The sequence below is a fragment of the Falco peregrinus genome, chromosome 5 (genome assembly GCF_023634155.1).
Source record: "Falco peregrinus isolate bFalPer1 chromosome 5, bFalPer1.pri, whole genome shotgun sequence".
NCBI lineage: Eukaryota > Metazoa > Chordata > Aves > Falconiformes > Falconidae > Falco > Falco peregrinus.
This window is the reverse complement of record NC_073725.1, coordinates 54,833,637-55,121,994: the sequence shown is the minus strand read 5'-3', so window position 1 is coordinate 55,121,994 and position 288,358 is coordinate 54,833,637. Positions and strand designations below refer to the sequence as shown.

Here is a 288,358-nt window from a genome sequence, read left to right as displayed (position 1 = left end):
CATCCCAGCAAACTGAGCAGGGCTATAAAGAGCTGTGCAGCTCAACAAAAGATGAGAATATTCCTATGAGCTCTTAGCTCCTGTTTAACTAGCTGAGAGAAGAACTGCAGCAAGGATCTATTCTCCAATATCATTCAGAGCAAATCTGGCTATTTGACAACAGGCCCCTAATGGGGAGCTGTGACAGAATAGGTATTCAAAGGAGACGGGATTTGGAGTAATCACATCAACATCTTGTGGTGAGGAAAAACCTTTGGTCTCACCTGGATTATGTGCACAGCCTATGAAAGCAGAAACTGCTTCATGATTTTATAGCCTAAAACCAATTTTAAAAATACATAACAAAGGACTGTAACAACTCTATCCAAGTTAAACCAATGAAATCTGCTGCTACCGCACACTGCTGAGCCCTAGGGAAAGCACCTCCAGAACCCAGGATTTGAGTCCGAGACAATTAAAAAAAGGTTTATTCATCACAAGTCTGGGAGCACAGGGTGGGATTCAGCTGCCTAAACATACGTGTCTAGTGCCATTTTTGATGCCTTAGGGTATCGCATCTGGCCCCCAGCTGCTGCTCCAGAAGGCAGCAGGTCTTTCATAGATCATGTGTCATATCTGCCAGTCCTGCGTGGATGTCTCAGGTGGCCTCAGGCACCGAAAATGACGCGACATGCTTATGTTTTGGCACCTGAATCGCTCCCGTGCTGTCTATAAGTAATTTCCGGTTCTCTTTATTGAGGGTTTATCCTTCTTCTGTTGTTGTTTTCCCTAGTCCTCATTAAATCATGGAGATTAATTGTCTCCCTTCTTCCGCACTGGCCGGCGCAGGCTGCCTCCATGCAGAAGGCTGGCAGGAGCAGCGCTTTGCCCCTTCCCGTGCTCCTGATCCCGAAAGAGCAGAGTGCCCTGCGCTCCCAGGGGCTTTGGTGGGAGCCGAGGCAGCTCAGGGCATCGCTGCAGCCCTCTGCCTAGCCCTGGGCTGACACGGAGGAATAATTCCCACATGAATCGCATGGGACAACATGGGCTTTCAATGCCATGGGGCTTCTTCTAGGGACAAAACTTTATTTCGGTCTGTGTTAAATACGGTTTGGGCATCTGCTGGTGACAAGCTTGACTTTCTGTTGGTAAAAGATGTCCCTTTCTCAGCTTTGTTATCAGATTCTCACCTTTTTGAAAGAGTAATGTTGACTAACCCTCTGTAGGCATTTAAGCCATCATGTTCTCCTGAAAATCTTGCCTTTAGGCGATGGATACACACTCTGGTGCAATCGGCTGCTATTGCAGCATGGGCACAGGGATTTCCCTCCTGCTCCCAGGAACATAGATTACACCTTTTGCTGCAGACTATTTAGGTAAGCTGTTGACACACAGGATAGTAAAGGGGCGGTATGGGGAAGATCTTCACCACTCCATTCAACCTATTTTTGTAGAGGGAATTGTTTTCCAACAGGGACTTTATTACATTACGATAAGGTAAGTTATGTGTGTGAAGCAGACATAATGGCAAAGATAGTTATTGACTCAGAGTAGCTTTTCATAGACTATTTCCACTGCAGATAGCTACAGGACAGTGAGTGCCTCCTCTGATCTGCTAGTTAATCACAGAACACAACACATCAGTCTCTGCTACAAATAGAACATGTTCAAAAGCAAACCCTAACACATCAGTGAGTAAACCCTCCGTAAGCTGCTTCCGTATAATGGCGTGAGGACAGCTTTGTATCACCGCCTAGGAGTGCCAGTGAAGGATGCCGATGCATTGATTTGCCCAGACTGAAACAGAGCAGTGACCGCAGGTGCTTATTTTGCCTTTCTGCAGTTCATCAGTGTCGTGCAACTGTTGGCTCCGTCAGCAAATGTGTCAGCTCTTGGAATAACAGCTACTTGTGTAGCTTAGGTACACTGCCAAAAGGTAAGTGTTTTAAAGAGTAAAATCATAAAGTATTACAGACATAAAGCCTGTGATAGTAAAGGTGACTCCTCAGCGTTATGCACCATAGCAACACATTTTACCAAGGGCAGGAAAAGTCAGCTTTGTTTTCACCACCATCATCAGTGTTAAATATTGCATCCTCTGCAGTTTCCTTTTGGATTTAGGCAGATGTTTTTCCACACTCTCATTTTTGCTCTCTAGTAAACACAGCATTCCCAATTAACAATTATGAGTTGCTCTTTCATGACACAGACCTGTCCAAAAAGCATGCAATGCTCCATGACCGTGCTCTGGGCAGCACCGTGTGCATATTGGTGTAGAAGCATGAGCTTAAGGACAGTTCAGAAAAGAGGTGGGAAGCCTGGAGAAAGCCAAGCAGAGGGGTTACAACACAGTCAAGGGCCAAGAGCACATAACTCAGAGGGAGAGGCTGAAGGAGCTGGGTTTCTTTAGTCTGGCAAAGAGGATAAGGGGTGATATAATAGCAATTGACATCTACTTGACAGAGAGTTACAAAAATGACAGAGCCAAACTCCTCTCAATGGTGCTAGACATCGTAACAAGGAGAAATGGCCACAGACTGTGGCTTGGCATGTTCAGGTCGGATATTAGGAAAAAAAGAGCACTTGAAGTGGGGTGCAGCAGTGAAACAGGTTCCCGGAGAGGTTGTGGAAACTCTATCCTTAGACGTTTTTAAGACTCTATTATAAGTCATGGTTGAACTCATCCTCAGCTGGCAACAGTCCCACTTCTTGTGGGAGGTTGGATGAGAGACCTCCAGAGTTTCCTCCCAACCACTGTTTCTGTTTCCTGTTTCAACACTTCACCTTTATGTCTCTGCAGGGACTTACACCTTAAAATTAATTTGCACCTTCTGTTTTTTTCACATTCTAAGGGAGCCTCTCAGCCCTTGAGATTTAGAGTAAGAAGGTCAGTGTTACTTCTTATTTTAGGTGTGGTGCCTTGCATGAATCTCCATAAGGTGGGCATGTTCAGAGGATGTCTTCCAGGGCTTTGCTGTGAGGGTGGGCTTGTGCTCATGTATAAATAAGCTGTCTTGCTGGATGTCATTATTAGGACCAGGATGCTTCTAATATGCCCAGAAGCAGAACTTCAGGTGGCTCCTGTTTTCAAGCACTTGCATCTTTAGGCAGTAGCAGTGCAACGTTCATGCAGTCCAATTTCTGAATTTGGGCAACTGATGAGCTTTTCAGCTATGTGTGATTTAGCAAATAATTTAACATGAACTCTTAGGAATAAATCAGTATATGAGAGCAGTTACAGCTGGGACCCTCTGTCTATGCCATACATGTGGTCTGGTAATTTTGCCTTGAAGAAGATGTAGCCTGATCCTCTGATCTAAATTCAACCACACAGGTGGTTTGAAGCCATCTGAAAGGTCACTCATTGGTTTGGACCTTCATGTCCTCATTGGTGGTTGGTGCATGTTAAAGGCACATGATGGAGCTTCCAGGTTCATCTTTGAAGAGAATGTGGGCGGTGTATAACAAACCCACCCTGCGAACTCCAACAGCAATGAGTGTGTTGCAGCAATCAGCATATTTGTCTCAAATCCACACCAGATTTCACTTCCAAAGCCCATCTCCAGACAGTCCCTGTTTGCTGCATTTATGGCAAGAGCATTCTCAGAGCAGAGAAGCATAAAAGCAGAGTGCACCTAAAGCATAGCATTTAGGTAATACCTAGTGGTATGTAACGTACCAAGCATTGTATTATGTGGCATTTTTTTCTTACTAGTAAGTACGGAAAGACACACTTTGTTATTCATAATAACAGACCTTTATGAGTATTCTGTGGTATCAAATGGGAAATGAGAATAGCTATACAGTATCAAACCCATCTAGCCCAGTGTCCTGTCTCTGATGTGGCCAGTAGGGAACGGTTGCATGGATAGATGAAATACAGAGTTCTTCCCCAGCATATTTCATCCTCCCAGTCATTCTGGGTTATGGTCTCTTTGAAATGGTGATTCTATCAGGGCTGTCATGCTTAATAGTCCTGAGAGAATCTATTCTTCATTAATTTATGAAATTATCTTTTAATTTATACTTTTGGCTCCCACAAATTTTACTGTTGAGGTGTACCAAAATTTAATTATGCTTCCTAAAGAAAAAGCCTTTCTTTTCACGTCTTACACCTGCTGCTTTCCAGTTTCACTTCATACTCCCTAGTCCTTGCATTATGAGAAATCGTGAAGTAGTCACAGAGGAGTGCTGTGATGACTACACTGAAGTACTCAAGATGAGTAATTTTGAGTAATCCGTCCTTTGATTATATGATATTAAAGCAGAAGGAAAACCAGACCCTGCGAATAATTTATATCAATTTTCTGTTAGCTTTGATTTTCTGAGGAACATATTCTACAACTAGATCCAGGCTGACAGTGAAATTTCTCTCTTCATGCATGTCTACGCAACGCATGTGCTGGGCTGGTTAACTATTTTGGAGTGTTACCTTGGCATTATAAGATAAAAGAGAGCAGAGCAAACAGGAATGATGAGGATGTTGGTGCATTACAAACAAATCGCCAGAATGGCTTAATTTCATTTCAGAGCTGACACTGTGAAGTCATGCTGTAAAACCCTCTGGTGTCCTTTATTGTGCAGCTTTGTAAATACCACAAATCTTATCGACTCTCATCCCATTCTTGTAAGGTATATTTATATACAAGCTACTATTCTTGGTGGTTTTCTTCTTCCTGAAAAGCAATACAAGTTTTAAAGCGTCCCTCTCACTTCCACACCAGGATCTGACCCTAGAGAAGGCATGGCACTCTTGAAGCAATACTAATAAGTACCAAGGGTCATGGTGAAACCTCTCTTCTGAGGTATCACCCGTATTTTGCAATTTTTTTCCAGCACAAGCTGAAAGCAAAGCGCATCCACATGACGATTAAAGGCCAGAATGATTCATGCCTGCTCTTTAACAATAAATTACCTATGGATTTCTGAAGACCCCAATTCAATTCTTCTTATAATCTCACAATAAGCACTGCCATCTATGCCCTTCAATGTTTGACATAAATTATTTGAGGTAGTATGAATTTCATCTTCGTTGATACAAGAAATTACAAGTGGCCTAATGGTTAGTGACAGAAGTTGACATATCAAAGGATTCAGAGGAACAGAAACAAAAAATAAATCACCATCCCACTGCCCCTCCCCAATACTAAATTCCTCGTTTTACAAAGACCATATAATCCTTTCATTTTCAAACAAATACCACTGTATCACTGTTATTCTAGCATAAGCTAGCATAAAGCTTACAATGAGGACATGTTTAATGTGCTTTTTAATAGCCCTGTTTGAAGGACTTCTTTCTGACATCATATCGCTGGGCGATCCAAAGGGGATTACATGTGTCAGCCCAATCAATTGGTGGTAATTGTAACACAAAAGACCTATCTGAGAGTCACACAGGCACAGTAAACTGTGCTTCTATATTCACCTACCTTGTTAAAAAAAAAATCCAAAAACCACACCAGCTATTAAATTAATTTACACTAAAAGCATGTAATAGTTATCTAATCTATTAATTTTTAGTTTAATATTAACTAGGGTGTCTCCTATGACAAGTATGTGACCTGTAGAGAAAGAATGGAGCAAGATCACCCATGCAGTCTTTCAAGTTAACAAAATAGTTGCTTGAAGGAAAGAGGTGAAGGCATTCTTTAGCCTCTGCCTCGTACTCTAAGATTTTATTTGTTTTCATACAAGTATTGACTTTATGTGGGGCCAGCCCGGCTGTGCCTGACGCAGCATGTTTCTCTGCAAACTTCAGACCTTCCAGCCCAGCCCGAGGGATGGCGGAGGCCACACTGCCACTTGCAGAGTGCAGCAGGCGCATTCAAAGCTCACGTCGGCTGTTCAGTTGTTGAGCGGCACAAAGACGCAACTGTCATGCTTGTCAAGAAGCACTGGGTACCATTGGCTGGAGGAGTGCAATCAGGAGCCCTTGTCACCTCCAGAATGGCGATCTGTGCGCAAGGTCTAAGGATGTCAGCATCCTCTTCCCATCTCCATCACTTTGCTTGGCTTCTCTAACCTGGGGTTCAGGATAGGAAATCACCAGGGCCTGATCCTCAAAGGCGCTGGGAGCTCACTCTCTGTTGCAGCCATGATGAGACGCAGGTATTTAACTCCTTCCAGCAGCAGCTCCCTATGGCTTCACTCTGTTCCCAGCTCCGCCTGCAGCACACCCACCGCATGGGCCAGAGTGAGCTCGCAAAACCAGCACAGGTATTCTGATTTATATTGCTTTCACTGAAGTCAGGCTGTCCCACTTATCCTGAGCATTGCAGGATTAGACCTCACACAAGTCCAAAACCCTTTTAGCAGTCAATTAGTTCTAATTATGGCAAAAATCATTTGCCCCCTTCTACTCCCCTCCAAGGAGAGGTTTTGGGAAACCATCAGGAAGAGTGAGATAAATATACAGAACACAAATCATGATTTCACCCTTTTGAAAAAGTGCATCTAGGAGGCTGACATGATTTATTGATCCCGGTGAAAGTAGCGTTTCTGGCTGGAGCGCTCAGCTCCGGGGGAGTGGCTGCCACGGGCAGCGCGTGCACCTGCAGTGTTATCCGGCACGTCCCCAGCACTGCAGCGATAACATATCCTGCACAGTTCCTGTGCTGCCATAAAGTTGGCAGAGCTGCAGGTTAAATGCGGTACCACAGAAGTGAAGAGTTTCAAAGAGAAATTAATTTCCTAAGAATACTCGGTCACCAACTAATCTCTCCTATTCCAAATAGTTTTTTAAAAAAAGCATGTTTTATTTATATGCAGCTTAACTGCCAAGGCTTTTTAAACACCTTGCAAAACAAAACAAAAAGCTTTAAAAGGAACCAAAGTGATTTCACAGGGCAAAACTTTCCAAAGAGCCAATGCAGCCCTAACAATGAAACTAACACTCATTTTTGCTCTGCCATTCTTGGACAGAGAAAGCCAACAAAGTGGGTTAGGAGTTACAACCTCTTTATAAGCCAAGTTAAGTGACCTTCTTTAAAATTATACACTTTCACATGTGCAAAAATATACACTCCTCTGCACTGGCATTGGCTAGGACAGAGCAGTCACTTGCGGTGAGTGCAACCACTGGCGATCTCTTTCACTGGTGATGCGCTAGCACATTTACCACTAACTTGCCTGTAGTGCTGAAAAATGAGAATGGAAGTTAGGTGTACAAGCACAACCTCTGAAAACACATCTTCCACTGCTACCCCAGTATGGTGAGAAGTAAAAATAATACTGTAATTTTCAAACGACTAAGTTGATTCATATCTCTGAAAGCCCTCAAAGATTCCCATGGCACAGCAACCTTAGATCATTAATTTAACAAAAAAATTATTGGTTTTTTGGTGACCCCATCACCTGCAAAAGTACAATCTGATGACATTGTTCCAGTGGAAAAGGGAATTCAAAATAGAATCCAAGTATGGGCGCAAATGGGCCAACATACCAAGTGTACTGAAGAAACACTGAGCGCTGCTGGGATTGAGGGATACCAGGTCCATACGATCTGAACATAGAAATCAGAGCCACTGAAAAGCATTGTACCTGAAAAGCATGCATACTGAATAAACCAGATTAAATAAATGAGACTGAATAAACTTGTCCGGTAAAAGGAAAACCGAGAATTTAAAATTGGTTTTGTTCGTTCCCTTTAGTTAGATGGTAAGTTGTCATATTTCTTCCTACAGGTTCCTTCGTGGTGACAAGTTTGAGTGAATGGTGACTCTGTTCAGTGTTCAGGATTTGAAGGTGATGTCTCTATCAGTTGCACATTTTTCAGGAAGGAAACTGGAAGTATGGTGCAACAGTCAAAATTATTTTTATGTTTGTCCCATCTCCATTTAACTGTGTCATAGAAATTGCTTTTTCTAAAACTTGGCTGCTTTCCCATCTTGTCAGACTTTCCTTCCATGGACACCATCCTTCACCCCTCCAGAACCCAAATAACTGAAGAAGGAAAAATCATTCATTTTATGAAGACCAAGAGGAAATTTTTAAACTGTTTGTTCACCAGCTGCACAACACCAACCCAGCTCAGCTGGGCAGAGTGCAGAGAGCGTGGAGAGAGCAGCCCTTTCACAGCAAACAAAGATTTCTGCTACGCCTGGCAACTCCCTTCCCGTTTCTTTCTGCGCATCTGTAGGGTGGGCAGATTACTGCCTGGACCATGGTTTGGGAGAAAGAGGATGAGTATGGGTCCAACCTTGACTACAGCCTCAAGGGCTACTGCAGTGTAGAAATAAAAATATGCTAGGGGAGGGGGGAGAAGGGCTGTCATCCAATTTTAGACCATTTAAAATGGAATTACAAACCCTTGTGGAATTTCAGCCTAAAATGTCAAGGAGCAGATTGCAAGACCAGCTATTCACAGCCACTAGAGTTTCGTTCACCTGCAATTAGCAAAGATGCAAGAACTATATTCCCACTGTTGGCTGTGCACATACAGCGTAAAAGCCAGGCTCCTTTTCTCCACTGACCCCTCAAGAACTGGGTTCACGGCCCTGGAGAGCAGCTAATCTGAACTGCATGTTCTTAGCTTGAGATTTGGTGCTGTGCTAAGCACCATGCCACTCTCAGCCAGCACAATAAGCGATTTAATGAAGACCATGGACTAACCATTTCAGCACTGTGTTTACAGGTCAGGTGTCCTTTCTTCATATCTTGTGGAGAAGGCTTTAATTTCTCTTCCCCACATTGTTCGTGTGCCTGTAATTTAGTTGCCAGCGACAAAGCAGTGTGTTTTATTACAGATGGCTGTACTAGAGACAGTCAAGATAAAAATTTAATAATGTAAAATTCCTGCCGTTTCCCACTAGTAATGTAGCACCCAATCGTTACAACAGTTAGGTGCAAAGGGAGAGATTAACGTTATATCTCAAAAATCAATCAAAATCGACCTGATTTTTTGATCTAAATGACAAACATTATATTTTCTTTACGAGCATACAAGGACTGTCAAGCATCTTTGTCCTGCTTAGAATAGTTTCATTTTAACTTCCTATGAACAACAGGGCTAGGATCTCAGCAGTAGAACTTTCTTACATTCTTCTCTGTTGATTTGGTAGTGCTCTTGAGTGATAAAAATCATGATTTTCATAATAAGTGGAGTTAGTGAGGTATGTTTGGAATTTGAAAGATGTGTTGAGCTCATGGTGTGCATCTCATTCCAGTTAGGCAGCCTTTTGCAAGCGAATGAAAGGCTCAAATGCAAAGTACAAATTATTCCTTGTCCTTCACAAGTGCCTGACAGCACTGATCCCTTTGAGACTGCAGCACATCATTAGTTTCTTTGCAATACCAGTCCTGGCTGTGCAGTTGCCACCAAGGTATCTTGGTATGTTGACATTAGCAATGACATTAGCTAATGTCACTAGAACTCCAAAAATGTAGAAAATAAGACTGTTTTTAATCTTGGCAGGGTAAAAGGGCATAAGGGCTTTCTTTTTACTGCTCTTTAGAGATCTGAACACTTATTTTCTACATGGCAGAATTTCCCCACAACATGATGGGTCAGTGTGCTGTCTGTGGTCAACAACTGAGCATTATTTTACACAGCAAAAAGGGGAGGACAGGGAATACTGTGGTTAGTACACCACAGTACAATTCAGAAGACGTATGCACAGCTCCTGGTTCTACTGTAGATCAGCTTCTGTCATCCCAAGAAAATTCTTTTTCTTTTCAAAACCTGACTTCACACTGTTGTGCTAATGCTTTCTGCTCCTTTCTCCTAGTTTTTGCATGTCTGGCTGAGCCAAATTGTAGCTGAAGCTGAAACTGAACTTCAGATAGGTATATTTTTCCTATGTACCTCTTTATACAAGGCATCCCTTCCTCTAGGCACTGCTGTAGTACAAATTATCATTAATAATAATATATGCTTTGCAAAGAATCTTAATTCCATAATTATATGGTTAATTATATCAGGAAAATGAGTAGTCTGAATAGGTCTTATTTTGTCCTGGCTAGAAAAGTATTTCTCAGACTGCCGAGCTTGCCTTTTCTGTCACAGGAGATGTCCAGGTAGGAACCATCCATAACCCACACCACACAGTAAGATGTGACACTGTCCCTACACAAGATCTGGATGCAAAGTGGAGCAGATAATTCCCAAGGTAAATAGCAAGTAAGAAGTTGCCGCTGTCATTACCATGGAAATCCAGCTAGCCTACACTCCTTAAAAACAAACCATGAGCTGGACAATGTGCTTTGGCTAATAGCTGGAAATTAAGAACTATTACACAGCATAAAAATGTACTTTGACTAGTTTCCCTTTTCCTACCAGACTCACATAGACTCAGCTGCCACCAGCTGTTCAGCTGCCAAGAGTCTGACATTAAGAAAGCTGGGAGATGGCAGACCTTGAACTTTTTATTTCCAAGGCTGCACCTGTACCTACCTCACCAGCATTCAGAAAGGTTAAAGAGAGTTTGCTGTGATGTTTCCTACCATATTACAAGCACCCAGCTGTGCTGACCGAGGTTTTACACCTCTTCATCACACACAGTGGATGAAATGGATAAGCTGGAAGAGAGATAGGTGGCAACGAGCGTTAGTGAGGAACACTGGTCCTCAGCCGGTTCCCCCAAAGCCATCTACTACTTATTGAATATTAAAGGAGAAAGGACCAAAGGATCTGACCATGTAAGAGGGATGGAAGTGGAAGAGCTGATAAAGATTTGGTCTGAATGAGTTTGGGATGTTTGCATTCACACCTATGGCTTTTAGGCATAAACTGAAAGACCAAGAGCACCAAGAACCATGGTGACGTTCAGCAAATTGAGCAGGGAAGTGATTTTCACCCACCGGTTAAGAAGCAAAAAAATGCAGACCAAAAGAGATCACCAGCATCCCTACTGTGTTGTGTTCTCAGCAGAGAGGTGACCAGGCATTGGTAGACCATAATTCAGAAGCTGAAGCTGTCTCCATTGTGAAGAGAGGGAACATTATCCGATCATATTGAAATGAAACATAATTTTGTAAACAAGTAGCCTTATCATAAAATAAAACCAAATAAAATACAATAAAAAATACTTCTCAGACTTTTTACTATCAGAAATAAACTTTAACTATCCATTGTGATATCTATTGTCACAAGAAGACAGATGGTGTTGACACAGCATGTGATTACTGAGACAGATTTTCTTGGCCAAGACAAATATTTTAATTGAAGAGAAAAGAAATATAATTTTAATGTCTTTTTAGCACTGCAGTGGTTTGAAATCCAGTGGGGAAAAACAATTATCTCATTACTTTTTATCCCTGCTTCTTTTCCAAAGGAACAGTGACAAAAATCCATTAAAACTGTGAAAAATCCAACCACTGCTAATCTAATGTTTCCTCATGTTTCCCGTATTCCTGGATTGCAGAGGTGATGATAGTCAGATACAGCGTGAGAAGGGTGTGGAAAATGGAAACAGAACATACCCAGCCCTGCCTTAAAACATAAGGCTCTTCACCTGTGCTCAAAGGGAAGATCTAGGAAACCTGGCAGAGGAAGGTAACACATCTAAAGTATTCTGGCTGTCATGTAAAATTTGAAAAATATATAACACTGTTACAAAACTTCTGCATTGTAATGACCTACTTTCTTCAATTCTATTGGTTTCTGAAATTGTCTACAGACTTCTATTAAATGTATACTGGTACCTTCTTGGGTTTTGTTGTGGTTGAATTCCCTAGGATTTTCTACCCAAAGGAACATACAGCTTTCAAAAAAGATGCGGACCTGCAGCTCACATCCCTTTGCCCACTCTGTTCTGATGCTCAGAGCAAGCCTATCAGAGTGTACTGAAAAAGAGACGGGGACGGTTTCCTCATCCTCTGCCACAGACTCCCATAGATGCCCTTATTCAAGTCACATAATCATATGCATCAGTTCATAGACTGAAAAGATTCATAGTGCTATTGTGAGGCTGCAAATGCAGGTTTGTGCTCTTGCTGGCCGCTGAGGCTGTGCTAAGGAGCAGTAGCTCCAGTTGTCTCCGCTGCAGAGATTCCTTCTGCTTCATCCCACTGTGTCCCGTCTAGCAGCACCTGACAGGATTCCAGTCGGAGCTTGCACTTTCAGTCAAAGGCTTTCAAGTTTGATCCCTCCAAATCTCTGAAGTTCACCTGTACAATTACCTCTGTTGTTCAAAGCAACCCAGGGCTTAGATGGAAATAAAGAACACGAAAAGATTTCCCAGGGTACTCTTGGAAACTGAAAAAAAACCCAAAAAAACACAAATGGGGAAAAGGAAAAAAAAAAAAGGAAAAGAAGCTGCATTACACCTTGGAGCTGTTGCAGTGATGGCAGTTCATCTGACATTAAAAGGCCAAATTCTGTTCTTGGATGGCTGCGGCCAGCCTGAGCTGTGCTAGGCTACCATAGCTCTCAGCATACACCCCATGAGTCCTGATCATTCCCATGTGCGCAGCAAAGACAGCTTCTGGGACCCCTGAGGATCTGGCAACTGAATTTGCTCTAAAAAATCCCTGAGGACCTTTGCTGGCAAGCAGACACACCTCTCCCAAAGTGTGTGTCACCTTTTCAGCTGGAGGCACCCCCTCTGCAGAATTCAAGCTCTGTCAAACTGAAGCTCCAGTCCAGTGTTTTGTTAGAGATGGACTGATGTAAAGTTATCTATTTACAGGACATATCAGATGTTACACTGTATGCTATATCATAAGTAGCACCCTTTCCTTTAAAATTGTTACCGGTGAACCAGAGATTTGAAATATTGCCTACACCTTATTCCTTTCCCAGCTACATTTGTCCCTTTTCCAGCTTTGACCTTACTTCCTGCATTTCTCTTTCTTCTCTTGCTAATTAGGGATATTTGTATTTCTTAGGAGGTCATCTGATCTTGCTGCTTATTTCCCACTTGGATTAAAACTCTTAAAAAAAAGTTTCAGCTTTTAAAACACATTTTACGAGATACCTATATATATAACTAACCTCTTAGGATCAGTTTTGACCTATATCTTTTTATTCTATCATAACAGGCTTATCTTTACCTGATACTTAAAATATTCCTTTCACCTGAGTGATTCTGTCATTTACATTTTCTTTCTCTTTCTGTCTGTTAAAAAAACATTACAAGGGAAAGGAAAATCGTCTGTTGGATACAGCCTGTTTGCACTGGGCACACATGTTTATGAATCAGATAAGACCTTTGTGTGTCAGGTAGGTGGTGGCACTAAAAGCTTTATATATCACGACATCAAAGCAGCGTGGAGATGAAAGAGCATATTTTTGCATCATAAACAATATTTACATATTGTGATATTCCAAGAATCTTTCATTTAAACAGGTGGAAAAACAGGGAAGCAAGCACACATAAAGCAAAGTCTTACTTGTGGTTGATGATTAAATTTTATATGGCTTTGATATAAGCACTGCAATTAAGTGCAGTGATGAGCAAGGACTTGTTTTGCTCTTTATAGGGTACACATTGTTTACTAATCCCTGGTTCATATGATAAATCCATCATCATCAGGGCACAGCTGCAAATAAAATTTTAAAAGGACAATTTTCACCCTATGGAACAAATTTCAGACCTTTTTATCTCTCCTGTGCACTCTCTGTCTCTTCTTCCCCTCCTTCCTTGAAATGTGCTATTCTTTTAAAAAAGCAGCTTTTAGATATTCAGAATTTCCGGACAGTGGTAGCTATTTTATGTAAGAAATTCTACCATTTGTCAAGCTTCAGATAACATATATGCAACGTAAACAGCCTGGAGTTTCATTTACCATTTCAGTCGAAGGTGGCTGTTAAAAACGGGAACATGCTCAATCACTGCAAATCAACGCACTGTAATTTTCACTTTTCCTGATTTTGAGCATTCATCACCACTTGCTCATCACCCTTGAAAAGAAGGGCAAAAAGACAAATTACTTTAATTAGGAATTAGTTATGAGAGAATGAGGTGTTCTAATTATATCTAGAACCTCTTAAATAGTTTCACTGAGGCTTATTTGATTTCTTAATTACTGAAAGAGAAAAGCCGCACACAAATTGCACCAATTTTTGAAAACAGAAATGCTGTCATTCATTTGATATTATGGATTAGACTACAATGATCGGTGGTAAGGCAATAACACCTCCAAGACATCACATGCATTAGCACAGGATAATTTTTTTTTTGTTGAAACATTAGATAATCACCTTCTTCCATATCTCAAAATACATAATTTTATACACTACGGTGTGAAACCATAGATGTGACAGTCTGTAATGATTTATTTATGAGACATTATTCTTTGATGCAAGAATACATTAGGTTATAGATTCCATTTCCACAAATATAATATGTCATGCACTGCATCTGAGCTCCCGTAAGATACTGTAGGCTGTGAGGTTCATTTTGTATAAATAAAACTGTGTATAAATATACATTTTATGACTATATCAACAGCCAAAGTTGCACAACAGTTCCCCTTTCAACAGATCCTTCAAAACATATTTTTCTCAGATTCATCTGAAAATATATATCAAACTGGTGATAGGGTCTAGGAGAATGTGTCAAGGACAGCATTCGCTTATGAATGCTTTGAATAGTTTTCTTTGTTATAGGTGTTGAATGTATCTATTTTATCTATTTCAGGACTTTTTAGATTATTTTGGAAATAACTATTGTGATTATTAGCAGCTTTTTTTTCAACTATACCTTCTGTTGTCTTAATAACATGCCCAACTACATCTGGATCAGAGAGTATAGCTCAAATATTGGATCAGAAGGTGCAGCTCAGATTTTAAACCTCTCTAAAAATGACTCATTATTTCTTTTTTATTATTATTCCTCTGTTCTATTACTGAAGGGAAAGTCCCCAAAAGTCTCAGCACTGCCCGGACTCTTCTCCCAGCAAAGACACTGGGCAGCATTTATCACATCTGCAAGCCCGTTTAGGCTGGATCAGGACTTGAGGCAAATATCTCTAAGATCAAGGGTGAGGAGGGACTGCAAGGTCCCAGTGTCTCCTCTCTCATGGAATAGTCCTGTTTGAGCAGTGGCTGCCTCTGGCAGATGGAAAAGCTCATAGCAAAGTGATTTGTGCAAGGGGAGGAAAAGGGGGCTAGGAAAAGGTCAGGCACATGCCATGCATCTTACAGAAATTCTTCAGTCTTTTGAAAATTTTTTGGAATGCGTGAAGAATTCAGGATTCAGGGTCAGGCCCACATTTACTCAAAAGATCTCTAAACAATTAGTTTTCTTTTTATGTGTGTATATGACTTGTGCTAGCAAAGCCTGATTCAAGGGATGTCAAGATCAGCTACTTCCTTTTTCACCAATTGTCATGATAAGCAATATATTCAAATGGAGGCATGTATTTTCAAGCCTAACGTAAAATAATCTTTATTCTTTCAACATGTCTAAGGTCTAATAATTGCAGTCATTGATTCTCAATGGCTAAAACTGTTAGAGAAATATTTAGGCTTTAGAAAAAACAGATATGCCTAATAATAGAGGGGGAGATGTTCAGGTTCCCTCCTTCATTGGAGCTGCATATGCAGTATAAAAAAACTGGTGAACCTGAAACGTACAGTTGTGCAGGAGAAGGCACTGCAAGGAGACACAGTCAGGAGAGAATGAGGGATTTGCAGCAGCAGCTCTGACATGGGGACTATCCCATAATTAAAAATCTGGAGTTGACTGCAGACGAGAGCTAACGTGGCTGAATGAGGCAGCCGTGTGCCATGTTTGTGGTACGTACGTCTGTGCCGGGTCTGCAGATGGGGATGAGAGCTGATTATGAATTACTTTATCTCATTCTTTTGTTGGAAAAATATCTTTTTAAAACTGATTTTTTTGCAGTAGAATTCTGATTTTTATTTTTTTTGCTTTGCTATTTTACTAAGGGGGGGGGGGAGTTGCCTTCAAAACAGCTTCATTTTTAAATGTAAGTTACTGTATCCATAGGAAAAATATCACTAATAAAAACTGCACTGAAATATGTCATAGTTGTCTAATCAAAATATTGTATTTATTCGTTATTGACTCTAAACTTACTGCAATTTCTGTTTTTATTGCAGTTCAAACAGGAACATTCTCCATACGCAAAATATTTTCCAGTTACAGGAAAATTAATTCATCTCACAGCTTAAAAGCCTAGAGGTGAACCAAGACCAATTTATTGTCCCCATTAAAAGCTTCCTATGACAAACTTCCATCTAGCCATCTCCTAGAAACTTGTACTGTGACTCCAAGCTCTTTGGAGTTTATACTATGCATTAACTTAGTTTTGGGGTCGCAACCTCTCTGTTACTGTTTACCTAAAGACCTCACACCTAAATTTTGTGTTTTCCCAATATGTCAATCAGGCTAATAAAATCTATTTCTTCCTCCTATATAGATCTTGCCCTTATTCATATCTTTAAACCCTCATTACTTCATTAATGCCACTATATTAAATATTATGAACCTTCACGGTGCAGTTTAAATTAAAAATAATAGTAATAATTCATTGGAAACTTTTTTTCTAGGCAACATTTTGGGCTCATGAGGAAATTTCTGTTTTCCCTTGAAGGAAGTTGTTACAAGGATGATGTCTTATTCATTAGGTTATCTAACTGTACACATAATTAAAAAGTGTTCCCCTAAAAGAGGGTCATCCAAATTCTCTGTTTTATACTTTGGAAAGTATACATTGAAAAGTGTAAAACACAAGCATGGGATACAGAAAATTAAAACCAAACCCAAGGCAAATAACTGCATGCCACCACACACCACCTGATACTTCAGGAGCCCCACGCTGAAGGAAATGGAGAGGGGCTTTGGGGAAAGGAGGCCAGAAGGGACCACCTAAGTATCTGAGGGTGAGGAAAGCAAGCTCAGAGGTGGAAGCTGGGGTTTTCAAAGAGGGGAAGGTGAGTGTGGGAGTTGTGAGAGAGAGGTTTGAGGAGCCTGTGAGAGGGAAAGAAGGGCTGGGAACAGGCAATGGGTCACAGAGATGTTCCATGCCTCTCCATCTGATCCTTCAGTGCATCCCCAGACAGGTCACCCACCTCCCTTCAGGAGTTCTTCAGGAGTCAGTTCACTATTGTGTCCCTAAACTACTTCTGGGGTCAGTTATCTCATCCCACAGTACACACTGTTGCCGCCTACCCAACGGCCCCTGTTCTCACATTTGCACTTCCCATAGGGGATGGAAAAAGGAAGAAGGAAAAGGACACAGGGAGGAGGTTCAGGCCCCATTCCTATCATGAGCAGCAACTATGGGCTGTAGGAGACCTGCTGTTCCTGCTCCGTGAAGGGGAGATGAGGAAGATGTGGCTGCTGTAACTCATCCTTGTGCATTTTTATGCATGGGCTCCTCCTGTGAACAAAGATGCTTCTTCCACCCCATGGAAAGAGGATGCTCTACTGCTTTCTTCAGTCTGCTGTACTTCAACAGAAATTGCCTGTGTCACCTCTATACAGAGCCAGCTCAGTAACGGGCAGTGGGTGGTTTTCATCTAATTAAACAGAGGTACATAAATGCATGTATAGAGTGCATTTAAACGAGTCACCCCAGGCTGTCGGTGTAGTCAGTGAGAACCTGGGCAGGCTACGCACAGGAACCTTGGGTGTGATCCATGTCATCCTAAAGTAAATGTCTATAATCAGTCAGGCAAATTGCACCCTAAAAGCACTTATTTCTCTTCCTTGACTATAAAGGGAACCTAGAGTGATTAGCAGAGCTGTAGACATCTACTTTGTAGGTGTTGAAAGATAAATGACACGAGTCCCACCCTCACATCTGTACAAACATCTGAAGAATTCGCCATAATGGTGGTGGTTTAGCTGTGGCCTGCAAGGTGTACGACAGCCACGTGTGGAGGTGTCTCTGGCTGCTCTCGGAGGACTGCTCAGCATCAGCAGTTTGCAGAGGCATCTCAGGGCACCTGTTGCTGCAGTCATAAACAGATGATGGGTAGGAAGGATCCTAAATGTCAAAAGGCTTGGAGATTCCTGAAAGGGATTCAGTTCTAAGACTATGCAGGACCACATTAAGGCATTTTACATTTCAATTCCAGGTAGAGATGTCAATATGTTGATCAGAAAACAAACATTTTTCTTCTTGAGAAGTCCAAGGCAATTTCTCAGATGGAAGAACAAATTGCTAGTACTTCCAGGAACCCAAAATGGAAAAGAACAACCTCAGTCTTAGTCCTCGGGACTGCTTCAAGGATGTGACCAGGGGTGCATCCTGCAGCTGTATCATCCCCTCTCTGAGGAGCTGGGGCCTGTGTGGATACAGTGAGTCAGTCTTACCAAATAAACGGTAGAAAAGAAAACCCTTCTCATGGAGTTCCCAGCTACTGCCTTTCAAGCATCATTAAGTAGTTTACAATTATCTTTTCCTTTTTCCTTTTAAGCCTACAGTCATGAGAGGCTCTGGGAACCATCTACCAACTGCTATTTTTCATCCCTTTATTTTTAATTTCTCCAACAGCTTGTACCTTGATAATCTTCCCCCCAAACAAGAGCCTTTGCCCGCGGCTCCCCACTGAGCCCTCGCAATGATGTCTCTTCATTTAGATGGGGCACTCAATAAAGAGAGACATAAGGCACTCCCTTCTCCCTGGGAACCGCATGCATCGACTCCGGAGCATATCCCAGCTCTTGCCAGCACAGTAAGTGAAAGATTTCATCGTAATCATTTTAATATCTTTCAAATGGCTGCATGGATGGATAGCAGTCCTGGAAGAATATACACTAGAGGGTAGTCAGGGAGCATGATTAGTATTGGGAACAAGTATTTTTCTTGGCAGAGGACGAGCGTGCCATTTAATAGATAGTGAAACACGGCAAGAATGCTGCTCAGTAGCAGATGCCAAACATTCTCTTGTGTGTATTGAAGAAAATTAGTTTTGTTTTGATTTGTTTTTTAAAGCATAGGGGAAGGGAGGGGGCTTCCCACTGTCTGCAATAGCACACATGGCAGTACCTGCCTCCTCACTGTGGTCACAGCATCTGGGAGCGTTTTCCATGTGTGATACTGCTTCTCCCAGCCTTGTTTTTCAGGGTTAATAAACCATTTGAAAACAGTGACCTGGCTTTGGTTTTGTTCTACAATCCTGTAGAGCAGTGCAGACCTCTGCCACACTCATCTTTCACACCTCTACATGCACAGCATCTTGTTTTCCAAATCAGCACCTTTTAGATGTGAAAATTTGCAAAGGAAGGGTATTTCTGAGCAGTGTGTGTACTCCTTTAAAGCAAAGCTCTGTGTTGACAAGGTTTTAGTTTGGCATGTTTGAATTCATCCCCATATACTTTGGAACAAAGTCTTCAGGTATCTGAAGAGAAAAAAACCCAACAGTTACTTAATTTTCAGATAGTGTCTGGTGGGCATCCAGAGCAGCGAGCTTTTGATAAATATTTCACAAGGGTTTGTAGTGATTGTGCATCATCTGCTTTACACTACAGACCCAGACAACTTCTTGTCCATGGTGTTGATGACTTTTAACCTAAGGCATCTCAGAGCACAACATGACATGGTAGCCCGCCACTGCTCCTTTGGATTAATTGCAGCTTATGCCAAGAAGTTACGGGTTAGCTATAGCATTATAAAATATAATAGACCTGCAATAATGCACGTTAGAGATCCCAGGTATATATTTATCAGTAGTATCTAATACACCTTGATTAAACTAGCACAGGCTGTGAAGGATGTCTCCTTGAAATCACTGTGGAAAACCACTAATGAACCACAGTATTTCGAAAGCCATCACTGGGACTTTGCCATTATATTAATTTGCTGACAGTATCTTATTTCATATGAAACGAAGGGCCAGGATGAAAAAACCAGCCCTTGGCCCAGGATGGGGATTGCCTGCTCAAGTGCAATGCAGCTGTTCTGAATCACTCAGGCAAAGCGTTTCACTCTTGTCCCGAGTTGGCTTTCTCAGCTGTGGCCTTTTCCTCGTGAGGGGACAGCTAACTATGCTTTCCTCTGAAACACAGATTAGTGGGGAAATCTGGAGAGCTAAACAAATCCTTCTTCCTTTTGAACTAAGCCCAAGAGAAACATCTGGGTGAAAGAAGAGCCATCATAAAGCTCTTCCCCCAATTCAGACTCTTCCAAAGTTTGGATACAACATTTCGTTCTTCCTTCTTTTCTTCGGGCTTGTGAAAGTAGAAGTGTTTTCTCCTCCTCTTGATTTTACATGTTCAGTCATGCTACCTGCTACACTCGGAACACATCCTTTCATGAAATTTCCTCCCACCTCTCTGCACAAAGCACTCCCACAGCAATGCTTCCCCTTCTTTTCCTCCAGAATCACTGCCCTCCCAAGAATGTGCATTACTCGCGACCTGCGGCAGCATTCTTCCTTTTCTCCATGTTAACCTGTGTGTTCCTCAAGGATGCCTGCCTTGCCACATTATTTCATTACCAGAGAAGTAAAACGAAGCCCAACTGAAGTTAATGGCAAAATTCCCATCATCTTCAACAGAGCCAGGATTTTGCTCAAAGTATTCAAATGAAGCCTCGGTTGGACGTCTGTGATGCAGATATTTCTGTGTGCAAGGGCAAATCACATCTGCTGTCTGCATTTAAAGCACATTGAACAGCTGATATTTTCAGCACCGTGTTTCTTTCTAAAATAACCAATTTCATCTGACAACAATGTAGAATTTTATATAGCATGAAAAAAACAAATTAAGAAACAGCCTAATTTATAAAAAGGTTTAATTTTTTCTCTTCAGCTGGCAAATCTATATATTTGCAGATATCTTATCTACATGTTGCTGTTTCCTTGAGCACCTCAAACAATAATTCGAAACATGCCTCATGGTAACATTGTTGGGTATTTTTCTCTCACCCACGTACATACCTACAGAGGTTTAAAATACAACTTTTGAAAAGATTCGAGATTGAAGGGGGAAAATAATCTTATTATGCAACAATTTATTGTCCTGCCAAATGTGGGTGCCTTGGAAGCTTCAACAACCCGCCAACACACCTGTGTACATTGGCATTAAGTTAAATCAATAACAAAAACCAGGCCTGCAGCCAATTACCTGTCACATGGAGATTCATTTTAAGTGGAGATTTTACAAGCATAACTTGAATCATATCTGAGTTCTAAGATAGTCCACATAAGATATTTACAAAGATGTTTGAATTTAAAATAACATTTACCAAAAAGCCATGTATAAGAATGTTATTAAAAAGCACTCAATAGCTATAATAATAATTGATTTTCCTTCACAGCAGAGTAATTTACAGTAATGCAGGTATGAGAAAAAAATAAATAAATGCATTTTTCTTTAAATTACAGTTACTTGTGATCATCTTCTTATATCAGATAGGTCAGAAAAATGTCATTCTCTGCTTCCAGCATTTCATTGCCTTGATGCATATACTTCACATACAAAACATTTATTGCTTTGTAATGATTTTTTCAATTAGTTCTTTGGTTGCTTAAGAACAATCAAGATCCCTATTTATTTTTTTTCCCAGTACATGAAGAAGTCATTGACCAGCATTCCCTCATTTACAATAGCTGGAATCCAGAATAGGTTCGTGAGACACATGTAACTAATGTGCAGTGCTGGCTGCCCTTGCAGAGAAGGGTGAAAAGGACTCAGAACCACGGGTCTGCCCCTTCCAGCCCTGCACACACAGCATACATCAAGGCACACCGGGATATTCTCCACTGCCAAAGACAAGTATCACAGAAACCTGTGGTATGTCTTTCCATGACCCATGCAAGAAATCAATACAGCTGGTATGCTAGTTCACCTTCAGCACAAAGAGGTTCTGCTATACTCTGGTTTTCACGTGTAAGGGACTTCATCTATAGGACATTTAGCAAGATTCAGATGGGATGCAGAGCTAAGTCTTGTCACATAGCAGTTTAAGAATGGTCTTGGTACTCAGTTTGCAAAAATGGGAAAGGCACCAAATAACAGTTGGTGACAAAACCTCTGCCTGTGAGATGCTATATGTGTCTTCAACTCCAATCAATTTCTATAGACGTTGAAGGTGCAAAGTTCATGGTGTAATTCATCTACTTGCCTTTCTACTTACTTTTCACGACTGAGCAACTCAGACAGTTACTGTAGGTTTTGAGCTGTTCTCTGCAATCCTGTATGCTAAATACTAATTGCTTAAGGTCTATTCAGTTATTCGTGTGAATCATGGTGGATTTAAAAAGCAATAGCTTTCACGTTAAAGACGTTACTCATAAAAACTATAACTGATACTTCACCTAGCACCCATTTGCCTGGAATCCCGAAGGCTGGTTTTAAACATGATGAATCAACAGTTCTTTTTGACAAAGCACTGTTTCTCCACCAGGGTCACTGCGTGTCATCAGAGCAGAACAGGTTTGAGGATTTCAGGACATGCTGTGACTTGAGTTGCTTGGAAGGGAGGACATCCTATTACTGCCCCTTAAAGACTCTCCCAGCTATCCTCCCACTGTTTCAAAGTCAGCTAATTTGATAAAAATGCCACCTGGAAATTTATCTTATAATGAAGCACTAATATTCACTATTCCACTAATACCATAGAATTTTGGGGGTGATACAGTGCTCATTAGATGCTGGTATAACTATGGAGTACAGAGAGATGGGAAATCTTGTTTTGCAGTTGGTTTAGGGGTTGTGTTACTTTTGTGAGCTGGGAAATTTTTACTTCGTTACCCTAAGAATTTTATCAAGTTTAGATCTAATCTAGATTAGTTATCAGGAAGAAATTCTTCACTCTGAGGGCGGCGAGGCACTGGCCCAGGTTGCCCAGGGAAGCTGTGGGTGCCCCATCCCTGGCAGTGCCCAAGGCCAGGCTGGACGGGGCTTGAAGCAACCTGGGCTGGTGGCAGGTGTCCCTGTCCATGGCAGGGGGGTGGGAACTAGATGATATTTAAGGTCCCTTCCAACCCAAACCATTCTATGATTCTATGATTCTTAAAGAAAAATAATGATAATGTAATGTTGAAGATATATTAAACAGGATCACACTGCAGTAAGTGCTGTATCTACTGACCTGAAAGATCATTTTACCTTCTTTTATACACCATTTATCACTTCCATAGAAGTAAGGATGAAAGTACATAGACAAAATGAAAATGTCAGTCAGAAAGGCTCTGCATATCAGTGCCCTAACTTCCGTTTTTCAAGCATCATAGAAAAAGAGATCTTAAAATTAGAGATATTAAAAAAAATAATTGAACTGTTTGTTTGTTGGGTTGTTTTTTTTTTGTAGGATGTGGTAAGAATTTTATCCCAAGTATTAAAATTATCATAAGCAAATTTATTTCATGCTTGTGAATTTGAAGAAGGGAACTCAATGCTGATGCTTGGGAACAACTGAAGGTGCTTACTCACTGGGATGAGGGGTAGTAGGTAGGCAGTAACTGTTTACAGATGGCTCCTGAAGTGAACATAGATTTCATCTGAAGTAATTCAGAAGAGGTAGGAAGTAGGACGCAAAGGAAAAATTGCATGGTTTAAAGCTGAGTTTAGACAAATGTTGGCACAATGGATGTAAGAAAAAAGAGTAAAAGAGTTTGCATTTCTGATTGCCAAAAAAAAAAAAAAAAAAAAAAAAAAGAGGACTTGTCAGGCACAACTCATGACAGGAAAGGATGTTATGGTTCAGAGTGGGATACAGTAAAATGTGATCATGAGGGAACCAGATTAGAGATGAGAAGAAATGAGGAATATCTGGTGGAGTTGAATAGAAAGTTAAAGTCTAAGCATTGTGCATAGGGGAGAAATTAAGTAGAAATCAGCAGGAATTAAGCAGATGTTGATGGCAGCAATGAAGATGTGGAAAGAGAGAAGAAAAAGTACTGGAAGCAACAGGAAAAAGAAATGCCCAGACAGGCCCTGCGTAGTCTGGGAACACGAGACAACAAGAGGGTGTACTAAGAGAAAAAGAGTCCTGGAAGCAAGGCCAGGTGAACAAATTCAAGCCTCTGGGATATTCAGGATCTGGAAGGAGAGGGTATGAACAAATTCCATATATCATTACAATTTTTACACCAGGAATATTGCTGCAGAGTTAATCAAAGTGGCTGCAGACAAAAGGCAATCCATGGCTGGGGTGAATAGCAGCAGGCACAAGACTGCAGGGATGTGTGAGGAGAGTGAAGGTTTGGATGAAGATTAGGGAAAAAGAATGAGAAGATGTGGTGGACACTGGAGAGAAGTGGAAGTAGGAAAATAAGGAAAACCATGAGCAGCCAGCACAGAGGAGCGGAAGCAGATGACAAGTGCTCTAGTACAAAGCTTCGGTTTTGTTCCAATGAGCGCACCACTAATTATTAAGAGGATTTTTTTACTTCATTATTTATTCTATTTTCCTTATTTTCTTGTAAATGTAGATGTCCTCAGTGACTCTGGATTACCACAAAAAGTAACAACTGAAAGGACATTTCCAATTGTTTGCAAACCACTGGTTTCCCTGCCAAACCTGACTGTACGTTCTCAGATTTTTTTATCATAAACTCTGTGTTTTATAAGATTGTCTGCCTATTTGGGGATTCTCTCCTGAAAATTGTGTTATTCTTTAAATATTTAGATGAAGGAAACCAAACACATTTAGATCTTTCCTCTCAAGCTGACTGATTCTTCAATAAACATTTAGAACAGTGTGAATATTTTGTAAATATATGTCATTTGCACCTTGAATTGACTGTGAATGGGTAAATACATGAATTCATTTTCCTGTTCTAATATACCCAAAGCTTAACTCTAATAGAGCAGTTACCTCAGTTACTTTTTCCTTTTTTACTATTTCAGATCTTAATTAGTGTAGGTCATTATTGCCTAACCATTATCTGAATAATGATAAAATTTGCTCCAGGATCAAGTATGTCTCCATCTGTAGTTGGTCTTTCACTCGACTTTACAGCACCTGGATCCTGTTTCTGAACTAGGACTACACTCCCAAAGACCTTAGTTTCCAAAACAGTGCCAAATTGTTTCATCAAGGGATGAAATGCAGTGTATTATTGGGGTTCCAATTTTTATAGCATTTCTTGTAGGTCCTTTCATCTCAAAAGCAACTGTACTACTTCTTGTTTGCCCTCTGCATATACTCCCCTAGCTAAGAGGTGCCTCTGCTTTTCTGCCAGGCAAAATGCCTGGCTGCTATTAGCCAAAGCATAAACCTAGGAGAACACAGGAGAAAAAAAAAATCCAAAAATTAAAAATCAAATAAAGATAAATCTTTTGAAGTTGATCTTTTTCCAAGGGAAAAAAAAAAATTATAAGAAAACCCTTACAGTTTCCTTTCACAGCTTTAACACTGGAAATAATTAAAAGCCTACATCTCATTACCAGGTAGCTTCTTTGAAGCCTCTATTTACTGAATGCAATAAATACTTCGGAGTTATCAGTATCTGTTGTAACCTAGCAGTATTCTCAAATAGAGGATTACTAATTAATTAATGGAGAACTACTGAGTCAGAACTACTTCAGAGAGTGCCCCAGTTAGAGTGTTAATACTGGTGTAATCCAAGCAGAGGGCAGGAATTTATCCTTGAGACCCAGCTCAAAGATGGCACCGAAATGCCAACGGCTCCTTCTGCCATGATTCAAGTTAAAAGGGTTGAGAGCTTTTGCCTTTGAAAAAAAAAGCCAACAGATAAAGATGCTTTAGTTCAAATATGCCAAGGTTATATGTAACACCCCCCAAGCTAGAAAGATTTCCTCATTGTTAAACCAGACCTTGACCTGAGCTATACTATAATACACACCAGTCAGGTACAAAATGGGTTTCAGCTCTTAGATTAGAGGTATCTGCTAGGCAATTACACAAAAAATTATGGTCAACATTATGCTTATGGACTGGTCCAGAGCTTTATTTGAAATCAAAATTTCCTAGTTGTTTTCTTGAAAACTGTTATCGAAATGACCTTCTTATCCTTTCTGTTCATTTGATGCTCAAGAAGCAGGTGCAATTTGAAGCACGATATCAGCTGCAACTAAAGACATTTTTAAATAGCAAATGCTTCATGTGTCATTCCTCTGTAAGAGGCAGGATTTGATTTCAGTAGCAGGTGGTATAGTAAAATTTTTGAGTGAAGTACCTGTATGTGGACAAACACAACCATGCACCCTAAGAGAGGCAAAACCAGGCAGAATATTTACAATTACATGTTAAAAAACTTGGAGATGCTTTCCATGTTTTGCATCCCTCGGAACAGTACCTGTAATGATAACACAAATGTATGTGTTTGTATTTATATTTGTGTGTGTATAGTGCACTGAAGTGGAAAAAGTCTGGGTTTCTGAAGTGAAACTGATATTTAATTTTTCTTGTGCATCTATGCTGGGGCATAATTTTCAGTATGATATAGATATCACCAAGGCATTTAACATTAAGCAGTCAATGGTGAAACTACAGACACTTTCATATAAAACACCATGGAACAAAGTTATTGCATTCTTCAATATTCTTGTTTGAGACCACTTCTGACTTTTACGATCACCCTAAATCAAACTTAAGTAATAGAGAATGTGTCAATACAACTTTCCCTTTAAGTATTGCTAAGGAGCATGCAGGAGCCCACATGTTTGCTTAACTGGCCCTGCAACCAACACTGCTAACAATAAAACCAGAAGTTCAAACTCAGTTCCTTGCTTTCAAGTATGCCCTTCAAACAGCAAATACCAGTTTATCATCCCCCTAAAACAGGGTGCATGTTAACCAGGAATAAATCCAACGTATCTACACCAAGGTGCTTAGCACACAAGATACCAAATCATTTTACTGATTTTTTTTTAACACGCAATTTCTACCAACAGTAACAAATATCCATGACATATATGTGTGTGTGTGTGTGCATGTGTAAGTGTGTGTCTCAGAGACATACAACCTCCCCCACCCTGTATTTTCAAGGACCATAATATGCCTGCTTCCTAGTCCTGCAAATACCCTTGAAGTGGAATAATGTTTAACAGAGGGCAATGCTGCGGGAAAACTGCCAAAGAAATGAAGGGTGGGGGAAGTCAGTCAAAGCATTCTGATGAATATTTTTGTACCTCCAAAGACACAACTATTATACAAACATTGACCTATTTGTCAAGCAATCACAGTTTACTATTGCTTAAAGGTCACAGAAGTTTCCAAGATTATTAAATAATGCATGGAGCCAAAGACCAAGGATTTTATTTAAACAGTGGAGGTAACTTTTGTTAGTGAAGGACAATACAATGACAATGTCCCTTTATTTTCCCTTGAAATTTTGTAGTTTGCAGTGTAATATAGTAATGGCCCATTTCAGCTGAAAGAGGGAACTCTGCTGCGGAAATGGGGCTCAACACAACAATAAAATATTACCTGGATTTTTCTCCCCTTTTGTGTACATTTGTCAGTACATGATTTATATTTTTTTACAGGCATTTCTATGGTGCTAGGGAGTAGCAGCCTATCCACATACATAAACAAATGCAATGATCTGTCCCTATTTGTCTTTCCAGCGTGGGTTACGAGTCAGTGCAAAAAGTGCTTTGCAACAATTTAGAGCATGTGTTGTGCACACATGGACAAGAATCAGTAGAGGTTTGTAAAACCCAGCATCTACTTAGGCTCCCGTTAAGTCAGCCTCAATCTAATAAACACTGCACCTACTGCTTCCCAATGGATGCAGTTCCTTCAGTCTTCAGTAGGTCTTCCAGGTCACCTCTTCAGAGACCTTCAGAGACGCCTAGCTCTAGCTATTCCCCTGGCCCAGGGCCCAAGGAGAAATAAGGCTGTGCACATACAGCCCAGCATGTTTTCTACTCCTCTGACAGGCCGTAAGTTTCTTCTAAGTGACAGTCATTGTCCTGCTATCATTGCCCTGGAGCAGAGCCACAGCTCAGGGAGGAATGCCTTAGGAAAAAATAATATCTCAAATAGCTCATCATCAAATTATCCTTGTTCCCTGCCCAGAAATACCTCTCAGCGTATTGCCCCTCCAAATGTGCCATCTTGATGGTCCATTATACTGCGACACTCTGCAATGGCCTCCGAAACAGGTAGTTATCCAACCTCTGCTGGTGCTTCCCAGCACTATAAAAGGAAAGCTAGCAAGGGTCCCTCTGCCTTGCAAGATCCACATCCTTGATTCATCACCAGTTACAACACAGAAATCAATGTGGTCCTCAAAAGGCAGAACATTCTGAGAAAAATGCCTTTGCTAAATAACCTTCTACCTTTCATTACTGACTTCTACATCGCAGGAAATTGGTTAATCAGGTCCATCATCAAGAAGAAGTCTAAGAAGTCTAAGCAGCAGCCAGAGCACTACCCTCTCATAGGAGCAGTCCCATCTGATGCAGAGGATAGTGCTCCATGAGCACCAAGCTCCAGGCAGCTGCCTTTTTGACAAAGAGATCAAGAAAGACATGTTTCCCCATCTCACTAAGCAGCTACAAGGCTGTTTTGAGCTCTCCAGTGGGCTGGACTGGGGAACTTTACCAAAAACCAAAAGTGAGACAATATAAAAGGTTTTGTTCCATTGCTGATATAATCAATAGATCTCTTTACATCTAAAAAGTGTAGCTGTGTATAAATTGGAAGATTATGAAAGTGAATAATTACTGACAGAATTTCTGATTTAAACAAAATTCCAAGAGCAGAGTCATGAATTTCAATGGATTCTAGCACTAAGTGTAATATTTCTGCTTGATGGTGCTTGGCTACTGTTAGTTCATTTTTATGAACATTTATTTTTGGAGGAGTTATCATTAATGGTCTGCTTGATTGCCAAAGTGAAAGGGTCTTCAGTGACAGATTCAAGAAGGGAAAGAAAAAGAAGAGTCTTCAGAGGTCTAGTGAGAACTAAAATTTCAATCTCATTACTCTGCAAATCATGGCTGTGAATATAGACTCCTATCAAAATGTCTATATGTCACTTAAAATAAGAGGAATAAAAATGTTATCTTCTTTACATGAAAGACAGCTAGCTGCCAAGAAACTTTTGGTCACATCATAGGGCAGTTGAGGTTATCATAAAGAACAAAAATATTCTTTAAAAGAATCACCAATAAAAAGACAGTATCTTTGGACAATGATTTCACATTACACATGTAACTACCCCAAAATCACAGAATTATGGAATGGTTTGGGTTGGAAAGGACCTTAAAGATAATCTATTTCCACTCCCCCCCTGCCATGGGCAGGGACACCTGCCACCAGCCCAGGTTGCTCCCAGCCCCGTCCAGCCTGGCCTTGGGCACTGACAGGGATGGGGCACCCACAGCTGCTCTGGGCAGCCTGTGCCAGTGTCTCACCACCCTCAGAGTGAAGAATTTCTTCCTGATAACTAATCTAAATCTCCCCTCTTTCAGTTTAAAGCCATTCCCCCTTGTCGTCACTACATGCCCTTGTAAAATGGCTCTGTCATTCCAAGAAGCACCATTTCTCCTGGAAATCTAGTCATTAGCTCAAGAGATTTGTGGAGCTGGCAGGTACCTACAAAATTGGTGGAAGTTTTGCTAGAACCAGAACCTTACCTCTGACCTTATGGCTGAAGCAAGATGCCTTCAGAGGCAGGAGAAGAAAGAATTTGTTATTAATGAGACTGACAGTTATAGAATTACACCTGGTAAACCCAAAATGGTCTTGAGAGTCACTTTCCTTCTGAAAATGTACAGGCGCTTGAAATGGCGTGCAGTAACTTTATTCCTTATCCCAGTGTAACACAGGAGGTTAGCATTCATCTGTATACCCTGCAGACTCCTCAAACAAACCATTGCCCAGGGCACCGTCTGCCAGACCCACCCTTGCCTTCCCTATGATCTAGGGGAGAAAAGCATGAAATTAAAGCCAGAAAGTTCACCTATCTGGATGCAACCTAATGGGACTGCAGTGGGCATGTCTATTCTGGCAGCAACGATCCCCATACCAGCTCCCGCCTGAGTGCAATGCCAGGAGGAGATACCGTATCAGGTCATGAAGGCAGGAGAACCCTATTCCTAGGCTGTTGCACCCAAACAACAAGTCTTCTCTCTCAACATCCAGCAGTAACGTGTGGCACGGGCCCGATGCAGCACCACGCTCCCAAGGAAGGGTCGTACGGCTGTGTGTGGTACCTACACCTCACTGCCACCAGCTCTGCAGTGTCTCATCTCGGCAAAGACAGGGATATGTCTAAGAAGGTAAACTGATGCAGGGGAATTTAATAAACCTTGAACCTACATGAAAATAAGACCGGGCTTCCCTCATTCTGTGTTATCCTCAATGTTCAATTAAAAAAAAATTCTAAAAACCCAAGCAATCTGTAGAGTATAAATCATGACTTGATAAATGTAGGTCCTTAGAAGCCAGTTGTGTAAATACAGATACACCTGCAGGCCCTGATAACCAGATTAGCAGCAGCAGCTGCCAGACCACGCAGCAACAACCAAGAGATATTGTTGTGTCCTGGCCAACGAAGTTTCCAGATTGACTCTCAGGTGCTTCCCGTGCATCACTGTTAGTGAGAACAATGCATCATGAAAGTAGATGATCCTCATTGATCCTGAGAAATTAACGTTTTTCTCCTCGGATATATACAATGAGGTTTAACACTAACGTTAGTACCTCCACTGTACAAAGGGATTGGACTTTGCTAGCAGCTGGGAAGGACTTCTGAACAGAGAGGAAAAAAAAAGGCATCTGGGTTTGGTATGACCTCATATTTAAAAGCATATCCTTATTGGATAAGAACCCAGATCGACTGATGCATAGGTGTCCTGCCACACCTGTTCTTATTGATGATTAGGAACTAAAATTAACGTTTCAACTTGGCAAAACTCCACTTGAATCACACAACAAAATCTGATGAGCCTCAGAGCAACTAGTGATACAAGCTAGACCTAAAAGCACACAAAGGAGGCACAGACCTGGGTGGGGTGGGGGAAAGATAATGTCTGTGTTTAGGAAAGAAGCTGTGTGTCCCTACAAAGCTTAGAAAACAGGTCTGATGTTACTGATTGCACTTCAGCACTGCACTTGCTATTCTTTCTAGAAATAGGGAAAGCCAGTTTACATTTTACAGAAAATACTATAAATTCTGGATGCTTCTGCACTGTTGGGGCTGTGGAGCTGAGCAGGACCTAGCGCAGCTCGGTGGTGTATCGGGGTTGACGTGGTGGGCAGAGCCAGGGGTTGGTAACAGTGACCATTGGCCCCATCACACCAAGCCATGGACCAGGGCTAGGGGTCACCCAAGGGCCCCAGCCAGGAGCAGAAGAAGATGGGTCCAGAGAAAGAGCTGGAGACCCTCACTCTTATGGCATTGCTGGGACACGGTCTGACAGCCCCAGGCTGGGCTGAAATGGAGCTCCTGGGCCGTGGGCAGGGTGGGTGGAGGCTGGGCGGGGCCAGTAAGTGCCCTTAGGGTCCTAACAGCTTTTCTTTTATAGGAAAATATTTGAACACTTTTATAACCTGGTACATGTGAGAATCCTCCCACAGAAGACCCAGGCATGAACTTATCTTACATAATGGAGGTGAGAACTTAGACCCAAAAATTGTGTCTCTAATCTCTAGTGATTCAGAAGACTCCCTTCTTGGCAAGAACATCTACTTCAACTTAAAACAATGCAAAAATGGTACAAGTTAAAATGCTGACAGGATAGGAAAAGCAGATAGGACACTCGGTCAAAGCAAAATAACTGAAAGAATTGCAGGATTATTGGGTGCTGGATGTCTACGGTCTTTGTCTGAGAGCTCTGGGGTGGAGATCCCTGAATATGGGCTATCCTCCACTGGTGAGCTGGTGTGAGGCCAGTTCAACCCCCACATTTCCAATCGAGTGTCACTGCACTACAGACATGCTGCTGGAGAATAACAATTAATATGCAGCAGAGAAATTACTTTATTATAAGATGTATTATAACATGTTGTAAAGACACGTAAAAAAATAATTTTAAAATACTTAAAAGATGATGCTAGCTTGTTGTGGCCTGTTGCAAAGCGTTTATAAATTGGAGTACTTACAATAGTTCATGCATGTCTCTGCATGTTAGAACAGCACATCAGAGGATTTATTTATCGGAAAAAAACTCAAACTCTGCTAAGTCATTTTCATTCTTATAAAGGTTACTGCCATTTACAATTTTGCCAGATTTTATAAGGTGCAATACCAGATTGTCACATGGGAAAGGCTTGCAGATTCAAGTCCTTATTCTTCCCTCTAGCGAGTGCTGGAACCAGCACATTTGGGACACAGAGGTTACGTCAAAGCCTTCCAACTCTTTGAAGGATAATTACCATACCTGCATAATCACATGGTCTACCTTCTATGCATTCATGTTAAGGAGAGGACATTAATCTAACAAACGCCCAGCGGCTGACATTTTTTTTACATATATCTAATAGTTTTCTAAAAGATATAGCGCTCCACCTAACAGCTGCAGAAAACTCCTTGCCACATTCTCAATTCCTCTGTGGAAATGGCTGCATAATATTTTTCCAACCTGCCGTACTAGGTAGGAGTGTTCTGCTGCAGGATATGATGTTGTTGATTGTCACTTTCTCTTGTTTCAGGTAGACAGTCTAGACCACTAGTTTATGATAAGTTATATAAGAATTAGAAAAGGTAGCCAATAAACAACACCCTAATAGAGAGATTTATACTCCAAAATGTTTGAGAGTACTTGTAAGTATGTCGAGGTCATCTAAAACAGCTGTCTGGTTCAAGAGGATGGTGTGTGCTGACATTTATGGTCTACGCAAGACTCCTCTCAGCAAACAAACCACGAAGACAAGTGTATATAGGAATACCTGCAGCTCTTGGTGTGGTAGGCTTAGAGGAGCCATTTCTTTCTTCATCATCTAGCTCATTATCCAAAAAGACTGTAGTGCCATGCACCAGCAATGTGCATGTATTCCATGTCCGTATAAAAATGTGATTGATGGGCAGGGAAATGGTCAAGTCCAATGGCACATACCAACTGGCCCTTTTCTGACAGCTGTCCCTCTTTTGTCAGTCCAAGTTTTCAAAGCTGGAATCATATGGAAATCTCAGCAATGCCTGGATGTCCAAAAAGCATGGTGAGCCCTGTGCTCTCTATCCAATACACCAATGGACAAGAAGCTGTCACCTCTCACAAGTTGCAGACGCTTACTGCTGCCATTTGTGCCTTTGGCTCCTTCCACCTGGATTGACAAGGTCTGCTCTGCTTTGGCCCTTAGTAGCCTGGACCTGCTTTCAGTCTTTTTCTGGGTGTAATTCCAAATATAAGGCTTTTTCTCTAAACTCTTCACCTGCCTTGTGTATTAGAACTTTCACAGCGCTGAGCTGCCAGGCTGGTGAGCTTTGGACACTAGAAGCAGGACACCACAGGAAGGGAGTGCACTTGGGTGCAACTCCAAGCATACTCACGTACCCCAGAAAGTGATGGGACAGGAGAAGTGTTTTGGCGGAGGAAGCAAGAAAATAACAGTGTACAAACAAATAAATACAAGACGTAATTCTTGGTTTGCAACCAAAATCAATAGCCATATGTAGCTGGACTGAGATCAATTTATGTTCCCATGTTTCAGAGACCTATTGACAAAACCTGCGTTATTGTAATACTGTGTTTTCTTAACCTATGTCCAGAGAAGCTTATACCTCATTAAAAAGCTATCTATAAATGGATAATACCCCTAATGAATTTTATTACTTACTGTAAAATCAGTAACATAAACAAAGCACATTAAGTAAGTCCTTTTACCTACAGAAAGCATATCACAACTATTTTCCTCCAAGATCTAATTAGATTAAGGTTTGATTTTCAAAACAGAAGAAAATAAGCCTTTTACCTGGGGGAGATCTGGCTATAAGTCAACAACATACTTGTTGTGTTTTTTGTTTGGTATTCTTGTTTATTTGTTTTTTGTTTTATCAAATGGCAAATTTGCCCAGGTAATAAACAAAAGGAGCACACTAGTAATAGTACCTACTTAAAAGTAAAAACTCAGCTACACATGAAAACATCAAAAGACCAATTGTTTGCATTTTTTTAAACAATTATATGGTTTTCTTTAATGTTTCGTACTGCACAAATATTTTTACAAACATGGTTACCAACCCAGTAATATGCATTTATGCATGCAAATGTTAAGAAGCCATGGATCCTAATGTCAGTCTCTTCATTTCATATGCTTATGACACCTAAATAAATTCTAAACTCAAATCCATCCTATACAGTCCTTGAAACGGCATTTTGATTTTGGGGAAATAGTGCTTTGGGTTAGTGCAGCAACAGAGGCATGAAGTCACATAAACTCTTTGAGATTCAGTTTGATATCTGTAAAATGGGAGATTAAATTCCTCCAACTTCTGAGCATATTACTGATGTAAGAGATCACAAGTCCATTGAAACCACAGAGAGTCCCCACTGTGTTTGGCAGGGCTTGGGCCCTTACTGTTTAAGGAGGACAACAAAAGGAATTTCCTTGGTAATTAATATGCTGCCATTGCAGCAACAGACTGACGTGACAGGGTGAAGGATTTTGGCATGAGTCTGATCCAAAGATGATACGATATCTGGCTCCACACTCTGGTCTACATGGTGAATGCAGTGATTGACTTTGATTGTGTCGTTCTGGGGCCCTATCATCCATGACCTTAATTAATGGACTCTTGGAAAGCTGTGCATGCTACTGATGGGGCAAGCTCTGCCTGTCCCAGCATTTCACCCTGAAGGGGGCTATAAGGCTAAGCTCTCTGGTTGCCCATTTCTATGAATGCATCACTTGAGCACTTGAGTGGCTGCTTTAACCTTTTCCGTGAAGAGGAAGACATTCAGCTAGCCTTAACACGAGAAGGAAGCAATAAAGAACCTTATTGATCTTCTGGAGGGAGCCATCTTCCATGTCCGCATGTCCAGGTTCCAGCATATCTAGGAGCTTTGTAGCTCATCACTGGGTCTGCACTCACATGACTTGATTAGAGCCTTTATTAGCCAGAGTGCAGCTCCTCCTTGCAGTTTCAGTCCCAAGCTACCTTGCATCCCACTAACTGGATCACAGGAAAAGCCATGGTGGAGTGGTCAGCACCACCTGTCTAAATATGCTTGTAACACTCTCAGATGTGTCCAATTCACATCCAGTGTGCCCAAGTCATTTTTACTGAGGTCCTCTAAGCAGTTTCACCAGATTCTCTTATTGCTACTGAGACAGGACAAGAATTTTTTCTTGAAGTCTGCTTAAAAGAAAGCAGTCCTTCAGCTCTGGTAGGAAAAGAATATTGTCTCCATAGCTGGGAACTGCTTCAATGTGGTCTACCTATCCCCTCGTGATACCAGAAGCAGTGTGGCAAATGCACAGTCCCCTGCAATGCTGCAGGATGGACTCATGCCCGGGACAGTGAAGTACAGTGTGCGTTTACTCAGAGTCCAGACTTCCTCATTACTCCCACATTATCATTAATATTCCAGATCTCCTCAAAGTCAAAACACCGGAACATCTTTGTTCTCATGAGAAATCCAACAGCTCAGTGGGGGGAAAACACCAGCTGGGGAGAAATCCAAACTCGAGGTGTTTAGCTGAAAATAAGCTCTCCTTTCATTTTAATTTACTCATCATATAACTGGGGGGAAAGGGATGTGGGAAATATTGGTGAGTCGTGAAAAAGGAAGAAAGGCAGATTCCGTACTCTGCTGACTGAAGGAAAGGACGATATGAAGGGGAAGAATTTCCCTGCACTGCGGCTGGTAGGGAAATAGGAGTTCCTCTCTACAGAATATTTAGAGGGGGAAATCTTTTTTTAAACTTTTAGAAGGTGGTAATGTTTTGAAGTGCTTTTCAATAAAAATGTTTTATTTTTGGTCTTCAGGCTTTAGACAAAGTCTGAGGAGGAAGTGATGGAATGAGTGAGATGGAAGAAGCCCCTGTTAATGCTCCAAACTTCCTAGAAGTAAAAGTGACAGAACAACCTTGTTCTTATGATAAACCTAACAGGTGACAGTAGAGGAAATTTCAGCAGAAAACAAATCAACCAACTGTAAGATAATACTGTATGGGGATGGATTCTTCCCTCAGGACACTACACAGTAAAGAACTTAACATCTTGTTTTATTCTTGCTGGAGATGTGTTAAAGCAGCGGTCCAAAGCTTACAAAAAAGAAAAAAAATAAAAAAGAAAGAGTGGTTTTGGAGCAGGTCTCCGCTGCTTCAGTTTTCCTGTTTATCTGACCCAAAACAGAATCCAGGCTTTTCAAAATCACTGTCCATACTGAGCTCTGGATTTCAGAGTTCCACAATGATTCCTCCACTCATTCCTATTTCCAGCAGAACCAGACATTTCTCTAAAGCCACGTACTATGCAGGTACCCTGCCATCTCAGCTTTCCTGCAGTACTGTACTTCAGGCTGTAAATCACTCCCACTGCCCAAGTCTCACTGAAGAGAGGTTTCAACCCATAATGTGAAGCGGTCTGCTGCTTTTCTTAAAAGCAAGCATAAAAATAACATTTGAAAATTGTCTATAGCGTATCTGCAGTGGGGCAAGAGTGCCACTCCTGCTTTCGCTGTTGCTTTGTATCAGCACCCTTCACAGCCGCACACAGCGTGTGACCCCCCTTGCATTCAGCTTTGTGAAGGAGAGGAGCCGGCATAACCCAACAGGGCTGGAAGGAGCCCCATGACATCACCTGCGCTATCTTTCTTCCCCAAGGTATCAAAAGAAGTAATTTAAGGGCACCCTGATAGATCAGAGATAGCCACCCAATTTGTTTGGAGAAAGTATATGAAAGCTTTCCTACTTCAGAAGACCAAAGACCCAGGCTAAACCTTTCCGAGCAACAGCCTTATTTCCTGGCACTTCCTTTTCTTATTCAAACTCTAAACTACAAGACCTTTCTCCACATGACTTTTGGTCTAGGAATCATGTAAAAGAGAGAGGCATTGAACCATTTCAAACTTACAGAAACTATCTGTGCAAGACTAAACTTAGGTGAAGATACAAAATCAGAAGTGGGCAGTTGTGTTCTTGTTTATCCCAATCTCACCCCACCCACATGGCAGCAAAACAGGCACCGTGCCGAAACTTTGCGGCAAGAGGCTATTGTGTGGGCTTAGAATCATTTTAAAATTGATTGTCAGCCTGTTTCTTGGCTTCCAGCTATGAAGTAATACTCTAACTAGAGTGTGGTACGCTGAAGGACTTGTTACAGACTTTAAAGCCATCTTATTTTCAATTATGAATATTAAAAAGAAATGCTCTCCTTGACTCCTGTGTAATAATTAATACTGCAGGTTTTGGTTTGGTTTGTTGTTCTTTTGAGGTCTATTTTTAAAGACATTTTCATAACTTATTCCTGAGTTAGTTCCCAAAAAACAAACACTGTTCCTGTTTATATCAGTGGGGAAATTCCCAGTGAAAAAACTAATGAGACCCAAGTTAATGAAAACAACACCCCCATTTAAAACAAAGCCCTAGCCTTAAACAGTCTTCTAGCATTGCCTACTTGTGTACATCCAAGACAAAATTTTATAGCCTGCATGTTCCAACCTTAAAAAAAAAAAAATCCTGATTATTTATTTATGCCCTTTTTGTTTAAGAAGTTAAATCCCCAGAGCATCTCAATTTAGATCAAAAGCAAGCTACCAAACTTCACCTGGCACACCTGTGCCGTGTGATTTCTTAATTACCTGCCTAACATTCCCAGAGCTATGAGGCAGAGATGCAGGACTCGTTTAGCACATATTCAGATCTCTGAAATGCACCTCATGTAGCAGAGCCTTTCCAGAACGCCCCAGGTGGTAACCAGCACTAAACAATCCTGCATCTCCACAGACACTTGCCTTTCAGCAAATTGCTTTCTCACAGGTTTTAGAAGGCAGGGAGCTAGCATGGGGTGAGAAATCTGGGGGAAGGGAGGGTTACATGAGTTTCTTGATGTAGGTTTTCCCCTGCCTAGCAGATGATCATGGAGTAGCCATATGCTGGCAGACTCGAGCCTCGTTCCATTAAGACCAAAGATCAGGACTAGGCTTGTTAACTGTGGTAGCTACAGGTTGTTGTCACCTGTGCTTGCTCTGCAACTTCCTAGAGACCAGGGGAGTGTGGCCACCTGTGTTAGGCACCAGACAAGCCTTCAGCTGGCAGTCTTGGGCACGGAGAGCACCTAGCTTAAATAGACATACCCAAAACCAGAGAATGTAGCATGACAAGGCTGATCTGAGGGAGCACACATCAAGTTTTTGCTGAGATAACTCTTCTTCTGGGCTACAGGATGCTTCTACACAATGATATCTAGCTCGTGTTAGATGTGACTGTCACCTTGCTCAAATGCAGGACTGGCCATTGACATGCTCCTTGTCTAGCTGAGGAACGTGCACACTTGATCACAGGTGAGCTCAAACTCACCTGTAATGTCCATTTTGCATATGCACCAGCAGTTACGTACATGCAGAAGATCAGTCATGTCTTCAGCCTCCCTGACACCAAGCACCTGTAATGGTGTGCGCAGTTTTGTATTTTAATAGGCAATTCGCTATAATTTCTCATTTACAGTGGTTTGGATAGCAATTAGGCATTAAATGTTACAGATACTTTGGCAATAGTGTGATTTTATTAATTGCCCAAAGCACTGACTCTCTTACCCTGAATGTAATTTAAGCTGCTAAGAGCTGATGGCATCTCTGTTGGTACAGTGAAAATATACAGCTCTGGCAGGAAGCTAAAGGTAAGCATTAGTATTAATAGTTTATGTGTCTCTATAATAGACAGAAGCCTCAGTACCATCAAGATTCTTTATACATAAGAGATAAGACAGATGACATGAACAATACACAAGCCAAACAGATGCAATAAGTATGACAGCAGCCTTTCACTTACAGGCAGGTCATTCTTTGTGACCCCCATTAATGGAGACAGAAAACATTAAATTTTATTACAAATATGTGTGTCTTTTTAAGAAAGTTTTCAGGCGAAAACATTTTTAGTTATTTACTTCAAATTTCAATTTTTGATGAAGAAATATTTTCATTGCCAAGAGAATTGCCAAAAAATTGCGAAGTCCCAGCTGGGATCAGAGACACGCTGAGAAGGCCTGGTGAAGGACCTGTTTCAAGCAAAAAGAAGTCTCCAGTCATATCCACCTTCCTGATATGACTACAGGAGCACATGAGCAAGTAAATTTTATTTTGCAAAGTCCTCAGTGAAAATTTCAAATAGTTTTCCAAGGGACATTGCAGGGCCTCTTACAGTTAATAAAACCAAGGAGAGGTTCAGACACATGAAGATGTGGTTAATCAGGAAACTACTTAATATTCTACAATTAATTTTAGCACTTCAGTACACTCTTGAAGACTCAACCAACAAGATTTATCATTGTACTTTGAAAGCGGAGTATTTTTCAGAAATACTATGAAACATCCTGGGATATGGAGATGTGTTTTAAAAGCTGTGCTTCACAGCAAGTCACTTCCCAGCTTCCTCCATGCAATGAAAAAATAACCTGAGTTATCAACAAGAAATCTATCTGCTAAAAGTTAATGAGGAACATCTGTTGGTCTACTGGGGGAGACAGTGGAAAAATGGGTGGGAATTTCCAGCTTTAACGATGCTGCCACTCCCACAATATTCAAGTCAAGAGAAAAACCTGTCAGTAGAAGGTCAAAGTCATTAGTAGATTTTTATTTTTTTTATCTACAGAGAGATAGATGAGATACCCATAATTTCAGAGACATTATTTAGGATTTTCCAAAGTTCTCACATTAAGCTAATTTATCATACAGAGCCTATCTTTTGGAGCTGTGTTTTAAAGGCTTGTGAGACTACTGTGTACTCAGGGCTATAACTAAGCAAGGGCTCAGACTGACAAAGTAATTCAGTTTAAAAAGCTTCCTAACACCAGCCAATTCAAAATAACTGGCAATGTCCCATAGGATCATGATCCCAAGCCTATTGAAAGGCACATTACCTTAGGTAACAGAGTGGGAAAAGTCCTCATATTTGCTACTGACTGAGGCCATGCACATGAGCCATCGCTGCTGCTTAACTGATGCATGGTGGTTTGTTAGATTACCGTAATCTGATTGCGATTCTGAGTCTTAAGAAGTCATGATCTAAGACAATTACATCTCTAGATGAATGGTAATGCAAAATGCTTCCAGCACACAAAGGTGGTCAACAGGTGTGTTAATGTGAAGTTCTGCAAATACTTTTAGAAAGCCTGATCTGAAAAACACTGTAGAGAAAGTATTTTAATAAGTGAAGGTGAGAAATGTTGATATGCTGTGTTTCAAGATCTTAATAATTTTGAGCAATTCAAAACCTTTTTTATTTATCCACCGTTTATCCAAAATTTAGCCCTTTCAACCTGTAAACCAAGTTTTCATCTCATTTTTAAGTAGTATTGACTACAGTGTGATTAAGACTAAACCAGAAAAAAATCCCTTGCTAGCTTTCCAGCTTTCTTTCTTACCAAACTACTTATTCAGGAAACAAATAGCATCAGCAGATACTGTTCACAGGCATGACAATAGGTTTTCCTACCTCTGGGATGACTGTTGAAGCTTACATCTGTAAAGATAAGACTAGGTTTAAAAACCCTCTTGAAAATGTTTGTGGGATTCAAACAAGTAACTGCAGGGATTTTTTAAGCAGACAAACCATTCTTATTCATTAACATTTTTGCATAAATATCATCTGTCATCATTGGCTGTTATTCCTATCAGATCTCATTAATATTCCACAGTTCCCATCATCCTGTACTTCTGTGGATTTAGATTGTCATAAAACTGAATAAATGTGAAGCCGAATTAGGCATAATGCCTATTAGTTTCACAGGTATTGCTGGTAGCACCAACAATTATTGAGGTGACTTGATTCTTCCCATTTTAGGCTCCCGGGTGTTGCAAAACTTCAGATGACGAGGTTGAACTCTGACATGTCAGACACCTGTCTGAACTTGAAAAAACCTTCTTTGGAAAACTTCAGCCAAAACAGTTCAGCTATTTCCAAGAACAAAACCATGGAAAAATACCTGCCTTGTCCATGTTAAAACCCTGTGGTAACCCCCGTTTTTTCAGAACTTTAATGCCTGTATGCTTTGGACAAGATACTTGGATTTTGGCATTAAATGTAGTTTGTCCCTGAAACACAACCTTTATAATTTCTGTACAAATGTACTCCAAGGAACTATTGCAACCATTAGAAAACCGCAGGTCACACCTGGCCAGTGGACACTTCTGAGACCTCAGTCATTCCATGAAGGTACATCCACAACACGAATATTTCAGGTTGGAGCTAAAGAGATCTGACACTGTTGCTGCTCTGAGTAACTACAAGCTATTTCCAGTCATTTTTTGGTACTCAATGTACAAGAGGACAGTTATCCCATGATTTCAACCTGCTTGGTAGAGATTATGGAAATAGCTCTCTGAACTGAAAGTGAGGGAAGAACCGAGAGAAGATTGGGGCCAGTGAAGAAAACCAAACTAAGGAACAGACTGGAAACCTAAACTGGAAACTGATGTTTGTTTGGGGAGGTGGAGAACATCAGGTTAGAGCTTACTGCCAGTTGTGTAGGAGAAAGCACAGTGTGGGGAGACAAGGAGAAAAGGGACTTTGAATTATGGCTAAGAAATACTATTAAAACCATGAAGATCTGAGGGAGGACTAAAGATGATGGAGCAAGAAGGCTGGGACTTCCCCAGCAATAGAGAAAGCTGAAGGAAACCGGAGGTGGCTGGGCAAGCAGCTTAGGAATAGTTAAGTGTTCCTGACCCAGTCTTGTTTGGATAGGCACAGTAAAAGTGATTGTATCTAGAAAAATAGGACAACATCAAACTCTTTTCCCAAACTTGGAGTGGAAAACACACTCTGGGGGCTTTGCCCATCCCCTGCTGCTCTGAAATACCTGCAAGATCCACTAACAATTTGTCCAGCCTGCCTCATAGGAAACAAGTCTCTTAGTGTTTTCAGCAGGACACTGGTAACTAGCGATTATTAATGTTGCTACTCTATTAACCAAAATTAGAGAGCTCTGAGTGGCCAACAGGGACCCCAGCCCCGCTGGCTCTCCTGGGGGTCACTGTGATCCTGCATAACAAAATGCCTGTTTTGCCAGTCTACTTTTAAAAAAAAATAAGAATATGGGAAACTACACACCTCAAACTGCGTTAAAAGAATCTTGCAGTTGCAATCAGGTGTAAGGAAGTGCCAGAACGAAATTGCCTCTCCAGCCTTGATTCAATCCCTTTTTGCATAGACATTACCTTTAATAGCATGATCATATACTTCTCCCTCCTGCCGGTCACAAAATGGACAGCTCTGATGATAGGTGGGAGGGTATAACAAAGGAAGATTGCTGCCTATAGGATATGGACTTCAAAAGCTAGATGTCTTATAACAGCAAAAAATAAAAGAGTATTCAGAGAGAGTCATAAGAGACGCACTGCGGCATGGCCATTCCCCAGGTACGACCTGGGCTACAGGTGCCGCATCGGGGAAGGTGATGGAAAGTGGTTACAGCTCACAGCTTCTCTCACTAAATCTGCTCCTAGGGCTTACCAGAAGAGGGAGGATGGCTTCACCATTGCCCTTGAGAGCTGGTTGTATTTCTGCCTTTCAGCTCCCATGCAAAGCTAGGCAAGCAATTTAAACCATGCCCCTTTCTCTCCCAGTTATAAATTTTACAGCTTCATTTTCTGGGTCCCTGACTAGATACTGTGGGGACCCTGCGCTGCAGAAATGCTGAGCACTTGCCGTCAACTATCACATGAAATACAGCTCCACGCTGTGGGAAGTGAAACTCTAACTAGCAGAAACTGGGCACTCAAATTCAGCAAGCATTTCTGGCCTGCCACCATGCCCCACCTGCAGAGTCAAGCTAATGCCATATCTCATCTGCTGGGCTGCTGTGAAAATAAATCCATTATTTTTTGTGAAACTCACAGACAGCAGAGAGCTGAAAGCCTAGAGAAAAATAATAATGCTGAATTCAGAACAGGAACTGGCAGGAGGGAGCAAGAGAAGACTTGAGGTCACACGATGAATAGCAAAAAGAAAATTAAATACTACTTACTCATTAAAGGAACACAGGCCAATCTGTGTACTGAAAGAGGAAAGGAAGCAGCAGGGGGACCAACATGTAGATCTATAATTAAGAATTACGGGGCACTCATTAGACCTGAAGTAACCAAATTAAGACTGCAAAGGTAACCTTAATTCTGCTATTCCTTGACTTTTGGGGCTTCACTTCACAGATTAGAGAGTACGCTTTCGACAAAGGCTGGTGTTTGGGTTTTCATTTGTCTGTGTGTGTTATCTACAACCATAATTTAAAGAATGTAACATTTAAAAGTCACTGAAATTTATCATTAGAATGATCAGCATGAATTAAGGTACAAAAAATATAAATTCTTTTAATTCAACCCTCAACTAGCAATTGCAGGTATAAATTTTCCTTTATTATTCTTCCTAATAGTGGCGCTTGCATTGTCACATGGAACACTTGAGGAATGGGATTTAAGTTAAAGAGAAATCAGGTTTTGATAAGTTAATATCATCTGTAATTAGGAAAAATGTGCAAAACTCTGAAAAGAAACTTTTGATTTGCTTAAGAAAATGAATAGCTATAATAATAAGAATTATAACTTCATATCCAAATCTAGTTTTAAAAAATTGAGAAGATTAACAGATTTATTGCTTTTCCTGTTTTCTGTTGTTGCAGCTAATATCTATATTATTACATTCCTTGCAGCTACTTTTGGCATCCAGCTTGTTAGTACATGACTTTAACTGTAACTCCCATTGAAAGCAGTATTTTTTTAGGATTTTTTGTCACATCATTAATATCTTCATTCAAAGATCATACGTCCTTACTTCAAATAAAGCATTTAGCCATACAGTAAACATCTTGTTGACCTCGCTTACAAACAACCATTGACAGCTAGTAAAAGACTGAAGGATTGCATAGCACCTGCCCTAACCTTCAAGAATATTTAGTTATATTTCATGTGCTATCAATTTTAACTCTTTTCCTATATGCACAGCGTTAGTGCCTGCGCCTAGCAGCAGTGGTCTTTTGCAGCCCTGTTAGATGTCATCACCTTTCAGTATCCAGATTCGTTTTGGCTTTTAAGCATTTCTCTAATTCTCTTTACAAGGAAACAAAATCCGATCCTTCATAAAACTTCAGCTGTTAGGATGAAACTGCATCTGCAAAAAGAGGAAATTAATAGCAAATGTTTATCCAGGCCGCCGGTGAGTGTGTGGTAGTTTCCCTGCCTGTAGCCAGTCCTTAAAGGATTTCAGGTTTTATGGCTTGTTGCTGTTAAATCTTGGGTCTTCAGATAATATATACATATTAAGTATGTATATTCCCTTAGCCCACTTTAGCTCTTAGGTTTTAAGATGTACCTTAACTCCCTTTGACTGTGGCCAGACCTTCACTGAAAGCAATGGTGCTGACAGCTTAAGTTGTTAGTGGCTCTTCAGCTGCTTGCTCCTATTTTTCTCACCTTTACCACCTCCTGAACGACTCCTGCAAGGCAGATTGGGTGATCAGTTTGAAATGAATGATGGGGAGGCATCTTCTGTAACTTTGTACAGCTGATATCCACACCTCAGGAGCATTTAGGTTCTTGCAAAACTCTTCAGAGCAACAGTTAGGGTTGATGAAGTCCATTCCTGATGTCGCATTACAGCCTTGGTGGAATCTCACTTTGAGGTCCTGGACCATTTGAGACAAAAAAAAGCAAGGCAAACAAAACCACCCATTATTTTTGGAACTGTAAATGTGGATTTGTCAACCTGAATTAAGGTTTCAGCTTTTCTTAGTGAAGTCAGCGCTAGTTTGGGGTTAAAAACAGGAGATATCTGTTAGAGGGTGGGATTATATTGTCCTGTATATTCTAGCAGCACAAAGTTTAGTTGAGGACCTTATTCTGGACACAGTTAATGGTAATGAAAGGTGGTGAACTCAACATAGAAATGAAATTTTCATGAGTTTTGTGTATGATATAAACACCGTTGCCTTCACATCTTCATCTCAATAGGTTACTGCTTCTTTTGAAGTAGAGATACTTGAATCATTAGCTAACACTCATTTTTGCCAAAATTTTTCACATCCATGAAAAGGTCTAGCAACAAAGTACCTTGAAAGGATCAGCAGTGGAGCGCTGATACTACCAGCAGGGTATTTGTATCCTTTGAACAAGGCAATCAAACTTCCACTCTCCTTTATCCTCTCTTACCTCTGCTCAGTTGGCATGGTTGAAATATTAGAGCCAATCTCATCAAAACAACCTGAATGGAAAGTGAGGATCCTTTCAATGCCCAGAAATATTACTGGAAATACAGAAAGCTCATCTTTACAAAAATTATTAGATCTCAAGTTTGCTTCCTGCAAAAAGGTTAAAGGGCCTACATCCAATTAATAGTATGTATCTACTTCAGTCCAAGACATAATTTAGTTGTGACTATACTTTATTGTACCCCATTCACTTCTAGTCTATAACTACTGTGGCTGTGTTTTTATTTCATCCTAAGTAAGTCTTTGGTCTAAGTGTGATTATTTTCAGGTTTATTTTGGAGCTCCATAAATAAACTCTGCAAAAGCAGTACTTGAATTGACATGCATACGAATGTTTGTGGGTTTTATTGTTATGTGAGATGTGTGTTCAGAAACAGGAACAAACATTCAATTTTTTTTTTATTGATTTAAGAACAAATTTGAAAGGACAGCTGCCTTAGCTAGAGAGATCATCTCCCCTTTTTTAATTATTTTCCTTTTTTATAGCAAACAATATCATGGTTGTAATTAAAGCTTCCACCAGTCCTCAGCTGCTTCTAAATGCAGGACAGGCTTCTTTTAGTGGAAGTTTTACCATTAGCTTCATTAGGAGTAAGGACAGACCTGTAAAATGAGCTGGGGCATAAAGCCTCACCTTGAAAAAAAAAAGAGGAGCAGATGCAGAGAAATTAAAGCTTGTTCTTTAGCACTGACAATCAGCCTTCAGGTCTGCAAAACACCCTCCGAGTCAGTATTTCCCATTTCTGTGTGGCTCCATGCCCAGAGGGCTGAGCAGTGCGGTGGCCCACACTGGCAGTAGAGGACAACCCCGGAAAACCCCACCTGAGGGACCAAGTACTGACTAACGCTACCGGGCTCCAGGGAGCTGAGGTGTTCCCAGACCCATCCCTTCACCCAGGTGGGAAGGAGTAAGGGGTGCTGACCTAGACTCAGCGTCGGGATACTTGGTGTGAAGGGAATGACAGTGTCTTGGCTTCGACTCACCTTGTCATCCAAAGGGACTCGCATGGAGGAGGTTTACATCCCTCCCATACTAAACAAGTCCCAGACTTTTGTCCCGAACCTTCACAGAGGAGCGTTTTGAAGGCTGCAAACCCCAGGACTGGCTCCTGGAACATCCAGCTTCAATGGACCTTTAATTCCAGCATCAAACTCAGTGACATTGAGCAAATCGTCAGGAAACAGCAGTGAAACTCCAGACTCCCATCTATTCCCACTGGCAGCTCTATTTCCAGACAGATTCCAGAATAAGCAAGTCAAATTGCTTATTCTGTGCCATACCTCTGCAGAGGGGAAACCAGGGACAGCCTTGTTCTCACCTGTAACCTTCAGAGCCAGCTCTGCAAGCTGCCAGACTGTAAGGAGAGAGGCCAAGCCATGAGATGGATGCAGAAAGCTGGGGTGCTTTATCCCTTCCTACAGCACAGGGATCACGTCTTCTCTGAATTCCCATGCCTTCCTCCCAGATCTTCATCCTGCCAGACTAGGGGACAGGAAAAACAATGCCAGAAGCAAGCCCTTGTCCACAGAGATACGGCTCACTCTTCCCATACAGCTTCACAGGCCACCATGAAGATCAGTGCAACGATACAGCCCCATGGCTTGTGCATAGCAGTATTATGGATCTTTTTATATATTCTCTGTGATATCTCAAATAGATAACAGGGTTTGCAAAACCTACATGCATGGAAAAAAAAATACAATATATACACTTCATTCTTTGACAGTTCCTCAGCTCCAACACTAAAAGGAGAGACATAAAAAGCAGGTGTTCATGAACTGCAGCATTGAAAATGCCGTGTGGAAAGGATACATATTAATCTCTAAATTAGGTGCCATAGGGAGGAATATTTTTATAACCTGAGAAAATGTTAAAGTGAGTTTAAATTTTACCAAAAAGTCCACCTTGCCTATTTACTGTGCGAGGCGGTATATCACTTCTATGTGAGCAATAAAGATAAATTGTGTTTTAAGGCAGGACTATGGAAATCACAAGGTGGATACAATAGTCCCTTCCCCTTGAAGCATTCCATTTCTTCTTATCGTTTCACATACAAACTAGAAATGGGAATATTGCAAGCAATGAAGTGTTGTAAGAGATTGAGGCTAAAGAAAGTGAAGTTCTTTTCTCTCCCATGCAATAACTGTACTGAGGAAATTGTTGAACAGCTCCCATTCTTCCCTGGAGAAAATATGTAAATAATTATAAATGTTATTTATACCTCTGTGAAAGTGCACTTTGATTATCCCAAATGAACTAAGTAAGTCCTGGGGATTATTATTAGGTTCATGTATAATGCATATCGTGTAGTTATGGTCAACAAAAAAGCAAGTCAAATTGCAATCTATGGCACGGTGCTGCTCAGTCCCCTTGGTCAGAAATGGTGGCTGACTGCATCTTGGTGGGTTTTGAAGACCTTATCTCATATGAGGGAAGGGAGATGCACTAAGTCTTTCTTAAAAAATAAAAATAAATAAAAATTCAAAGAAAATTCTGTAAGCCATAATATAACAGAGTTTTATATTTTTCCTGGTTTGTTTTTTGGTTTTTTTTTTTTTTACGTGATTCTTGCAAGGAAAGAAAAGAATGCTTATCAACTGAGGCTATTATACAAATTAAAAGGTTGCCGTCTGTGCCATTAATTGAACCTGCACACAGTGCCATCTGGTGCACACACAGAGGACATGCTGCCACAGGGAAGGACATTCGAGTTCTACAAAATACGTTTCATTTCTGCAAAGTAGCAGTTGCATTAGGCACTTCACTCCCTTTAATGAGATAAATCATCCCACAATACCCTTGTCAGTAAGACAAGTATCATTATCTCCTTTTGCAAATAGCTATACGGAGGCAAATTCATCAGGTAATCTGAGTTACTGAGCTGACAGAGGGAATCGGTGTGGAAGTCAGGATCGGATTCAGGACCTTGATTTATAACGTGGCCCAGCAACCACCCAGCAAGAGGGAGCAAGGGCAGGAGCATGGGTCTTGTGGTTCAGTGTTAATGCTTGAGCTGGAAAAATCTGTTCTGGCTGCCACAAACCCTAAGGAATACGGAGTGTTCAGTGAAACTAACACATGGCAAATTCAAAACCGTAAGAGGGAAAGACTTTGTCACCTGGTCTGCCTGTGGAACACACTGGCAAATAACATCTCCAAGGCCAAGAACTCAGCAAAATTCATTAAATTTTCAGACAGTTCTGGGGTCAGAATTTTTCATAGCAACCATTTTTACTGACAAATTACGAAAGGAATAATAATCCCACACATTCAAGTTTAATATGTTCTCTGATTTATAGAAAGTAGGATCAGCTGAGATACTGGATAAAGCAGATTATCCTATATCTGTGGGGACTCATCACTGTCCTTTAAACAACTTAATCCTGGCTGGAGCAATAGAAGCAAGATCCTGAGATGCTGGGGGTACAGCATTTTTCTTGCCCTTACAAGAGAGGAGGCCAGCTTTCTATTCTGCCACGAACTTCTCATGTGATCTTGGACAAGACACTTAGCGTGCAATCAGATGTCCTGGTTGATCCAATGTAATGAGTTGCCACCAAACAGGACCCCCTCCTCCTTTCCCCTCCAATGCATGGTCTCAGGAGCTCTTCTCACCTTCTGGTGAGCCATTTCATCTCACCAAACCAGCAGAAATCTCCAGAAGTCAAGAGAGGAGAAGGAATCAGAAGCAACCTTTTCAGAAGAAATTAACTTGTATACCCAAGCTACAATTTAATGGCACTGGCACATGACAGCTTATTGCCACCAAAATAGAGAAGTTCCTTCTCTTCAGTCAATTCCTCATCCCCCGTAACTGCTGTTGTTCATCTGGCTGCATGTTTGGAGTCACTGATCCCTTTGAGCCAGTTCAACTTACTAACACAGTAGAAAGTAAACCACAAGAAAACCAAAATTACTTTGGCTGGGTTAAGGAGTTTTAACTGGTTTGTAGCAGAATCCAGCTATACCAATGCTGGTGTCAAAGTAGCTTGGGAAAAGGAAGGAGGAAGGAAAAAGGGCAGAAGGGAAAGAGAGAGTGAGGGAGGTGGTGGGAAATCGCCTTTCCTTTTGGTCAATCATCAGCTCAGCTCAGCCGTTCATGAAACCAAGCCCAAGACGTCATCTCACAAACAGCAGTTGTCAGATGGCCATGTACTATGAAAACAGGAGCATAAAAATCACATATATAGGTTTTCTGATTCCTTCTCTACTTTGACTTGTCCATTTGCTTTCTAATTGTACTGTATAAGATTTAAACATATCAGAAAAGTATTCTGGAAAATAGATTATTTTCCTCTTAATAGGGCTTTTTTGAGGTTTAATAAAGAAAATATAAGTAAATTCACTTACAAATGAAGGACTAAGCCTTATTACTGCAATGACACACAACCAGATTCAGGTCTGTTCTAATAATCTGTTGATGGAGCCTACATCTCCATCTTGATCAGAGAGAGAGACAGCTGAGATGAGGCGGTGAAGTATATGGCAATGAACTGTTAAAAATCAACATGAGTGAATAAATGCTTCCTCACCCTTCACATCATGGAATTTGCTAGCTAGTTTGTAAAAGAAAGAGAGGCACAGACAAGGGTATAAGAAGGTGTAAGGAAAAAAGTCTCTGTGACAACTTTCCTATATTAGGTAAGCTACCTAATATATATTCATCAGTGCCTCTTAACCTCAGAAATAATTTATATCTTTATTTATACTGTGACTTCATTTGTCATATAGTTTCATCAGGATTATTGCCTGCTCCAACAAGAGCATGGGTAAACTCCAAGGAGGAGACACCAGTGACAAAACTCCTGCTGACTTCAGTAAAACCAGGATGTTATCCCAGGCACTTGAATGTCCAGGCTTCCATAACTCCTCTGGGGGTAAGGGAGACACATAGGTTTCTACTAGCTAAACAATTGGCCATGAACAGGGGAGAAAGGTCGTTTATTTTACACAAATAAGACAAATTTTCAAGTCTCAAAACTGAGCTTCCTCTTGTGTGGCCTAATCTATAATATCTCTTTCAAAGGATCTCCGTATTTTTCAGGAAGGAATGGCAGGTTCCTGTCTATAATTACAAAAAATTACAGCTCCAAAACCAAGACATAGGTGTAACATCATGAGTTACCTGCTGTTGTAACCATATGTCCTACACACGAGTTGCCCCATAGCGTTGCAAAGTACAGCCATGGGCAAAGACAGGCATCACCACAAGTTGTGACACCTTTCACGGCAGACAAAAAAGACTGGAGAAGAGTTGCAGGTTGTGGGGTGCTAACCTGTACTTCTCTGGACATTATGTGGGCTTTGGGGTCTGTGAAATAACATCAGTAATCTCAAAGAAGTCTTCTTTGGTGTTCTTTATCTACTTCCTCTTCCAGTTTGAACCAGCATCTGCAGCTGAAGACCAAAGTTTAGAGTTTTGGGGAAAAACGTTAGGTTGGTTTTTATTATGAGTAATAATATTTACAGTACAATAAAGCCTGGAGGCCAACAAGATTGGGATCCATTGTAGTAAATGAAAACCACTTGTCTCCAAGTAATTAAATAATTAAATTATTAAATCTTTTTTTTTTTTAGATCTTCTTTAAAAGTCCTTATTTTTATCTACACATGAAACAACCAAAACTCCTCCAGTATTGGGGTAAATGAGGGGGAAACATCTTCTGCAGACAACTCAGTGGCTGCCCTCAGGACCTCCACCACCATCGTGTGGCTCCCTCATGGTAACCTGCTCGCCCTCCCAGTCCCTTAGAAAAACTTTCCTGGCCAAGCCAGCCACACTGATGCAAAAACGGAGTGTAGACCAGACCAGAGATAGGGAAACTTTGCTAAACAGGTGTGGCTCATTATTAGACGCTTCATGCTTTCTATTTTTACCTTAATCTCTTTGCTCTTCCCTCAGGGCTTGTGTAGTCTAGAAAAGATTTATTTTAAAACTTATTAGCTCAAGCATTTGAGCTAATATATTTAAAACCCCTGGTTTCTGATCCTCACTCAAGCCATGGCTACTTTAATCTCCCCAGGCAGGGTGCAGGAGTCCCTTTTCCACTCTTAGGTCCTTTTACAGGACCAGGGTGTCCTAACGTTTCCCTCGGCTCCTTCACCTAATTAAGCCACTTTTCCATCAGTTGATAGAACAGAAAATACCTTGTGCTGCTTATTCCAGGACTTTAACAGGTGTTAATTAACACATTTTAGCTAGCACATTTTAAAAATACACCTTTTATCCTAGGGCTCAGATATGGGAGCAAGTTCCTGCAAGGCAGCTGAGCCCCCGTCTCTGCACCGGTGCTGTCAGCCTGCTGCCTCCAACCTCCGCCTGTCTCTCCAGCCCTAATCTCTGCAATCTCGACACACATATAATCCACAAACCAACAGCCAGACTATATTTTCTAAGGGAAGTAATTATTTAAATATTCCCCAATAAATTCTTGATCCCATTTCAATTAACGTATTTTAAACTAGCTGTAATGTTACCTGCTTAGCGCCTGTATCATTTTAAAACTGCGTAGCCACAGTTTGAAGAATTAGTTACTTGCCATTAAGAGAATAATTAAGAGAATAACGGCACATCTGCTACCTTGATCATTGTGTTTGTACTATCAACTTCTGTCTGAGTGCCAAGTAATTTAATCAAACTTGAGAGAAGAAATAATAATGTTTCAGTTGAACAATAGTGTGGCCCTTTGAAAAGGCAGAGATTTGCTCTAGGGTACACTAAAAGGAGAGAAGGTCTATAAACAAAGGGTAACACTGTGAAAAACTTATCTGTCAAATCTAGCTACTTTTTTTTTTTTCTACTTGCAAATAATTCTCTAGCAGATTGCAGCCACTATAAATGTACCACCCTTCAACAGATATGCTGTGTAACACATTGCTTATTTAGACATTGTTGGCAGTTCATTCAGTTGAATATTTACAGCTTCCTTTTTATGCTCTGTGATAGGTTTGCAGCACATTGCTTTGTTTCTCCGCTTCAACTGGACAGTCCAAAGGATAACACAGAGTTGTCTTGGATAAAGTGAAATTTTTAAAAATTCTTAAAAAAAAAAAAAAAAGAAACAGAGGGAAAGAAAAGAAAGCAAGCAAGCTGAGGAAATGTTAAAATGTGTGAAATCTGTCCTTGTCTTTTACAGTGTCAGGAAGATCATTGTATCCGGTTTTGCTCCCAGATTGTTTAAACTATTGATGGAGGAAGAGAAGGCATAAGTCATATTTACTGACTGCCTGGAAAACTGTTCAGCCGATGTAAATTCTTTGCATGTGAGTGCATGTCCATGTGCTGTGTTGTTTGCAAAGGGTGCAGTCCCTTATCCTTGGCCCTTTTGTTTGAGCAAGTGCTTAAGTGCCAAGCCTTTGGCCAAAGACATCTGGAAACTGCTGCCTATCCTCCTTACAAAGCACACTTCTGTAGCTAAAGTCAGTCGTCTTTCTTTTATCTGGTGCTATCAGTGGACAAGTATGGCTAAACCAGAGTGGCTTCTTCTTCTGCCTCCTAGGCCTTCTCTGTTTCTGTAACCATCCATTGCCAGCCACATAATACAGAACTTGAGCTCCTGGAAAATATTACCCCAGGTTGTAGATCCGCACAAGCAGGGGATGACAATGTATTGATAACGATGGGGAGCACAGGCTGCAATCCCCTGATGGGTAGGCACTAACCGACAAACATCCAGGCTAGAGTCTGTCTGTCCACAAAGGAGTTTCCTCTGAAAGAGAATGGAAACCCCAATAGTTCTGAACAATGAATTCATAAAGGTAATGACTGCAAAAAAAAATTCTGCCTTTGCAGGATGGTATGGCTGCCCTAAGCAAGCGACCCAGCAGTAATCAGCTTGTGCACCCCTATTTTGTCCCTTTGATGGTGTGGGTTATTAGGGTGGGAAATGCTTTATGGGGGTAAGAAAGCCAAATCCCAATGTGAAAATGCTTTCAGATGATCTGAAGACAGCAATATGAAGGTTAGACTGTTTACAAGAATGTTGTTATTACCGTGCTATAAAACAGAAAGGAATGTGACCAGACTAGTACAGAACATCAAAAGAATCGTAGAGTCATTTTAATGAGTTACTAGAAACTAAGTCAGGTTCTGCTGTTTTGAGGCTATATGGTTCTATTCTGTGCAATGTATTTAAGTCACTTAGCAACCTTTGTACAAGTTGGAGCATGTTGGGGCATGCTCCCAGCTGGTGTTTAATGCTCCCAGCATCCCCAGGTGGACAGGCTGTCCTACCTGTATTTTACAATGCAGGAAAAGACAATTAGAGCCAAGAGGTCTGCTTCTCTGCTGCCTCTGACCTTGTGCGGACAGTGACGTCTAAGTAAGAACAGTGAAAAGTGGGGTTTATAGGTGCCTGTTCGGGCCAACAGCTTTTTCAACACTGCGTACACAGGAAAAAGACAGCACAATCAAGCCGAAAAATCAAGCCTATGTGGTTTTCATACCATGACGTAGCTACAGGAATGGGAGGCTTAAGCAGGCATAGTGGGACGTTACCAAAACGCCATTGTCACCATACATAACCTATTTTTAGCAAGAAATCTGAAGATATTTTCAAGATTAATAGGAGTTCATCTAACAGTTATTTTTGCATTAAAAACATCTCTGTCATGTTTGGAGCATGTTATTGCCCAGCATTTCCTGATTCCCTTTGTTTCATACGAGTAATTCTTCTTTATGACACCAAAGTGTCACCTACATACCAAGCAGACAATGCACCTCAGAAGCTCCAGAGATCTAAAATATCCACAATGACATTTAAATCAAAATGCAGTGTTCAGTACTACTCTGGGTTCTTAAGGTGATCCTATAACCACATTTTCAGAGCAATCTTGGACCAGATCCTGAGACAGGCTGTTGAATTTTTTTAAGTACAAATCTTGATGTATGAATGAACTAAAGGATACTGAAATGTGATGTCAGTGAGATAATGGCACTTGACATAAAATAGAACATTTTATTTCACTGAAGATAATGCTTTGTTACATTAACAAAGTTCATGTGAGTCTAAGATTGCAAAATGACTCTTTGGAAATCTAGGACTGGTCTATTCTTTAGTAGTTATTATGTAGGTTTTAACTTCCAAGTAGGATCCAGATTTGTATGAATTATGTGCTGTTAAATTATCAGGAGAGATTTTAGTACCTGTGTGGATGCTGTAGTTGATGGGCTTCAGAAGGGGATTACTACTCTCCCTGGGATAAAGAACTTCATCAGCCTGTGAGGAATGTCTTCTGGAAGCTGGAGAAGGATTTATGCAATTTGTCAAGTATTTGCAAAAGCTGTCACAAATTCACCTGCTGGGTCTTCTGTAGGGGCACGGAAAGCTCCTGTTCCAAAGGAACCTGGGAACTTACAAACATAAGTCACCAAGACCTTCCACTAGTCTGTCATGCCCTGAAGAAAATTTGTGTCAATTCAGCTTGTCCAATTTGCTCCACTGTAAGTCAAAAAACATTAAAAAGGGAAACTACTAGTGAAAGAGGAGGTGGTTCTATTACTGGTGCTGGCTTTTGCCACGTATTTCTACCAACATTTTAATTCCCCATAAAATATTGAGAGACACATTTCCCCTTTTGTCCTTTTTAACAGGAAACAATGAGTGCTAGTCATTAAAAAAAATGGCCATATTTGTGAATGTGTGCTTTTTCTCCACCCCTTACATCTTGCTGAGATAGGCACTTACCCACCTTTCCCTTTGAAGGCAGCTGCCTGTGTTATTGCTCAGATAAGCATACATCTGCACTTCCGAGTGTCTCTGACCGGTCAGCAGAGAAAATACCAGTTAAGGCATCACTAAAACAAAATATGGGAAAAAAACTCATCCCTGTGCTACCTTAAGCCCTCTATTCTGTATCCGGTGCCCAGCTGCTATCTAATTGCTAATGTTCTCTGTTGGGTGGGATGGGCCATGATGGGGAGTCAGGGTACCCAGACAGATCACAGGAGTAGAAACTTGCTGGTACTGAAATGTCTGGTACTATGACCTTCATTTATAACTCTGTTGGGTCTCTTTTGAGATTTCACATTATCACCCTCATTTGGTGGATATTATTACTTTTTTTTCATTTAAAAGCATCTGAAAAAAATTGAAGTCTCCAGTCAAGTGTCTGGGATAGACTGTCCATGAACATTTCAGAGATACATAATAAATACAGCACATCAGCTGTTTAAGCAGTTTATGAAACAAATACAAGCTTGTGGGTGGTGTGCTGTGGAATATATGTGCCATGTTATTATACACCTGGGTTATATGGTGTACAGCAAATTAAATCTGAAATTGTCATAGACAAATATTTATGTTATTAACAGTCATATTTAGGACCATGGCACTCCCACAAATGCCACATAGACATTTCCAATTTCCAGTCTCCTACTTTCAAATAAGTACGTATTTGATCAGTGCCTGCTTTGGGTGTTCTTGTTATTCACATACCAAATATAACTGAAATGAAAATTTTCCTTGCAGTTCCTTGCTTATATGCCTCTGTCTTCACCCCAAAAATCACCTCAAACTGATACCCACGTTTCTTTTATTATGTTTTTCCAACAGTATACAGAAATAAATGGTTCTGACTGTGAAAATCTGTCCTGGGAAGCTGCTGGAAATGCAATTCTCCCTGACATTTGCAGCTGCCACCACTGGGAAAAGTTCCCGCACTGATTTTCACCTTTTGAAGTCCAGAAGCAGAAATCTCACTTCTCTGTCAGCGTGATGTTGTACCACCCAAGTGTAACAGTACAGTTTACTGCTGCACAGTCCTACCCCTGCCTAGTTGTACAAGAAGTGTCAGCCATCTGGTTTAAAAATATCATTTAAAAAAATACATTCTGTACACATCAAATATATAATTGAAAAAATATGTTAAGGTTCATATACATCCATAAAAGCAAGGATTTAACTAGTTTTAACAAATGCTGCATGCCTTAGTGCATATATGAGTCTATACAGGAGGATCTTGACACAAGCTGTAACCTTGTTCCAGATCCAAGACCCAGTATCAAGGAAAGTGCTCTTGGACTTGTCAAATCTCAGGCGCTGAGCATCCAGGTCACCAGGTGGGCTCCTGCTTTGTGCTTCACCACAGCTGGGCCTGCATTTCATACTGCCCTGTGCTACAGTGTTTCTTCATGCTCTTTGCCCTTGCATGCCAGATGTCCTGGTTTGTGGTCCGGTACCCAAAGGCATGGGGAGCAAAGTGGTGGTGATATCCTGCTCCCATGGAGAGCAGGGCAGGGTGGGTGAAGGGCTCCGTCGTGTATCTACTGGTGGGTCTGCTGTCTCATCACACAACTTGATATAACACTTGTCATGTGATTTGAATAAAAGCTCCTAGTCCCACCTAGGCATGGGGCTTGCACACTCGGACAGAAGAAATTTTGCCAGATCTACCTGCTGGATGCAGTGTTTGGACACAGGTGGTTGAGGAAGAGGCTGGGCTGTTACAGAAATTAATCAGCTGCTCCTGGACCAAGCAGGATTTCCCGAGTTGCACTGCCTTCCCTTTGGTACATTTGGCCAAGGCAGGCAGGCTAGCTGTGCATGGGTCTCTGGCTCAGGGCAAAGATCCACATTAAGTTCACCAAAGATACCTATCTTAGAGCAAAGCTACAGGATCCATAACTTCAGATGTCCAGAAATCCTTGCTGTAATGTGTACTGATGGCACGGTAGCAGGTGTTCTGGCTGGGATGTGGGATGTCATAGCACTCCCAGAAGGTGTCCCAGAAGTCCCAGAAGGAGCATGATGCTTCACAGACAACTCTAAGTTCATTAAAGGTGAATTTCAAACCCTAAAAATTCTTTGGCATGAACATCCAGATGCCTGATTCCTGGAGCTTACCATTGAGAAATGGATGAAATCTTTCCTTAGAAATTTACTACAGTAAATTTGACTTAAATTCCTAGTGTCCTTAGGTGGCAACATCAATCATCAACATTATCTGATTGGAAGGTATGATACCTGGTCAGTTCCCCAGCCAGCTTTGAGCAAAACCCAATGGAGTTTCTAGACAGAATTTCTTTTTTTCCAGCTGACAAATGTTCAGTGTCCACCACTGTGCCTGCAAGAAGAGCTCAGCGTGGTTGTTATGCAAGGAGACACAGGACTGATGCTCCTGGAGAGTATATCAGGTCACGCAGACTTACACGGCTTCTCGCGTTTGAACACAAGTCCCAAAGAGCTAGTCTTGACCTGTTCCATGCATGAGTCTTGGGAGGGGTGGAAGAAAATGATGCCTGAAGCCCAAAAGAAGAGAGAAGGAGTGGGACCCCCAGGCAATGCAGGAGGCAGCTGGAATTCCAGGACGAGCTGGTCTGCCTGTGATGCACAACAAAAAAACCAAAGCAGCTCCAGGTCACTGGAAGCTGCAAAGACTGGCAAAGGGCCTCTCCATCCCTGAAACTAGCTCTTCTGCTGGTTCCCTGGGGTTTGCAGCAGAGGTTCCCAGTGTATAAAGAAACGTCAGGGAAAGAGGTTTCCCTTTCTTTTTTTATTTACTACAGACATTTTGCACAGCTCTGCGTGAAACCACCTGCCCCACACAACCACAAATATTGGAGCAGTAGAGCAATTTTTCTACCACCCACAGAAGATAAGGAATCAGGAGACACAAAGCCTCATTATATCCAAACAAAACACTTACAAGAAAAACGTAAGTGTTAAGAGGAACCTGAAAAAGTAGCTGAAGAAATTAGTTATTGTGCAATCAAATACAAATTGAATTCCAGGGTGTATTTTGTTATTTAACACATCTGCTAAATGAAATCCATGTTCAAGTTATATTTTGAAACTCATAAAATCACCATCACCATCATAACCATCATCTCAGCTAAATTCTGACATAGTCACCCTAACACAGCTTCCCTGCCTTCAGTGGCCCTTCTTTAAACTTCCAGCATCCCAGATGTGAAGGAAGACTGGAGCTGAGCTAATGACAGCTTTTTTAACCCTAAAAAAACACTAAGCATGTGCCTCATCTTGAGAGCAAGCCTGAAGATAAGTCAGCTCCACACCACCACCGGTTTTCCCATCAGGGGCTTCCTCCTGGTCCTGAGAGAACAGAAAAAGATGTGAGATAAGAGGTGGAGGTAAGAGTGCACAAGGCTTTCCCCACTTTCCAACTATAAATTGGTCTGCCTGGAAAGCAAGTCTCAGGGATGGATGTCCCAGTGTGAAACTGGGAGACAGCAGAGATGTGCACGGCTTCAGGGCTGCAGGCCATACTGCTTTCTTGGAGGTTTTGTAACCTTGTTCTTAAAGCAGACAATAAATTAAGTACTGCACTAACAAAGGGACAGCATCTACTGCTCATACCTTTGTGGATAACTAAGACCTTCAGACTGGCCTTCGGTCAGATGCTATGGGACCACTTCTCCACCACCCAAGGAAGTAGTTTTCTGGGAAAGGGGGGCTTGGCACAAGAGGAGGGTTGAGTGTGGCAGTCTTGACAGCTCACACTTTTCCTGTACTTGTCCTGTAACCATCAAAACCTCTAAGACTGCTCTGAAATACTTTTTGACTTGGGGTAGCTAGAAAGTCAAGCAACTATTTCCCTACCTGCAAAACTTTTCCAAAATACCCCAGTGCCCAGAGCCTCTCTCTTGTGGAGAATAAACATGTACTTGGATGCCTATTCATTGCTTAGACCCCAGTGTCATAGCTCAAGTATGTTGACAATCAAGTCTTTTGCTCATCAAGAGTGAAACTTGATCCATCTTTCAAATCCATCCTTCTTTTCTTTCTCAAATCAACAAAAACACTTTTTCATTTACTTTTCTGCAGAATCATAGAAAACAAGCCTAGCCATGACTTTTAAAACCCTCTAATGCACACACCTCACCTGCTTTCCTAGGCAAAGCTGGAATTAAATACACCTAGATTGCCCCTGACAGCAGCAGCAGCCAGTAAAGCCAGCCGTGTGCTCCAAAAAGCATGCCCCAGAGAAACACAGATTCTTACTCTTGCCCTTTGTAATTTGTAGTTCACTCCCCTTTTGTTGTAAATGATGACCTTAAAGTGCTGAATCATGCAAAACGTCATCTGAAGGCACCATTTATTTTGAGCATGATCTCCATAACACTTTGACAGGGAAGCACCACACTGCCATTTCCAGGATTAATAACGTGAGATGCTGAAATACAGAGCGCATCAAAGGGGGACTTCAGCTCGGCAGCTCTGCCTCCGAATAATCCTCCCCAGGGACTCCTGAAAGTCAACAGAGAGCTCTGCACCACACTGTGGGCTTGGGCCCACGATGAAAGGTGCTCTGCAAGAGTCAACTGCAAGGTCAATGTGCTTTACACCCACGTGTTGAAAAATAAGTAAGCATCAGTGTCCAATTTAGTTGTCATCGCGGAGTGGGACTCCAAGGCAAAGGAATGCTATAAGCTTGCAAGGACCACACTTCTCTCCTTCCCTTTGATGTGAGCCAAGGTAATGGAGATTCTGCCAAGGTGTGACTAATTCCTTGTTACTATATTGCATAATTTTCATATACTTTTGAAAAAAAAAGAAGACCTTTAAGAATTGGAGGGAAAGAGAAACTCACCCCTGACACATTCCACAGAACACAACCAGCAGTACAAAGCAGGTTTTATTAACAGATGGTGAAAGCTCAATTTAAAAAGTACTGTGGGCATTAAAGGAGATTGTTTTATGTCTTTGACATGAATACTCAGGCTAGATGAACTATCAGGAGTTTGGTTTAAGTGAGATTAATGCTTAGTACTTGGAAACCATCCAAACTGATTAAATCTGATTGAGTAAGAGAGCACAACTTTCTATATCATTTTCAAAGTGATATGATTAGGCTGTATATGTACTATCTGAAAATGTAAATATAAACAGAAGGGAAGAGAAAAATACCCTTCCCAGGTTTTAAATGCAAAAAATATAATAATGAACCAACTGTATAAAACACTTAAAATTTAGTTGACTATTAGAAGAGGTAGATAAGAAAAAGGGTATTAATGACATATAGAATGTTTACAGGAACAAGTCTGTATTCTGCCCTGGTGAGAGAGACTCATTCATCTCCTTTGAAGTTAGTTGAAGGGTGTCAGTTTGGGTGAGGAGAACTTGACTCCAGATCATTTCTTCAAGGAAGGTCAGGGAAACATGGAACTTTTCAGGTTGTCCATAGGCATGGCACCGATTTGCAGCCAGTAGTCTTAACTAGGAAGTTTGTAATTAATTAGAAGTACACTTTCTCTGTCATAACACATTTACCAATTATATATATGTATATGTATATTCAACATTTTTGCCAATATCACCCAGAAATACAGCTCCAGATTCAGGTACCTGTATGCTGGTGTTGTAAACTTTGTGTCTCACCTTAAAGAGAGATCTAACCAATGCAGTCGAAGCCTACGGACTCCCCATAAGCTGTGCACTTCTGACACGTAGTCGGGCAGCCAAATTCACTATTGACACCGCCACCTAATTGCCTATGTATATGAAGGATAAAGGACTATATCCTAGAAAATATTAACACTGAAAAAAATCTAGACAGTCCTCTGACCTTCATTTTTCATGCTGTAGCTAAGGGGGCACTGAGAAAGACCACTGCTGAAAGGCTAAAAGCACTTCTACAGTCCACACTGAGACAACTGGAGAATGTTCAGAGCAGGCCTGTAAAAACTAATTAAAGAAATCAGTTAGGAAGCCCAAAGGGTTTCATTTGGCAAAGCAGAAAAGATGAATCAGGGTCTATAAACCTATAGCCTTTAAAAGGAGAAGACAATAGAGTAATATGAGTATGTGCCAATGTCTAATATGAAAAGCCAAGTAATTCCAAGTCCAGCCTTACCATCTGGGTCTCAGGCTTGTGCAACTGGTAAGAAGCTGTTCTGAAGTGAGCACAGAGAGGAGCTCTGCCCTAGTGACTCTGTCTGGAAGCAACCCATGTGACCAAGTCACAATCTGGTGGCCAGAATCTCTGGAACTGCTCAGAGTAGAGGGGCTGCTGCCTTCCTCCTGAAATGTTGCCTCTGCCCTCAAACTGATGGCTGCACGCTGCCTTTGAGACAGAAGGGACAAATGGCAAAGCCAGACAATGCCTCTATCGTCGTAACCAGCAGAGCTAACACATGGGCTTTTCTTGCACTTAAATCTTCACGGATTTCCATTTTATTGCCGGTTGAAAAAAATGTTCTCTTTTTTAAGTGTATACGTGGACACCACTCACAGCCAACCCTTACTGCTGGAATGGACAGAAAGTTGCAACCAAGTTACTGAAGTTTTATAAGTTACCACCAATCAGCTATGACATGGTAACTGTATATATATGTTATATACATATATATACACACATACATATATGTATACATTGTATTAGTAGTATTAAATAACTTGTTCTTTTAAAACTACTACCATGAAACCAAACACATGTAGTAGCTTACTCTCCCAGTTTACTTCTCATTTGCTGTGGATGAGGAACAGGAATGTATTAAGCTGCAGCAACTTCCCTGTCCAGCCAATTTCACTAAAGCTTTCCTGTGTCTTGATGTGAAGGAATTGCATGTGAAGATACAGGAGAAAGTTTGGGATGGGCATGACACCCATATTATACTATGCAAGGCATCCCAGAACTTTGGGAATTGCCAGAGGAAACTTTATCTCAAACCTCATCTAAGAAAATAGGCAAATTCCCCGATGCAACGTATACAAATGAGTGAGGAAGGAGGGAAAAAGCAAGAAAACACCATGTTAATCTCAGTTGCGACTTTGCAAATTGGGCTGAAACAATTTTCACTAAAGCCACTACTTTTCCCTCTCCCAGAGGATAGTAATTTCCTTAATCGGGCCAGTCCTGCCACCAGGACTTGTTGGGGTGGGGGAAACTGTTTCGCAGCAGATGCAGCCAAGGTGTTGGGATCACAGCCAGCAACCCAGGCACGTCATTTTTTTAGAAGCAACAATCTTCATTTTTAGCGCCATTGGGCGGCACCCCTTAAAGCGCTTTACTAATAACAGTCAAGGTCAGAGCACTGCCCTCCACTGAGCCTTTGGTCAATTTATTCCCTACTTTAAAAACAGAGGGGGAAAACCCACAGAAAATGGTATTTGGAAACTGTTTGGCTTTTGATATGGATTTTTCATGGAACAGCTCTGAATATCTAAATGCTGGTAGCCACAACTGAGAAGACAGAGTAGGAGTCAAAGTGCAGGCTCTGCGGTCAGAAGCTGACGTATCTCCCAGCTCTACCATGTACCAAACACTTATTATCAAGTAGACACAGCACACAAACAGGTAGATATCCTGATCTAGTACAGAGGCATACCTGGACATCTCAGCTAAGTAAGATAGGTATTGCGGATTAAAGGCAATATAATGAATCACAAGTTTTCTGAAAGTCAAAGAGCTCCCCGTTTGACAGCGTTGTTTAATAGGCAAGAGGCAGTTGAGGAATGCAGTATAGTCCCATGGTTTATTAATGAAAAAAAAAAGAATAACAAATGCTGAAAAACTCTGCCAAACAACAAAGCTTACATTTTATACACGCTCATCAATTTAACCCTAAAACCTTAAAAGCCTCAGGGTGATCCCAACGCCTTTAATACCAAAGGCCCTAACTATGCCACAGATCAAGCACCAAGCCCAAGCCTGCTTTGTCTAGAAAGATGAAAGCGCACTCAAACAGGTGAAGGCTTCTTTGGAATCATCACCTGCAATTAAGCAAAGGAAAACTAAGAGGAGAAGAGGTAAGCTGAACTTGCTTTAAAAAGACACCACGGGAGCAGGTGGATGCTTGCTAAGGATAGCTGTGGTGTCTGCTGTCATTCTTTCACCAAATGATGTGCATTCATTGGGATTTCCTGCACATTAACAACAGATCACTTGGTGGGAAAGTTGGGTGGGTGTTGCAAAAGCAAAAAGAAATCTTTTCTTTTTTCTTTTTTTCTTGTATATCAGTCTGGGAAGACTGTTCTTGCCAAGCTGTTATGGACAGAAATACCGTGGCTCTGAGTAAAGCAGTGCCACGGGAGATTTCATTTTGGTATACAGATAACAATTCATCATTCTTCATTCCCTTAAAACCAATAATTTGTAAATAACTAAACAGTTTAAAACAGGGTGTGTAATAACTCAATGTTTTCCTTCAAAGCCCAGCTCCTAGAGTCACACATACTATTTCAATTATTCTTTTTGGAAGAGAGGAAGCTTTTAGCCATCCTGCCAAGAAGAAAATCTTGCAAATGTAAGTAAAGGAATAAACACCAGAATGTACATTTAAACAATATTCTAGGTTTCTTACTACTGTTGTATAAATATTACAAGTCACAATAAAATAAGAATTACATGTAAGAAAGGAGAAAAGAAAGACAGCAGCTTACACTCTAATGTTCAGATCTTTGCAGCTGTAACCATCTTTGTGTTCTGCTTTCAGAAGGCACTTTACACAGACCCTGAGGATAGATACCGGGTAAGCTGATAATACTATTAATACTATTAATAATAATATTAATTGGGTTAATAGTGATCATAGTAAAACCCACGATAATATTTTTGGTGTTGTTAATAATTTTAAAGCTTTGTGGAATTACGCTATTCATGAGACTTAATTAATTCCGTACATACATTCAGAGTCTTCCTACAATTCAAGGAATCACTGCTGCCTCTTGTAAAAGTGCCAGGCACTGCTATTTCCATCAACATCTTCCTTTTGTCACACACCTACCCCAAAAATCCATCAAATTAACAGGTAAGACTGAATGGTGAGAAAATTCTTCTTTCAACTCAGCATTTGCAAAAAATTTGTTATTCATCACCAATTAAATCCTCTCTCTTAACCCACTTCACCTCCTAGTCTATGGCCAAGGAGAGCTCAAGAGGACCTAAGGAGCATCCCACGCTCCTCCCTTCCTGACCAAAGTGAAAGGCTTACTACAGCTATGGTCCTCCCCACGGAACAGCAGCCAGCCCACCTGGGCTAATTAACTAGGTGGCTATGATTATTCTGGTAGCTCATAATTATTCACAGCCCAGGACCTCTGCTCCCAGCCATGCGCCGGTAGAGCAGCGTGAGCAGGAAAAAATCCCATACCCAGGGTTCAACCTGAACAGAAGATTCTCCAGAAAGTGAAGATCAGCAGAAAGGAGCAAGTCATTGTACCAATGCTAAAACTTTTATGCGCAGCTTCTTCCTCCCCATGTGGGTTTGAGGCAGGCAGAAAGGGAGAGGAGGAAGAGCTGTGTTTGAATTACTGGCCGTACGAACAAGACTGATCTGCACAATGACAGCACAAAATGGACAATCTGAATAAAACTTTCAGATCGAGATCATATAAAATCTATATGGTCAAAACAGATAAATACAGAATTAATGGAAAGGGCTTTTATGAAGTGCTCAGCTGCAAACTCACAGAACTGAGCAAAATATGAGAGGGCTTTATAATCCCTTTTTCTCCTTTGTACTTTTCAGGTCACCGTGGCTTGCAAAAATCAAGTTGTATTTCTTCTGCTTTGCTTCCTGTAAAATCAATAACAACAATCAATTAAAACTTGTTTTGTGCCAGCAGGCTATTGTTTGTGATAATAACGCAGGGAGCTGAAAGGAGATTGCTTTATTTCCTTGACCTCCTCAGCACCCAGATAAATACGGTGTCTGTTCCATCTACAACTTGAAACCACAACCCTGTCCCTGGGTTGGTTTTTAAATTATACGAAAGAAGATTAGACGCTCTCACACACTGCAAACAGTTTGAAGTATCTGTTTTCAGTATCACCGTAACTGGCTGGGAGATAACATCTAATTTATGCCTAATTCAGCAAAAATTCCCAGTATCAGGCTCAGCCCAGGTTTTATGTTGATTTGAATCTTCTGTGATCTCGCTGACTTTGGTCAGTTTTCATAGAATGGAAGAGGAAAGAGTAAAGGAAAAGACCTGGCAATGAGAAATCTTTCACAACTCATATCAACAGCGAGCTGTGTTCATCTCACAGCATCCAGGATCTCTGCTATGTCCTCCTGGTACCATGTACTGGCTATGCAAATATATACACACACAAACACACACAGATGTTTATAGACACATACATATATAGATGTATACATATGTAGTTGTATGGAGAGAGACAAAGAGGCAGATGCAGGGAGGGGCCTAGCAGTGAAATTCTCTTACATCTCTAGTCAGTACAAAACTCAGTCCTGAACATTTTCATTCATTCATTTTCCCAAGAGCCCTGAACAAAGTGCCAGGCATTGCACAAATGATGGAGCAGCCCTTTCCTCAACAGCTGGTATTTTAAACATACATGGAAAGCAGGCAACAAACTGCAGGAAGAGCAGAGAAAAGAGGATGAGGTTAACAGCAAGATTAACTACAAGCCAGCTACGCACACAGCTTTTCTGTGTGTGTGTGTGTGTGTGTGTGCATTAGATCTGAAAACAAAGTTAGAAGGGTTTGTCAACTGGAGATGGGCAAGTTATGCAACTATGTGAGCATGAGCATGCCTGCCTGCTCAGAAAGGAGATTAGGGACTTGAGTACACTTTTATACCTACTAAATAATTAGTATCAAATAACCAAGTCCACTGCACTTTTCCTCTAAATAGCAAAATGTGATTGTTTGTGAATTTAGACATGAAGGCTGGGAGTTTTAAAGGGCCCTGACAGTGTTAGACACGCAACCCCCAACAGCTTTCCTTGAGATGTGGCTGTGTGTTACCAAAGTGGATCCACATAGGCTTACACTGCTTTTACACGCTCACCAAGGAGGCGTTACACCTATTCTGCCCAGGGAGACTCTCCTCCCCACTCCCCAGAGCCTGTCCTTACAGCCTGGTGAAAAGCAGCCCAAAAACGTCTCCCCAAAGCCCAGCCCTTGCCAGCCCTGCAGCTCTGAGGGTTGGTGGACACTGGCCACAGGACAACCACTTCAACGATATTCCTTTCAGAATGACTTGATGCTTGCCCTTTCTTACCACCCCCACACCCCCCCAAAACTAAATTCACATAATATTTTGTCCTATAATACTAGGGAAAAGAACAACCCCTGTGTTCTACCAAGGTCTGATGTTCAAAGGGTTAAACCTAGGAAAAATACTAGAAAAAATAAACTGGAAAAATTGGAAGCAGAGTTGAAGAGACATATGCCATCAAAATGCATTGTCGGTATCTTTTTGACACGTTTAGCTCCATTAACAGCTATTATTTGCTGGCACGGCACCCTTAAGCTGTTTAGTACCGGGGTAGATCCCAGCACACATCGCACTGTCCAAACGCAGCCATGGTCCAAAACAACCTCATCGCCCTTCACCTGCATCACTCCCTCCCTCGTCCCACCACGTACGCAGGGTTACAATTCAACACAAGTGAACTTCCATCTCATTTTTCTTACAAATTTTTCAGCAAGTATTGCTTTGCTTGATGTCCTGAGGACTGCAAAATTCTTCTGATCACAGATTCACTCTCTTTGCTTCCCCACTCCAGGCTGCCTGCACTGGGAGGGTGCCTGAAGCTGATGCAAGGAGAAAGAGCGCTCCTTTCTAGCACATGTCCATATTTCTCTACTTATTGATTGCACATTGCACAGTGCCTTTGGTTTAATAAACTTCGTGAATGTCCCAAGAAAAAAATGAATAATCAACACCTCCATAACACCACTGTATTCAGCTGGCCTCCAGCAGTGGTTGGGAGCTCACCATAATCCATAGATGTAACGAACCACAGAGCAGAGAACGGACTGTTTATCACCATTTCCAGACACAGTCTTAAACAGCCTGATTTTATTATACTTCCAGTGTTCATATGGTGAATCAAAGTGCTTTCAAAGAAACAAGAGTTACCCAATTAACCAGAATGAGAGAGCAGGAAAAAACACGGTAGATAGGAAAACAGCCTTGCTCCCGACTCCAGAGCTGTTAAAAAAGTCTGGGTGAACATTTGTATTTTTCCCTACTGTTTTTAACCTCCAAACTGAGGAAACTAGGGCTGGTATATATTCTTGGAGCCAAAGTCATCCTTCTTGGATGATTCCTTGACGCTGTATTCCAGTATCACCCCTGCTATTTTATATAGCTGCCAAAACTTTCAGGGTCTTCCTGGGTGAGCCCCTAAGCAGAGCAGGGGCAGGGATAACCTGGAAGGAAAGCTTGTGAAGCTCAGACGTGGTAGACATCAGCAGACAGTTGTGGGCAACAACCTGGGTGGCTCCTGGATGGTGCTCCTGAGGGCTGACATTTATCAAACTAAGATCAGGAGTGCACAGGCCAGGCTGAACCCCACCTTTAGGGAGTGCTTTTTACAAAGACAAAAATATGCATTTTCCCAGCCTTTTAAGGTATCACAGACCATGAAGAACTGGGAAAAAACCCCAACTGCTATACCCCATCATTCTTAAAATCCTCTTGACTGACTGGCTCATCTACGCTATCTCTCTAATACCTCCTTTTCTTTCAATTTTGCTTTATTTTTATAATTGGTGGAAATGCTTTCTGCATGGATGCATAACAAATATCCTCATCCCCACTTCACTCATATGTTCTCCTGGCAGAAGTCCCAGGCATGGGAATATTAAGCCATCAAGCAGGTAACAGTATTGGTTTAGGACTCAGGGTCCTTGCAAGAACTTGTGCTGGGTGTATTTGAAACATTAACAGAAAAATCACTGGGAGAAAAGTTCCTGTAACCGAAACCCCATTTGACTCTCAAAAATCCATCAGAGCTGGGGACAAGTTGTTGTCAGGGGATGATGAGGGATTTTTTTCCAATGTTTATCCTTTCTTCCTTTTCCTGTCTTTTACTAGAATATGCTAACACCTTGCAAAAATCTTTCTTTGCTCACATTTTCTGATCTGTTAAATAGCCTGGGCACCTTTTAAGCTTTGGCTTTGTGTTAGGTTCATTGTATAACTCTGTTTCTCCAAGTTTTATTAATGATAAACATATTTCTAAATCATTCCTATTATATTTTTGTGAGGAAAGCTGTTCTGTTCAGGTCCTTTATTTGCACCGTTTAACTTACCTGCTTTTCAGTGTATTTAAATCATGCTACAAATATTTTTAAACAGACTTTCATTTGCCACAATTACATTTCTGAGAACTGGAGTATGTTTATGTCTGCCACATTAATTCCATAAAAGCTTGCAAACACATGTCTCCTCCTTGGAGTGAAAAATACAAGCCTACCATCTTCCACAGATTCTGCAATCACGGCTCACCAGTCTCTTTCCATCTGATCACAAATCAAGCATGCAGTGCTCCCAAAATAACAGTGTGTTTGATACATCACCTTTTCACCATGAAAAATATTATGGATACTGCCAAGCAAAGTTACCAAAACAGTATGTGACTTTGGGTGCTTTTTATTTGGGCGCACAAGCTCAGAGGCCTGAAAACAGTGTGATATACAAACTCCAACATGTATACCATTCTCCTGTTATTTTAGAGCATTCATTGATACTAATTCTCAGCACTTCTGTGGATATGTTTGTTTCTTTTCAAAAATTTTAAGTTGCAAGCTCAGCATATAAAGCATCTTTCCTTTTCTGCCATTTTTGAAAGCTTTTTCCCTCATATCTTTTTCAGCTCATAAAAATTTGTGTTGCTGTTGGTTGTTAGGCATTTTCTTCTACTTTTCCTGTACTTTGGTGTGTTAAGGAAGCAATGTTTATCCAGTTCCTCATAACCACTAAAGATGCTGGAAAATTTCAATCTTATCTGCAAGTGGTGCAGAGCCTCCAAAATGTAAAGTTCCTAAATGCCTTGAGGAAAGTGGGCAATCGCCCCGAGGGCAGGTACTTGAATGACTCTTTTGCTCCCACTGTGTGAAAGGACATAGCACAATTATGTTGGTGGAAAATCCAAAAGAAGGGAGGCATTACAAATGCTCCAGTGAAGAAAAAGCTCCAGTTTCGCTTGTATAAGCTGAGAGATGGGGCTGTCCATTGAAAAAAAATAAAAAATAAAAAATTAGACCTTATAAATTCTGCTGTTGGTGGAACTACTTCTTTCTCATTACTGGCTCCTCATTAGCTCATTTATATGTGATTGGCACAACCTTTTCTAGAAGACTGTCCACTTGTATTCCCCAAACATACCCAGACAACAAGAACGGAAATGCCTCTGTCTTGGTCCAGAGGTTTGATACACATTCTGCCTTGTCTCTGTAGGTCAGGATTTACAACCTTACTGAGAGAAGCAGTACTTCCAACAAGTCAAAGTAATAGGCATGATAGATTTATAAATTATAAAGCACAAAAATAATAAATGTGTGCAGCTTTTTGAGTTGAGATTTCTCTTTCTTCTTTGGTTTTTGGTGTGGTTGGTTTTTTTTTGCCTATCATAGAGCTATATCATCTATATTGTATAGCATATTCTATATTCACAAACCCACAATTTATTCTAAGTCTTGAAGAAATACCCAGTCCACACTTGGCATGCCCACAGACTGAAAGTGGCGTTAAACCTGCTCACCACAATACCAAAGTTTTAAAATCTGAATTTAAGAAAAAACTGAAGTCTTTAAGAACTTTAAGAAACAGCTGTTTTGTTATTCACTCATGTCACAGGCTGCTCCAAATGTCAGTACATGAGAGGTTGCATCAGCTCTAGCTTTCTCCATTGATTTTGCATATGTGACTGTTCATATTTGTATAGTACACTTGCCTATGAACTGCATGCACAGTAAATAAGTGGCACACTTCAGTGGTGCCCAAGAACTATGGACATTGATCCTGGGTCAGAACTACCAATCTTCTGCTGTAGGAGAAAGATTGGCATCCTCAGAAGTAAAAGTGTTAAAGGATGCAGCATCACAGGACTGGTGGCTGGGTTCCACGCTCACTTTCTACCTTAGGATTACTGTGTCACATTTCGAACACAGGTATGGTGCCCCAAAAAGTCCTGTGTTTGCGAGGCAAAATGGAATCACACTTCTAAGTTTTATACTGCTTCTTTACATATATTTTCTTATTATAACATTTATATTTTGGGTTTTTTTTTCTTTTCTTAACTTCCATTGTTTTGACTTATTACCTTTGGAATTTATTTGTTACCTTGTTAATCCTGTTTCACCATTTCTTTCTTACATCTCACCCTTTTCCTTCTTGGAAAAGGTTTGTAATTTTCAAACACATACAAACACACACACACACTTCGGTGCAGCGCAAAGCAATGGCAGACTTCTCCTTGATTACTTGCCTGAATGGTGTCAGCAAAGAAAAAACAGATGTTGGAGGCACAGCTCTTAAAGGCCAAACAGGCCAAATTAAAGGAAAATGAAAAGATGTTAGGTAAATTCACTCATTCTTCAAACAAACTCATATTCCCTATCTAGGTTCTAAAAAAAATTGCCGTTCCTGCAACAGAAATATTCAGGAGTGTTTATGGTCTGCCAGATGATTGGAGTGTAATAAATGTAATTTTGCAAGCTTGTAAAATATCTTGACATTGCCTTAAAGAAACCACAATACACTATCTGGTTGGACTGCTTTATTTCCATTTCTATACTTCATTAAACCAGTACGCAGAAGATGCAGAAGCAAAACAAGAGAAGTTTTCCTATTGCAACACTAGAAATAACTGAAAACAGCTTAAAAATAAATTCTGTTGTAGGTGACAGTCCATTAAAACCCAGTGTATACCTCTTTAAGCTTTGCTACAAGCCAGATCCTTATCACAGATGCAGGCAGAGTGCCCATTTACTTCAATGGGAGCCGCATGCTCATATTCTGAAACAGAATTTGGTCTGCTGTGTTCATTAAGGGCTTCTGAACTTAAGATGTTACTTTGACGTTCCAGAAAAGACCTGTAGTACAGATAAGCTTCTGTTGATTCTTGGTGAAGCTCCCTCTATTGCTGTTTCAGGGCAAGTCCCAACACTGTGCCTGCTAGTGTTCCCCTCAAGCATGACATGCACCTACAGAATAATGAAGACATTGAACTTTTTGATTGACAGAGCCTTATAGAAATGATGCACAGAAAAGAACAATTATTGCAACATCGTGGCAAACCCCGTCTTGGATTGAAATTCCCTTTTCATATGCGGGCTGAGGAGCATGCCAGGTTTCTACTTGATTTATAAATGGCTATTGCAGGTACACAAACACGCACGATGTCCTAGGAAGTTAAGCGATACAACTTCAGACTCAAGAGCCTCAGCAGTGCGTGCTGCTGGCAGCTCCCCAGATGTTCAGTCAGTGGCTGGAACTGTGGCAACAGCTGCCTGCACCTCTTGTCCACCTTCACCCACCCAAGGACAGGCTCTGTCATCGGGTGGAACACAGATCTGGCTGCTAGGTCCTCTCCAGCTTTGGGCCACCCCACAGCCTTGTGTCTCATGGAAGAATCTGGCCTCAGGAACCCCATCAGTAACCTCTCCTCTTCTCTTCCCAAGCCCGCCTTGGATGACCTTCCCATTATGAGAAGGGCTTCATCCCTAAGAGAGCATTTCCATAGAAACTGAAATACTGTCAAGGTTTAGGAACAAATAAAAGGATCAAGTAATTTTCCATGTTTGTCAACTTTGGCACAATTTGCACTGTTCCAATCAATGCTGATCTTGTTCTCTAAAAAGAAGTGGGCTTTTTTTCTAAGCAGAGGTACTAAATTTGTTCTCGTGCCCTAATTTATAAAGGCTTTGCATTGTCTCTCTTCTAGCTTTATCTGGGTTATCACAACACCTCTCTCTTCCTCTCCCCACCCCACTATCCTGGATAAGGGAGATTTTTTTTACACTTGGGATTTCTGCACAGATTATGAATCTCAGACACTGGCACTGGCACAGTCTGAGCTACCCACAGGGCTCTTCTGCCACCAGCAGACCGCAGCAGCTATAGACAACTGCCATTGTTTACACCCTGGCACATCAGCTTCAGCTGAAATCAATGGTATGCAACACCTGATCTACAGAGGCAGCTGCCAAGAAGCTGGTACGTGGGCATCTTTGCCAGCCTTCATCCAAGGAGGGTGACCTCCAGAAGAAGAAAAAGTTGGGCAGCAGGAACTGGTGACTTTCTAGTTCTGGTGCATTTCAAGGAGCTTTCTGATGTAAATCACCCATCTAGCTCTGAATGTCTGGGTGTCTCCTCTGCCCCTCCATTAGTCCCTCAGGGAACAGGCAGAGCCAGTGGACAGAGGGTGCTACTTGTCCTTGCGGTTCAGGCCAGCAGAGCTTCAGAGCCCCCATCTAACACATCACCTCCAACACACACCAGAGGGGAAACCACACATTTAAAAGGGAGAGAAAGTACAGTAGTCCTACTACTCAGAAGCAGAACGAGCAGATCACATCTCCCTATCCAACCTCCTTGGCTCACTGTCTTTGAAGATGCTGCAGTGCAAATGATCCTGTTCATGAAGCGTGAGACACCACTCCAGTCCTCAGCTGTGTGGGTGAACCAGCACAGCCCTCTAGGTTAAAACAACAAACGCGCACTCTAGCTATGGTGAGCCCTATCTCGGCACAATTATGCATCTATCTAGGAATTTGTTTCATCCCCATGCCAGAGATTCAACCTCTGCAGAGAGCAAACCTGCAGCAGCAGAATTTTTCCAATGCTAGGTGCTGAATGACACAATAAAATAAAAATTATCTCTTTCATTTCCCATAGCACCTTCTCTGGAGAGCCTGACATGAGAAGAATACACCTTATTATACCTCTGCGGTTTGTAATCCAGGAGATCAGCCTTTACACATGTGGAGAAAAAGAGCTATGCAGAGCTCAAAGGATTTCACTAAGACTAAACAAAAAGTTTATGATGGAGGCAGGAGGAAGACACAGCATTGCAGAGTCCTTTTCTGTCTTTTAGTCTCTATATTATTCTTATTGTACAGTCCTGCTCTCCACAGATCCTGCTGCTCCTTCACCAGAGAAAGGAAATAGCTATTTATATTTTTACACCATATCCCAGGCAGAGGCAACAAAAATGGACATCAGATTAATGTTTTAGCTGCAGTTTGACAATGGACTCATTAAAATGAAACGGCCTCGCAGATTTGGATTATAAACAAAGCAATTAACAATGACAAAAATTTGCAACTTATTAAAAATATTTTGGGAGCCAGGCCCTCAGCGATATCTCAGAAGGTCACCTCAGAAGGGCATACCAGCTGCTATCAGACCAGCCTGTGGCTCCTTGGCTCTGGTCAGTGTCAAATCCATCCCCCAGTGCCCACCCCAAAGCAGCTCTTGAGTCAATCCATGTATTTCCAGCTCCCAATTAATTAATTCGGCAGCTGGCTGACACCACACCCTCCTTTCCTGGCCACACTCATTATGCTGGACCCAGGGGGAGAGCAGGGCTGCAGATGCTGTTGCACTCTTTTATTTCTGGCATACGCCTGGAGTGCCGTGCTGGCTCACTCGTGCGGGGGACTGCTCCCACCCCAGGGCCAAGACGATTTCAGCCAGCCCTGGGAAAGGTCAGGAGAAGAAGCCCTGACACATGCAGACCTGGCGATCATCTCTGTCCCAACCTCCAAAACCAAAGTAGGGGGGGATTCACTAATTTTCCACAGTCCTGTTGCCTCTCTGCACCTCGCTCTTGGGCTCTCCGGGCTGTCACGGTTCCCCATGCACCCGTCGGAACAGGGCGGGAGCAGCACCTGGCACATGGCTCCGAAATCTGCGTTCACCCAGGTGCACCCAACCTGGAAGGTTCCTGGCAGGCAGCGATAGCGATCATAGCCAGGCTTTTGCTTCAAATAGTTTTTAAGTATTTTAAAACCAGGACTTGAAATAGCGATGCCTGGACTCAGGTTCTGGCCAGTCCTTACCCATCACCTGTGGTTTTAAGAAATGCCAGCTCTGTGGCTGGGAGTCATGGACATGTGGCTTATTGTACACGTAGTTCTTTCAGCATCCAGCAACAATGCAGCTTACTGTATTTACTCCTCTTCTTTTTTCACTTTTTTTTTTCCTACAACCATTTGTCAAAATCTCACTCCTCTGTAAGAGCTTTGGATGCTCTGGCACAGCTCCAGTTACCACTTCAAGTATGAACTTACAGGTTATGGTACTCTAAAAGCTCTGCCATATACTCCTAAGTGCATATCATATACTCAGATATATAATTTGTTATATTATTTGCCTCACCTCTATATCCTCTATCAAGGATTCTCTTGAAAACTTTAACATGCCAGTGACTTTCATTTCGATGTATTTTCAAAGGATGCCAGTAATTCTCTGAGGCTGGAAATAATGCTGGAATGGCAGCGTGCTCCCTCCACAAAGGAGCAGCAAGTCAGTCAGCTCATAATAAATTTTGTAGTGTAATAGTCAGATAATAGAGATACTACAGTACATGCTTTTGTTTTAAGAAGTTTTGAATTTCTAGATAGCTATGTAATGCCCAAAAGTTCCTTATGTTTTAATCACAATACAGAACAGTATGTCTATTTACCTTAATTATTCATGTTGAGGTTGTCAAGGTTCCCTGTCTTTGTGTTCCCATCTTATTAACTCATCAAGCATCAAAGTTTGGAGTTTTTTTTTTAGCTTGTGTTCTGAATATATTACAGTTGGCATCACACCATCAAACACTTTGGCAGCCAAACAAATAGCTTTACATGAAATCCAACATAATCGTGGGTTATTGAAATATGTTTCCTGTACATGCCTGGAATTCCCCTCATTAGCAGAGTATTTTCTAATCTGTACAAAATGTATCGTGCCAAAACCATGATGCATTTTTCCTCTTGTCCACCCAGGGCAGTCAACCATTTTGCTCCATCAGTTTTGGAGAGCCACCCATAACATGAAGGGAAATGAATCACTCAGAATCACTGAACGTATGATTTTTTGTCCCATTGACTTCATACAGACATTACTCAGCCAAAAGTCTTTCACAGGGTAACCCAAAGAAATTACACTTGATAAAACACTACATATAGCCACCTTTGGGGTTTTACGAGGCTGCTTTGCCAGCCAAAACTACAACTCCCAGCATGCCACTTTGCAGCTCACACCAGCACATGTGGGGGTTTTTGTTTTGGTTTTTTTTTTAGATGAATTGTATTTTGGGAAATGTAGTTCTGACCAGCTATGCACTTCCCTTCCACTTCAAGAGAAAAAGTTGGTGTGAGACAAGTTAGACCTTAATTGTGGGACAGCTTACCAATGCAGCCCTCCACTGGTAAATGCACAAGAAATTCCTTTGTGAAAACAATTTAAAAAAATACACTTTTCCTTTCCAGTTAGCACAGAAAATGTCTGTCTTGGACACACTTCCATTATTGATACTGGAGAAAATTTCAACTATATAATCATTACTCTGTACTTCATTACTCACTGTGGACCTAAATTCCTAGGCAGAAGTAGCTCCAGCTTAAAAGCTTTCTGTGGTTTTCAGCACAGAAACAGGAAAAAAAAAATATCAACCACATGCCCTTGGTGACCAATCATGCAGAATAAACAGCAGAAACTGATAAACTGATTTCAAGGTAAGTGCAGCCCATTGGCTAGAATGTATTCAAATAAATCTTTCCATATAATGAACAAATGTTGAAGGTCAAAACCTGTGTGCAGATAACTCACAAATGGCAAAAGAGACTGAACCGTACAATAAGGTGTTCATTACAAATAAACCATCTCCTTTATTTATTAGATAAAGGTCTTCTAATAAAACATGTCATAAGTCTCCAAAATAAGAGAAACAGCCTGTGAAAATGAAGAGAAAAAAACTTTTCTTCTGTTGTGGTGAACACTACTGAAGTTCAAAAATATAATACACTTTGCAAAACCGGGTTTCCCTTCGTACATTAATTTTAACATTTTGAAACTGTGGACTAGTTTTTGAATATGCTGACCTAGAGTATTAGCTTGCATAATCCAGTTGATTTTAGCACTGATTTATGGTCTCAATTATGGAGTTCTAAATCAATCTAGAAATTAACGTTTCAGTCTAAACACCCTTTCACATTCTCCACAATATAACTTGTCACCATTAATCTCCAGCCTTGATGTTAAACATCTCCTTGCTATCAAACTGTAAGTACAACATGGACTATATTTTCTGTACTGCTGGAAAGAATGATTGAAGACTGAATTGATTGAAAATCTTGATTTATCTTGTCTACAATTTTCAGTAGTGTGCTGTGATTTATATACCAGAGAAGGTTCTTTGATTAGCTTGCCATAGCCTAGAAAGGCTAAACATTATGGGCATTAAAATTTCAACACAAATGTTCTCTCTGCAGTAAGCACAATACTGACATCTTATGCCTATCAATCCGTGTATTAACTGAAGTTCTGACACTTCTCAGTAGAGATTTACCTCCACAGCTTTGAGGTTTGAGCAATCAATATATAACCTACTTTGATGCAATCCACACACCAAACTACATTAAAATAACATTAGGGCTTACTTTAAGCTGACAACAGCCAGGAAATGCAGAGTTAAAGGCAAAACCTCTACCTTTATCCAATCATGACATAATTTCAGATGCTGTAAGAAACGTGTGGGTTTGTGCCACAGGAACCAGCTAGAGCATGACTGAAGTGCCTTAGTTTTCTAGGCTTTAGCTGTTACAGAGCTGGTCCAATTGTTTTCAACCAACTTTAACAGACTCTTTTATAATCCATAAAGGAAAGAGATCGGTAACGTCCTCTTGTACAACAGACATCTGCCAGAGGAAGGACTCCAGCTCTGCGTTTGCTCCTTCCTTACACAGGGCTTTTGCAGAGTGGCAGCTGGGACCCCTCCGCTTCCCCCTGCTGTGGCTTCCTGACAGCCCAGCCCAGGAAAGACTCTGGATACCCTTCCTTACAGCCACCACAGAAGAACTGACATTCAGTCATTTAAGTGTCCTAAGAAATACAAATGCACCCTGTGAAATAATCACAGTGCATGAAAATGTTGGGTTTAAAGAACATGTGATTAGACATCCAAGGAATATGCCGGGTTTGGCAAACATATGCCAACTCCATTTGAAATCTGAAGTGGTTTTCTTTGTACACAACTTTTCTAGCATATAAGTTCCACCAGTTCCACAGAAGTGGGTGAAAACCTCCACTTTCCCCTCAGGGGCAGAGAGTTACCTGTGTGGGCCAGGTACACAGGGCATCCATCTCACCCAGAGATCACCCAGAGCTTTGCCATGTAACTCCTCCAAATAGGTGAACTGTATTTCCCCCCTTCCTTGTCCACAAAGAGCCTATTCTGTCATGACTTTAGGATTGTTCATAACCTTCTAGTTTCGGATATACAATTTGCTTAAACATTAACAGCAAGACACACTGTGAGGTAAGAAACACACCAACAGAAGTTTATTGATAGAGGTATCACCTTCTCTCTCAAGCCCCAGGATGCTTTCCAAGCAGGACGCCCTGCTCAGCCCAGAAGGACCTTTTCTGCAAAACTGAGAAGCTGTTGAGTGGAATAGTTATATTTATTGCACCTTAGCACAGGGAAAAGAAGACAAATGTAGAAAAAAAAGACCACAAGACTCTCTGTAAGGTTTGACATGGTTGAACTCTATGATAAAGGTCTTGTCCAACCTAAATGATACTATGACTCTAATTAATAAAGTTGAATTCAGCCAGGGAAGCTGGGTTTGTCTATGGTGAAAATGTCTAGTGCCACTTGTGTTTTCAACAGGTTCTGACTCGGATCTGCTAGCAGGTACCCAGTGCCACCCTGAGACTATTTAAAAGCGCTAGCTAGAAGTAAGATTAACTCAGGAGGAACAAGGCAATGACAACCATACCTTCGGGCCTCTCAGAAACAACAGGGAAGCAGTATTGTTTCTGCCAGCCCTTGTAGAAACAATGAAGAAAGCCAATTTTCAAGGCCAGTAGATCCCATAAATGGTCCCTAAGTGCCCGACCCCAAAAACACCATTAGGCAAATATAAAGTGTTATTTGTTGAAACCTCAGCTTCTACACTTCTACTTAGTTACTTAGGAGGCTAGATAAGTTTTATGTAATCTGGTGAGGGTGCAACCATACTTCTAAAGCTGCAAACCAGTCATCACAGTGCATGTTCACGTAGCCAAAATTTTCACTACTGCATGCAGTGAGTGCATGCATGTTCACCTAATAAAACCTGATTTTTTAAAAACTTCCACTCCCAAGTTTCTACAACAACAGAAAGAGATAACTTAGATAATGTATAAGATCAGCATATAACATTTACATAAATTGAAAAAAGATTAATAACTTTTTTGAAGCCTACAAATTCAGATTTATTTTCTTCTTACATTAATGTGTACTTTCTGCTTTCACACTTCACCTGCACTAAAGTTTGAGGAAGATAAATGAAATGATGGATGCTTTTGGCCCAGTATGCGTTTGCTTGTGTAACTCAGACCTAATTGCAGGTCTGCACTGCAGTTCTTCAACTCTTTTGTACCGAGCGTGCATAATCAGCAGACTTGGACAATTCTGCTAACACCACAGTTAAATGCCTTGAGCAAACAAACTATTATAATTTTGCACCAATTTGAAAATATCCATTTAAATGTTAAATGAAGAGGAACTAATCAATAAAAACATGCATAGTGTCTCCAGGGAAGTATACTGGAAAAGACAACAATAATCTGCCATTAACATGCAAATAAAGACACAGCAGGAAACAATAACAGTATTGACTTCACTGTAATACTTTAGGAGGAATGTTTTGCTGAAATATGGGCCAAATTCAACTTTTATTTAAATCATTGTAAGCACAGACCATTTTGATTTGACATAGTGGGGAAAGGAACAGAACCTTTAAATGCTGGAGGCATGCAGATGATGCTACTGATGCTGCTGACCAGCCAGGCTGACCATATGCCCTGGGCTGTATTTGGTGTAAGGTGCTGTACAAATGTTTTTGATTAGATTGCCTAAAAAGCTTAGTATCTGAGACTGCGTACAGCCGAGTACAGAATGAAAGGAAGAAGTAACATAATGCACAATCAAAGACTTGAACTGGCCAAGACCCTTTTTCCTCCCCAGTCTACCTAATTATTTTTTATACTAACATAAACACTGCTATGCATCAATAGCTTTCTACTGAAGGCTTGTGAGCTAGTTCCCTGAAAGGTGCACATCAGAAATAGATCTTAAATAAGGGATTAAGTCACAAGAAACAGAGAGATATAGACCAGGATTCTCTGTATGAAAGAAGAGAAAATAAAACTATGGACACGTGGGAAAGTGGACTTGGCTGGCTTCAAAGGAAACTGGAGAAATCACAAGCATGAGCAGGTAGAATGGTCCTGACAGAGGTGTGAAGAAGGTTGAATGCAGAGTTTGAATTTTTTGAAGCAGGAAAGAATAAGCTCTTTGAAGAACAAAAAAGCTGGGAAGGTAGGCAAGAAAGGATTTTGCAGGGGTTGCAACAAAGAAATGGAATGCACAGGAAGAAAGTAAAGAAGCTCATAGTAAATAGAAAAGCAGAGAAGTAGACAAGCTCATAGTAATCGAGATACAGGAAGAAAGGGGATTTTGTTTGAGAACTACATTCTAGCTGGTTTGACAGCAGTTCATCCTCAAATCCGCAATTCATGAATCCGTTGTGCCGCAGGATAGCACTTGGGTTGCCTCACGCAGCTCAGCTGCAGCTAAGCTACTGCCATGCTATTGCCATCAAAATGAAAAAAAAAGCTCGTTCAGGAGTCAGAATCAACACCTGGAAACTCCCTGTCAATCAATACTGGTTTGCCCTGGGAATATACAGACGCAGTAGCCTGGACCAGTCAGATGTTCCTGAAAGCAAAGATATTTTCATTCACTAAAATGAAAATGCACCTTTTAATTCAAAATTCTATTTTTTCACACTTTGTAGGGCCTCATCTTAGTTCTTGCTGGCAATGGCACAAACTCCCTAGCGTATATTGTGCTGACACTGGAAAAGTGAAAAAACTGCAGTGTACACCTCTGTGTTACACCAGACACCGTCAGTTGCAGGTTGTCATCTGCAGTCTGTAAAGAGCTCACTCCTTGCCTCTCTTGCTGTGCTCCTTTCCTGTCCTGAGAGCCTTTGCTTTGCAAGGGAGGCAGCAACAGTTCAGTCCTTAATCGCTGAGTGGTCCTGTCCTGCAGTTCTTCAAAACTAGCACAGGGGAAGGTCGCATTTAAGTGAATGTAATGCCCCAGCACTGCTGTCATGTTGGAACAAACCATTCACCCTGAAGGGACTGAATGCTCGTTCAGCCAGGATGCTCCACCTGAAGGGGGGGGGGGGGAAAGGACTCCAATATGATGAACAACCATTTGCAAAAGGGGCATAAATTCAGTCACCTCCCTGGTTTCTTTTCCCCACTGGCCAGGGGACACAGAGATGCAAGGTAAACCAGCAGTTTCTTTGCCAAAAAATCTTTGCCTTCCTTTAGTCTCAGCTTATGTTCTTCAAGTGCCAACAGTTATCCTTGGGATTCTGTTCTCCAATACTTTGGAAATAGTAATGTGATTACTGTTCATGACAAAACCCAAAGCCTCCTAATTAATCCATTCAGGGTAATATCTTGCCTAATTTTGGAATTATTTGACTTTTCTCTCTGCAGCCAGGTAACTCTGCTAGCAGGCCTGGACATCAGTTAGTGATCCACCTTCTATAGTTCACTAACAAGAACCAGAGCAAATCGGTCCGTCCCTATATGAGAATGTAAAGCAAGTGATGACTCCTTATTTATTTGCACATTTCTTTATAAAAGCTGGCACACACTCCCTTATCATGTCATTAAACAAAATCTCTCTAGTTACACAGTATTTTAGCAATCACCACCTTATTTATCTGTTCGACAAATCTTACTTTAGATGCTCAGCCCAGCTTCTACACCTGATCTCAGGGAAACCTTTAAGTTCAGCCTGAGGAGAAAATATTGAATACTCATCCTATTTATACACTTCGGTGACCACATTAAGGAAAAAAAAAAAAAAATCACCTGATGAATCAGAGGAAAGGAGCACTGGCATTGGCCCACGCTCTGATCTCACTCGAGCCAGCCTGCTGCTTGATTAATGAGCTGTGATATCATAGTCTGTGAGGAGGCATACATAAGTGGGAAGAGGAAGAACAGCATCAGACACTGTCAGGCTGTCTCTGTCTAAATCTGGGGAATGGAAAAAAAATTAAAAATGGTACAGGTTCCTATAAAAGAAGGAAAACCATATATCAAGACTGCTGGATTTTTGGAGATTTGTTGTTTGATTTTTTTAATAAAGATATCTGAAACTAGCCCTTTCCCCAAAGTGCTGAAAAATTTTATGAAAGTGCTTTAAACCATTAGTAGTTACTGGAAAAACAAAGGGTATTTTTTAACCTGAAGAAATCATTGCAGCTGACAGCTTTTAAAATTGCTTTGTGTTTTGCTTACAAACCGGCAAAAGGAATATCCATGTTTTCTTGGAGAAAGATGCTTCTCACAGCTATTGAAAATGAAAACAGATGTGCCAGGGGAGAAGGATATTTCAAGGTCACAGCTGGTCAGAGGAGACTCATTTCTGTCTTTTATGATGAATTTCTTAATAATTTTCAAATATGGTATCCAGTACATATTGCTAAAGTTTTCACCTAGCCCTACTGGCCCTTGGAGTTTGCAAAAGACTATGAACAGAAGAGATAAATAATTGCCAGTTAAATCATTGGACTGGGATTCAGGACTGCATTTATTCCTGGGCCTTCCACAGATTTCCTAAATTACTTTGAAGAATTTTTTTCTTCCACATCTCAAAGTTCCAGCTGCAAAACATGGAAAATAGAAGTGTTTTGCACCACATTCTTTAAAGCACACCTAAGGATTACAGATATTTGATGATGTTCATATGATAGTTTCAAGGCCCTCATTAGTGTTCATGTATTAAACCTTCTCACTGTGGTCATGAGCGCCTGGGTTGTCCAGCTCCCAATTTCAATGTAACTGGCAAGCAAAGACACATGAAAAGTATGTGGAGAACTACTAGCAAGAACTAACGTGTCCTCAGCATGCAAACTGACTGCTGCTTCAGCCACTTGGGAAATGAAGCTGTCGGACATTGATGATAGCTGGAAGGAATGCACCAAATACCTGGAAAAACAGTGTTTGGAAGCTGGAATTGGGGAAGCAGTTACCTGGGCATCTATTTATCTGTCTGTCTGTCTGTCTATCTATCACGTTAAACTAGAACTGGGGAATATGGTGGTAGGGGGGCATCCATACATCCCTGTTATCAAGCCCTGGGTAGCAGTCAGGAGGAGATGTCTAACAACTGGTCTAGTACAAAATAATCCCTCTCCAAAAATACACTCTGAAACATCTGACAGCCCATAGCTTAGGGGCCTCCTCCAGACGTTCAGCAGGCTTTTCCCACAGTCGTTTTGGCAATCTCTCACCAGAAAGGGACCAAGTTCTGCTACAACAGAAGGATTCAAGTTGGAGAAGAGCCCCTTGTGCAGCAGGGAAGAACCATAGCATTCTTACCTCAGGCTTTACTTCCTAGGATTTTACCACAACTTAGTAAAAAGTAGTTACCTAGAATAAGTTATGGACCCAATGTGAATAAGAAAGGATTTCTTGGATACTTCTTGAAACCCTCAGCAGAAAAAAATGTGTTTGTTAATTAATGTTGTAAGGATATCCTTAAAATCTTGCACACTGTACCCAGCTATGTCTATGAAGAAGACACGGTCTTCCATGGAAGTATGTGGAAACAAAAAAAAAATTGTAGTATGAGGGCTATCATTTTACTTCATATTAGAAAAATGATGGAATTAAACTCCATATGCAAATTAATATAAACACAATAAAGCTCCATAGAAGTCTAGCAGAATAGGTAATATCTTTCCTTAAAACTAACCAGCTTCCAGGGATTGATTTTTACTGTAGAGATTCGAGTTTATAGCACCATATTTCTAAGAGATTCTCTGCACTAGAGTATAATTTAGATGATGGATCCCTCTCAATTACTGTCCATTAGAAGACAGGAAAACATTAAGTTCAAGTGAGTATTATGAGAATTATGGGTTACCCTTTAAGTGAAGAGATTGTAAGTGAAAATTAATTTTTAACATGTTCATTTCTGATGTTGAGTACCATGATTTTGAGCAAAAAGCTTTCCTACAAAGATTATTTTTTTCAAGTAAAAGCATTTTTCATTAAAGAAAAAAACACAGTGCAGCACAGTAAAACAATCTAACTGCAAAGGTCCTCAGACACCAAAAGCGGTAAAGTATTTCACATGACTTCCCTAACTGATTTTAAAGGGACCCTGCACCATAAGGGAGAAGATGGCTGATATATGCTACAGATGTTCTGAGCATGCAGAAGTTAAAGGGCTGTGAGAGAGCACAAGTATTGCCCAGCACAGGGGTAGCACCTTCAAGAAACACACTGGTGTTGCATGTGCACATTTTTGTGTAATTCAAGTAGAAGCTGAAGGCTCTTACCAGCAAACATTGTAGTAATAAAAAGTAAAATTTTAGATCAAATCACAAAATTTTAAACGAAGCTTTTCCTTGTGCAAATTCCATATTGGTTCATACAGACATGCCTATATTTGCAGCTTTTTGGTTTAGTCACCTATTTGTCAAATTTGCTTAGGAAATTCAGAAAGCCAACTCAAAATATGGAACCCCACTTTATACAATCTTGATACTGAGACTAATTTAGAGACATAACATGACCATCTTGCATCTGAAAGACATTTCTATGCTCTACTTTTTCAAAATAAAGTTAAGCAAACTTGAGGATTCTTTCAGACTAATTTTTTTTTTTAATTGACAGTACAGCTTATTAAGAAACATCATGTGTTTACCCTTTGAAAATGACTGGAATAACTTCCCCAATACTATTAGAGAATAAAAACTTTCTCCCTCTGTAGATACCCATGTGGAAACAAGAGAAGATGAACATTTTGCATGACACAAAGAAGAATTGCTCTGCAGCTGCTGCCATGACCCTCAGGCTACACTAGAGTCATGGCCCACTTCTTTTCCCCTATGGGGATCTTTTGGTTAATGTATCCATTCAGTTTACAGCCCAAGTATAAATCCCATTTTATACCAGCTTACTGAGAATTTCATAGCAGGTTAATATCTATCTGTGCAGCCTGCACATTCCCATACAATAAAATATCTGCATTTAAACGCTTTCTGACACTATGTGAAATTCGAGGAATTTGTGTGGTGAAATCTTTATCTTCACAATGTGATTGATAAAACTCCTAGAGCCAGGAAGTCACCATAGGTCCATTGCTTCGTTAAGTGTATTTGGAACAAGTGACTTGGTCTGCCTATGTAATAACTTTGTTAATGATCAATAGCTAACATTCAACAGCTTTCAGAATTAACACGTAATACAAAATATTCCTAGGAATACAATGCAGACATGAAAGATTCCTTTACAGATATTCATGCATACGCAGTCACCAGTATTGTCCATGATTTGCATTCTCATGAAGCTTTTTATCAGGATTAGTTAAGCCTCTCACAGCACATCTACGAAGATGGCAAAGCTCTCAATGACTAGCACTGAATACAAAAGCATGTTACAGAAAAACGTCCTAATGCAGGGTGAAATATTGGCCTTTTCAAGGTCAAAAGATGTTTTCATTTCAACTTAAACAGAAACAGGAATTGAGCTCATTTGCTTTCTCTTTTTTTTTTTTTTCTTTTAACCTATGAAACCAAGGGTCCGTTCTACTCCTCCTCTCCTTTTGGCTGTACTCCAGCTCCTACACATGCAACAGGGATTTATGACAATAAAACATGCTGGTATTGAAAATCTGCACATTATTAATAATGTAGATGACTCATTACTCCCTCGATATGATGTTAACATCAGAATAAAGCTAGTCTTTTATTGCTATGGGGGTTTTGTTTGTTTACTTCAGAGCTCTGTTGCTTTTGCCAATGGTTTAGATCTGTAAGAAAGTGAGATCATCACAAGAGCTGCTGCAGCGACACCCCTTTGACCCTTGTCCATTCCAGACAGTGACAATTTTTCCATTCTTCTGAACTGGAGCAGGATCAACCCCACTGTAAATCACTGAAAACTTCCACATCCTCCTGTTGTTGTTTCACAGCATCAGATTAGACTCCTCCATAACTGTACAATCCACTAAGGTTTCAATATACACATATGCTAGATGTAGGTTTCTTTGATGTTTTTACATAAAAGGTAGCAAATGCAAAGTCCATAATGCTGCCATGCCACAGCCCAGGCTGGATAGTGAGTAGCTACTAAGCCTTCTCCTCCCCTCCTCCCTGAATCCCAGTGCTCATTACGTGCGTATTTAGAGTAACTGCAAAACAAGAGTAAAGGGAGAGCAGAGACCGAGACCAAGAACGCACTGGGTTGGTGGTGGCAAACCACACAGCACCCAAGTATTCATCAGTAGTTGACCTCAAAAGAATGACATTCTATCAAATTAAGTCTGGAATAGTAATTTCTCAGATCTTGTGGCTTGAAGCAGTTTCTCAAATCTGTGGTCAGGATATTTTTGTTCGAGTGACCTCTGTTTACCAGGTCCTCATACCTACAGGTGAAGTCTGTGTATGTTATGCTCTTTGATTTAGGACTATCCAAAACCAAAGACATTATGAAATTTTGATTCATAGAATTTATTTTCACTCTTCACCGGAAAAGATGCAAACATATCAAGACTTCCATTTAAAAAATGAGAGGCAAGAGATTCTAAAATAGCCTATAGCTGAGTAGAGCAGGTACTTCTCTGGGACACAGGGAACCTACCCTCCAAATCGCACTCATTTATTTATCCACCAGGTCTTGTGTCTTTGCCTACCTTCCTGAAGATAAACCTGGTGAGCAAGCTGCAGTCTTCCTCTCCGTTATGGTAAAGGGGATCCTGCTTGTTATAGAAAAGCTTTGCCATTAAGTTAAAATATGAGAGGAAACTTCCCAGGCTGTATCTGAAATGAAGCTGGATATCTGGCAAAACCCATACATCATAAACTCTGCCTCTGAAATTGATACTCGCTTCTCCTCCTTATGACAGAAACCTAAGAATTCCTTCCTTCTACCAAACTGCAGGAAACATCTCGTCTCATTAATGCCACTCTTTCTTAGAATCTTTTAAATATGTATTTTTCATTAAAATTCTAATTCTTGATAAACTGAAAGCATGATCTGGTGACAAAGAGGTTATAATTAATCTAGCAAGAGCAGTCAGAGAAATCCATGTAATTGAAGGCGAATGTATGAATGAGGAGACTAATGCTACAGAACTTCCAAAGTCTTTTCTGTGGAATTAATACTACAGAGACCCATAAAAGATTAATCAAGATAAGCAATCAATAACTTCTCAAGTGCTAATAAGCACTGCCACGTTCCATGATATGTTGAGCAGTTTATCATGTTTAACCATATGAAGATTTATAGAAAATCCATTGTTAAAACCAAAGGATGAGGTAATGCACCACTTAGTAAATGAAGTGCAATTAAAATTTATGCTTGATATTACGCATTCAAAAGATCTGTAAAAATCATTTTGATTTCCTCTTTTTAAAGAAAAGAAATTAAGGTACTAGTTGCAGTGTTCAGTCAGTAGTCCTGGGAGAACAGTAAGGACAGCAATGATATTCCTCAAGTTAATATCTGCTTTCAAGTGAAAAGTGATGAAATGGCCTTAAAAAAATTGTTAAGCTCTCTTCCCATTTCATTTTACACAGTGATCAAACTTTGCTCGAAAATTTTGAAAGTTAAATAGAATACCTATTAGGAACATAAAGGTCTCTGCTATCCATCAATCTGATAGATTTGCAGGTCAGATGAGTGAATGACTTAATGGCTAATTAATAGTCCATAAACTACAGGTCTTGACCTTAGGGTCACTGTGACAGAACTCTACACTACAGCATATTATTAATTAAAACCATCAAATTATGTATTTAGTAAATCAATTCTTTAACAATATTAAGACCTCTCAAATGTATTGACATGATTTGTTATTTATTTATCTGTCATCGGACAGCAAATATATTCTGACAACCACACCATAAGCATTTTTAGTAAACCTAACAAAGTTACATTAACAGAATGTATAACAATGATTTTCTTCTATACATAGCTGGTGTTTGTCTGGTTTTAGTTTTATTTGGGGGAATACTTTGTAAGTGAGATTCCCCTCCAAAGCTCAGAACAATTGTAATTTTAAAACCTTTATAATCATAGATGTTTCATACAAAAAAAAGATTCAGATCCTGCTTGCTTCCTTGATAAATTGCTAAGTCTTAAAAGGTTTGTATTAAAAATAGTAACACCATGTACATCACTTTGCCTTTGGAGTGTCCTATATCATATATTTAAGCTTATACGCAGCTGCATAGACACACACACACATATACATACACTTCAAATAATTTCTATGCTCCAGTTATGGTCATTCCTAAAGCACAGGTGATTGATGTTTTTCTATGGCATGCAGATAATGACACAGCAGAGAAAATAAGCAAACTACACTTTGTCCCAAAGAGTGTACAAAACGACAATTAAATTCCAGCAAGCAAGAATAAGATTCTCAAGATACAGGTGACTGTCACCTTGTAGGACTGAAGACAGTCACATTTCCTAACAGGAGCTGGATGCAGAAAGAGAGAGAGGATGAGCTTAGGTGCCTCCATGGACACACAAGAAGACTAGGTGAGGAGTCATTGAATCCACGGCTCCATCAACTCATGAGAATGCCTAGTGATTAGTACTTATCCTTTTTTGTAAGATAAACTCTTTAATTACATCACTACTGCTCACAAGAAGGAGTGTATTCATGTGTTTAGATGTACACGCTTTGAGTTGCCCTCTGGAGGTACCTGCTGCTCTCCCCTAACATGGGAAACTGAAGTTCCTAACTTCTGGTGTCCTAAATCACACCTAAATTAGATTCCTTAAATAAACAGCATAATTAACCTCCCTTCATGGACAATAAATTATCCAGACAAATGTATCACTATAAATCAAATCAGTATGACAGATATATACAATTGAGGGTGTGTAACATCTAATCAATTAAGTGGCATATTCATCTGCAATTACCAAATAAGCTCTCAAATCTTAGCATGGGTACTGTAAAGTGTGTAAGGCATGGCTGTGTAATTACAATGAGGTATGACTCTTTTTCATGGTAGTTTCTTCAGGAGAACATATTCATTCTAACTTAAATTCACAAATTGCTCTGAGTCACCGAAACAACTTTTTTCATAACAAATATACTATTCAGAAAAGAATGGAAGGATTATTAAGGTTATATTAGAGACACTTTGCTGGGACATCACTTTCATTACTAACATTAGCTGGCTGGTTTTAACCAGCTTTGCTTCAGAATGGTACAAATCATCTTGCACAACATATAATCGAATATTTAATACTTACTTCAGGAAGAAAGTGTTCAACAAACATTTACTGCTGAGGCAAGTTTGTTTGCAAAGTGGGACCATCTCCTTCCCTGATATGAGTAGCACAAGTGAAATGTTCTACAATGCATCACTCTGCCTGACACAAAAGTCCATGTTCAATAGTGATAACTTATCAGCAGACACTGAAAGAGCTTAGGGTGTCCTAACAGCTACAATCACACAGACTTAAAAGAAAAAAAAAAAATCCACCTAAATATTGCACAAGTCTTCCACTGATTGGCACAGAGCTGATGAAACTGCCTCTGAAGCAGTCTGCTTAAGCATGATACTTTTTGCAATATCTTCTTAGCAGAACACTCCTATCCAGCCACTATTGTCTAAGCAAGGAACCATCTAAAGTTATAGTGCCAAAACATGACAACAACACTTTCACTCTGAGCTTCAATTATTTAGTTCATTATCTGTAAGTCATGCATGAGTATGGAAGTCCATGACATGCCACCGTACTGAACCAAAGCAAAAATCATGCTTGAATACCATGCAGTCAGCGATACTCCAAAGAAATTCCATGACATTAATATGCCATGCTGGATGTACGACCTGCAGAAGAAACACTGCTCCCAGAGCAACAAGCATTACCTATGAAAAACACGTTCCTTCCTGGCATCTCTAGGACTTAGGGTTCACTGCATTTATAGTGATCATCTTAATGTATTATTATATTAAATGTTTCAGGCACTTTCACTTACCTTTCAGAATTAAAGATTAATCAATTCCATGATTGTGGACATCTAAACAAAATGTATTGATCGCATTCATTTTTAAAAGCAAGATACTGTGTTGTATTTCAATATGTCATATTTTAAGGCTAGCTTATTAATCACATTTTGAGAACTCTTGATATTCCATTGGAATTTAAGATACAGAGTAAGTGTAAGATTTTCTTTATGATGATGTGTCCACAGAAGCCACAACCTTGTGCATTGACAAGCTTTTGTTTGCGCTGAGATCCACCCACTACTCCTATTATAAGCAGAGGCTCAACCCGAGAACCATTGCCCATTTTAGTGTTTCTGCTGATTTCCCTGGAACTGCACATACACATTAGAAGTTCCCTTACATGCAAGGAACAGGTCCTAAAAACTGGGAGCAGAGTCACACAAATTTCACGTTACACGTAGTTTTATGCTGCAAGTCTGCAGAAGTTAGATTTCTGGGAGTGATTTACTAAATTCAATTATTGACTTTCACATTCATAACTTCAAACCAAGATCAGCACCTTTTTTTTCCTTCCTTAGTACTTAATGTTGGTCTAGTTGTCTAATAGAAGATAAATTTCATGGAACACCAACAGCTTATGGAATCCAGACACCACACTGAGGGTCTCATAATGCAGAAAGATTAAGCAAGAAGTTGCGTTGTTCCTCACAAACGTACGATCAAATCAGAAGTCTGGAGGCATTAAGCAATGAGTTGACACTCACTGGTACTGTTTTCTAGATTTATAGCTCCATACTATTCAGCCCTAGAATGTTTATAAAGCAGCAAACAAAACTTTTGGAAATTCAGCCTGATCACCGATACCAAACTTACATTCCTACATGGCTCCATTTTCTTGGATATGTATTTCTGAATGAATGGAAATTGAGATATATTTTCCTACTGGTATCAATAGAAGTACAAATGCTCAATATACACACAGAGAGTGTGCTGAAAACACGCCATTTATATCCCAGTTTGCTGAAATGGGAATAGACTGAGAAGAAAGGAATGAATCATTTCTGGATGCTGCTTGGAACTACCAGCTTCCCAAGATGATCTCAAAGAAGATGGCACAGACCTTAAAACCACTATTCTGTGCATGCATTCCATGTTGTGGCTCTTCAGCATTACCAGTGAAGTGTGTTTCATAAGTAATAAATATTTTATGTAAACAAAAACACACATAAATAAATTCTAGAGCTCCAGGCAAAAAAGAGCTTATATTATAATACCATAAATTATGACGACGGTAATTGCTACAGCCAATAATATTTTAAAACAGAACTGTGCTGACAAATACGTGCAATAAAGCTAAGTAAGGCTTACTTAGTTTCAGAGTGGAGTAAATCAGTTGATTTAAGTAAATATAATTATAGGAGCAAGGTAATATGGTGACATCCTCAAAAAGTTTCCAGCTTTCTCCCAGTCCTTTTTTTAATGCCAAGAAAGAGCAATGTAAATGAAACCTTGTGAGAGAGGCTAAAAAAATTTATTGAGAACCCAAAAGATACTGAGTACCCACACTTCTTAAAAATACCTTTACTGCCTAGCTACTTTTAAGAAACCAATGCATTCTTTTCACAAGAAATCACAGACAGTGATCTCCCATTTACAAAATATAGGGGAGGATATAAACTATGGACTTTATGCTAGATCATTTCCTGAAATTTGGTGGTTTAGATTAAATATAAAGTCTATTTGAACATACCTACCACAAACAAACACACTCTGTAAAATAAAACAAAAATTCAGCCCTGTCCACCTTGATATGAGGTTTCTCAAAATGCATGCCAATTCATCAAAACAGACTGAGGCAAAACCAAACATTTTCTAAAATCCTAGAGTGTTGATGAAATGAGGTCAGGATTCAACTTGTTTCTGCTTTAACAGAAGATGTAAATTGACTTAACCAATTTTTAAAAACAAAATTCAAAGTGCAGACTGTCACCCATTTTTCTTGAGATGCAATTTCATCTAAACACCAGTCTTTCTGCTCCTCTATCTGCAGGCCACTAGCATAGCAGCAACTGCTTGGTGCAATAAATGTCTCTCACAAATCTTTATGAGAGGCAGAACTGATAAAAAAGAGTGACATTTCTCAGTTTGCATTCTGAAGCTGTTCATCTGATTTTCTCAGACAATTTCCTGCAAGCTAGTTACCTCTCTCAGTCTCTTAGGTGACCCCCTCTGCCATACCCTAAAGGTTTGTCTTTCCACCTTCTACAGATCTTGTTATACCTAAGATGTCTATATTTTTATTCATTAATCCTCAAGATCACTTAGTAGAGCACCTCAGTAGGTAAACTTTCTTTAGTAAAGGCTCAAAGACAATATGACCTAATATTAATAGTATCACATTTCCTTACTACTTGCTTGATAACATCAGCTTTTTTATTGCTGAAGTCCCCAACATTTTCCCTTGTGGAGTCCTCATATCCAGACCCTGAAGCTTCTCCACTTTCTACATCTCCAGCTGTGTCCTGTATTGTCATCCTCACTGCTAAGACTCAACTTAATTTCCCATTTTCTGTGACACATTTTCACTCTCAAGCCTTCCAGCTCAGCTGCACTTGAAACTCAGCTCCCTATGGCTCCTTTCTTTCAGTGTGTCTCCTCAAATCTCCCACATCCATGTTTCTTCTTCTTTCTTTCAAAGCTTTCTTTGAAAGCCACATCTCTACTTTCATCTCCTCCTACACTCCTCAGCTCTGGCAAATCCATCCTCTTCATCTTTCATGTATATTTCTTATTTTGTGCCACCCAATTTGTTTGGAACAAACTCAATTATTTATCAAATTCTCTCCCTCTCCTTCTTCATCTATGGAACAAAAAATTCACCGTTAGCAGAAATACAAACCATCCAGGTCAGCATGAGTGCATAGAGTCATGGGTATCTCTTATCTTACCCATAACATGCTACTGTTTGGGAAAGTATCTATGGCTGATGTGGTCTTAAACAGGGTACATCACAAAGTCTTGTTTCAAGAAATCTTGATCTTTGGAATAAAACCGTATCTAAGAAATAATCAAGCTTACCTCTAAGCACATTTATGAGTCTGTCATATTCCCTGCAACATTTAAAAACAGTTACATTCAAAATTTACTTCCATATACAATTCTTTATCAGAACTGAGAATTTTACCCACTCATATTTGTAAAAATAAACACCTAATTCTTCCCTGCAATTTACTGTCGGGGAACCGAAAGAATGTTTTAGGTGGGCCAAACTCATTGAACACATGATACTTGCTAGATTTCTTTAGCTTTCTGCAAGCATCATGCTATGCGGTAATACCAAGAAGTTGTCCTAAGGGTTTGACATTAGTTCAAATCTCAGAGCTTTGATTGCCATCCAGACCAAAAGCATTTTTTAAGCATGCCAAATTAATAAAAATGCCTCCTTGATACAATTCACCTGGCCTTGTATTACCTGTCTATACCTATTTACACCAGAAGACAATGTAATTTCAATTTTGAGATTCCAGAGAGAGTTCAAAAGATATTTCACTCCACTTGGGAATATTCGTTTATCTCTACTGCAGAGAAAACATAAAATAATGGTAAGAAACAGCTCCTCTGCTGTAACCTAAGCCTGTCTATGCAGGCAGTGGTTTGTTTTCTACTAAGTTTAAATGTAATCACATTGTAGATTCCACCTATCTGCAAAATATGTGTCCAGATTGTCTTTTCCTACCATTCTGCCTTAACATTTCATATTTACTCAGCCTAAATTGAACTCTGGATTTTTCACAAGAGGATTTTTATTTATTAACTTATTTAAATCAAGAATGTGTTCTAGAAGATAAGTATTTGAATTACATTCTTTGTCTCTGAAGACATATCCCATTATTTATTATGAAAAATGAAAAAAAGATTGCATATGGAAATGTAAATACATCAAAACACATTAGAGCCATCTAACTATAAAAGGAAAGAAAGGAGACTGTAGGTTAAGGAATAATAGGGTAACACCGGTCAATCTAAAAATATATCTGCAGAGGAAACCAGTCTAAAGGCAATGTGGTTTGTTGGTTTATTTTAAAGCGGGAAGAGGAGGGAAATGAAATAGATTTCAAAGACAGAAAGAATCCCACACCGTAAAGTGAGTGAAAATTAAAATGTTGGCTGAATCTAGATGTGCATGGAAAATCTGAAATATCTTCGGTTCATGAGTGCATTAAATATCTAAATCACTGGCATAGACTTGAATTAGCACAGCCATAAACCCCATAATTCTGCAGTGGTCTCATCCCTGAAACTCCAAAGTCAGAATGAATAGAAGCAAGAGTAAAGCATTGCCAGTACTGAAACTAAATCACATCCAAAACCAAAAGCTCTGATATTATAGGGGACATCCCCTGTATCTCATACACATTCTTGAACTATCATTGCCACTCCACTCAGTCAAATGCTTTCTCCTTTTCCAAGTGTAGCTTACAACTGGGATACCTGAGTTGCAGCTTCACAATTTCCACAGAAAATCTTATCTAGTATCAAGCAAGTTCTTCTATTCAAAAAATTCCCCTATAAAATATATAGCCAAAGATAATGCTATCAACTTTGTGTGCTGGTAGTCTGGTATAAATCTTATTCCATATAATGGAGAAACAGTAGCATGCTGTCAGGGCACTGCATGCTATTGTAGAGATACAAATCTACTTCAACTTCCATCTTATCCCTAAAGCTCATTAACATATGAAATTGCAAATGCTATGTAGGTCCTTATGCATGGTGGATAATCTTCTAATAATATTATTAATGTGTTGATATTAATAATATTGGCATATGGTCAGAAACACCTGGTTGCAAAATTCACATGCTTTCCTTCTGAAGGCAAGAGATAAAAGTCTACTTTGGAAGGGGGAGCATGACAACTTGAATGGAATGCCGATCTTCTTTCATACGGTGCCAAATTTATCTAATATCAACTCCAGAGTTTCACTAAATATCATCCAGTCCCACTTCTAAGGGCATTTCTACCTCTTCTTGGAGAATTTACATTACAGTCAATAAAAATTAATTTATTCTATTTCCATATGCATAGCTTGTTCTAAATCTCCCTAAATCAATACAACATTCAACTAATTTTATTCATTTCAGTAGGCTTTGGAGCCATCCTGTATTTTATTAATTTAAGACAAACATTCATTTGTACCAAAGATCTAAAATGGGCTTATTCTGTAACGCTATTACAAAAGATGTAAAATGGCATCACAAGAGGCTGACACGTTGAAGTAAGACTGCAGACATCACTGTTTACCCATCAATTCAAAATGTGCGAGAACACTGGTTACTGAAGAAAGAATTGCAGAAGGCAAGGGGACAGTATAGATGCCTGATAGTGATTAAAAAAATGTTTGTGTTGTGTAGAATTTTCTGTTGGCTGCTCCTATATTATCCTCTACAGCATTGTTTAGTGTTTGGCAGCAATAGATATTTCTTTACATAACTCTCAAACTATGCTTCATATAGTTTTAATTCCTTCATTTCTAATGAGTTCATATAAAAAACCCCAAACTTAAAATGTATATCAAAGTTAATGAGCTGATGCAAGAGCACAGTCTACCAGAGTAATCTGCTGATATTTCACTACCACTACAAACCAGAGACAAGCAAAGTTGAGTTTAACTTTCCTCACTTCTCCTCTATTGACTTTCAGGGCTTGATTCAGCTGACCAAGCACAAGCACCTAACGCCACCTGAGATACCACAGAGACTCTGAAGCACTCACCTGGCACCCGTCAGGTGTGACACTGGATTTGAGAGACCTGCACCCTTCAGGAGTGGCTGCTGAAGGCCAGAGATGATATCCTAAGGTACCTCAAAAGGTACTAGATACCTACAGCTAGGCAACTGAATCCCACCTCTTGTGATTTTAGCAGTATTTACCAGAAGACAGCTTTTGGGACAGTGAGCTGTCATAGGCTACTGCGTTACACTCTTTTATAAACCGAGCACACTCCAACATTAAGCTATTTAAATTTTTATCTCCCCAAAGTTTGTAATGCTTTAACTGCTCTTTCTGATACTTAACAAATGTTGTTCATACTGCCAGCCTTACTCATGGATGATTAAACCCATTTGGTTTAATGCCAGCATTATCTTCTATCTTCAATAGCACTAGCGTTTTTCCTCCCTTGACAGGTTTACAGAGAGAAACCATATACACTTACAGCACAGTGTTTGCTAGCCTGAACAATGCCAGGCTTTAACAATGCTTTTTGTGATGACATTAATACTCTTTATCGCTACTGGGAACAGTGTCTGAGACTCTCTTTGCCTTTTCTGCAGCCACTTTGGTGAATCACAGTCATCCTGTTAACTAGCAGACTCCAGCCTTCCTACCCCCTTTGTCATTTTGAGTGGGTGAGCTTCCAGATTACAGCAGATTTGTCTTTTTATTAACCCTGATTTATACTATGATGTTTTATTTCATTTCTTTCTCTTCCTTCTTATATATCCAGCTAGGTTATCTTTTCACCACTATTCACTATATCCTTTCTTCGATAAAACATGAGCTCCCACCTTCACTCTTAATAATTGCAAGCTCATCATTCTTTGGCACAACTGAGGAAGATGTTTATTAGTTCAGAATTTACAACCTGGGCCAAGAAGAAAACAGGGTCACTTTCTGTTGAGAGTATGTGAACCAGAAAGGAGCAGGAAAAAGGACATGGAAAGAGTCAACTACCTGCAGACAGACAATCTAGTTTCTTACATTTGGGTATTTAAATCTACTATCTAGAGAAAGTATTGTGAACAGCATCTAGACGGAGCAGGGACCAATGCTAAAAGCAATGACAAGACTCAACAATGGCACTACCATGCCTTGCATGTACTACAGTATATAAAGACGTACCTATGATAAACCAACCTTCCATTGTAAGACTCTTCCATTTGTGTTATTGTTTTCCAAGGAGCTGATGCATAATAATGGATTTTTCCTCAGAATGGGACTTTTTCCAAAACAGCCATCTTCATCAAGATTAAAAATATTGTGGGGAAGTGGACCCAATATCCAAGTTTCCTTTTCCAGCAGATGGCATTAGTAGTTGCCTACTGTTCAGTTCCTGGACAGCCTCAAGTCCAAGGAAGTCAAAGAACTTGGCAGAAGAATCTCAGAACCTGAGCTCTTGATCTCTCTTACTGACCTTGCAGCTTTTATATACCCTCCCTTGCCCTTTAATCTTCCCACCCAATTTTTGTATTTAATCTTTTATCTGGATCTAGCAATATTAACCTACGGAGGTAAATTTTTAAGTCAAAATCTAGTTACTCAAAATAATTATTTTTTATTTTATTTTGCATCATTGAAGCCTCACCTCAATTCCAGGGAATGTGATGGAGCAAATAATCCTGGAAACCACTTCCACATATCTGGAGGTCAGTAAAGTGATTGGGATTAGTCAGCATGCATTTATGAGGAAGAAATGTCTGACCAGCCTGATCACCTTCTCCCATAAGATGACTGGCTTGGTGGGCAAAAGGAGAGCAGTGGAGGAGAGCAGTGGATGATGTTCATCCTGAATCCAGTATGGCTTTCAGTGGTGCCTCCTACAACATCCTCACAGAGAAACCGATGAAGTACAGACTAGATAAGTAAACTGTGAGATGAACTGAAAACTTGCTGAACTACTGGGCTCAACTGTTTATGATCACTGGCCTGAAGTCCAGCTGGAGGCTAATCACCAGTAATGTATCCCAGGGATGGATGCTGGGGCCAATACCGTTCATCATCTTCATTAACTGGAAGATGGTACACAGTGCACCCTCAGCAAGTTTACAGAAAATACAAAACTGGGAGGAGTGTTTGATAGACCACATGGTTGTGCTGTCATTCAGAGGGACATCCACATGCTGGAGAAATGGGCAAAGAGGACTTTCATGAGGTTCAACAGAAGGAAACACAAAGTCCTATCCCTTGGGAGGGATAACCTCATTATAACCTGGCTGACCAGCTGGAAAGCAGCAGGAAAGGACCTGGAGGGTCCTGGTGGACACCAAGTTTAATGTGACCCAGCAATGCACCCTTGCAGCAAAGGTCAACTGCATTCTGAGCTGCACTAGGAAGAGCACTGCCAGCAGGTCGAGGGGGGTGGTCCTTCCCCTCTAGTTAGTACTGATGAGGGCAGATCTGGAGTGCTGGCTGTAGTGCTGGGCTCCCCAGTATGAGACATGGACACATTGGAGTGAGTCCAGCAAAGGGTCACAAAGACGATTAAGGTATTGAACCATCTGTCATACAAAGAGAACTGGGACTGTTCAGCCTGGAGAAGAGAAGGCCCAGGAGTACCTCATCAGTGTGTATGAATACCTGATGAGATAGTGTATGCAAGACAGAGCCAGACTCTTCTCAGTGGTATCCAGGGAGAGGACAAGAGACAATAGGCACAAACTGAAATACAAGGAATTCCATTTAAATGTAAGAAAGACTTTTATACTGTAAGGGGACTGAACCCTGGCACAGGTTGCCCAGAGAGGTTGTGGAATCTCCATAGAATCATAGAGTGGTTTGTGTTGGAAGGGACCTTAAATTTCATCTAGTTACAACCCTCCCCCAACCCCCACCATGGGCAGGGTTATCAATCCTTGGATATAATAAAAATATCAAGGATATCCATCCTTGAATATATTAAAAAACCAACTGAATATAGTTATGAGTAACTTGCTCTAGCTGACCCTGCTTTGAGTGGGAGGGGTTGGACTAGACAAACTCCAGAAGTACCTTCCCACCTCAATCATTCTGTGATTCTGTAACTCTGGAAAGTAAATTGAAAGCTAAACAAGACTCAACTTTTGGCCAATTTTTGCTAAACAATAAAAACCTTATGGCTAGAGTTTCTTGAACTAATGCAATCCCTACTTCTCAAAAGTCTGCATCTTTCACCTCCCCCATATTGACAAGCCCCTACTTTGAAAGGATCAAGCCCCTCTTGTTTCTTGCACTTCCTTTTATTCATATCTCGCAGATGGTTTTAAATGCAGATCTTGAAGACTATTATGTGTAATTGAAGCATTTGACATACCTCACTGCTGAGCTGTGACTAGCTCTCACTATCAGCTTGGAGGTGACCCATCCTCAGTGAATCCCTGCTGGCTGCCAGCACTGTTCACTTCCTTGCCAGTGTACACAGTGTTTGATCAAGGTCACCTTTCCTTGACAGGAAGCATTTCATTTCCTTCCCTTTCACCAATAAGGCTAGAAGGCCCAGTCCAAAACCCACTAGAGGAGAGTCCAGATGAATTAAATGGACCCTTAGGTCTCTCTCACTGGTTGCAATCAAGAAAAGAGACAGCACAGGTGGGAAATAACGAATTTGGGATTCATCTCTTCTGATTTCAGATGAAGCATCTAGTCCAAGCTGGGTCTCTAGGCTCCAACTAGACTAAATGTGGTAGAGCAGCATCTTCATAAGAGGATGCAATTCGTTTCTACAGACAGGAGGCACCAGTTGCTGTGTGAAGAAGCCACCCTTTACCCCTTCATTCTATTACTCCTAAACAAGAATTTCAGGCAAGTCAGGTGAGCTGAACCCCCCATTTCCTACACGTTACCTTTGTCCATTTCCACACTGATAATATTGCTCTTCCCCTTTCCCAGCCAAATGCAAGTCCATTTGAATTTGCTTCTACTATGTCTCCTGACAGTAAATCAAATCCATTGTAAGGCACAAAAGCAAAGGCTTTCTTCAAATCCAAATAAATTATGTTCAATGTCTCAGGATTGCCTCCCAATCTGCTAGTGTATATAATGCATTTAAATGAAACGTATGCATATGAATGGTGATTGCTCCTTATTGAAACACACATCTCTAAACACCCTGTAATCTTGTTCCTTACTAGTGTCTCCCAGAAATTATTCCAGCATAAAAGGCTTTCTTCTTCATCCTCAAACCAGTTTTAAAGCCATACAACACAAACTGTTACTCAAGCTCTTACGTTGTCATTGTATTTATTATTTATTCCCCTTGCTCACACACACAGTTTTAAGTGTTTTCCAAATGTATAAGGGAAATTCTTGAGACTGGAATTTGGTCACAGATTAGGAGAACAAACAATACATGAAAGACAGAAAAGAAAGTCTCCTAATATTCTTGTCAAAAATGAACAATTATTTAGAAGCCTCATCTAATGCTAACTGCCAAGACTAGAAGACTTTTTTCTTTTTGCAATGATTTTTCTGCAGCCTGAATTCTTTTCCCATCAGGCAGTCCCCCAGAACCATCTGATCTCGTAAATGAGCAAAGTAAATGAGTTGCCCTTTCTCTGCCTATGTCTTACGGATTCTGATTCTGTATCCACTGATTAAAACCCCAGTTGCCTCAAAGAGGCATTAAATCAGGACACATCATCTCTGAAAAATATACAAAGGCTTTCCTAGATGATTTTGACCATACCTTGGGATATATTTTGACTGAGTCTCAACTGCTGTCAAATCGCAGTTCTTCCGATTTGTCTACTAACATTGTGAGTGTAAGTAAATTTCAGAATCCTATCAAAATGACTTAAAACCCTAAACTTTATTTCCCAGTTGACTTAGGTACTTCAGACTCAAATCACATTGAAAACCTCCTACCTGCTTAAACTCCTTTTGAAAATTGACTATTTCTCTCCCAAAGAAACATACACTCTCGCAGCTAAGATCTGGCTCTTTATTTTCTTTCAAGTAACAAGGTGAATTTTTTTTTTCAGAAAACAAAGATTTCATCACCAGAAAAAAAAATCATCTTCTAGAATGATGACATTTAAAATATGCTAGTTGCTGTATGATTCTTGCATGAACGGGTGATGAAAGAAATGCATTTCTTCCTGCCAAAACTAACAGCTGTATTATCAAAAATATTGATAGGATTGTGCAAAAATCCAGTCAGATTACTATTGTGAAAAAATACCTCATCTGCTGCTTCTCTTTAATACAGTAGCAAATATACTGCCTGGTTTGGCTTCATGCCAAGATTAATTTTAAATTGGACCTCATGAAATATTTATGAGGTCCAATTTAATGGGATTGCTTTCCCTGGCATTAAGCCTGTGTGGATAGCATCTTAAACACTGATGTTTTTAACAGAACCTCAAGACAGACACAAAAAAAATCCTTGGGTATTAATAGACTTATTAATAAATTGTTTAACACTATGACAGTATATTTTATAAGTATTTTGACAGGCCCTTTGTAGTAAATCTTTACCTGCTTTTCTCTAAGCCTGCATTTTGCACTCTGTCAAACAAATGCTGCTTAGCATTTAGCAAAATGGTAAATCATCATTAGTTAGAAACAAGCTGAAGTAAGCGTGAGTAAAGAGCTAATCACCCTTAGATAGGCTTCATGGGGAACTGACACTGCTCAGAAAGCTACAGACACCACTCAGCTCCTCCACGGCTTTCTTGACTCACTGAGACACCATTTACCTTTGGTTTCTAATTACATTTAATAGTTCAATAAAAATACTGTATTGAGACACGTATACTTACAAAAAACCTCAGTGTTTTATACAAAGAAAACATCTTGAATAATTGATAAATCATTTTCCTTCCCTTTTTCAATTAAGAGCATAGACCTAATCTCTAGAGCCAATTATTTCAACTGCATTTGAACCCATTTATAAATAGCTGCTTCACTGCTTCTACTCCATCAGTGTTCACAATGCACCTTCAGTAACCAAAAATAGTGACAGAAGTTTAACTGTAAAGTCAGTACAGACCACAGCCAAATTTCATCTCAGTCTGTTACTACTAGACCCCACCATTGGTGTGTGTGACCCCTGTTAAACGTGAAAACAATACTGCAGATACAAAATGCCACCTAACTTTTTGGATCAGCTCTGCAAGCTGCTACATGATTGTTCAGAACAGAGTACAAAACGCATCTTCCTCCTACAGAGAGCTTTGGGAGGCCTGACCAAACAGATGTTTGTCTGGAGTGGAGGGCAATTGTATTCTGCACCACCAAATAAAAAATATATTCCTATGATTTTCCCAGCATGACCCCTTTAGAAGGGCCATAGATAGCTCACTGGCCTTTGGAAAAAGCAACTGGTATGAGACAAGCAGCAAAAAGAGATTGCCCATCTGACCTGCTTGGTTCAACAAACCTTTGGGATGCTTGCCAGAAGGGTAGAAAGTATCAGGCAAGCAGGAGTAAGTAGCATGCAATTCAAAATTAAAAGTGGAGGAAAAATCACGTCAAATTATGTGCTTAGTTAACTGGATGAAAATAGCAAAAAGATACACCTTTCCATATGTGCGTCATCTGATTATAGTACAGTCACAGAGTATGACATGACATTGTAAAACGTCTCAGTTGCTTTTTAGTGGAGCTAGATGTATTCCCTCTTAAATCCTGTATTTATATCATTGACATTGCATTCAAAGAGGCAGAAAGTTGGCTTCACCCTTTGCCTTCTTATGAACCAACATACTCAGCAGTGAAAACTCTTTAACAAAAGTAAAGCCACGCCACTAAGAGTTTGGAACAAAATGTAAAGAGCTAATGATCTAAATAATGAACCTACAAGGGAGTTTTAGGAAGGCAGATTGCAATTAGCCAACTGGAATTTAGCCAGGACACCACAGCTAACACCTCTGTGACCTTCAATCAACGCTCCTTTAATATGCATGATGTTGCGTTTCTTTATCATTAATAAACCGAATGAAAATTCAATTGCAGCAAATACTCTGTTGGTTGATTTTCATCAGCACAGAGCTGCTGGAATGATGAAATTCACGGGGGAAAAACCTGTGAATATTGAGTCTTAAATGCTTAGCTAGCTAGCAGTCTGTCCCTCTTCTAATACTTCCGATGCTGACAGCTGTTGGATGCGTATAGAAAATTTTTTCACACTCATAGCTGGGATGAATAAGCAACATGTTCACCTCAGATCTCTTCCTGCCAGAAGCCAAACCAGAAGCCAAATTCCCACTGTCGTCAGTCAGATGGAAGAAGAATCCATAGAATGACACCTTAAAATCACTTCCACACTCCTACGAGGCCACCTAAGCTCTTGCTATCTTTTCTGAACTGCAGCGCTGCACCCACCCACTTTATTAAGGCATAAAAGTGTCAGGTCAGAACAGCACAAAGCCGGTTCATTTTGTTGTTCCCACACAGATCAACACCCCCAGCATTAAAGAGAAGCTAATCACAGGAAGGCCATGATTCACAGGCAGCCATTTCAAATGAAGGAATCCCACCCCACACAAAGCAGTTCTATGGAATAAAACTTTGAACCAGTTACCCCTGTTTAGGAGTGTTGATAGCAAGATTAATTATCCTTCTGTTGAGAGGCAGAAGCTGCCACAATGATGTGTCACCAGCACTTACCGAGCAAGGATGTATTCATCACAAGTGACAAGACTGCAGAGAAGTGAAATTCTTGTTTAATATTTGTCTGTATGCTAATGCAGTTTGAAAACAAAGTTCTCTAAAGCTGGGTGAGAAGAAAAAAGAGAAGAGAAAAGAAAAGGAAGAAGAAAAAATGCTTTAGCCAAAGTAAACGACAGGAAGAAGTAAAGCAATTTAATTTTTTTACTCATTTTACAGACCTTTTGAGATTTAATCTGCACAGCCATTAGGGATTTAAAGAGGACTGGTGTTTAACTTGTTTGCCCATTTGACTTAAGACAAATCCATCCGACAACAACAAAGCACTTTCTTTGTCTTCACCACCACTTAATTTAAAGGGGACATGTTTACTAACAGCTTAATCTGTTTAATACAAATAGTCTTTTACATTCTTTAATCCTGTAAAAAAAAAAAAAAAAAAAGCACCACACAAAAAAAAAAAAAATCCTCCAGAAAACATTTGTCCCTTCCAAAGCCCAAAGCCAGACTTTGGGGCAACCTGATATCAATAAAATATCTTAGCTGTACAAACACTGCATGAGCAATTCACATCTTCTTTATAAAAGCATAAAAAATATGTTGTTGCTAAAGTGTCCTCGTTCTACACTAAAGTTGAACACTATACACTTTTTTGTAACAAAAGCTGTCGATCTGCAGGAATGCGATAGCAAACACACACGTTTATTTCATAAAGCTGCAAGCACAAAACTTCAGTTAACATTAGTAAAGATTAATGTCAAAGAGCATAATAACCACCTCATCTCTCAACGTCACACTATTACTAAAAACTTTTCTCAGGAGAGTTCAACGTTTTTTCTTCAATGCACATATAGCCTTGAATTACGCATGGAATGCCCTTATCTACATTTTTTTTCTTAGTCTATTCCCCTCCATGACCATCGGTGTCTCTTGGTTGTTTAATGCTAGTAAAGATGGAAAATATCATCTTCTGTAAATGTTAACCACCTGCTGGTCAGGTTTATTCTTTTCTAATAATTGCATTTTCTCATCTCTGCTGTTGATGTTACCCGTGATCTAGGAAGAGAGCAGAGTAGCGAGTATCAACAGATTCCAATAGTTTTGAAGCTGGAACTGACTGCTGTGTGACCTTAAACAAGCAATTCAGCCCCAGACCAACATAACATGTGAGCATATGTGTTGTTTTAAGTTAAAGAAAAATCCTTCATAATAAAGATGTGCTTTAGTGCCTTATTGCATTGGAGTCTCACATTTCCTCTGTGTTTCAATTTCCCCATCTGCAAAATGCACTACTAAGAGCTATTCCAGTGAAAAGGCATTGTAAGTACAATGACAAAGGCAAAAAAGTCACTTTCCCTGAGGACTTTGTTCAGGTAGTGCCAAACTATCCCATAGGGTGTCCGAGGTTAAATTTTGTGTTTTGCAGTTTAAAATTAGTAATCCACAGGCTTCTGAGCCTTGCCGAGCACTGGTTTTAGATGCATCAACTGTGTAACCACCAACTCTTCTTGTATTTCAAAAATTCCAGTAGCATACATCTTTCCCCATCTTTACATATGAAGGAGAAAATAGACATCTGTAAAATACATTCATGACTTAGTATTTTTAATAGAAGATGATATAAAAATCGCATACTGTTTTACTTAATATGTCAGTGTTCCTTCAGGAATTAGGCAGTTATTCAAATAAAGCCCTTTATCTTCAGATTCAAAAAGAAATGGAACTTAAAGACACCTGTGACAAAATACTCACAGTGAATACATTCATGAGTAAACTCAGCCATACGAAAGCTAAGTGATTATTAGTCCCTGGTTAAACAAGGACCTAGTGGAAGAAATGGAAAGAAGCCAATACTAAACATTTACATAGGCCTTTTCACACAAGAATTTAAAACATTTTACAATGAAAACAGCAACAAAAAAACTTGATTCCTGAAACTCAGTCTTCTGCTGTTCTACTACACATCAATTTTCCCCATAAAATGCTGGTTCTAACATTTATTTTGTTACACATATTTTCACCCCACCTCTCTACCAGGTATACTGAGTAAACTACAATCTTATACCAACACACACACTTTTTGAATTCAGATAAATATTTGAACTTCACTATAGAGGCTTCTATAAAACCCAATTACACGCAGTCCTGTAAAATCAAACCAATCTTTAATTGTAATAATAAAAAACATATCACAGTAATGGTATTTTCAAGTTAATGGCACAATAAAGACCTGCTAAAACGGCAGTCTTTATCAGCTTAATAACTATACTATTTTTAAAATAGACCATGGCCACAGAAGTTTATCTGAAAATTTGCCCCTTAAGAAAATAGTTAAGATTTCAGATTCTTTTGGAGGGCAGCTGTCTACTTATTTCATGTTTGTATAGCACCTGGAGGAAAGAAGACCTCATCCTCCATGTCAAAATTGTAGAAATAATAAATAAAACTAACAATATTTGCATTAGTATTGTTAACGGACTGTTGAAAATATCTAGCTTGGTCTCAGAAATCTTAGTTTTAATCAGAGACACAACACCTTTCCCCCCCTCAAAAAAAACAAGCTGCCCCATGGCATTTGTGAAAGCACGACTGGGAGACCTGCTTGACTGTATCTGTAAAAAGTGCACCCCAGTTTTACAGCTCTCTTTTGAAAGCCTCCCTGGGCTATTTTTGAAAGCACAAAGAGAGTAACTGAGAAACTGTCTTTTCCTTCAGTTGCAAAGCTATACATGGAGGGTAATTAAATTGCAATTAACTTCTAACCACCTTGTCTCTCAACAAAGTGATTTTCTCCTATGGGAAAGGAGAAAGTAAACGGGATTTGGAGGTGTGGTGCCCTTCCCTCCCTGCTTTCCAGAGCTGAGGAATGCCTATTCCAGCTGGAAAAACATCAACAGCTCCAGTGAATCACAGTGATTTGGGCATTTTGCTTGGTTACTTGGTATCTGGTAATGCAGGCACTAATCCCCCACGTGCGTGGTGTTTCTGGACTCAGATGGAGTATGAATAGTTGGTTAGTGAACACAGGGACTTTAATTAGCCTTCTTTGTAGGGATTTACAATTGTAGACTTTGCAAGTGGTGGCATTTAAATCTTCTGCCCGATCTCTCTCCACATTTTTCATGTGAACTGTAAGAAAAGCCTTGGGTGTCCTCCTTTCTCAAAGGCAGGCCAAAAAAGGTTCCTTGGAGTCAACTTCAGTGAAGGAAAATAGACATGGTAAAATAAAGAAAAAAATCAGGTTAAACTTCAAGAATTCTACAGTACGTAACCACCCCAAAGATATGGAAGCAACCAGGCATTTTCCAGACGTGACCTCTCCCGGTGGCAGTGAAGTGCTAGATGTCATGCTGAGAAATGGGACAACCTGAAGAGGAGGTATATGTTTTGTTGGGTTTTGATTAATAATGATGACTTCAGCTGTGCAGGCAAAAGGATATGCCATAGAAGTAAATGCAGGTGAAAGAAAACAGCTTTTTACTGTTTTTTTTGCAGTCCTCTAGTGCAAGAATCTTCTGTGTCTATATCACTGTAATGTCTTGCCGTTACTTCAAGGCAGTTGAAACTGGGCAGGTCTCTGCAGTGCAGGGGACGTCACTGTGAGGAAAACCCCTCTTACAGCCAAGATGCCCCAAATCTGTGATGCATTTTGCTGTGTGCTGCTTCGGGTTCACCTGAAATGGTACACCTGCAAGATGACCACTAAATCTGTTGTGCAAATGAAAAATGCTGCTTCTCTAAAAAGAGTCCCCCCTTCTTCAATTGTTACAGTGCCTGAAAGTTTTCTTGATATATTTTTCATTGCCTTTGGGCTTTATATTCTTTTTTCATTTAACATAAAGAGTGAACATGGATCAAAGACTCTTAAGTTGCTCTCTAATGCGCCACTAAAAAAAAAAAAACCTCAAACCTTGTGACATGAAACAGAGAATTAGGTATTGGGTGAGATAGTATGGGTGGGAATTCCAAAGTTTCAGCTTTCAGTACCCATCTTCTTGTGTCAAAATCCGTTTCATACTCAATATAACCTTACAAAATGTGTCTCAAATGATTCCCAGACCATTGCCAGCGTAGTCAGAAACTAGATCAGAATCAAGAGCACACTGATAAGAATTAGGGGAAAGATTATTCATTTATTCATACCCATTGCATCGAGAACCAGGTATCCCCAACAAGGCAAATGCTGTATGTTTATTTTACAATGGCTGACCTGAGCATCACACTACAACCAAGCAATGTAAGATATATTAGAACAAAGTTTCTTCACCGAAAAACAACGGAAAGTGAACAATGCAGCTCGTTATTACAGCAAATAACCCAAATGACTTAAGGCCTCTCCTCGTACACTTCCTTTTGCTAAAGGAGTTTGTCAGGACATAGGAGGGGTATTTGCAAGTGCAGTGAACAGAGACCATAAAAATGGATGTTAAAGATACTAAACTTTGAAGATATCAGGGCTCTCAATCAGACATTCACTGTAAACCTGAGTGTACAAGCCCAGAACAGCCGCAAAGATGCTGAGACCTTTCAGCCCCTGATGACTTCGTTCCTAAAGGAATACTTTGTTCAGGGTGTTGCCTGTAGGAGCACATTTAGGTTAATTGTGCTCACTGTAACTATGTATTTATACCAGGACAGAATTCTACTTTCACGTGCTTATTGAAGAATATTATGCCAAGGCATCCAGAATAAGGTATGGAACCCTTTTACAATTTTGTAAGTAATTAAATATTGATTCATGGTAGGTCTTTTTCAATTGCGGGAATAAGTGAGAAGGTATTGCAAAAAATGTAAATTATATGTATGACTTCCTGGTGTTAATATAAAAAAGCAGAAGAGGTTCTGTAGAACCTTGCTATGCAGAATTTTATTTTAATATCTCCTTGTTTTTTCTTCAGGTAAGGAGCTAACATTTTGATGCAACTGTGTAAATGTAGCACAGAAAAAAAAAAATCAAATTATGGCTTTGGTTGCCATTTGTACCCTCTCTACTCTGTTTCACAACTCAGCTTCATTCAGCCTTCCCGTCTCATGATGCACCAACACAGTTCAATCTTACCTCACTCCTGACAATTCAGGAAGGATAAAGAACTGAAGAGTTTGTCTCCTTGAGAAGAGTGGAAGAAGGAAGTGCAAGAATTGCAGTCATTAAATCCTGCATAAGCATCTATTTACTTTTTAAATTCACATTTCCTTCTAGAAGAGACTTTTTAATAGGTTATAATAGTGACAGTATATGAATATTTTATAAAATGCAAAAGTAAAATTTAAAGTGATATAATACAAAAGACATTTCCTTCTCAAATGTGTATAGCATAACAACTGTCAGAAGCCAGCTACACCCAACCATCTGATTAAGCTAGGTTATGTCACTCAAAGTTTAAAGTCAAATAATATTGTAAAGCATCAGAGGTGATGAAGAGGTGGATGCAGATTAAAAGACACAAACTATAGGATGTCAGGTACAAGAAATGGAAGGTGCATGAAATTATATATAACATGAGACAAATAGATCAGATGAATGCTGAAAAGAGGCATGAATATTACGGATATGAAAATACATCACTGGCCTGATTCTCACTTGTGTTATGGAGCCTTTACTCCTTTCTATTTGTTTAAAGTGGCTTTGAATAAGAAGAAAGAAAAAAAAAAAGAAGAAGAAAAAACAAGAAATAAAGAAAACAGAGAGGTTCCAAGAGTTTTTAAGTGAAACACACAGTCAAACCATAACCTCACTGGAGTTACCGGCATGATCTCATCTACTTCAGTGCTGACAAGAATTTAGATCTTGTTCTTCAATAAAAATTAAATTGTTCAACACTGGAGCTGGTTAAATAGAGAAAAAAATATTTATATTCCAAAAACTATTCATACTATGTTTCTAATGTCTTTATCCATCATTCATGTATATTCACCTGAACTCATTTCCATTTGCATGAGAATGCTTCAAAGACTCCTACTTGAGGCTAACACCTTGGGATGTGCATCAACAGCTGTATGTAATCTATTCAGAAAGCAAAATCATTAGCATGTCACAATGTTTTGGGGCAACCGAATAGGAAAATAGCCCAGAGAAGCCATAAAATGAAATTAAATTGCTATAAATGATTTGGTGAATACTTATGAAAAAGAAATACATTCACAAAATTGGAATCCATCTGCCAAATGATTTACAAAGGGGGAAAAAACATAAATTTAATTCAATAATGTAATTGCTACAGATACAAACAACTTCTTGTTGGGAAGGTTTAACTTGAGGCTTAGTTCAAGCTGCTTGAAACCGGAGTGCTTTAAAATTGCACACAGACAAGTGCATGACAAGTGCATTGGTTTTGTCAGAAGAACAGGTGAGTTTCAAAGTTACTTTCAAAAACTAAACCCAAGTGGGGGAAAAAAATGTCACTTAACTGAAAATTTTAGATACAAACAAACAAATGGTACAAAACAAACAGATGGCCTCCCTTCTATACTCCTATCTTGCAGTGGTAAATCTGAATGAATACCAGATGTGTTAATATAAAAGTCAGTAAGCAGAAATTTGCTACACTCATACTACCCTGGCCAAACCTCTCTTATAAAGGAGGGAGATGGAAAACTGTTTTCGTCCCAACTTCCTCATGTGAACCTGTCAACTGAGTATCAACCACTAATGAAAGGTTCCTTCAGACTGCCTTGTACTCTACTCTGAATCAAAGTATCATGACTGCTTTCACCTGCTCCTGCCAGGATAATCATTTGAAAGTTGATCAAACATATCTGAACGAGTACAAGAGCAATAACTGATGGAGATGGATGCTGTCAGTTAGAAAAACATCTTCACGCGCTATTTGTTCAGCACTTGTCACCTTTGGATCACAGTACCTCTGTGTGCACCTTTTGTTTTTATTATGACAACACTACAGTCCAGTAGCTTTCATTCCTGAAAGCTTGATGAAAATATGTGATGATTTTTTGAAATATGAGACGAAGCTGCTTATCTCTGGAAAGATGTTTTCTTTGATGCTGGTGTAAAAATGCATGGAATGCATCTAAACTCAATTAAGGAATATTTGTAGTATCACTTAACCTCTTACAAATGCTTCCTGGCCAATTGTAAAGAGAACTAACATTGTCTTTGAACAGAAGAAAAAAAGGAGCAGGGAGATCTATATTGAAACATACTTCTTGTGGGAATATAGTCTGGGAAATTTCTTCCAGGAAGAGAAAAGTTTTGGGGCTGCCAACAAAATATAACATTATATAACATCATGTAATTGCTTAAGGGTTGGGTATAGGATACCACTCATTACCCAAGCCCAGTCTATCTGAAGGTACTGGACAGATCACAAAGGCATCAAAAATATTTCTGTATTTTATTTAAGATTGTTACTACCTAGAAATAGTGTTTCTTAGTTCACTTGTACGGCACAAATTTCCCCACTTCCCAACAAAAACATTTCAACAGTTCTCAAACAACAGAAAGCATCAAATAAGTGGAGATTAGGCTGTGTGAATCATAGATCTCCATGTCCAGGTCCCTACTATGTCTCTCCAGTGCTGGTTTTAACATACAGTCTTGGAGGAAGCAGGAAGGGATAGTGTTTGCTTCCCGGACCTGTGCCCATATTACTCATCAAGTTGAGACTGAACAACAGACGTCAATCTCCAGGAAAGTAATTCTCAAGGGTTCAGCAAGCACTACATAAAAAGGTAACAGAAGCTAAATTGTTTTGTTTTTTTAAATGCAGGAGAACAAGGAAAAGTGAACATCAAAACACTCCATGTTTCTGAACTTCAAATCTCAGCTGTCACTTACATGGATGATACAAATATGACATCAACAGGCTTTTGGAAGAATGATAGTGCGTAACTACAGTCAGGAAAACTGAAATATAAGAAAATTATTTGACTGTTCTAAAAATGCTTAGAAAAGAAGGGTGTGTATTTATTCAGCCAGCACTAGGATAAGGTTGAAGGCCACAGATGAGGAATGAAGCGGCAACCTGATTATATCAGCATTATCCAATACTATTCACAATGACAAAGTGACAGCTGTCCTTGATTAACATTCAAGAATAGCAGTGGAATTGCTGGTGTGCTGTGGACAATTTTCTCCACCACACTTTTCCACAGTAGAGAAATGTGGTCAGTAATTAAATGAGTGGAGTTTATGGTAGCAAACATCTACTCAAATTTTATGTTCATTGGCACAGTGTCTACGCCACTGTCACTGCCACGCACATAGCCATACACAAGCTCCCCTCAATGAAGTTAGCTCAAATACTCATGCTAAATACCCAAGTATTTGCCAGCTTCCCTAGGAGGGATTTACAACCCATACTTCCAGGACAATATCGTTAGTACTGGCCATTATCTACTTCTCCGACAAAGGATACAAGCTGTTGACCAAAGGCTATTGTATCATGAGACAAATGACTTCCTGGAATTCCCAGGATAAAGGCACTGGGAGATAATGCAATACATAATAACCTCAGGTGGCCTTCAGACTAAGTCTAAGCTTCCATAAGCAGCAGAAACTGGAATTTCTTACACTATTTATTGAATGGGGGCATATTTGGGTACTTCCCAATCAGTCTGTCTTCAGCATCAAAGAAACGGAAGTTCAGTGGGATTTGGAATTTTAAGTTCCAGTTCCTTATAAAGCATTATTGCAAAATAAGGAGCAAACATAGTAGCATACGTCTAAAATATATGTGCAAGTTGTCCTCTTTTGCCTTGTTCCTCCTGACAGAAACTGGCAAGGTAATTAGTGAACAGACTAAACCATATGAAAAAAAAAAAAAACCCTTACATATTTTTTTCCAATTTGTTTTTCCAAATTTTTTTGTTTTATTTGCAAAGTGTTTATTCATAAAGATTTATCAGAAGGTGAGCACCCACTTTTGCATTTTTCCCAATTCACGCTGTAAGTGCTCTGCCCTCTGAATATGCAGGCCTTTTGATTTTGTTCTCTAAGTGAGTCAGACTGGTCACTTTGTTGTTCAAGTTAAAATCCGAATGCATTGATACCTAATAAATACTTTATAGGTATACTTTAGATATTATACACTGCACTGGCAAAAGGATATTATGCTGCACTGATAATGTAATGAAGGAACAAATAGATTCCTTCCATATGAAGCTCTGACTTCTAACCATAAACCGTATCTATGTGGGAGATCAATAACTAGACTTCTCTGCTTTATCTTTTCTTTCATTCTTCCAGTTCCTTCATCCATGTAAGTTTTTCCTTCTGTAGTGCCTCCTTCCCCCATCCTTCTTGGAAAGAATGCTCAAATGCTTTCAACACAAGAATATACCATAAAAATAATCAAAAACTTTGACAATAGGGGATCTTATTTACTGGTGAGCTGAAAAAGAAAGAAAATCAGCAGGATGCAATCAGAAATAATTGAGACACAGAATGGGAAAAACAGATGACTATACCCAGTGTGGACCTGATAAACGTTGATATTAAACAGATTTGGATATAATTTGCCTGAGATTTCAGAAGGCCTTTTGATACCCTAATCTAAAAGTTAAATGTCCCCAACACTGGGAAGGAGCTGTTTATCAGACTGGGATGATATCAAAGAAAGAAGGCCTTTGTGAATGGGAAAGTGTAGGGCAAAGAAAAGTGATTAGCAGGTCACCACAAGGATCAGTATCAGGACAGTTTCTGTTCACACTGGATATAACATTAAGTAAGAACACAAAGCATTGCAGAAGAGCTCAGCAATAATTTAAAAAAAAAGGATGGAGCAATATTAAGTTTGGTGCCAATAATTTCAAAAGTGACCTCAACAAACTCAGAAAGCATATGGGAAAATTGTTGGCTTCCTTATTGCAACATGCAGAAATGGAGGTTAAAGAGATTTTTACAACAGTAAAAATTAATAAAACAAAAAAATTTCTATGCCACAGAACTTCACAAGAACACTCCTTCTGATGAGCAAGTACCGTTTATTCTCTCCTGACTGCTTATGTTTCAGTGCTCAGTGAAAAATAATTATAACAGTAGTAAAAACACATACATATCCTAATATTTACATGCAGTGAAGAATCTCCATCTTCACTTAACCTTCTCAAAGGGTATAAGAAAAATGGTTTACAAAATGGTCTTGGTATACCTACACAACTTACAAGATAACATTGCCTGACCAGTCCTTTAGTTGCAAAAAATTTCATGGACCTTATCAACAAAAAATTATCACATATGTGAAAATGTATAGCTACAGATAACCGTTATTCTTAGAATTAATAATTAAAAATTCTTTGAGAAGCTGTGATTTCATTCAGATTCTTTGGAAACAGAAAAACATACCTAATATTTGAGTAATAAAATTGAGACGCCTACAAACTTCAGTTGGGTCACCTCTAAGATTTATGTGGTGGGTTGACCCTGGCCAGACACCAGGAGCCCACCAAAGCCACTCTGTCCCTCCCCTCCTCACCTGGGCAGGGGAGAAGAAATATAGCAAAAGGCTCGTGGGTTGAGATCACTCACCAATTACAGCCACAGGCAAAAAAGACTTCACGTGAGGAAATCAGTTTAATTTATCACCCATCAGAGTAGGATAATGAGAAATAAAACCTAAATCTTCCCCTCACCCTTGTCTTCTTCCCAAGCTCAACTTTTCTCCTGAATTCTCTACCTCCTTCCCTGCAGTGGCACAGGGGGATGGGGAATGGGGGCTGCAGTCAGCTCATCACACGTTGTCTTCTGCCTTTCCTTCCTCCTCACAGGGAGGACTCCTCACACTCTTCCCCTGCTCCAGTATGGGGACCCTCCCACAGGAGACAGTCCTCCATGAACCTCTCCAACATGAGCCCTTCCCACGGGCTGCAATTCTTCACACACTGCTCCATCGTGGATCCTTCCACGGGGTGTAGCCCTGCAGGAACAGCCTGCTCCAGCGTGGGTCCCCCGCGGGGTCACAGGTTCTGCCAGCAGCCCTGCTCCAGCGCAGGCTTCCCACAGAGTCATAGCCTTCTTCGGGCATCCCCCTGCTGCAGTGTCAGGTCCTTCACAGACTGCAGGTGGGGATCTGTTCCATCATTAATGTCCATGGACAGCAGGGGTACAGCCTGCCTCACCATGGTCTTTATCACGGGCTGCTGCAGAGGAATCTGCTCTGGCGCCTGGAGCACCTTCTGCCCTCCTTCTGCACTGGCCTCAGGGTCTTCAGGGTTCTTGCTCTCACATATTCTCACTCCTCTTTCCAGCTGCAATTGTACAGGGTTATTTTTCCCTTCTTAAATATGCTATCCCAGAGGCACTACCACCGTTGTTGATGGGCTTGGCCTTGACCAGTGGCAAGTCCATCTTGGAGTGGCTGGCATTGACTCTACCAGACATAGGGGAAGCTTCTAGCAGCTTCTCACAGAAGCCACCCCGTAGCCCCACCCACTACCTTACCACTCAAACCCAATACAATATAACACTGAATAAACTGTCACAGCCCACCACTGAAAGCTCCTTGCAAAGACTATGCAAGCCATATGCCTCAGACACTGACCTCCCTAACTCACTCTCATTGCAGTAACCTGCCGTGATGCCACAGGGTCAAACCTGGAAGTGAATCTTACCTACATTCAGATGTTTAAGTATATGTTAAATGAACAGGCTAGCTCACAGGCTGGAAGTTAAGCACATGCTCAAGCATTTTTTCAGATAAGGTCCTGAGTGACAGTGCACCTGTTACAAAGGAAAAGTCAGTTTTAAGCAAACTAAAGGCACAGGTCAGACCCTAAGAAAAGAAGAGTTTGAGCATAACCAAATCTGACAACTCTTTTCCACAACTGAAGTATGGATACAGACGTGATTTGAACTGCTTTGTTTTCTACTCAGATGATGATGGGCTTGGTCACTGACTGCATTTTACTAGTCCCTTCAGGATAAATGATGTAATGGAGTAAAAGCAAGAGATTTGCTAGGAAATCTAAGGTTCAATTCCTTCACGTATTTTCTCTGCATCTGTTTTGTTCAAGTACAGATCACCACTTCAAATCCTCTTCCAACTCACTGAATATAAGCAAATAAACAAGCCAAATCCTTTCCTCTAGCACTACATTTAAGAAGAATATTATCACTTCTCCAAGTATCTACCTAAATACAGAAATTCTTAATTTCTGTACTTAAAAGCCATGTCACAGTAATAATATCCTTAACATCACATCTTTATTCCTTAGTAGCTGGAAAGGAAGACCACCTTCTAGACATCAATAGCAAGAATGATATTAACTTGGCCTATAAGAAAATTCTATCATCGGATCTTCATCATCTATATAGATGAAGAATACAACTGTGAAAATGAACAATAAGCAAAACTTCCAGTTAAACACATTTGGAAGTGAAGCACACTGATTAGTTATAGTGTCAAACAAAAAAGATGGATAGTCTTCAATTTAGAAAGCCAAAATTTTTTTATATTATTATTAGCATTTTGGGGGAACTCATCATCCTACACCTATTATAGCAGTAGCCTCAAACAATACAGAAGTTAAACTTTGGATTTCGAACGGCTATTTTAAAAAAAACCCAAACATTAAAAGCTTTTGATAATGCCAGAGGAAACCAAATTTGCATGTGGAGCAGAATAACAAGGACAATAACAGGTGGTTAGGAGGCACTATAAAAGTAATGAACAAAACATTATCACCACCAGAAGATTATGGTTTACAGTAGAGAATACACTGTCTGCAGAGGGCAGTTAAACAAGGCTGTCTCAGACTTCACATTAAAAGACCATCTTTTCAGGAGTTCACAGCTTCATCAAACTGTAATGGTTTGGGCTGAAAGTTTTGAAAATAGCTTTAAAGTGAAGTTTTTAAGAAATATTGACCTCAAACAATTCTGCTCTCTCTCAGAGATGAGAGAATGAATACGTTGCTTCCCTCATCCCCTCCCTGGTTTTGTTGGGGTTTTTTTAGAAAAAACACCTTTACAGCTGTTTGGTGGAGATGTTATAGCTCCCTCCGTGACTCAGTTCAGGATTTGGAAATGTAGCATAGCAGTTGCCATAGTGTCAATATTCTGTTGTTTTCGTGAAAATGTCCAGAAATTCAGCCAAGTTATGAGCTTCTACAAATCTGCCCACACAGACTGAGTGGAAATTTTAACTGTATAGCAGATAATAGGAAGCAAGCTCCACCTGCTTAAACCTGTTGGGCCAGCTGAAGCATGTGTGCCACATCCTCCCAAATTGCAGGTCCATCCCCTGGCACAGCTCTGCAAGCCTTTCTGCCTGTGTGCAGCCACCAGGCCCACTGCCTAGAAATGAAAGCAGTAAATTTTCTCCCTCCTGTGCTTTTTATTGCCTCCATCTGTTATCCTTCCTCTCCTCAGTCATGATTAGAAAGGAATATTGCAAATTATCACAGTGGAATGAGGATCAGGCAGAAAAATTATGGTCTCCTTGAGGGCATGAAGGCTCTGCAGAGGGATCTGGACAGGCTGGGCTGATGGGCCAAGGCCAATTGTATGAAGTTTCACCAGGCTTAGTGTTGGCTCCTGCACTTGGGTCACAACAACCGCTTGCAATGATACAGGCTGGGGGAAGAGTGGCTGGAAAGCTGCCTGGTAGGAAAGGACCTGGGGGTGCTGGCTGTCAGCCGGCTGAACATAAGCCAGCAGTGTGCCCAGGTGGCCAAGGCAGCCAATGGCATCCTGGCTTGCATCCGAAACAGTGTGGCCATGAGACCAAGGGAAGTGATTGTCCCCCTGTACTCAGCACTAGCAAGGCAGCACATCAAATCCTGTGTTCAGTTTTGGGGCCATAGCTACAAGAAAGATATTGAGGTGTTGGAGGGTGTCCTGAGAAAGGCAATGAAGGTGGTGAAGCGTCTAGAGAACAAATCTTATGAGAAGCAGCTGAGTTGTTTAGTCTGGAGAAGAGAAGGCTCAGGGGAGACCTTGTTGCTCCCTACAGCTCTCTGAAAGGAAGTTGTGGACAGATGGGGGTAGGTCTCTTCTCCCAGATAACTGGTGACAGAACAAGAGGAAACAGACTTAAGTTATGCCAGGGGAAGTTTACATTGGATATTAGGAAAGATTTCTTCACTGCAAGGGTGGTCAAGCATTGGAACAGGCTGCCCAGGGAGGTGGTGGAATCACCATCCCTGGCAGTGTTTAAAAAATGCATAGGTGCGGTGCTTAAGGACATGGTTTAGTGATGGACTGGGATCTTAAAGGTCATTTCCAACCTAAATGATTGTATGATTCTATGATTCTAAGTTTGGGGATGATTGGATAAAGCATCTCAACAAAAAAAAAAAAGTACACAGCAGAAGCTGGGCTACATAACAAGGGACAATAAATGGCAGCAGACTGTCCAGTGCATCCAAGGATTTTGGCTTTGCCAGTGTCTCAGGATATCAGTATGCTTCTAGATGCAACTTTACAACGACATTTCCAACAATCTTGAAGTTTTATTTCCCCCCACAGGATGACTATTATAAATATTCAGGCTGGAAAAAAACACCCAAAGAAACACCCAACACTCTGGAATCCCTCCATAACTTTACTTTAGCACCTCAATATTTTTTTAACTATATAGTTGTTCATCAACATGAAGCCATTTCATTCAGTGTACCAAGAGAATGTACACCTAGGAACCCATCACAGCTACACAGAAAATAAGATACTCTCTCATTTACAGCAGGAGTTGAAAGACAGGCAATGTGTGAGGAAAGGAAAAAACATGGTCTTAAGGTTAAAAAATGTCATCCTCAAGTATTTGACCACAGCTTTGATCACAGCCTATATGATGCTGAAAAGATCACCCTGAATTTTCACTGCTGGACTCTGACTGTCTGGCCCTTACTTTCTGAAAATCCAGATCTTCTCAGATCACAGAATCTGATTTATGAAAGTTTGAGAATTCAGAACTGCACAAGAGTCAGCTACACATCTGCTTTCGCTACAAAAAGTGCACAGATTCTAAAATACATCAGGTTTAAGGGATCTTAGATTGGGTTGATAAAATTAGTGAACACTTCTACCTTGCAGTTCACCCTTTTTTCTGTCCCTGTGTGTTAAATAGCAAAAACACATTAAACAGTGATTAATCAAAGGATTAATAAACTACCCTCTTATGGTAGCACTATAGAAAGGTACTTGAGGAAGTCGATAATCATGCATTCAATGCCGGACAGAATGGTGTGCAGCAAATAACTCGGTGGCATACGCTGAGCAATTCAGATAAAAAGAAACATTTCATAAAGCTCCTATTCAGTAGTGTCTATTGTATACGTTAAAGGCGCAGACATCTCAGAAAAAAGTAGCTATGCAATCATGTAATTTAATATCCCTGTCAGGATGTGGATGAACAATCAGAAAAATTACCAGAATTAAGATTGCCTATGTATTTCCTGTTTTCTCTACACTTGACTTTACAACCTTAACACTCTTGTACAAAAGCATACAATATACCAAAAACCATTTTCCACTTTTGAGTATTTCCATGTCAGGGATTTGTAAACACCTTTTGGTATTGAAGTCCTACTAATATTAAAAAAAAAAATCAGGAACTTCAAAAAGTCACTGAACTTTATATTAAAAAATATTAGTTCATTATACATTTCTATTAACCTGGAATACTGAATCTGCCTTTCAAAAATACGTGGAAAATCTATCATTTATCATGTAAGGGTATAAGACCATGTTCAGTGACCCGTTTAGGAGGGTATGGGGGTAGAGGCCAGGAATCTGAAACTACCCACTTTAAAATGTCTCCCTTCTTTAACTTGAATCAATTAAGGAAATGGTTTGCCATTAAACTATGGCTCTCCCACACACCATTTAAATACACACTTGACTCCCATTGAAATGGTCAGTTCAACTTAAATTAGATTGAACTGTGCATAAACAAAAGGCTACCGGAGAGCACAAAACTCCCATAGCACCCTCTACTGATAAAGAGGGAATGGGATTAACATTCATACAGAGCAATTCCACAGAACAGGCAAAGTAACAGAGAAAAGTGAAAATGGGTTTTCATTGCAGTTCAGAATTTAAGCTGCTGCTTTATAAAGGGACCCTTTCAAGACATTTACACTCAAAGGCCCAGTCCTGTAGTCCTTACTCTGGCAAAATTCCAGCTGAAGTCAATGGGAATATTGCCTGTGTAAGGACTATTCAAAATTAGTCAAACTGTCTGAATATCATTCAATCAGCTCTAATCACTGCATTGAGAATAAAGGCCGTAATTTTGGCATTTTTTGTCACTTTAAATTCTTCAACAAATACTTGCATTATTCTCTGTAAATCATCTTGCCAAGCAGTATTTGTCAAATAATTGGACAATTTTTTTCCATCAACCATTGAATAAATTATGAATAACAAGCACTGATTTAACCATGTGACTCCCATCAGTCAACTCTTAAGTTTCCTATGAAGGGCTTTACTGAGGGTTTTATTGGTGGCTTAAACATTAGAGAAAATCTCATTCAATAAGAACTACTCAGCTACCTTTCCATCAGTATTGACAGTGTAAAGGCTAAACCTAAATTGTGATTTACTTTTTTAATTGTATGGACTACCATAAACATTAGCATATTTTTTGACAGAATGTCTGATTTTACTCATTCTTCCAAATTCAAAGTATTAGAAAAAAAATATGCAAAGCTCTACTTAGGAGACATGACATATAGAGACTTAATAACATTTGTTAGATGAACAGATATACTTGGAATAAATATTTATTTTCTGCCTCAGGCACATAAGCCTCATACAGGCACAATAGCTACAACACTACCACGTTATTAGCAACAGTGTTTGTTTCTCCTATACAACAAATCTTTTACTGATTCTTTACCTTTGAGATAAACTTTCATTAGAAATATCAAGGTCATTATAAAATTTTATATGGAGAATGAAGATGCAGTTTTACTACCTTTTAACTCTAGGCATTTAAAATAAAAATGTGAAATTTCTATGAAAAATTAATAGGGAAAAAATTAATTTAAATTAGAAATACTAGAGCATCAGAGTGCACCATAGTCAAGTGACCAGTCTCTGAAATATCAAGTGAATTCTATTTTAGAAGAAACAATCCCTTAAAAAAATCTATTATTGTGCAATACAGGGCTAGGAGAAAAATCTTGGGTTTATCTGAACTTGTATAGCAGCTGTAGTTCCTATTAATAGGAACAAATCATTTTGGATACTAATGATCTCATCTGAAACTGCTCTTCAGTAACACCTATTGCTCCAAAACGGCTTATACTCTGTCGAGCTGGATACACACGCAAGGCAACAAGACCTATAAACAATGCCAAATAGATGCATAGTCAGAGTCTAAGGTATCCCTCTCCTCCTCTCCTCTCTGACATGAGCACATTGACTCCCTGTATGACTTTCCACTCAGGCCAAAACAAGAAAAATCAATGGTGATTGCTAAAATAAATTGAAGTTTTACAAGGGAAAAATTATAGAAGGAATTACTACTCTATGCAGCAGCAACATGGATTCCCTCTCTCTCCCCCATGTGGATGTATCTATATACATATTTTCTTGTATCTTATTAACTTTCATTAACTTTGTGTTTCCCTCTCATTAATTCACCTTTTATTTCAGGTAGTATCAGGAAGTGCAATTAGCTGCATCAAGCACATCTTCATTATGCAAATTATTTAGCTGGTAACTATGTTTATAATTAAGTGGTTTAACACCACTTTATTACATCTTTTCAGTTGCTTACAACCTTGCCAAACTTCAATTGTTTTCCGTGCCAGGTTTCTGTCTTGGCAAGAAAATTTTCTGGAAAGTTTCTACAAAAAAAATTCTACATGAGTGGAAAAACTGTTTTGTCTACATTGAAAAACTTGTGCCTTTCACTGATGTTGTTGGTATGACAATTGCAGAAAAGAGATAAAATTTGGGCATGTCCTAGGTATCCTCAAGGGAGTCTTGTCAGAGTTGGCAGATTTAAAGCCTCTCTCTGTTGCTACCATCTTCCATCCTCCCAGAGCTCTCAAAATAAAACCACACTGGCCATGTTTTAACCCCAGCAGTTGACTGTTCTCTGTTCTTGTCCTAAAAGTCTATTGCAGGACTACTGCTGCAACCAGGGGATACCAGCGCACAGGGCCCGAGATCAGAAAAGGTGTGACTTTTAGTTTTACACTGCAGCCTAACCCCTCTGGATAAAAATCTGGGTGATACAACGCGGGTGGTTTAACAATACAGCCCAGTCTGGCCTGAGCTCAGTGTGAGACAACCACCTAAGTGTTAACTCAGTTTTCCGGAAAGATTTTACAGCTCCTGCTAAGCTGCATGTTGCAAAGACTTAGAGGCAGGAGGTGAGATCCCCAACCTAAAGCTGATTTGGGCATGACAGGAGATCATGGAATCATAGAATTATTTAGGCTAGAAAAGCATACTGATATCCTGAGACACTGGCAAAGCCAAAATCCTTGGATGCACTGGACAGTCTGCTGCCATTTATTGTCCCTTGTTATGTAGCCCAGCTTCTGCTGTGTACTTTTCTTTTTTGTTGAGATGCTTTATCCAATCATCCCCAAACTTAGAATCATAGAATCATACAATCATTTAGGTTGGAAATGACCTTTAAGATCATCAAGTCTATCCATTAACCCAGGACTGCCAAGTCCATCACTAAACCATGTCCTTAAGCACCGCACCTATGCATTTTTTAAACACTGCCAGGGATGGTGATTCCACCACCTCCCTGGGCAGCCTGTTCCAATGCTTGACCACCCTTGCAGTGAAGAAATCTTTCCTAATATCCAATGTAAACTTCCCCTGGCATAACTTAAGTCTGTTTCCTCTTGTTCTGTCACCAGTTATCTGGGAGAAGAGATAAGAAGAGATAAGGACAGCCCCATCTGTCCACAACCTCCTTTCAGAGAGTTGTAGGGAGCAATAAGGTCTCCCCTGAGCCTCCTTTGCTGCAGGCCAAACAGTTCCCTCTGCTTATGAGCTGCTTCTCATAGGATTTCTTCTTCTTCTTGTTAGCCTTCCCTGGCACTAAGATCAGGCTGACAGGCCTCTAGTTCCCCAGATCTTCTTTCCTGCCCTTCTTGAGATGGGCATCACAGTGGCTAGCTCCAGTCTTCTGGGACCTCTCCAGTTAGCCAGGAGTCGATAAATGATGGAAAGCAACTTAGCAGGCTCCTCCATCAGCTCCCTCAGTACCCTTGGGTGGATCCCACCCAGCCCATAGACTTGTGTACGTCTAAGTGGAGCAGCAGGTCACTAACCATTTCCTCCTGGACTGTAGGGGCTTCATTTTGCTCCTTCTCACCCTTGCCTTCCAACTCAAAGGGCTGAGTACCCAGAGGAAAGCTGGTCTTGCTGTTAAAGACTGAGGCAAAGAAAGCATTAAGTACCTCAGCCTTTTCCTCATCCTTTGTGGCAATGTTCCCCACTAGATCTAATAAAGGATGCAGATTATCTTTGGCCCTCCTTTTGCTTCTAAGGTGTTTGTAAAATCATTTTTCTTTATCTTTTACAGCATTGGCCAGCCTGAGTTATAGCTGGGCTTTTGCCTCAGTAATCTTCCCCCTGCATAAAACCGCGTGACATCCTTAGAGTTCTCCAGAGTTGCCTGCGCCTTCTTCCAAAGGTCATTAACTCTCCTTTTTTCCCTGAGTTCCAGTCAAAGGTCTCTGTTCAGCCAGGCTGGTCTCCCATGCTGGCTCATCTTTTGGCACATAGGGATAGCCTGTTTCTGTGCCTTTGAGACTACCATCTTGAAGAATGTCCAGCCTTCCTGGACCCCTTGGCCCTTCAGAACTATCTCCCAAGGGACTCTGTTAGCCAGGGTCTTAAACAGGCCAAAGTCATCCCTCCAGAATTCCAAGGCAGCAGTTCTGCTGACCTCCCTCCTTACTTCTCCAACAATCCAAAACTGACATCCCATGATTGCGATGTCCAAGACATCCTCTGACCACCACATCACCCACCAGTCCTTCCCTGTTTGTAGACAGCAGCTCCAGCAGGGCATCTCCCTGGCTGGCTCACTGACCAGCAGGGTCAGGATGAGCAGACACATCTTGACAACAGTGTGGGCATTTGAGCTGCCTCCTGTGCTCTCACTGCTCCCTTTTTCACTCTATGTTGCCTAGGCAGAACAGTTTAAAAAAGTCCCTGATGCCAATGGAGTATAGAATAGGAACTGGGAGAAGGCAGGAGAAAGGGCTAGGCTGGAGCAGACTGGGATATAAGAAAGGAGAAATCTGCATTCTACAGCAGAAAAAAAAAGGAAGCAACTTTGTATCGACTGTAAAAACTGATCCTAACCAACATTCAAAAAAGAACGCATCTCTAAAGTCACATGTAGTGTCAATTCTGGCACTTCCTAACCTTTGCAGCCTTGCTTTTGTAATTTGTTGGTCTTTTACTGTAGGTCTCTGCTATAATTGCCATGGGTTTTCATATTAAAAAGACATTGGAGTAGATTCTATGCTGGCGTAAACTGGCACAGTGCCATTGATTCTAGTGGAACCATGCCAATTTTCATCAGCTGCAAATCTGGACCATTCTTGTTAATTTACTTGTAAAGAAGCTCCCCACATGCCTCTAATCATTTCTATTTTCCCCCTTGACCCTTCCTGTATTTGATGTTGGGTTTTTATCTAAGAAACGTAGTGATAAAATGCTTTATTTTGTTTCATCAGCAAATTGGCATGTCATTAGTCACCACTTCTAGCCTCTCCTCCAAACACAGATTCACAACAGGGTTTAGCACAAAAAGCTCTGCAACAGCACTGTCCCAGGCTGCTGTACCTCCGTGGTTTGGCATGGTGCAGGAAGGGAAGCGCACAGTGCAGCTTGCACGGCATCTCGGGTAATAAGACCTGCTTACTGTGCTGCATCAGAACAAGAGGTGGCACGTGATTTATCTCGATGGCAGTTTAAACACATCCACAATGATCCTTGGACACTCCACTAACTGATTTATTTTTCTGACGAAATCTTTTGCTTTCTGCCACAAACCTAGCTTTTCCCCACTATGGCTTTATTTGTGTCACCTTAATTATCAAGATTTTTTTTAACCATTAGCTGTGTTACTAGCTACTTTCTAAAAACCTCTTCTAGTATTTTTTGTGGAACTCGTGTCTCTTTGATAAAACTATATATGTACTTGTATTGCCAACCTTTAAAATGTACTGTAAGGCTGGAGGAGCAAAATACACTGTTGCAACAGTAACAGTTATTTTTCCTTAGAATTATACTCTATCCAGGTTCTTTATAGTTGTTTTTTTCTTTAAGAATTTTATCAATTACATTTCCTGACACCAAAGAAAGTTTACCATTCTAATTCTTGGAATCATTTTCAGAACCATTTAACCCAAAAGAGTTCTGTTCTGTGTGAAGCTGGCTACCTTCAGTTTTCCTCTGTTGTATCACATTTTGCTGATTAATTACCTAAGTTTTAATAGGAATTCAGCTAGCAGCTCTTTAGCTCCTTCAGATTCCTTGGATGACTGCCACATGTTCTGACTTTCACCGTCATTTAATTCCATGAGTTGTTGCAGACCCTGTATATACCTCACTGCTTTTGGCAACACTTGCTGTTTGTAAACAGCAAATGCTAAGGCAGGTAGTTTCTCATGATCAGCTCTGCTGAAGATGTCAGCAACCAAAATACTTAGTTTCTGCATAAGTTCTTTGTCTTTTCAGTTTGTTCCCTTTGTGCCCTGGTGACTCCTCATGCATTTCCTGCACATTATCACTGTAACTCTAAATATTCTTCAGATTTCCTCTAACTTATCTGAGATTAATTACACTTGTATTACAGGGGTGTGGTTTTGAAATAATAATTAAAACCTATTATTTAAAATACACACCAGCAGTTGCTTTCCAAGTTTTAGATGTGTTACAGACCTTAGGTTTATAAGGTGTTTAGTTTATATTGTGTAGTATATCACATTTTGATATGACACTGAATGATGTCACCTACCTCTACTCACACTCTCCTGAAAAATCCCAGTGGAGAAGAAAACAGTCTTTGCTTTGTGCTTAGGTCATACTTCACCTACTCAAGGTAGTATCTAGCCTGATATTCTCTCACGGTCCCATACACTCTTCAGTTTTCTTGCCTGAAAATAATCTATGGAACTTACAGAACAGCCTCCCACTTCCACATCCTAATCCATCTTTCTTACACAGTACACAGAAATGAATTATTGTACCTCATTTATTTTTTTATGAGCACCATATTTCACAAGTGATAAATCATACCTGTATTATCTTGATGCCAGACATTAAGCCCTACCCAGGGTTTCCTTTAACTTCCTTATATCAGTATTTGCAAGTTTTATTATTTTATTGAAATGTTACTCTTCAGAGGTCTCTTCTCACCTTTGCTGCACCAGCTGCAGTTGTTTACTGTACCTCCTATTCTTGGGTATGATGAAGGTCTGAACAGCACATAAGAAATGGGACATTTTCAACTGCAAATACCAAGAGGAGAAAAGCAAAATTATGGAAAAAATACTCTTTCTTGTGAAGAATATTTTTTTGCTGCATACACTTTTGTTCTACCAGGAAACATAGTAATAAGCCAGAATAAGAAATATTTTTGCTTTGTATAAGTTGTTGATGAAACACAGAACAGAATACTACATTGCTCAGGTATCTTAATTTTTTATAGTTGGAAATGTGTATAATGCACAGGGTGGAAAAAAGACGGGCAAATATTCTAGGCCTAGGCAAATGTCTCAAGAGTGGTCTGACAAACCCAAGCTATTCAGATTAGCAACTAAAATTGAGGGATGACTTGATGACATCATTAATGTATCTCTTCAAGGAGAAAATACAAGTTAATAAAGAGCTCTTCAGCCTAGCTGAGAAAGGCATAAAAAGAGCAAATGGCTAGAAGCTGATGCCAGACAAATTCAAATGAGATATAATAAAGAGTAACAGTCATGATTATTAACCACTTGAACAAACAACCTCCCCCAGGTTATGAAATTTTTAGATGAAAACTGAACGGCTTTCTGAGAGATGTGATTTAAACAAATGGCTTAAGTTCTAAACTTTGCTAACTGCATAAAATTCCTTGCACAATCTTAAAAGATCAGACTGGATTATCAAATTGTGCTTCAAATCTGAAAGTTTTAACATGTGGCAACATAACTTTCAGAATCACACAACCATTCAAAACAACTGCTTGTTTGCTACCATTGTCTTTTTTGCATTCTCTTAAAACGGTAATTTAGAGAAACAGTTTTCTAACCCTCTGTCTTGTTACACAAAAGGTTAATTTCCCTACAGACAGATGAAGTAAAATGCAGGTGAAAGTTGCATTTAAAAAAACACCCCTGTTTCAAATAGCATTTAACATAAAAAGAGAGAGGGGGACACAAAGAGACACAAATGCCAGTGCTGGAAGTATTAAAAGCACGCTCTGAAAACCTCTGTGATGACAGTTTGAAGAAAGCAGCTTTTATGTGCTACTGAGCCCACCTCTACAATGTCTTTTAATTGCAACTGTTTACCTAGAAAATATAAGCAAGGGCCAGAATCTGGACTAGAAGAGGCACCTTTTGATTGCAGACACTGAAATGAATCCTTAACTAATAAATTGTTCCACACCTTTGTCTGAAACAAGAAAAGCAAAGGTCTGCATTTTCTCACAAGAATGCACAAGCCCCCTCAAAAGCAATATGGTTTTCTACATCTAAGTCTCAGTATTTGTTGACTTAAAGAGTTTGTATGAATGACAATGCACATCACTGGTTTGTTACTTCTGTCATCTGTGCTACTGAGTGTACCTTGACTCAGATCAAAGTTGAAAGCTTCTTAAAAGATACACAAACCACAATGTGACAAATAGCATGCTTTGTTTGACACAGCAAACAAGAAATTACTTTCATCAACCCAGGAAAAGAATCCTGTGTTTTCAGTGCTAATTCTGAAGACCGCAGTGATGGAACCAGAGCTTTACTTCATCCCGAAGGAATGAGGACCTCTCCAAAGACAAATAGAGAGGAAGAAATAGTATCAGTGCATTAAATGCTGACAATGGTATGAATTCAAGGCTTGTACTCTACGGTACACATTTGTAAAAAATTCACCCTTTACATAATTAAATGGATTTCCCACAAAGTGGAAAATGTCTCCATTAAGCAAATATTCGTCTAACCGGAAATTACAGATTAGAACATATGCAACACTTCAGATACATCCAAAACTAAACATTCATATATCTACAGCATTATACAACCAAGTACCATACAGAGTCACAGTTAATACACAGGCATCACAAATATTGCAAATCAGATGGTGTTTTTTTTACAGTAACATTACCTAAGTAATTTCCAATGAAGTCTTACAAAATATTTGAAAGTTTTTACAAATATAAAGCACTTCAGATCTATAAATCCTTACTAATATGTGCATTATTGGAGTAAAAAAATTTTCACTGACACATGCTCAGTAAAAATCAACAGCCATGCACAAAATCACATTTGGCTTAGAATCTAATTCATTTCAAAAATGCACATATGCAAATTTCCACTTAAATTAAGCTTTTCCTCCCTGAGAAGGAAACAATATTTACTTAACAGAACAGATTTTGAATTCAACTATAAACCAGTGACAGCTTTTTCAGACTTGAAAGGGCTTTAAATGGGACCTAATAACATCTCTACTACCCTTACAAACTAAAACTATGCAGCTTTCCTACTGAGTTGGAAGCACATGCCTGAAAGTTGGCAGAAACTGACAGAAAATGCAAACAGAAAACAAATTGCACAACGAAAAATACATAGTATGTGTGTGTACACATATGTATAAACATATATATTTTATATATATGTGAACAAATAGTAAATTAGGAGAAAACTTTTCAAACTTCTGAGAAGAAAGAGCAGACACTGTATTTTTATAATTAAGGATGCCTGACTCAGCTCTCTTAAAAGAATTTTAACTGGGCAACTACAAAGCTCTGCAACACCGTGTTCCTTGCTGAGTCAAAGGCATGGCTCACGTGCAGATTTGCCAAAACCTGCCTTACCCAGCCAGCAGAGAAGTAGTTCAAGCTGAAATTCCTTGGTAACCCATTCCGACTCAGCTCTCACCATTTATGACAGCAGTGCATTTGATTCTTAGAATTATTGGCTTGTACACTGGCTTATACACTTCCAGCAGCACAAATATTATTTCAGGGTGGAAAGCTGAATCTATATCTTTACACATGCAAAGGTCATTACCAATCCTATTCACTGTCCACACCCTGGAGCTTGGTTTGAAGACAGCAACACAGCCCAGCATCACTGCAACAATACTCCTAATAACCCTTTCAGAGATAAGCTTACAAAATGTATACCACTCATCATTCTGGCTATTTACAACACAGGCTTCACTTATAGCATCAATATATATTTTTATAACATGTTCTTTTAAAGCCACCTTTCAAATGTTGATCAGTTTGAAGTAATGTCCACAAAAGTAGTAGTACATTCCTTTCAAATATATTAATATTGTTATTGTCTCTAACATGGCAAAACGTAAAAACATACTATGGACAATATTATGGTATAAAGACCTAGTTTCAGTGAAGCTCGTTGCAGTTGCTATACTAAAAATTTTACTTCAAACCTTTGCTCTAGCATTGCTGTTTCTGTATCAAATTTATTCAACCTACACAATTTATTAGCTCTTCCTGAAATGTTACTCTCCTGCTGTTGATGGCAGCAGGCCACTGGCCTCTGCTAATTAGCAGTACCATGCTTAGTTGCAGCTCTGCAAGAAGAAAATGGATTGGCTCCTTGGCTAGTGAATTTTGTTCTAGAAAACCAGAAGCTCTTGAATCGGTGTCTTACTCCTTCAGAAATGCTCTAAAACTTCCTACACCGTATGGTACTTCAGATGTGTGCTTCTGACTTGTGGCTAAAATTCTCATTTTTCCTAAATCTTCTTAAAAAGAATTCTGTAAAACTCAACCATTATAGACAGATTCATGATTTCAGCACTATTTAAACACACAGTTAACATTTTAAAATTATACACATGGATAAAAGCAGGTATCATTAGTTAGTTATTAGTCACCTTTGAAACAGGCAGTGTGTTCATTATGTTAATGTCCTTTGAGTGTTTAAAGCAACCTTTTACATTTGAAGTGGAGGCTCTTGGTAAAAGGTGGCACTTAATAAGAAATAGCAATTACTGAGGCATGTTACTCTCCAGAAGACTGCAGTATGAATTTTAATTTCTTCCTCACCACATATCAGCTAAGGCTAATACAGACATTTCAGTCCAGAAGCAGTAAGAAGTACAGTAAAAGTGAAAACTAAAATAAGAGACGACACTAATCTCCGAGTTTCAATTAGGGCCCAGCACCTCTGGATTAAAGGGTTATTTTAATGAAAAGCCTTAATTAAGCATACATGTGTATAGGATCACCTTAATGAGGTATGACAGAAACAGAAGAGACTGCAAACATTATTTTAAAAGAAGCTTATTAGCAACTTTAAGAAACTCAGTCAAGGATTCCTAATTTAAAAAAAAAAAAAAAAAGTCATGCAATACTGAAAAGACACAAGAATGCTGGACCAAGTTCAAGCATAGAACAGTAAAACAAAAATAGGTATGAGTGAGGTATTTTTCAGTATCTTTATATTCAAATTGGTACATACTAATGATTTTTCTACATATTGATGGGTTTGTTTTTGCAAATATTACAGCATTTATACTATCATTTAAATTTTAGACAGCAGAAAACCAAGTTTTCTACTTTATTTGGTAATTAAAATTTATTACTAAAAATCTTTACATTTTATACTGTAAAATATACCTTCATGGTATTACTGAGTCATGTTTGGTGTCAGGCTAACTTGCAAGTTCGCTTTAAAAACCATTATTTTATCTTTTTATTCCTGTCTTTAGAAACAATCAGTGATTTAATGTCATTTTAAAGATAGCCACTTCAGTTGCTTTTTACATCTTCCCCTACAGTACACAGAGGTATTCTCATTTGCAGATTTGACTTTAAAGTAATTACTTATAATTACAGATAAGTGCATCCAGTGGATTAATCACTCCATTTATATGCTGCTCAAAGGATTACTCTTAGGACAGCCTCACTGCTTTTGCTTGGAAAATGTCAGTTCCCCAAGAAAACAAATCTCTCAAGTCAGTAGGAGCTAAGAAGGACTCTGACAACTATTTAAACCCAAAAGATTAAAGAAATGGCACACCTAGACTCGAGGCAGCATCTGTACCTGTCCTCCTCTTGGGAAATAAAGGGCCGCCAAGTGAGAATAACCAGGAAAATGGCCAGAGGAAGCTACACTCCTACTAGGAGCTAAAAGTACTTTTGCACAGTTCAGGATCTGAAGGAAACACATCAGTGGTTATTAAAAACAAGGTCAGTGCTTCTGGCTTGGGAAGGCACGCTCTGAAGCCTGGGAAATCCCTGAAGGAGCTGCTGCCATACAGTAACCCATCTTACAGTCTCCCCAAGCCATCTGCTTTTTGCCATGGACAAAGACGGGACACTAGCTGACAAAGATCTTTGGCTTGATCCATACAAATACCACTCATCTGTTCTCGTTGTGTAGATTTTATTTTATTTTTTTTAATGGTAACTCTATGAAGTTGCCAAAACCACAGGTCACCCAGAATGGCAGACATGTAGCTTCCCTTAAAATTTAAAGCCACCAGTGCATAACTTCAAATGGGCCACCCTGACTTTGCTAAACAGAGAGGAAAACGTAAGCCCCTACCGCACCCAGCCATGCTTAGGAAGAGGTGTAGTCATGACCACTGAAATAATCACCTTAAAGGTGTTTTTCACACCACAGCCACCCATGACTGTACTGATCCCCAGTGGATCATAGATCAACAGCCAGCTGGCACTAATGCAGCACAAATACTGACGCAGCGTTCATCACTGATAAGGGAGGCTAGCGGAGCAAATGGCCAAAGACTGCGCATCCCTGCCACCATTGCTGGGAAGTTTTGAGAAGGTGGAGAGCTCTGCCAAAAGGCCATAGAAGGCCAGCGCTGAAGGAGGTCCTTGCATATACGACAATTGCAGGGCCCACTTCTCATCCTACCACCAGCCTGGTTAAAAACAGCTCTGAAGTTAAAAATATTCATTGGAAATTGAAAAATGCAGAGACAAAACCAGGCTTCAAGTCAAAACACACATGGAGGGCTACCATTAATACGTATCAGGCAACCCCCACGTTACAACACAAGCACAGGAGCTAAAGGGGAAAGCTGACCAGCAAGGTCGAGATGCAGGATCAGTGTTGGGGGGAAATCGGTAATGAGCCATTGGCAAGGCCGTCCCTATGAGCAGCCGCTGGGGCCGGGCAAGGCAAATCCGTCCCCTCAGGCGGGGGGAGAGACACCGCCGCGAGCCGCCCTACCGCTCCGCGCCTTCCCGCGCTCCCGCCGGGGACCTGCGCTGCCGGGTAACGCGGGCGCTGCGCGGGGGAACGCAGGTGCGCGGGGCAGCCCGCGGGGCCGAGGTCTGTGAGGCAAAAAAGTGACGGGAGGTAAAACAGAGCAACAAGGACGCGGGCAGGGGGCTGGTGCAAGGCCAGGAGCAGGGTCCGCAGTGCCCTGAAGTGAGCTGGCGGCGGCACCCGGCTGGCAGGGCCCTCATCCTGCCCGGGCCTGTGCTGCTCCCTGTGAGGGGTGGTGGCAGTGCCAGTGCTGCCATGCTGGGTGCCCGGAGATGGAATGCAGTGCCGAGCCGTGGCCCGAGGAGCACACAGTTGGCTGTGGTAGCAGGAAGAACAACCACAGACTGAAAACTGAACAGAGCTGTTAGCAGCTGGCTTACAGTTTGCCACAGCCAGCATTAAAGGGTGTCCCCTCACCCTCTAACAGCCTCCTCTCTGGTGCCAAGCCACGCCACAGGTTTTCCTGCTGCACAGATGATCATGAGAGCCACAGGTTTTCCTACTGCACCGATGATGATGAGAATGTAGCTTCAGCCCCAAAGGGGTTGCTAGGGTCATCCTTGCACTATATATCACAGGCTTCCTGGTCTGCAATAAACTAACCTGGCAGAACAGTTGCGTGGAGTTTATTGCTACAGCTGTACTTTTTCCTCAGTTCAGCTTGAAAATTCTGAATACTGCTGTTCAATTTGAAGCTATTTGGTGTGTGTTATGGGCAGTCTGCTGGAGGTGAGGGGAGGCTGACAGGAGAGGGGCCCTGTTGGTGGCTGGTGGTTAAGCTGTCTCCCGTGGTAGGCCTAAGAGAAAAAAAAAGTGAGATTGTAGGTTTGTCATCTGCTATTGATGAGGCCATTTTTGCTGAAAAATATTATTTAAGCTCTTGTACACATCTGTTTGTAGACCCACATGATGCTTGTAAAATCAGCTAAAGATTATCAACGGAGTCATGGGTTTTATAAGGTACAATATCACATCTTTTAAAATGAGACAGAAGGGTGGGAACAAATTGAGGCATAGATAAGCCCATTCCCTGTATAAAAATAATATATTATTGTTTATATTCAGTGTTCTGGAAGGCAAGGTTAGCCTTTAGGATTGTTTTCATTATATTGAAGTAAAAATGTATTTGGGCATGTCAAACTTTTATAGTCCATAATGATTTTATCACATATAATAATTATGGGGTCAGTAATTAAAAATTACTGCTATTGTATTTAATATAAATGATAAATCAAAGATTTTGTTTGATTTTTTTTAAGTTAAACCTAGGATGTGTCAGAAACATCAATCTTGAATTTTATATTATGGTAATTGTATGTTAGGCTTCAAGTACGGTTGTTGCATGTGTATAAAAGCCTTTGACAAGTCAAAAATAGTGGCTAAGAACAGAGTTTCTTTTAATTTAGTATAATATATATCGGTTTTAATCATTTATAACAAGAATTATTCAAGTAGTTGGGGTTTTTTTTCTTTTTAGGGCTGCTCCTCCAAACGAGAGACGATAACAGTTTCTGCAGTTGCTTTACAGGATCATATAATACACAGTCATCAGCTCCAGGTTCTTTCATTAGCAGACCCTTTTAAGTCAAGGACAAGGAATACCAAGAACATTTACAAACCCATGGACAAAGAAATGGACAGAGCAGTAGTAGATGCTGGACTAAGGAAAAAGAGCACTCACCACAAAAACAAGGAAGATGCAGAAAAGGGGTATGTTCTCGATCCCAGTCCTCTACAACTAACAACAGGTAACCAATTATATTTTTAATTGTGAATTCTTGTTTTTATTTTAAATAAACTAAGTTTTCTGTTCAATAAGATAATTTAATGCTAAACAGCATAAAATCTTGGTTTAGTATTTGTCAAAATTCAGCATTTTAGGCTATCAGGTAAACAATGGAATTGCAATCAGTGGCTTGAATGTGTCTCTTCATGTCTGAATTGGATTAAAAAATATTTTTGTGGCAATGAAGTTAAAAATTAAGAAGGTAGTGCATCTTGATGAAGAAGAATTCTTCAATAAGAGGCAGGAAGTCTTGCACCTTTGTAATGTTTTGTATTTGTATATTGAGTGTCATAGCTCTCTTTACCTTATATTCTCAAGCAAACATCCGTGATTCTAGCACTGTATTTATTTGGGGGAATGTCATATCATTAATATTTTTTTAGGTCTATTTGAAATGGTTTGGTTTATTCCTTATTCAGTAAAAAGACATTTACTGGTGCTGCATTAAACATATTCTTTGTTAGTAGATACCCACCTTTACTCAGAGTTAAAAGGTTTGGTTTTACAATGGTCCTGAGGCTAAACCCAGGAAGAATTAACACCTGTAGTTAAATACTTTTTTCAAATTTAGAAGCAAACATGCAACAAGATAAAAGTCACAGATGTGAGGGCTTGGAATGGTGCCTGGTGAGAAAACTCACTTTTCAATAGTATTATAATAATGCAATTGTACAGCAGCGACAGAAAACACTGCTTAAAAAAACAAAAGCAAGGAGCATCTTAACAGACCAGGAGTACAAATGTGCTGCCCACCTATCAGTTTCAGTCTTGAAAATTTCCCTTTTCTAAAGGTTTCTATGGTGTTCTTGCCATAAGCATCATCTTGTCTCCATCCTTTCAGCTGTCTTGATTAGGCATTTCTTAAAGGACCTGCCAGCTCCACAGTTTGTAGTTTCAAGCATAATAAACTTTCATAATCATTAATAATTGTTTTATTTATTCATTTTCATAAAAATGCCCTTAGGTGCTTCTGAAGATTACGTTGCTTTTGCTATAGTAACTGTCACAGTAGTCCCAGCTCTAAAGAGAACCATGTAAATCAATGAGGCTCCATACAAGCACAGGCATCTGCCTTTTGGAATCAGCTGAAGGTTAAGAGGGTAACTTCAGATAATACACAACAAGTGAGTGTAACAAGTGATGGGACAAAGGTAGTAGGACAAGGTGATTATTACTATGTTTACATGGTTATAGTTCTAAAGATGGGAGGGGTTTTTTTGGTTGGTTTTGAAGAGGAATTTAAAAGAAGAGAGGATAGTGAGGCAGAAAAAACAGCAGAAAGGTACCGGGGTTAACGCAAATATAAATAATGACTGATTGTGGAAGCTAAAGGTGTGGTGAAAAAATGCAGCCCAAGTGTGAGCATGTTCTCTGCAATTATGAGAAAGACAAAGTATTTTCTCTTTAAATCATAGCACTGACTGAAATGTCCCATATGAATGCTGGTGGAAGTGATTTGAAAAAATGTGCTGAAAGATATTTTAAAATTGCAATTGTTTCTGGGTTTTGCCTATTAGTATTTTCACCTGTAGTCTCACATTATTTTAAAATGTGTGTCAGGCTTTCTCTTCTTCATAAGAATTGGGTGGTTTAAACCTTACAGGTGTGAAACAACTTTGAAAGTTTAATTTAATGCAACTTTCTCTTCTTGAGTTTGTGAGTAATCGGACAAAATTTCACAGGCCTCTATGATTAAATTTTTAACAATAGGGACTTGAGTCCTAAAATCAAACAATCATAGTTTAAAGGTTAGTGTATGTAATCACTTTGGTAATGTTCATTTTAGGATAAATAACTCACTTGGTTGTAAATGGGTGTGTTGCTGAATGGGTTGAGCTTGTAAACCTGATGCATAAGGATGAAAACCCTTCGATGTCTTGAGCTGTGATAAATGTAGGCTTTCATTGCTTGTATTTATTCAAAGCACTACTTTGAGAATATCTTCCTAGAGCCTTTTGCTTAAACCACACATCCCTTCTTGTGTGTCCTGCTGCCAGTTTCCTTCATCGACTATGCTGTATAAAAGCTTTCCTTCTAAGCACCTGTATAACCTGTCTCTCACAAATATCCCATCTGGTTTATATTATTTAGAAGTTAGATTTTGCCGCCAATCTCTTCCTATTTGGCAGCTTTAATCATCCATTTGTGAAAGTTTTAAATAAGCATTTTTTCTTACCCTGGGGCTATACAAAAGGCTTTCCACAAAGCCATCTCATTGTCTTCCTTAAAACAGTTTCTGACCACAGTGCTTGGAAGAAAATCAAGGGTAAGCATATTGTATGTTGTGATACTGTCTTTCATGCTGTGACTGGTTTGCTATCTTGTTCACTCCCTGTGTATCCAGATTTTCTCATCCTAAAGACCATCTCTTGTGTATATTGGACTACCAAAATGAGATCTTGTCTCCTTACTCATTCAGTGGTATTCTTAGATATTACTGTCAGATGAAACTATATATGGTTTTACTGAAATTTGTATCATGTATTTATAACATGATTCTTTTTTTATAGCAGGAACACTGATCCATGCAATATATGCTCTTCAAGAGTTGAATGGTCAAGAGGGAAAGAACTCCTGGTTAGGAAAACTTCCTTGTCGCTCAGCTACCAATTTCAGCAATTCATGTGTAAGCTTTAAGCAAAATAGATGTTCTGGACTAGTTTTAAAACTCCAAAAATTTTGCAGGATCCTTCGTATTTCTCTTACAGCTCATACTATTTTTCACTATCAAGAGCACCAGATAACAAGGTTTTACTGGACCAAAATTGATAGCTGATGCTATTTTACGTTAATACAGTGTATATTTTACATTCTGAAATTACGGTGCTGGAGATACATACGTACGCGCTTTGCTGCTTGACACAAAGTGGTTTGAATTCTAGCCCATAGCCTGCAGACAGAGCTGTGAGCTCCTGCACATGTGGAGGTGCTGTACTTGGGTATCAAGTTGTCCAGGAACTGAAACAGCATGTCTCTTAAGACAATTCATATATGACCAACAATGTAATCTATGGCATTCATTGATTCAAATTCTCTTTTGATACTTAGATTTACATGCGTTGCTTACCTTTGACTTGATACCTTTACAAGGGTAACAAAAATAATAAGGTGGGGTCTGTGTGAACCAAACAATATGTTAAGAAAGCACTTTCCCTGTTGTTCCAAAAGCATAAACTGGCCCAGCTTGAAATCTCAAAGCCATCCTGTTGTTCTAAGATACAGAATTAAATTAATTTACGTTTGAAGGCAGTAGCTTTGGCAGATAGTTGAACTGAAGGGAAGAAAGTATTCCTTATAATTCCTTTAGCACCTCGCAAAAGTTCTTTAAGAAGATCAAAGACAGTTTTGTGCAAATTTTAAATGATTAACGATACACATCTGTAGATGGATAAGCTCAGGAGCAGAATTTTTGTCTCAAATTAATAAATCCTATCCTAAAATAATGAGATACTTGAGCAAGTGGATCACCAAAACCCCGTTCTTTGGTTTGTTAGGATTCCTTTTCTCTTCATGACTAATTAGTATAATGAGTTTGGATACACAAGCTGGGGTTTTGATGGGGTTTTGAAAGCTTATACAGAAAAAATAAGTGCTGCTTATTAATGTCTGGTTTATGCAAAGATTTTGGTATGAATTAAAGAGTTGACCCTTTCCTTCCCATTTAGAACTAAAACCCTCATCTAGGTCTCATCAGCTTGCATTCTACCTACTGCATGTCCCTCTTCTTTTCTTGCTTTAGCAAATACTATTGAGACTTCACCATAGGCTCATGTTACTGGCTTAGTACACATACCTTGGACATTCCTCCATTGACTTTGGTCAGTCAACACAAGCTGCTTCTTCCAGTCTTCACAGACGACAAAGATTATTCTTTGCTGTACCTACCAGCATCTTTTTTTTTTTTACCACTGAGATACCGACACTGGACTTTATCTGCTATTCTTGGGGATGGGGGGGGGGGGGGGGGGGTGCTGGGGGTGGAGAATATTCTAAGTATTTTACTGGCTTTGAGAAGGCAGAGGTTTCCCTTGGACATGCAGCAAGGCACCTCACAGTTACCATTTGAGGTCAACAAGCTCAGCTATCAGTGACATTCTCAGTGGTGTCTTGTGACCATCCTTTTGTTTCTTTATGCTCTTTATTTCTCTTGCATCTGTCACAGTCTCATTACTGCAGTATTTTGCACCAGCAGTGGGTTTTTATTATAACACTTTATTAATTTTTATTTTTAAGAATACAAAAATGCAATGCAGAAGAAACCTTCACAAATGACTTCTAGCAGAGATTTTGTTCATACTGATGATTTGAAATTGTTATCGTGCATCGTTACATTGTCTAGTTAATAATGCCATCTTAATGGCTATGAAAAGATATCAAAATAAATTCAAATTACTTGGCAAATAAAAGTTTACATTTAAAGAAATTTCCTGTATCTAAAAGAGTTTTTGACAGTTACTGAATAGCTAATTAATAGTAAGATGTGTGTTGCCTGCCAGTGTTTTGTCTGATGATAGATTTATATGAAGTATATGTATAAAGTAATCTTTAAAAGGTACATCATCGATTAGTTTCACAGGAAGAATATCTCCATTGTCTGCATCTGCCAATGGGTTTTATTCAGTGATTTGTTGTTGTTCTACGGTACAGAAATTAGGCCTAGTTGAGCCTCCTTCATTGCCGCTAACTGCTGAAGAATGGGTGAAAATAAAGCAGAGACCCATACAGCATGGAGACTCCTTACACCCTTGTGCAATATGCAGTGAGGAATTTGCACTTTAACCTCAGTTACATATATAACTCTAATTCTGTGGCCTACACAACTGTATAATTTTTTTTCCGGAGTTACTGCTAAAAATCATTAGCTGGAGGAAGAAAGGAAGGAAGGATTCTACCGTGAGACACCATTTAGCATTTAATAGCTGGACCCAGCTATCAGTGGTGAACTCTGAAAGTATTGTGGACATGACATGGTAGAGAGAGGTTAGCAGTGTTTGTTCACTTCTGAAGTTATGACAACAGAGGTGAAGATAATCGGCCTTTTTATCTGTTCTTGCAAAGCAGGTATAGGCTATTTTCTGCTTCATTTAAATTCCCATTAGATATGATCCTACCCTTCATTTATCAGAATGGTAAATATTCACTAATTCTACGATTCAAGATATATTTGGTTTTCTCACAAGTTTTGTTAATTGCAGTTTAGTTCAATAGTTATTTCTATTTGGAAAATGGAAGTAGTTGTACTCTTAATACCAGTCAGTCACTTCCTTAGGTTGTCTGAAGAAATGCTTGCGTTTTACCTTGATGACTTTATTCGATGCATGAGTGCAGCATAAGCATATTATGCTTTATTAGATTCTCTCATGTATCATGTGGCAAATATTAAGCAAAAAGGACAAGTGACTGATGGAAGAAGAGTGCTGCTTCAGAGAGGTGATGATGGTAATTAGAAGAATTATCCCAACTGCTTGCAAGTTTCTTTCCACAGTGCATTTTTTAGGGTGGGTTTTTTTCTGCCTGTTCTCCCTTTTAATTTTTCTTGGAGACTTTTTACAGACAAGTCTGTGATGTGAATCAAGGTCTTTTAATAACCTATAATACAGGACTTTTGCTTCCTTTTACATCAACATTAACTGAAGGTGTACAATTGCCCACAGACAGGTGGGATGGATCTGGCGAAAGACCATTCTGCCAGTTTCTGGCTACCCTGAAAGTCTAAAGCTTGACAAGAGAGCAAAAGACAGCACTCATTAAAAAGGTTACTTTAGATTTGGCACAAAAAGGGAAATGCCTCTGGAATTCTTTTTGTCCTCAGTGTTTCGTTAGCTTTCCTCCCTCAAGGGAAGAAAGCGACTGTATCTGAAAGCTTTCCCTTCAGCTGGCTGCTAGCCATTAATCCTTTTGTGTTTGCCAGCTCAATAGTGCACACTACTTGTTCTGGTTTTCACTCCTTTCCCAGTTTTTCCTTCCTCTAAGAGCCAACTGCCTTTTTTGTCCAACTCTATATCTTTTGTCAGGATGGAGATCATCAGCATTTGGTGGGAATTTAGGTCAGATAAAGGTGAAGTTTTCTCGTAGCCTGTGAACATACTTTCTCTTTTGTTTTTTTGTATGTGTGAAATGCTGCATTTGATGTATATCACTTCTTGAAATTTAACGTCTCTGTGGGGAAAAGGGAAAAAAATTAATCAGCTTTCATGTTAAGTAGTTGGTTTAGAATCTTTTCCTCTAGTCAGTAACAGTTGGCATTTCTTGCTTTCTTCCACTCCATGTCTTGTTAACACAAAATTCACATATTGGTTTAGATGTAACATCTGCAGAAAACTAATTTTATTTTCACCAGAAAGGCTGCAGTAATAATAGAAAGAAACTGATGACCTTTCAGGCAGTCAGAATTTTTCTTGTCAGCATTTTTTACTTTTCAGCTTGTAGAATGGTTTAAAGTCAGGTTTGGTTGGTGCTTTTTTTCTTTTGAAAAACAGGTGCTGCTTTCATGTTCCCATGTGTTCCATAAAGTGAATACATTTTAATCTAACTGTTCAAACACATAATACATGAGCATTTTAATTAAACTATTTAAGTGAATATCTTAATGAATTAAATGTGATCACCTTGAAAAGTAATTTTGATTCCAGATTTTTATGATAAGAAATATAATTAAAGGCTATTTTATGATGAAGCACTTTATTCCATTTTATTACCTTTTTTTAAAACCATATGGGAAGACATAGTTTGTAGTTGAGCTATACATTTGTATACTAAGTGGGAGTAGTTTAATTCATGACATTACATGTGAATATATGGAGATTTACAAAATTCTCGTAACATTCTAATTATCAAAATATGCATCTTGTAGAGTGTTCATGGATTGATGAATAAACTGTTTTTACATTCTGTAATCTATCCTGTTTCATCTGTTCCAATGATATGAAATATATCGCAAGTAATTGCAATTATTTTTTCAGGCATGTCTGAAAGCCTTTGAAACATTTACAGGTAAAAAGTCCTGTCCTACATGTAGAAAAGAGCAGTATCAAACCAGGGTAATGCATGATGGGGCATGCTTGTTTAAAATAAAGTACGCAATGAAGTAAGCCTTACTTCTGCTACAGGTGTTGTCACTGGACAATATTTATGTCTAAATAATGTTCCAAATGTGTTAAAACTTTAATATAATAAACTAGATAGAATGCACTAAAAAAGTTAAAGTTTAAAAAACACTGTGTAAAATTGTTTCATATAAATAGTAAAATTATATAAATTTAAGTTTCCTCTTATTGAGCAAAGTTGTGTCTTACAGAATTCAAGCTTCCTGGAGGAGATACATTGTTAGAAAATGGTACAAAAACTTGAGAAAAACAGTGCCTCCTAAAGACAGCAAATCAAGAAAGCAATTCTTTGAGGAAAAGGTAGGTTGCATTTGTTTCTTTGGTCTGTTTCTTTGGTCTGATTCAGCTCCCTTAAATCAAAACTCCTGAACATCAGCTCTCTACTTTTTCATTTACTCCTTCTTATTCATATCAAACAGGCAGTTCTGGAGGCACTCAGTTGTTTTGTAAAGAGGATGGAATGAACAGACAAACAATGCAGAAGTAAGGAAAAGAATTTAACTATTTAATTTTAAGGCCTGCCTTTTGCCTCGTCCAGCAATAGTGGGCTTTTTGTGAGGCTCTGTATTTCCCTTCTCTTTTTGATAAATCACAGTAATCTGTTTTCCTATAGAATTATATGAAAGGGGTATAGCAGGGGGAGAAACAAATCCATAAACAATCACAACTTCTATTCACTGTCATTGTTCTCTCACTGGACACTGAACTGAGTAGTTTCATTCCATAGCTTTGCCCTTCTCTAACTTCTGCTCAGATGTGAGACTGTAATAGATTAGGGTCCTGACCCCATGCAAATGAGGCCTACTCAGGTGCAAGCATTTTGCAATGACCCTGTTTGCCTTTGAGCACACAGCTGCTGCAGAGTCCCTGTGCAGTCCTCAGGTTCTCCTTTACCAGTCTTCCCACAGTTGAGTCACAGGTAGCCCAGTTCAGCTTTTCAGTAACAAAAACAGCTCTAGCACATCCCCAGCAATTACTGAACCATTCCTCAGAGAGTGAGAGAAGTCAGTCCAGATCACCCAACAGCCTGGTTAACACAGATGAACAAAGCCAAACAAAACAGCGATTTAAATGTAGCCAGTGCATGCAACAATTATACAATTTGCAGGCTAAATCAACGGTAGCTTTAAACCAATACTTAAATCAGCTGGTTGGGGGTGGGGGGGGGTGGTTAAATCACTGCTTTAAACCAGGAGTGCTTGCAGAAAGAGGCTTGTTACTGTCTGTTGTTACTTCTCTTGTTTACTTGGTTGTATGTTTTTGGAGCTTTGGGGGCAAAGACCCTCTCTTGCTCTATTATGCATTTATATATGATAGTGAGGTTGGTACCCTAGAGGTGATCTGGCAGGCTGTTGCAACCAAACTGGTACCACTGTTCTGCTTGTGTGGTAACAATGGCAGGAGAGAGGAAATACGGTTCTTAGCCTTAACACTGAGACAGATTGCTGGTTGCTATGCTGCCTTTGTCATCAGTGCAAAGTTCTTCCCTGTAACAGAGAAAATTAATATGGAGGTAACTGGAGAAAGCTAATGTTACACTTGAAAGTACTCAAACACTTAAGTTTGGAAGAAGCGAATCCTTTGGTGGATTGTGACTGTCCTCAAGTAGCTTGATGGGAACACACAACAGAAACACTTAGGTGTTTCTGCATGGAATACTGGGGAAACAGTTATATGCTTCTTTCTGAGGAAGGTAGTCAAATTTCTGTGGGCTGAAGATACCGTGCTTGGCTATAAACAGCGTCTCCATAAAGGGAAGCTGGAGAAGGCTTCTAAATATGCTGAAAGTTGCAGATGTCATTTGTTACAATTTCTCTCACAAATTCAGACAGCTACAGTAGCAGTCTACCAAGCTATCTACAAGGGGCTAGCTTCCAGGGCCCCTCCCTTAGATACCTGTTTTAGGGAGAAACAGCCTGATAGATTGTCCATGGTTTATCACATGATTGTAAGCCATGGGAAGGGCTTCATTTAACATAGTTTCCGTATATAGCCTACAGCATTAGGAAATCATTCTCATATGGAACACTTCGGGATTTTGCAGAGAACAAAAGGGGGCACTACTTCTTCACCTCCTGTTGACAATAAATTTATGAAGTTTTCTCATATGGATTAGCCAGGTTTAAATTAATTCAGTACTAATTGTGATTAAAGGATATATACTTATTTTTCTCAGCAACTTTCAAGTGAGAATTGTAGATGAGTTTTCCTGCTGTTCGCTCTTATACTTTTAAGTGTTGGTTAATGAAAATGCTAAAGAAATTTTTCACAAGGAGCTATCCATTTCCAGATGCTAAAAAGCTTTTCTAAAATAAACTTTGCCTCTCAAAGTTGTGCTGTGCTTTTAAAATGTCACTCCCTAAGTATTAACATACTCAAATAGCATCACAATTCTGAAAAAAAACCCCAATTTTTAATTTCCCTACCTCCTCTGAAAGGACCACAACGTTTAAATGTCAAATTTCATGTGCTTAAATAAATAATAAAAAACAAGGTCTGAAATATTAGTACTCGGAAGAACACATATTACTTGTTTCAGGGTGCTACAGTAGGCCTTATTTACACCTATCATTAAAATTTTTAATAATCTAGATCAAAGGAGATAAGAAAGGTCACTGAAACCAAAGTAGGCTACTTTTTTAGCACTACTATGCACAGAAAGCAGGGTGTTGCTTCAGCATGTTAGGTAGTGAAGTTCTTTGATCCTACCTATAAATGTCACTTCTATGCCACAATTAAATGACATACAGTCTTTTATTGGTGCAATTAAATCTTTTCAAATGCATTACATTATCTCCAACTTTGCTAAAAATCTTGCCATTGTTTAGGAAGCAAGGTAAGTCACTACTGTGAAATGATGTAGTTGACTTTAGTTTCTTCCTCCTCCCTCCACATGATTTTTCCCAACTATTTTAATTTAAATCTCACCAAACAGTATAATGGTCCTGGAATTTGTTTAGTCGTTTGACTTCCTTTATCACATGGAGATGGTAAACATTCTGTTGCTAACTTGAAGTGGCTCCGAGCAGCAAAACTGGGAGGATATTAAACCAGTAAAGGCTTATCAACTGATTCATTGATACGCTGTAAATTCCAGCCTTTTCATTTTACTTTTGAGGGTTGCCATAAGTCAACACATTAGTAAGCAATTTGCTGATATTGGATCACTTAAAAAGGCTTCCCTGTGGACAAAGTTCACCTCGGTGCTTTGTTTCATCGTTTTATTTTATCATACTCTTGTGCTGCTGTACAGATGACTGATGTAGTTTTGCATACCAACAGAGTGTTTCAAATATTCTGTTTATGCCATTCTTTTCAAGTTTTAAGAAGTCACAGACACAAAGCAGAGGTATGGTGTTTTCAGAATCACATTCAATTAATCAGTTTCAGTTGTTCTAGGAAAAAAGGATTATTCAATATTGCACATTAAAACACAGCAGGATTTAATATTTAAATCCTAGAACACACTGGCAGTAGCAAATTATACAGAATGCTTCTTTCTGTTCACATTGATCGTTTGCACTGATTTACCAGTTAGCAAAAATTCTGTGTTAAATTTCAGTTACTTTTTTTTCTTCCCAACCATAGACTTTATTTGCTGATTGATGGGTATGGGTTGGGCCAGGTCATACTGCAGAAAATACAGGAGTAGCTCAAAGCAGATAGTATCTTAGCAGCAGAGGAACTTAATAGATCACTGTCTCAGGCAAGAGAAGAGTTTTCCTCTCTTTATTTTTACAGTTTCTGCTCAAGGAGGCTCATGAGAGGACTTTCAGGATCGTTTAGTGAAATGGGGAAGAGAAACAACAGTGCAAACTCAGGGAAGAACTGGAGGGCTTCTCCCTGCTGAGGGAGAAAAGCAGGGGCAGTGCAGGCACAGACAGAAAGGCAGCGCTACCTGCTTAACGCAACTCCAGCCCCCTCTACCCCTGCTTTCAGTGCTCCTTGATTTTCCTCAGCAGCCCGCCTAGTCACAGTATAGCTCACAGAAAGAGGCCAGGTCCTGGAACGGACCACATACTGTCTGTGCTGCTCTCACATTCACAGGAATAGACACTGGATAATTGCAGAGAGTTAAAAGGTGGTTGCTCTTCCTCAAATTTTGCATCCTGAGAGTCTCTTAGAAAGCAGCATCATGGCTGCTCTAGCTTTCTGTTCCATCCCCCATATGAAAATAGTTCAAGTCTGTTCAAGCTTGATACCAATATAAATGAAGATCAAGCATAAAACGAGACCAAAAGTATTTTCAAATGGATCAACCTTGACTTGATGTTGAACAGAAACCATGAATTATATACAGTTTAGGTGTAATCTTACCCTGTTCTTCCTGAAGTCAGATTTTAAAATTAAATCAGTAAGAGCAGTTAGGATTGCAATAGATACAGTTCTAGAACCTAGCTAACAACATTTCAGAGAAAACCTACTAGGACTGTTATTGTTTAATATTTTATTGTGATTATGTATTTAATTAAAGACATAATCTCATTAAAGTGTAGTGTATTAGTAGTTCGTGTCTCACTCAGAAAGCCCGCAGTGTCATCCTTTGGGATTGTTTGGAGACCACAAAGTGTAAATATTGAAGGAGGCCTGTGGTGGGATTCTTGTTTGTTTGTTTTTTGTTTTACACATACCACCGAAGGTCAGTGTGGATATTTGTGTGGGATGGAATCAGGTTTTTTTTCTTTCTTGTCAGTGAACAGTCACGGAGGAAGCAAAAGATTACCCAGGTGTTAGAAATGGAATTCTCTCAGAGAGTACAGAAGGGGCTGCTGCTTTTCCTATCACATTGTGATGTAAATACACTATATAAGGGGTCTCAGAGGATTTTTATTTTTTTAAAGTTATGTTCAGTTGATACATCAGCATTAACTAACAAGGTAACTAAATCTGATTTGTACTGACAAATGGAGATACATCCTTTCAGTATACTGTTGTGTTAGGGATCATTTGGAAATACAGCAAGTCATAACAGGTCTCAGTTAGCAGTGAATCAGACCATAAAATAAAAAAAATACACAGGATCAAATCTAACACCAAGAAACAACCAACCTGGTTTACATGATGGTTTTCACAATTTCCCTTATCTGGATGCTTCTAATGTTTGCCTCTAAAGTCTTTATTGAGAAACATTATGGGTTTCACTGGAAGATACTTTCATATTGCACATTATATGGACATAATTAAAAAAAAAAAACTGATGAGGTTTTTGATTGTTTTAGAAAAAAATTTAGAAAATCCAAAGTTAAGTGAGCTTTTCAGATAGTCTTCATGGGGATTTTCATTTGGGCTCCTGATTCCTTTGGGCCTAGAAATGTTCACTTTGAATATTCTGATATATGCTATGAACAGTCACTTTAGCAGCAGTAAGTGAGCACATGGTTATAAGGGAGCAGTTGTAAGGGAGGCAGAAAAAAGTGAAATGAAACAATAGGAAAGAGTTCAGGTACCATCAGGCTGTCTGACCTTGACAACAACCCTTCTACCACCTTACACTTCCCACCCCATTGTCCCAGGAAGGATGGCTCCCCATTTTCCTATCGAGTTTTCACTCAAGGAAATGCATGGAGAGAAGGGTTCACATTGCACAGTGATAATACAGGTGTAGAAACGTTCCTTAAAACTGCTGAAAGCATTTACGAGCAGAGGCACAAAAGACAAGTCTTAAGACTTGTGTGACTCTCTATGGGACTTTTAGATCCTGTGGTAGCAATGACAGGAAGTGGCAACAGTGAGTTGGGATTGTGCTTAAAAGCATGCATGGCTTTTAGGTATTTTTTTGCTGAGCACTGAAGGCATCTTCAGATATGACAACCAGATCACTTAGGCCCATGTGCAATATGCAGACATGTACTTAAGGCAGTAGCTCATAAAAGTCTGTACCAAGGGCAAATGCCTCTTGCCTCACTGGTTGTCACGCCTTTAACTAACCCTGCAGCAGATGCACTGGTTTCCCAGCAAATAACCAATGCTCAGCTAAGTTCTGTACTTCCTTTCTTTGATACAGCTGTGCCCTCTGTGCAGCACCCATAGGGGGTATGAATAGCACATCTGTCTTGGGGAAGTCCAGTGATGAAAATCCTGTCTTTTCTCTGAAGGATAATGGTCTATCAATGGAGTCTGGGGACCTGCTGCTTTTCACCTCTAAATCAGCAGTGGGCACCAGCTGCAAAATAGAACAAGATTCCACAGACCATGCAACTAATCAGGCTCATTTGTCCAGTCGCTCACAATTCATCCACATATGAAATACCTGTATGTAACTCCCGATCTAACAGCAATCAATTTTCTTTTCAGGTTCAACAGATCAGCAATTGGCTGTTGAGTTTTTATGCCATCAACCTAGGTGGATTTTTTTTTTTTTGAGATAGTTTCCTTTATAGCTGCAAGTTAAGATGTGTTTCAGCAGTTGGAAGGAGAAGAAATATTAATAAGTGAAACTGACTGGGAGAAGATCCAGATGCAGGTTGGCGTAGGGGGGTTGTCCCCCCTCTTTTTTTTTTTAAAGTAGTTTTGCATTTATAAGCTCTTTTATGCTGTTTTGAAGGCATAGCTGTCTTCAGCACAATTGAGTCTTTTCTGTTTTCCTGTATTTTGGTTCATCTGTTCCAAATCGGTAATATTAAAAAGTTTTTACGGTTCAGAAATTTACCTCAGCAGCATCTCTCTTCTACTCAGCTGAAGAGCCCAAAGAGGCTGTAGAAAAAATTGAGAATCAAGATGTCAATAGCGTCTCAGAATACGAGCCATAAGATCTGAACATTTGAATTAGCACTTTGCTGATCTATTTGCCTTCCCTTGTTTCACTACAGGTTTGGTCATTTCTTTGTTTTTCCTCAGGCATTTTGGCAAGAGATATTTGACTGTCCTACCTGTATCACGCCACTCAGTCCCACACTTCATCCTGCCTGTCTCTCTTCTAGTACCAGCCATTAGTTTTCACAACAGACTGTTCTGTTTTCTTCTTCACATGTGTTTCATCATACCTGTCTTAAAGCATTTGAAGTTTTCCTTGGGAGAGCAACATATTTGTCCTTTATGTTGCTTATATTATAAAAATAAAATCCTCAAACGTTGATACATATAGCTCATACACACACATACTTCTAACTTTGGAGCCTTTTCAGAGCCAGATCTTCCAAGAACAAATGATTTTGTATGGACAAATGGTACTTCCAGGCAATACTGGCAAGATCCATTTGTGTCATGCATCACGCGAGGTGGTCACCACAACACCAGCTGCATGGCTTTACAGTCTGAAGCTGAAAGGGGGAAAAGGCTGTACCAGAGAACCGTTAGGTGAAGTGTTTTACAGATCGGTTGCTGGTTGACTGAGCTACAGGACTGCCAGCTGGTTTGACTGCAAGATCTTGTGGAGAACATGTGACACTCCAAAGGACTAGGAGTTGTTAAACCTATCTTGAAACCAGGGAGGAGGGAAGAAAGCCTGGGGAAATGTGGACATTAGTGTCACTTCACTTCCCAGAAAAACACTGGTACAAACTAAAAGAACTAGTATTTGACATGGGATTTGCCAAGAGGAGAATCACGCTGAGCCAATTCAGTTCGTTTTTGTAACAGGATGCAATCCTGCAGATGAAACAGAAAAGTGTCACAAAAAATGAAAGTGCAAAATATACCCTTATATAGGAATAACTGCATGTATGACATGACTCACATCATCTATATGTAGCGACTTTCTGTAGAAAGACATCCAGAAACATATTGGAGAACGCAAGTTCAATACGAATGAATGATGTTGCAAAAAAAGATGCACCAAAAAGAGAAAAAAAACAAACCACAAAAAAGTGCTGAAGACATGACGCAGGGTAAGGGCTCAAGCTCTGAGATTTCTGTGTCCAGTTCCCAGCTCTGCATTTCTAGAAACATGTAAGGGTCCCCCCACAGGCAAGGAGGGATGATGGGATGCCTACATCAAACAGCTGGGGGTACTGAGGGTCTCTTATAGTAAGATAAAAGGGAAATGGCACCTTTTCAGGTCTGGAAAAAGCTGGTGCAAGCAGAAATACTTGTCTTACTATGGACCTCTGAGAACCAGTCGAAAGCTTAAAGCATGGCAAGGGCCGCTAACATTTGACGTTTAGGAAAGCTTGGACAATAACGGAACACTGGCATACACCGCCCTAGAGAAAGCACAGGGCATACACACATCATGGACAGGCCCTGCCGGGCTGGGATACACCTACGAGTAACGTACGTATGTGTGATCCTGTGCAACTGAATGGATCAGGCATCTCAGGTCCCTTCAGCCATGGGACTGAGCTGTGAGAACAGCCTAAAATCTCCCGTGAAATGGAAAGTCTGAAGCTGTTTTAAGTTTCAATAGTTTAGGAAACATGGTAGTCAGCTTTTTAATATATAAAAATTGCCCTTCAGTCAAACTATTAAATGACTTATACATACACAACAAACTATTGGAAATTACTTCTACATTACAACATCAGCATACTCTTCTGGAAACAAACCCCACTTGCCTAAAGTAGAGGGTTCAAATTAATCGTGTACCTGTCTTAAACACCGGGCTGTTATGAATGCCTCTGGATGTACAGAAATCTCCACCATGTATTTTAAAAACCTGACCATATGAGAATCTCAAATGCATGTTAAATTGCAGGGAGGAAGGAAGGAGAGAGAGGAATGCAACTATTCACACCAACGACTGACAGAGTAATTTAGAATGCCACCAGTAATTTTTTTTCCATTGCTTCAAATAACAAAAAAAAGCAAAACTCCACTATGAATCAGACTTCAACTTTATTGAAAACACAGTAAAAAAAAAAAAAAAAAATCCTACAAAACATTCAGTGTAACAGTTCAAACAAAGGAGAAAAAAAGCCACGTTACCACTGCTTTTCACAAAAAATTCAACCTAAGGTGGCAATACTTTCATTTGTTTGTAACACAGCAAAGTATCCACAATGGAGAACATTATAAAACATATTTTCGGGTGACCTAAAATAAGCCAGGAAGGATTTGGTGGGGAGAAGGTACAGATACAGAGAATTGCTCTGATTAAGTAACGCTAAAAGCGTAATTTTTCAGCTATGTTTTACCTTGGTCAAAGACACACCCATGTGAAAGGAACATCAGTTGCTCAAGAATGCAGAGTTTACAAAGCCTGAAGTGCAAATAGGACCAAGAGGGGAGCGCAGATTCCATTTAGCATCTCTCAGCCTCTCATGCAGTTAAGATTGTGCATAATTTTTTTGTTTTGTTTTGTAAACTGGAATCTTAACCGGTAGTGAGAAATGTGAAAGTGCATGACACAAGCTACCTGCTGCTGTCATTAACAGTGCCAGCAATAGCAAAATCCATAGAAACACCAGTTCAGAACTGGGTTTTTATGGCTACATCACCCAAGTCCATGTGAAGCCCATCCCACGTGACGAGATGGTCAGCAGCACCCCGAGAACGTTCGTAGTCTCCTCAGCGGGGGTTTCAGAGACAGAGCTTCGTGAGGACACGAACAATGTGCATTTCGATTGAGGTAATGCAGGGCTCGGGTCGTAACCCTACAGGAAAGCAAAGGAAATCTAGGGTGGGGGTGGGGGGGGTGCGTACACAGCACATGTTTCATACACTTTTAAGGTTTCAAATCCATGACCCAAACATACCTTCATTTTCTATCCATTTGTTTTTAAAGGAATAGAAGTCAAGCCACATAACACAAAAATACTTGGAAACCTATCTTTAAAAAATGAGAAGTAGCTCAACTTTGTTTTGTCATATAAAGCCAGGGAGGAGAAAGCTACTTGCACAGATTGTGTGAATCTGAAGTATTTTGGCCCAAACTAGGAAAACTTGTAGCTAGGGGGGAAAGACAGGTCATGCACCAGCTAATTTTCTCCTTCAGCATTTGAACACATCCATCATATTCACAATTCAGTACCACCACCGTGCCACCCTTCTGAATGATTGTTCTACATAGAGAGAGAAGGCGCAGAACATGCCCATACACATGAAATACAAAGGTACAGAAAACACACCAGGGCCCTTACCTTGGCACCCTGCAAAGTCTGACTGACCAAAACATGAGAGTTACACACCGGGATGACGCATCTCAATCTCCAACAGAGTACGACAGCAAGACAAATCAGCAGCTGTGGCCTTGCTCTACAAGTTACAAGGAAGATAACCAAAGGGCAGGTCCACAGAACATCAGCTACTCCAGAGTAACTGGCATCACCACCAGCTCACACTGGCTGTACAAGCACGTTACTCTCTCACTGAGGAGTAAGCCGGTTGCCTTATGCTACTGAGAGTTACAAGCACATACATATGCAATGGCTAAACCATTTTCACCTTGCTCCTACTTCAGACTTACATGAGCTCTTGGCAATATGTTAAAGGACCCACCCTAATGTCAGAATTGTTTTAATGGAATCCAGTGGTAAAAAACAGATCAAGTATAAATGAATAAATAATTTTCATAATGGAAGAACATTTCTAACTAGGGAATGTCTCTTTATAGATTCTGTGGGAAAAGAAATATATTAAAATCAAAGCCAGTGCCCTCATACTTCAATAGCTGGTACCTATGGAAGCACAGAGTATCTGAAGAATGCAAAACAAAACACTGTTCGTAGAAGGAGCTTCATCCAGTGGTGCAGACTACCCCAGCTTAATGGAAAGGAAGGGGGGGGGCAGAAGCAGCAGCAACGCTTGAGGTTCACGTACAACAAACATACAGAAGCAATTCAGAAGCAATATCCCAAAGTGGTAGGTACAAATGAATTGCCAGATACCTACAGCCTTTAAGAACTGGGATTTCCTAATCTCTAAGTTTACGTGAGGCCTTCCTACAGACACAGCTTTTAAATAGTCTGGAATTGGGTATGTCAGGATTGCCAACATTTGCAGGATATTTCTGACACTATCCCTTTGACTGTCTGGAGTCACCTTCTAGACTTGTCAAAACATGTAATGCTATGTATGTTAACAAAAAAAAACCCAATCTACCAGCAATAAATGAAACTGAAAAAGTTACTTAGAAAAATACAGTAATTAACACAGAACTAGCAAGCATCCTCAGGTTTTCTGTTGCCGAGACAAAACTATCTTCAAAAGTTCACAGGCTTCTGTAAATGTGAAGTCAAGGATACTGTTGCACTGTGAATTACAAAACAGATTTTAAGAATTTATGAAGTTCTTTTCAGTGTTAGTGAATTACTGGCATATTTAGAGAACATACAATTAACTCACATATACTAACAATACATGTGTTTCTTCTCTTTGAGAGAAGAGTTTTAGGTGCTTCAGTTGTGACACATTTCAAAAAAAAACTTCCCATTTAAGTTTCCTTCTGGTATGCTTATAGATCAAACATTAGATCTACGTAGATTCTTCTTGTTCTGTTATTTCACATTTTGTCTACATCAAGAAGAGTATCTGTTAACAGCAACGCCACCGAATAAGATTATGACTTGAAAACACAAAGAAGGAAAGCAAGCAGAGATCTTAGATGTTGTCAAGAGTTAAGGCCTGATTTAGAAAAAAGTTTCATCACCCCCGACTTTCATGAAGTTAAGGATTTTAAAATGTATTTTTAGTAACATGGACTTTCGAAGATTGACTAGAAAAAGACTCAAAAACAGCCTGTCTACACAGGTGAGCTCCATGTCATTTCTCCCCTTCCCAGTTACTGGGCACAGTGGGGATTCTGGAAGTCACATTTAGATGTGCTCTGCTTCCTAAAATTCTGACCGATATTGTCAGGTTTTAATGGTTAAAATGAAACTTGTAGGAGATCCTCTTTGGATGTGGTCTGGGGGAACAACAGTTCCAGTCAGAATGACACAGCATTCTTGAAACAGCAACAAGCCAAACACCGAACGGGCTGCACAAAAACGTACCCCCAGCAAATCCTGAATTACTTTAGTCCCAACAAAACAGAGCCCAAAGTGAAAAGCAACAGTTCAAGAACCTGCACAGCTATCCCCTGGAAACCCCAGGAGCCTGCCATCCCAACCAGAAGTAACCCAATTCAGCAACTACAACTGCGTGCAGCAGGCGGACAGACCACAGGCTGACCTCCTCACGCCATGAACAGAAAAGGAGCATCACAACTTCTTATGGCAGCACCAGAGACTCTTTGCCTGAGGTGAGGGGACGGGGCAAAGCAGAAAAAGGTGGCAGAGGGTCTCACCACCTGGGTGACAGCTAGTGACAGGGAGAGATTGCTCTCCCTGAACAGGATGGACTCAAAAACGGCATTTTTGGAAGTTCAAATGCTGTTAGTGCAACTGAAATAACTTGCCAGTTTACCAATAGTAAATTCAATATTCAGGAGCTCTAGGTTTCAGCTCCTGAAACACACAGGCTGGGGAGGGAAGTTAGTGTACACAATATTGTCTCAAGTCAGCACTAAAATAAAAAACCAACACAAATATTAACACTAGGGGGTAGGGGATCTTATTTCCTTAAAGCATTTAAAGGTTCACAGTTCACATCAACACTTTTTTAAACAAAACCAAGCACATTTCTTTTTGAAGAGCTTGTTAATGTGGCCTTAGTGTCTGCTTAAATGACTTTACCTAGATTAAAAATCAGAGTATATGTAAACCAACAGGATTTAGCTGTCTTCCTTCAAACCTGTAGATGCTAGCTAAGTGTAAGGCTCAGCTGCTGTACATACACCTCCTGAGCTCATCCGCTTCTGAAAGAGGAGGAAAAGAAAGGAAAATAACCTAGAATGTTCTTACAAAATTCAAGAAAAGTCACACGCATGAAGAGGCCAACTGCTCTTTGTTTCCGCGTTACTCCTGTCTAAAGTAGATTGTAAGTTCTTTAAGAAGAGGGCCATCTTGTCTTTACTGCGCAGCAGTGGGAACATGTGAGCACCTGACGTGGCATCAGCTGCTTGCAGCGACATAGGGGCGAGCAGGACACACAGGGTGGGACAGACGAGGGCTGCAGCCCCCTTCCCACTGACCGCTCCTGGTGACACACTGGAGAAAGTGTCACCCTGCAGCATCCACTCGCGTGCCCATCCCATTAAGCACGGCTGCACAAGCTCCTGTCTGCACAGGCCTGATGGCAGCACACTGCTGCGCCTCCCTGCTACTCAAGGTGGTACTTTGGAGCCAGGCAAGGAAAACAACTGACAAATCTTTTTAATTTCCATGACGCAAAAACAGTCAACAGGGTAAAAGGCAGTGGAGGAGCAAGACCAAAGATAAACATTACATTACAGACAGTAAACAAAGCTTCCTATGAATGCAAAAACTGTACAGTAACCAATACTATTACTTTTTAGCTTAAAGGGATAAGCATGTGTGCTTTACACTTAGAAAACCCGCAAGATTACAGTTCTGCCACTGCATTTAATATTGTGCTACCAACACAGAATAAAGCTGAGAAACAGCTAACTTAAAACACTTAGTTTACATCTACTTTTTGGTCTTGTGTGGTATCTAGTTGAAGATGGAAGCATTTATGTGCTTTTTGCCTCCTGAGAAGTGAGGCAGATGTTAATGTTACTAAGATCAGCTGTATATACCTTGAAGGTATAGACCACCTGACTCTACATGAGTCAAAATACTAGGAATGTATCGTCAATATCCATTAATGAATTACCAGTTGCTTGTATTTAAGTGACCATATGCTTCTGTTAAAAGTATATAGTGACCTGTATCTTACACAAAGTATATGGGGTAGCATTGTATCTGTAAAGAAGTTTTGCACAAGCATGTCATTTCAAAGCCAAAGGCATGTTTTAATGTGGACAGAACAAAACACTGTCAGTAGTTGCGCAGGGTAGTTCTGAATTTCTCATCCACCTTGGAAACCACACAGCACCTTAACCACCCTCCACAGCTCGGTGTAAACTCTTCCCTAACGCAGCCTGAGCCCACACAGCTGCTCAGATGGTGGAACCCCGCAGAAGGGGTGGGAGCAGGCAAGGCTGTAACATTCATTTTGAAGGAGAGTTTTACAGTCTTGCCTGAAACTCGTATGCTTGTCAGCAGGGACTGTCTCTGCTCAATTGAAGTAATTGCCTGACTCACTTTCAGAAACCACATACACATTGTAATCCCATCTTCTTCTGTGTTCTTGGGTCACTGATGCCAGGACAAACATCTCTCCAAAAACACGAAGAGCCAAGACCTATGCTGGTTCACACTCCCTACATTTATTCCTTAAATTCATTTATTCAGTTTCAGACTGTATTTAAATAACTGTCTTTAAGTTGTAATAGAAATATTTGAATAAAGCTACCTAGACTCACACACAAGTCACCAGCCCCATTAAAGACACCAGGACAATTTTGGTCACACAATCACTTGCATGGACAAGTGGATACATTTCCGTTATTTTTAACTATAACGCTAATACATAAGGCTACAAGCTCTGAGAATACCTGAATGACGCTCCTAATAGTAAATCTTCCAATATTTTAAATGTAAACACATTTTAAAATAACTTTTCGTTACAGCTCCCTGTTCTTGTTTACAGGACTTTGACTTGCATAAAGATTTCTCACTCAAACGTCAGCATTGAACTCAAACAACAGAAAAGATGCTTGTGAATCTTAGTGAAATCAAGCAATTTTACTTTGTCTTCCAAGACTCTACAACACATCAATAGTCATTTTAATAAGCCTTGAATTTAAAGCAACCACAAAAAAAAAAAAAAAGTAACTCTCTAGCATCATATTTACCACAGCAATATTTACATTATGCCCCAGTTCAAGTCAGAAAAAGGCAACTGCAAAAAAACTGAGAAATCCTCACATCTACTGGAGCTTGATCGCTGAAGCACCCGGAGCAGGGCTGGGGGGCTCACACACCCACAGCCCAGACCAGCCACCTCCGAACAGCCAAAGGGTGTTTGACACAAGGTGTGGTTTGTTTGGGGTTTTTTTGGAACCACACTGGAAAGCTAGTTGTCACCTCTTGATTGCCTGTGAGACTTCAAACTACAGACACACTTGTTGTTTTACAGAAATGGGAAATACACAGGAACATTATCTGACTCGCTCCGTAACAGGCACACGGAAGGTGTCCCCTCTCCAACCTGTTTGAAGATTAATTGTGGCAGAGCAGAATGAAAGCGCAACCAGATTTTGAACACACACTTGGGTTTTGGTTGACGGGGGTTTTTCTTTACTATAAACTTTTTAAAGGACTCCTAAGGCTGAAGTAATGCTACGAAAAAGGAAATTGCCACCCACCAATGCCATCCTGAATCTAAGGCCTCTGAGCAGTTAAACTGTAACACAGAAATTCATACTACCAAGACTGAACACAAGTTTTACTTACCAAGACACCTACGTCATCTCTATAAGCTTAGAATTTAATTTAAGATATCTACACATACAGGCCTATATACATGTTCATGTGTACATTAAAAAACGGGCTAGTGAAAGATACTGGATTATGCCACTGAACAGAAATCCTGGTAACTATAGTATAAATTCAGAGAAATAATTTAATTCAAATTAAAGATTGTAAAAAACTGCAGTTGCGGCCTCCTCGGCCTGTGCTACTTGCATTGATTACAAGTACTGCTTATACACAGTAGTTCATCAAGAATTTTACAGGGGTACTCGGTAGGGTAAGTGACCTCCGTGGCACAATAGCTTACAGAACTGTAAGAGCTGTGCCAAGGGGTCTACACAGCTTTTTACAAAGCATACTAGGCTCAGATTTAACACTGAAGTTAATCTTCATCTTGTACTTCACTATTCAGTAAGACACTGACTACCAGAGAAGCAACCTGGCATGTACAGCTAAGAGCAGAAAGCTGTGACCGCTGGCCTTCTAAGAAAGCTCTGTGACGTTAGACTATGAAGAGCCTACTGCTCCAGCATGGAAGGAACTGCGATTTTTTTTTTTAACATGTTCTTAGTGGAAGTGTTTATCTACTGTCAAGGATACCTACTCCAGGTATTTTACATTTCCAGTAAGGGTCATATTGGGCTTCAAGTGTATCTTTTTTTTTTTTTTTTTTAAACCAAGTCCCAAAGTTATCTTTTATAGCTGTGTCTGTACAACACAGGAGGTACTGTGCATTCAAATGGCAGCAGGGTTATATCTAAGAATGTGAGGCTTTCAACAAATAAAAAGGAATGCATTATTCTCTTCAGCTTCCAGTCTTCAAGGCACCTCCTGCATTAACTTACTGGGAAATAAACAAGCAGACCGAAAGTTCACTGGAAAGAGAAGAATCTGATACACGTAACTTCCTCAGAAGCACACAGCATCAAAAAAAATGAGACAAGGTTGGACCCAAATTATCAACAAATGAAATCAATATAAAAATGCTGATGAGATGACAGGAATGCCATGAGGTTGATGTTTTCAGCTCTGTTGATTGCAGGTGATTGTTAATCACAGTGTTTTCTGATGCCCATTCGCAGACGGCTTTGTCTCTGAGTCTCTTGGATTGTTTGACAGATGAAGTTTATCTAATCCTGCAAAACATTACACGATAAGGAAAAACTGAGATTCTCCCATGTTTCAAGCGTACAGGTATTCAAAAGAATACATAACAAACCAACTTCTACTTTGTGATTAAGGACTTTGGGTTTGCTGAAGACCAAAACTGACATTCTAGCTCAGGTAAGAATTATTTCTGGGAAATTCCCTCAGTTGTGTTTTAAGGGAGAAAAGTCCACTACAGTGAACAAGCATGGAGGTGACGGAAGCCTAAATTCACAGTGCCTAAATCACAGGCTTAGATGTTAAAAACCCAGAAAGACTTGCAATACTTTACTCTGTCAGCCTACAAAGACCAAAATAATTGCCTACATTATTTATTTTTAAATACAGCATCCTTCTGAAAAGAATGCATTACTGTTCTTAAGATCACTGGTGATGACCACATCACTCCTCTAAATTGTTTGTATGTCTAATAATACTTTTAGGCCTATGATATTACCAATTTGTTTGTCTGCATTTTCACCCATTTGTTCTTATTGCATAGTTCTCTACTATGAGTGCTAATTATAAATTGTCCCATCCTGCTCCAGGCAATTAGTTAAACCACTCTTTTTGGTCAAGGAGAGATGGGGAAAGATGATAAATCTATGAAGTCTCTAAAATTAAGGATCAAAAATGGTAAAAGCTTCTTATTCATTTGGTGTAGAATTGTATTGAACATTTTACTGAAGTGCCATGACATACCAAGCTAAATTTCTTGCATCATTGGAATCCCAAATTTGACTGCACTGCTATATAAAAAAACCCCGCTTAATATTGTATTGTTGCCAAGTCCCAATATTATATGAATTCTCTTGGTCACAGGCCTGCAGGAGGCATTTACCTCCCACTAACGAGCTATGATGCTCCACCAACCTCTAGTCCTCAGCATCACAGTTTTCAGCATGGGGCAGTAACGAGCACACAGATTTTGGTTCTCATTCTCCGAATGCCATGTGACAGTTTTTAACAGACATTGTTATGTATAGTGTTGAAAACAAACCCAGCTTGTGTCAGGAACCTGCACTCTTCAGGATTTATAACTCCCTGCTTATGTCAAATGCAAACCTTTCACTAATTACTTTGCTTTTCCATTTTAATCACAATATTTACGCAAAAATCATGTAATACGTGATAGCAAGAGGCCAAAAAAAACCCCTAAAGAATCCGCAAGAATGATGCCATCCAGTGACCATTATCCTCCTATGCCTGCATTTTGAATTTTGTTAATCTGCCGTCAACATATATTTATTCAACATTGTGTTTAATACAGTATAGTGCCACAAATTATCAAGATAAAACTTTTACATGATTTGCTTTAAGACAGAAACTTTAAAGTTTTACTAGACCTGCTGCTATAAGCCCATGCTGACTGATGTTAATTTATTTCCTTCAGAGCTCTACAACAGCCGTTACATTATACGAAATAATCCCTTTACAGTCAAAACAGTTGCACAAAAAAAATAGGATTATGCAAGTCAACTGAAAGAGATGAATCAAGGTCTTCTCATAAAATGACCTTAACTAAAAGCTGGGGGATAATGTCAAATACATCATACTCGCACCATGTATCTGTCTCAATCAACAATGGAACTGCTCTGAAAATATTTTCAGCATAAAAATCAATGGACAGATTTACACACCCCTGGCCCACTAATCCGTTCCCCCGGAGCTTCAAAACGCAACATCAAAAGTCACAGAATGGTTTGTTTTAATCCTACACTATCAGTCATTTTGTATTTCCCTATTTAGTAGGTCTGGGTTTAACTTAATTGCCACCAGCAGAGGTGCACTCTAGGAAGCGCCTGGATTTTGTTTACCAGGGTCACAATTCTGGAAAGCAGTAATCGGTGAAAACTAACCTAAGTACCTTTTAGACACTACAAACTGAAACCGGTTATAAATAAACACTGAAGTTTTACCATTAGTCCTCTCAGTTTAAGCAAACACTACTCTAGGGTTCTAAAGAGGTAGGAGCTTCATTAATTAGTAAAGATAAAATGCAGTAACAACACAATTACTAAATTTTTACCCTCTTAGTATCAAATATTTTTCAAGCCTTTCTTCTATGGCCCAGAAACATGAACGCACAATTTGATCAAAATTTTGACTATATCAAGTACAGGTTCTACTCAGCCAGTTATAAAGATCCTGTGTATTCTCTACAAAGATCTTCTGAACATGTAGTGCTCAAAAAAAAGTATCACAACAAAGCAGCTAAGATTTCCACTAAAGCATTTTTAAGGAATTAATAAGTTGCTTTAAACAAAAAAGAAAAAAAGCCAACCCACACACAAGTTGGAGTTCTATTTTGGAATACTTGCTGAGTAGCAACGCAAATGTTTCTGTGCTCTCTAAAGGCTGAAAAATCTAACTGCAGATCCGTAAGTACACAGACGTCGCATTAAGATCAATGTTGCACCTCAGCTCCTGACTCTTCAAAAAATAACACAAACCTATGCATTCTCACCCTAATTTAAAGAAACTTCCACCGAAACAAGAGTTTTCTGCAAGTTTCAACAGAACTTTAACAGTAGCACAGCACGGTATCAATGCTGGAAACGTTCAAGCACAAACAAAGTTTTCAGCACTGTCTTACCTAATGCCTTCAGGAGCTCTTCTCGCACAGCAGAAGTGAACTTTCTGACCAGACACAACGTTGTCATGATAGCAAAGAGCAAGTTATAAGATAATACAATATAGAAGTTTCCCAGCCAGTTAAACCTTCCAAAGTCTCCAAGCAGATCAAATCTGGTGATTCCTGTTAAAATCACATTTAAGATATACATCAAAATCTTGATTACATTTTTTACAAAACACAATAATTTCATTCTATTAGTTTTTACACATGGAAGCAAAACTCTTTCAGACAACACACTATAGAACACGTGGTTAAACACACAAGACAATGCTCTCAAGGTAATTTGCTACTTCACTGGCCGCTAAAACACACATATCAAAATGTTAGTTAAGTTTCCTAGTAAAATGTTTAAATAACGTAGAGCTGAACTACATTGTCTATTCCAGATAAGAATTCTGCTTTTATAATTTCAATAAATGTATCCAGGAAAAAAAAAAAATCAGTATTAGTATGAAAATTGCTTGAAATCTCAGTTTCTACAAAATCCTTATCTAACCTAGTGAAGGATGAAAAGCACTGTGGGCTTGCTTACTAAAAAAAATACAGGCAACAAAAAGCCTTTCCACAAGAGCCACAGCATCTTAAACACTAAGCCTCTGTAACTGTTTTTTCAGACCTGCTGCTTTTAAACCAAAGTTTAAAGACATCTTTCCAGCTGCAGTTCTTTTCCTAGATCTACCCACCACTATAGCCACAGAGCATTTGCACAGGAGGAAAAGAGTTTGGCTGAAAGACAGTGCTGACAGGTCTTCTTCACACTGGAGCTCATAATACTGACGCTTGGGCTTTGTGCTGATCAAAGGCTAGTCAATCACTACAGCTAAGGGAGCAAAATTTTTCCAAAACGTGGAAGTGTCCACAAGCTGTAGGGTCCATCTGAGAGGGCAGAGGAGGAAGAACCACAGGTCGTTCCTTTGCCAGGTCTACATCAAGGACTGCACTGAGTAAAGGGCAGAATATTAAGATGACACCCAAACAGCAGTTGTCCAGGACCGATGAGTCATATTCCCCAAAAAATTTGGCACAGATGATGTCAAAGTGATGTGCGCTCTCACAGTTGAAAGCAATAGTGGGAAGGAAGGAAGTTTACCTTGCCCCAGAACTGAAATGGCAGCAGAAAACTAAGCAATCAGAAAACAACCCTGGCTCTAAAGTTCCTGGAAGCGAGTTTTCTATCAACCTTATTTTGAAAGAGTTTGGGGGCTTTTAAAAACTGTGACTTCAACAGTGACAATAAATTGAGAGAGAGAGAGAGAATTTAGGGTCAGTTACCATCCTTTCAAAGGGTAAACCTGGCACATGATTCTCATTGTACTTCGATACCCAAGACTCACAGCCAGCTATCACAACATTGAAAGATACACACGCCTCTTGTACTCAGCATCAGTCATTTAAATAAAAAACATGGGAATCAAATTTGGTATCCCAGGAAGACATGCCAAAATGAAGAAAATTAAAACAAGTGTCAAAGGATAAAGAAAACAAAAAAATCACTGAAGCTGATCAAAACAACAAGAGAAGCAGGGAGAAATACCAAAAAAGCAAAGGCGGCCTTAGCACAAAACCAAAAACTAGCTGACTGAATTAACCAGTAAACAGATGAAGGACAATAAACACAGAGATGCTTTCACACTTGAAGGAAAACAGTATCCTTAATATTTTTGAAGGAGTGTTTTATCAGACTGTAGAGCTACAGGAAAATTGGGAAGCAGGTTAAAATGTATAAGCTATAAGACCTTTAAAGGAAAAGAAACAAAACCAGGTAGAGCACTGGGTGAAGAGTTCTCTGGAAAAGAAGTAATACTCCTTGACACAAAGAGGTTCAGAAGAATAGCCAGCAATAGAGCAGGCATTATAAGGACAAACAACAACGAAGCCTGACACTTCTGTTAGAGCAGGTGGGAAAAATATTGTCCACAAGTTACATTCATTTTCTTCTTATTAAAGAAAAAGCCACTGCTCATCAGAAAAGATCTGAGACAATATCATTTTGTAAATTTGTGGGAGAAAAGGGTCAAAAAGCTTTTGATGACTTTCTTACAGAAGTATCTACTCAGCCCACAGAGAAAAAAAATTCCCAAGACTGCAATTTGAAAAACTATTCAGTAACCAAACAGAAAGCTACATCTCTAGTGAACACATATCTCTCTCTCTCTCTCTCCAAGAAAGTTGGTGACAATTTACCAAACAAACTAAAAACCAACTATGTTTTTGACTGTACAGACAAATAAGTTTCAAATCACTGTTTACTTAAATGATAAAACTTCTGTACATCAGAAAATTCAATTTTGTTTGCAATTCTTTTTTTCTGTATTCTTGACAATTAAGTGCCCCGTTCCCAGTTTGTTTCTCAGTGGTTAGCGATACCGAGTTAACTTCTTTTAGTAAAAACTTTCCTGGAGTTCTAAAAGAATGACAATTAGACACATCCACCACTTACATATCTAATGAGAATGCTACAAAACGTATAAAAAAAAAAAATTCCCCTATTTCCATTTTTAAAACTTGAAAAAGGTCAGTACATGTATTAGGTAACTTTTGCTTTTTTACCTTTCCCATAAGAATAAAGTCTAGTCTTTTCTGTATAGTCTAGAAACTCACTTTTTTAATAAAGTGAAAGACTATGAATCTGCTTAACATATTTATTTCTTTTTTATCTATTCAGTGCCACAGGGCAGTAGCATGTAGTGCAACACACTGATATTTTTGCAAAGCACCACATGACTCACTGTACTTTAACACACTCTATTAATCCTGTTTGGACAGCTGTGACTGCATTTGTTAGCTGTGTGTTAATTGTTCCATCTTTTTTCTTCTTTTATTTATCTCTATGGCAAACTATTCAGGAATTTCATTTGTTAGTCTTTTTTTTTAAGAGAGTTTTATCATTAATCTGATTCCTATGAGACAACAATGCACCCAGCATGTATACTTACTTCCACAGAATCCATTTATTACCAACTGTTAATCTCGTAGATCATTAACAATGATTTTATTTTTTTTTTTTAAACAAGTGATGAATGCAGTAACTTAGTGGACACAATACTAATGTTAAAAAATTTTCTAAACTAATTTTTCAACATAACATCTTGCTCTAAGTGCTAGAACTGGTTTGCTACTTAAATCTTTAGCATACTGGCTATATTTTAAAACTGCACTGCTTTAAATACTTGAATTATTCTTTTGCATTTTTGTGAAGTTTTACTGCAGACTTTAGAACATGAGATCTAGAAGGTGTATTTTAAGATTTAACCCTCCAAAATGCATTGGAGGGGGGCATGTTATAGGAATTATCTAGTAAATCTAATAAAAATCATCATCTGTAGATAGACACAGCATGAAAATATACAGTACCGGAAAGTATGAACTGCTCTTCATTTGACAGTATGCTGGTTGAAAGGAGAATCAGCCACAGAACTGCTGGGTACACGTTACTGGTCTGTGGGCCTGAGCTTAAACTCCTCAGCTCGTGTTTAAGACTAGTACAGCCCGAGGTGAAGATTTTTGTTTTGTTCCGTTTCATGTTCTCAATGAAACTCACATTAGCTGCAAGTATTCTGCACTACTTAAACATATAATAGCCTTGCAATCTAACTTCAAGAATTCAAGCTGATGATTACCTAATTAAACAAAGTGAAGATACAAAATATCTTCTCTTTCCAACTGGTTAAAACAGTTTTTCCACTTCAAATGCTACTGCCAGTTCTTAACAATAAAATCAGAACTGCTTCAGTTCTACTAGGCTGGGCTACGAATTTTTATACTTGAAAACTGAAGTAACAAAGAATGCAAGCAGATTATTTCAGGGAAAATGAGTGTAGCCTGGTATCATTTCTGATATAAATCTTAATTTATTAAGATTCATTAACTTTATAAAAAGACATTTGCACTCAGATTTTATACTGAAATCCCCAAACGTAGTTTTTCCACAAAAACTGAGCACTGTAATTTCGCAGTGAACATGAAACTGTTTTACACTACTGAACAAGCAGTCTCTGTATCTACTCTTCACACCATCTCCTGTTTTAAGTTTTAAATCTGACCTACCTTTTTAAATAATCTACTCTCTAGAAAATGCTTAGCATCTTTTTTTTAGCATGTATGTTCTGCAGTTCATGTACATAGAATGTATGTTCAATGGCTCATGTTGGGGCAAAAAAAGAAGACCACACATATATGCTCTTTTTATTGAAAGTGGTGGCAAATTAAATACATATTACGAAGGCTACAGCTACTGGCTGTTCTTTCTTCTTGTTTTTTAACCCAATTAAACATCCTTTGTTACAATGTGTTATACTCCCATTTCACTTACCCAGTGTTCTTGACATCACTGGCAAAGCAGAGCTCAGCACCAAGATAGAGACACAGTTTCCAATGATCTGTTTGAAAATGACAAACAGCATTTAAATTATACAGAGGATTGCTGAAGGGCAAAAAACACAACCAAACCACACAAAACAACGGAAAACTAAAACCAGTAGTCAAGATGAAAAAGAATTCCTGGAAGTTACATTCTCCAAACTGAACCTAAAGAAACTTACAATAGCATAGTTAGTCTTGCTTACTTCTGTCACATTTCTCCATACAGCGTTTCACAAGATGAAGATGATCCAAGAGACGAGTTAAAAACAAAAGCAAATATGTAATCATCTGCTTGTAATCAGTGTTATGTACGCTTAGATTCAAAATAATTCAAAACTGCCATGTTGCAAAGCATCAACTGTTTACTTAGTTCCTGCAAACTTTTATAAAAAGAACCATTCCATAGGCTTAGAATAGATGACTGATACATCAGCTTAAGCTTTGTATGTAACTGCTTGCAGGATTAGCATTATTTAAAAAATTACAACAAAGAGCTTCCTTTCAGTTGAATGCCTGTTGACTACTTTAAATAGTACGAAAAAATTCACAGCTGTTCGATTTTACTCTAGTTTGTGAAGCCTTTATAAAGAGTAATTGAAACTTTCTCTCACAAGGGATCACTTTCTTCAGCTCTAATTCTATCAGAATCCAAAAGAAAAAAACACAAAAAACTTCTTCAAAGTAAGTAGACAGTTGTGCATTCACGATTTAATTCTACACTATTCCTGCAGTACTGTAAACAATCAATAGGAAACATTAAGGACATTCCAACTCCCTACTACTTATTTACTATAACCGTGTTGTGTGTTTACCTACTTTCTCACTTTCAACATTTTATGGTAAAAATGTCTTTATCCATTACCTTAAAAAACTAGCCAAACCAACAAACAAACAAATCCCACAACACACAATGAAACACATTGAAAAAAATAATTAATTAAATTCAGCATCTGTTCCCTGGTTACCAATCACCTCCCCTTGTCAGCTGTGGGAATATTTTGCCAAAAACCTAAGCATGTTCCTCAGCCTTGGGTAACAGCACTCGTTATTCTGAAGCCAGTGCTAAATTGTAGAAAGTCAAATTAGCCTCAGACTGCAAAACCGTTGCTTGAATAGACCTCCTCAGTCTTAGTTTAATTATTCAAATTTGTATTACTTTGTCTGTATTACTTCTAGCAACCAAGTTCTTCAGATTTCAAACAAGCTCCCTGAAGTACAGTTAGCACAATCAAAGTTACTCATTAGCAATACGTTTCCTTTGAAAAAAGTTCTTTCACTACCTTTTCTATAGCTAGTTAACAAGCTCTGCTACTCCCGGCTTTTTACAAGTGAATGGATGCCATCCAAACTAAACAGAGCACATCCTTTTTCCCACTCATTCAGCATTTTGAAAATCTTCCAGTTTGCATTTACGCAGCTTACAAACAAATACTGATCACTGCAAATGAGCCATTCAGGGCAATTACTAACTAAAAGAGTCAGTTTGTCTTGGGTGGCAAGAAAGACAGGAGGGGGCCATCACCAACACAGACTTTACCTTACCTTTGTCATAGTTGTGTCATCCTTCCTGGGAGTGAAATTTTCAAAAAACCGAAGACTGTAGAAGCCGACGACAGAGGATACCATAAGATAGCTGTGAGAATCAAGGAAAAAGGAACCTCCAAGGAATGCGAGTTTCACTCAGGTTCTCAGCAGTCTCCTAAAAGTCTTAAGAACCAAAGAAAAAAAAACAAAAACACTTCGAGTGCTTGAGAAGGACTGACCCATCTCTTTCTTCTCTGCAGGCAAGTGTCTTAGTAAATAACCAGTGTCCCAGAAAACTAGACAGAATACTTGTTAACAGACAGAATTCTTAAAGAAAGGATACAAAATCAGAATGATTTCAAGTGCTGCTCCCACAAAACCAAAGGTGGATAGAGAGGCATTTCCTATTCCAGGCCCCTACAAGGAGAAAAACACTTTGCATCATTTAGTAAGGTACACGCAACTGTTCATAAAGTTGATTTCTACCAGGACTAAAAAACCTAACATCTTACATGAAATACAGCCTTTTCTCAATTCAGTATTTAAGGGGCATTCTGATTTTCTAACATGCAGGTCTCCCACCCTATGCAACTACATCAGCTAGCTTTCAAACTGGAGTGAAGTGTATTCCTACTCACATTTTATGTATGCTGCATCTACCCACCATGCTGCATTTTATACATGCTCCACTCATTACTTTGGAAACTAAAATGTCTCAGAAGATGACACTTCCAGTTGTTCGCAATACTACAGACAGAGCGGACATCATCACTAAAAACCTTTTATAGCTCTGCAAGCTCATATACAGCTACATGCAGGGGAAAGCATTGCCAAGTTAACAAAAACACGCCCTCATGGTTAAAGACACTGCTACTCAATGTGCTGTTCTTTCTTGAACTACTTTTATAATAAAAGAAAAAAAATGTCATGTTTTCTAAGAGGAACACAAACCGAGACAGGCTTTTCATATTGGCTTTTAACATATTTTCTTAAATTGAAGATTTCTAGTCCATACAAAAGTAGGAGACATGAGTAAAATGCAAACTCCAGATTACTGATTTACTGAATCACTATATCTTAAAAAAAGATTCTGGACTAGTTTTATTAAGAACTCACTGTAACAGGACATGTAACAAATGTTTATGTGTGCACAGGACTGAAACCTAGAAGCAAAGTCAAGGCTGAGGCACATTAGTTTCAATGTTATTAAAGCAGAAGTTCTCACTTGCGATTTTGTAAGGGCTCCAAAGCTTTACTGAAGTTATAAAATTCATAAGAGATGTTTACTTTACCCCTGATCCCTTTGGCATTGCAGTCTCATCAACCAATAGGTAAAGAATGTTGAGAGCAACTAAGAGGACTGAGATGGACTATAAAAAAGTAGAAACAGTTGCGTTATTTACAAGTATCCCACATTTTTTAAATTTGTATGTTTATCCCCACCAGATTTCATAATGTTAAGTTTTTTTAAAACGGTCAAGAAAAGAATATCAAATTTGTTGCTTAAACACACCATTCAAAAATGTTAAAATTATTCCCCCAAGTGACTGAAAAATTCCTTATAATTTTTCTTGGAAGGGGGGCAAAATTCTTACCGTCTCAATCAGTAGCAATATCATAACAGCTGGATACACTAAATTCCTTTCCCAAGCAGAAGCTTTTTTCTTCCGTTCTGTTCAGAAGAGAAAAACAGAAGCTTAATACCGTAAATCACCTTAGAATAAAACGAGTCATTTAGCTATCTGTGTAAGTTCTTGTTATAGCTATAGGTAACAAAAGTTATCCTAACAAAATCTTATCCTGAACCAACACCAACTGGTTCACAAAAACATCCACCCTAAAGAGCTGTACAAAGCAACGCCAAGAATATGAAGTCTCTTCAGAGAAAGGCTGGGGAGATAGAGAAGCAGATCCTTCTTTCTTGTTTACAGGCTTGTTTCACCAGAACTTTTTTTTTCCTCTGGCATACAGCAGTTCTGAAAAGTTTTAAATATAATTACTTTTAAAATATGCTGTTCGGATGTCTATTTTAATGTGTCCTAAAGGGACTGAACAGAATTTCAAATATTTAAACAGTATTTTCCTTTTAAAACATAAAGCAAGAAAGACACGACTAACTCACCAGACTTCACTAGTACGTCTAAAAAGAACACCCCAAAACTTTTTGTTACCAGTCTTAGTTTTGCACATAACATGTTGATACATGCAAAAATCCCTCAAGCCTTTGAGTAAGTAAGCTGACTCCTGCTGAGTGGTTACCATTACCAGAAGTATTACTTTTTAGTTATAAAAGAACAAACCTGCTGAGAATTATCTTACTGTTCTTAAACACAATTTGACTTTTATAGAAATAATTCAAAAACAGAGAGGAAAGTAATGTCTTAGATCATCCCAAATAATCATATCATCATATACGAAAAGACCGTGCTGTTGAGCTCCATGCAAGGAAATCAAGAGCATTACAATTTCTCTTCAATTATGTTAAAAATAAGATCTACATTAGACTCCTTACTTAAATTTGTTAGAGGGACACAATGACTCCATGTAATGTATCTGGAGAAACTCACAATTTAGGAGTACTGGAAATGGACACATCTGTTTAAGAACAAAGTGGAATCCATCGACTGCTACGAGCTAAACACAGTGTCTTATGTGCATTTATTAAACTGCAATCCACATGAAGCAGTAGAAAGAAGTTTATTACCTAGATTCGTTTTCTTGCTTTTCACTTTTTCAAGCTCCCGTTCCAACTCTACCATCTGGCATTCCACCGTGGAAGATGTACCTTTTAAAAGAAGACACACCACGACAATTCAGATTTAGGAAGCATCACATTAACACGCGTGGCTTTAAACTGCAGATGTTTGAGACTCTTCAACCACTTTTCAAAAAACAGAGTCTCAGACAAGGACCTTCCAATTCTGTCTAACCGGATGAGTCCAACACATCCGAGGTTTCGCAGCGTGACCTGCTGGGACCGCTGCCTACGCTGCCGACCAGCTGCTGCAAGAACCGAGAGAACAGCTACTGCTGAACTGTCACACAGGTCCAAAACCCAGTTACCGTGTGGCAGCCTGACACAGATGCCTCAGTCTTGTACCTCTATACAATTCATATATCAAGATGTAACAAATTCTCTGGATGCCCTTCAAGGGCATTATTATTTAGCATCTTAAAGACAAGTGGTCCTTTGCCTCCAAACTAAGCAAGCTGATAGCCAGATCTCCAGTTGCAGCTTTCCCCAATCCTTTTTACTCAGCAAACTCAGTTTCCATACTGCTGACCTGCTTGTTGACACCTCTTCTGCTCATGTAAAGTTTGCCTGATTTGGTCAGTCTCTCTGTGTCTCTGACAACTATAATCCCACCTTCCTCACAACCACCCCTGAAACCATATTCTTTCATTTTCCTTTATACAGGTTACAGCATGTGTGTGTCACTGTTGTGCAATTCCTCAAATTCTCTCCTCTACACCAGCTGAAAACCGACAACCACGATCTTAGTTCCTCTCTCTCTTGCTAAATCTCTGCCTAAAGTCGCTCAGCAACCCTTCCTCTTACCCCTACACAGGCTCTAGGAAATCCAGCCCATTTTCCCTCTCCATCCTTTTTCTCTTCCACCTCCCGCTCTCTCGCAACCTCCCACCTTTCCCAGTGCAAGCACACTGTGGTTTCTTCCCTTGATTCCAGTTCCTCTATAAACACTGCACAGTGTTCAGTGATACAGCTCTGAAGTGCTGACTGGAGAGCTGCTATCTCAGTTATCATCTCATCATTTCTACTTTAGCTTTTACTCTTTGCTATCACAAACGGGAACTACTCTTCCCGGATTAAGTTAGAGAAACTCTCCACTCATCTTTGCCTCACTCTCATCCCTTTTATTTCTGAGTAATCTCACTTGAAAATAAATCAAGAGGGCTCATTTTCCCTGTCTATTCCAGGCCAACCTCACTCTGCAAAAACACGCCATGGTAGCGCCAAGGTCTTAATAAACCCGAAGTCCCCTCTGTCACCTTCTTTCTTTCTTTACACTGGCACCCTTCGCCTGCTGGTCGTTCCCTACCCTCGGCCTCACCTCTGGATGCAGGCTAACCTCTAACAGCACCACACTCCAGGGACCTTTTTTAAACACTCCCTAATAAATTTCTATGAGACTAATAGCCTTGTCCGGGCTTTTATCCCGTATCGTGATCATTTGCCTACAAAAACTAAGTAGCACTTAGGTTACTGGCACACTGACGCTACTTTATAGCCCAGTCTCATCATTCCCTTATTTTCTGTTGTCTGTTCATCCACCCAGCAATCTCAGCACAAAATAAGAAGGTATATTTCTAAGCCCATCCAGTCCGCGCATTCTCCATATTCCAGCACAGTGATGTCCTATCTGAAAGCCAAGAAATACACACGTATTTCTGGGATCGCATTTTTTTTTTTAACTTTTACTCTTTTTATTTCAGAGTATTAATACTGATTTTTTTTTTCTATGCGAATTACCGGTGAGACATCCAACTGTTGAAAAAATTAATTTTGAATATTTAATTCCATGCTTCTTCCAGACACATTTTTGCATGTAACACACAGTCTTTGTGCTATGCCTAAACATTTACCTCTGTTATCAGTGACATGATGTGTATGTGGTACAAATACATAAATATCTCAAATCCCAGGACTAAACCAGTAAGACCTACAAATGCTGTTTTGTAATAACCGTTCACTTGAAGTACCTGCAATATGAGTATCAGCTTAATATCTCAGTGTCTTTTAAATAAGTAATCATAATACACAGGTTTTGAGAAAAAGTCGTTTTAAAAAAAAGCATATCTAATTATCATTATAAAAATAAGCCTTTGCACTGATGCATTCCCTCTGAAAAAAAGTCTAAAACATCTGTTTTATGGAATGACTAATTACTATGAGTTGAGAAAAAGGATAGCTATAGAGATCAGTGAAAAAGTCTCAAGAACTTTACTGGAAGCAGTTGAAAAAGAAAGAAAATTCAAGTTAACATATGACATTTTCTTCTTCTCCTCCATAATTTGGTGGGTGTCAGTCTCTTCTCCCAGGTAACTGGCAACAGGACAAGAGGAAACAGGCTCAAGTTCTGCCAGGGGAGTTTCAGATTGGATATTAGGGAAAATTTCTTCACTGAAGGGTTGTCGAGCATGGGAACAGGCTGCCCAGGGGAGTGGTGGAATCACCATCCCTGAAGGTGTTTAAAAAACACATAGAGGGGGTGCTTGGGGACCTGGTTTAGTGATGGACTTGGCAGTCCTGGGTTCACGGTTGGATGCGATGATCTCAAAGGTCTTTTCCAACCTAAATGATTCTGTGATAATTGATTTAAGGGTCTCTAGGAAAAGCTTTATTTAAGATATATGTTGTTTCCCCCCCCCCAGTATAAAAATCCAGAGCTCAAAACACTGATATTCATTCACAGGAGTCTTTCCAACAAAGTCAACGTGATCACATTAGGTCTCTAAGAGACACTTCAGTAGAAATTCTGAATCACATTTAAGTGCTATTGTAGTTCCTCCTTAAAAATATTAGCAAACAACAGGTCACTACACAAAAAGATATTTTATGAGAGGGGAAGGCAGCGTTTCAGATCAGTCAAAAGAGTATTTGAAAAGGATGCAGCTAAATTCTTAAAAGCTCTATAACATTAGCTTTATTTCAAACACGCACAAAGTTCAATGTCAGCGCTGTCTAGCCAATAAATCAAATCGGTAGACGAGACTAGTTTGGACTAGCAATGAAAAGTTAGAAGGGATTCTCCAAGAAAGCCACAAAGCAGCTCATTTAAGGTCAATTTAACGGTATTATTCTGTTTTTCTTCCAGCCCCAACATAAGACTTCAGTACCTCAAAGGAAATTGTAAGAGTATCTATTTGCATTCCCCCTAGGTGATTGGCAGTTCAACACCAATTAGTTCAAAATTACACTGTTACTAGCGTGCAATAAAAACAACACCTTTCATCTTTCTTACATAGGTAAGGATACCTTCAGAGCCAATAACTTTGATCAAGTAAGTATTTTTGATCCTACCCCACCCGTCTCTTTGGATTCAGGAAAACTAATAGCTGAAGGCAACTTTTTTCTTTTAATATAAAAAAGTCCCAGCTTTATTCTTTAACTGTAGGAGTGATGTGGGTACTGAAATATAATACACTGGAAACAAACATTTTCCCAAAGCCCAGTATCTCTTCAATAGATAAAAATACTAGGGTAGATAACAGGATCAAACTTTCCCCTCCCCCCTCCTCTGATTTTCAGTTATACACTGTAGACCATCTGAGAAGGAAGAGAATTAGTTTCCACCAAAAAGATATGCAGTTTCACAGGTAGATTTGTTTTCACATATGAAGAGCTTTACAGAATACTCTCATCAATTGCATCACCACCACAACAGTTACATCTATAGGAATCAAAAACAGCATCAGCTCACACAGCTAAATGTTCTTCCTCCTCTGAAAGCTGAAGCTTTACACAACCTATTCAGTGGAAACAGTGATGCATGTTACCCCCTTCCTACGTCCAGACACTGTCTCAGAAAACATTAATTAGAACATGGCAAAGCAATGCTAAGAGTGTGATAATAATTGTTCTAAAAAAAACCCAAAAAACAAACAAAAAAAAACCCCACAGCCAAACAGCAAACAAAACACCAAAACCAAAAATGTCAGCATTGACAATCACTAAGTATTGCTTAAGCCTATGGTTTGGTTCTCTTCAGTTTTAATAAAAATTCAACTCTTTGGTTATATATTTAAATGGAGTATATACATTAGAACACTTTTCTGCAAAACTGTCCAGCAGGGTTGCTGGAGCACATGCATTTCCTCTACCACAACCGTGGAAGAGATGCAACAGCCATGGCCCAGGGAGCGTGCAGCCCAATACACCTGCTCGGATACAGCAACAAAAATCCTTACCCAATCTCTGTGTTAAGTCACAGACTATGGCCTCTGACATCACAGCACTACATTTATTGATGTGATTAGCACCACACCTCCATTTGTAAACATTTTTTAAGAAGGCAATGAGCATGATAAGCATGAGTCTTCATAGTTCTGGCAAAAATGCTATCTATTTTTCTGCCATAATTCATATTTATTAGGAAGACTTCTGGCAGAGAATATAAAGCTCTGTATGCTTGCCACAAAAGTGAGAACAATACTTAATTAATTACTCACAAAAATCTTGCAGAGTACCTTCTTGAGCATAGAACATACTGCCTGCCACCTACATGCTATATCCAAGTTTAGATTTACTTTACAGCTTGTCCATTAATTTCCTCTGTACACCAAACTGTGGGTTTTCGAGCATTCCTTCAGCTGGTGGTTCCATACCATTCCCTCACCACGTGAAACAGAAGAATTCCGTTCCCTCTCCTGTCAAAGGACATTTAAGCCCCACGTCTTTCACCTCTTAAGAGTAGGCTGGTGAGAGCTCTGTGGAACATGGGTGGGTTGCAGTTCCACGTTACGTTGCATACTAACCGATTCGCTGAAAGAGAATCCATTCTTTTGGCTAGCGGTAAGGGGAGCTACCTGCACACATCCTAAATCCAGATCCAATTAATTAGTAGATGCCTACAAACAGGCTAAGTCCATCTCACGAGGGATATTGCTGAACTGCAATATAAACAACTGTCACATAGACTTCTATGCAGAAAAACAGCAGACACTCGGCACCTAAACAATCACATTCTCTACTTAAATAGTGGAAACTACTCTGAACTACGTCTAATAGATACCTGAATAACACTGGGTCATTCTTCTGTATCGCTTTTCCTTGTGCATAAGCACAATCACCATGACAACATAAAATATTCAGCAACAAATATTTTACAGTTGCTAGCTAACATCAAACACACAGAACAATTATAATTACCCCATCACAGCTTCAAAGACATCCACTGCATGCACCTTTTTGCTTGTCTGTGTAAAAGCATATATTATATATATATATATATATGCATGCATGTCAGTATAAAAACCTAAGCTTCCAAAACAGCAAAGGTGAACGTCACTTTTAAACTGAAACCATGGCTGATTTTAGCACAAAGTTGTCATTACTCCTTCACAAATTTTAAATGCTGGAAATAAAGAGAACCACAATGATCTACTGTTATCAAAGATATTTTCCCTGACCAAGCAACTTTGAAAGGGGACTTACTGAGACTTGAAAGAAGGAGAGATTGAGACGTATGACAGAAGACTGAAGACCAAGAGAGAAAGGCAGAAAATTTAAAAAATTAAGGCTAAAGTCAGTCATAAGACAACACAACAATGGATGTGTCATGACATTAATATTCTTTGGGTTTCCAACCTGAAGCAATTGTATAAATAGTGGATGGATGGCTTCTCCAAAGCAATTCAGAAGAGAATTTCTGCAACATGATTTCCAGGTTTATAGAATCGATACATTTTCTGTAATTGGTGCCTGCCATGCTGCAACACTCGTTCTCTTAGAAGCCAAACCTTCATACTGCTTTTGAAACTCTTCAGAACAGAAATACCTTATCAAGAAGTGCAAAAATTTAATACTAAATACAAGATGTCTAAAACATTTGTACAATTATTCATTTTGATTGTTCATTAACAGATTTCAAATTATTAAATCTACCAAATAGCTCCTAGAATATAAAGGACTGCTCCAATGTTTAATGAATTATTACCTAAGATTCTAAATATAATGAACTGAAACAGAAAAAAATCCTCTGAATAAAAAACCCCATTATGCAGGAAGTTGAGCCTCTTGCTAATCTAAATTCATTGTTCTTCAGACAAGGTTAAAATACAGTCATTTACCAATCCAAACTATTTTGCAGTAAGGGTGGTGGGTCTGGTCAACTACTCAATTTGCTTTCTTAGGCTCAGAATATTCACATATTAGAGCTGATGAACATGCTAAAAACAAAACCAAAGCAAACCACACACACACGCGCGAGCCAATCTTGAACACCACAGTGAGCAACGAAATGTTAGCTTGTAATGCTTGTTACACACACCCCAAGACGTTGAAATTTTCTATTTTGAGAGAAGAGGCTATGTAACAGTGAGATCAATAATCCTGACCAGAACCACTCTATTCTCAATACAGTATTTGAAGCACTATCAGAACAACCATACCATTAAGCCGCCTCTGAATCGCTTCCTCCTCTAAAGTGATGATATACATCTGCTCATCTAGGTCTTCGAGGATCTGTATTTGGAAACAGAAACATGAACTCACTGAGTATCAAAGTAATTTGTTTTTCCAACTGCACTAATCTAGTCAGGTTCATTTAGTTTTAGTAACCTATGTCTTAAATATGTAGTCTACAACTTTACAATGCTGATACAAATATACTCCACAAAAGGTTATTCCATTCCGCTACGGATTATTTACTGTAAGCAAACTTTCTGTAAAGTTTTCATTTCAGGTTGAAGCTCTTATATTCAGTTTCAATCTAAAGAGACTTACAGAACAGGGGAAGAGGCAGTACGCTGGACCTATATTCAAATCATATCAACCTATCGACATCCACACTCAATTTTATTTAAACAAAAATAACTGCAGATTTTGAAAAAGTATATTAAAAAGTGACTGCTGAAACCAAATAAATTTAAGCCTGTTTACCTTACTATTAGCTGTTTTGAGTTTAAAGCTTACAGATAGCAAAACAGTGTATATTTTCTTTGTATTTGCAGGGTTGAACTGACAAATGAAAAGGAGTGCACCCAAATTTTAGCAAACGCAAACTAAGAAACATGACATCGAAGTCACCAGAGCACTTGTACACAGTACAAGCTTTTCCTTTCCCTCACAGCATTCAGTCCAAGAACAGTAGAGTATCTACGTGTAAGAAGTTCTTACAGATGCCAACTACCTACATTTCACCCATCTAAGTGTACCCCCAGGTACCCTTCTGGCAGTCCAGCCTTGGTGTGGTCTTGTATCCTTTGCTCCTGACCTCAGAACAAGCCTGCACTTTTCAGTCATTTGCAAAACAGACATAATAGGCAATGCTGACAAATATTAATATTACTAACAGTTTTGCAAATCGGAAAATCAGAGGAAGTCCATACTATTTTAAAAACCCAAAGATTTTTCTGTGGAAAAAACGGGCTTTTGTACTCTATGAGAAATTTAAACAAGTACACAAATATTGACTATAGAAACCCTAATAAACTGAATAGAGAATTACGTAGAAGTGCAGAATTAAGTAGAAGTGTAGGCATTCCAGAAAAAAGTTCCCTAATGGCATTCTGCCCTCTGACAGCACATGAGGACAGATCTGTGTAACACTTACTGTTGGCTTCACCAGCAACTGACCCATTACTGTAAACATCCGTGAAAGTCCCACGGGCGTGCATACTGCAGAGGAAGAAAGATTATACAAAACAGTGATTTGTAAGTCAAAGACCAATTTTTCTTTGGATATTCAAAGTGCTATTCCACATATAACCAAGCACAGTGTTGAAAAGAACTGAAAAAGCTTTAAAACTCCAATATGAACTTTAAAACATGTTGTTATCATCTGAATTTTGAACGAGACAAGCATCTCTCCCCCTCCAAGAGCATAACTGATTTTTTTGTCAACAAGGATCATCACATAATCAGATCTCTTAAACTTGCTCAGGTAATTATTTATTCAAAGCACGTGGCACCAGAGGCTATGCCTGCACTAGTGAATTCAGCAGTGCCAGGAAACATTCCTGGGCAGTAAGACTTGACTGCCTGCACCAGTAAATTGCTAGAACTATCCCTGGCATGATTTGCCCTGGGCCAGTTTGCACTTTCCCAAACCATTCTCAGGCGCAGTTCTGGATTTCACGCACTCCAGGCACCATTACCGTGAGGCAATACGTGCGCAGCCACCGTCTGCAAACTGCAATATCGCGGATGGAACGACACTAGTTGGCCACAGTGCTGGAGAACACCTCAGACACATTTCACAGGCACAGGTATAGCTGTAAGGTCAAGCGATCATGAAGCTGCTTTGCTCTGTAAGTTATACTGCAACTTCAGTTAACAGCAGGCTCGGCTACCAGATCTTAGGCTACTTTTCTATGAAATACCAATGGGCCCTTTTTTACCATAGCCTGTGAGAGTTATCAGGTATGGTACATACCTGCTTGTTGGGAGAAAGGCTCAAACCACGATAATAGAAGATTATTAGTAAAACTCAACAATTTAGGGAGAATAGCCTTCAAATACTGAAGTGTGTAGGAGATGGAAGGAACGTGTAACAGCACCGATGAGTATATACATTTATAGTTCCCATTATAGTAAAATGGTGTTGCCAAAAAAAGAAGCACACAAGATTTTATAGTGAGGATTACATTTATTTTATTAACCAGTGTTTCACACTACTATGTATTACAGGGAAAATACAAGAGTATTCAAAAGGCTAACTTCGGCTAGTCTCCCTCTGCTACAGGAGAAGCCTGCAGGAAAAGGAGAACAGGGAAAGGAAGCGGTACTCCAAATCACCGCTGCAGTTAGCCTTACTCGTACACTGCTCCAGCAGTTAAGCCAGCTGAAGATCTACTGAAGCTCTACCCCAGCACCTACCCCTTTCCCACCGCCGCACAGTGCCTTTGGAGGGCCTTACATAATTTCAGTGATGTCCTTGTGTAAGTTACAATTAACTCTTCCCAAAAATGGCCTTTAATCCCAATTAATGTATGGTTTACAACAGCCCCAGAACACACAGTGTTTTCAGCTCTGCTGAAACAAATTGTGAGACAGATGTAAGAAGTTCGTTAGCCAACTTCTCCATTAAAACATTCAGCAGCTATTGTGAATCTCACCCTTCAACAGCCTACGTAAGACATGCAGAATCATCTTTTTCACTCCCCCTTCCTTGAATTAAACTGGACTTAAGAATCTCCACATACAGAGAACCTAAGGGGACTCTCTGATGTCCCTGTGAGCAACGCCTTTCACAGACAGATCTGCTTAGTTTTACGGACATTTCAAACTATCATTCCCCATCCTTTCTCCACAGCGACAGCCCTGTGTCAGCTGTAAACCTACAAAGCCTGGAGAACAGGTGAAACCATGATAACCTAGAAAGGGAGATGTTCTGTTCCCCTCTCGGCAATTTTCTAGAAAATATTCAGGGAGGAGCTGAAATTGCAAGTGGGATCTGTAGCCTTCCATCATCTTCCTTATTCCCCTAAACACGGATGACTGAACTCTGGCTAGGAGCAGCTGCTATAAGGTTAGGGTTTGCACTGCATTTGTTTCATATGCAATCATATAACTGGCCTCCAGACTGGCCAGATACCAGTTTTGTGATTAAGAAAGCTAATTGCACGGTGTTCCAACTTCTACCTGCATATGAACGTCTTCAATTAAAAAAGGAAGAAGCGCAGTTTACTGAATATAGAACAAACTAAATGTTCAGAATACCTTTCTCTCCATATCACCAACCTCCTGCACACATTTCATTTAATAATTATGTTTTCTGTTGCAGAATGGACTCCCTATTTCTTAAAAACCTGCTTTAAAAAGTTAAAAGTTGGAATTATTTTGAGTAATGCGTGAAGTTCCTCAAAACCTGAAAATGTAAGGTAACATTTGTTCAAACTTCAGAACCCAAACCTAACAAATTTACATCTAAATTCAAACGTAATAATAATACAAAATTCAGTTAACATTCACAATCTTAGTTTTCACAATTAAAAAGCCTCTTAATTTTTTTTTAACAGAAAATCATTCATCTTTTGGAATAATCACAAAAATACTTACACAGAAGTAGTAAGCATCCCATCAGTGATATACAGGAATATAAATATGGGAGGTAGAATTCCCAGAGGTCTGTAACGAAAATATTGTGCACAGCCTTAGCTTATTACAAATAGGCTACTTAGGTCACAAACACAACTGAATTAACTTTTCTTAGGTGTTCAGGATTAAACAACTGTATTTCCAAGAATAAATTAAGAATTACTCAGTTAATAATCATGCAACAAAACCCCCAAGTACTTCAGCCTGAAAAATATCTTCAGCTTTTACTTCCATTCCACTTAAGTCACTTGTTTTTAGAACACATCATGTCCACATGGGCACAGAATTCTCAGCATGGTAAAAACGGATTTAACAGAAAAAATGGTAATGACTAAATTAATACAGCTTCTTCACAACCTGTGCAATACTCACAGAGCATTTACTAGAAATGCACTTAGTTCAAAACATCCATTTCCATAATTAAAATGAAACCAGTGTGGTGTTTTGTTGAATTCCATACCATACAAAGACTCCATACTGGCAGCATCATTGTCTATGAGTGCTGAAGCCACCCATACGATTCCAAGGATAAGCAGTGCAAGAAGAATAAGCATTACAAGGGTTTCCAAAATGCGTGCTCTGATGCCCTGTGGGCAGAAGAGGGGAGAGGGAGGAAAAAACACAGCCAAAAAACTTTAAATCAGATACTTTCAAACCTACAAATAAACAGCAGTTCCTTCTTTCTACACACATACTCACATTTTATCATGCAGACAAAAGCATAACAGTTGCACATTTTAAAGGCAGTGCATAAAAAAGGAAGTACTTATGGCTTTATAGTGCCCAGATGGCGTTTTTCCCCTTAAAACCATAGAAAACTGTTTTAAATTGCATATGCCTTACAGTTCTCATTAATCTCATTATTACATAAAGTATTCTTTATACCGTATGATTTTGCTCAAGCATTTTTAAAAGATGGATTACTTTTCTAATACTTTCAGCAAAGAAAGTGGATTAGCAAATTTTTATCTATGATTCCAATCAAGGGAATGGAAAGCCAATTATGGCAAATAGCCAAATGGCCCAGCAAGCATTAAACCCTGCGCAGGTACAATGCACCAATTTAGTTAAAATACATTCTTCAACTGCAACCGCTCCTGCACCATTCCTCTCAGTCTTCAGAGCCCTCAAGCGTGCTGTCGGAGTACTGCTCGCTCTTGGCCTACCCATGCGCTGCTGCTGCTGCTGCATCCCTTACCTCCCCTCTCTGCATGCTCCGCGCTGAGCAAAGCATGTACTTCTCGCTTACAACACACACAAATCACAGGTCTACAAGGTTGTATGTCACAGCATTAGCTCGAGTCTAAAAATGTAGCAATGCTCTAGTAGTTGAACGTTAGACTTGCAAGTGTAAATATACCAAATAACACACAAAATCATGGGTTTTTTCCCTACTGGTGTTTTTACCACTAATTTTACTAAGTTCAAGCCACACAGTTACTGGGACAGTTTCTTCAGACATCCATGCATTAAGGGACCATCAGATTGCTGTTCATATAATTTTATTTTTCTTCATTTGCCAGTATACATCTCCACAAGCAAACGCAATCTCTTCTTTCTCACAGGCTAACCCCCAGCTTGGGCATATTCCACTGAAAAGTCTACTTTACAGTTAAATGCAGAAAGTTTGTTCTACTTTATAGTTTGGCTACTTTTCTCAACTCTTCCCTCACTGCTTAACACAAGAGGATATTCTTTCCATGATCGACATTCACCCGGAAAATCATGCTCCCTACATAACCGCTGCATCCCACCATGAAAGAGGACCTCAAGCATCCTAACAAGGAGCACTGATCTCTTCTAGCACACCAACTGCGCCACGCCATCAGTCCTCTGCAGAACAGCTAAAGTAGCAAGAAGGAAAAACAGACAAAAAAGAGACCTTCACAAAATCCCCCTAAAGGCTTAAATGGGCAGATTAAGTCCAATTCCACAGAGGATCTTAAACATCAAATTTCAAATTAAAGGTAGCATGGACAGGATATGGATTTACTCCTAGAATGTATTTTGTGTATAATACAAGTCGCTTTAAGGTTGTTAAAAGTTAAATAACGTGTTATTTGTTTAGTACTCAGAAACCAGCTTTCAGTCTTCCATGATTTATTTTGAACGTGAGCATCTAAGCCAAATATACATATTTGAAGATTAAATAGCCATAAGTTTCATATTAAAGTTTTGAGCTTTAGCTGTAAATTACCAGGAAACAAACAGATTACACTCTAAGTACTGAGCATTGGTTCAGAGCCTTCACTTAACAACAGAAGGAAGTCACAGGATTAGAAGAAAACCTAAAATATTCAAGGGTGCATGCACAGAGATCTGCTTCAAGTTCTCCAGAAACCTTGAAGACTCCCCTCCTCTCCTAGGCAAGGAAAATATAAAGCTACCTTCCGGGTTTCAGAAAGTCTTAGCCACAGAAAGTGGATTCCTTACTTCCCTACTATGAGACACACGCACAAATCTCAGCCTCTCTGACTTCAAGTTTCACAGCAACAGATTCTTCTGGACAAACCCGGAAAATATTTCATTTTACACGGTAACTCAAACAACAAGTCCTCCTCCCTTGGATGGAGTAGCGATACTGTCAAAACAGATAAGTACACACTGTGATGGAGATAGTCAACTGTAAATAACATTTTTTCATTTTTACTGCAAGTGTCTCTGAAGACAGGTAAGATTAGGACAATGCAAATAATACTTACTTCCAAAAAAAGGGAAATGACCACAGTAAGTACTCCAAAGTAACCACCGCTTTTGTCCAAAAGCTCCATTGGCACAAACTCTAGAAAAAAATCAGTCAGCTGCCTAATGAACTTTCCCATTTTTTTTTGTTTCCATGCTAGTTTGAATAATATTTGATTCTCAAAAAAAAAAAAATCTATCAATCTCCTTTGGCTCCCACTAATTACACCTATCTCCACACCTCTGTGATACATCAACAATACTGCAGTCTCATGTACATGCTGAAAAGCAGGACTGACACTTCACTCCAAGGGCAGAACATTTTTTATATTACACAGTACAGACTATCAGATTCATACACTGACAATCATTTAAAAATAGTAAAATAGTAGTATTTTTAAGAACTTCAGTGAAGTGACTAGATAGAAACATTCTGTCACAGGCACTAATGAGTAGCTTTTAACAGTCCAGGATTAAAAAAAAAAAAAAAAAAAAAAAGAATTAAGATATTAAGATGCTTAAAGCATATAGGTAAATACTTAATCTCAATTAGGCACCCATAAAACTCTGCCCTATTAAAACATTAATGTTCCAGGCACATTAGTTCATACTTACATACATTAGTGTACCTATCAAATAGCTTCTATTTGTAAGGAATGAAAGGTACAGAATTTACCCACCATGCGCACACAGAGAAAACCTCTGGAGAATCACAGAATGGCTGTGACTGGCAGGAACCTCTGGAGATCCAGCCTGCTCAAGCAGGACCACCTACAGCTGGTGACCAAGGACCACACTCAGGTGGCTCTTACATCTCCAAGGACAGAGACACCACAGCCTGCCTGGACAGCCTGTGCTAGCACCCAGGGCACCCTCACAGTATTTAAAAATAAAAAAAAAAAAACCAAAAAAAAAAAAACCAAAACCACACCCAACACACATGGTAGTGAAAACTGAGCCCTAAACACCTTTATTACTTCTTATTTTTGCTGGAGGTAGTTTTGTTTGTTACAAATTCAAAGCTTGACCATTACCATTAGGAACATCACCAATTTAAGAGCTGACAACAATCTATACTCCTGACCGAGAACAGGAAAAAAAAAAAAAAAAAAAAACAAAAAAACAAAAAACCCACACACCACCAGGTAAATGCAAGCAACATTTAATTTGATTACTATGAAAGCAAAGCTATGCAAATATATGTTGAAATTCAATGCTGAATTATCTTTTTCTGAGCAAAAACCTCTTCACTGACATTTTGGTTTTGGCTTAACATTTCTTGAGTCATTTCACTTCTCTCCCACAGCCCCATTATATTACTCACATTTCTTAGATGAACCAAATGTCACAGCATATCTTCATGGCACAGAAGATATTGCCACTTCTATTCCACATAATACTGGTTGCACTTTTTGAATCCATTTACTCCTTACATTTTTTTGTGTGTGAAAAGGAGCATTAGTCTGCCATCTTCAAAAACTGCAACAATCCCATCTAAAACTGGAGATTTCAAACCAGCTTGTGAGAGAACATTTATTGTTCATGTGCAGTCTACACCACTGTATCTGTCTTGAGCACAGAATTAACAAATAAATGCAATGTTAGAAAACGTGTAGCATAGGTACATAGGACTACTGCAAGTTAGCATTCTAACCAAGCAAGCAGAAGCAGTCATACAGCACTAAATCTTAGTGTCAAAACAGTTGACTGCATTTGAATCAATTGGAAGAGTTCTTTGATTCCTCACCATCAGTGTGCAACTGGAAACAAAGGGAATCTTCACCACACAAAGGAAGATGGCCTACCCAGCAAGTGAGGTGTGTGTACATGTGTGCATGCATGTACACGTGCTGGGGCAGGTAACGGAAGGAGGAGAGAGTAGTCACCTTGTACATCAGTTTTCCAGTTCAATTATTTATCAGGAGAAAATGCCTCATGAGTTCCTACGATCACTGCTTTACATTCCTATGGAAACTAAACTGACTGTAAGAAAGAGAAATGGGAAAAAAATACTCTGTATTTTTAGCTTTCCATATTCTATTCGAGAAGGAAAATTAAGTTATCCAAGTCTTCATCTAGTCTTCTCTAATGGCTCTGACAGGGAAGAACAAAGAAAAGAAATAGGCACTATACAACTAACCAGCTTTCATCAGGTTCTTCAGAAAGTTGATCTAGATCTCCACTTCCAAACCTGCATTTGACAACACAAATACTACTTCATTTTTTAGGTGCCCTTCATTACAAACAGAATGCATATAGCACAATAAATTCACTGTCTTATGAATTATTTTAATGCAATTCCACTTGCAGTTTAACCTGTTTTAAGGGAGGACAGATTTATTGACCTTCAAACCAAGCATGGATTGCACAGTAAAGCACTACGGTATCGCCAGGGTATTGACACAGGGGGGAAGATACCGGTTTGCACCTATCCTATGTTCCAGTACTTAAAGAATTCAAACATAAGATGCAAAGTGAAACAAATTATAAACATCTACACAGGTTATTAAAGGGGGGGTGGGGGCATGAGGAGAACCACCTTGACATCGCTATCAATTAAAATACCAAACTCAGATTTCAGTACAGCATTAACTACACAGCCTTAAATAATGTTCCCATGCTGTGGACGTATAAGCAAAACCGTAGCCTTTAGAAGTAATTAAAAATGTTCCACTTTACCTCAGGCTAAATTGTGTTGGTTTTAGATACTATGATAAGACAATTCTAAACAAGAAGAGTGAGCTCAGGCAATACACTTGATTTTCAGTAAGACAAGCTGACCCCTGCAGTACTTCTATTAGCATGTCAACTTCAAGGAGGTCAAATTCATTAATTTCTCCTGGCCAAATACTGCTGTGATGCTGGTTAGAGTTGGAGGGATAACAAAACCAAAAAAAAACCCAAACAAAACATAAAAAAACCCAACCAGTGCTACAACTACCAAATACCAGGAAGAAAAATCGCAAGCTACACAACAATTGAGCTTGAAGTTATAAAATTAAATGGGGAATAGAAATACATGTTAAGGTGGTGGGTTTTCATACTTTCACTGCTATACACTGAGGATATTGCTCTGACTTCAGCTTCCACTTACGTGCACAAGGCAAAGGGGTGAGAAAGAAATAAGGGAACTAGAAGGATCTAGAACAAAATATATTCCTTTTAAAAAAAATTTGTCTAGAATAAAGCCTGGGATTAGAAAGATTATTTCCCAGTCAGGAAGATTAGAAAATACGAATCTGAAACCAGGACACATAGTCCTCAAAGGTAATGGATGAAGCAATGCAGACCATGGTTACTTCTTCAGACACTCCCTGAAGATCTCAAAAAACCCAGCATGACATGAACAGATTAGGGGTTTTTATTATAGCGAAGGGGCTCAGAAAGCATCATCACTTTTGTAAGCATTGGTCCTCCCCATTTGTAAGCATCAGACTCCCCATTATTTGAAGGAAGGTGGCACTCTTGCTGGATAGTAATTTTAGTTGTAGTAGCCCAGTTTTGAAGTCTTCTTCCATGAAGGTATCTAGAACAAACCATCAATTGTCATTGCTTCCAGCACTACAAGTACCTAAGATGATCTTTGGTAACTGCTAAACAGGAAAACAAAACACCTCCAACAGCTTGCAATTTCCTCAAGTGAGTTTCAAATTATCCATAAGGCAAAACGGACTTCTGAAAGTGAATGACCTGCACGATTCCCTATTGTCAGGGAAGCAAAAGCTTGGCATCACACAGGCCAACTTGGCACATAAAAGGAGTCTTGTGGAAGATGGAAAAAACCCCGAACATATGGTCAACAAAAACTTTTGGAAGCTAGTAACTATAATCTGATAGAAACTAAAACTAAAAATTTTTATCAAGAAAATCAGGGGAAAAAAGACTGGCAGATTATACCCTCTAACCATCACCACTCCCTTTTTTCTTTTTAAACTTCAAGTTTCATACTTTAGACTCAACAGCTCACCTACAACTTTACTCACAGCACATTTTAAAAATCCACCCAGTTCTTCAACATCAGGATATCCGACTCAGACTTCCTTAAAGTTCAATTGCTGAGACATTCAGAAGTTTTTATATTGTTTAATACTGAGCTACTTACGCTGCCTGGAACAGCAGGCATAAGGGTTCCTATTTCCCAAAAAGCCTGACTTTAACAAGAAAGGTTTCAGTTATTCTAGAAGCATTCTGACAAATTTTTAGTTGCTACTCTGGAAGGCATCACCGAAATCTTACCATGTTTCTTTCTTATTATGATTAATATAGGTAAGTCATCCAGGACAAATATCCAAAACATTAAAAAAAAACAGCACATGCCAAAAAAAGGGTCATTCTTCAGCTGAAAAACCCAGTGAAGTACAAACGGCAACAGCAGTCCTGAAGGGATGACAGGTGTCATACAAGAAAGTCAAGAAGTGTAATTACTAAGGAAACCATTTCTCCTCCCCGGTACATTTGTTAAGCAGGATGACTACCATGCCACTTGTAACACATTAAGACTTTTCCCACTATATGTATTCACACATAAAACCTAGAGGCTGGTTTTTACTTTTTAAGAGAACATACATTTGTTAATAGTTTCTTACAGCTTTTCAGTAAGGATTGATTCTTGAGAACGGAGACAGTAGTAGTGCTGGGGTTTTTCCCCATTTTAAATTCTGTAACTATTCCGAATGATGCAAATGTAGCAATACAAAACGCTTTGCCATTAAGCTAGCATAAGTTCACAAGCAAAGACTCTGCTGCATACGCTGGTTGCCCAATGAGGTCTTGTGCAACTAGCAGTTAGCACAGGGATTTCTCCAGCCTACGACGACTCATAAGGACAGTGCATAAGCAAGAAACCTACTGACTGCTCCTCACTCCATTAAGAGTCGCGTGCAAGATGGAGAAAGGCTTGAAAGGAAATCTCTGACAACTGCCATTCTTGCAAAGCTAAGGTAAAACATGCACCATATATCCAGGAAACACTGTGGAAGATACGGTTATATTCTAAGCAGTGACACAACCCTGTGCCAGAAACTCACAGGCTGTAGCTTTTTGGGAAAGAATGATTACACAGAGGAAGGCAACCAAGCCATTTTTTGCCAATTTTTGCTCTGCTGGTTGTGATAAGGAACAAAAATATTATATTCCAACAGTTTTAGCATATTTTTTGACACTAACGCTGTAAGAATTTCAACATATATGTACAAATAACATTTACAAGATTTCTTGTGTTTTAACGTTGATGAAGGAGTAGAAAAGCTTGCTACATGGTACTTTCCCTTTCTGCAAGAGGCAAAATTCCTGGTAAAACCAAAGAACAACAGCCCCACCCCTACGTCAAGAGAAAGCATTTCTTTGCTGGAACATTTGCTGGTGATAGTGATTTTGATGAAGACATTATTAGCTCCTGGATGGACATTTTTGGAACCACATCACTAATGTATAATATAGTATGGCTTTTGTTAATTCTACATTTTAATTTGGTTGCAAATTGTGCAGAAAAAAAATTTAAAAAATTATCAATGAAGTAAAAATTACATTACACACAAAACCAGAGAGTCCTAACAAAGTTTCTATGGCACTGAATATTTGAACACAGTTCTGCTTGGACATCTTGACCTCTTGCAAGACAGGTAAACATTACCTTTTACACCAAGCCCTGACCCGTGGGGAAAGCCTGGGAAACATTTCTGCAATCATGGGACATTTAAAGTACACATGAAACCCATTGTTTTCACGTGACAAAAAGGAGTCTTAGTAACCTTAAGATTTGTTCAGCGAGAGGCTAACAAACACACATGCTAAAATCTGCAGAGGCACTGAAAAAAAAAAATTAGAGCTGGTATGAGGCTGGGGATTTTAATATATTAACAACAATTACATTTTTAGCACATCATATGCCCTCTTTCTCAAATTGTGAGCATTAGTGAAGAGATCAGCTTCAAGCATTCTAACCATTTCTATGGTTAGAAACCATACTTTGAGCAATCTTTATTCTGATCTATTCAAGGCAGTGCAGTAACAATTTTTTTTAATAAGCAAAGGAGAGCCATTTTCCATCAGGTAACATGGAAACACATAGTATATTTAGCACACTGATACTTAGTCAAGTGGTCATTACCTTATGAGATGACCACAAATTACTGAGTCAAAACCAGAAGCTGTAGTTTTAGGAAAACTCAGTTCATTTTAAAAACGTGTAAGCCAATGACTCAGAACCTTCACATAGTAAGCTAAAGAATTTTAATCAAGAAATAACATATTCAGAATCAGATTCATGAAATTGGAAAGAAAGTTTCCTTGCCCGTGCAAGAATGAAAGACTTCAGACTGTAAACAGTGCTGACTGCCTTCTGCCACACCACCTCTCCCCTCACAGAATCTTCCCAGCCTGTGGGGATTTTAGGATTTAAATGAATACTTTTCATCACAACACAATGAATTTATTTTAGAGTTTATTCTTAAGATTTGTATCGTGTGGAAAATAAAAATTCACAGCCACAAAAACATTCCCACAACTTCAGCTGATTTTTGTATTAGTATCTTTTCCCCACATAATTTCATGGCAGTTACCATTCCATCAATGGAGCAAGGAGGCAGCTGAAAGAATTTAACTGTATAGAATCTAAGTTACATAGTACAAGTCACAAAATCGAGAAATTTCAAAGAGAAACTAGGAACTGGAGAGAAAAAAATGAAATGAGAGTTAAAGAAACTTGATCAAAAAAAAAGATTAATTATTTGGCTACTGGCTAAAGACATATACCAGTGAATGCTAGAGCTACGCCTGCCAAGTTGGAAATGAAGGACCAAAATCACTCAACTAGAGGTCAAAAAAAAAAGTCTTTATTTAGTAGACTGGTGAAGACATCTATTCAGGATGCAGTACACCCACTAGAGTGACTCCTCTGCCAAAGAAAACTTAGGCCCTCTTCTCCAGTGTCCCAGCAGAGTACCCACACCACAGTGCTATAGTATATTTTGGGGTCTGTATCAGTCAGACTTTCCTGTTGACATCATTGCATCAGATGTATGCGACTACCCTACTGCAGTCTGCCCCTCCTTCCTTTACAGAAAGAAGCTATTACAAAAAAAAAAAAAAAAAAAACAAAACACAACAGGATTATGTGTAAAGCTTTTATTAAAAAGGACTGATGCAGGTCTATTAACACTATAGTCAAAGCATACATCCCAAACCTTTTGCAAGGGAAGAAATGAAAGGATACACACAGTAAAGCAATGACTGTCCCAATGCTACCCCTTTCACCCACAAGTTTTCTCTGTTGTTCCATTTGCTAGCCCAGCCCTCGCTAATGAGCTTTTAGATGCTCCACTCCCTCCACCTACCAAGTTTCCCAGACTTTCCAGAGCCACCTGCAACAACATGGGAGCTGTGGGATTTCTGACACTATGAGTCTCCCTCTAATCATTTACTTTTGGATCAGAAAGAATCTTTCCTGCTAGACTGGAGTGATAGGAAGATAAATAGATATTTTCCAACTTCTTTGTAGCTTGGCAGAGGATTAAGATAAGTAACACAAAACCATAAAAGAGAGACTTGGAATTTGTGATTGTGTTTCTGGCAGAAAGAAACCACAAAGACAGTTCCCAAAAGCAAATGACACGTAGAAGCACACAGGTCACTATTAAAGTTCTAAAACCTGAAAGTTTTTTTGGTGTCCAAAAAAATAAAAAGAGAACACAGCAAGGGATGAGAGACAAACTCATTGGTCCTCCTTCCTCCCCTCCCTTGTAAATAAAGTTGTTGGCTGCCTTACAAATCCTCACTACAGATGTATTAGCTTATTCCTTGCATTGTCAATTCAGGATAAGTAATTCTTAATATAGACCAATCCTTAATGTGGAGTATTTCTAGTAATACTAAATAAATAATATAGACTAAAGGTCTAAATATCACATCGCTGGTTATCAGTATTAACGAAAAAAACCATTGTTTTCAGAGAGGGAATCATAAGTGGTATTTACCTGGTAAAAGCTCACTTAAAAAAAGGAGGCCTATTAGAAAATTGTTTAAAGCCTTTCTACGGTTAAGATATTTATATTAAAACTTGCCACTATCAATATAAAATTGTACGGCAATTTTCCTCTCTGTGAATTAAAATGACATTTCTATTAAATCTGCACAGTCTTTCTAAATTTTGTAAGAAGTAAAAGTGTATAAAGAGACTTAAAATATATATACAATGGTTTTGCTTGTCCTGAAAGGTCACTATTTGATGTCAATAAACTCAAATGAAACACAGATTAATGTGAAAACATTTAAATATTCAAATCTTTATAAAATATTCCTTATGCATAAAACAGCCACTTTAATAAATCAAATCACCATGATAAAATAGCAGCAGACCAATTTAATTTCTTAGCATTTAATAAAATAAACACAAATACAGAGATGGGAAGGCGGTCACATTGCCCTCTTGAAGCCTCTAACTCAAGACATGCTAAATCCTTCAAGGCATTTGCCTTTTACCATTGACTAAAAGATAAGGCTTCTAGATTCCCTGAATCACAGCCATTTCAGGGATCCTGCATGTGTGCAATATTTACTTCTTTCCCAAAGAATGGCAAAAAAAAAAAGATCTAGTTTAAATGAAATAGTTTTATAAATTTTATTATAATCTGATAACAAAAACAAAATTAAGAAATACATCTCAGGCTTTTAGATATCAGCTATCATCTACCACAAACAGAAGGGCCTATAGAGGGCATTAAGAATGCTCCAGCCAAACAAGATGTGAAAACTACTCATTTCTGCCTAAAAAAGTGTCTTAGGAAAAAAAAAGTATTTTAGAACCCAGTCCTTCAGTTTACATCAATGATCAATTAAGAGACTCAAGCATAGTATTGGTGGCTGTACCATCTGTACACTTTAGAAACAGTAGAGCTATTTAGCATGTCTATTTTTACTCATGCAGAACTCTAAGTTATCCTAAAAAGAAAAATAAAAGCTGTAATGTAAAAAAATTACTCAACTTATTAAATGAGAGCAGCAGAGAAAAAAATTCACATCTTATTGTTTGCATGCTACCAGCTACATGTTGAAGTTTTTAGCACAGAACCACAGAAATTCCACAAAACTTAAGCATGCTAAATACAGCAGAAAAGTACAAGTTCAGAACAACGGAGGAGTGGAGAAAGCACAAAAGTTCAGCAATATATTTCATTCCTGGCACAGATGAGGTGGAATAACTAATGCTCCAGTGCTAGCTTCTAAAACTAATTAGTTTTACAGATGACTACCTACTCAGAATGCATCAGTCATCTAATACAGTTTCTCACAGTATGCTAGAGAAGTAATGGTCAGAAAACCACACCTTGAAATAACTAAGCAAGTTTGGGATTTTCTTTGCACAGTGTTTTTACCCCAATATTACTAACAATCCTTGTTTCATCTTGTTACTCTACTGATTTCCATAGCTCAAATACATGAAAATGTTGCAGTAACACAGACTAACCTGACACATTTTGCTTTTCTGTCTGTATTAGGGTTGGTCAAAAAAAGTAATTATAATCTCAGTCCCATAAACTACTGCAGCAAGGCTGAGCTAATAAAGTTGCAGCAAGGCAGGTAGTGCAGAAAAGCTATGCTGAATAACCTATACCATTAGTTTATCTCCTGTTAGCCTATTTTTGTGTATGTTAAGCTGAGGCCTCTTTAAAAGAAGTACATTCTAATTTATGGAAGCAACCAACTGACGTTTAACTACTTCAATGAAATGGAGCGCAGATCACATCTCATCACATCTTGATCCAATGTGTGCAACAACCAACATCCACTTATTGCCCCCTCAGCTATCCCCAAATACAGAACTGTTACATGCATTCAACAAACCGCAGAGCTCCTTATGGTAAAATCAAAAGGTCAGATCTTGCATCTAATGTCCCCAACTGACTGAAGCAAGACGTCTTATAAAACCTTATAAAATGTTTTATATTTCTACAAAAACAAATTCACATTAAGCCATTACTCCTCAACAGTCAGAAGTTTCTCTCTTAGCCACTAATTCTTGAATTTATTTCTATCTCGCTCTCGCTGAAACGTGACATGGCCCTAAGCTGAAGAATACATACATGTTATTCACCTGTCCTGCACAGCCTTCTTTCCTAAATGTCTAAATACAGACACCAAAGTAAAAAAAAGCTATGCATGAACACAAAAATTAATACAACCAATATTCCAACCTCTTCTTGAACTATCTGTAGTAATTTTCGTGTCCTTAGGGTCTTTAACTTAACTTGGTCTTACGGTCATTGGGAACAGACAGAAAAACACATTCCTGCAACACCATTGCAAAGTTATTTTCACCTCATACTAACTTAAGTACAGTTACGTAGTCCAGTCACAGGTCCTCAAAAGCAGGCCAATACACTCACGTAACTTTCAGACTAATTCAGTGAAATATACCTGTGAGGTTAAGAATATTTTCTTTTTTCCCCCTCTCTCTGCAGAACTGCAAATCAAGGACCTGGTAGTGTAAAGCTATAATTTTAACATGTTTTCGGAGTTTAATGTAGACACTTGTCAATGTGACATGCTAACAAGTACGCTAAACCTACTCATCTTCGATTTCCTGCCATTATATAAGCTCTTCTCAAATTTTAATATTAGATGTGCATTCTCTACATTACAATTATAAACCCACTCTACATTTAGCTGGGTACATGACATTTCTGAGACTTCAGCAGAAGCAGGAAGCATACGAAGAGTCAAGATACACACCGTTCTTAATACAAGGTTTACCATTAAATATAGTCCCTAACTACGCACCTTACATCTTACAGATTATGTTATGGGTTTGTATAACTGTCAGTTAAGTATGCTTTTATTTTAATAGGAAGGAGGAAAAACCCTGATCAAGCGACTGGCCAAATCAGAATCCCAGAATAATCAGGCCTTGCTTCTAAACAACAACAAAAAAAGTCTAGTAAATTTTAAGTGGTGTCATTTTAAATGACTGCAGCTTAAAGAACTGGACTTCGTATCTGAACTTAAGATGTTAGCATATGTCAAAAATACAAAACCAAACAGCTGCCTTTGATGTGACTGATTAAACAACTTTTGTCTCTGGTATTACTAATGGAATGAGTAAATGGGTTGTAATATAATGTACAATAATTCGGTTACATACTAGTAAACATTTCATGGAGATCAGAGCACTAAAGTCTCAGTTCATGCTGAATGATTTTATAGACAAATAAATATGAGCTTAAATGCCAAATAAACATACACTGTTAACAGGGTACCTCAAGACTATTTGGTGAGCCATTACACACAGTGGCCCGTGGGTATTGCAGTAGGAGGTACATGCAAGCATAAAACACAAAGTGAAATGCTACTTCAAGACACTTATACTCTCCAAATCACTTTTCCAGAAAAATCAACACAAATTTAGAGAATTGACTGGTTTTCGTTAGAGACAATCTCATATTAAAAAGGATTTCCAGGCCACTTTCCCCAGTATTTTGTATTATACGAACAACTGCTTTCCAAGGAATACCACTTGAGAGTAGCAAAGATGTCTCTAAAAGTAAATACTTCAAAACTAACCTTGAACATACTTCCTACATTGGCTTCATCACATACTGAAAATGTATTTTACAGTGTTCTACACCTACAGTTGTACCAGAGTTCTACTGGCACACACAGCAAAACTGGGGAGTACAGCTTTTCTACATGAAAAAATGCAATGATTACAATTTCCATACCCACCAAGAAAGGTAAGAGCTGCAGGCTTACTTTTTCACTTACGCTTATTACTATGTTTAATTATCTGGAGCTTGCAAATACAATGCACTGCAACACAACACATTAGAAACTTAAGTTTAGTCTCACTATATAGTAACATAACTAGAAAAAGTCATTACTATTGATAAATACAAAGTGTATCAAATCAACTCAAATATTGAGGAGATGGAAGACATGGCTGCTCAGCAAGTTAACAATCAAAAGCTTACCTTTACAGGGGAAAAAAAAGCAGTTTCAAAAAAAATGCTAGTAACTATTTTTGCAAAGCTTCAATGTTCACTTCCTCCCCAAATAAGTAATTTTATTTACAAAAACCATTTTTTTAAAAGCCATGCACCAATAAAAGAGGGAAGGGAAGAAATCTGTTTTTAATAGCAGAAACCACTGTCTTTCACTATTTGGAAGGGAACCTACACACCACATTTTACTTGCACAGGCTAAGCTGCAACTGCTAACATAGGCAGGACTTTGCAGTCACGACAGCTAAATCTTTATACAGTAGCATGCACTATGCAATAAACTGTTCTGAACGCTGGCCCATCTCACCTGCCTTAAATGTATGAATAAACCACTATATTTCTAAGTGGTGTTTTTATTAAAATAAATTCAATGAGAATTTGGGAAGAGATATCAAGGAAAGGCAAGCAGATGGGGAGACTAGCTGACACATAACAATAGCTGGTGAAATATTACTCTTATTTTCTGTAATAAACACCAAGATCAAAACATTATGCAAGTTAAATTTCCTTGAAAGGTTCCCAGCAGGAGTTTTCCTTTTTGTTTGTGCAGTACGCGATTTCCTCTCACCCACAAAAAACATACCAAGAATGTGCATGTGCCACTAACACTAAGCAGCACTTCCTTAATCACTCATTTCCAACAATTTATGGATGATCAGTGGCAAAAACGAGCAAAAATAATGAAAGCATGCAATGAAAGCTCATTGAGACAAACCGGCTTGGACTTCCTACTCATTTCTGTGTCTCTTTAAGATGGGGGTCTGATACAAATTAGCCACTGGGAAAAAAGTCATCTGGTCATAAAATACAGTACAAGGTCACTTTTATGTAAGTTTGCCAAAAGGGACATAAACCAGGACAATTTCAAACTGTGACACAGGATAGAAGTATATTAAAAAAATCTTTGTTCCTCCTCCATTGTGCTGTCATGTTGCTCAGCTTTATAGACATTCTGAGCACCAGCTCTGGCCTCTTCGCTTCCACCTGGTCTACCTAATTAATTAAGCAAGGAAGTTACCTCAAATTTTTGTACTATTTGTTTTTATTATCATGCACTTCTTTTGATGTTCCAGGAGTCAACCTCTTAATCCACAGACTCTGTGTGTTGTGTTCTGAACATTTTGGGATGTCTGGATAATTTGGATAATTGGTCAGGATGTTGCTGTCGCTCATGTTAAACTTTATGCCATGACTTCAAGTTCAAAGATCAGTATTAAGGTAAAATACTTCATAAAGCCTTTTTAAAACTCTACACTCATGATTATGCAATACCCAGTTATTCCAGTTTCTCATGGCAGTAAATTGCACTATTTGTATTTTCTTACAAGGAAATTACTCCTAAACATCTTTATCTTTGTCAACTTCAAACAAATACAAATTTCAGTTGAAGTTACATCAAGAGAAAGCATATTTTAAAGGTCAAGAAAAGGTATAGCAATTATCTCCTCAGAAATGCTCGCCTCCTTCACACAGCAGCACACATGTAATTTTCTATGCAGTTTGTTATCACACATGGAAACATCAGCACCATGAACTACAGATGCAAATACTGCAATTTTCCTTTTTTGGAGAGAACGATAAAGAATGAGTTTAATTCTGACATTAAGAAATATAGGTGACATCTTTGTTTCGTAACTACACCACAGAATTTGAGAAGGCCAGTGACAAAGAACTGAAAGAGTACCTAAACAAAAAATACAACTTTATGCACAGGCTCTAAAAAAGAAGACAGAAGAATACAGAAAAATACAACAATTTTTAATACCAATGCAGGAGATGAAAGTTACTTCAGGTACTCCAACAGCTCAGTTAATAGCACTGGCTAAGGTGTAACATATCACAATGACCTCCAACTACTTCAATAGTCTTGAAAAACCTAATTCACAAACGTGCATGAAAACACACAGATGGCATGTACACATATATACACATACATATATTACACACCTCCAATATTGCTTTTATAATGATCTTCCTGATAACAGAAGTCTGCAACTGCCACTAAATGGAAATAAACTATAGCAAGGAAGAGCACTTAAGCTCTTTAAAAGGGTATGGTCAACCCCCTTAGGCCCAAAATGCCTTTTTTTGAATTAACATAGTGTTGTTCATTAAAAACTAGGCAGAAAATCAGTTTGATTTTCAGTACAACACTGCATTCATCCATGGTGAGTGCCTAATTTCTGTATTTCTCTCCTCCGCACAATATGCAAATCCTTGGTTCTCTTAAACTGTTGCCCTGGGGAATCGAAGAGAGCCTGTAAGAGGGGCCATGTGCCATTTAGAAAGTACACTGGCAACCAAGAAAAAAAGCCATAGTAAATTGGAAGATGGTTAATCAAACCCATCCTGATTCATGAAACTTAAACAGTTAAGGGGGCAATACTTCCTTATGAGAATATGGAAATAAAAGTGACACAAAGCTCATATAGAGTAACCTATGAGTTATCTGAAATATAATAGCTTGCAAAAATTTCACATTACAGTGAATACATAAAATCAACTTTTATAGCGTAATCTATGATAAACACTCAGATGACTAAAAACTTTGGGGGCTAGGCCCATATCTGATAACGACTAAAGTTACTGTTGCAATTTAAGCTGAACAAAGAAACCCATTAAAAGAGTGAAAAAAATCCATTCAGTTTCAGAACTGAATCTCTTTTAATCATTCATTTGCAGAACTTTATTTAAATCCAACAAGTAATTCTTAAATCAACACCTTCCAACAGACATCTTGACTGTGCACACCTAAATTTCAAGTGACCTATTTATTCATTAAATGAAGGTAATTCTATGACAAATTCAAGATGACCTGCATAAAAGCTTCCACTGGAAAAGTCTTTTTATCCAAATTTAGATCTGAGCTGGGTATCTACAATCAACTGCTTTCCCTATTCCTTGTATCCAGCTCCCAGCTGAAAGATTAAAGATTACACATCCTGTGCCAAACCTCCTTATTGAATGTCTTCACATTTACAGTAGATCACTCTTTTCTTAAGTGCTGAAGGTTCTGCCAAATGTACGAAATGTTTTTTTACATTGAGATCACTAAAATCTGATTTTCCCAGTTAATAGTAATAGTCTTTGCATGATGTTTTCCCTCTGGCCCATTAGTCTGATGTGATAAATAACATGATATGACTTAAAAAAAAAAAAAGCTTGCACAAGCATAATCAAAGACATAATAATTTGTACAAGTACCAGAATTCTACAAAATACTCATGGTCTCAGAGTCTTCTCTGAAAAGAGATAAGCCATGTGCCAAAATCTACGGAAAGTAAAAAAAATGGGAAGTACCCTTCACAGATTCTAAAACCAAAAATCTTACATGAAAACCTGAGTTCAATTAAACATAAATCTTCTCAGATTCTAATCACCCCATTGTGTGATGTAATTCCTTTAAAAGTACATATAGTACTTAGTGCAAGTAGAATCATGTATCTGCATCAGAATTTGAACAGAACAGCACACTCAATTTTAACTATCAACTTAGTCCATCAGTGGCATTTGCCACTTTCTAAGAAAAGCAAGCCATGACAAGGTATGTTCATATTAAAAATGGACTAAAATTCCTGCACCTTTAGGGCTCACTCAAAGCTGGTACAACAATTCAGTACGTCCGCATCCATTTCAGACACTTTTAAATAGAGCAACCAGGTAGAACCGATATTGGACAAAGGTCCTGAGTACTGTACTAGGTATTAGATGTACCAAAAACATCCAGAAGACAAAGAAAAAATAAAAATATTGCAAAAAATCGGGTTCCCCCCCACCATAGGCAGGTTTTTAATACTACCCCCATGAAGAAGCAACATGACTGTAAAGCACCAACAATCATCTTTTTCCCTGTATCTGCAGACAGATTATGGCTTTATCTCATCTGGAGTTACAAATGGTTCCAAGTGTAAACATGTAACAGTGATCCTATTTATCCTGAATGGGATTAACTGATAGCCAGCATCATAAATTTAAACATTACACTATAACTTAAGACAGCTGGGATACATAATGCATCTGCTGGAGCCAAACAAATCTACAAGTCAAGGGGACGCACCAGCAGCACTGTACATGGTGCGCTAATGGAGAGAATCCTTGGGTTTGGTTGGACTGCAGGAGACACAAACCCCACCAAAATCACTTCTTTCTTTTTTAGAAGAGAAGTTATACATTAGCTGTGGCTAGATACTTCCGAGTCAAAAAAAAAAAAAAAAAAAAAATGGAGCTGTCTCCAACAGGATAAAATGAGTTGCTAAATTTTCTTAGTCCTATAGATACCTGAAGTGAATGAAGAGGGGGAGGGGAGAGTGTTTTCCAGCCAAGTTGGATGAGCGAACACATTAGCCCCATCACCAAACCCCTCTGAAACTGAATTCATTAGCTTGGTCATCCAAACTTGTAACAGAAGTAACTTTCATACATCTACAGTTCAGTTAATACAAACACTGCAGTAGCATCAACCAGCTCAGAACAGCCTACACCAAACAAGTATTTACACACCATCTTGGTGGGGTCCATCCTGCAGGTCCTTTCTGACACAGCTATATTGGTCACAGTCTGTGTAATCTCCTGGTAGCTTCAACTACAGAACAAAATCTGTTTCTTCACATTATTCTCTCCAAATTAAAATTCTCCTTCATGCTGTACTTACTAAGTTTCTTCCTTTTTTTTTTTTTTTTTTTTTTTTTTTTTAATATCCGCCGTTTTCTCTCTTAGGTGTCTACGTGAACCCTAAAATCCCAAGCTGAATGCAGCACTCCAGTTGAGTTTTCCCCAATTCCACCAAAAAAAAAAAAATGGCGACTTCATTGCCTCCATGCCAAGTCCTGTCAATGCAACCAGGAATTATGCTTTCCTTCCCACCACAATTATCCCCTCATTGATTTACGTTACATGCAATCCACCAATGACTCATAGACTTTTGCATCCATCTTTAATGCATTTCATTTTCCCAATTTCAGACCACTTTTCAAGATCCTTTGCTTTCTAATAACTGTCATCTAAAGGGCACAGAATTCCCTCTAGTGTAGTATCATTAAAAACAAAACTGTAATCATTTTGATGATAAAGATTAATGCAAACGTGCTACAATTGGTCCCTAGACAGTCATTCCAGTTTAATTTATCTGAAATTTATGATTTGAAATTCATTTTGCTGTGCCTCCCATTATAGTAATTTTTCATTATATTTCTTTAGTTCACATATTAATATAATCATTACCATCTTATTGTTCAGAAATTGCTTTGCCAAATTCCGTGCTTCACTGAAATACTCAGCCCTCTCAATTTGAATGTGTTCAGCTAAGTTGAATATTTTTAGTTGTTCTCTACCCATTTAAGACAGTTTTCTTAACGTATTATTGTTAATACTGACCACACTTGAACCTTTGTTGGAAGGTTTGTAATCTTTAAAATTCACAAATCAAGCTTGTTTTCTCTGGGTCATCTGTTATTTTATCACCCTTCCCATTAGTAAGAAGCCTGTACTTTCCCTTGTCACAGCATTTCTAGCATATTTATTGAACCTTTTAGCATCCCAACAAAACCATTTCCAAAAAAAATAATCTTGGTTAAAATATTTCATTATTTAAAAAAAAAAAAAAAAGGACATTTTCCTGATCTCAGTATACACAGCTTTCCAAAGACCATTTTCCCCCCTTGTATACACACTGCATACTCACTTCACCTGCTTGTACAACGCACATCTGTATGAACACATTCACATAAGCATACACATTCCAGCAACAAATCCTTCCAAACTTTAAATTTCAGTTTTATAAACAAGGGCTGAAAATGGAATATATACTGTAATTACTCTGCATTTAACAGTATTATCCTACCTTTTTTAAGCCAGCAAATCCTTCCGATTCCAGGAAGAAAAAGGCAAAAGGCATCAACACAAACAAACATAAATTAGAAAAAAGAGAAGCAAGATTCCATAAACCTGCAACAAACAAGAAGAAGGTTTATATTATAATTTTCTCAGGTTTAAAATGAAAGATGCGGCATTTTTCTCTTACATATAACAACGCAGTATACATACAAGTACTAGCAGAAGCCAGGTTTTTACAAATACATAGTTATATACAGGTCACTGCTGAGAAACACCCATTTCTCTGTATGAGCTTTAAACAAAAATTGAGTACCAACTTAAACAGCAGTAAGTTTCAAAAATCTTGGAGACAGACTGCAAACTCAGCTGCACTACTTCCACAATACCCAATTGAAGGCTCTTCAGATAACCATTTTAAAAGTTTTCAGGACAAAAAGTATTTTACTACTATCAGTGAATGTCACAAAATTCAGTCCTGTGTACTTACTTCCTCGCATATTTGTTCCAAGAGAAACTCAGACAAATCATGGATTTTAACACAAGCAATACACAAATGCCATCACCACCTTCAAATCACATGGAGGTATCATGGCAACAGCAACGGCAGCCCTTCACGATAAGATGACTGGCTCAATATGCTAGAGGAGAGCAGCGGATGCTGTTTATCTCAGCTTCAGTAAGGCTTTCAACACCATCTCCCAAAAATCTCCTCATAGTTTAATTAACGAAGTATGAGCTAGGTAAGTAGACACTGAGGTGGACTGAACGCTGGCTGAGCTTCTGGGCTCAAAGGGTTGTGACCAGCAGTACCAAGTCAGGCTGGAAGCCAGTCACCAGTGGTATTGCCCAGGGGGGTCAATACCAGGCTTAACATCTTCATTAGTGGTGACGGTGGGAGACAGTGCATCCTCAGCAAGTTTGCTGAAGATAAAAGATGGGCAACAGCAGCGGCCTGCCACTCAGATGAGCCTCAACAGGCTGGACAAACGGAGAGAGCACACACCAGGGACCAATCATTCAAAAAAAACATTTGTAGAAAAGGCCTCAGAGGTTCTGCTGGCCACCAAATCGAACACGAGCCAGCAGTGTGCCCTTGCAGCAAAAGTGGCCAACAGCATCCTGGGCTGCACTAGGAGAAATGCTGCCAGGAGGCTGAGGGAGGTGGTCCCTCCTCTCTGCTTAGCACTGGTGGCACACATCTGGAGCACTGCACCCAGCTGTAGGCTCCCCCTTACAAGACAGACGTTGCCATACTGGAGCAAGTCCAGTAAACGGTCACAAAGGTGACCAAAGGACTGGAGCACCCATCATACAAGGACAGGCTGCAAAAGCTCCAATTCTTTAGCCTTGAGAAGAGAGGACTTGGCGGAATTCATCAATGTATGTATCTGATGAGGGAGGGGAAAAGGAAAACAGAGGCCGACTCTTCACCGTGGTATCCAGTGAAAGGAGAAGAGTCAACAAGCATGAATTGAAAAAAAACAGAAAACCTACTTAAATGTAAGAGGAAAGAAAAAAAAAAACCAAACCAAAAACCACCCCCCAAACTTTTTCCACTAGGTGTAGTCAAACACTGCGACAGGTTGCCCACAGAGGTTTTGTAGCCTCCGTCCTTCAACATATTCAAAACCCAAATGGGTGATGCCTTGAGCAGCCTTCTCTAACTAACCGAGCTTTGAGCAGGGGGGGTCAGACTAGATTATTTCCAGAGGTCCCTTCCAACCTCAATCATCCTGTGATCTAGGTGAAAAAAAAAGTCAACTGACTAAAACTAGGACATCTGTAAGACACATGTGACATCTGTAGGAAAGGAAAAGGTTTAGAAGACAACCTGAAGTGATAACTGATCTCCATTAAGGGTATCTGCTCTATTAAGATTTTCTAAGCTAAACACTTTCTGAAGAGCCAGTTTCTGGTGCCTAAACAGGAACCCACCATCAATCATCCTATCAGAAGTTGTGCAGGATGCAGTGTTTCTTCTTTATAAAAGCAGAGGCTTACCTGCAATTTAGTAGCGAACAGGTTTAACTAGTGTCATTTATTATGCATCCTGAAAACACAGCTTTTATTTGGTAGCTGACAAAAACTGGCTTTGTCCTCCACCCTCCCCAAAACACACACATTTCCACAATTCTGCAAGACTAGACTCTCTCATCTGAAATCCAAAAAAAGAACATCCCCCACGATAAGAAAATTTGAACTAACAGCTTTGTTTATTTCTTTCTTCTCATGTACAGGCTTGTTCATTTTCTTCTTTGAAATTGTCCAATTTGGAAAGAATAGGGAAGGAGAGAGACATTTACTAGATGTCTGGGGAATTCATTATTGAGACATATTACTGTATTTAGTTTCAAATGTAAAATAGTTAGACATTATCTTCACCTACACCCCCTTGAAAAAAAATGCTTTCACCATATATACTTCCTTTTCCCGTAAAGGAAATTATTTAAATTTCAAGGAGAAATAAAAACAAGGGGGGAGAAGGGGGGGGCCAAGAAATCTACTTCTTCAGCAGTTGATACCACCAGGGCACCAGGAACCAAACTTAGCCAAATAAGCTACAGAAACAAAACAAGAAAATTCCAAAAGACACGTGAAATATAATACTCAATTGCTAAAGAAAACAGACTGCCTAAAGGTGGCTAAACTCCAGTTAACAAAGAGGGGGATTTTTCCTTTTGAATTTGCTTAGCCAGGAAGCTCCTGTTACCATTTAAGAAACATTTACACATAGCAACATCAGCAAGAATGTCATTAACGGCCCTTACTGGGGGGACATTACCTAAAGCACTCTGCATACCTCCCCCCCAAAAAAAATTACAACACCAGAGTTAGAGTAGAAATACTATTAGACAGGGGTAGGAATTTTATATCAGCAGTTTTCTCTAACTGAAGACAGAGAGCACATTCAGATACCTAATGCAAAGCTGAATACCTGGTCATCCTAACTTCAGCAGCTCTATTACATGTGTATCTACAATGTAAAATGGTGCTTAGGAGCTGCATAGTATGTACAGAGTATTTGAAGGGAGAGGAGAGTGGTGCACATCCAGGGTGATTTTTAGGAAGTTAAAATCCAGAAATGTACACATTAGCAGCTAAAGGCACCCACATTTACAGAAATCAAACTACAGAGCTACAGTGTGCATTTAAAGTTATGAGAAGTATGCACTGCTGTACTGCTCCTGACATACACATACACTTTCCTCAAAGTAAGGAACATACAGGGCCCTCTTCTTCCCCTACCATATTTCTTATCCTAATTTGATAGTTCAGAAATCAAATTAAAATAGACCCAGAAAAATAATTATTTCCTACTACACTAACTGCATCACAAATTGCACGAGAGGCTTCCACATATCAACATATATAAAAAGCTTTAAGCAGTCTGTTGGAATATTGTAAATTTTTTTTCTGTTTGTAGCGACTTAAGACTATCACCCATAAAACAAGTTAATAAAACATAAAAATTAAAAATCTCTTAGTCTTTGGCAAACAGGTTAGACCCACAGCAATTTTTTGACTGTCTTAGTCATGGCAGTTTCATTACATTTTACCCCCACCTGGTGGCTGTATCCAACAACACCACAAGCGAACATCCAGCGGTCAGAAGTATTTCTGAGCTTAGTGGAACATGCATTAGGTAAGAGTGTTTATACTGAACCCAGATAGGGGCTTTCTGCCTGCTTGCAAAAATTAGAGGCACATATTTTTTATTTTTCGATATGCTGCAACTCATGCTACAGTCTACATACAGTATAAAAAAACCTTAATATTATGGTCAAGTACCCTCGATTATATCTGTAACTCAGAAATCTAGCAAAACAAAACTGGTTTAAAGCAATACAAATCTCTCCATTTGATAACATTTCCAAAGCAGTAAGGAAACCGTACAGGAAGGTATACTAAACAGAGTATCCTGGAGATATGAACATTTTCTGAACTTGATGGCTTGTGATAGCACCAGCAGCTCTCAAAACTTGCACAGGTATTTCATAACTCCAAAAAGGTACTGACACTGCGTGGAACAGGGTTTTACAGAGCAGAGCAACACTGCCGTGCAACCCTAGTCCCTGCCACAAGAGGGCGTCCTTCCCCAAGCTAAGGTTTTGAAATCAAGCGCAAAGGTTTTCGTCAAGTTGCCGTTAACAGAAGCCCGCGGTCAGATCCAAAACAAAACAAAAAAAAAATTAAAAAAAAAAAAATTGCTGATGTTTCTGAACATCTTCTCTCCGGCTGTGGTACAGCTTGGTTTAGTTCAGCCACGTCTACCCCTAGGATAAACTCTGCAATACACAGTTAAACTTGGAAACACCAAGATGCTGAATTTGCTTCCCCGCTAGCCATTACTACTGGCCTTAGGAAATGTAAGTTATACCGTGCATGCACAAAGCTGTACTTTAAAAATATTATCACATTAAAATCAAAATATCATGGTCACTGGAACATTCAAAGGCCTTCCTATGTGCCAGCTACTTCTTCCAGCAGATTTCTAATTAATCCAAGTTTTCTCAAGTACTGTAGCAACTCCGACAGAGTGAAAATTTCCGAATTGGTTGTTATATAATTTTCATTCTCTGAAGTATTTTATTGTAGTTTTTCCAAAGCCAGTTCAGGCACAGAAGGAAGGATTATATCTCATTAATTTTTTTTCCATGTTTGGGAACAAAGAATATAAATCTGTCTAAGCAGCTAAATCTGTGTAAAAAATGAGAATTAGCTGGGGGTTTCCTTCCATGTAGGAGACATACCAAATTAGCAATACCCCACATGATGTGTGACAAAGCAGATCACAGAATAACTCAACTAGAAAGAACCTCAAGTCACGTAGCCTGATCTGCTGCTTAAAACAGCTAAACTGCAGGTGCAATCTGGTTGCTCATGGCTTCAGCCAGCTGAGTTTTGGAAAACTACCAAGGATTTAGCTCTCCCAGTCTCTCTGGACATGCTTTTCCAGTGTTCAACCATACCCACTGTGAAGAACTATTGCTTTATGCCCGGTAAACATTGCTTCTTGCCTCTCACTGTGCTCCAGAGAAGCTGGCTCTACAGAAACCCCTCACCAGTTGCAAACCCAGCTGTGCCCTGGCTTTTCTCATTTCACACCAGGCTACCAGCCCAGGAGATGTTTCTATACCCATCCTGGGCAGCTGATACTTCTGCCTTCTGAACACTTTCTTTTTGGTTTGAGCTCAGGCTCCCCATTAAGCCAAGTCGACCTCCTATAACATCTGCTCATTTCCTTGCAAACCAAGGTGTGTATTATGGTCCTTGAAGGTTATCCTTGAAAGTAAGCATCTCTCCTGGCTTTCTCTGCCCTCAGACCATTCTCCAGCAAAGACCCACATACACATTTCCTGAAGAGGACAAAGTCTACTCCTTCAAAATCTACTGTCTTTATTCTACTGTTTTCCTTCCTCACTTTTCTCAGGTCTTAAACTACTCTGTCACCACAGTCAGGGTCACTGTCGACCACCACATCTACAGTCAGCTCTCCTTATTCGTGGGTTTACCAAAAAAAAATAAAATTACTGTTCAGATAACACAAAAAAGTACTCAGTTTCAGAAAGATGACAGACAACAAGCATTATCTTGTCTTCACTTATCCACATTTAATTTGTTGTAAACTTCTTTAATTTGAAAAAACAAACACACACACCACACCACCTCTGCAAGTTAGGGATCTGGAAATCTATGAATTTGCTATCTGTGAGTATTCAGACATTTAGCAAAAAGTGTATATTTTTCAGAGAAACATCCTCCAAAGCCCGGTTACTATGTCTTGACAAGAACAGAAAAAGGACAGCACAGCTAACTTGTAAATTCTTTATTCCAGATTAAATAAATAGTACCTTCATTATCTGAAACAATCTTTCTCCGGCCAAATCTACAAATCGGTGGAAATAGGACATCTTTTATTTCCCTTAGACACATAAAGGTGTCCAAATTATTTTCAAATATTAGTATGCTTTATATATGTCACAGTTGTAAGCATGTTAACCAATATTAGAAAGTATGCAAAACTCACTCTGCCAAACATCAAGGTGTCATCGCTGCAAGTAGTATTTTTCCTCGCATCGTGTTTTCCTTGAAATAGTTTGTTTACATGGTGCCTCTTTACCACACTCAATACACTGATACTCTATAATTTTCCTTCTTTACAAATAAATCACTAGCAGTGAATTTAACTATCTAATCCCATCTGCTCATAGCTAGCAAGTTTCTTAAAGACTATTTCTTATTTTGAGAATAAGTTTGTATGTATTATCATAAAGAGACAGACATGAATCTTGCACTGATCCATGAGGAAGAAGTTTGAACAGTGTGTTTTCAAGTTAGCTTCTAGTAGCTCTTATTCTACATTAATATTCAAAGCAGTGAATTTGGTTTAAATCCAGCAAGTCTGCTCAGTTCTTTAAAACAAGCCAACAGAACAGTTGTGACAGACTTTTGTGATATATCACACAGCAGCAAAAAAAACTAGCCAATAACATATTAACAATTCAATTAGCATCTTAAGTGAAAAGGGAGTTATACGTTTGAAAAGTAAGAACATCCATGCACATATAATGAAGACATCCATTTTAATTACATTATGCTGAGTACTAACCATGAATTAGTGAGCCATTTAACCACTGAATATAGTAGTTTTGTGGAAAAGAAAGCAGGATCTCATTGCTGATTATTGAGAAAGGTAGAAGCAGGACTGCACCAGCTGAAACTGCTAGAGTGAAGGTGCTCAAGAACAGCCTGAAATTTAAAGAAACGTGCCACTGTTACCACCAACATGCTCTATTTCTATATGCTTACTACATTCTATTTCTATATTCTTACTACGATTTTTAAAAGCTGAGCAGCTTTTTAATGTCTAAAAAGCGAGTACAATTATACATAAATCCTTAAACACCAAACTGAAAATACTGGTTTTCTTTCACAAAGCTGTTATTCGAGTATCATCTCATAGCTTGGGGTTTTCTGACAGCTGTAAAGTCAATCCAGAGAAATTGTCAGAATTATTTAAAATATTTAAGCTTATTCTTTTTAGATCCCAAACACAACTTTGATCAAATGCCATCTTGTGGCATTAACGAGAACTGCATCCTTAAAAAAAAAAAAAACACACCACAACCAAAAACATTCTTACAAAACTAATCCAATGCTAGAAGAAAATCAGAAATAATTCCCAAAATTGCATGACCAAAAAAATATAACCTGAAATAGATCATTCCTACAACAGGAATGTCAGTAAGTTGCTTACTGAGATCTTACTTTTCCTTAACAGTCTACAAATACATTTTTCATTCACATAATACTTAACTTCCAAAAGAAAGTCTGGGTGACTGATTTTATCAAAAAAATATTACTATATTTTTTTCCTGTTTCTGAAATTTTTTTGGTTTTATTTTATTTTAAGATGTTTAAGAATTCTAAGCCAGAATTGTGAAACCTAACGCGCTACTGCCTTTCAAGGTGCTAACAGCAGTATGGCTTTGTGTTCTCCCACGCAACATATCTCTCCAGTCCTGACAATTACACTATTGCAAAGAAATATCCATCTGCATACATCTGAGAGTTAACACTTTTTGGAAAATAACATGCATACTTATGGAAAAAGAAAGCTTAGGCTGAAAGAAAAAGCAGCATTTTATATTTATAACACCACTTTTAATGAAAGGCTCTGATGGAAGTGCTGATCTTGTCTTATCCTCTTTTCCCATGAAGAACACGGTATTTAAAAATGGGTACTTGTATTTTAAAGCTAAACTAGAAAACAGATGGGAGAATAACAGTTAACAAGACAAAGTTTATTCTTTGAATACTGAAAAATTTAGAACCCAGGCTAAGAGCACCGCTCCTATGAAAATCACTCAATGTATAAGAGCCTCCAACTAGTCTTAAAAACATAGGAGAGATGCTCCTCTACTTAAGGGAAGAGCTTCAGAGCATTTACAAGAATACGGTTTTCTCTAGATCTGAAGTAGACCTTGTGGCAAAGTAGTATTTCAAATTCATAAAAAATACTAGTATCAGACACTACTGGGAGAAGCACACCTAAGATTTATATCATCTTTGTACATCTTTCAAGCTTGCCACAAATGCACAACTAAAAGTGAACAGCTTGCAATGTACTCGGCACTTTCCCAGGGTACAAGGCAAATCAATAAAAAATTCAATGAGCTCTCCTTCCAAAAGGATGACAGTACTACCACGGAAGAGCTAAGAACACTGTAATAAGCAAGTAGCAAGTCCACACAGTTTAGCAGACCACATAACTGAGAGGGCAGCAACAGCTCACAAATGTTCCGTAAATCTTCAGACATATTTAAATAGGAGACATAAATATCTAGCTTTACAAAGGAACAGGAACAGGAGACAGAGTTGCTGGCAGACCAACCGGTCTGGCAAGGCTTGTCTTCCACTTGTTATTCCTTTTTAAGCTTTTTTAAGATGATCAAATGCAGATGTCTACTTCAGGATGAGCTAATTTCTTTCCATAACCCATTACCTCCCTTCACAGGGCTTCCATCAGCTGCAGTGGGAACTTAAAACACCGACTACCCATATAAACACATTTTAGAGACCTAAACTCAGGTGCAGGTCTTGCACTGAATTCCACCTCTTGCATCAGGTTCACATGCAATATTCTGTCCAAATTCATGCCTACCAGGAAAATCACAGGTGAAAAAAAACCCTAGACAAAACTGCCTTGCCTCTTGTCATGCCTTTCATAATACAAGGTGCCACTTGACCAAATCTTTTTCTTCTGCCCTCTAGCAATCTATTTGCTGTCACATTCAAAATGGACTGCTCCTTATCTGGAAGCATACAAGATTCCTATCATAACAATATATTCAGGACAAAAAGGTCTGCAAAAGAGAGCTATACATACGATATTCTGTTAACAATAGCATCTTCATCCTCTTGCTCATCTGAAAATTAAAATACAGCAGGTTATATTCAATACTTAGTCATCCTTCTTCAGGCTAAAATGTATATATGTAGTGCTAATTTTGATTTCCAATTAAAATTTAGAATTACTAAAACAATTTAATAGCATGATTATTTTAAGAATGTTCCTACTAAAAATAAGTATTTTTTTTGCCAGTATTAAACTTTTTTCAATCAACATAACTACAAAGTTATTTCACTTAATTTAAATAGGCAGATCAAAACTTCTTGGAAACATCTCCCAGAGGGCTTTACAGTAAACAAGCTTCAGACTACTACTGTGACTGCTGCTAGGAACTGTCCTTTTGAACATCCCAAACCACAAGAGAGCAGGCAAGCTAGAGGGAAGTCTTAGGGTCCATACTAACTACTACTATAAATCCCTAAATAGATGTTTCATTGTCAGAATTTACGCATTTTTAAGACAAGAAAGCATACCCAGAACAGTAGTGATGACCATTCAGTTGCTTCCCCTTACTCATCCTCCTCCTGACACCTGGGGATTTGGGGAGGCAGGGGAAGGAGAACTGTTGTTCTTGTTTGTTTTGGATTTAAGGTACCATGGCTTCTTTTCTGGTATTTCACATTTTAGACCATTTTTGTTCACTTAATTAATATTCCAAATTTTTGAAATATTATCAACATATAACTCAGAGGTCAATCACTAGTATATCCTTCATTTATTCTCTACATACTTCTCTACACATATCTATCTGTACACAAATATACACATTTCTACATTTGAAATAATTTTAGTCAGCTTTTTTCTTTCAAGTCTCCCAGATTTTCTGTGAGAGGTAACTCAAATTTATTAAAAGTCTAAAAATAAATAAAGCCAGGTGTTTCAAGTTCTTAAGAGTCATGCACACACTTGAAATAAACATGTAGTCACTAACATCATACTATTTTCAAATTCTTCTTGGAAAGTACATTGAGTTATTGTTTCTGTTTATTTGATGGGAATTTCAGGGTGTTTTGAGAGACTAAGTCAAGGTCTCTTATGAATCATTTTGGCTAAAGAGCCTGTTGTAGAAACAGCAAACAGTTTGTCCTGAAAGAATTCCAGATGTGTTAACTCTTCAAACTTATCCTTTCAGGAAGATCCTAGCAGGCTACAAAGTTTGTCTACATAAATGTTCACACAGCTTTCATAAAGTTACGACAGCTGCAAAGCAGTTCCTCTCAGCTGATGAGATCAGCTGCCAAAAGATAATAAAAGTGTCTTTACATCCAACAGTGTTTGACAAACCCGCTCCTCGTCCCTGTTCTTCCCTATCTCCAAATGGCAGCAGCTTCATAGTATCCAAAGTACATACCAGGATCAGAAAATCATATCCATCTTACTTCCTATGTTTAAAGAGATGCACTTTTTTTTAAAGGTATCACATTTCTTCAAGAGTTTACTTTTTTAAATGTGAATCCATCTATGAAAGCAGCTCTATCGTAACACAGGTCGTTATAGTTCAATAAACAGTTGCCCTTAAAGTTCAAAGTGCCAAAATCATAATGCATAAGAATGCTTCTCCAGTATGACCGACTCTTACCAAACAACACAGTCCCAGGTAAGCTGTCAAGAGTCAAAGATTCTGCCACCGTATACAGATTTTTATGCTATTTGTCTTTAGAAGAAATACAGAAGAAAATGACAGGGGTTCCTACAGACTAGTTTCAGGCAGACGCCGTTTCCAAAGTAAACCAAAAAAAAAAAAAAAAAAACCCACCACCAACCAACAGGGTTATCTCAAGGAGTAAGACTTCAGTGGTGAGTTCACAAGGAACAGCTTAAAAACACTGAATTAACAGTAACTGAGCAAAGCAGGATTTTTAGAAGAAATCTGCTGCTTCACTTCTGTATTACAGGCAGCCTTTTCACTTTACCAGCTAAAGCTCTGAACTTGATCTTGGTGCTAGAACACAGCCTGAAGATACTTATTCTGGAAAAGTTGACATGAAAGGAGAACAACAGAATCTAAAGGCAAGGGAGGCAGAAGTGTCTACTTGAAATTTTCCACTTTCTTCCCCCTCAAAACAGTTAAGATTTAGGCGCCCCGGCAAGCCACAACAGAACAACTGATTGTTGCCATCCACACCACCTCTACAAGAGCCACACACTCTCACTCAATCGCAGAGTGCCATGGACAGCACTCACTGATCCTCTTCTGAGATGCTTCAAGTGCACTCCCTTCCTCGGTTGCTGATGCTAGAAGGCACATTGAAGGGTCTGAGAATTGCCAGAGGAAGCACAAGGGAGATGACAGGAACTCATGGCTCGGGGACAAAGGGAGCAGAACAGAGGGCAATAAAGCAGCATATACAGTCAGACCAGTCCAAGCTGCCATAGACCAGCAGCCTGAGAAACACCTTTGTTCAGAGAGCTAGTTCTGCTTTCCTTGTGCAGGCAGAGAGAAAAAGCATCACCTATTTACTTGAAGAACAGAATTATTTTTGAATCTATGAAGAAGTCTGTGCTTACCTGCTTTCCTTTTGTATCTTGTGATTATAAAGTAGGAAACTATGTAGAGAACAGCAAATAGAAGAAAACAGATCTGGAAAAAAACACATTGCATTTATTAGGTTGTGAAGAAATGCCTGGATTATAATAAGAATAAACAGAAAATGCAGTAACAACAACTTAAAATTGAATTCAGATCAACAAAAGCGCATTCTATGTAATTCTATGTAAATGCCAACACTTACATTTTATATCTTATTAATAGAAAGTTAAGCCCATTGAGAACAGTTTAATTAGAATAACAGGCATTGGATCAATTATATGGCCAGCAAGTTTTACATTAAAATTAAGAAGAGTGTCTTATTTACAGCGCAGTTTCTTGTTTGGGGGAGGGGTGGGTGGGGTGGGTTGTTTTTCTGAAGTTTGAATCCACTCGAGTTGTAAAAGTTAACACGCTTTGTATTCCCTTCACATGTAAGCTAAGGGTAATCTTCAAGAGCCCACTGCATAAAATACAATCTACTTTGGAGTAAACTATCAACATAAGTGGAAAGAAGAAAGCAGTTATGTTTATTATTTCCATCATGTCTTGAATCAAACAGGTTCCAGGTGACATTTCACCCAAGCGAGACTCATCTGCCTACAGTGGTTGCCTAAGCCAAGCATGAGCTAGTCAAACATGATGTTTCCTTTACGTTCAGAGACCAAGGGCACAATTTCCCTCCTCATAAAGTAGGTGGCTTATTTAGGTCAGAGGTACCTTGAGCCCACACCATGACTTCATCAAATTGTTTCCAAGATTTAGCATTTAAAATTCAATACAATAAGGTAAGACCAAAACACCTAAAGTATGTTGGAATGCTTAGAGGAAAGTAATTGAACAGCAAAACAGTTTAACCCTCCAAGCCTTTGTGGGAAACGAAAAAACACATTTATTTGCTCCTGAATGAGGCACCAGTGGCTTGACACTGCTTCCTTAATCTGGTTTGTTGATACCTATTAAAAATGTGAGTCAGTCAGAAATGAAACAAGAACGAAGCATGCCATTCAGCCCTGCTGTGGCCCTTAGCCTTCACTGGTACCTGAGCAGTCACAGCGCACAGTGCTGCATACCACCAGTGCCTCCTGCTTTCTGCTGGCTTGCAGGAAACAGATTACCTGCACACCACAAGCTGAGAAACTAGCTGAAGTAGCCCAAACTGCCAAGATTCTTTTGCTTGTGCTCAATACGAGGAGCGACCTAATAAGCCTGAACACACAGCAGTTAACCAATTGAATCTGGCAAAACCGTTCTAGCAGATTTAACCATTAAAGTGAGTTTCCCCTGTTACCCCATACAAGATTCTTATTTTTTTCAATTGGCCCTGCCTGGATCTGCAATTCATAATATTAGCACCCTAAATGGGTTCTGCTTCAGTCTGAGCTTTAATCTCCTTTGTGGTCTGAAATTGCAAAATTACTTTACCAGGCAATAGTTGATCTACTTCTTTAATCAACCATTTAAAGATCTGTTGTTTTAAGAACTCACTGTCTTAAAAAATTAAGAAGCAGAAGAGGTACCCTAAGTGAAAGGAAAACGTGAAAGTGAAGGTAGTGATGATAGCCCTTAAAAAGTTACATCTAAATAAGCATATTATATCCAAAGCAGAATCGGAGGGGGGGCAGAATGTATCACCCAATCAAGAAAGACAGACTTTTTAAGAAATGCTAATAAAAATAAATGAGGAGTTATTTTGTGTAGTTGCGCATTTTAGATTTTAAAAATAAATAAATAAATAAAGGAAGTGTTTGAATATGGCATTTGGGTGCCTGCAACAGCCATACGGTTGTCTCCTGGGAGTATTACAGTGCCATAGGTCTGAAAGTGGCAGCTGAGCTCATTCTCTGTGCAGGCAACACACACACACTGGTGATACGTATCTGAAATACAGATGCAGAAAGTTAGATTTCAGAGCTAGATCCGAATTCAAATATTTCATCTGAATACAGTTCACGACCCCAGTGCTCTAGAGGATGCCTCAAAGTGGAAAAGGTTTCGCTAAGGAATTGAATTCTTTAAATAAATAATTTCATTAATAAAGAATGCTATTAAGATAACAGAACATTCTTTTGTACAGTATTTTTTAAACAGGAAAAACAAAATAAACTGAGAATAGCCTTGGGTTTTCAGAGTACTCTGACGCAGCTTGTCCCATCAGTATCAGAAAACGCAATGCCAGTGCTGAAAGAGAGTCCTTCTCTAAGTTTCCAGTTCCTCTGAAAATAAGCAAAAGGCTACGGATAGAAACACCTGATTTTAGGCATCCACTTTTGAAAATCAGGTATCACATAAAAAAAATAATCTGTCAGACCCAAATAACACTGCCCCTGTGCAAAATAAAGATCTAGTTAAGTTCATTTTTAGTTTACTTTTATTTAAGGCAAGAATTTACTTGAAGGGTTTTTTGTAATTACAATTACTGCAATCTTCTTGGTATCTTCAAATAAAATGGATGACTTCTATCTGTGATAGCAAGGATAGCAAGGTTACAATGAAAATGTGGGTCTGTACTTACAAGGTACCACTAAGATAACTGAGGTATTTTGATGGCACAGCAAATGAAAGCTGTCCAGTAATATGAACTGTCAAACATCGTATTTCTAGTTTTAGATGACAGCTACTTTGCAACTCAGCAATAAGGTGTAACTATATATCTTGGTGCAATTATCCGTCTACTCCTTTCAGAACTGAAAATGATTTTATAAATATTTGTTACAGTTGTTTATTACTGAAAATTCATGTAATTTTAAAATGACCGGCAAGAAAAATAAGTAAATTCTACTCAGTGAAAGCTTCAGAATCTTAAAAAAAGAGAATTCATAAATTACAAGTCCTTCATACTGACAAGTCAATAAGCAAACTCAGAAATATTACTTCAGTTTCAATTTATCCTTGGTGAAATCTACAATCCCGAAGTGTTTCTAAGCATGCATTCTGAATAGCTTTCTAAAGGGAGTAACAAAAGCCAGCATCCTAACTATTTTTAGAGTGGAACTCAGTTAAGTTGGGGAAAAGGAATGTGTTGCCCACGATAGCCAAAGAACAGACTCCACCATCCTGTCACACTGCAATCCTGAATTCTTACTCCTCTCACTGTTCTTTGTTTCAGGATATTTTTGTACTACCCCAAAAAAAAATAAAATAAAAAAAAAAATCCCTTGTTTGTACTTGTTCTAGCTTCAGTTCAGTTCACATTTCTCGATTATGAACGGCTGGGCTTGTATGCAACATTCCAGGTAAGCTCTTATGGCTATACAGAACAGCACTAAGCCCTTCTTTCTGTACTGAAAATACTTCAACATGTTCACCTAAGAATCACACTAGCAACTTGGCATTATCCTCTGATCACTGAATCCACCCATGCTGACCCCTCCAACTGCTTCCATCAGAGCAGCTCTCAAGTTACAGTAGAAACTTGTTTTTAGGGTTCAAGTTCATCACTGTGCCTTCCCCCCCCCCCCTTTTAAAAACCACACCTTAATTTCATACTACATCTATTATTTGGGGGTCATCAAGTCCTTTCTGCACCATGTTCTAACCCTCCTTCGTATGGACTGTATCTCCTAAAGAATGGGTTTTCTGCTAACACCATAATGTTTTAATTCATTTTCACCTAAGTTGAGCAAGATTGCTCTTAATACTGACACCCGAGGAAAATTAATAGTAGCTTTTTTCCCCAAAATACAATCTGTTGTCATGTGTACTGCAGCCAGTTTCTTACTCACTTTACAGCTCTTCTACTAAGGCATGCTGACCCTAGCTTAGGAAACACCTTTCAATGTATTTCCTGGATGTAGCCCTTGGCATATGCAAAAGAAACTCCCTACCACATCATGTGGCTTCACAAATACAGTTCTTAACAACCCCTAATTGGACTTTCTTAAAAAACCTTTGGAAGAGGGAAAATTCACATGTACATATGTCCGTAGTACCCTAAATCATCTGTCAATTTTCATTTCTGATCACTTATTAAAAAACATAGGTAGTCATACTAACATAGGGCACTAATGAAAAAGGAACACCACACATGAAGCTGTATCAATACCTTCAGTTAAAGAAGAGCCTATACTCTTGAATTCCATCTTTTCTTCAGAAAACTATTATACGCAACAGTATTGAAGCCAATACAGTGCTGAATTCCAATCATACTGCAAACTATGTTTTCAACCAAAAAGCAGCGGTTTATACCATCACCTATCTGTACAAGAGCTGACAAAAGTTAAGGATGCTGCAAGCACAGCAAATTTAGGACAAGCTGTATTCCTCATAGACCCAAGTTCTCTGCAACGAGTTTGTCACTGGGGCTCAAATGAAGCTTTTCCAGGTTTGACTTGAGGAAGACGGGGAAGACACTGTGCAGAGAATGTACACAACTGATGAGATGGGATTTCTGACATTCCCCAACAGTGTTAATTAAAAAAAAAAAAACACCACACAATAACTTCCAATCTTTAAAATTATTTCCTTAAATCCATTCCGGCTTTAGAGAGAAAAACTAGTTGTGGATCTGTTGCTATAGGTAAGACTGCTCCTGAGAAGCTGCTTTAAACCCAGCTATGGCAAGTTTTCACATTACAGGGGAAATACACTCAGTCCACATTTGACCAGCTGCATCAAAATACAAAGGAAATTAAGAGGGGTTTGAAAATTTTATATGGTTATAGCCCGTCAAGCAAAGCATTTCTTAATATGTGTGTTCCCCGCTCCACACTACTCAGTAGTAACTGAAAACAAAATGCATAGATTCTATGCTGCATCTGTGGGCTGCCTTTTAACAGGACTCATATTAAGAAGTCTTCAAACCTCGAGCATATAACTTCACATCGCTTTGCATGGATTAATACAACCTTTGATAGGACGATCAAAAATAACGCTGTCTTTGCTTGGAGTTCTTCATCTTCATTTGGGAAAGGAAGTACCTTCTGCTCCCACTTAAGATTATACAACTAGACACGCTGAGAGGCTACTTTTGGAGATGCACTGCACTACATTCTTAGGCATCTTGTATCCAGCTCTTCCACAGAGTCATACTTTTGGATCTGTCATCCAAAGTCATCCAAGTATGATCCAAGTGATACTTTTGGATCTGTACCAGACAGTTCTCGGCTCCTCTGAGAATTGAGCTAGAGATAAACTGCACGCATTTCAGTTCATAACTATGTGCATCTAAGGGGCTGGCACTGAAGAGTCCAGCATCAAACATGAGCAGTACAGATCTGAACTAACTCAAATTACATGGTACTTATCCCTACTGACAGTTACTGAAGATCAGCTTTAAAACTTTGGCACTGAAATTCATGCCTCAGCTTGATAAAGCATCATCTTCTGTTGCAAGTGCTAGAGCAACACTTTCATGCTAAGAAAGAACATGCTCAAAATATACAAGATTCTCTCTTTTTTCCCCTTATGCACAAGACACTACCATGTTTCACAATTGTAATTCATGTGCATTAAAAGCTGCATTTTTGTGTACAGAAAGAGCAACACTTTTTATTTATATAGCATGGTATTCTTCCCAACTGTTGTGCAGGGAATACAGCTGTAGTTTATACTAGGAAAAAAGCATACAGCTGCAGTGTCCAGTAATTGTTCAATATCTGACAACCAGCGTGCCCTGGTAGCAAACATTCCAAAGAGCATCCTGGGCTATATTACCAGAAGCAAAGCCAATAATCACAGGAAGTAATTATCTCTCTCCAGTCAACATTCACACGTAGTTGCTATGTCCAGGTTTGAGCCCCCAATATAGGAAAGACATCGGCAATTGCAACAAGGAAGATGACCAAGATGGTCAGCAGGCTGGAACACTTGCCTGGTTGCAGACAGGCTGAAGGACCTCTGCTTGTTCAGCCCAAGGGCAACAAGGCTTCAGGAGAACCTGGCAGCAGCTTGTCAGTACCTACGAGGAGATCATTAAGGTGGCAGAGCTGGGCTCTTGACAGTGGTGCATGGTGGGAGGATGAGACTGGAGGTGAGTAGAAATCCCCTCCTGAGGAAAGCCAAGCAGTACAACCAGTTGCCCAGCAAGGTTGTAAAATCTCCATCCTTGGATGTTTTCAAGTCCTAAGTAACCTAGTCTGATGTCATAGCTGATCCTCTTCTGAGCAGAAGGCTGCAGTCCAGTCAGCCTTCTTTTCTATTATCCTGAATAAATCAGCACCATTAGAAACTTTGTCACCTCATAATTTATACCCTTCTCCAGGTCATTATTAATGTGTTTAGAAGTATTAGTGTAAGCACAAACCCCTGCAGGACTGTGTCAGGGATGTCCTCCCACTATGAAAAAGCTGTACATCTTACAGAACAACAGCTTTTAGCAATAAGGAACCACCACAGAACTCTCTTGGAGAAAGAAGTCACAGACCTTAGCAATGCTCTTGGATTTAATACACTTCCAAATGCAAAACACAGATTCAAGATTTCTACTTGAAAAGCATCAAAGCAGACAAGTGATCATTTCCTCTCACTTGACTGCATACTAGCGTCTAGAACAGGGAGAGTAAAGCTGGCAGAGCAAAACAGACAAGTAAACAGCATTTTACTATGCTATGTATGAAATGAAAGATCAAGAAGCTCCAAAAAACTAAGGAATAAGGTAAGTAAAGAAAAAAAGCTTTCAAAGAAAGTGGCTGCATCAGTATTAAAAGAAAAAAGCGACTGCTATTAAATCCACCAGCATTTCTATGCAAAGGATATGCAAAAAATAGTAGCTACAGACATTATGAAGAATATAATGAAGAATATCTCCACTTCTTGCTGTTACTTTACGGAATGTGTTCTTTCCCCTAAATAGAAAAAACAGCGTAGAGAAAAGGTAGAGGTCACTCTTGGTAACACCACCCTGTAGAATATGTCTAAAGAACACATTTAAGAGTTGAAAATTGAACTGTCAGAGTTTTGCTTGACTGGGTTTACTACCTACAGAAAAACAGTAGTGTTGCACTTCTGGAGTTTAATTTCTGGAACAGAAAACAACTAAACATAGCATTATACACCCATCTTACTGCTCTGATGCTGATGTTAATGCGCATTAAAATGCCACACAGCAACTAAAAATCTTCCTCCTACTGTCCCACTTGGCAACTACTTTTGTTTACTTGTGGAAAGGACGGCAGGAATAAGCAGTAAGAAAACACAGGTGGAGACAAGTAGTTCTGCTTGGTTTATTTCTAATAACTCCATTGTCCCATCAACATCTATAAAGCAAACAAGGTGTTCCACCTGTTTTGGATGTGTCAACAGTAAGTTACCTGTAACAAACTATGCACACTAAAGAAAACTAAAATTTTTAGCTATTCTCTCAGTTTGAGCTTGGCATTCATAGTATCATCTGCTCTGGCCATCTCATTTTTCTCAAAAATGAGATATTAACTATTTATTCTTAAAAACTCTGTGCTCTGTGATTAAAGTTCCCTCTAATCCAGCCAGCCTGACAGGCTTAGCGACACACTAAATTCAAGCTTATGAGAAAATGTCAAATATGTCTTATGACTACAGATTAATTGAACTCATTAACACAGCCCTCCACACCTATGATTTCCCCCACGTGTATGGTCTCCTCTCAGGACTCCTCCCTGGCTTAAAGTATGTGCAAGAGGATGACCCATGGTTTTTTGCTGGTTACTAAATTATTAAGAAATCATAAGTAGTTCAGAGGCTGGGTGCCTAGACTTGCTCACCTAGGGAAAAATTCCAGGATCTAACAAAGTATGACATTTCCAAAACTATATTCTGTGTGCTAGAAATACTGCTAGCTGAAGATAAAAAAATCTAGAGCCCTTCAGCAGGTAGCTTCCATGTGTCATTTACTTAAACTACCTTCACGTTAATGTCACCAGCAGCAGAGCCTCACTTCAAACTAATGAAGGAATTCAAATCAACACATAAATTTGTTAGCTTTTATGTTCCCTTTTATATACTTAATGGGAATGTATTTATGTTCTGGGTAAAGGGGAAAAAAAATGTTACACCACCTCCATGATCCTTAGTAATAGGCCCAAAATACCTCTGTTCAGGGTACTGAATTCTATACCCAGTAATACACTCAAAATTCCTCAAAGAATGACTGCAAGTCATTTTTCTTTGACCTGTATGGGCTACAGCAACGCCATTAAAATCAGATTCAAGAATATTTTTCAGCATTAGTACATGATGTAAAAACACCCTCTAGAATTAACGCCAATAGCACCAACCTAGATCATACTAGCATTCTGCCACTGAATGAAAGTATTATTAAACATTTTACAGACAGGCTATAATAACCAGTTATATTGAAACTTCACAGAGTCATTCCATTAAAAACTCTTTTCTGAAAAAATAACCTCAGAAGTCTCATTAATATAACAAACTTGATAAACAATCTATTTGTGTTAAGGCAGCTTCTTTGGCTAATAATAATTTCCAGGGCAAGATGCCTATCTTAGAAGACAGAGCTAATGAATTTTCTCCTCCTAACTCATAGAAATACATTTGTTTGTCTTCTCACACATACATACATACCTTACGATTCAAGTAGCACACTTTTTTTTCCCCACCACCACTGCCAAAACACAAGTATATTTAAATGGCAACACTTGCATTGTTTTCATAATTCTCACCAATTGTGCAGACTCTCTACTGGACATATCACAGTTTGAAACTCAGCCAAAATTTTAGACATGTTGCTGTAGTCAAACTCAACAGAAACTCATCGGCATCAATTCTTCCCATCAGCCAAATACACTGAAAGTACAGTTACAGGTAATGGAAAAGATGGGATACTTAGGGCATAAACAGGCACTTAAAAATCAACAGTAGAACTGTGAAGCACCACATTTCAGTGACAACTGTGAAGCCTAACAGTGGAAACCACACCACTATAAACCAAGAAGGTGAAGGGGGAAAGAAATCTTAGACACATGCTGCTTCCATCCTCTATACTAAACTCAGCCATACACTGATTTCAATGCCATCTATACACATTCTACTTGCTATGGAGAGCACAAGTGATACGGAAACAGAGGAACTGAAACAATTTTCTGTGGAATAATATTTTCCAGTTAATCAAAATTTTCAAAGCCAAGTTATTATCAAAGTGCTCAAATATTAAAACAGTATTTTCTTGGAACTATGTTGATGGTAGTTAGAAATAATTTTTAACATATTCAGTTAATCAAGAAACTAGAAACCTCTGTGTGGGAAGCAGCTCAGCAATACTGCAATGCATATTCAACACCAAGTTGATGAAACATCAACGTGACTTTTGTCAGCATCTTCATAGACCAAATTGGGCCCCAAAGAGCAACAGATCAAAGCTCCTGAACATATGAAGCAATTTCACTTGTCATGTGATGACTAATAAGGGGGTTACAGCAGTAACTTATACCAGGTCATCTCCACCTAGCTGTATGCTTACCTGCTAGAGTGATGCAACAACCAAGGCTGTTAATTATCACATGCATAAAAACATAAACTACAGTCATGACTTTCAAAGTCTCTCCTGTTCCTGTGTTATGTTATGCAAATTCTCGCACATTAATGTTACCAGGAAGTCATTTGACATGTTTATAGGAAAGCTTCAGTGGTTTTCAAAGTAAGGGGGAGAATGCAAAGAGTATTGCAGAAGTTAAGACCTTCTAATCGAGTTATCACTGCCCTCCAAAATGAGGAAAAATATCACATTAAATAGGGGATAGTGAAAGACAGGAAAGGAGAAAACCCTGCAGTTAAAAAAAAAAAAAAAACACTTATATAACCTCCAAATAAAAGCAGTCAGCTTATACCAAATGAAATGTTTTCTTTACATAGTCTTCCTTAACCCAAATTTCCATCTATGTCACCAGAACTGAATTCTCACTTATAACTTCACTGGCAACATGCTTCAGATTCAATCTCCACTCTGACATTACCACCATCTCCTCTGCTGCTCTGCTTTCTGCTTCACCCACCCCTCAACCCTCCTCAACATCTCTGAAAACGCTTCTTTCCAGAGAGTCTTGTGCTTATAAATTCAAACACATTCAGTATCCCTACATCACAGCAAAGATTAAGACGTTCATTACAAGCCTACGATCTCTCAGTTACATCCTGCCATCTTGTCCAGTCCCTCTACATGACCAGCCATCCAAAAAAACTCAAGATGGATATGCTTGTCTTGGCCTTTTAATCAATAGCAGGCTTTGTTTGCTGTCAGTTCTTTCACTTTTCATTAGATTTTCTCAAATCTACTTTACACCTTAATCTAAACTTTCTTAATCAGATGTCTGTACCTTCCACAAAGTGTGGTGTTGCCCTTTTGGTCAACTGCTACCACAAAGCAGCACACCAGTGTTCAAAACTAATTATTTGGACTTGTAACTTAATAGTAACTTTCATGCTTATTTTATGTAAACAGAAAAAGTGGAACTCTACAAAAGTTGTTCCTGTTCGGGGAATACGCATCCCTCTATCCACTTGTCTTTGCCAAGTATTTGGAGATGCCTATTGATTCCAGATGGATTCACCAGGACCAGCAGCCAGAAGATGGCTCATCACTTCTTAAAGTTCAGTACAACACCCATGTTTACAAGTAAAGATATATTTTTAAGATGACTGAATGATGCCAACATTGTATATACTTAATTCCATTACATGTGCACCTATCTTTGAGCCTTATATCTCACCCCACTACCACAAATACTTCTTCATTCAGTTACAATTTTTTTCTAAAATATTTAAGAAAAAAAAAGCAATACTGAGAAACCTATGCAAAAGTTATTTTTGAGATACAAGAAGCCATTTAAGATATAAACTACTCCAACATTTCAGCATATAGATAAAAAATTGAAAGGCATCAATTTTATTGATAAACTTGCAGAAACATTCAAACAAAACTAATTCAGTATTTGTAATAGGTTTGTTCTTAAAAAATCACCCATGCTTCTAATCAGCATTTTCTTCCTGGCCCATTATCAGAATACCATCACTTCTGGTGTAAAAAATAGCCTGTGAAGATTTTGTCTGGAACATAAATTTAAGGAAGCAAAACTGCTCAGGAAGAAAAGCACACTACCAGCAGGAGTACAGTGCTCAAATCAGTGTTCTCATTTTATAGCCTATAGGGGACAAATGCCAGCAGGAACCACGCTGCATTAGTTCATACAGAAGAATCCCAAACACCTCTCTACCCCAAAACGGGACAAGAGGATAAAAGGCACAAAAAGAAACCAGAGAAGAAAACAGAGCCAGTGGTGTTAGTTTGAAGCTGCAAACAAAACCAAAAAATCAAAGACATGACACAGTTGCAACTACCTAAAAAGGACTTTCTGAACTGCTGCACATTATTTTTAGATTCAGATTGACATACATATACACAGCAAATAACCATTGTATCACTAGTAGCAAAAAAATAAAAAAAAAAAGCACCCCACATTTAATTTTTAAAAGTGGTATGGTACCAAAAAAAGCCTTCTTGTATAGTGAATTGCATTAAGAATTAGAGAAACTAAGTTTTGCTAAACATCTGGCATCTGAAGCTTACCTCTGAAAATATTTAGTCTTTCAAATAGAAGCGTTTGACACTAATAATCATAGAACTATATATTACACCAGCTTCAACATCTGCCTGGACTTCCATGGAACAATTATAATAACACTTTTGCATTTTAACTTATTCTACCAGGACTGATTTTTTTTCATTAGGTATTTATTAAGTCATTTCCAAACATACTATAGTAGTTCTTAAACTTTCCAATTTGTAATTCTATAGTCACCAAATTGTTTTCTTCCACAGTTTTCCCCACACCACAAACGCAAGCACAGTGTGTTTATTTTGCCAAGGAAACCTCATAACCAAGCGTATGTGCATGTTTTTACAAACTCAAAATCCAGCATTTTGTAAATGGAAAACATAACATCAAAAGTTAGATCTAAATTTTAAAAATACAAGCTAATATTCCAGAATAGAAGACTCAATCTGGGAAAAGAGGAGTGTAAAAATATTCTAAAAAGAGTATACCCAAGGGAACGCAAAGAAACAGAATCACTGCACTTACTTGATTTGCGTTTTTCTGAAAAACAGCTCACAACAATACTAGCAGAAAATGGAACACTTTATAATTACATTGTATAAACAGACATACCAACAGGACACAAGGGAAAAGCAGTTTTCTAAAAGCTTAAATATCTTCCATAAATGTTCCAGGTCTCAGCGAACTATAAATGCATCTAAAGCCTAAGAAAGGCAAGCCAATTACGTGTACAAAAGTAACAGATAGTATCAGACCAGCACAGAACATTGTCTGGCCTTTAAACCTCTCTCATACAAATGCTGACAAAGTGCAGAACACAGACATTCCTCTATATTTTGTAATCAACTAAAGTTTCTTTTTAGATATATGCCCTTTTTAGTCAGAACTGTGAATGATTCTGGCTTTATTGAAGTCAAGGCTCTCATTGACTTTGAGCAAACTTACGGCTGTGCCATTCTCTTATACTGGGTCATCAGTTCTCCATCTCCACTTTTACTTCACTCAATCTGAATTTTAAAAGTTCATAGAAGTCTGAAAAAGTCTGGGTGTTCTCTGCAACTGTTTCAAACAACCGGTCCTCTGCATGGCAGACTCACATTTGAAATGCCGTGCTGAAACTAAGCTAGGGAGTTAGCCTTCTATAAGTAAAAGAGCATCCTCATGAAGAAACAAAATACATTATTTTCTTGCAGACAGACACCCTCTTGAAAAAAAACAGGTACCATACAGACACTCCAAATGAGGTCAAGCCTGAATGGGCCCGAATTAAATTAATCATTAAAGCACAGAGACAGTCACCTCGAAAGCAGATGAAGGATTTATTTTTGTAAAAAATCATCTTCTACTACCCTTGCTCAATCTATAAATGTGTCAAAAACGTTTGTCTTTTCAAGGTGGAATTAGCAGAAGTTGGCACCTACAGACAAGTACCACCAGCAGAAGGATAACAGGCCTTTATTTTTTTGTTACATAACACAACTTGATGGAAAACTTTGTAGCTTGTCAGTTCAAAGAATAGATGAATTCTTAACTGAAGTTAAACTTAGTGTGCCCTTAGGACTCCATCAGAAAGCACAATCTAGAAATTCTGTATCTATTCAAAGAAAATGAAGAAAAATTGTAAAAGAAAAGTGAAAAGGGTTTTCTTTTTAACTACATCAACTTAGTTTGGTTTCTCTTCTCCCATTAATATATCATTTTAGCTTCCAGTACAGATTGTGCCACACAACTAGATCTCCAAAGACAAAACTCCCAAACTGCACAAACCCAACTTGCTCCTTACAGGCATACAGACATTTCCTCCACTGTAAAATTATGCAACAAACATCAAATCCTTCTATTAACTGCTTCACTTCCCCCAGCCTACCTGCAACTGGAACGAAAGTCTTGTGCATGTGTCAGAACTCCATGTTCCCTCCTCCAGCTGAGGGGCTGATGATTACACCCACTACCCGCACAACTGTCTTCTTGCATATTTTAAGAAATTATATTCACCATATAACTTCATGACCAGCAAGAGCATGAATGATTAGGACAGGATGTTGACATAATGGTACATGTAAGCAACACACTCTGTGTACTTCAATATGCTTAAACTAACCACAAGTGTAATCAAACTTGCAATACACTTTTGCAGCATGTGAGAGTCACAAGGACACTCAGCTGTGGATGGCAGCAGTTCATGCACTCATAAAACCCTGTGGTCTTCCAACATAAATTAAAGACAAGATCACAACTGTAACAACGCATGATTTAAAAGGCAAAATTGTCATTATTATCCCCACTGATTGAACATAATATAGATGGTTTGTCATCAATATTAAAGATCACAAAGTACAGTTTCAAAAGCAAGAATATTCTGCCTCCACTGTCCAAATAAAGCAACACTGCACCTCTAAAATGAAAGTTATTTATGTCTATGTGATTTCTTATATGACTACCAAGGGGAAGAGTTACCAATTGCTTTAAATAGGCTAAAAAAGTTTTAGGGAAGTGACTGCAGCATAGATAGGCTACTTCTCCAAGAATTTATTAACCTTCACTGTTTGTAACAGTACCTGGAGAGGCTGCACACAGCCATTCCTTCAGACTCAAAATCTGTGCACCCTACCAGGTACAAAAGCACAATATGTAGCATACAATGTATCTGAACAAGACTGGTGGATGTAAATAGGAGATAATTAGCACACAAAGAAATAAAAATGGAAGAACGGACACCAGGGAAAAAGATACCTGCTAGCATCCAGAAGGGAATGCATGATTTGTGTATACACTTGCATTTTCATAGCATAAAAGAGACTAGGATAATGCTTAGAGACTTCTTTAGAAGAAAGTATTTCCTTTTATGCCCCTCTCATGACATTCCACTCACAAAACACAGAAGATCCAGAAAATCTTGTAAAGCGACAGTTCTCTTCGTATGGACTTGTTTAGCGCTCCAGAAAAAATATTCCAGAAATTTAATACTTCACCAGAAGAAAAAAGGTCTTGATATAGGGATTTATAAAACATAGAAAAGACATTAACACACTAGGGGTCCAAGCAAGTCTCTGTTATCAAAGAACCTAGCCATAGGCCTACATAAATCAGTTAACAGTTGTATTTAATATTGTCTCCCGATACAGCTCAAAAATAATAATTAAAATAACTAAACTGTATTTGAATTCAAGAAATCCATTCTTTCTTAGAAAGCAGTAACTGCAAAGAGAACGCAATTACCCAGCTGAGTTTGGACAGCATGTGCACAGAACAACACTGCACGTCTCCTACGTGCAGCACATACTTCCTTCCTTGAACTGAAGCAGAAGAGACAGAAGCCCCATCAAAACACCTCTGTCAGCTTTGAATAGTCCTGAAAACAATTACGAGGCAGTCAGAGAGGAAACCACAACAGCCCTGTCCATCTGCACGTTGAAGTGTAGCGTTGCACTTGGCTACAGAAGGCTGAGTTAGATGGGACAGCACAGGGTTCTGCGCTCCGTATTGCTCCGCTTGGGGAGCCCAGGGCATGCAGCAGCACTGGGAACAACACGAGGGGTTAGGGAAAACATGAAGGTTACACACATCCGTGGCAAACAGCACAAGACAGGAGGGTCTCAGGGTCACAAGCGGTAACACGAAATCCCAGGCGCACGGCACAGTAACACGGCTGCACTCGAAGGCTGAGGTGTTGAACGCATATCGCAGGGCACAGGAACACACGTTCGGAAGCACAGCCACGTCCTGCATGTGTGCACGCTATTTCCCCTCCTCACGGCAGGCACAGCCAAACCCACGGCGGGGTAAGGCTGGGACCGCCCCCGCCCACCCCCGCGCCCCCTCACGCCCAGCCCGGGGCAGGGAGGCGCACACCGCTATGCCCACACGGGACAGGCCACCCGACCCGGGCTGGAAACGGGAGCTGGGGGGCAAGGGGGCAAAGCAGCCAAGGTCAGGCAGGGAAAGAGCGGGACAAGCCTGCGGCTGCCAGGCGAGGGGACGGGCGGGTGGGGGGGGGGGGGGCGCAGCCAGGCGGGGAAGGGGGGTCCCGCGGCAGCGCGGCCTCGGGGGCACCGCAGTGACAGGTCAGGGAGGAAGGCGGGAGGGTGCCGCGGGGGCCCGGCGGTGCCGCCTACCGTGTACTCCCGCACTTGGCTGTGGAAGTTCTGCTCGCGGATCGTCACCTCGTCCGCTTCCATCCTTCATAGTCCCGCGGCCCCCGCGCGCAATGGCGGCCGCCGCCGCCGCGCCTGCTCCTGCCCCCCCGGCGGCAGGCGGGCCACCATGGCCAGCGGCAGCGCCGGCTGCTCCCCCGGGACCTGGCAGCGGCTGACTGGCCCCGGCAGCGGCGCTGGCGGCGGGCTCCGCCGCTCTGTCACCGTCCGGCGGGGCGCGGAGGAGGAGGAGGAGGAGGAGGAGGAGGAAGGGCGAGCGGCACCGCCTCAGCTCCTCCTGCTCCGTCACCACGCAGCGTCCCCGCGCACGCCCCGCCCCAGCCGCCCGGGGGAGAGGCGGGGCTCAAGGGTAGGAGGCGTGGTGAAACCTGGCGAGGCGGGGGCGGGGCTAAGGCTAAGCGGCGGGAGGGCGAACCGGCGCCCAGGGGAGGGGCTAAGAGGAAGGGGCGGGGCCGGGATGAGAAGCGGGCGCGCAGCGGGGTGCCGCTTTGACCTGCAGGTCCGCGGCCGCCTGGGGCCTGCCCCGCGGAGCCCGGAGGGGCGGGGAACCGGAGGCCCCGGAGGCGCCAGCGCTGGGTGGGGAAGAGCTCCGGGTGCAGGGCCAGGGAGGAGCCCCCCCCCTAGTGAGGGAGGTCACCTGTGAGAGCCGCCCTGGCCCCGGGGGTCGCCCGCAGGGTTCACCCGCACCTGCCCGTCAAGGCCCCTCAAGGAGACGGGTGCGAGGAGGGGTCAGAGCCCCGCTGAGGGAGCAGGACAGCCGGCAGTGCGGGGGATCCCGTCCGGGGCCCTAGCTGAGCCTCCTTGAACTCGGCCCGCCCTGTAAATGCCTCAGAATTTTCAGTTTGAAAAATGGTACTTAAAACTCAAGTTACAACTCGTCTTCTACTTGTCTGGAGCAGCTTTTTGTCTTGGAGTGGTTTCTGCTGACAAGTTGTTGTGTTGGGTTTTGGCCAAGTGCTGCGGTAGGAAGGCACAACCCCCCAGCTGTTCCTTGTTCCCTCTATACACACGGGCAAACCTCTTTGTTTCTGAGTTTGCAAGTAGATCAGTTGTCTAAATATACACAAAAAACTATTAATCTAGGACACTATAAATTATAGATAGTGATTTAGCAAATCAAACACTTATTTCTATCCAAATATCTAACACTGTTCCAAGGAAGTTCCAAAAATAAGGATCCTTGCTTTCTGCCTGTTTACATCTATTGATACATTCATTATATATGATATTCATGCCAATTATAATTGAGATTATATTCATTCCCCAGCCTCCGGCTCATTTTCTGGGTTAAAAGCAAATGGTGAGGTATTTATGCAATTTTGGAGTTAGCAAAAGTAATCTTTGACTGTCTAACACATTTCTTGTAGTTCTGAATGGATGCAGAACTTCCTTCAGCTTCAGTATGACCAGAGTTTCACCCTGGTTCTTTTGATACTTGAGAAGATACAGACAAGGCACGTTCAGGCAGAACCACGCCACAGGCATGTGATGGGCACTTGACACCTTAACCAAACTAGCGGTAGTTTGGTACAGACTGCAAAGGAGGTAACAGCCTGAGCCACAGCCAGGCCAAGAACTCCTCTAGGAAACCCACAAAAGGGCAGTGAGACATCGATGTATGTGAGCTTGGAACAGGGATCATGCAATTAACACATGAGTAGCAGTGTGTTTTTCCAAGATTCATTTATCAAGGAACAAAGAAAGTTGTGGGTACAAGAAGTCTCATGCATACCTTTCCCATTGCATGCAGTTGGAGTAGGAGCCAACCACTTTATCACGTAAATATGACAGCCTAAGCGAGCTGCCTTTGAGCTCTCCCTGCCTGGCAGCATGGCTGCACGCATGGCGCTGACCTCCCCTTTTGCTGGAACACCCCTCAAGTTCACTCATCAAGACAGAGACCTTCTACCCAAAGGTCTGTCATTACCGAGTTCAATTCGCATTCTTTCCAAGTTGCAACCGGACTGCCCACCCGTGACTCCCCTTGAGCTGGGACACCTCAAGGTTTGAGATTCCTTGCCTGAGACCAAGAGATCCTTCCTTACCCAAGGAGGAACCTCTCACAACAGATTCTTGCAAGTGACTGATAGCATGCTGAATTAATACTAATGAAATACACGTAGCTTATTCCATTAGACATAAACCATTGTCCAAGTCTGAGGCTAAGATTGGACCTAGCTGCACCTAAGCTCATCAGAAGTTTACAAAGCAAGAGGGTCCTCTCTGAAGCTCATGACTCAATGGGAGGGGCTCTCTTACCCTCTTGCATCTCCAGTCTCTGTGTAAATCGTCCTAGCCTGATTTAACTCTATTTTCCTTTGTATGTTTTGTCCATGTAGTAAGTAATTGAATGACCTTTGTTAAGTCATGCCTTTACAAATTCATATTAAAACTACCTTTGCTAGATACCTTTGACTGTGATTCTTTGAGTAATCCTAAGTCACTCATCCGCAACAGGGTGCGAGACGGCAGAAATATCCCCACTTTCTCTCCTCCTGAAGTCCACTGCTTGAGGAGGGAGACTTTCTAGGTATTCGCTGAGGCTGTAGGAACAAGGGAGGACCATTAAAAGCAGACCTGAAGGAGCAGGGAGTACAGTCTTTTAGATGCTTCTTGGGAAAAGCTGTCCTGTTTTACAGCTATTCCCCACATAGCACTAGATAGTGTCTCATAGACAATATTATTACTCGTCTGTTTTTTTCTTCAACTATTCCCACTTATCTTCAATCAACTTTTCTTCTCAGGGTGCTGAAATTGGTGAAAGCATCCATAGCTCATCCAAGAGGAACTTTACATGAAATTTGAACTTTCGAGAGTGGCTAGGGCTGTTCCCCTCTCGGGACTTGGCCCAGAGAGCAGTTTAACTGAAGGTGAAGTTTATGGGTAGAAGTAATATCTTTTATTATAACAACAATATCTTTTTATTATAACAACAAACAGCTAGAAAAAATAGACAGCTGTTTGGTATGCAGGAGCCTGACCCTAGAGAAATCAAATTTTCTCAGAGCTGCCTATAGAAATGTTTGTACAGAACAGATAGGTTCTCAGCTTCTGTCACCTTGTTTAAAACACCTACAAAATAAATTGCAGTGGTATTATAACCAGGGAGTGAGGAACCTAGCATTTAGACCTTCACTAGATTTGTAATTAAGACAGAAGTGGTGCAGCCAAAACAAACCAGATCTAAGAACTGGGAAGACCCGTCCCAGTCAAAGAAGGTCCCATCAAAGGGGAAAACTGGGAACAACCAAGAGATTAAGCCAGCAATCAGTATGTTAAATATACATACTAATGCCAAGACAAAGGAGTAGCATGGCTGGTGTTCAGGCTACAGTCAAGCAGCAAGTTGATCCAGGCAACAAGGATGATGCACAAAAAGCAGATAGAAAAGTGAAGCAGTTTGAGGAAGAAGAGACAGTGAAAGCCATAGTTAGGAGTCAAGAGAAGGAACTAAGATTAAAGCAAGGCAATCTGTTGGCTCTTTGGGAATCTCTGCCAATAAATACCAATACCTGCTGCCAGTTGCTTAGAAATCTAGGCCTGAGGTGAGATTTAGTTCCTGAGCTACCTGGGAAATGATTCACTCTCACGGTTTAACCCCAGCCAACAACTAAATACCAGGCAGCTGCTTGCTCACTCCCCAACCCCGGTGGGGTGGGGAGGAGAATCAGAACAAGGTAAAATCATGGGATAAGAACAATTTAATAATTGAAATAAACTAAAATATATTATTAATAATAATAATATAGTACTGAAAAGGGAGATAACAAAAAGAGAGAGAGCAATAAAACTCAAGGGGGGGGAACACAACAGAAACCCCCAAAACGAGTGATGCACAATGTAGTTGCTCACCACCCACTGACCAATGCCCAGCCAGGCCCCAAGCAGCTATCTCCCCCCTCGCTAACTCCCCCCAGTTTATATACTGAGCATGATGTCACATGGTATGGAGTATCCCTTTGGTCTGCTGTGCTGGCTGTGCCCCCTCCCATTTTCCTGTGCCCCCCAGCCTACTTGCTGAGAAGACCTCAGAAACTGAAAAGTCCTTGACTTAGTATAAACACCACGTAGCAACAACTAAAAGCATCAGTGTGTTATCAACACTATTGTCATACTAAATCCAAAACCATAGCCCTGCACCAGCTACTAGGAAGAATATCAACTCTGTCCCAGCAGAAACCAGGACAGTCACCCGCTGCTAAGGATGAGCTCATTGAATCTGAAACTAAGTTTATTTCATTAAGGAGGTCTGAGAGTCGTATCTAGGTGCCAAGGTTTTCATACATTTCTAACTTTATTTGCAGACTTACTAAACAGTGCTCTGAAAGAGAAGGTTGTATGGAAAATGACTTGTACTTTTGTAGCTGTTATAGAAATAAAATTAAGTTTAAGATTTAGCAGAATTGAACCTTTTGCTTCCACCTGGGCTGTATGTTTTCTTTTAATCTATTAAATTTGAAATACACCTGAGGAAGAGATACAGAACACGATTTGTCTCATACTGTGGACTGGCAAGTTCTTTCTTCCATTTCTAGCAGATGAATCATCAGAAACATGATACACATTTATATTTGCTAAAAAGATGGGGGGGTGGGGGGGTGGGAAATAGCGTCGATCCTTTCTTGGGCAGAAGTTATTGCTAGTTCCAAGGTGTCTGCATCACAAAGGAAGGTCATGGCAGCCACCGCAGCAAAATCTATTTATATCGAAAGAAGTACAATCTACAGTAGGAAGCTCTTGCAAACTAACAAAAAGGGTGATCAATGAATCCATTGTTTTTTGACAGGAGTACAAAAGTCATATTTTGAGGCATACCAAAAGAAAAAAAAAAATCAAAAAATAAGCCTGAGGTTCCTTGCACCAGAGAGTGGTTAAAAGACCTCTAGATGTTTTTCATCCATACTTCAGATAAAACTAAAACTGTGCTGGAGGGAATGTCCTCAGCAATCCTTAAGACCTCCTCAGTAAGCCTAAGGAGCTTGGTCTAGGTATAAGCTATACATGATTTAGATGTAAATAGAACATTTTCTCAAACTGTTAATGTACAGCTATACACACACAAAAGGAGTAATGAAAAACAGACTTAATTTAGACTTACATTTAGTGGTGCCTAACCCCTCAGCATAAAGGTTGGGAATTTAATAGATTTTCTCAGTTTATTCCTTTTCAGCCTAGTTTTAAAAGTACAGTTTTTCAGCTTCAGGATAACTCAGTAAGTGTCTGGTATCCTGAATCCCCAAGAGGGAGTTTACGCGCACTGGATGAACTCTGAGATTCTCCAGAAAAAAATGTTGGAATATTCAAGCTAATAAAATTTAGTTGAACTGGCTAAAATTGAAGTTGCTAAAGTTGGAACTGTTTCACTGGGAAGGTTCCCATAGAATTTGTCAATGGTTTTTAGATCCCTCTCTTTAACTCTAAATGTGAAATTGGCACCATGCCTTTAAATCTAAATTTATCTAGCAGCATTTGAATAAGCGATGCCTTCTTTTCAAGTCATTATTCAGCCAAATGCTGCTTGGACTAAACAGAAAATAGGAAGTTATTCTCTCAGTTAACATGACAACTTACATTATTACGCTCAAGATACTGCGTAAGTGTTGGCCAGATTGAAGCCTGAAGCCCAGTTTAGTATGTTGCTGAGAGTGACCATTGATTTTAAAGAAAACTTAGGGTAAACACACCACAGATAATAGCCAGCACCTTATATATTCAAAAGCAATTATGGAAGACAAAAAGAAAGATTGAAAAATTAAAATAACTTGATCATGATATAAAATAAATGTTATGCTAACATAATTATATACATTAAGATTATTTATTGGGTAATCATTTCAATGTCTTATATTTGGTAAGCTAAAGCATAGCAAGAATTACATTATAACTTGAGAAAGCCAGATCGATCAGTCTTGGATCTGGATTCAACCTGAAATATTGCTGACTGGTATTTCATTTCTATTTTCTCTTTGTTTGCTTTTTTAAAATACAAAAGCATTCTTTTTTTGTTGTTGCTCCAAATACTTCCAGCCTGTATCTTCACTGTGTCAACAAGTAACACTAACTCCCCACCTGAATGCTATATTAGGGCATTATATATGTATATGTATGTATTTTGAAATATATATATTCAAAATATAGCCAAGGGAAAGAAATTTAAATTAAAAATTAGAATGTTGGCACAAAAAATGTATATGAACTAGTTCCATATAGACTCAAATAGGTATGTGCTGGATTTTATATATATATATATATATGTATATTCATCAATACATTGAGGAATCTATACCCAAAAAGTAGAAGAAAAAACGCATCAAAGTCATACAGTTTTGAACAAGCTTTTGAAATTAACATTTCAGTAAAGTATCTCCACTACTTTTGACTTAAAGGTTGGTCCAGTTATAAAATTCCGTCCAAATATAAAATTGCTTTCAATAACCAAGGAACTGGATTCAGTGATGAATAAAACTTCTAGTCCTTAGGTTTGCTTCACTGATAGGCGCCTAGAGTCAGAAGACCTCTGCAGAGTTTATAGTCAGAGGCATAAACTCTGCAGGAGTTCAGTGTTGTCAGGTAAAGGAATAAGGCATATGTCATGAAGCTAGAACAGTTTCAGTTCCATATCTAGGCAGCATGAAGTGACTAAAAGCTCAATTTTGTTTCCATTCACCTTTACTGTCTCTTTCATGTCCCACTGTGAGGATTCAAAACACTCCTCAAAGCAAAACAAAACAACAGAAAAAAAGAAAAGAAAAAAAAACCCACCATACTGCAGCTTAAACTTGGTTAGGAATGAAATAAAATTAAATATTCAAGGATATGTGGCTGCATACAAAAGCCAAAGTCCACCTACTACACAGATATGAAGAAGCCCAGGGACACGTGCTCCATGCTGTCTATCTGTGGTGGATTTGGCCGATTCTTCAAGTAGGTATTTATTGGTAAAATGCCTACACTCCTGCAAGGGTCAACATTGTTACAGAGTTGAAAAATCAAAACCAAACAAACAAAAGGAGAAAAAAAATAAAAGCCTCACTTTTACTAGTCTATGACTATTCCGAGCCCAGAAATTAGTGTTTGATTCAATCAGCCTCTGAAAGGTAGAGTGAATGGATCAAAAGAGTGAAAACTCACTACTTTATGATGTGTTTGATATTTAATTCTTCCTAAGCACAATTAACCTCAAAATCTCCTTTTCAGTCAGTTAAAAAGATACACTCTAAGTAAATTTGCTCTTTAAAGATTTTTCTCAACAATTAACTCAAGGGTTTTTTCTTCCTTCTCTAAATTATCCAAACTTTTTTTGTTTGGGTTTTTTTTATTGTCTTATATATAAAAGATAAAATTTAACATACTTATTAAAACACAGGGAAAAGAACTGATAGCAGTATTCTTGGCTCAGCTTCAGCCATTCTATGAACAGATGTAAAGTCAACTCCTTATTTTATGCTCTCTATTACAGACCATTTTAATCATTAAAGAGGAAAATAGCACACAGTTTCAGAGGTGAAAAACATGATTACTTCCCAGAAGCAAATGGGATGTGCAATTGAAGAAACTTAAGTCTACTCCTGTCTTCCTGCTATCAGAGGTCTGGCTGTAGGTGAAAAGCTCCCTTGTGGCAGACCTAAAGTGAGATTAACAGCTCTCTACCTTTGTTTTGGGTTGCCATGCCCACTTATTTACTTACAAAAAAGCCAGGTTTAGGGACATTTTAATCCAAATGCTATAGCAATCATTCCCTTGAGGCAGAAAATAGTGGCTACCTCTGACCTTTGCTCATATCAACCAGCAGCAATCCATAATTTCTATTCTGAATCATTGTTCTCCAGATACAGCCCCAGTTCTGTAGATAGGACCTCAATTCCTTGTTCCTGGTGCATCCATGGGCATTTGGCTGAATTCAAACTCTCTTGTTGTCTGCTTCCCAAACATTTCAGATTGCTCTGTATGATTAACTCATCTTTGTAATTTACCACTCTGTGATTTCCAGTATTTGCCAACCTCCTTGTGGCATCAGCCAGCAGTATGATCAGTGATTTGTTGACCAGAATAAATATATTCTTAAAAAAAAAAACCAAACCAAAAAAAACCACAAACCCACAAACATTTCCATCCCTTTTTTATCCAAATCAATTTTTCTTAAAATTTTTCTCATAATTTTTCTCACCTTTGGGAACTTCCTGACATACTAAGTACATCTAATATTCATTTTACTGGTTCCAAGTGTTATGTTTGACCATATGGAATAAGAGCTTGCCAATATAATGGGTTGGTTCCATGGTAATACCATAATGGAATCCAAAAGAGTTATTTGAGAGTGAAGTTAATATTTTTTGTGTTAGCAAATAATCATTAGAAATTTAATGGGGTTTTTTTACCACTGGTTGAATAATAGTACCAGCATATGTCTCTAAAACCAGTGTCACAAATAATTTTTCTGTTCTTAAAGAGCAGATGCTTTCTTCTCTCCTGTGCTTTGTCTTCAGTTTATGTTTAGTTCTGATTCTTGAAGTGCTTACACACGACCATTTTAAATTACTCCATCCCCTGCTCCACTGTGGTTTGTTGTGTATGTAGCACTGTAGCATTACATCGACACAACATGCTGCACTACCTATAGAGTCTCACTTATCACTACATCTGTGCTTTCTCTGTGAGTTTGTTGATTGTTTCCCTTTCATTGTTTCTCTGTCCTTTTTGAATATTCTCCTTTCATTTGTGGGCCATTCACCATCTTTCATTAGACATCTTAGTCTGCCCATTACTATTGATTCTAAAACATGTGACATGCATTAGCTGCATTATGAATTGTGAAAATGCAAATATCCACCCAAAGCATCAGTTCCTGACTACTTAACATGGCTGTAATCATCATCCTTTAAAAAAAAAAAAAAGAAATCATTAATCTGCTGAACCATCTGTGCTCATTCTGAACTATCCTCAAGTTACATTTTGTAAGTTACATAGTTCTGAGAAACGAAATTTTACAAATTTTGGAGAAGATAAGCTGCACTGCCAAATCCTTAAACAATAAAAAAAAAAAACATCTTTAGTATCAGTTAAATAATTTTATTTTTCGTTCTTAAATTCAGTATCTGACTCATCATGACTAAGATGCCTGTACTGTTAAATACCACACAGAAGGCATTTCTAAAATCTATCCAGTATTAAACTACAACCATTTTTCAGTCTGGTTGACAAAAATCACATTGTATAAATTTAGTCTTTGAAATTAAGCCATGCACTTTTTATGAAGGACTTTTATCCAAAATGCTAGAAATTTTAAAGGAAATAAATCATCTTAATTTCTAAAATTAATAGGTGCAAGATTTATTCTTAAATCATGGATACTCCTTTCTAATTAAATTCAAATGTGTTTAATGCATCTCAGGAGTGTTAAGATAATAAGTAATCCTTTTCTGGAACTTAACATCCCCGATCCCTGTCAATAATTATATTGGGTGACTAATAAAATATGATGCCAGGCATTTTTTAAATCTTTATCTTCTTCCTCTGTCTCATTAGCAAAATGAATAGGTTTGCTCCACAGGCACCACCTAATCTGGAGAATTCAATGTTGTTCAAGGACATTGCAAATAAATTTCAGCAGGTATTCCTTCATGCGACGGTCACACATAACACACTTTTACAATACTCACCAGTTGCCATGCTAAAGCTTCTCTTTGCTGTATAAGCTTATTGCTAGTGTCAAAGGCCAGACAGCCAAAAAAGGCCACTGCAACTGTCAAGTCTGATCTCCCAACCAGGAGAACCTTATGCAGTTATCCCGTCAAAGTCTACACTCTACATAGAGCTCCAATGATCAGTATTTGATCCACAGAACACGTAGCACTCACGCATTCCATCAGTGGTCTATCAGAAAATGCTGACATCGCAAGAAGAGATTATTTTATAACATAAGACAATACTTATTTTCAGAAACTGGACTCAGATCTAGCAGGCCTTTTAACAAAAATCATGCCAGTAATGTGAAATTAGCTAATTTGTTCTTGAGAGTTTAACTTCTTTTCTCAAGTAGATATTACATTACAGTAATTACACCTCCAAGTAACAAAAATGTGGCAGGATCATCAACCCCTGGGATGATATATCGTCCTCTGGCCCTCATATAAAAGCAAGAATCATCTCTAGTGCCTTTAACTTTTGGGTATATCTAAGTATTCAAATGGAGGACTACAGATATTTCATACTGTCTTGAAGGTAGGAGTGTAGAACAAGGAATAGGTTGTGATTCATCCAACTCTAAAATATTTTCATCTTCCTAATTTTAGGTCCTGTGAGCCACACACTAGATTCAAATTATACCCACCCTGCCAGAAACAGAAACTGCAGAGATACCCCATGCTGAATGTTCCAGATATGCCCATGCTACAAGGCACACATAAGATATTTGACCCTATTTTATATGTGGTGTGTCGCATAGAGTATCTTGAGTTGGAAGGAACCCATACTCCCTGCTTCTCACAGAACTACCTAAAACTAAACCATATGACTAAAAGCATTGTTCAGATGCTCCCCGAACTCTTGACAGGCTTGGTGCCATGACAACTTCTCTGGGGAGCCTCTTCCAGTGACCACCCACCCTCTCCATGAGGAACCTTCTCCTAACATCCAGTGTGAACTTCCCCTGATGCAGCTTCATTCCATTCCATAAGGCACAACTTTGAAAGTCATTATCACACTGCACCTGCTTAGGTTTTTTGCAATTTTATTGAGCCATAGCCCTTGGCCTGGGCAAGAAGAAAGGTCAATCTACGCAACACACAGTAAAGCATACAGCTGTCCTACAAACCTCCAAATCCAAGGTTTGCCTAGAGACTACTGTCCACATGCTTCTCGTCTGTCATTCACTTTCTTCACTTCCACCTAATCTGACTCACATACAGAGGTTGTTGCCAAGGACTGTGCCTTGAATGCCAGGCCAAACTTCAAAAGAAGACTGAAAAAAACACGTGAGAAAATATCTCATAAAGATCAGCCCTTCTTCCTGAAGTCAGCTCAAACTAGGCAGACACTTATCAGACACCGAAAGACACAGTTCTGTACCTTCCTGTGTTCCTTGGGACACCTGGAATCTCTCAAAGTACATTCAGACTAAGTACAAGCAGAGACCATGCTTAGCCTGTTCCCTGGATCAGGCTGTCACTGCCCTGAATGTCCCAATAGGCCCCAGCTCCGCCAGGAACCTCCACCTATGCCACATCACCTCTGGGTAGGTGGCAGAGATTAGCCACATCCAGCTAAGAAAAGCCCTCACCCTGCCTGATCCTCACTGAAGATGCTGGGGAATAGGAATTACTCTGTGTATGAGGGTGTTGCAGAAGCTTTCAGGGCTGTGATCTGCCTCTGTGGCTGGGCTTGTATCCACCAGGATTCTAAAGTGAGCCTGGAGCTGTGGGCAACCCTGTGGGAAAGTTCCTATGCACACATCTCTCTAAATGAGGGACATGACAGTCTATATTCTCATTTTTTAAAAGTCTACTATCACAGTTTAAGAGTGGTGGAGTACAGCTGCTATGATGTCCAGGCATATCCCTTTCCCCTGATCTCATAAAGCTGAGGATGCCACCAGCTACGTTAGAAATGTTGCAGATGCTCTCTCTGCCCTATTTTCTGCCTGGATTGTCTAGTCAAATAGCATTGATACCTGAAAGTCTCTTAACAGCCTGATATCTGAGGCTGCTTTCTGGATTGGAGGATTCATGGAGGCCCCTGAATTCAGAATAGGTCAACTATGGAAGTTGCCTGTCAGTTCCCCCAGTGACATGGGTTTAGTATATGCCACCATGGATAACATGATGCCACCATCTTACTCTGTCTCAGGTTTTCCTATGCTCCAGACAGAGGTGTGCAGGTGAGGTCAGAAGTACTCCATGACAATGCCACTACTCCCTGGCCTGTGTGTTTGCTATTCCTGCACTAAATCCCATCCACAGCATGCATGAAGTCATCCCAAGCCCTCTCACTGTTGGCTGAATCCTACACATGCAAAAGACGTGTCTCCTGGTATTTCAACAGGGGAGCAGTAGAAGGGAAGGTCTGCCTACATTACTGGCCTTCAAGTTGCATTTTGAACTTGTAACTGTAAGATGTCTTCTTTGCCTGACCAGGTGTGCCCTGCTTTTCTACCTGCTGCTAATGACTGAAATGAGAGGAGTGGGACAACTCCCAGCCTTAACCACGTAAGGTTGAAAGTGTCAATATTCATCCTTTCATCTCCATCAGTGTATGATAATGGTCATTGACCCCATTTCTCATCAAAAATGTGGTCATGCATGGCTCAACCTGTAATAATGACTACCTGACATAGGAGAGCATCTTCTCCCTGGCCCAAAGAAATAACCATACCTTTGGCCTTGCTATAGGTGTCCTACAGCTTTATAACCTCTAGCCAGTTGCCCCGATTTTCCACATGTTCTGCATTGATATGGCTGTTGCAGTCAGGCTTTCCCAAAAGCTCACCTTGTAGAGAAAAAAAAGCATAGAGCTCCATATGGCTCCATCACGTGACAAGTTCAGAACTGCTGATGAGCTTAGCTCACCACAATATGCTGGCTCTGTATCATACATGGGAGGATAGAAGGCTGCAGAGTTTTTAGAGAAGCACAGAGACAAGGAGTTTCTTCAGTGTGAAAGTAGATAGACCATTCATTCATTCTTCTTTGAAGCATGCTCCCTACAACTGGTTAATGATAAACTTGCAGAATCTAGTTTTTCTATTTCAATACTGATAAGGTTACAAAGATGTCATCTGTTTGCAACAGATGGTCTTTTGTTTCTAGACCATGTCATTCTGCGAGTAATCACTTATTTAAACGGTAGGGATAGTACAGAGTTAAGTGTTTCTTAGCATACACTCATATTGTTTTGTATCTTTTGTGTTGATACCTCCACACTTTCTGTAAAATTGCTTTTAGAGAAACAATATTTTTCGTATTGTTTATTAATTTGCCAAAAGCTAAACATTAAAAGCATACATTAAAAGTCACCATAAGATACACTGGGAAACCTGGATACAAAGGAGTCACTTCACCCTAAATAGTAAAAACAAGCAACCACAGGAAATAACTCTGCAGTTTGCAGCCACTGGTATTGCATAGGATGTAGTTTTCTTGGAAGTACCAGTAATGCTGCATAGCATATGACTGAATTTTACTATCTAGGTAGTCACATCTGCACTGAACACTGTTTCTATAGCCTGCCAGGCCACCACCTCACACTGCATTCTATCCTGTTATCATTGTGGGTATCCAAGTGCCACAACTCTGGGCACACACTGACCTGATAGCATCGCTTTTTTAAAACCCTAGCCCACAGCATGCTTCGTTCTGTTTATAGTTCCATGCTCCCAGAATTAGCATAATTGTAATATAATTTCAGACCTATTTGCTGTCTCATTGTGTACTAACACCTGGATATCATCAACAAAGTAGGAAAACAACCAACCTCTCTCAGATGGGTCATCTTCACACTTGAACTCTGTTACCAAAGTGACATTTAGTCTTAAACGTATTCAGGCTGCCAGGAAATCCGTGAAGGAAATCATTACTGAACATTGCTGTTGTCCCAAACACTATATGCTATGGCATATGTTTGGATTTTCTGTTGTAGTGGTAAAGGTAGCACAACAGTCAGCTCGTGACCTTTCCAAGTTCTCTTCACCTCACACACCACAGTAAAACACTAGCAGCACCTTAGTGAGAGACAATTTTCTAATGTCTGAAATGCCAGCCATACTCCTCCCTTCCTCTGTCTTACATCCCCACCATTGACTCCCATCTTCAACACCATCACTACACAGCAGGATCTGCTGGTACCTCCTCTACCCTTCATACTTTCTGATTGTACCTTGAGTTGCGACAGGTTTGAGGAAAGATCAGCTTTCCTGTCAAATAGCTCTGAAGGAAGCCTCAAATTCCTTCTCTGTGGCCTAAAGAACCTTACAGAATATCTGAATAAAACCCTATTGTCTGTGTTATAAAATTTATCACATAATTTGGCACTTGTGAAGTAATCCCACGGCAGACGCTGTACAATTCCAACTTCCCTACATCTAATTGATTTTTTTATTACTTCAGGCTAATAATCTCTATAGAGCTTCTGAAAAACCCAAGTGAGGATTTCATTTTAGCACTTTGTAAAAGTACCTGAGCAAGTACCTCTCAGGCTGTAGCACTGATCCTGTTCAGCTTTGTTCTTGTTCAGTTTGCTCCCACTATCCCTTCAGCAGTATCGACACAGCAATATATGGCCAGACAGACCTGGGGAAAATAAAGTAGCAGAAATAAAAAATTTAACCAGAATGACTTCTCTGAGCCAGTTCATTCCGTGTTCACACAGCAGGAGGAGTGAAATAAGTAAGCAGACTAAGCTACTCCAGCCACCACTGTAATAGAAAAGTTTGTGAGCTACAGTGTACACTCAAAACAATCACAAATATGTTCCACTATCTGGCCGATGCAGTTTTTAGTACTGAGAGTAACAGAAAAAGTGAGAAACTATACTGTCCTTTTGCTCTGCACATGCACAACCCTCATAAAGGATTCATGAGTCAAGAAATAACTATAGACCATAATTTTCAGATAGTTCTTCCTGCCCTATGTTATGGAGTAATACTTACGCACAATGTCAGCAGGACAAATTTATTGCATTTTTGGAAGAATTTTTTTAAATATTCACTCACAAAATAGATATTAAAGTGTACATTTTCACATCATTAAATGAATGTACATATTGTATGCGTACTTACACATAATGTGTGTCTGTGTATTTATATATCTATTTATATGTATGTGTGCTTATTTTTAGTTAAAGTTCTCTGAAATACAGTTACCCTGCCATAGTTCTAAAATGAGCTGGTGCAGAAGACAGCATTGCATAGCGTCCTCTACAGAATTCCTTTACAAGAGCCAAAATACACTGATTTGTATGCTAAGTTAATTTAAATCAAGGTACTAGTATTACCTTTTTTGTTTGTTTTTGACAAAATCACTGTCTATTGACTCTTCTGAAAATGGTATTTTTGCCCTTATAAAGGAGCAGCAGCTTATAGTATTCTTTCATATAAGTTTCTGTGAGTATGTATATGAAAGAAAGAAAAGCATAGTTTAATTACTGTTGGAGTGTCTCTTCAGTTTATCATTTTATTATGGAGTTTATATTTTATTTACTTAAGAAGAGCATTGAAGCTTGTGCCCCAAATAAATGCTTTATTTTAACACAGAGGAAATACTTACATGTCTGAAACATTTAAATAAACTGAAAAAACATGATTATATACAAATCTGAAATATACATAAACTAAAGCATTACCTTAGTTATCTACCTCTGTTAGATGCATCACTGCATACACAAAGCCCCATACCCCTAATCAATGTCTTCACTGCAACTACACTCGGGGGGGGGGGGGGGGGGGAAAAGGGAGTTTTGACTGCATAGAAATATGCTAAGAACTTCACAATGTGACCTATAGTTTTTACTGAAATAAATTAATGGATGGCATGCAGATGCCAAGATTAAACAGAGTAATAACAAAACATTAGTAAGCACTTTTAATGTAATTAAATTTTTGATGTATTACCATTTTTAGTGTGTAATTATTTTTGAAGGAACTGAAGGGTAATACTGGATCACACCCTTACTCAACCTAGTTACTAAATAATAAAATGCAACAATGTTTTTAAATTCTATTGCAGAATAATAGTGTATTGTCCATCACAGATAATGATGGCAAGATTTTTCTCATCTGATAATCACTCATAGTGATTACCTAATAAAAGGACAATCCTTGGTACTGTAAGAACCTATGGTCAGTCCAGAATGTAAGCAAGCATGGAAACGTGCTATATAAAGCATCTCGGCTTGAAAGTGACCTTGAATCTCTGTTTCCTTATTGCTGGAGGTTGGGATTGTTCCATGGCTACATTCCCAGTCTGCATCAAGGGGCTGCTGGTAACATCAATCTTAAACACTGGCCTTTAAAACAATTTTTGATGTTGGCCTTGAACAGGTCTAATAATTTTGCTTAATCACTTCTGTTTCTACACAAAAGCTGGGATCTAGGCTGACTTCTAATTTTTCATTCTTGTGAAACCCAGCCACAGGCTTTCTGTCTGCCATCAAATATCTGGAATCACAATTAGATTAAATATGTCAGATGCCTTGTGACACCCAGTCATCTTTATTGTATAGAAGTTCACTTTCAGCCTAGAGCAGAATAAATTCCATTTGACTCAGAGGTCAGTACGTGGGAAGAAAAATAAGAAGTGTGTTCACTTGCATATTCAAATATGCTAATTTGGATGCATCCAATTTGCGTTATTTGTCTCCTAATGAGAATGACCTTTCTGCTGATAGGAAAAAGCAATTGAACTTGGGCAGGTGAAAGTTATGGAAGAATAAAAAATTCCAAATCTCTAACAAAAGAGGTCAACTGCCTGCTTCTGTGAATTAAAAAAAAAATAATTGAGGTCAAATTGAACCCTAAATCCCAGTGCTCTTTCATCTTTAGGGACACCCAGATTAGGGTCACTACCTGAATTTCGCTGCTCAGACATATCTCTAATAACACTTCTTGCCTAGTACCCTTCCTCTTCACCATCCTTTACAAAGAACATCTGAAGAGTTCTCCCACCACTAACGTGGCAGGCACAGCTTAACGCCATAACATCTTTATAATTAGCTTACATAACAAAATTCGAAGCACCAAAACTCAAAGACTGACTAGCCCAAGGCTACAAAGAGGATGTTATTACATCAGGAATGGAACTTATTTGCATCTAGTCTTACATCCTGTGTTCAAACACGTAAGATCAAGTTTCTTTCAGTACTGAAACTGAAATGGAAAGAAGCCATGATCAGTTTACAAAGTAGCATTAGGATCACATAGCCTGTGTTCTACTTCTGTGAACACCAAAGAAGGAAACGAGTCCTGCACGTAGGCAGCTCACCTATAGACAGGTAACGTCATCATTATTACCATTTTACTACACATTTAACTGTCCTCTTCACTGAAAAAAAACCCCAAACCACAAACATATATGGTCAAATTGCCAGTATGCTTCTATTCCTTTCAAGCTTAATTTTTCATCTGCAGACCTGAAAACCAGGCAGTAATGTCATGACATAGTTAGTAGGTCTTAGAACTAGAACCACTCACGTCCAGAACTCAGGATTAATTAAAGAGCTATGAATTCAAACAAACATCTTGGCATGGCTTATAAGCAAGGGCACAGTTATTTATTCTTCTTGTTGTTTCTTTTTCATTATGGTGCTGCAGGAGTTGCCCATCAGGGATCAGGGCACCATATTGTGAGGATTTATTTATACACTTAATGAAAATATGGCACCTGCAGTTAAGAATTTACAACTGCAATTATAAGACAAAGAATAAAACTGTCTCTTCAGTCAATTTCTGCAATCATAATATTCTAAATGACACTAACACATACCTCATTTTAAGTGTGTGCTTTCCCATGATTATATATAGAATGGGCTGCAGTAAGCTTAACACAGCCACTCTGAAAGTGCATCCAGACAAACATGGGTTGTCCTGAAAATAGATATCTTACCTTTGCTATCAGTAAGCAAGGAGGAAATTTCCACTTAGAAAACAAAATTCAAGAACCAGCCAGCTCTCTAGGCCTATACATACATATCCACTTGCATAGAACTTTGTTCTTAATGTTAGCTTACTTGCTAGTATGCTATTTTTTGCAAAATTACACAGGAGAGCAAAAAAGACAAACCCTTTCATGATAAACAATGTAATTACACGAAAAGGGCAGCTTTTGCAATTGTTCCTCTTTTCACCTGTGTTTCAAATCCTATTCCACATTGGGCACAGGTGCAACTGCTTACAGATTGGGCAACAGAAGGACCAGCTATAGTTGTTGGAGTAACGAATTCTCCTTTAAAGCAGCATGCGAAATAACTGTCCTGCTAGTAGGCTACTCTGATGTGGTAATGTTTGTAACCTGCTAATGGTGTAGTTTTGTAACTGATGTAGGGGGACCTTAGTCTGTGCTATTATTGGAAAGAGCAGTTCTTTTTCCTATTGCTAACTACTTCTTTCTGTAGCTGAACCAGGAAATTAATCCAGCTCAATTGAAAAGCTTATTAGTTTCATTTGAATCAAATTTTGTATTTGGTGGATTATGTTACAAGTCCTGGTGTTAACATAAAGAACAATAAGGAAATGTGTTACCTGGGTAAGCGTACAGCAGATTGAGGTTGTCCTAAAGTAGCTGCAAAACTGCAATCGTAAAAGATAGTGACTGTTTGAAAGGGATGTTAAGAGGTGTAGGAGTAGATTAGGGTGGTTTCTATTGTCAGACACATGCTAGGCACAAAATATGTAAATGTGAGGTTACCCAAGCTCATGTGCAGGTAGTTTTGTTTCACTGCTTTGTCTTTGCATACAAGTGGCCTAGGTATCTACAGTGCGGTTGCTTGCATCTAAGCCAGTTGTGCAAGATCCCTTTTGAATCAGTGGAAGTCTAACCATTGTGTCAATGGAGTCTGAGGCGCTGTCCATCTTTTCCTGAAGCAGAAGCCTAAAACGGAATAGATTTTTCTCTAAAACTCACTATTTCTCAGTTTGACTATAAACAGAGAACAGCATGACTACCTTTGCTCTAGTGTCTGTCTAAACTGAGGGAGAAGAACTCTATCTTGTCCATCAGGGTCAAACCAATTTCAAAGTACTCTGAGAGAAGAGCCTTTAACTAAAGATATGGTATGCACAGTCCACTGCTGCACTCTGGTTATGGCCAGGTAAGTAGAGCTCTTGACCAGGAACTGTTATCTTAAATTAATACTATATTACAAACAGGTCCTACAACACATTACGTTATTGAGATTAAGATGTAGAATAGCAACCAATATGTATAAATTGATATCATTGTTATAGTACAAGTCACCAGATCCAAAGTTTGCTGTCATCCTGGAAAGACCTCCAAATACTTCATTGTATTTGGCTCAGATACATACTACATTTTGCATGTTTAACAAAGCCTCAGGAAAAATGCAGTAAGGTTTTGTTAAGAGCTAGGAGCACCCTCCTGAGCTAGAAAAAGCTGCTGGAAATTAATTTTCCCTGAAAACAATTACCTTGCACCATGTCTAAAAAAAGACAGTAGTGGGACAAACAGTAACACTGCACACTACTACTGGTACAATTTTTCCGGTGTCAGTGGCACAATACTTATTCTTGCCAGTGTTTTCACTTTTATAGATAAAAAAACAGGTAAAAGGTGATTTTAACAAAGTAGCAGTAACTTTAGTAATTTTAGGGGATTTGTTTGTTGAATTCAAGCATTCACATTCTGGAGTGTCACTCCTATTTCTGGCTATTTGGTTTTTTTGAAGTTGCCTTGAAAGAATTAAAGAAGTAGCTAATAAAAATAAAGGCTGATCTTCAGGGAATAGAATTATAGTTGATATGTTAAAGGTAAGCAATTACCAACAAAGGAGAAAAAACAGACAGAAATGTCCCTTGTTAAATATTTACTTTAAAAAAAAAAACTACCTTATAAATGACAGTATAATAGAAGTGCTCCTTAGATAAGGTCGGTGTTCAGCATAGAGTTAAGCCTCCCAAAGAGACTTACATTTCTTGGCACAGAAAGTTTGATTACATAAATTTCATATAGGAAATGCAAAGTGCCATAATGTGGGACTTTGATCAATGATGCTATGCTGATTTATAATTGTGGGGTTTTTAACTGTGATGTGCACATAGCACTAATTTAAAAGCTCATTTGAGTTGCAACCTACCTCTTCCTTTTAATAACAAGAAAGTAATCTGATTACATTTTTTCAGTCATCTTTGTGTCACGTATTAGATAATCTCCTTATAGTTTAAAACTAAAAATGCTAATGGATTGGGGAAATGGATTTTTGCTTTCACCCAGCATATCTGTCTTTTTTATGCTTGTCTTTTGGATCATTTATCTAAATAATAACCTTTAGTACTCACTCCTTCCTTCCAATGAACTAGATATTAATGATTAAAGTCAGTGAATAGACATCTTCTTCCTACTCTAGTTTTGCCAGCTGAGGTTACCACTTTCAGCTGCTCTTTTTTTTTTTTTTTTTTTTTTTTTTTGAGAAGGAGGTGGAGCTACAGGTATCCCCTCCATCCCTTTGCAGAGCAACTCATATGTTTACTTCCTAATCTGTCAGTCAAAACAACCTAAATTAGCTTAAACTACCTGTAGGTCTCCCTTAATGAATATCACCAGCCAGCACTAACCGAAAGGGCATTGATCTCAGCAACTAGAAAAAAGCAATTGTATGAAAACTTAGCAAACAGCTTTCAGTCAGCAAATCTGTTGGGGCAGCCCCAGAAAAGAGGCAGTAATAAGCCCCCTCAGGGAAGGTGCGGGTGGTAACTTCTTCAGCAGGCAAACCTGGAGATACAGGAGGATATATTTGCATGCCCTTAATCTCAGAATGATGGAAGATAACTCATTTTGTACAAAAGCAGCATGGAGAAGATAAATAAACAGCCCAAGGTCAGGTACAAAAATTATGGCAATTGTGGGAGTAAGTGCCAGGACAGAGTTTTTGCTAGAGTATTTGTGTAGTGCAGTTCTCATGACGCCTGACTTAATCTGTACAATGACCAAGCTTTCAGAAACTGCCTAGTACATACCCTCAGGGGGGAAAAAAACCCAAAACGAACAAGATTCTGAGCAACAGGGATGTATCCTTAAAACACTAAGGAAATCACTTTCCTCACCTACTACATCTTCTGAAACAGATGGAATTTGAAGCACATATGAAAAGCCAACAACTTTGTACTGCCTTGAGACTTCAGAAAACATTTTCCAGAGCAAAAGTATCCTTCCACAGACAATCTCTCCCAGCAGACCAAATTTCAGTCCTGCTGACCCCAGTGGTGACAGTATGACACGGGAAAACAATACCCCAAGTAGATGGATGCTGTACTGGAGACTCACAGCACAGTCTTCAAGTAACTTGCACTGTTCTGAGGCTCCCACTGCTTAGAATAAATTCATTCCGGCAGGAAGCTTTCCATCTGCATAGTCAAAAAAGGCTTTGGATGTAAAGCAATATTCTTACATGAATCAGGCTGTTTTCTCCATTGATAAGAACAAAGAATGACCCTTTGAGCTTAGTCTAAAAGTCTTTCTGGTGCTGCTTTGGTATTTCCTGTGGTGATAAATAGCACAATATTCTCAATAGTTGCAAATTACAAAAGAGCCAGAATATACATACCTATGTGTATTATGTAGTCACTAAATCACATTTTCATGGCATGTGGGAGGTGACCAGGAGACAACAGCAGATCTGCTGAGGGGAAAAATATATATATATATCTCCATGAGTATAATTTAATAGGAAGGAAATCTGTTAACAAAGATTATCTCAGCAGGAAGCAAAATTCTACTGGAGCAACAATTCTATATGAACTTCCATTTCCAGTGAATCATGCCATTATGTTCATTTTCATTATACATGCAAAACCTGCCCTTGCGGCTTGTTCTTTGCTGCAGGATCACTGTCAAAACAAAGAACAATTACAAAATGTTCCTTCAGTTCAGAATTCTTATTTAGTAAGTGATGCCCATATGATGCAGAGCTCTAAATGTGAAATTTGTAAAATGGAAACTGGATTTCTCCCCTTTTCTGGTATTTAGACAACACAGGAAAGTTGGAAGAGTAGTGGGCAGGAGTTTCTAATTACTCACATTTTAGATTTTAAGAAAACTGTATTTACCAGGTAATTGAAGACAAACTGATAAACATAAAATAATAAACCAAAGTATTGTAGAATAGTATCCAAAATATTTGTTACAATGTATTTACTTAGATATGGCATCACTAGATTTGAATGCTGAATTAGTCTCTCAAGCAGATTGATATTCCTTTCAATATTAAATTTTCTTGATTACATTTATATTGTCTGAAATATTGCTTTCATTCTTAGTGTTTTTACTTCACAAACAGGTGATAATAATTCTATTCATACTTTTTTTGCAAAAGTAGCATGCCCATTTTCACTCAAATTTGGAATTATGGAGTTCAACAAAACACATGTTTTCCACATATTGCTTTGTGACATGGAGTACTGAAGAAGGCAAATACTGACATTTTCTCTCCCTGAAGATATGTGAAATCTCCCATTACTGGGAAGCTCTGTTGCCCTGAATGACAAATTACATGATGAGACAGAAGGAAGATGCAAATCTTGGAGTTTTAAAAGCATCTAATATTTTCTCAAATTATATTCAGCTGTATTTATCTAGCATTCTGGCATGCTGCTGGATTACTGTTATCAATAAATCTATAAATAGGATGCAAAATGCATGTGAGCTGTCTGTGCATGAATAAAGAGCGGCCCAGCAATAAATTATAGCATAATATATAGTTGAAAATGTAGCAAAAGGAATGTCTTGACAAATCAATGCAACATATCTTGTCACTGAGAGTGAAAGATTCATTATGCATCAGCCTTGAGAAAGCTGCATTTCTGAAGAATGGGTCATCTAGGGCATATGATGTAATGAGAGAATATGGAAACATGCATAAAAAGACAAAAATAATCTTCTGAATAATAGAGCCATATTAAATTTTCAGGTGAAATATAAGTCCTATGCAGCACTTCGTTGTTCAAGAGAGGTCAGAAGTGCAACGCCAAAGAACAAAATAATAAAGCCTGACTTCCTATGAATTTGGTCCCCACAGGAGACTGAAGAGTAACCCTTTTTCTGAAACTGGGTTATGTGCGCTGGCTTTCATGTGCGTTTTCTGGTGTTTGCTAAGGTCTAAGGTCATCTTGTGGCACTTCTTCAGCTGAGAAATTCCTTCCTCTACCCAGCTACTATTTTGATGAAACTTGGGGAAATTCAGCATTTTGAGGAACTGTGGGCATCTGCCAGACATGACTGAAACTGGCACTAGATTTCAAAGTTGGTGGGAGGAGAGGACACAGACACAGGGCAAGGCACACACGGCAAGCAGGTTGCATAAGCCTAGAGTACAGCAAAGAGACTAAAAATAAGACCAACCAATTGGTTTTCCCGCTGACAGCAGCAAACTGCCGTGGGACATTTAATTCCCTCTGATCACATCAACGATAGACAAGTTGTCACCTGCTGTGCGTGCTGGGGAGGCAGAGCGGGGAAGATCCCATCCCTGTGGTAGGGGCCACTGGTCCCAGCAGCTGCATCACCTTGTCCTGCACACTGCTGTGGATGGAAAGGCCCCATGAGAAGTTAGCACCAGACAGAGGCCATGTGGATGTTGTCCCTGGCATGCTCAGGAGGAGACACCACAGCTTGGCAGGATCGGAAGGGGTTTAAAATGGGGGAATGGGGAGGTGGAGAAGAGGCCAGGGGCCCTGACATCCCTCCGTTCCTGTGGCCTCGTGTGGCTCCTGTGAGAGCCTCGTGCCAGCGGGCATCAGGGCCTTGCAAGCGCAGCCAGGGCTGTGAGGGACAAATCGTTCCAATCCCTTCTGTAAGAAGAGGGACAAGCCTTAGATTTTCTTAAATGTAAAAAAAAAGAGAAGGGACCTCTACGGATTTCACGTCTTTCGTACGGGTCTCAAGCGAGCTCCAGCCCGCCGGGCCCATCCCCTCAGGGCTGGCACCGCCTGAAGGGTCGCCCCGGCGGCCAAGGCCCAGCAGGGGGCGCTGCTCCCCGAAATGGCGGCCGCGCGGCGGAAGAGGAAGATCGGCTCTCCCCAAGATGGCGGCGCCCAGGCGCGGCGTGGCTGAGGGGAAGATGAAGAGGGCAGCGGCCGCCCGCGCTCGCCGCGGCAGCAAGTTAGACAGGCTGCGGCAGGCGGTGCAAGAGTTCGTGCACGCAGCCGGAGACCAGCCGCCGCTGGTCTTACTGAAAGACTCGGAGAGGCAGAACCGCAGGAGTCGCCGGGACGCCAGGAAGGAGAAGCGCAGGCTGAAGCGGAGCCGCCGCCGCCGCCTCCAGCGCGGGGAGCCCGTGGCGCCCGTGGCCAAGCCGGCCCCGGCCAAGCCGGCCCCGGCCAAGCCGGCCCCGGCCAAGCCGGCCCCGGCCAAGCCGGCCCCGGCCGCACGCTCCAGAGCCCCGGCCTCGCCCGCCGCCGCCGTCGGAAAGCAGCGGTCGGTGCCGGCACCGGCACCCCGCGCGGCCGCCGCCGCCTGTGCGCGGAAGCGGGCCCTGCTGCAGGCCAACGAGGAGGAGGAGAAGGAGATTCGGCGCCTGGAGCGGCGGCTGGGGCTCCGCAAGCGCCGCAAGAAGCAGGAGGCGGCCGCGGCGGAGGAGGTGCCTCAGAGCTTCCTGCGGGACGGGCTGGGCTACGTGCTGGGCGCCCTGGGCACCCGGGCCGGCCTCAGCGGGCTGTGCGAGAGCAGCGACGAGGAGGAGGCCCCGCGGCCCCAGGAGCGCCGGCCGGGGCCCGGAGAGCGGGACGAGGAGGAGGCGGAGGACGCCTCAGACCCTTCCGAGGGGGATGGTGGGGAAGGACAGTGGGAGAGCGAGAGCTCGTCCTCTTCCCCCGAGGTGCCAGAGGCCAGCGAGCCCCCGGGCGAGGAGGAGGAGGAGATGGAGAAGGAAGAAGAGGAGGTAGGGTGTTTCCCTTAGATAACGCAAAACCTGCTTCTCAGAATTACGCGGCACAACCTGAACATAAAGCAGAGTTCACATCGCCTCAGTAAAGCACAGGTGCTTGCTGTCGGGGCAAGCCATGCGGTGTGCTGCGGGTCCAGCAGCAGTGCTGCCTGCCGAGGCCTGGGGACAGCGGCTGGGCCTGCGGGGTGGGTGTCCCCGGGTCAGGCCTCTGGCAGGTGATAAATACCCTGAAGCACAAGGCGTGTGGCCTTGTCTCTATGGACAGGATCAGCAAATAAAGGGAGGTACCCCGTTGCCGTTAAAATGAGCAAACTGAAGTGTTACTTTTTCTGGGTGAGCCCTGAGGTTCTGCCTGTGTTGGGTCTTGTAGCAGGGGTGGAGGAGAGGAGGCCAGACAGGTTATTTAGCCTGGGTGGCACTAACATTAACTGTTAGTACATCTGGAGCTGGTAACATCTGGATAAAGCCAAGACCTAAGATGCCAGGTTTCAATAAAAATAACTTAAAAGAAAATTTCATGTAAAGCGTGGAGGAGTTTTGCTGCTGTTATATCGGTCATAAAGGGTAACTCATTGCATGCTTCTTTTCTACATAAAGTTGTTCCTTTGGTGTTAGTTATTAGATGGTAAAATACTTAATTAAAACTCTGTTGTATTAATCTTAAATAGAAATGTATATTTGTGTTCAAATATTTAAGATACTAGCCTCATTTGGTATCTTATTTTACTGTTTTCCTGAAAGAGTCATAATCACAGTGCTACAAAGTATGTTCCCCCTCAAGTAAGGAAAGCTCAGGAGACACTAGATGACAAGAAGAGAGAAGAATTGGGGAGACTGAAGAAAATGGTGAATGGCCTTATTAATAGGTAATGTAATAAGGAAAGTCATTAATCTTTCTGGTTCAGTGTGACAGTGCTCATCATTCAAAGAAAAGTGGCAAGGATGTGACTTTTCTCTTCACAAACTGATTTTAAGTTGGCAATCATGTCTGCTATCCTTAATAATTATTATCTTTGTTGATATAAATTCTTCAAAGTTGGTCACTAGAGAAGTTAAAAATCTGGAAAATAAATTTAAGATTGGGCTGAATTCCACACAGCAGTTGTCTGCAAGTGCTAGGTGTAATTCACTGTCGGTTGGAGTGTGCCTATTAAAAACACCTCAGTGTGAGTTATAACTTCCCTCCCCAAAAAAGCATGATTTTCTTTCTTTAATTAAAGAAATCTAAATTTCTCCAACATTACAACTGAGGAGGAGCAACACTTAAAGTAGTGTTAAAGCATAGCTTAAAGTACTGAAGAACAGAAAAAGTATTTTAACGCTTTCACACATTTTAATTTTAGAGTGTTTGTAAGATAAGAAATCTATTGGTATTTTTGTATCTATGTTATCTGTAAAAAGCAGGCTATGGTTTGCAGTATGTGGTTTGTTCAGTCATTTAGAATTTTATGTACCTTATATGTTAGAAGAGTATGAGGTGTTTTAATACTTAATTTCTCCAAAGACTGTGATATGCCATAGTTACAACTGCTTAGAACAAAGTCGGTCGTCTTAAGGAGTCTGTTCAGTGTGACAGTAAGGACACTGACAGTGCTTTGTGAATACTGCTACCAATCTGTTTTTACATGTAAATATTAAAAAAAAAAAAGGCAAAAAGACCTAAACATATTTTGTCAGTTTTTAGTTTAGTGAACACAGCAAAATACAAAAGGTCCCTTCCAGTCATCTTTTCCATCTTTCTTCTTAAGCCAAGCTAGTTTCTCTAAAAAGACTGGGTTGATGGTTGGGTAAATTGAAATTTGGGGAATCATGTAGAGAGAAGAAAAAGTGAACATTGCATTTTGTTTCTCAATAGGTTGAGTGAACCGAATTTGTCCTCCATTAGTGGACAGCTGGAAGAGCTCTACATGGCCAGCAGCAGAAAGGACATGAATGAAACTCTGACAGATATTCTCATGAATGCTTGTGTTACTGCAGTAGCCATGCCTGCAAGATTGATGATGGAGCATGTCCTTTTAGTCAGCATTCTTCATCATAATGTAGGAATTGAGGTAATTCTTGTGGTTGGAACTAATTGTGTTTAATAATACATATTGTACAGTGTTTTCCTGTTATTTTGTTTGAAAGGCTTTTTAGTTTTTCATTGTGTGTCACTAAAAAGCATCTCTAGCTGAATTTCGTCAGTATTTGTAGCTTATTTGCTAGGTGTCCACAAGTGCAAGGGACCAAGTCTGTTGCTTTATCAGTTTAATTTATTTCTTCCATGAGCTACCACTGGTCAGTTACAAAAATATCAGAGTTTTCATCAGAATCTTTCTACATCCATAAAACTGATTTTTTTTAAATTTCAGTTTTCTCCTCTTTAATTACACTAATCCATTTCTGTTCTCTTGGGCCTATGAGGGCATTGTTCTTGAACAATGTGTATCCAGATAAGAAAAGCACTACAGTTACGGAAATCCGTTTACATCAGTGGAAAAAGTCCTTTTTTAAACCCAGTCATGTAAATCATCAGTGGAAGTAACTAGGTATGTCAAATATCAGAATATAACAGAATATCAAAACCTTCAAAAACCATGGCAAATTTTTTGGAGGTTTTTTCTTTTGTGTTTTTAAACCTCATGAACGATTGAGATAAAATATCTATTGCTTACTGTTAGGAAGAAGCTGAAACTGCTGTTGTCAAAAGGAAAGATTTTAGCTAGTTTCAGTGAAATGTCTCTCAGGAAACAGCTGTTTCAGCACCATGTTCCCACCAAGTTACATTTTCTTTGTACATCTCAATGCAAAAGGTATATTGATGCAAGTTCTTCAGTTTGTCACGTAGTGACCTGAATGCTATCTCTGAAACCATTTTAAATATCAGATGGATGCAATTACAGCAGTTTTCTCTATGCAGCCTTGCCATTAAACTTTTTTTTTTGTTCCTTTTTGTTGCTTGAAAGGCTGTTCTGACTGCAAATATAATGTAATATTACAATGCTTGGTAATAGGTTTTAGATACTAGTATACTAATTGGTATTAGAAATAGATGATATCCAGACTGTCCTCTGTACTACTGACTCTGTTACACAGCATCTTTAAATGTAAGACTCTAAGTATACCATAAATCTCCATTGTCTCTCTGTAAAATAAATGCAATATATGCTTTATGTGGAAGTGTGATAGCACAGCTGCATTTAAGATTAGTTTGAGCAGTGCAGAAGTTGGGATTCCAATAACTGCGTTTAGGTATTTGTGCAGTATGATCATTGGATAGTTAAAACCTAAGCTGCTTGAGGTTTGTAATGCAAGCCAGTACTGCTACTGGGACTTTGGGTTTCATAAGAAAATTGGTAAGTACTAGCACCAGAATAATGGCGTGGGTCTAGTTTAGCAGTAATGTCTTCATTACCTACTTATATTTTGCTATGCTTTCTAATTCCAGTCTTTACCATCAATTCTATCTTCACAAATATAAAGATACCAAAATTTCTTCTCCCAACTGCACCACTGACAAATTGCTAAGACTTATCCCTGCCTGCTTCAAAAGCAGCCTAAGCTCATGCTCAGCAGCTGTGAAACTTGGTATGTTGGGGGTTGTTTTACAGTACTATTTTTTACCCTCCTGCTAAGGATTTTATTCTGAAATGCTGACATCTGTGATGTGCTTGGGTTTTGACATGCCACTTCTACTGGATGAGTGACTAGCAGTAACAGCATGCTAGCCTGGCAGCTGGGAAGATGCTAATATGTGTCCATGAAAATTATGTACACAAATTCTGATGTATGTGTACTGTAAGTTCATAACATTTGCTTTTCTTGCATAGAGTTCACAGGGCAATGGGATGTCATTTAACACTTAGATATTGTGTATGTAAATGTAGAACATCCATATTGGTTGGGAGGAGCAACAATGTTTCTTTAAAATTATTAGTGGCAGTGCCCCAAAACTGGGTGTTTTACAGATTTCTATAAAATCTACTTACAGTTAACTGCTGGATTTTTTTTATTCCCCCCCACCCCTTAATGAAACTGTTGCCAGGTCGGTGCTCATTTTTTGGAAGCTGTGGTGAAGAAATTTGATGAACTCTGTAAAAGTGATGCTGAAGGGAAAGAATGTGAAAATCTGCTTGCCTTGATTGCTCATCTGTATAACTTCCATGTGGTTCATTCCCTGCTGATCTTTGATATTCTGAAAAAGCTTATTGGCACTTTCACTGAAAAAGAGATTGAGTTGATTTTGTTTCTTCTGAAAAATGTGGGCTTTTCCTTAAGAAAAGATGATGCGTTGGCTCTGAAGGAACTGATCACTGAAGCCCAGAAGAAAGCAAACACAGCAGACAAGAAACTACATGATCAGACTAGGGTATGTGTGTGTGTTTTAAAGATTTTCTGTTCTGAATAGACCTTAATAAGCACTTAGATACATGTGTTTATTTAGTTTTCTGCTCCACTGCATTTGGGTTCCAAGTTACCATGAGTGTTCAGTTGTTGCATTCAGTTATTTGCCTTCCTGTCTGCCTTTCTTCATTAGTTCTTAGGACACAGACACCAAAATGCTTGTAATGAGTAAGCCTAGGAGCGTTTTGTGTCTTATGCAATGGACAGTGCTTCTGTTTTGTAATACTTAAAAGTATTAAAAAGACTTTAAAAAATGGTCACTGAGGCATGGTGTTTAGCAAATTAAGCTTTGCATTGAAAGTTGAACACAAACAGATATAATAGGAGTTAAAGTAATCATCCTTCTCTGTATTTGTATTCACGTAATCTAAATTTTGATGTGTATTGCCAGCTGAGCTGCTTACTCTTGCAAAATAGTAACTTCAAAGTACACTCTAGTTTATTAAATAAACTTAGAGGACATAATCCACAGAAATTTTTCTTTTCCCTAATAGGTTCGGTTTATGCTAGAGACTATGTTGGCATTAAGGAATAATGACATGCGTAAGATTCCTGGTTATGATCCTGAACCAGTTGAAAAACTCCGCAAATTGCAAAGAACACTGGTGAGAACTTTCTTGACGTACTTAGTATAGTTATTTTTAAACCAGAAGTAATTATTTACATCGTGCATAGGCTTGAGGGCTATAGTATTTTTTAATTCATTTAACAGGTTGAAACCCTTGTGGACAAAAATCACTTCTTAGATCATTATCTCCTGTGTCCAAGTTAAGTCAGGAGTCAACCAGCATTCTGCAGAACAGTTTGAGAAAGGACATAATACTTAGCCAAAGACTTTGCCTCAGAGTCCTATCCTTGAAAAAGAGATTGTGGGATGTTTAATGATTGTGCAGAAGAAATGAGTCATTATGACAAATTCTTTTTTCCATGGATTTGGATGCAGGCACCCACTTCTAACTTGACCAGAATCACTTTGGAAGCCTAACGCTTCTGAAAACCTAGATATTTTTTCTTTCCTGGGTTTTTCTTTGGGGGTGGGGGGGTGGGGATGTTGGCTGAGAGAGGGCGGTTTGTCTAGAACAGCCCAGTACAAAATGCATGAAGGTAACTGTCTGTCTAGACTGAGAATGAGTTCACTTTCACAGGACTTGAATCTGGTTTTAGATTCCATGTATCTCCAACCTGAAAATAACACTACTTGTCTACAACACCCAGGGCATCTTATTTATCAGAAACTTGTAAATGCAGGATGTCTACATCAGAGATAATAGGCCAGGCAACAACAAGCTAGGTAACCTAGTTCTGTGGAATTTCCTCTCTTCAGTTTTCATAGTCCTCCTGGTATGCTTCTAGACTCCTTTGTTGAAAATTTCTTACTTTGTTCAAAGGGTTTAAACTTTTTGTTGTTTGAGTTGTACGAAAGTTAAGGCAGTTTGTTGTGTAATTGTATTTGATCACAAGTGTTCAAAAGGAAAATCATGACCAGATTGTAAGATGCTGCAACTGATTTACAATGTCAGCTTCAAGTCTCAATTCTAATAAAGTTTTATGAGTAGAAGATGGCTACTTTTTTAATTTATTATCTCTTTTCTTTAGATAAAAAATCAAGAGCTTTTAAATGTAGATTTAAGCAACTTCTTGTATTTGAGAAATTAGAGGACATAGGAAACTTGTAAATTCTCTTCAGGTAGCTGAAACTAAAGGGAGCAGGGGCATATATGCAAAGACCTGTATGGAGATTTAAGATATTTGTTTAAAAATTTGTTTAAAAGTAATTTTAAGTAATTAAAGTATTTCTTTTTTTAAAAAAAAAAAAAAGGAAGCCTCAAAAGCTTTTATTTGAGTTTTTTGGGTTTTGATATTCAAGGTTCACAGTGGTGGTTCTGGAAAAGAAACTCAGCTCCGCGTCTCCCTGGAATCTCTCCTCAGCGCTGATCGGGTTGGTCGCTGGTGGATCGTAGGGTCATCCTGGAGCGGAGCACCAATGATCAATGATACAAACAGCAAAACTCAGCAAAAACTGCATATAGGAAAGGTAAATCCAAGCAGTACTAGTTATAAGTCTAAGTGTTTGTGATCTTTTGAATGTTCTGCATACAAGTGAATAAGTTCAGTTCCAAGCCCACCAAAAAAAGACTCTTGTAAGACTAAGCTTTTGGACTGTGAATTCTGCTCTTACACTTTTCAAAATGTTGTACTCGTGCTTTGTAAGAGTTGTTACTGCAAATATTATAGCTCATTTTTTCTTATCCTGTAGAATTACAAAAGTAATATATGTAAGTGGAAGAAGAGCCTTGATTTAAAAGTGAATTTCCTCGTATGAATTCTGACAGGTAGCGCTGTCTGTGGGTGGTATATATCTGAGCTGATTCTAAAAGTAGTGTGGTGAGATGGTCTTGGTGACTTATATTAGAGAAGCACATCTTAAAAATAATTGGCACACTTGAAATATATAGTTGAAAAAGCTCCTGATGATACCTATGCCTCTGGGCAAAAGCTCAAGACCTTTAGATTGCTGCTTCATAGTTTGACATCTTCATTAATGGTTTTATTCAATACTGCACAGAAATAGCTTTCTCAAAGCAAGCATAAATAAAGTAGCAATTGGATTTTTTTTCAGGTGAGTTCAAAGATAATGGAGCTTGCTCGTAAGCAGAGAATGAATACTGATATCAGAAGAAGTATATTTTGTGTCTTGATGACAAGTGAAGACTTCCTGGATGCCTTTGAAAAACTTCTCAGGTAAGTATAGACTAACGCAGACAGCCCAGAACTAAAAACAGCATTAGCTGGGTTGGAAAAATAACATTGCTGGTCTAGGTTTAAGAGCATTTAGTTGATAATACAATTAAAAAAGTGCATAGCTAGGGATCCACATAGGGTAAAAGCGTAAAAGAGGGACCAAAACCCCGGGGTAAGGACTAGTAGGGGACAGGCAGAACTGACTGGCAGTCAGAGGAAGGGAGTAGCCCCTGTTACTGTCACTCATGTCTGTAGCTGTGATTTGCAGCATCTTGACTTCAGGAGCCTGTATCTTTTTGCACTGAAGATGTGTATCCTGGTCTAGTGGATGGAAGTCTGTTGCAGGCTTGCTTCCTCACAAGAGGCAGACTAGAAAGCCCCTTCAATCTCTTGGTTTTGTTGCTAGATTTCCATACTGCTGCCACTTCTTTACATCTTGCCACCTTGTTAAGCCATCTTGTAGGTCTCTGTCCATACTTGCATGACCTGGTAGTGTTCTAGCACCTCCACTTCTTTCTTGCAGAATTTATTAGCTTTGGATTTGCTCCAGGGTCACATTTCATGTTAAGACCAGTTGCCTTACCACTTGGCAAACAGCTTTCTAGAAGGTGTGATCAGGGAAAAGCTCAAACTAAGCTGTTCTTTGTGTTTGTCAGAATATTAATTGTAAGTCTTAGTAACTGGGAGGGGAGGGATCATGTCTGAACTTTTCTGTTGCAGCCTTGTAATTCAAGGGACTTGTCTTACCAGGATGGCATGCAATTATTTAATTTGCTAACCAAACCAAAACAGACTTCGTAATAAAGTCAACTAATATTTGATTAAATGCCACTTCTGCAAAACACAGATTGGATTTAAGGCTGTGATGGAGTCATTCCAATATCTTAATATGGCCTGTTCAATTAAAAGAAATTAGCTGCTGCTGCTGCAGTTCTTGCCAAGACCTGGTAGCTCAATTTGCAGATTGATCCTTGACTGTCATCTGTGCTATCCAAGCTAGTATACAAATCTGTATACATATAGGCTTGGCAGACAAACTGCCTGCGGATTGGTGTGTGTTGATAGTGATTTTAAAACGGCAAACTCAGGGGAATTCTCAAGTCTGCCCACATATGGCAGAATATAATGGGAAGTACACAAAATTGTCAGTGCAGGAATTATTCAATGTGAACATGTGTTCCAGAGTGTGTGGGAATTAATAGTCATATGTTCGATGTCAGCCTCATGAGGAACAGCATGAGAAATACATAAAGAAGTATTTTAACTGTAGTTGTTGGTTCATCTGGTGCTAGGTCTCTGGCAGAGTTTAGGTGTGGTTAAATGGTAATTTAAACTCTTTTAAAACCAGGCTGCTGTAGTTTTGCTTGCCTTTCTCCTTACAGCAAAATAGTTAGTTTGAAGCCAAACCAGCTCCCTGAACTGGCTCAGCTTGTGATTGCAGAAGTAAAGGGAGGTTTGGGAACATCCTTGGAGACAAAGAAGAGAGAGACTTGATCCATTTCATCAGCTGAAAGGCCACACCTCTTTCACAAACCATAGATTCACAAAGGAGATGGATTGAATGCTTCTTAAGTTTGATGGAGGAGCAGTTTTTAAAGCTATTTCATAGACGTCTCACAACAAATGGAACCTTGTAAAAGTCTTCAATATCCTGTTGTAGTGTGATGTGTAATTCAGGGTAGCAAAAGTGATCAAGACGGGAATACTGTCACTCATGAATGATTTAATAGATGAGGTGGTTGCTTGTTCTTCATGAAAGATGATCAGGCTTATGAAGTCTGTGCAGGTTTATGGTGAAGCTCAGCAGTGAAAGACAGTCCTGACTCTTAAATTTTAGATGTCTGGAATGCTAGGTCTGAAAAGATTAAATACTGCTAAGTCTATGAAGAAGTCTAGGTAAGAACAAAATTGAACATCGAAGTGCTGATGTACTTGGTTACAATGTCTAGCAACGTGCATATTTCCTAAATAAGCAAGTCATGAAAGAAGTGATGATGAACAAGGGAAGAGACTGCCAGATAAGTGATTGCAATGTAACTTCCAGTGTCTGAAAACCTGTGTATTTAAAAAAAAAAACCAACTGTTGTTACTCTGTAATAAAATCAGATAGAACTTCACTGATGAGAGAGCAAGTGAATTATATCACAGACACAGTACTTACAGTGCTGGCCTCTTGGAGAAGCAGGCTTGTAAGTTTTCACCACTCATTAGCATCAGCCCAGATTTTCCTATTGTAAAACCTTAAATTCTGGGGGCGATTTGGCTGAAAGGCAGTATTTTCTCTGTTAATCTGGTGTGTGTCCGTGATCAAATGCAATGGCAGATGTCTGGAGGTGTGTACAAACAAGGGACATTAGAATTGAGCAATGACAAACTACTCTACAGACGGTAGAGCAAGTTCCAGTGGAGTCAAACTTGGTTAGAAAATACACTTGAGTTATACTAATGCCATATGAAACTTGAGCTTGAAGCAATGAAAAGAATTTTGTTTGACATTTTTCAGATTATAATATGAAGCATTTTTCATTTTAATTGGTTTTAATGCTGCCAAGCATTTGGCAGCCCTGGAAGCTAAATCATATTATTCACAGAACAGGTGCATTGTGAGTTAGTTACCATTCTCTGCCAAAGCGTCTCAGCCCTCTTTCAGACTGGTCAGCTGTTCAAGTGGGAAGGCTGTTCAGTCCTTGGCCTTTATGCTGAGGCAGCCAACAGAAGTACTCATTGATACTGTTTTCTTCAGGCTTTTTTCTTTTTTTTTTTTTTTTTTTTTTTTTTTCTTTTTAAGGTGCTTTGAAATCACTGGCTGCATCCTTTTAGGCTACTATCAGACAATAGTGAATTTCAAGTATTACGTAAATGGAGTTGATCTAGAGATTAAAGCATTCATATCACCAACTAAATAGGAAGAACATCTTTAAATATTTTCATCTCTAGTGACTACCACAGAAGTGAAGGGCCCTGGACATGCTTCTCTAAATAGGCTTATGCTCGTCCACAGGCTGTTTTTCCTCCCATGAACAAGTGTGAAATAACTGCAAGGGGATCCTGCAGTTCTTGTTTCACTTTTCAAGCTTTGTACACCAATGTACACCATGCAGCAGTGCTTGCTGCAGTGCTGCTGCTACATTCAAAGGCACAAGACTCCATGATGACAGTGCCCTCTCCTGTTTTTCTTCATGGAGAGCTACAAATGTGGAGCGCGCTACCTTTACTCCCCCAGGGGTAATTGTACTTGTATCATTCTACTTCTGTCTGTCGAGGTCTTACTTTTGCAGCCACTCCTTTAACACTGATAATACTCTAGCATTTTTATATTGCTGTACCAGGACGCTGATTTAGCCCACAGTCTGAAGGGTTTGAGGCCATTCAGTGTTTTAAAGACTTGTAAGAAGCTTCTCAAAGTAAAATCTAATACAGTGTTAGGGGTTGTTTTTTAAGTATTAGTCTTGGATGTTAACTGTAGCTTTTACTTTGTGGTAGTAATTTTTCCCGACTAAACGATTCTCATTCTCTCACTAAATTTTAGGCTTGGACTGAAGGATCAGCAGGAGAGAGAAATCGTTCATGTTATCATTTACTGCTGCTTACAGGAGAAGACATATAACCCCTTCTACGCATTTTTAGCTAATAAGTTTTGTGAATATGAAAGACGATTTCAGGTGAAGAAAAATTTGTTTCTATTTTGGTTTAGTGTCATTGTTGTGGTTAGGAAAACAGTTATTAAATACCTTAGAGTGGATGCATGCCTGTTAAGATCAGGATCCTGAGGAAATATTCTGCTGGTATAGCTGTGTATTCAAGTAAGGCATGCTCATGGTCAGATCTGAACAGGAAATAAAATAACTACTGCAGAAGGTTTACTTTCCCCTGTTTTATGCATTTGAAAAGAATTGAACAGTCTGTTCAAGCATCTCTGTTAATTATCAAAGGGCTCATAAAGAATAGAAGGTCAAAAGGTTTTGTTACATTGTTACTCATTTAAACAGCCACTTGATTTGTAGGTTGTTTTTTTTCCTTTGACACCTAGGTCACATTTCAGTTTAGTATTTGGGACAAAATCAAAGACTTAGAAAACCTCTCAGCTGCTGCCATCTCCAACTTGGTTTCACTCTTGGCTCACTTACTAAAGACAAAATCGTTGCCACTTTCAGTTCTCAAGGTTGGTGTGTTTTCTTTCCAAAATACTTCTGTGTTTTCGTGTGCTTGTTCTATGGAAAATATGTTTTCTTGGTTACCTAGCTGGTACTTTAGCTGTTCATGGTCATAAACTAAGACAAAACTTGTTCTTGAATTGCTAAATTAATCCAACTGATTACAGTAATGCTATCATCTGAGGAAAAGGGAACCTATGCTGACCCAGGCATTCAGAAAGTCTACAGTTCTATATCTAGAGCAGTGGTAAGATCATTTTCTTTAGAGTCCGCAGAGTTGGAACTGAGGCCCCTTCATTAACAAGCTTTGTCAGTGGATTTTCAGCTATGCTTTTGAGCTGGTGTTGATTTTTATTAGGCACAAAAGAAATCTACTGAGCACTTGGATTTCAGAATGGGGAGTCCATAGAATTTTATTAGAAGAATAATTGAAATGTGTTAAACAGGCAATTATGTGGATATTCGTAGGTATTTCTAAAGTATGTATCTAATAAGGAAATTATATCCAGTATTCTGGTATTACTAGACAGGTTTATTCCTTAAAAAGTTCTCTGCTTTCCTTATTAATTAGCTTTTGGAGGCAGCGTTCTCAGCTAATTCTTCTGTGCCAAACTTAAGACTCTGTATATATGGGAGGCCAGTTGGTATGCTAATGACTATTCATTTAGAAGAGAATTCAGCTGTTTGAAATACTTGAATTAATCTAATTCTCCCTCTCTCTCTCTCTCTCTCTACTTAGGTAATTGAATTCAGCGAACTAGATAAACCCAAAGTCCGTTTCTTGCGACAAGTATTAAGCATGCTGTTAACCAAAACAGATCCTGAAGAACTCAGCGACATTTTTGTGAGGTAAGTAATCAGAGAGATCTCCAGGGAACCCTTGGTGAGTAGTAATTAAGAAGATAAGAAGTTTGCTTATTTTGTTTGGAAATTACACAGTGCCTATTCCAAAATTCAGCCATCCGTCCCTTAAAAAGTAAGCTCTCCTGGGTGAGTGGGGAGAATCACTTCTGTGTTAGTACAGGCTCTGATAGTTACAACTGTGAGAAGTGTTACACAAAATAAGGCTTTCAGATATTCAACGTATAATTTGTCATAGGATTTTCATGAGCAGAGCTCTGTAATTACCTACTTGCCATACTGATTTACCATCTGTGTGCAGTAGAATTACCTTCTAGCACAGACTACTGGTAGAGTGGTCTTTAGTGTAAGAAGGAAGAATTAAAAATACTAATGAGGGAAAGGTTTGGGTCCTTTTCATTTCTTTAAATCAGCGTTGTCTGGAAAATCTGATTTTTGTGTATGGGATAGGATTGCCTGGAGAGGCTGGGAAATCTCCATCCTTGGAGATCCTTGAGTGGATAGCACTGAGCAACTTGACTGCACCTGGATGTTAGTCTGGCCTTAAACAGGAGGTTGGACAAGATGACCTGCTAACATCCTTTCTGACAAATTATTCCGTGATTCTGTGATGTTCTTGTATTAAACTTGCAATGTCACATGAAGTTAGAAAAAATTAGGTGGTGATGTTTCAACCATTACACTGCAACACAAGGAAGCTCAAACGTGGCATTTGCCTCATTTTTTGCTGTGATATAACTGTTGACATAAAGAAGTTTAAGGCTCCAATATTCCATTTTGTTGTTGGGGGTCAATTGTATGTTGAGTGTGTTTGGGCTGCTTGCCAAACTAATATAGACTTGCTGGTAATTTGAAAACCTCTTCAGAAAAGCTCCTTTTATAGGTTGGATTTTTTTCTATGTCTCTGAAGTAGATAAAGAAAAAAAATAAAGAAATTTCTGAAACAGTAGAAGACTAAATACTATTTTAAATCTGTGTCTTTACAGGATAAGTAGAAGACTAAATACTATTTTAAATCTGTGTCTTTACAGGATATCTGACAACCCCAAACTGGGATTGCTGCGGGAGGGCTTGAAACTCTTCCTTGCCCACTTCATACTAAAGAATGCACAAGCTCAAAGGAGCGCTGAAGAAGCTAGCTTATTAAAAGAGAGAGTTGAACTAGCAACCAAGGCTTTGCAAGCAAAAGAATCCAAATTGAAACTATAGTTCTGGTTTTCTAATAAAACATACAGAAAAACAAAGTCTGCATGAAGATGCAGAGCTTTGTTAGTCTTTCAGACCCAAATAATTGAGAATGAGGAGAGCCATCAAGGATCCATCTTTGGTCTACACACTGGTTACAGGTTTAATCAAAGGTGATATAAGGCCTTTTTGAATAAAGGGGAAATGTATTTTTTGTCATAACCCTTTTTAGTATGAGTGCTTCATGTTGATGGTTAGTGTCTGGAGAAAAGAGTAAATTTCTGTGATACTCCCAGTCAGCATTCCGCGTTTCATATTCTAACCTTTCATTTAAAATGATAGCATAATACTGATCACCGTATGTTAAAGAAGCAGCCTTAACCAAAGGCTTTTAGTAACTAATCATTGTACGTGCCTGAAGAAACAGGCCACTAGATGGCACGAGGACTGGTGAGTCAGTTTTGGAAGAAACAGACTTTATTTCTTAAAAGTGTTGAAGTTGTATGCTAATTCTGTGAATTGCTTACCTGACACTGTGTCAGGAAAAGATCTTCAGTCGGATTCTAAGCCGTAGTAAAATGACTCGAAGATCTGACTTTGCCCAATTATATTGGGTTTAGTGATCACAGCACATTTTTATTGCTCTTTCAGCCTGTTTTTCACAGCTTTAAAACTGGAGTTGGCTAATCACTTGTGTTGATCAGATTTTTCTAGGCATAAAGAATAATATCAGCATGAGTCTTTTAATAACATAATACCTTCCTTCAGAATTTGCTTGCATTTTCCGTTCAGATGTTTAAAAAAAAAAAAAATGTACACTTCTTTTTGTAACACTCGGTGTTAATGCTTTGTTTCTTTTCTCACCTTAGCACTACACATTAAACGGTAGTTTTTCTAAAGATTTGCTGTTTGTATTAGCTTTACCCTAGCTGGCTGACCAGGAAGGGAAAGACTTTAAATTGCAGGGAGGGGGGGGGAAGCACTTTCTCATCCACAGTATCGTTGCATCTGCATGATCTACCTTTGCTAGAGAGCTGCGAGCCCTGTTTCTATAACCAGGCTTGCCCTCTAGCGTGCACTAGCCCACTCGCTTATGGTGCTTCCTAACTACATTTGATACCAACTGATCTATTCAGCTACTTTGTTTGAATCTGTCCCTGCTGGGAAAATTTGCTCCCAGTAGGCATCCTCCAGAAAATTTTCAGTTCTGCAGCAAAAGAGGTGGATGAAAAATGTTTAAATATTTTTATTTTTTTAATCAAATAGTTGAGTGTAGAATACTCTGCTTGCTGAGCTGTAGGAGTAATGCTTTCAGGCAGGGGAGTGCTTCTTCCCCCAGCAGCCAGGGAGCTGATTTTTCCCACCTTTCCTCTGTTGGAGAGGGCAAGTTGTGCGTGGGAGCAGAGAGACCCGGTTTCAAAATCCCAGGTTGTACTAGCAGGGTAACAACTAACACAGAAGAGATTCCTATCAAAAGAACAAGGCAAGATGCTTTCTTCGGCCTGTTTCATACCACTGGCAGCTCTCAAGGATAGAAAAGTGGCCATTTCCCCTCAGTTGCATCTTACATGCAATAGGCAGAAGAGGAAAAACATTTAATTCAAGTATTTCTAATATGCATACCAACGAACAAAAGTATGGGCAGCGGAACTGAGACTATTTTGACAGACACAAAAGATGCAACTTTAGAGAGTGCATGTAAACGGCTCCTTTGCAAACAACCATGCCAAACCTCATATTTCACTGTTGAAGACAAGACTCGGGAGAAAATCTGTGCAAGCCCTTAGAAGCTGCCTGCTGTGGAGCGCATGGGACCTCAGTGAGTAAAAATTGCTCCCCCTAGACTGCAACAGCCACCTAATTAATTGCCTTTTTTGCAGGAGTTTAGATAGACCCAGCTTTTCAATGTGTTTGTGATTTAATAATACATAAATGGAAACACATTGCTCTAGCTGGGAGGTTTAGGCAACTTTGCTCCTCAAGATAAATCTTGAAACATCTTCCTTACATTGAATGTGACAGGCGCTGGTTCCTTGTTCAAATGCTTTGCTGGGTGATCAGAGTTGACCACCCTTTGCTGCCCATGGAATGATTGTCTTGTGTTTTACAGCTCTGAATCTATTCACTTGCTGCAGCTGCCTGAGGCGGTGTGATGCAGGTGTTGCTATGCAATTAGAGGAGATGATTGTAACCTTACAGTTTAAAATTACAGTTGCTGTATTTTTTTTAAAGCAAGGCTTGCGTTAGTTATCATTTATTCCAAACAGCTAATATGTTTTATTCAAACTTACAATTATTAAAGTCATCTCTTTGTTTCTGAAGAAAACAGATTTTACCTCATCAGTTTTTACATTTGTCACGTTTATGTACAAATGTACATTTTTTCGAAAAAACTGAATTTTCAAGGAAAGCAGCCAAAATGCACCAGTCCCCAGTGCCATAGTCATGGTACGAGGACAGTTGCTGGGGGTGATTCTGCGTAAGTCCTGTCCTCTCACTGTGATTCACTGAGGGAATAACTGTCAAACAGAAATCTGCCAATTCCAAGATAAATGTGAATTCCTGAGTCTTGCCATGTTTAACAATTTTTCCTGTGGTCCTGCTGACCAAACTACCACAGCTTGGCAGAGGTGGAAGGGCTGTCAGAGCATGCTTTTGATGTACGTATATATCTGCAAGCTGTCGCTTCTGTGGTCCAGTCACGTCCCAAAGATATAAGGCACGTGTGAAAAGGAAAGTTGAGATGATCTTATATTTATTTTATATTAATATAATCTATATGTATACATAATTTATGTGTATACATAATATATTTTATATGTATCACATATATGTACACATATGTATAGATATATATATGGGGGTTTAGATATCATATTTTTAACCCTGGAGAAAAAACTTATCACCAGCACAGCTAGCCTGGCCAAAGCATCTCCTCCTTACAGCAAGGTTGCTGGTGCTGTAAGGTCTCTCTGTAGCAGCAGCAAGTCCAAATGCTGGCAAGGGGCTCCCTGCAAAACGGCAGGCTGAGCGCTGGCTGCCAGCAGAGGCTGCTGCAGAAGTTACGCTGGGCTGCGACACGTTTTGCTTTGTCTGCCGTGGAATAAATGCTTAATAACACGCATACACAAAATACATCGTGTTGAGGTTTCTTCCCATTATTTGTTAGCCAACATCAAACCTTCATGAGGAACTTTCCCTGGTTGTTCCAGTAAGAGACCTGCTGCTTAAAATGTCCAGAAATCCTTCCTTAAAGGAGGTTTGGGGGCCTTATTACCTCATGAGCAGAAAAGGGCTTTGAATTGCTAAAAATGCACTACCCTGGAGAACCAAGCAGCTATGGCAATGCTAACCCTTACTCCTGACAATCCAGTAGAAAATACAGCATGATTTCCTTCAGATACATTTAAAAGCTGGATGTTTGATTCTTATTTTTTTCCTTGCTATATAGCATAAGATTTTGATTCCCCCTTTAAACAGTACTATCCACTCATAGCTATTACCATGGTTTCTCAATTTTTGCTTTCTTTTAAGCTGGACAGTGATGTTTTAAACTTCCTCTGTTTTCTGTATCAAAATTAACAGGGCAGCAAAGTCTGGGTTTTAGCTTTGGCCGGAGTGTTACACTGATAAATCATACGTGAGTCCTTTTGGCAGGGTTTTAACACCGCACCTGAATGGGCCAAGTATCTGCAGGGCTTTTTTAACTTGACATAATTCCATCGTCCTGCACGCCGGGGACGATGGGTTGATATCAGCCTTGCTCCGAAAGCGCAGACGCAAGCAGGTCTGCCCTGCCTCGCACGAGCGAAGGTGTGCAACCCAATACTGTGCTTAAAGCACATCTGGGATCGTTTGATTCGCATTGTTCTGCGAGTGAACTTTGCACGTGAAAAGTTACAGCCCAGGAGCAGCGCAGTGCCAAATGTGTGCGACAGTGCTTTCAGCGTAATAAATACGTGAGTGGCAACTTTTAATACTCAAATTTTTGTTGTGTTGAGTGTAGTGGCTTAGTGCCTGGCTATAACCCATGTGTGTGAGAATCAATACATGATTTTTTTCCCTGCAGTAGATGAAGCAATTTTGTTTTCAGGAGACGATTTGATCCGTAGGGTCGCTTTTCCAAAGGCGAGGTGTAATGTTTACTCAAGACTTTTTGGGTTGGATGGATTTCAGGAATTGTAGGTAGAGATATGACTCTTTTACCATATGCCACTTTTCATGATTTCATCTCCTGGAGCAACTTTCCTTCGCCCTCCAGTAAAGCTTAGTTTACCGTGAGGCCCGCAGGCATGGACATCGCAGCTGCCTGTATAAAACAGCTGTGCTAGCCTTAAACCCTGGTGCAACCTGCAGCCTTGCTTTAAAACTAATTACAGTAGCCTTCCGCTAGTTCATATGCATGCACGATTCAGAATCGGATGTCATGTGGTTTCCCTAATAACACTTTAAGGAAATGAAATGAGCGTCTATCAAGAATAAGCTTCAGAAGAGCCAGCTGGCACCAAAAATTCCTTAAAACTTGTGTCCCAGCACAAAATGGTTCACCCACCAAAACCAGCTCACCTGATGCAAATGGAGGACTTCAAAGCGAATACATTAAAAAATAACCGAGTAATATAACTAGAATGAGCGGTACAGAGTAAAACTACAAATAGAGATCTTTTTTTGATAGTTCCTTTAAAGTCTTTTGTCAGTAACAGTGAAACGGTTGTTTCATTTTCGTAAGTGAAAGATTTCCAAGCATGACACATTTTTCTATTAAAAACTCCATTATGAGCCTTTTCCCGTTCAGACGGTACAAGTACCCTCATCTCTCTCTTGGGTGCGCAGGCACACACGGCTCCGGCATGAAATAACAGGGCATGTTGTTAGGAGGCAGTGAAGCCCGGTGCAGGAGCAGCCTTCAGTTACAGTCCGGGGATGGAGCAATGTGTTGTTCTAGTACAGAGGCAATAAGCTGAGATATGCTCAGTGTCACCTTGGGGAAAAATAAGTCATCTTGACTGCATTTTCTAGGCTTGCCTCATTCACAGAATCATCTCTCCTCCTCAGCCAAAGCCTTAGATTCTGAGTGGATTTTTTTCCCCCCTTGCTCTGCAGGTCAGTTCACCCTGAAAATGTTGACTAGACCGTGTTTACTTTCCCAGTTTCCCTAACTAAATGGTTTGAAACTAAATCTGTTGGTCTCGTGAAGACTTTTGTTATGCCAGGGGTGGTGCAGGTGCTGTGTGGCAGAGATTAGGAAGCCATGCAGAAAGGCAGGGACAGCAACTGCAAATCGTAAGTGCTTCCTACGATGATAAAAGCTGTTGAGGCAGGCTCTAGGGAGCTCTTCACCAGTGCTTCAGAGCTTGATCAGTAGGCAATAGGTTGACTTGGAGGCTGCGTGTTTTTTTCTTATCTGATCTGAAAGCAATGTGAGAGTCGGATCTGGAAAGACACTAGAGCCATCGATGTAGGCTGCCCTGTTCTTGTGAAACCTTACACAAGGTTTGTGAGTTTAAAAGAACCTTCAGGCTGCCAAGGGCTGGAGAAGCAAATCTTTATTCCTGGCCAGGTTTTTGACACCCTCATGGATGCTGAGTAACATTTTCCCTGAAATGGCCTCCTCCAGGGAGGAGCCAGGGCTACCCAAGGCTGATGTGGAGCTGTCGGAGGCGCAGGGTTAACAGGTTTTGTAGAGGAGCACATTTAAGCTTTTTCAGCATCATCCTATATTCCTCTGCTGCTAAAATTGACCCTCACATCTCACCTCTAGATGTATTTATCAGTCCTAAAGATGAAGATCTGGAAGAATAAAGGAGTGGGGGTTTCAGGTATCTCGCCATGCTTAGCTGATGAAAGTGCTTTCTCCCTCCCACCCCCAAAGCAAAGAGCACCCATGAAGATCTGCAGTAACAAGAGACGTGTCCCATCTGGGCAGCTTCAGAGTCAACGCAACAGGTCATTTTCATGGTGCATGGTGCAAGCTGCCAGGAGCTCCTGCTCCCTTGAGGTGATCCAACCTTAGACACCCAGACTGACCCTCCCGTCTCAATGTGACTGCGTGGTCCCTGCAAGCAAACAGGTCACACGCTCATGTCCTTGCTGTCCTACAGCCAGGGAACTAGCACGCAGGCAGTTTGACTCATTTACCTGGGAATTCTGTGGGAGAGGCATGAGAGGAGCTCACACCGCAGCCCTCCCACCCATACATTTCAGTGGCCCAGCCAGGCTATCCCTCCTCACTAAAACCTCCATCACAGGCTTTCCATCACCTGAAACCTGTGTTGCACTGAACAGCATCTGATCACAGGCTGAGGAGTGAAAATGTGGGTAAAATTTATAAGTTTTACTACAACAAACCATATACTTACACAGCTGTTACTCCAGCTTCTCCATAGTCATTAATACTAGCCGTGATCCTTTCCATCAGAGGTTTCCAAGACACACAAAAAGGCGAAGAAGGTGGGAAGCCCAGCCACTTCATGAGGTGGAGGCCAAAGAAAGCGAAGCAACTTGCATACTTTGTCTAAGCCAATTACCTGCAGAATGGAGCTGAGTGCTGTGATGCTCTGAGCAGGAGCGTGGAGGCAGCAGGTCACTGCCTGACATCACCCAAATCTCCTGCTCCTGGCACCCTCAGCCCCCCTCACAAGAGGTTGTGAAATGCTCGTATATAGCTTAAAAGTTCTCAGGCCACAGTCAGTAAGGCCCTTCAGAAAAGTTAGGGGGCTAGGAGGGGTGAAGGTAGTCAAGAAGATCCCTGAAGGAGGGTGAGAGCCATGGCAGGAGCTGGGGGGGGAGAAGGAGACAGCAGAGACAGTGGGAACCACTGGCTGATGCTGCTGAAGTGTCATCTTAATTATCTCTGGCAAAAGAACAGTGATTAACATCAATGACTGTGGACAACCTTTATGTAATTACTCATTAACATTTCTAAAATTGCACCTAGCTGCTACAGCAATACATGCTTTATAGATTCATCATGTTGAAGTCCAAAAAGAATCATTAGATCGTCTATGCAGACCTCTGCGCATTGCCAGCCGCTATTACACTGCAGAAATTAGCACCAGAGGCGGCTCGGTGGCTTGCGCTTGGCTTTCACGTACTTTCCAGAAAGGGCATCCGGGGATACCAAGCGATGGACAATCTGCCCCATCCCTTGAAGATGTTGCTCTAAATTGGGATCGCTGCTCCGCCCCATCGCCAGGTTCAGCTCCATGCTGGCTGCCTTTTGCTTGTATTTATGGAAGTGGCATCCACACCCCAGCAGGGCTGGATGGGAACGGGAATTCTCCGTCCCTGTCTCCTCTGTGCGGGAAGAGAGAAGGCAGCCGAGTTAGAGCCTTCTGCATTGTCCATCCGTGCTCCCTCTTCAGACACAAGTCCTACCTGCCAAAAGCTACCATCAGCCAAGAACATTAACAGAAGTCCTGTGAATAATAATTTCAAATAATGGATTAATTAGAGGAAATTGTGACCTGCTTGCAAATGTCCCGCAAGCAGTAAAATGAAACTCAGCCTTCCAGCTACACAATTCGTTGCAAGCCACTGGCTCTGCTGGGTTTTACAAGAGGAAAAGGGCATCATTCCTCTCATCTACCGATTTTAGAGACGGGTCCCAGTTAGATTTAACTCAGGAAAACAAAAAGGAAGCTGAAAACCAAATTTTGATAGTAGCTTGTGATCAGAGAAAGACCACTACATGAGCTCTCTGACCTCCTACACGTTGCAGGCGATCCCATTTCCACACAGGCACCTCCATTTCCATACAGGGAGTGCCCCAGAACTTTGATTAAATTAAAGCTCTTCAGTCCTCAGAGCAGGGAGAACAAGACACTAAATACCTCCTGGAACCACTGCCCTTGCAGAAGACTCTTTGGAGGAGACACTACACAATGCCACACTCCTCAAGGCAGGAAAAATAAAGCAAAAAGTTCCAGAAAAGACAAAACCGCCTCATCTAATCTGTGGCAACTCCAGCCCCCTGCAGATGTGATCCTGGTTGCATCAATATTGGTGAAAAATAAAAAAATCTGTATCGCAGTTGCTGAGTAACTCCCAGAGTGATGTGCAGTTGGTATTTAGCTCTGGCCAGACCTGAACCAGCACTTCGGGGGCAGAAGGACCATAACTGGGGCCACTACGCACAATGCCCAAGGGAGACTAAGGTCCCCTTGGGAGCTTCATCTTTTCCACTATTTGTCGCACATTGCTGTTCACAGGATTCAACCAGCCCACCAGGCAGCACCCTGCCCACCACAGGAATGACGTCGGCCTCGGGAATTAAAAAAATAATGTTTCCTCTTTCACAGCTGAAGGACCACGCAGTTATCCCGGCACCCGCAGCAAGGGCAAAGCTGGGGAAGAAAGGAGGAGACCTACGCTGAGATTCACCACCCTGGGGCATCTCTGGTGCCTGGAGTGGCACCTGGGGACCCAACTGTTAGTGCAGCCCCCCACGAGGGGAATCAGGACCAGTAACAGCATCAGGGCCGGGAGGGCTGAGGCCTCACTGAGCAGCAGGCAGGCAGCCCCGGCTCGTGGCCCTGCTGCTGGCGCAGTGGGCGTAAGGGGAAGGGGTGTAAGAGGAGGGAGCATGGGGCAGGGTCTCACTGTGAGCTGGAGGGAAAAACTGACATTAATCCCTGAGTTTTGGATGAACGTAACAGTTCAGACTTGAGAAATAATCAGCGGTCTTTCTGCTAATGAAGTATTTCATTCCCAGCAGTTTCACGGAGAGTTTGAGGGGGATTATATTTATGGTTTCCCATTTGAAAGACTTTTAGCAGGTTTACCTTGAACATATGGATCCTATTTTTGGTTCTTTTGTTTTAGCACTTAATGCTTATGAAATTGCCAGTTAATGACATCCATGCCTAAACCATGTCGCTTTTTAAAGTTAAACGTCTACCAAAGGTCCATGTTCATACTTACCACTTCTCAAGTACAGCAATGAAAGTTTTAAGAGGCTTGATACCTACTGTGTCTGGGGGAGGGAACCGATCAAATAATGAAATTACAAACAGGGGGCTAGATTAAAGCCTTGCTAAGCCCTGCCTGCGCTGGGGCTGGGGGCAAAGCAACCCCACCGACACCAACGGGGGTCCCCAGGGCTGGGTGCGGGGCACCCTGGGGATGGGTGCAGGGAGGACCCACACTTGGTGGAGGGAAGGGGGTGGGGGGGCGGGGAGGCAGGCTGGGCGCATAGGGAACACCCTGGGGCTGGGCAAGGAAGCAACCCCCGGGAGATGCTCCAGCCTGTCTCCCCGTCCGCAGCCCAGCCTCTGGCTCACTTGGTGCCGGTGTGATGCCGCCCGGCCGGGCACAGCCCGGGGCAGCCACCGCCGGGCGCGGAGCGGCGCGGAGCCTCCGCGGGGCAGGGCGGGCTGCGGAGCGCACCGAACCGGGCTCCGCTAATCACCCCGCGGCTTTGATTGCGCTGCACGTGGGGACGAGCCTCCGCACTTCAAAAGAGCGTGGGAAATGCTGATTAAAAGGCTTTTCTCCCCCGTTGGGATCGCCACCTTCTTTGAAGCCCTTCCAAGGGACAGTGCAAGCGCACCCACCGCCGAAGGACCGTATCTACATTTTAAGCGGCTTTAATTTCTCTTCCCCCCCCACCCCCTTTCTCTCTTCCCCCCTCCTCTCCTTTCGGTTTTGGAAACACCTGGTAAGTTGTAAAATGATTTACGAAGTGCAAGTGTTAAATGAGGCCACCAGCTGTAAGACTGACAGAGCTTTATGAGTTTTATTAGGTGCCCTATTATGGAAAATAAACTTTAATCCGTCCATAAAAACAGAATCTGAAAAACATATTTGCCCTTGTAGTCTGGAACACTAAAGGTATTCTTGTGAGACGCTGGGCTTTAAAGAGATTAATTTTATTGAGACAGACACAATACACCGGTAGGACTTTGATACAGCATCCCGCAGTGGCTGCCCGGGCCCCGCAAGGCTGCTCGCAGGGCTGGGGCGCACTTGGACACACGCCTGTTGGGCACACAGTACATTTCTGGGCCAGTTTAATTAGCGATTTAATTAGAAATTAATGGCTGAGGGAGGATCTTTCTTGGGGTGGGCCATCTCAGGTAGCTCTCAGGTTCTTTTAATTATTATTATTTCACTTAGCGTTAATTTTTTGTAAGATAACGTTATGTCCTCCGGATGGATGCGCTTGAGGCATGTGGAGGTGTAAATGCGGCTGGAAGCAAGCGGCCCGGACGCGCAGGCGTTGCGCCGTCCTGCGCGGGTGTTGCGCGGCCCTGCGCGGCCGTTCGCCCAGGACAATACAGCCGCAGCAAGCGGGGCGGAAAACGGCGGAGCGGCTGATGCCTTCATTTTTCTATCGCCTTAAATCCTCTGCAAGCGGCGGCCGAAAGGAAATCGTTTGCAAATTGAAATCAAAGCCTCAGACGCGGTTGTTCCCGCGCGAAGGGGGAGGTATCGATCAAGCCCAAATCGAGTTGATCCCGATCAAGTCTTTCGGCGTACGGGATCCATCCAGATTTATGATTTACCCCGTGAGGGTGCGTGATTTACGGCGATACCCGCGGCGCGCTGGGTGTGCCGGTGAGCGAGCACCTACCGGCATCGCCCCCGCTCCCCGCGACGGACACCCCTTGTCCCTTCGTGTCACTCCATGCCACCCCCCCATGCACCCGCCAGCCTGTGTTTCACGGGCCGGGTTTTTATAGAAGCCGTTTAGAGGGGCCGTGCTGTTCTTCTGTGAAAGGTTAACGCGGGTCTGTAAATTTTTTTTTTTTTTTTAAGGTGTCGGGAGTGGGAACGCTCCGTATTTCAGAGCTCTGGGGCTTTCCGGGGCAGCGGTGACCTACGAGGCACCCGGGATGGGGGGGGAGGAGGGGCTGAGGACCGCGCCCCGCGGTGGGGACCCTCCGGCTGCGGCGGGTCCCTCCGCCCCCCTGCGCGGCCCTACGCGGGAGCGGGACCCGCGCCGCGCAGTCATTCATTAGCGGGGATAAATTGCCAGAAGTGGCCCCGAGCTGGTGGGGATGAGCCAGTGATTATATTTAAATTCGCTATAATTGATTTGGGGAAGAGCTGCGGTGACAAGGATGAATTGATCTGCAAATTTATTGGCGAGATAAATCCCGCCGTTATCGCAAAGCCCGCGCTTCGCTGCCGGGGCGGCCGTCGGGGAACGGGGAGCCCCGTCCTCGGTACGGGAGGGCGCGGGGTGCCCTCGCCCCCTTCCACCTCGCTCGTTTGCGGGCCGAGCCGCCCCTGGAAACCAGCGCTGCTCCCCGTTTCCTACAGGTTTGCAGCCTTGTGGGGGGAAGAAGGGCCCCGTTTCTGCCCGCCCTGCCCCGTCCCCCCCCCCCAGCGAGCAATCCCCCAGTACGCGGGTGGGACAGGCAGCGGAACAACCCGCGGGGCCGGGGGGAGCGGGCTCCGTTCCTCCCCTGCGTCAACACGCTTCTCAGCAGCACCCACGCTGATGTCAGATGCAGCGCGGCAGCTGCGGCACCGATTTAAAGTCGGGTTAGAAAACGGTTCCCTGCTCCTTCCCGGGCCCCTCGGCACCGCCCGGTGCACCGGGACCCCCGGCCCGCAGGGACCGCGGCCCGAGGAGCCCAGCATCCCCCCCGCACAGAGCGCTCGTACAGCTCAAGTACAAAACGCCGTTTATTTTCCACCTCATCGCGCAGGTGGGAGGGCCTGGGGAATAATTTAGCATGCATAAGTAGAGGTAATTTTTTTTTTATAAATATGATATACAAAAATAAAGACAGTATTGAGATTTCCAGCAGTTTTAACGTTCATGACATAAACAGTTTCCCCGATATATAGTAAGAACAAAACATTTCCAATATTCAGCGAAAGGAACACGCTTCCAGGGGGCAGGGACGGGAGGGAGGGGGGGCTCAAGTTTTGTCTGATTTTCAGTCAATGTTAACACTGTATTCACCGTAAATCCTCTTCCCCGCCCGGCGCGCGGAGGATCCTCTTCTCCATCCCCCTCCAAGCAGGGAGAAATCGCAGCAAGGGGGGAGCGGGGCCGGTGCCGACCAAGAGCAGCAGGGCTTCCCCCCGCCCCGACGGGACGGGCAGAGCCCGCGGCTGGAGGGAGCGGGGCGTGCGGGGGGGCTCACTGGGGCTGCGCCGGGGCTCCGTGCCGGCCGCGGGGCTGCGTGTCCTCCTCATCCGCCTCGGAGCAATCGGAGGAGTGGTAAGGGCAGCACCGCCCGGCCGCTGCCGCTGCCTCCTCTTCCTCCTCCTCCTCTTCCTCGTCCTCGGGCTCGCTGTCGGGCAGCTCCCGCATCCTCCTCCCGCCGCTCTTCTCCGAGGCAGGCAGCAGCAGGTCCTCATCCCCCTTGTCCTCCCCGCCGCCTCCCTTCTGCTTCTCGGCCTCCTGTGCCGCCTGCTCCTTCGCCTTCTTGCTGCGCTTCCACTTCATGCGCCGGTTCTGGAACCAGATCTTCACCTGGGCGAGACGGGGGACACACAGACCGCTTCATCCATTGCCCCCCCGACGGCAGCATCCCCCACCTGCCCCTTGCCCGCGGGGCCAGGGGGACTCACCTGCGTCTCGGTGAGCATCAGCGATGTGGCCACCTCGAACCGCTTGGGCCGGGAGAGGTACTTGTTAAGCTTGAACTGGTGCTCCAGCTCCAGCAGCTGCTGGCTGGTAAAGGCCGTGCGGGGCCGGCGGCACTTCCCCAGCAGGTTGGACTGCGCCTGGGCTGGGAAAAGAGAGGAGGGGGAACGCGGAGGTGAGCGCGGAGCCGCCCCACCACGGCCGGGCATCCCCGGGATGGGGTGAGGAAGGAAAGATGCTGAGGGGGGCAGGCTGAGGCAGGGATGGGCAGTTATCCACTGGAGCATGGACAGGGGGAGGGAATCTCCTCCAGGCCCTCCAGCTTGGAGGTTTCTGGGCTTCCACAGTGTCAGGGCCCCCCCCCCAAAAAAAAAAAAAAAATTAAATTTTTTTAAATAAAGAAAAATATGTCTCTTGATTTCCCAAGAGGCTAACAAATGCGAGACAATAAAATGGAGCCAAGGATCGTAGCGAAGGGGTACCGGCCTCCCCGGGGAGCAGCGATTTGTTCCATTTAATGTTTTAGTTAAACCTGCCGCACTCCCAGCCCGCCCATACCGTTTAATTAACGGGAGTGCAGGCGGGAAGCGCTGCGGCGGGCCGGGGCCGCTCCGCACCGCAGGCTGGCAGCGCCGGGCACCGCCGCCCGTCACAGCGTAAATAGCGGCGAGGGCTGGAAAACTCGTTGAACGGGAAAAGTGGAAGAAAAAAAAAAAACCAACCCAAAATTGGCGTGTTTTCCGCGTTCAGAGAAAAGAGTTAAAGGCAAGGATTGTATATGTAAAATAAGATTAAAACAAAAAAAAAAGACGCGGTGATGGGCAAGAGAGAGGGCAGCGGCAGGGCTGAGCCCCTTCAAGGGGCCTGGGCACCCCTGGGAATGCAACGCGGCAGCACTGTTGCCCATTTCCCGAAGTATTTTGGCACTTTGGTTTATTTAGTCTAGGGGGGAAAAAAAAAAAAAAGGAAAAAAATTAAAAAAAGCCCTAGGCAGGGGCGGCTGCCGCCGGCCGGGGCGGGCTGCAGAGCCGGGCAGTGTCCGCTCCCGGCACATTTTCTCACTGCGGTGCGATTTTCCGAGGCTCCATTCTCGTTTCTCTCCGGTTATTTATTCCCCCCTCTGCACCTTGTTTAAGAGGCAGGGCTCTGACAGCTCTCCTAATTATTTTTTTCTTCCTGAATGTTCCAGTCTAAACAACCCCAATTCGAGAGAAAACAATGGACTTTTTTGTCTACCAACGTGTGCGCAGAGTATGGGGGGAAGGGGGGGGATTTTTTTTTTTAAATCACAATTCTTTTCCTGGCATGATTTTTGTAAAACTACACCTCCGGTATTGTTAAACGGGCCATTCCCACCGAGAGCTCACACCTCTGAAAATGATCTTTGCCTAAAACAGATGGATGCAAGGTCCCCATGGCCGCGAGGCCTAGCACCAGCGGTGTGCCTTTGCTGGGACTCCGGGATTGTCGGGTTTAATGCAGCATTTTCAGCCTGCCCTGCTCCCAGACCTAAACCCTGTCTTCTATGTTTGCTTCGTGTCTATTCGTGATCCCCAGGGAACGCAGAACCCCGATTCTTTTGGCTCACCCCAGCCCCCCCCCTCCCCGTTTAACTGGAGGAGCCTGCCGTAATTATCACAAGCCCGTTTGCGACAGAAAAGGAATAAAATGAAGAACGATGGCTGAGCGATGGGACCTGCCACCCTGCTTTTGCCGGTGTACATGGGGACCGGCTGTTTGGAGCAGTCCACGGGGGCTCCTGCCCCTGCCCGGTCCCCACCGCCCCCATCTCCCCTCCTGGTGGGCGGCGGGTAGGGAGCGACCTGCCACCTTTATTTAACCGGCCACGGAGGGCTGGGATGCTCGCGATTGATTCCTCGGGGCTCCTCGGGGTCCGGGAACGGCGAGGCGCCCCACACATACCCGCCTGCCATCGCGGATGGCTGTCTTCCCCTTTTAATAAAAACTAAAAAAAAAAAAAATTGTCTCCTCCGGTTTAAGTCTACAGCTTATCTCCGCGGGGGCAGGGATGGGGGGTTTCTTCCCTCTGGGAAGGAGACAGCTCCCGGTAGGCCCCTGCACCGGGACAGGGAGGGGATGCGGCGGCGGGAGGCAAATACTCACAGCTGAAGTCGGGCATCTTGGGCAGGATCATGCCGGCGGTGGAGGCTCGCAGCCACTGGTCCAGCTGGAAGGTGCCGGCGCTGAGCTTGATGGGGTCGGCGGCGGGGTGGGACGGGTGCGCTCCCTGCACTTGCGAGTAGGAGTAGGAGAGGGCCGGGTGCTGCCCGCCCAGCGCCGAGTAGCCGTACACGGGGTGCCCGTAGAGGGCCGCCTGCGCCGGCATGCCCGGCCCGCCGGGCGCCGCGGGGTGCAGTCCCAGGGCCATGCCGGCCGCCGAGGCGTGGTGGTGCGGGTGGGCGCCGCTGCCGGCCCCGGGCAGGAAGCCGGGTTTGGGGACCAGGGCGCAGTGGGCGGCCAGGAGGCGCGGCGGAGAGGGGCTGTCGGTGCGCAGGCAGTCGGCGGGGCCGCCGGCGGGATGCTCGGAGGAGGACGAAGAGGAGGAGGACGACGAGGACGACGGGGGGCTGCCGCTCCCGCTGCTGCTGCTGCTGCCGCCCAGCGAGGTGACCAGGGCCAGCGGCGCGCTCTGCCCCGCCGCCGCCGCCGCCTTGGGGGGGTCGACAGCCAGCAGCGCGTCAATGCGGAAATTTTTGGATTTTTCCATGGGAGCGCCGGCGGGCTGGGGCGGGAGGGGCGGGGAACCGCGGCGCGTCGGGCTGCCCCGGGCCGGCCGCGTCTCCCGGCGGCGGCGGGCGGCAGTGCGGCCGCGCTCCGCGGCGCGCCCCTTCAAGGGCCGCAGGCGGCTCCCATTGGACCGGCGCCGCTGCGGCCTCGCCCGCCATTGGCCCCGCCGCCCACCTGTCACGGCGGCCGGGGGGCGGCCCGCCCCCTCCCCCTTTCCCCCTCCCCGAGCCCCGGGGACCCCGGCGGGGCGGGCGCGGGGTGCTCGGCGGGGAGCCGGCTCCTCTCGGCTGGCAGAGCCCTCCCGGCCGCGGGGCTCGCCTGGCGCTGCCGGCCGAGCTGCCTCCCGCCGCGTACCCGGTGACGGTTTCCCACCGTTCCCGCACACGGCAAATATTTGCCGTAAACGCGCCGCCGGCCGCTTTTTAACGAGTCGGAAAGAGTAAACACCTGTGGGTCAGGGAGTCACGTCTGCCCCCAGCCCCCGGGTCTGTCAATAGTGTTATTAGAGCTGCTTATCTAACGCAAACAGGCCCGAACAGAAAAGGGAAGGAGCGGGGCGAGGGGTCGCTGCTTCGCCGGGTCCCGTTGCCCGGGGGGGCGGGGGGGCTGCGGGGACCTTCGCAGAGGCGGTGTGAGAGGAAGGTCAGGCTGCGGCAAGCAGCGCTGCCAAGGTAAACACGCTCTCCCTTCAAAAAGCCTTTGGCAGCCCCGGGGCGAAGTCGCTCGGGTTCGGGGACTGCCCGTGTCGCGGCCCCCGTTGCCATAAACCCCCCCCGGGAGGGGCCGCTCCGCACCCGGGGGGCGGCCGGGCTGTGCCCCCGGGGCTGCCGGTGTCACTGTGGCAAGAGTGGGCTGCCCCCCGGGGCCGTGCCCCCGGGGTGGGAAAACTAAAAGCAATGAAAAGGGGGGAGGAAAAGGGGCAAAGAAGGGGAGAGGGAAACAAACAGAGAAGCAGAGTCCGACACAACCAACAAAATAGCCCGACCGCTTTGGTCCTGAGCCCCCTCCACCACTGCTCGGGGGGCAGAAGGCCCAGGGCACCTCTCAGGAGTGCGTGCACGCACACACGCACCCTTTGCTCCCTGCCCTGGTGTTCCCCTTCTCTCCTGCACTAACTTTTTTTTTTTTTTTTTTCCTTGACCTCCCTGCTGGGAGCCTCCGGACACAGTCGCACAGCAGCCACACGGGCAGAAGCACAGCAGCCACACAGACAGGCAGGCACAAGACATACCTGTACCAGCCAGGCACGACCGCACTGGGCAGAGGCACACGCGTGGCACAGCGGAGCCACAAACACACACACAACACCCGCACACAGGTGTGCCCCGCACCAGCACACAGCAGATGCACCCAGACCCGAACAGCAGCGGGCCTTGCACCGGGAGCACCCGCACACGCCGTGGGGCAGCTCGGGGACGCGCCCCGCAGTCGCACCCCGCACCCCGCTCCCCCGGGCTCGGCAGGAAGGACAGGGGGAAACCGGGGTCGGTTTTATGAACCGCTTCGGTGCTTCCCGGCCACCGGCGGCCTCCGAGGGCCCGGGGGTCGCTGGCTCCCGCCGGGTTTCCCCCGCCCCCCGCTTCCCCCCGAAGGCCGCTTTGGGCCCCACGCGCGGGGCAGTCCCACGACAGCGGGTGTCCCCATGACCGACTCCCGGAGGTGGGGGGAGGATTTGGGATCCGTACCCCGGCTCCCGGCAGGGCTGAGGGTCACGTCCCTTCGCTGCACCGCGTGCACGGGGCGCGTCCCCCACGCTGGGCACGGGGACGCGGCTGCCACCGGCCCCGGGCAGAGCCGGGGCCAACTCCCGATCCCGGGCCGGGGATCCCGGGCGGGGCCTGCGCGGCTTGTTCCGCACACGCGGAGGCCGCTGCGCGGTGCGGCTCTGCGGGCCCCTCTCGGTGCAGTCTGGGGGAGGAGGGAGCGGAGCCGCGGGGGTGCAAGGCTGCGTCCGGACACGGGGGGATGCGCGGCCGCGGCTGGGGGGGTGCGTGGCTCGCAGCGGCCGTCGGACGAGGGTGGCCGGTGCCGTGAGCGTTTCTGCAGGCGGTGACAGGGTGGAAGGCGCGGCCGTCTGATGGGGGACGAGGGCAGGGGTCGCATCGCCCCCCGCCGCGCTCTATCACCGCCTCCCGGGGCGGGCTCAGCCGGGCCGTCCCGTCCGGGCACACCGCGCCTCGGCCCGGCGCCGCACGCAGGCATCATCTGGCTGATGGACGTGCAAAGGAGCCCCCCCACACCGCGACCCCCAAGCTTCAGCTCAGCAGCGGCCGCCTCCACGGCCCCGGCAGCCCTTGGGAGCTCCCCAGGAGGGCCAGCCCGGGCCCCCGCCCGCCGGGGCCGCTCGCCTTGACCCTCCTGCTCTCCCCCAGGCTGCCCTCCCACCTGGGGGGCAATACTGAGCGCTTAGGGAAGGATTTCGATTTTCAGACCTTTTTTTTTTTTTTTTTTTTTGTAATTTAGTAGAGTACCAATTTTTTTTTCTTCCCCCCTCTTTGTCCTATTTTAACTCTTTAAATTTTTTCCTTTTAGTTTTGGTTTGGGTTTTTGGGGTGTTTTTTTGGTGGTTTTTTTTTTTTTTTTTTAAGAATTCTTATTTTCCCCTCGACCCGCTCGGCGTGTTTGCCCCCCGCAGGTGCCCGCAGGGCATCCGGGCGGCTGAACTCCCGGCGGCTCCCGCACCTGTGTTGATCCAGTATATTGCCCGGGAGCCAACAATGCGCGGTTATCTCTGCGGAGATAGCGCAAGGACCGCGCTCCCCCGCCACCTCCGGGTGGTCCCCTTTCAGCAGATCCCCGCTCCCCCGGCCGTGGGCAAACAGATCCCTATCTCGGCCTTTGAAAAGCCGGCCCGGTGCGTGCAAGGGGCGGCGTGGGGCGAACCCCGGGCGGCCCTGGTGCTGCGGGCTGCCCGGTGCGAACGGCGGAGCGCCGGGAGCCCTACCGCGGTGGGGGTCTCAGTCCTCTGAATTAAAGCCCCCCACGTCGGCCGGTCTCTCCGAAGCCGTTACAAACCGCAGGCGCGGGGCCAGCGTTATTGCCAAAAACACATATTACACTGCGACATTCTGTAAATGAGATAATGATACATAAACCTCCCTGATAGATGTGACATCCTCGGGATGTCTCCTCTAAATTAGCCGCTCGCATTGACTGCTAATAATGGTGAGTTTATGAAAGCAATTTCAGTGCAAAAAGCACAGGGTCTTCTCGGTCTAATCAGCCTGCCTCTCTTAATGGATGAGGGGGTCAGGCGGAGAATTATTGACACTCTGCTGCCCTTAACCTGTTTCCCAATAAAGCTGATTAGTTTTTGTCAATTCATCAGCTAACCACTCTCGCCGGGACTGCATCAAAGCCTTATTTGCTCAGGGGAAATCAACAAGTCACAGATCAGATCCATTACGGAGCGGCTCCCGCTCCCGGCCCGGGGGGCTGGCCCCGCGCCTGGGGGGCTGCCGGCTCTGGGGCGGGGGGAAGCGACCCCCGCCGGGTGCTTGGGCTGGCAAAATGCCCAGGCGTTGGCAAACTTTTTTTTTTTTTTTTTCCTTTCGCCCGGGAAAGCAGGCAAGGATCCCGGGAAGGCTGCGGACAAGTCACAACTGGAGCTGGGTCCCCCCCCCCAGTACCCTGCCCCTGCCGGCTGCTGGGGGGCCACGGCCCGTGCACCTCCCACCCGGGAAAAGGGCATTTCGTGGGCTCCAAGGTGTCAGTCCGGGGGAGAAGGGCCGGTCTGCCAAAAGCCTTTGCTCAACCCAAGCCCCCGTATCCAGGGAAAAAGCTGTCCCTGCGTTAGGGGGCCGGGATGTTTTTATCAATTTTTTAATTATTTATTAGTATGTATTAAATATTAAATAAAAAATATGTATCAGTATTTTATTATTTGTTTTGCCCCTCGCCAAAGTTTTGCCTGGTTCTCGTCGGGCTTTCTCTTCGGATAACGTCAAGCAAAAATTTTAAATGTATTTCTGCTGCTGCAATCCCCGCACCAGGCGCGGTTTTCGGGAATAACGAAAGCTTGGCAGTTTTTTGCTCATCCTCAAGAAAACAACAAAAAGCCCACAGAGTGTGCGCTGCCCCTTTAAGCCCCGACCGACAGCCTCTCAGTCCACCCCCCTTCAATTTAATTTCATTAAAACAGAGCATGAATATTTCTATTAAACCTAAAATGAAATATGAAGCCATTTAGACTCTGCCTGCACCAATCACCCAGATTTATGACTTTTATTCATCACATCAAGAGCTGGGAAAAATGAATTTTCTTCACCCAGGAAGGAAATAAAAACCCTGCCTTGGTCATTTCCAGAAAGCTGTTAATTTGCCCATGTGGTAATTACTTTCACAATTAACTAAAATACAAATCAACCTGACAAATTGGGTTAGTTTATATATTAATTAGCCCGTTTAAATTTATTCATTATGAAAAGACAATTTAAGAGGACCCCGGGTGTCTGTTTTATCGCAATAAATTATTGTTAGGAAATGGGGGCTAATAAAATATATCGCCCTATTTGAGAGCACCGCGCGGACGGGGACCTGCCGCTGCCCCGCGCGGGGCTTCAGCGGGCGCGGGCCGGAGCGCAGGTCTCCGCGGGGGAATGGCGCCCCCGGGGGGGGGGGGGGAAGGAGGAGGAAGAGGAGGAGGAGGAGGAAGGCCGTGCCCGTGCCCCCCCTCCAGCCACGCTGATTTAACACTCCGTCGATAGGATCATTCGATGCCTTTTAGCTTGTGATCTTTATAAATGTCCCGCTATTAAATTAGAAAATGATTCTCTCCTCGTTTAATTGTATTCTTTCGTTTCTTATTTCCAATTAATTAGTCCTATCGACGTTGCAATATTTTAAATGACTGGAGTCCGTTTACAGTTTAAAATATATGGGTCAGCGCATGCAATTTTAGACTAGGCAGAACTATATAATGTGGGGTTTAACTACTCTTCTCTCATACGTCTTAAATACCCGCCCGAATGCATCAGTTGGAAGCACCGCGGGTGCTTTACGCGCTCGGACCCTCCGCGCTCGGCCGCGGTGCGGCCGCGGGGGCTGCGCGCAGCGCAGGATGCTGAAAATCGCTCGCGCCGCGCCGTGCGCCGGCGCCGCGGGGGGACGGACCGCTAAGGACCAACCGAGCCGTTTGGAGAGATGCTGCGGGTATTTCCCCCCGCCCCAGCACAGCCCCGGGGTGCTCCGCGGGCTGCGGAACGCCTTTGGGGCTCCCCCTGCAAATCCTCCCCTGTGTACACCCCCAACCCCCGGCGCAGATGCAGCAGGTGGGTGGCATCTCGGGGTGAGGGGCTGTACAGGGGCACCCCCCTGCTGCCTGTCCCGGGCAGGAGCCCGTGCGGGGGATTAGGGAGGGACTAATGGGGTATTAAATGTGTGTGAAATACATATAATGGTGTATTAAATAACCAACCCCCTCCTGGCCGGGGTGGTTGGTGGGGACCCCCCAAAGCAGAGCCTCAGGGATGTGCTGGAGATGGAGGGACACGTGTATCAGAAGGAGATGGGGGACCTGGTGTTCTTTTACCTTCTCTGCTCCCCTCTCTCCCATAGGAAAGACCCCGAGAGCTGCCCTAAAAGACAGGGTAGGCAGCACAGGTCACCCCCTGCCCCCTGGTGCAGTCCCCACTGCTAGAGTGGCCACAGACTCTATGAAGTCCCACCTTATCGTTGAACTGGGCTGGCTCTGCCCCCATGCTGAGCCATGGGGGGACCCCACAAGCCCATGCAGGGGCACCTGAACATTCATGCAACAAGGCTGAAGGAGCAGCCCCCCAGGAGCAGGCTGACTCCAGGGAGGGGGCTGGCAGAAGCACTCAAGGGGACAGGTGAACATGGGTGGGTTGTGACAGTGTGTGGGTGGGGGAAATGCTCTGCTCCCTGCTTCCCCTTCTCCCCGGGCACTCCCCCTTGGTGCAGATGGACACAAACATCTCAGGTCTCCCAGTTCTTCATCCCTCAGCTGAGGCATCCTCCAAGGTCCATCCCACTCCATCCTACCGTCCAGCGTGTGAGGGCCTGGGGGCCACTGCAGGGGCTTCGTGGCTCAGATACCACATCTGTACACAGGTACCTGGGACATCCTTCATCCAGATGGGCTTTCTGGGTGGCCCTTCACTGCCTAGTGCTTAAACACCTGGGACAGAGAATTTGCCTCCCACCCATGTCTGGGGTCATGCTGAACCTCTTCCTGATAGCTGTGGGCTTGGGCAGAGGAAAGCTGGGCACAGAGTCACCCCTGCAGCAGGCAGAGTTGTGCTTTGCTGTCCCCCCAGCTCACCTCGTGTCACTGGTCCCCCCAAACAGGAGCGCTCCAGATGACCTCAGCTCTGTAGATCTTGGAGGCTGCCTTGCGCTTAGGAGGCCCCAGCCTTAGTCTCCAGCCCTGCCTCCATGGGACCCCCTCTCCAACCAGGCAGGGCTTCTGGCAATGGATTTTAGAGGGATTTGGAGAAAAAATAGATCCATGTGGATGGAGAGTGGGATAGCTGCCACCTCCCCAGGAGACACGTGAAGACTCTCTTCACTTCCATGCTGTTCAGCTCTGGGACTGTTTGGGCCTCCAGTGTGCATGTCAGAGGGACAACATAAATGTCAGGATGGATAAAAGATGAATCATAAGGGCAAATTAATAATGTGTCAAATACTATTGTTTCCTGGCCTGGGCTTCAAAGGTCCTTCCCATCCATGGTGGGCTCAGAAAAAAGCACCTAATGTGGTAAAACCTAAAAGTGAACCACTCTCGCTATTAATTGTATCAAATGCCACCGTAGTAACATCAATCACGGCAAGTTCCTCCTGTGATTTAGGAGATTGTAATATGTGATTCCATAAGACTTTCATTGTGATTTAGCATTGATTAATGTCCATTCATAAAATGATATAAAACTTACTTCTCTTCCATTGTAGAGCCCCCAACAGCATTCCAGCCAATATTTCAAAACCTTGTTAATGTAACTGCTAATTTCAGAAGGTGATGGTGACGGTTATGGTGTACATGGGCTTGTGCAGAGGGGTCTGCGGTGGGGGCAGGAAGAGGTTACAGAAATTATTTCCAAAGCAGAAAACTGCCGTCCGGTTTAAATTATTTCAGGTGTTAGATGGTTATTCTGCCGTGACTTCAGGTTCACATTAGAGCTTCTGAGGATTTAATTGGGACTTTGAAATACCTGACTCTAAATGCTCAAAGAATCAAACTATTTGGTGTAAAACCCACAGGATTTGTACCTGGGGCTTCTCTCTATTCCTGCGTGGCTTTTGGCCACCTTCCACCTCCCGGTGAGCAGTGAACTGGCTGCTCTGAAGATATTCATAGATGCAGTTTGCTTTCACTGTATTTTCTGGAGGCAGGAGGCTCTTCTTGGCACAGGGCCTAGTACAAAATAGCTCATGCTTTTTATTTCCTTTTATTCTTCTTTTTTTTTTTTTTTTTTTTTAAGACACATACCAGGGATTGCAATGTGCATGCATAATGTTATGTCACCCAGGAATCACGCTCTTGCAAAAAAAGATCAAATTAGTGAAGTGGGGAGGAGACTGTGTGACTAGCAAAATGTTTAGAGAATGAAAAAAAAAGGCTGAAAGTTGACATCTGGATAAAAGAAACAATATATAATAGGAAGTTCAACATTTGGTGCTTTAGAATATATAACTTAGCTATAGATAATAGATAATAGAGAGTTCACAGGATCACTTGATGGGAAATATATTGATAATACAATTTTTCTTTGCAAAATGTATGCAATGATTGCAGTTTTGGTTTAATAATAAATTTAACTTTGAAGAATCATTTGATTCAAACCTCTGCTTTTTCTAATGGCATTCAGAATTATTAATATCTGTCTAGCCAGCTAAAGAGGTTTTTAAAAGAGTATGCTGGGTGTTCTGCAATTAGAGTAGCCATCTGCCCTTTATTAAAACTCCATTAACCTTTACATTAAAATACATTTAAAATGCAGACACACTGAAAATATCAAACACAAATAAAATAGATAAATCTAGGCATTTTCTTTGCTTTACTGGCTTATTTGTGCAGAAGATGGCAACTTGTTGTGGCACCTATAATTTTCTGGGGACAGATAACACGTTGTATCATCAATTTTCCCATGTTAAGGACAGGAAATAATTACAAGAAGGTAATGGAATTAATAACATCACTGATGAAAATTTCTAGAACATGATCTTGTTTATAGAAGACTAGAAAATCATTTAAAGTTAATATTAATAACTTCAGAATAAAAATGCCTAATTTTAAGAGCAGAACTAATTTGCTTTGCTCATGCAGTGGAGATATTTACGTGGTAGAATGATCCATGCAAATAAAAAGATTGACTATTTTCTGAAAATATTCAGATATATCGTCAATATACTATTCAACACCATTCCTGTAGATGCTGCTGCATTGTTCCCTTCAGCCTTGTACTATGTCATTTTTCTAAGGAGTGAGAGCGATACTGTATTCTCCCTGCCTGAATTATTGCTCCTACTGGCAGAGCTGCTGATTTTTTCCTGTACATAAATATGCCTAAAATACCCCTTCTAAAGACCTGTTTTCACTTGCTTCTAAATTCATCACATTTGAGCAATGTTGGCTGAAATTCCTGAGCCAAAATATCTGCCTGCTTTTTATTTTTTTAAGCCACCAAAAACGGTTCAGCCATTTCCAAGAGCCAGGTTCAGAGATAATGTCGTTGTTTTGCCCCGCTTCAAGTCTTTCCAGTGAGGGTGTTTGCATACCCATGGAGCTATGATTTACGGCCAGAGCTGGTGCGGATCAGGCCCCCCTGGCACGGGGCACACCTTCTGTCATCGATCCTACAAACGCAGCCTTTGGCCAAATCATAAAACTTTCAAAAGCGGCTCCTCCGTGAGCTACGCAGCCTCCTCAGCTGCATTTCCCAGGGACTGCCTTTGCTCCAGAGATAACCCTAGTCAGGCTCTGAGTGGGATTTCCCTCCCTGCCTTTGCTTTTTATGCATCCCATGGGCTGCAGCAGCCGGTACTGGAGAGGCGAGGTGTCAGACCCAGCCGCAGAGAGGGAAATGGGCTGAGGAAGGAGCCAGTGGTGGCACAGAGCCGGCTGAGTGATGCTCACCGAGTGATGCTCACCAAGTGATGCTCACCAAGCATCATGGGTACCGCACCTGCAGCGAGGGCTTGCAGGGAACTTCGGAGCTGGACGTGATAGAGGCAGGTGGGAGGACCCTGGAGCCAGAGATGCTAAAGCGAGGAGAAGAGAGAGGGTGGTGGGAGGTGAGGAGCGATGGGGGGGATAAGGATGGGCGAGGGGCCCAGGGCTTCGATGTGGGGGTGGGGAGGGGCACTGGGGAAGTGAGAGGCAGTGCCACATAAAGGGGACATCAGCGCCGAGAGGGAGAGGTCAGCGGTGGTCAATCCCCTGCCTGGTGGGCTGCCACTGCACTCAGCAATCGCTCACAGAGGAATTTCTGACAGTCCCAGGATTAAATACTCTCATTTTCATTGCAGGATTGACTTTGTAAAAACTTTACATGGCAAAGCGTTTCAATCCAAACTGCAAGAAAATGCTTTTACTTGGCTTGACAGCGTAATTTCAAAGCCATAGTTTCTCAGAGTGTTTTACAACATTTTGCAATTTATTTTTATTCAGAACAAACCCAAATATCAAAACTGTAGAATTTCCCAAGAACCACAAGTCCTGCTTCCTTCAAGTCTCTGCTCTCAATGATCCCTGTGTATCAGATGGTACAATATAAGTTCAGATCCCAGTAAAGCCTTGCTGAGAAGGAAACAGTTTGGGGAATGAAATAATATATTTCTGTGGACCATCATGCTGTTTTCTTAATGGCATTTTCAACACCAGAATCCACATCCCTGTAGACTGAAGGATCACCTTGGGGAAAAAGAGCTTCGCTTTCAAACAGGTTTGTAGTTTTCTTAGCTGGGTTTATATATGGTCCTTATATTGACAGTACTTTTTGATTAGTATTGTGTATAATGTTCCTTAATGCATCAGTTGAATTAATTATGCAGAAACATTTGGCCACCTGGTCGTACTACTGATGAAATGACATTTTATTGACAAAATCGCAATTTAATACTGAGCTTTCCTAAAGCTTTCTGCTGCCTAGATA

At 40.6% G+C, this 288,358-nt stretch overlaps 3 protein-coding genes and 1 long non-coding RNA gene across 7 annotated transcripts; 1 reads left to right on the top strand and 3 right to left on the bottom strand.

The window, feature by feature from the left end:
- Nucleotides 1-148,441: 148,441 nt before the first annotated feature.
- On the bottom strand, nt 148,442-225,311 carry LMBR1 (limb development membrane protein 1). Of its 3 annotated transcripts, XM_055804274.1 has the most exons (17): nt 224,985-225,310; nt 209,365-209,437; nt 206,833-206,872; nt 204,553-204,692; nt 197,950-198,053; nt 177,896-178,022; nt 177,397-177,465; nt 174,950-175,014; nt 173,787-173,859; nt 167,359-167,439; nt 166,250-166,326; nt 165,947-166,024; nt 164,998-165,071; nt 164,673-164,763; nt 163,081-163,147; nt 158,727-158,888; nt 148,442-156,120 (listed from the first exon to the last, which is right to left on the bottom strand). In XM_055804274.1, the coding sequence occupies exons 1-17, from the start codon at nt 225,045-225,047 to the stop codon at nt 156,038-156,040; spliced, it is 1,467 nt and encodes a 488-aa protein (XP_055660249.1). In that variant the 5' UTR covers nt 225,048-225,310; the 3' UTR covers nt 148,442-156,037. The 3 variants fall into 3 exon arrangements, with proteins under 3 accessions (XP_055660249.1, XP_055660250.1, XP_055660251.1); XM_055804275.1 differs by lacking the exons at nt 204,553-204,692; nt 206,833-206,872 and having other exon boundaries at nt 224,985-225,311; XM_055804276.1 differs by lacking the exons at nt 204,553-204,692; nt 209,365-209,437; nt 224,985-225,310 and having other exon boundaries at nt 206,833-206,862.
- A 1,028-nt stretch (nt 225,312-226,339) lies between these two features.
- On the bottom strand, nt 226,340-246,365 carry LOC129784593 (uncharacterized). The gene is made up of 3 exons (XR_008747495.1): nt 246,288-246,365; nt 239,204-239,305; nt 226,340-227,566 (listed from the first exon to the last, which is right to left on the bottom strand). It is a non-coding gene; the product is annotated as an uncharacterized LOC129784593 (long non-coding RNA).
- A 2,364-nt stretch (nt 246,366-248,729) lies between these two features.
- On the top strand, nt 248,730-263,847 carry NOM1 (nucleolar protein with MIF4G domain 1). 2 transcript variants are annotated; one of them, XM_055806012.1, is made up of 11 exons: nt 248,730-249,622; nt 250,367-250,489; nt 251,479-251,674; nt 253,648-253,971; nt 254,501-254,611; nt 255,874-256,041; nt 256,627-256,748; nt 260,278-260,410; nt 260,779-260,910; nt 261,642-261,751; nt 262,795-263,847. In XM_055806012.1, the coding sequence occupies exons 1-11, from the start codon at nt 248,763-248,765 to the stop codon at nt 262,970-262,972; spliced, it is 2,457 nt and encodes an 818-aa protein (XP_055661987.1). In that variant the 5' UTR covers nt 248,730-248,762; the 3' UTR covers nt 262,973-263,847. The 2 variants fall into 2 exon arrangements, with proteins under 2 accessions (XP_055661987.1, XP_055661988.1); XM_055806013.1 differs by having other exon boundaries at nt 248,731-249,617; nt 250,365-250,489.
- Nucleotides 263,848-275,045: 11,198 nt separating this feature from the next.
- Nucleotides 275,046-278,223, bottom strand: MNX1 (motor neuron and pancreas homeobox 1). The gene is made up of 3 exons (XM_005233977.2): nt 277,620-278,223; nt 275,480-275,640; nt 275,046-275,381 (listed from the first exon to the last, which is right to left on the bottom strand). The coding sequence occupies exons 1-3, from the start codon at nt 278,221-278,223 to the stop codon at nt 275,046-275,048; spliced, it is 1,101 nt and encodes a 366-aa protein (XP_005234034.2).
- Between the last annotated feature and the right edge of the window lie 10,135 nt (nt 278,224-288,358).

Excerpts from the sequence above, each read along its gene's own strand:
- NOM1 (XM_055806012.1), top strand. The coding sequence starts at position 248,763 with ATGGCGGCGCCCAGGCGCGGCGTGGCTGAGGGGAAGATGAAGAGGGCA. Across the intron at positions 251,675-253,647 it reads ATCATAATGTAGGAATTGAG|GTCGGTGCTCATTTTTTGGA; the intron begins GTAATTCTTGTG and ends AACTGTTGCCAG. Across the intron at positions 256,042-256,626 it reads AAAAACTGCATATAGGAAAG|GTGAGTTCAAAGATAATGGA; the intron begins GTAAATCCAAGC and ends ATTTTTTTTCAG.
- LMBR1 (XM_055804274.1), bottom strand. The coding sequence starts at position 225,047 with ATGGAAGCGGACGAGGTGACGATCCGCGAGCAGAACTTCCACAGCCAA. Across the intron at positions 166,327-167,358 it reads AAGCAAGAAAACGAATCTAG|AACGGAAGAAAAAAGCTTCT; the intron begins GTAATAAACTTC and ends TCTTCTGAACAG. Across the intron at positions 158,889-163,080 it reads AGTGATGTCAAGAACACTGG|GAATCACCAGATTTGATCTG; the intron begins GTAAGTGAAATG and ends TGATTTTAACAG.
- MNX1 (XM_005233977.2), bottom strand. The coding sequence starts at position 278,223 with ATGGAAAAATCCAAAAATTTCCGCATTGACGCGCTGCTGGCTGTCGAC. Across the intron at positions 275,641-277,619 it reads CAAGATGCCCGACTTCAGCT|CCCAGGCGCAGTCCAACCTG; the intron begins GTGAGTATTTGC and ends CTCTTTTCCCAG. Across the intron at positions 275,382-275,479 it reads TGATGCTCACCGAGACGCAG|GTGAAGATCTGGTTCCAGAA; the intron begins GTGAGTCCCCCT and ends CGTCTCGCCCAG.